This window comes from Pithys albifrons, chromosome 10 (assembly GCF_047495875.1).
Source record: "Pithys albifrons albifrons isolate INPA30051 chromosome 10, PitAlb_v1, whole genome shotgun sequence".
Taxonomy (NCBI): Eukaryota; Metazoa; Chordata; class Aves; order Passeriformes; family Thamnophilidae; genus Pithys; species Pithys albifrons.
The window spans coordinates 2121185-2325000 of NC_092467.1; the positions used below are offsets into that span (position 1 = coordinate 2121185).

At 49.7% G+C, this 203816-nt stretch overlaps 3 protein-coding genes across 4 annotated transcripts in view; 1 reads left to right on the forward strand and 2 right to left on the reverse strand.

The window, feature by feature from the left end:
- Positions 1–239: 239 nt before the first annotated feature.
- On the forward strand, positions 240–125731 carry C10H1orf21 (chromosome 10 C1orf21 homolog). Its single transcript, XM_071565604.1, has 6 exons — positions 240–353; positions 49085–49292; positions 74960–75054; positions 108271–108347; positions 112964–113024; positions 124983–125731. The coding sequence occupies exons 2-6, from the start codon at positions 49199–49201 to the stop codon at positions 125019–125021; spliced, it is 366 nt and encodes a 121-aa protein (XP_071421705.1). The 5' UTR covers positions 240–353; positions 49085–49198; the 3' UTR covers positions 125022–125731.
- A 7304-nt stretch (positions 125732–133035) lies between these two features.
- On the reverse strand, positions 133036–161025 carry EDEM3 (ER degradation enhancing alpha-mannosidase like protein 3). Of its 2 annotated transcripts, XM_071564673.1 has the most exons (21): positions 160739–161025; positions 159122–159167; positions 154458–154558; positions 152608–152647; positions 152047–152159; positions 151282–151435; positions 150683–150817; positions 148866–148971; positions 148251–148348; positions 146910–147035; positions 146167–146250; positions 144998–145081; positions 144371–144495; positions 143774–143939; positions 141469–141623; positions 140571–140724; positions 139898–140092; positions 138993–139158; positions 138400–138585; positions 137557–137604; positions 133036–136941 (listed from the first exon to the last, which is right to left on the reverse strand). In XM_071564673.1, the coding sequence occupies exons 1-21, from the start codon at positions 160900–160902 to the stop codon at positions 136535–136537; spliced, it is 2853 nt and encodes a 950-aa protein (XP_071420774.1). In that variant the 5' UTR covers positions 160903–161025; the 3' UTR covers positions 133036–136534. The 2 variants fall into 2 exon arrangements, with proteins under 2 accessions (XP_071420774.1, XP_071420775.1); XM_071564674.1 differs by lacking the exon at positions 137557–137604.
- Positions 161026–161894: 869 nt separating this feature from the next.
- The window catches only part of NIBAN1 (niban apoptosis regulator 1), a 66111-nt gene continuing 24189 nt past the window's right edge, over positions 161895–203816 (reverse strand). Inside the window, exons 2-14 of the mRNA XM_071565648.1 lie at positions 198795–198925; positions 196308–196439; positions 195276–195390; positions 193700–193870; positions 179229–179344; positions 175590–175694; positions 175344–175506; positions 173676–173863; positions 172688–172849; positions 170488–170598; positions 169806–169913; positions 168015–168126; positions 161895–167052 (exon numbers count right to left, since the gene is read on the reverse strand). Coding sequence (XP_071421749.1) covers positions 164933–167052; positions 168015–168126; positions 169806–169913; positions 170488–170598; positions 172688–172849; positions 173676–173863; positions 175344–175506; positions 175590–175694; positions 179229–179344; positions 193700–193870; positions 195276–195390; positions 196308–196439; positions 198795–198925 — 3734 coding nt within the window. The 3' untranslated portion in view covers positions 161895–164932. The remainder of the gene's footprint in view (positions 167053–168014; positions 168127–169805; positions 169914–170487; positions 170599–172687; positions 172850–173675; positions 173864–175343; positions 175507–175589; positions 175695–179228; positions 179345–193699; positions 193871–195275; positions 195391–196307; positions 196440–198794; positions 198926–203816) is intronic.

The following is a 203816-nucleotide window of genomic DNA, read 5'->3' on the forward strand; positions in this document are numbered from 1 at the left end:
TGCCTCGCATCTCCTGCAACCCCCTCATCTCCCGCATCTCCTGCCGCACCCCGCATCCCCCGCATCCCGCGCATCCTCCGCCGCATCCCGCGAGCTGGGCTAGGCCGGCAGGCGGCTCCTCCCCGCGGTGATGCCCAGCCCGCCCCACCCTGCTCCCGGAGAGACCGCCCCGCTCCGCCCCGCTCCCGGCCCGCTCCGTTCCGCCCTGCTCCTCTCCCGGAGAGCCCGCCCCGCTCCCGGCCCGCCCCGCCCCGCTCGCTCCGCGCCCGCCGCCGCCGCACAGCGAGCCGGAGCCGCCCGGACCCCGCGCCTGCTCCAGCCCCGAGGGAGCCGCTCGGAGCGGCGCTGCCGAGGTGAGACCCGCGGGGCCGGGAGGGGGAGCCGCCTCTGCCATCCGGGCCGGGCCGGACCGGGCCGGGCCGGGGTGCGGGGCAGCCCCACCCGCGGGGCCGTGCCCGCCGCGTCCCCGCGCTGCCCGGCCATTCTTTCCCTTATTTTTCCGTATCCCGACACTCCCCCCCCGCCCCGGCCTCCTCGTGGCGATGTTTTATTCATGGCCCGCCGGGCTTTGTACGCGGAGCGGAGTGGCGGGGATGGCTGCGGGGCGAGGAGCTCGGCGGAGCGGGGATGGAGCGAGGATGGAGGCGATCCCGGGCCGTGCGGGGATGGAGCGGGGATGGAGGCGATCCCGGGCCGTGCGGGGATGGAACGAGGATGGAGTCGATCCCGGGCCGTGCGGGGATGGAACGAGGATGGAGTCGATCCCGGGCCGTGCGGGGATGGAGCGGGCGGGGGAATCTCTGCGGTGTCCCGGGCTCGGGGACAGCGGGACAGCGGGTCTGTGTGTGTGTCTGTGTCCCTGTGTGTGTGTCTGTCCGTGTGTCTGTCCGTGTCCGTGTCTGTATGTCTGTCCATGTCTGTGTCCGTGTGTCTGTCCGTGCCCTGTGTCTGTCCGTGTCCGTGTGTCTGTCCGTGCCCGTGGCTCTGCCCTGTGGCTCCGCGCAGGCAGCCTCGCAGTGTAGCCCGACCCAGCCCAGCCCAGCCAGGCCCGGCCCGGCGGAGGCGCTGCTGGTGCCAGGCTGTGCCTGCCGATGCCACACGAGCACAGCGCGCAGGGATGTGCGGGCAGAGCGCAGGGTATGTGGGCAGAGCGCTTGGATGTGCGGGCACAGCACTGGGATGTGCGGGCAGAGCGCAGGGATGTGCGTGCAGAGCGCTGGGATGTGCGGGAACAATGCACAGGAATGTGCGGGCAGAGCGCTGGGATGTGCGGGCAGAGCGCAGGGATGTGCGGGAACAATGCACAGGAATGTGCGGGCAGAGCGCTGGGATGTGCGGGCAGAGCGCTGGGATGTGCGGGAACAATGCACAGGAATGTGCGGGCACAGCGCTGGGATGTGCGGGCACAGCGCTGGGATGTGCGGGCACAGCGCAGGGATGTGCGGGAACAGCGCACGGACCTCACGGCCCCGGGGCATCCTCGCTCCTCCCTAGTGCAGGGCCCTGGCACGGGCGGATTGGAGGGGCAGTGGGATAATTCACAATGGTTCGTGGGGAGCTGTGGGCTCAGAGGAGCAGATATTTATGCCTGGAGCAGAGTCACTTGGCCTGCCTTCCCTTACCACGGTGTTCATGTGTGTGTTGGTTGGCAGAGCTTTGCTGGTGCCCGTCCTGCCTGTGAGTGCTGCAATGGGGCAGCTCCTCCGTGGGTCTGATCCAGAGGGGAACGCTGTTGGTGCTGTGGAAAGCCGGCTGGGATCAATGGGCAGTTTCATATTAGCTTCCAGTACCACTTCTTGGTTTCTCCCAAGCTGATCATGGACTGGGGAACTAAAACTGAGAAGTGCTGAATTCAGTTTCCCATTCACCTTACTCAGTTTTCCATTTGCCTGCCTTTCACCTTCCCCGTGCCCTGGTTGGTTGGATTTCGATGGAAAAATTCCAGTTCCGAGTCCGTTCAAAGAAATGTGTGTTTTGGTTTTGCTTGCCCGAGTTCCTGTTGGATGATAGGCGTGAGGCTCCACCTTCCCGAGGTCCCTGTGCACGGGGCTGGGGGTGGTGCTGTTTGGTGTGAGTGGATGCACCGACACTGCTCGGGGTGGGTGAACCTTGGATTATCTCAGGCGTCCTATGATGAGGCAGCTTTATTTGTTTAAGGCTTTCTGATGATGCAATGCCATAATAATTACAAACCTTCTCATTGTCTGAGGGATCTTTAAATACTGCTCTGTTTCGGGAGGTGCTTGGTGTGTGTTTATTCCCAGGAGGTGCAGGATGAGCCGGGTTTGGTATTAATCATCATGGTTTGGGGTGGGAGGGCAAGAGCCGTTTGGCACTGGTGCTTCGGGTCGTAATTGATGGGTGTGACGTACGTGCTAGATAAGGTCTTGTAGGATGTAAATTACGGCCTGTGTTTATGTGCGTGCAATTACTTGTTTGGAGAATCCACACTGTGCAGTTTGGTTATGAGCCTGTGAATAAGATCCAGCAGAATGTGCTTCCATTGCACAATAGCGTTGGGTGGCTGAAAACACTTTGCCTTTCCTTGTGCCCACAGCCTGCCCCAGGTGTGAAGTTCCTGCATGGCAACCTCACTCTGTGATGTGTGCAGGAGTTGGCTGTGAAAGCAGGGACCAGATGCTTTTATTTTCTTATTTCTCCCTGATCTGCCAGGTACTGATCTCTTCTGCTTTCTCCATGATGGGATTTATTTTGTCTCTTGAAAGAAGCGAGGTGCTGAAATGGCTGATTCCAACTCACCCAAGCTGGAGAGAGCAGCGTGGTTATTTAAGGCTGCTGTAGTTTGTTATGCAATCAGATTAGCAGAGGTTGAAATGATCATTCAGCTTTGGGCAAACATGATCTATAAGCAGCATGGACTGGGGCACTGTTCACACCAGGCAGGTCTGTGCAGTCAGCACATGGCACCTACTGGGCACAGACACAACGAGTGGGCACAGTAACATGCTAAATAAGTTTTTAGTGAACTCCTTGGGATAATGATGTCCTTCCTATGGATTGCCTGTGTGTCAGAAGCTTCTGCAGTGCCTGAGGTGCTGCTGGCACGCATGGGCACCCTTCCTTTCAGCTTCACTGAGCTGCCAAGCAGAGGCCGCTGTGGATGTCTCTGTGCACAGCCCGACGGTGCCCGGCGAGCTGTGCGGGCACTGCGCTGGTGTGGGCTGGGTGCTGGGTCAAGGAGGAACACCAACACTCAACTGGAAGATTTCTAAATGGAAAAAGAATCCAGTTCCAGTCTGGCCTGCTGAGGCTGACAGCCGCTCAGCCTGTTGCTGCCTGGCTGTCCCTTCTGGCTGTCGCGAGAGCGGGAGAGGTTTCTGGGCTTGTCTCCCTCCATGCTCAGGGAGGAGGCATTGCTGCTGCACTGGGGCTGAGACCCCTGTGAGAGAAGAGGGGAAGGGGAAGGTGGAAGCCTGGCATGGGGAAGGGGCTGGAGGTGTTTGCTGGGAGGGACCTCTCCGTGTCTGTGTGCGCTCCAACCCCAGTCTGGTTTTACTCTGGGGTCTGGCATTGGCTCTGCTGTTCTACAAGTGGACCTTGCTCTAAAAGTACAGGATGTGATGGTGGCAAGTGCTTGGGAAAGGAGGAATAACTGATTCCTGCAGTCAGTTTTCTGGAGGCCTTTCTGGTGTGAGCCCAAGCCCTTCCAACCTTCCTCTCACTCAGAAGGATGCTGCTCTTCCATCCTTCAGCAGGTGATGGAACAGGACAACGTTTTGGACACACATTCAGAAATACTCTGGAAAGGGATTATTGTGATTATTGTTGTTCTTATTACTTCCTTGCTGACTGTGTTCAGTTCTATATAAGCAGACATCTAATTGCAAAGGGATTTCACAGACACTGTGAATGTCTGTCTCTGTGCTGCTGATTGTTCTGTAGAACAGATTTGTGATCAATGTACACAAGCACATTTAGGGTACACTGGCATCTTACAGAGGTGCTTTGGGGAATAGGTGATATTATTAAGGCTCTGTTCTTGTTGGATGTTCAGAGGAAGCAGTGTGGAATGTGATATGCAATCAGTACTGTTAAGACTATTTCTTTTACTGGTACTAGTTGCCTTCAGCTCTGATTTATTAACAGGTTGGGATCCTGTCACCTTCAATTTTGTGAATGGAGTAAGGACAGTTATTCTTGGCCACACTGGGGATCTGTGTAACTTGGTAGCTCTTCTGTTGGGGCCACTTACAGGTGCGTAGGAAACTGTAACTCCAGTGGTCATCACTCCAGGGAATCTGTGGGCTGGCAGTCCCAGTGAGGCCGTTGTGTTTAGTGGCTGATGATGGGTTGTCTTCTCTTAAAAATGTCTTAATTTGTTTTGAAAAACTTTATGGTGTTACTGTTCACAGCCTGCTGTGTTGGTGAACTTCTGGTATAATTGTACTCTCTAAAAAGCATTTAACTTTATTCATTTTACAGCTTGCCATTTCAAGTGCCTGTGATTTTATCTGAATTGTGGAAGAATTCTTAGATTTTCACACAAACCCAGACTATGTATGGGGATGTTAACCCATCTTGGAAAGTATGTGAAGGAAACTGCTGTGTGTGCAGTCAGGTGTGCTCCCAGCCCCATTTACATCACCTCTCCTAGACAGATGCCATTGTGGCTCTCATGTTTAGGTGATTGCATGCACAATAATGTTCAAATACCAGAGATGATGTGATTTTTGCAGCTGTGCATCTTGCACACATGTTGTAGTAAGTTGTGACTCCGAGCCACGCAGGTGACAAAGAGTTCCTCCATGCCAAGGAGCAACTTCAGCAATGCTGTTGGAGGATTTACTGAAGTAAATCTTTGCAAGGTGCAACATTTTAGGGAACGTGGAAGGATGTGGAGAATAGAATTTAAAAACTCTATTAAAGAGTTTGAAGTTAAGAAATACAGATTCCAGTAAGTGCAGCATCAGGCAGTGAAAACTGCTGTTGGGTTTGGTATGTTAAAAGTTGCCCTTTGAGGGTTGGTAATTTATTACTGGAATCACAGAATATCCTGAGTTAAAAGGGACCCAGCAGGACCATCAAGTCCAACTCCTGGCCCTGCACAGGACACCCCAGTAATTCCTGAGAGCATTTTCCAAATGCTGCTTCAACTCAGACAGGCTTGGGGCTGTTCCAGTGCCCTTATTGTGGCAGTTTCTGCAGTCCTGTTGTTACAAATGGGTTGGATTTCCATGTTTTTAGAGCAAACAGAAAATCTAAATCTGGTCATTTCTATTGTTATTCCACCTTCAAGCCTGTAAACTTATGATTAAAGTGGGTGGAATTTCAGCTTACTGGTTTATGGGTGGGATAATGGTAGACAGTGACCAGACAAACGTTTTCTTTTTGTTTTAAAAATAGAGACACTTACATAATGATGTTATACACAAAAAAGTGTGTGCATAGGGATAAGATCTCTGCAAGGGTGGTGATCCAACAGCATCCTTTGCCTGCTTGTTTCAAAGGAAGGTAATTCTAGAGTGAAGAGATGCCGGTGCTAAGTGATTTTACTGTGGTATTAGTCCAGTCCTGGACACCCTTTAGGCAGGGCTCTGCATTAGATGTGTGGAGAACCAGATTTTAAAAACATTATGAGCTTCTGGGTTTTATGTAAGTAAGGGAAAACCATTCTTTCTTTTTTTTTTTTTTTTGAGACCACTGTTGTCTGTATTTTGAGTTGTTTGCAGGGATTCATCTTGTAGTGTGTGGTGTGTTCTTAGTAAATCTAAGGCCCCATTTTTGAGAATGTAGTGTTATTGCTAATAAAAAACCAACCCCAAGCCCAAAGCAGTGAATATGTCTGAAAGCATCAGGATGGCACCAGGGTAAAAGTGGCCTCAGTTTGTTTTCCTGCTGTCTCTGTATTTATAACAGAAAAGAACAGATTTTGTCCGTCAGATTTGGAAAAAGATAAAAAGGAAGTTCCCTTAAAATATGTATTTAATAGGGAAAATATTCCAGAATCTATATATACAGGTGGGCATTTTCCCCAAAGTGTGTGTTAGGTGTTGAGCCCATAACTATGTTGTTGCTCACCAAACTTCTAGCCCTGAATGTATCTATAAATACCATAAGTAGCCTCACCCCTTTGACTCTGTGAAATGGTACATAGCTGGAATAATTCCATACATCAGGACATAAAAGGACCTTGGTGAACTTGTGCTTTTACAATAAACAAGGAAAAGTTTATCCAGGTTGCCCAGTTTATCCACACAAAGACATCTCTTTATTCAGGAAGGGGAAGGGACTTACCTCTGAGGCTTTTCCTCCTTAGGATTTTTTTCTCATCCCATCCCAAGATTTTATTAATAGGAGCAAAGCAACTTTAATGTTTCTGTATGTTTGGCAGACAGAGCTCTGCCTCTTGGAGTCGTGGCTAATTAGAGTTGTGGAGCCTGTGCAGTTTTGGGTCTTGAGGAGGGAGATTGTTTTTGCAGGAAGGCAGAGAAAGGAGCAGCTTGTTCTCCTTCCTTTTCTCTGGGTGTCAGCAGCATTTTCTGTGCCTTCTGCAGGTTCCTGATCTTGGTGTGCCATTCCTGAGGCACCAGGCTTGTTGGAGTTTGCCTCTGTGTTTGGAGAATTCTTTTTAAATTGCTATTCAGTAAAGCTCTGAATGTTGGATATTTGCACATCTCCAGTGGAAAACAGTCTGAGGGAAGAATTGGCTTGTAAACCAAAACAACTGCTGTCTTTTTAAGGGCTGGTGATGGTCTGTGAGCCCATTTCAGCTTCAGCTCTGAGGGATGACTAAGATGTTTCTCTGCTCTGGCAGGATCCAGTCTAGATCCTGCTGCTTATTAAATTTGCTCTACAGGCCTGCTCATCCCAGCTGCAGCTTGCAGGGAGTGCAGCTGATGGGCAGGGGCTGGGTATTCTGTTGCCCACGGGTTTGCCCAGCTGGGCATCGGGGTGTCCTGTGCAGGGGGGTGTCCCAGGCTGTGGTTTGGGCTGCTGAGGGTGCCCAGCCATGTGATGTGGGAGGTCAGGGCACTGCCTCTTTCAGCTGGTGGATGCCCAGAGGCTCAGCTTTCTCCTCTGAGCCTTTAGTTTTGCAGGAATCTGAAATAGCAGAGCTGAAGCTGCTGAATAAGGTGAATCCAGGGGAAGAGCTCTGGCTCTGCCCTCCTCCTGCTGCAGAAATAAATGCACAGAGGAGAAACTCCTTCGAGTACTCCAGGGGCTTGTTTTATCAGTGGGTGAAAGGAAAGCCAGCCAGGGCTTTCTAATACTGTCTCTATTGTTTTTACCACTCCAAATTCTAATGGGTATAATTGTTTTTTCTTAGGATTTATGTTTTTAAATTACTCCCTGGTTTTCAGGTGTGGGAGTCCATCAGCCAGTGCTGCTGAAATGGAAACCCAAACCTCCCTATCAACAAGCTCCTGAGGCAGTTTCTTTTGCTTTTCCTCTGCTTAGGAAAATGATAAGAGGTAGCTGTGTCCATTCTGCTTTGGTCTCGGAGGATGAGGTGTATCTTTGAGATTACAGAGTCCTGATGCTCGTGGAGGAGGGGAGTGCATCTTCCTTTTGTCTCCAGCCTTGCAGCAGAGGGTACTAATTAACCCCCAAACCAATTGGTTTGGGGAAGTTTGCCTTTGCTATCGCAGTGACAATGTTTGGTTTGGAAGAGCTGCGTGAATGACACCCCCAGGCATTCACAGCAAGCTAAACCAGCCCCTGGCTGCCCCAGATCCTCCTGCCACCCCAACCCAGAGGAGGCTCTGCCACCCCAACCCAGAGGAGGCTCTGCCACCCCAACCCAGAGGAGGCTCTGCCATCCCAACCCAGAGGAGGCTCTGCCACCCCAACCCAGAGGAGGAATCACTGCCATCCCAACCCAGAGGAGGCTCTGCCACCCCAACCCAGAGGAGGAATCACTGCCATCCCAACCCAGAGGAATCACTGCCATCCCAACCCAGAGGAGGCTCTGCCACCCCAACCCAGAGGAATCACTGCCATCCCAACCCAGAGGAGGCTCTGCCACCCCAACCCAGAGGAATCACTGCCATCCCAACCCAGAGGAGGAATCACTGCCATCCCAACCCAGAGGAGGCTCTGCCACCCCAATCCAGAGGAATCACTGCCATCCCAACCCAGAGGAGGCTCTGCCATCCCAACCCAGAGGAGGCTCTGCCACCCCAATCCAGAGGAGGCTCTGCCACCCCAATCCAGAGGAGGCTCTGCCATCCCAACCCAGAGGAGGCTCTGCCACCCCAACCCAGAGGAGGAATCACTGCCATCCCAACCCAGAGAAGGAATCACTGCCATCCCAACCCAGAGGAATCACTGCCATCCCAACCCAGAGGAGGCTCTGCCACCCCAACCCAGAGGAGGAATCACTGCCATCCCAACCCAGAGGAGGCTCTGCCACCCCAACCCAGAGGAGGCTCTGCCATCCCAACCCAGAGGAGGCTCTGCCACCCCAACCCAGAGGAGGAATCACTGCCATCCCAACCCAGAGGAGGCTCTGCCACCCCAACCCAGAGGAGGCTCTGCCATCCCAACCCAGAGGAGGCTCTGCCATCCCAACCCAGAGGAGGCTCTGCCATCCCAACCCAGAGGAGGCTCTGCCATCCCAACCCAGAGGAGGCTCTGCCATCCCAACCCAGAGAAGGAATCACTGCCACCCCAACCCAGAGAAGGAATCACTGCCACCCCAACCCAGAGAAGGAATCACTGCCATCCCAACCCAGAGGAGGAATCACTGCCACCCCAACCCAGAGAAGGAATCACTGCCACCCCAACCCAGAGAAGGAATCACTGCCATCCCAACCCAGAGGAGGCTCTGCCACCCCAACCCAGAGGAGGCTCTGCCACCCCAACCCAGAGGAGGCTCTGCCACCCCAACCCAGAGGAATCACTGCCATCCCAACCCAGAGGAATCACTGCCACCCCAACCCAGAGGAATCACTGCCATCCCAACCCAGAGGAGGCTCTGCCATCCCAACCAACCCCAACAGGCTCTGGCACTGCCACAAAGCCACGGGGCACTGTGGTTGGCAGCTTGAAGTATGGCCTTGGTTGGTTGTTCTGCCCCAGCCATGGCACTCTGGGGTGGATTTTCCTGTAGCTCCAGCTCTTGGACATTTTGGCAAGAGGAAGACTGTTTTCAGAAAAATAAAACATGAAAACATGGGATAAGAGGCCTCGGGCTCAGGAACAGCATTAAGGAGAATAATGAATGCTGAGCCTTGGGAAGCAGCATTTGGTTGTGTGTTTATTTGGGGATTTTTTACAGCATAATGGAAAATTATGCATTTGACTCTGCTCTGAGTTGCTCTGGGATTCAGGGGACTCCATTTCCCTAAGGCTGTGAAAATCCCAGGCTTGGCAATGCAGTTTTTGTTTGCCTTTGCACTTCTGTGCTCATTTTGAGCTTTTCTTCATCCACAGCAAATGCTCGAGTGCTGCAACAGAAATAGTTTAAAAGGCAGAGATTTGAGAGAAAAAGAGCTGGAGCTTCTTAGTTGTCTGGGGACTGGATGAAGTCGGATTAATCTGGCATTAAGGCAGAAATTTGTGAGAGAAGCCCAGTCAAGTGACTGGCTGGAGAGAGCAGGGATTCAGCAAGTCAAAGTCACTTCTTCAGCCAAAGGGGGATCAGGCTGGCTTCGTTCTGACAGGGGTTTGGCCTCTCCCCACTCTGGGTGGCTGTCACATACTTTCTCTTGGCATTCTGAGAACTGATGTCTTAGAAAACACCTCTGGGAGTGGAGAGCTTTCCAGAAGGTCGTTAGAAATTTAATGCTACAATTTAATGAGGTTTGTGAGTTACCTGTAATGCAAAGAACAGTGCTGACAAGTTGCTTTTCAATTATTAATTTTTGTACAGCAGGTTGTTGGCCATTAAGATGGGTTGTCTATGCAAAGTGGTTCCATAAAGTGCAAATTATTAGGTTCTATGTGGGTCAGAAAGCATTGCATGCTCAGTGTAATTCTTGTAGTTAAAGAGACTCCTTTGCAAGGCAAATAATTTAAGTGCTGGTTACTCTCAGCAAAACACCCATGGCTTCTTGCTGAGTGTAAATAAAAGCCTTTCAGCTTGCAGTGATGACTGCAGGATTGGGCTTAAAAGCTGGTTTTGGGCCATGGGCACAGCCCAAAGCTGGGGATGTCCATGGCTCCACCCTGGGTGGCATCAGGATGGAGATGGCTCAGTCACCCCTGCAATGTGCTGGTAGCTCTGGAGAGGTGGGGAGTTGCTGCAGGTGTGTCAGCAGTGCAGAGTCCTCTGCCTGGTGCTTTGGGTTTCCTTCCCAGCCAGCAGCTGCCCAGGGTGGCAGCAGAGCCCTCGCCTTTGCTCCCCTGTGCCTGGCACAGGGCAGCAGGAGTTGGATGGCACTCCTCTTGAGTCAGGGAAGATTGGCCAGGCAGAGGCTCAGGGCTTTGGTCTTTGAGGCCACTGAGGTTGAAGCAACAGCAAATGTGGCAGAATCAGCATATAGTGATGTTGCTGCTGGGTGAAAATTTGGTCCAAACCCTTCCAGGCCCTACCCTGGCCTTGCTTTGGAGGCAGAACAGGTTGGGCAACAGCACAGGACAAGAGGAGGCTGCAGAGAACAAGGTGGAGATCCCTGAGAAGGTTCATGAAGTGGGATTAACTCTTGTTTTCTGGGGTTTATGTTGGCTTCAGTGCATCAGGAGGGATTTCTTTGCTCCTGCTGTGAAGTGTTGTTTGCTGAGGAGTAAGACAAGGAGTTGTTTTAGTGCTGGCTTTTGCCACCTCCCTGTCCTCCAAAATATAAACCCCCACCAGTCTAAACACCTGGTTTTGAAATAAAGCACTTTCTTTCAGATAAAGGAGATGTATACAGTGCCAGAGGACTGTGATGGAGAAAAGCATCCTGATGGCAGCACCTCCTCTCTGCTCTTCCACTCTGCTTTCCCAAGAGCTCCTGCTGACCTGGGAAGGCATACCAGGAACCCACTTACTCTTTCTTGTTGTCAGAGCCCTTATCTTTTTAGTGGAAAGTAAATACCAGGGTAATTGTTGTGTTCCTGTATTTTTTTGCCTTAAGCTGAATGCTGAATAAAACAGCTCTCTTTTCTGGGACACTCTTGCATTGAGCTGAGCTTTGAAAAGGCACAAACAGGCTGTTGTTGGCCTCAATCAGCCTTAGCTGCTCCCAAGATAGGGGTGGATTTTGATGCAGTCCTTGTCAGAGTCAGAGGTGAGATGGAAGATCCCAGGTGAATTAACCATGCCAAGGGAATTACCCCCAAAAATCTGTGGGCTTTCTGAGCATGTGACATCAACTCCACTTTTAATCTTGGTTGGGACTGAGTATCCTCAGGAATAAAATCCACAAGTCAGAATGGAGGTGGCCCTGAAGATTTCTTGGTTTCTCTTTCATGGTTGCTCCCTGTTGAGTTGCACTGTGCTGTTTGCTGATGGACTCTTTTTAATGAGCAGATTGGTGACCTCTGTGCTTTTTTAAGTGTTCATTTTCCCAACTGACTCTTCCTTGTCTATAATTTTCCATGCCTGACCTGCTGCCAGCTCCTGCCATATCTCCTGAACATGCCTGAGTTGTGTTTCGTGTTCAGTTTTGTTGCTTTCAAGATACTGACCATGGCTGGGTGTGAAAATGAGGGACAGCACATGAGTCTTCTGTGGCAGTCAAGTCAAACTCTGTGAGCTGGGCTTTGGATCCATGAGGTCTTTTCCAAGTGAGCTGAGGCCCGTCTGTGGGAATGCTGACCTGGGCTCAGTGTTGAGAGAGAAAAGCCCAGTGCTGGAGGAGGTGCAGGGACCTCTGTGTATCATCAGACCACAGGACTGGTTGTGTGTCTACATTTGAATGTCCAAGAAGAGATGGAAAACAGGAGATGGGAGTGACTTTCACCCTTTAGGGAGGGTGTGCCTCTGGGGGATGGGGATGGCAAACTGGCTCCAGTTTCTAGGTCATCATTCCCACCTGGTCATCAGCCACCATGTCTGGTAGGTTGGAGCATTTGGTGAGTCACCAGAGGTGCTCTAGGACAGAGTTTAACAGGGATGGAAGTTACAGCAGTCTGGGGTGTGGCCCCTCAGACCTGAAGGTGTTTGCTGGACTTACCTGAAAGTGTAGGAGTGAACCTTTGGTGATCTGTTTTTGGCAGTTCCTCTGGTTTCTGTCCTGTTTGCTGTTTTGTTACAGATCTCTTCCAGAAAGGCTTGAATTAAATGAGTGCCTGCAAGGAGAATTTTATGGAATATTGGGAAAAAGAGAGCAAGCTTGCACCAGAAAAATGGCTTCAAAGCATGTGATAAGGAGGAAAAACCACACATAGTTCCTGATATTGCTGGAATAGGAGAAGAATGCCATGGGGTAGTGAATGGTGGGAGGGGATGGGAGTTGGGAGACCTTTTCCCAAGGGCTGTGGAGCTGCTGCAGCTGGAGTTGCCCATCCAGGCTCTTTGCAGCTGCAATAGTGTCTTTGTCATGGAACTTTGAGCTCATTCTGTGCCTTGCTATCAGCAGACTAAAATCAGGTGCCTTTCCTCAGCTGTGAAGCCTTTGCTGGTTTGTTTGTTTGGTTTGGTTTTTTTAACAGCAAAATCTAGATTAGAAATCCTTTGATCAACTGGAACCTCAGTAGCTTCATTCTGTTCTCATAACGGATTTGCTTTTCAAGTATTATTTTTAAGCTCAGAGTTACGAGGAGGAGTATTTGCTCTTGCTGCCTGTGACAAAGACTGGTGCTCCCAATTCAGTGCTGGGCCTGGGGTGTCCATCCCAGTTTCCTGCTGGTTTCTGGAGCTTCAGCCGCCTCCTCGGGATGAAGGCAGTGCTGACAGACCGCAGGGCTGTATTGCAATAACTAGTCAGCAATTCTGACTCAGTGGTCATGGCAGTCCAATCAAATACTGTGGCTGTGTTAATTTGTTTCTAGATAGTGAAATTTATGTAAATATCCATTATTAGTTTAGCCCATGTGTGCACTTGTGCTCAGCACTCTGAGACTGAAACTGGGCACTGCTGAGGTCATGGAGAATTTTGCTGTCCAGCTTAGCCAGTCTGCAATTAAATTCTGAAAGTTTAGAGGCACAAGGGGTTTTAACACTGTTCAATGTCATAGAGGAAGGATTCTTGTGGCTTTATATTACCAGGATCACAGATGTGAGGAAGGGAAATACCAATTGATAACATGTCTTTCTGGTTGCCCTCGTTAGATGTGCAGCTCCCCTGGACATCTGGCTTTTGGTTGTTGCCCAGATTCAACTCCCCCCCTCCCACTACTCCTTCCTACAGTCCCTGCATACCTGGTACAGGCTGGAGCTTGCATGTGCCTTGGGTTTAGCTTGGACTGAAAATTAGTATTGAAAAAGAAGTTCACAGTAATAGTTGGCCACCATGATGTCCAAGAAAGGAAGAATCATGGAATGGTTTGAGTTGGAAGGGACCTCAAGGCTCCTTTCATCCCAGGACCACCTTCCCCCAGTCCAGGTTGCTCCAAGCCCATCCAGCCTGGCTGTGGGCATGGCATGTTGGCTGACTCTTCATTTTGGGGCAGGAGCACGGCCTGGGTGTGTGGTATCTTGGGCATCACCATCCAGAGCTGGTATCAGGAAACAGAAAAAGGACATGGAGAGTGGGAACTGCATGTTCATAAGTATTAAACACGGTGGAGGCCTGGAGATGAAATATGAGGAGCTGAACAGCTGATGGCACGAGGCTGGAAATGTGAGCAGGACAAAATGAACCTTGGACAACGAAACCAAAAGGCACTTGCTGTTGAAAAGGAAGTTGTGCAGGGGCACACGTGTGCTTTGCTCTGCTGTCTCAAGATGTGTGTCAGAGGGGCAGGAATGATCAGGTGCTTCTTCCTCCTGGTCTCCATGTGGTGTCTGTGATGAATAAAAGCTTTCTGAGTGAGAGCTCGGGGCCAGAGCTGATTTCTGTAGGCTTTGGTGGGGAATCTTGGGCTTGGGTTGCTTTTCCTCTTTGTGCACCCTTTGCTTTTAGTGGGTGACAGAGTTGGACTGGATTCAGCCAGGAGATTCATCCCTTGAACCTTGCTGAGCAGCAGCACAAGCTGAGGGCAAGGCAGAAGGGGAAAGAAGGAATTTGGTCTCCAGTTAGGCTTTTTCTACAACTTTGGAATACTAAGGATCAGCCAAAAAGCTTGTAAATATTCCAGTTGTGAGCTGCAGTGATTTCATTTAATGTGCTTTAGTGATAATCCTGTCATCTTTTCAAGGTGGGTATGTTAATACTCCACTTTAGAGCAGTATTAATTCTGTTCTCTGGCTGTACCCCTTGTTTGTTCCCTCCACCATCTCTCTTTCTGCCACTAGGCCCTTGGCTAGTTGGTGTTCTGGCAAAATAATCACCACTTGTGTTAGTGGCCCAGTTCTCAGCTGTGCTGGTTTGTGCTCTGGTGTTGGATTGCAAACCAGACAAGCAGAGGTAAGTGCAGAAAAGGCAAAGCAATAACAGGAAGAAAAAGAAATTATTTGATTAAAATCCATTTCACTGTGATCCCTTAACTGTAGCTAATCAGGTGGGTGGGTTTGGGGGGAGAAATAAGTGTGTGGATGTTTTATGGCTGAACCTTCACTTGCTCAACCTGGGATGGGACTTGAGAGAAGAAACCACAGTCTGGTCACGGCACAGAAACATCTGGGACGGAGGGGGCAGTGGTGACCCTGCAGGCACCATCTGTGGGGGCACATTGGCTCCTGATTCCAGTAGTGGTGGAAGGTCCTGCTTTCTGGTGGGAGGTCCTGCTGTGCAGCTGGAGCCTGGTCTGTGCTGCTGTGTGTGTGCCAGGAGAGGTCCTGGCAGGGCACCAAGAGCAGGAGCTTGCTGGTAGGCCAGCAGAGGGGATGGAGGGAGCACCATGCCTGCTGCAGCAGGGCCTTGGATCCAGGAGGAAATGCCTCGGTGCTGGCTTTGAGAGGGGACGTTCATCTGCAAAGTCTCAGGCAACAGAAGGTTGTTTCATGGGTCCCCTTCAATGGTTTAACATTTTGAAAAGTTTCTAAAAAGTTCTCAAGAAGTTCTTTGGTTGACTTCACTTGTGAGTTTAAATGATGTATTATGGAGTGTCCTCTTTGCCTGCACTAACACCATTTCTTGTTTTGGTTTGCTCTTCTTAAATTTCCCCTCACCACATTCTAATGGTGTTATGTTGGTGCAAGGAAGCTCCAGATGAGATTTCTGGGAAGGGCAGTGATGTCCTTCAGCGAGGGGCTTGGCTTCCCAAAGCTCACCAGGGGTGGAGGAGCAGCCAAGGGTGAGTGGGGAACTGGGAAGTGGCCAGGAGAGCCCAGTGGGTGACCCTGTGCCGTGGTGACCAATCCAGGCTGACTTGCTGTGCTGCATTTACTACAGCTTTAGTTACACCTGGAATTGAAGAGGAAAAAGTTGCCTCTGTGTTTGGGTTGGTGTCATAGAGAGCTTGGCATGGTGGTTTCACCTTTTCCTGAGCTGTATTCCAAATCCCTTCCCAGGTGTCTACTCTTGGTTTCTCCTGAGTGCAGGTTGAGGTGGACCCAGTATAGTTGTTGGGAGTATTTCTACATCTTCAGCTCAATTTAAAGTGTTGTCTGGGTTTGTGAGGTCTGTATGGGATGGCTTGGGGGGCCAAGAGGTCCCACTGCAGGCCTCCTGGAGAAGGAATTCTTCTTCATTTGTTTCTGTACATCCCCTGCTGAGCTTATTGGATAACAACAGTTCTGGGAAGCAGAGGAATATAGTGGAAGTTTGATGTCAAATTATAAAAAAAAGGCCTATTTCTACCATGGATATAAGAGCAGAGGGCTGGAATAGCAGAGCTTTTCTTTGCCCTTGCTGTGCTACTTGCTCTTTGCTTTCCTGGTTGTGAAATGGTATAAAATGCCAACCCCCTCTGCTCAGAACCTGGGGACAAAGGAGTAAAAGCACAGGGAGATTGCAAAGTACCCATTCATAAAAAGGAACAACTCTTCTGTTGGGTCTGGAGGGGGTGCCTGTCCTTCATTTCTTTTGCATTGTTTGCTCATCTTCCTCTCAGATGAGTGCTAAAAGAAGTACTGGTATTTCTGCAGTCTCTGAGGAATGATGGATTATCATCTGTTGAGGGACTGACTGTCTAATTGAAATAGTGAATCTTGAGCTTTGGTAAAACCCCCTTATTTTTAGTCTCTTTTAAGCCAGCAGAAAAATTAATTTACTTTTGGAGTTGGTACCTTTTTTTAAGATTGCACTTCTTTCTCCTGAAGTCTGAAAGTAGCATTTTTTCCTCATGTTTTCTAGTCAGTTATGCACAGCCAATCAGAATACTATTTTTTAGTCCAAATAAAGCTTTTACAGTAGATTAACAGTTTATTCTGTTGTCCATCAGACCCCTGCCTTAGCTGAGGACAGCACTGAAGTGATTGGCCAGGGACTTTAAGCACTAAGGGTTTGTAATGTCCAGCCCCCTGAAAAGCCTCTGTTTGAGCTGGGTGAGAATAGTGGGACTCCTCACTTCTAATTAACACTGGGCTTGTCTGAGCTTTGCTCCCAGTTTATATGACAGAAATACCTGGGTGGAATTGGTGGATTGAGTTGTGCCTTTGTTCTGGGTCTGCAGTTGGACAGGTGTGAGTCTAGTCCAGGATAAGAGTCTTGCTATTTCTTTGCTGTGTTTCTGTCTTTAAAACAAGTTACAGAATCACAGAATATTCTGAGCTGGAAGGGACTCACAAAGTTTGTTGAGTCCAGCTCTAAAGTGAATGGCCCATACAAGGATAACCCCACAACCCTGGTGTCATTACCACCCAGCTGAGCTCATCCCAGGGTCTGCATCAGCTGTTTTTATAAGGGGGATGCTTCACAAGCCAACTGGAATGTATCTTAAATAATTTGTTTGATGTGAACACGGGCAAAGATACAAAATGAAAGACAAACACAAATGTAAAAGAAAAGACCTTTAATAAAGGTTCTGCTGATAAGACCTTTAATAAGGTCCTGCTGATGTGAATTCTGTTTAAAGTCACTGGGAAGCACTGATTCTTTGTGTAAACATCTTTTTCATCACAGAACTGCTGCTGTCCCTCGGTGGTGACAGGAGATGGTGTTTGGGGGTTCGTGGTGGATGGGCATTGGGCTGCACACCACGGCCATGTGGGTTTGGGGTGCCCGTGGGCAGCTGCCACTGCTGCTGCTGCCCCAGCCCCACGGGGCTGTGCTCAGTGCTGTGGGCAGGGTGACTGGCACAGAGCATTGCTCTGTCACTGCACACAGCTCAGTCACGGCCCCGCTGATGCAAAGGAGAAATCCCATCTGCTGGGCAGGGGCAGAGCAGGAAGGGTATCAATGCACATCTTCTGAAGAGCAACCCTAAGCAAAGGTTCAGGGGTCCAGGTGTATTTGTAACATTAATAATAATGGTGTTGTTTAAAAGCCTTCTGACTGTTCCCCCAACGGTGCCAAGCCCACCATGGATCCAGAGACCCACATGCCACATCTACATGCCTTGTGAGTCTCTCCAGGGATGGGCACTCCACCACTGCCCTGGGGCATTCTGTGCCAATTTCTGACCCCCCTTTCAGTGAAGAAATGTTTCCTGATATCCAATCCAAACCTTCCCTGGCACAACTTGAGGCCATTTCCTCTTTGTCCTGCCACTTGTGACCAGGGAGAAGAGACCAGTCCTTCCCTGGGAGTTGTAGAGAGCAAGAAGATAATAAGGATAAGTAAGTAAGTAAGAGGATATATGCACATAGAGTAGGGCAGATTGCAGTGCAGGGCAGGTGCCCGGGTAAGTGCCCAGTGTCCCCTGGTGACCCTGGGATTGGTGTTGGTGACACACAGGGACACTGCTGCCATCCTGGGGGAGGTCCCTTTTGCATGTTCTGAGCTAATTAGTGATGTCTGGGCAGATCGACTGGGAGTGTGTAATTATTGGGGGGTCTGTGTCTGGGGAAGTGTGGGCAGGTCTGTTGGGGATTTGTGGAGGGCAGGTGGGGCTGGTGGGACGTGTGTTGCCCCAGGGCAGCAGTGAGCTCTGGGCTTGGGCAGCATGGGACGTGTGTTGCCCCAGGGCAGCAGTGAGCTCTGGGCTTGGGCTCAGCTCTGCTGCTGCTGAGCACCAAATCCTCACTGCCCTTGCACTTTCCCTTTCTCTCCCCTTCTAAATTAATTGGCCTTTAACCAAAAGGTGTTGCTGCTGAACTTGTGAGGAGTGAAAGCCCATCCAGCCCAGGCTCCAGCATTGTACATATTCCAGCACTGTGTCCAAGGGGATCTTCAGAAGCGAATCCTCCTGAGCATCTCCCATGGGATGGAGCTTTGGAGACCTGTCCTGGTTGTGTTTTCTGGGTCTGCTCTGTGGCTTTCTATTCTCCTTGCTCAGCTTGGTGAGGGAGCAGCCTTGAAGCTCAAATGGAGACTAAAATGAATATTTAAGCACTTCTAGATGTCACTAACAAATAAAATAACTGCTTGATTTCTGTGGGAGGAGCATTTGCCAGAACCTTGCTAAATGCTCCAAAAAAAGAAGCTGGAAAATGTTAAAACACAAACCCCCCAGCGTTTCATGGGAGTTTATTCTGTTGTTTCAGTGGTGACTCATCTCCAGATTCATCCTCTTCACTGTGTATATGTGGGGAAAAAAGCACTGACAGAGTTCTCAGAGCCACCTACAAATTGCAATGTCCTGTTCCATTATGAGTTAAACATTTCAGTGTCTCGAGCCCTTTGGCAATTTTGAGAGTTATCCTGGCAAAAGATGTTTGTAGTCACACCTTGTTCACTTTTTGTTAAAAATCCTGGATTTTTTTAAGAGTGTGGCATGAGAAAGAAGTGCTGGTAGGTGTGGACAGAGAAAGAAGTGCTAGGTGTGATTGTTGGGTTTGGAACCTCAGGGGTTGTTAAAGCATCACTTTTTCCTTTCTGTAATCCCATCTTTGGCTGAAGGACCCGAAAATTAAAGATCAGCATTTCTCAAATGCTTCACTTCCTGAGGGGGCAGCTCAAGGACTCCCACCACGATTTTCCTCCTGCCCCTCCTCATCATCCTGCTAAGGCAGCAATGAGGACAAAACCAGGAAAGGGGAATGATAAAGTATGGGAATGAAGTGAGTGCTGAGTGAGCAGTGCCAGGAGGAAATGGCTCTCATGGCAGCCTTGCTCCTGGTGATGGAGCTGAACTGATGTCAAATACTCAGGAAAATGGAGTTTTCTCCCTTGGCAAATGTTTCTGTTACCTCTTCTAACAGTTTTTAAAGCAATAAAGTAGAAAGAATGCCTGTTGTATTGACTGGATCCTGGCACTGATGTTTCAGCAAACACCTCCATGGTATATATAGACTAAATTATCATATTATCTGCATGCAAAAGAAGGTGATGGTGGTGATGGAGATGCTTATGAAGGACTCTGGCTCCTGTGTGTGGTGCTTCTGCATGTGAAAGCTGCTGCTTTTTTCTTCAACCCTATTTTTTCCTTGTGTTGTTCCCCAGGCATTGTGCAGATTGTTAAGAATTATACTTATTTTTTTAATAGTATTCCCTTGGTGGAATTGCTAGAAAAATAGACCTGCATGACATGGCAAAGTGCAGCATGGCATATGAAAGCCTGGTCCTGCTTTACCAGAGCCACAGAGCCTGACCCAGGGGCATGGGGGGCTCGGGGTTCATCAGATGTTGCCCATGTTCCTTCCCTGGAGGTACTGGGGGGTCAACACAGAGACACTTTGGGCTCTTCCATGTGGCACTAACTTGTGGCACTAACACTTCCATGTGCCACTTCCATGTGGCACTAACACTTCCATGTGCCACTTCCATGTGCCACTAACACTTCCATGTGCCACTTCCATGTGGCACTAACACTTCCATGTGCCACTTCCATGTGCCACTAACACTTCCATGTGCCACTTCCATGTGGCACTAACATGTGGCACTAACACTTCCATGTGCCACTTCCATGTGTCACTAACACTTCCATGTGGCACTAACACTTCCATGTGCCACTTCCATGTGTCACTAACACTTCCATGTACCACTTCCATGTGCCACTTCCATGTGGCACTTCCATGTGGCACTAACACTTCCATGTGCCACTTCCATGTGTCACTAACACTTCCATGTGGCACTAACATGTGGCACTAACATTTCCATGTGGCACTAACACTTCCCTCTTCAGGAGCAGCACAATGCCAAGGAGGGCTGGTGTCCTCTCTCCATGTTCAGATGAGTCAGCCATGGATAAGGTGTGGGAAGAAGGAGGGTGTCCTGTGAGTGCTGGGAACACCACCAGCCTTGCTTGGGGCTCTGAGCAATCTCAGACAGGGCTGTCATGTCATGGTTTTGCTGTTTTCAAATCCCTTGAGCACAGAACTCCTCCAGACCTTTAGGAAGAGGGTGTCTGGGTGAGAAGCAGCTGTGCTGTGGCAATTCCCTCCTCAAGGGAATGTCATTCCCTGCTCCAGGCTTGTTGGTGTGAGTGTGGGGGTTTGAGTGCTTGGCTCCAAGCAGAGGAGAGTCACCTTTTGGGATGTGGGCACGTGAGCCCACATGTGTCTCTGAGCCTTCAGAGCTGTGAGGGGTGATGAGCAGAGAGGCCCCAAAGGGAGTATGTCAGAAGGGAGAGTGTTTAACCCAAAGGCTGGAAATAAAACCCGCTCAGCCCACGTGCCCTCTGGTTTTTGATGTTGGTCTGGTGCCATGGAGAAGGATTTCCTGGAGATCTGCAGAGACATGCAGGGCTCCTTCTGGAAGCAGCACAATCAGCCTGGGCCAGTGGAAGGTGTCCCTGCCATGGCAGGGAGTGGAATGAGATGGACTTCAAGGTCCCTTCCAACCTAAACCAGTCTGGGGTTCTGTGTTTCTGTGATTTTATGGTAAAATTAGGGTGGGATCTGGTACTACATAAACCTTTTCTTAACAAAAGGAAATGAATCATTGAGAGTGATAACAAACATATGGGAAGCTACGGAATTAGATATTAGAAATGGTGTATCCTCCAAGTTCACAAAAAAGTTTGGTTTCAGCAAGAGAATGCTGCATTTCCATGAGGATCAACAGGGTTTAATGTTTACCAACTGATTCCAAGGGAGCTGCCTTTGATAAAACAGCTGCCAGTGAAAATGGAGCAGCAGATTTGGGTTCCCTCAGTGAGAACTGACATTACTTGAATTTAAATGAGAGCATCCAACTTTTTGCCCTGTCCTTGTCAGCTGTGGAGAAGATTGAGGAGGTGAATTCAGTATTTTCCTGTCCAGGCACAGGTGCCCTTTTCTCAGACAGGAGACTGAGGCAGTGCCTTTTCTTCTCAAATGGTGTATTTCAGGGAGGCTTCCAAAGCCAGTCCTTTTCCCACAGAGGCCAGTGGAAGATGTGCTTTGGAAAGGGTTCTTGGTACTTTTGGATTTCCTCTTTCTTTTCATTGTTTTCTCCACAAAAAAAGTCCATTGTTTTTGAGGAGGTCCTTTCCTCCCTGCTGTGATTTTTTTTGTTGTTTTTTTTTAAGGACTTAAGACTTTTTTCTCTATTTTATCATTGGAAAATTTTGTAAGCTGCCTGGCCAGTGCTTTTGTGAAGTTCACAGAGCACATGAAATAGGGGTAGAGCAAAACCATCCACCAGTGTAAATACTCGATCTACAGAACAAGTTGTTTCTGAGAAAAGTTGAGCAATGCTTGACTTGAGGTTGTTTTGTTTTGCTTTGGTTTCTTGGCTTCCAAATCAGTGTTGAAAAATACCTGCCAGCTGGAATTATTTTCCTGGAAGTTTAATTCAAGGTCTCATTTTACTGTCAGCCTGAAGGAGGGGAGGAGACCAGAGCTGGAAAATGGCATCTGATGTTGAGTGATGGTGTTGGCAGACATATTTAAGATAAATGAAATTGCTGTTAATAAAAAAAAAGCATTGCTGTCTTTGGTCCACCATGGGCCATCCAAGTTCTGCTGGTCCAGAAGCCTCTGCTGGTAGTTTTGGTCATCCTTCACCAGACCCTCTTGGCACGTGTGTGACTTGGAGCCCTCAACTTGTTGTGTGTGTTTGAAGTGCTTTGGCTGAGAAGAAACTCAGTGCAGTTCTGATAAGGAGATGGACAGTTTTAAGTTGTTTAAAATAGTGACTCTCTTCATGGGATTCAGGTTTGCTGTGAAAAACTCACTGTTGTGCTGGTGTTTGTCCATCAGGGAGCAATTTCCAGATGGATCTGCTAAAATCTTCACTGTCTGAGCTTTTTCATTAAGAGGAGAGAAGGAAGGGGGGAAAGGAACTTTTCAGAGGGAATCAACTCAAAGAGTTGTGTGGGAAGGGATCCAGTGTCTTCCATACTCAGTTGTACTCTGGGGTGGAGCATCAGAGACGTGCAGGTGCAGAGGGGTTGTTCTGGTGAGACAGGTGAGGGACAGCTGAGGGACAGCTGGTGGCTCACAGGTGAGGGATGGCTGGTGGCTCACAGGTGAGGGACAGCTGGTGGCTCACAGGTGAGGGACAGCTGGTGGCTCACAGGTGAGGGACAGCTGATGGCTCACAGGTGAGGGACAGCTGGTGGCTCCCAGGTGAGGGGCAGCTGGTGGCTCCCAGGTGAGGGACAGCTGGTGGCTCACAGGTGAGGGACAGCTGGTGGCTCACAGGTGAGGGACAGCTGGTGGCTTTGTGTCCAGCAAAGCCCCAGGGATTTGTCTCCATGCCCAAGAGGAATGATTTGAGAGGGACCCTCTGTAATTTGAGTTTCCTGGTGCAGTTCTGCCCATCCCTCTGCAGTTCCCTCTGTGCTCCTGGCGTTGAGTGAAAAATCAAACCCCCATTTCAGACCCTTCAATCTTCAGTTTAACTTCAATCAGCAGTTTCTGTTCTGGTTTTACTGCCCATGACAAAAGCCCAGGAGGAGTTTGAAGTGCAGCACTGATGGTTGCAGAATATTTTGGGAATTGGAGAGATGATAAAGCCTTGATGGTTCAGTTGTGCTTTGTGGGAAGTGTTTTCAAAGCAGAAGGGTTGTGGCAGAAGCAGTTAACGTTGTGTTTTAATCATTTAGGCAAAAATGTTTGGGAACAGTGTGGTGGGAAACTATTTGCATGTTGTTCTCAGGGGGGAGATAAGAGGCATCCTGTGTGCATTGGGCAGGGTGGGGATGGTGCTGGGCACAGCAGGGTTGGTACCTCACTGGGAGAGGGAAGAAGGATGAAGGGGAAAGGTGAGGGATGAAGGGAAAGGGTCTGTCCTCTGAGGGTCAATCCTCTAAGGGTGAGACTCTATCCTCACTCACCCACTTTTTTTTCAGGGAAAAAAACCCCAACCCATGGTTTTTCTCAGTTTGCCTATTGAGAATAAACTTGTAAGGTATTTATAAACCACAGTTTTTATCTGCTTTGTCTGGTTAGGCAAATCAGCAGAATCTGCTTGGGGAGGAGCCAGGGAGGGCATTGCTGCCTTTCTTCTAAACTTCAGGGAGAATCTTCAGATTAGAGGTTGCTGCAAGTCCCCTCCAGCATGTTTCATATAATTTGGTATTTACACACTGAAAGCCTGTCTAGACTCTGACAGTTGTGTTTATTATATACAGCATCAATCACTGCATGTCTCTCCTTGGCAGTTTGCATGAGATCCATCCTGATCTATTCACATCTCCCTTTTCTCCATAAAACTCCCCCAAAAGAAAAGGCTTGCTCCCTATTTCCCACGGCACTGCTCGTGCCAGGAGCCTGGCAGTGTCCTGAGCATCAGTTCTGCCCAGGAGTGGGAGGTGTTTTGCTGATGCCACAGGGTTGCTACAGGGGCCTCAGGTGACTGGAGCTGCTTTTATAAACCTTCTGTCATGGTGAAATAGATGTTAGAGGGGTGGGGAGGAGAATCAGCAAAACGTAGAACCTGTGGGTTGAGAGAAGAACAATTTGATACTTGAAATAAAGGAGTAATTATGATAATAACAATAATAACACTGTAATGAAGAGGGAGGCAATAAAAAGAGAGGAATACAATCCAAGAAGATGCCCAGCACTCCCCACTCGCTGCCCAATGCCCAGCCCCAGCAGGGATCAGCCCCTCCTGGCCAGCTCACCCCAGTTGGTGTACTGGGCATAACATTCCATGGTCTGGAGTCCCCCTGTGGCCAGGTGGGATGAGCTGTGCTGGCCATGCTCCCCCCTGGAGGGCAGTTCCTGGCTGGCAGAGCCTGGGGCATGGGCAGCCCTTGGCCCGGGGTGGGCACCACTCAGCAGCTCCTCAAACAGCAGCAGCAGCTGGAACAGCATCCTCCTCCTCCTCCCACCCAGCCCAAACCTCGGGAGAGAATGAGCTCTCTCCCACCAGAACACCATCCTTGAACTGAGGGTGATTCGGTGTGACCTGGTTTAACCTGGAACCCTCTGCAGTCATTTATGGCTGGCTGTTTGCACCTCTCTGAGGGTGGGAATTGTCGTTCCCTCCACCTGGTCCTGCTGCCTGGAAGGAGCAGCTCTTGGGAAGGTCTGGACAGCAGCAGTCACAGTGTTCATCACTAAACCTGGTTTGAGTTTTCTGGTGTTCTGTACAAGTAGAATTAGTTTGAATAGAGTTGCAAATTGTCTTCTGTGTGACCTTGTGCCAGTGTTTGTTTGTCTTCTATGCGATGCTTTAATGACAGTCAGATCTTTGGAGGAGAGTGCTCTTGCTCCATGTTTAGTGTCCAGCACATCCTGTTCCTGCAGAGATTTAAGCAATACTGGAACTGCTTGCTGCTCCCTCTGCTCCTCCACAAGCTGATTTCAGCTGTTCAACTCCCCCTCTCTTATCTGAGAGCCTGTGCCTTGTGCCTGGGATTGTTCTGAGCTTGTCAGAGCTCTCTGCTGCCTGTTTGGGAACAAGGAATGCTCTTTGCTTACAGGCTGCTAAATCCTTTCTATTAAACAGGAGCAGAAGCTCCTTGCTGTGTTCTGAGGACTTCAAGGAACCTTGAACAACAAACAGTTCTCTCTGTTTCTTTTCTAATATTGCTGCTGAAATGTTTGCTTCTTGTCTCAGTCTTGCAGAGACATCCTTCACAGAATGTGTATTTTAAAAAGAAGCACATTGAAATCTGTAGAGGAGGGATTAGAAAGTCAAATCCTGAGTTGGAAGGTAGATATATTTCTTCTCTGTGTTCACACTTGTTTACAATAGATGCAGCATTTGGGGTTTTTTCTCTATCCCTTTCTACTTCTAGAAGTACTTTGCATATTTAATTAACAGTTTCACATTTAAATTATTCCCCACTTCATTTTTTCCTCCCATTATCAGTCTCATTTCTTCTGTAAGTCTTCCTTTCAAGAACCAGAATTAATGCCACGCTGGAGCTGCTGTTTCTGCACCATTTGTGGTGCAGCTTCCCCAGAGGGAGAGGCAGGACAGGTGCCCATCCAGGGCTGTCCTGGGGTGGGTGTTGGTCCCTCTGCTGAGGAACATCCTGCACATCTGCCCAGAGCCCTGGGAGGAGCTGCTGTGGTTCCTGTGGCACTGCCCTCCCTGCCTGGCAGAGCTTCTCACATCCCTGGCTGGAGTGTGGCAGTGAAATCCCTTATTACCAGTGCACTCAAGTGATACAACACACCAGAACTGTTTTTCATGAGTGGCTGAAAGCAAAGGCTGACAGTGAGAGCTGTAACTGTGTATTTTCTCTTTTTAATGGCAGTGTTTTCCTCCCTTTTCTTATAAACACAACACATGCACACAAAAGGGGAAGATTTTATTTCCTCTTTGGGATTGGAAGCCTACAAAAGCAGTGATAATTGGCTTTATTGACATTTTTTCCAACTCATTGGAAGCAACACAATTTTTTTTTCCTCTGGCTGTGTTCAAATTGTGCTCTGTGAAAATTACATGGAATGACCCATGGAAGAGCAGATATCTGTGTTGCTGGATGTTTTCCCTGTCCTTTGCCACAGCCTTGGGTGCAGTTTTCCTGATCTCTTCATCGGCACTGGAGGGTCCTGGTTCCAGTTGTGCAGAACAGAAGTTTGTGGTGACCATTTTATTCTCATTTATACCAGGGACATGCTCAGAGCATAAATCCATCATCCCAACTCTGGGGTTAGGATTTCCCAGGGCAGACTGACAATTGTGTCATTGTGGATGCACAAATCTGCATCTTCATCTGGAGCCACTCACAGCTCATGCAACTGAACTCGTTGGTTTAAAAATATATATAAAGGTTTGAGAAATTGGTGAGGGATCCAACAGGATGTTTCCACACCTCTCTCCTGGGAAAGCACCTTCACAGTCTTGAGAAAGGTCTTGGTGAAAACTTTCTGGGCAAAAGGTCCTGCCAAGGATGCACAAACCTTCCTCTAGTCCAGACCATGCAATAAAATGCTTATGTAGGTTTAAGATTAATGAGGTTTTCTCCTCCCTTGGATTTTCAGTGTTGCTGAACTATAATAGCACCCATTTTTAAACCTGCTTTTGCAGCCTGCAGTCAGTTTTCTTCACTGAATGTCAGGCTTGTACACTACCTATAAATGCAATATTGTCATTAATGATACGAGTGCTGTCCTCAATATCTTCATGCACCACATTTGCACACCCAGAATGGTTAACCTTCATTTCAGGGGTCTTGTGTTTCTCCAGCAAGAGAATAATTGCACAGTGTGGGAACATGCTCCTCCTGAATGCTGAAGGGAGCCCTGTTGCTGTAAGAGGAACTCAAGTGCATGTTAAACAACTGCAGGCAGAGCTGTTTGCCCATTTAATAGGAGGCTCATTTGAATGTCTTCCCCAGGGAGTGCCACGTCAGGAGTGTCTTGTTTGACTTGTAAGAACTGAACCACTTCTCTCGGAGGAAAACCCTCTGGGATGTCACGTGGAGTGGGGATGTTGGAAAGTGTGTGTGTGTGTTGGAATTTTTTGTGTGTGGATCCTCTGTCAGCAAAGCTTTGGATGAGGCAGAATATGAAGGTAATCCTTGATCAGGTCAGGAGTCCCCCTCTGGCTCTTCAGGCACAACTTCAGTGAGCCTGAGCCTTGTGCTTCTCTGAGAATGTGACATACAGGAAATACTGAACCCCACAATACTGTTGGTTTTTTTTTGTTAGTGTTTTATTTAAAACCATTTAGAAAGTTAGCAGTATTTTCTTCCCTCTCCTTTTGTTCCTCCTTTTGTGCCTGCAGTGAGCACATCTTGCTTGTGCCTGGGATCCAAATGCCACCATCATGGACCCTGAATGGGCTCAGGCATTTGAGGAGACCTTTAGTTTGCAATTTCAATTTATCATTGTCTGTGAAGAGCTTTTATTCTCTGGTGCCCCTTCCTGTTGCATGTTTGCTTTTCACAACTGGAGCAGTTGGGTTAAGGCTGTTTGGGAAAGTGTGCTGGTTTAAAGGTGAACCAGCAGGGGAAATGAACTCACCACGAGAGAGATTATAAGTCAGACCTAAAATTTAATAATAATATTACAATAGCAACACTGACACACAAGGGAAATTGCTTTCAACTCACAAAACCCCAGCAGTATAACCCAGTGTCCTGGGGCACAAACCCAAGGGGGTTTGTTTGCCCTTGTGCTGAGACCCCCTGTGGCTCCCCCAAGTCCAGAGCAAAAGGAAAAGAAAAACCTGTTGGTGCAGGCGAGGGCTGTGGTCTGGGCGAGAGCGGGGATCTCCTCCTGTCAAGGTCCTGCTGCTCCTCTGGATCCGATGAGAAGTTCCCGAGGTCTTCTTACCCACCACTTATGTACCCTCAGGGAGCACCCAGTCCCTCCCCCTGGGTGGGGACTCACCCAATGGGTGATTAACTCTGGGAGCCAGGGGGTGTTGAGCTGTTGATGGCCCATTAGCAGCTCCACCCCCTCAGGCTGGGTGTGAAGTGATAATGGCTCCCTGGGCAGCTGCTGCTAATGGTCCATTGACCTTGGGGAATGAATAGAGGGGGTAGAATACACAGCTTTGATCACCCCACACAGGGTTAGCTGGTCCCTCCTGCTGAACTAGGACAGAAAGAAAGGGGGGAGTTGCTTTGGGTTTGTTTTTTTTCCTGAAATACAAATTATTTTAGGAAATGGATAATGTGCTGCAAAGTGCTTGTAATGCCTCATGTCCAGTTCTGTCTGTGTATGGGGCAGATTAGTGATCTCTGCAGGCTCACAGTGCTCTGCATCAGCTCTGAAAACACTTATTTCCAGTCAAAGTGCTTTTTTTATTGCATTAAGAGGTTGTGCCCCCTGCATGTCAGCAGGGATCATCCATTTGGTCATTACACTCCTGGCAATTGTTGGCTGCCTCATCTCATACCTTTTGGCTCCTGAGAGATTATTTATAAAGCACAGTGAATAAACTCTGCTATCATGATGCCTGGAAGGTGGCATTTCTTAAGATGCTTTGTTAAAATACATTTGACTGAGTCTGCTAAAATTTCTCCTTATTGTGGTTTCCTGATTGCTTTGCAGTAACATTAAAGCCTTTAACTGATGCTCCCCAGCTCTTTGCTCACCTTCAGGAATACTCAGGATTCCATGAACTCAACATGATGTGATGCTTTTCCCCCCAAAGAATTTCTACTACAAGCCTTTTTCTTGGCAGAAACCCAGCTTTTTCTTAAAAATCATATCTGCACTTACACAGTGAAAAAAGCTACAAATTTTTCTTGCTCTCTTTGTCCAAGTACTAATGATACAGTTTATACAAACCCCTCAGCCTTCCCATGCAGCATATCCCCATTTTAAAGGATAAACCTAAGGTGCTATTTTTTTAAGTACCACTAAAAACCACCAGAATTGAAGGGTCCAACACATACACAGTTCTGTAAGAACATCATTCCTGGGATAGCCAAATCCCTAAAGCTTTAAGCTCCTCTTTGATCCAAGGATTAGTGGAGATTTCCATTTTGCATGGCACATTTTTGGGCTGTTAAGGATGCACAGAGGAACTGTGTTTTCATGGGAGATGAGTCAGGTAGGAATAATACTGCTCCAGATCCTCCTCCACTGCTTTGCCCAAGCAGTTCCAAAGAGGTTTGGACATTCCACCTGGAACTTTATGAGTGCTGAGGAGTTATGATGGGCTCAGGGATAGAAAGGGGTGGCATTGCCAGGAGACCTGCCTTGTGCCACAGGGCTGGAGCAGAGGCTCTCTGACAAAGGTGGTTTTTCCTCACCTTGGGTAATACATTTGAAGTCTTTTTGGGAAACAGAATACAATTCTTTCCAAAGGGAATCCTTCATTCTGAGTGGAATTATTCTCTTGCCCATGTTGTGTTAGAACATGGTGATTTTTATGGGGTTACAGGTTTTTTATAGAAAATCTCCCCCACGTAACTCGGGCTGTGATAGGAGCGGTTGGTCTTTCATCACCTGTGAGGATGTGCCTTGGAGAACAGGTTGATCTTGATGAAAGCTGTGGAGAGAAAGGTGCAGAGACACCAAGAAGGGGATTTTCAGGTGCAAGGAGAAAAATCAAAGGTGAGTATTAGTGGTGTTTGGAAGACAGATGTTTTGTTGGCCAACAACATCTGTATGTAGGAGGAGGACTGGTTTGTATCAGCCATTTGCACCCTGGAATTGGTATTTGCAGTGAGAATACTGCAGTGGGCTCACAGCATCTCTGGGTGACAACCATGGGCAAGGCAGGGGGCATGTCTGGGGGGTCAGGGTCCAGCTGTTGGCTGAGCTGTGGCTTTGGAGAAGCTTCTGTCAGGGCTGAGCTGGTACCAATGTAAACCTAAATGATGAAATAGCATTGGGCCAAAGAAATGCTCAAATGAAAAATAGGAACTGTCTCAGGATTATCAAAACCATCATCTGCTGCTTCCCCATGTCCTTCAAGAGCTTGGGAAGCAGCAGAGATATGGTCAGTGGAGCAGGGCTGTGCTCCCAGTGGGACCTCCCAGTGCTCCCAGTGGGACCTCCCTTCTCCAGGCACTGGGGGGCAGCTGGGGGAGGTTTGGTTGGCACAGGAGCTCAGGGGTTTCATTCGCTCTCATTCAGGAGTGCAGTTGCTCTTCACCTTGCTTGTGCATCCCCAAATCCTTCATCAGACATCCATTGGTACCAAACTGCTGGAACAAGACAAGGGACTTGGACATTTGTGGTTGTCAAACCCAGTTTTGTAAATATTTTACCTGCAGTGGGACCTTGCAGTACGAATTGGTGAGGTCCTTGGGGAATATTCCATTATCTTTCAGAGGGGCTGTTGATGGCAGGGACTAAAGCAAAGAAATTCAAAGTATGTGCCCTCAGAGACAAATGATTTTGGGTGCAGAGAGAAGTCATGTGAGAGCTTCCCATCAAACCCCCTGTGTGTTATTTTGTTGTCTAAACCAGGAAAACAGAAAGCTCAGCAAATGAGAGCAAAATGCAAAGCAGGGCAGCCCCAAACAAAACACTTCAGGAATTTGTTATGGTTTCAAATTGAACTATTATCCCATGGAATTACCTGTTAATTTGCTGCAAGGGGTGGGATATATCCCATTCAAGGCCAGGTTGGACAGGGCTTGGAACACCCTGGGCTGGTGGGACATGCCCCTGACCATGGCAGGGGTGGCACTGGGTGGGCTTTAAGGTTCTTCCAACCCAAACCATTCTGGGATTCTGTGAATTGCACGAGCAAATTTTTGATTTATTAATTTATTTTTCTTTTATTTTTCATGGACATTTTTTCCATCCCGCAGAACATGAAGCTCTAGCAATAGAAACCTACAATTAGAAAAGGATATAAGTAGCATCTGAAGGTTTCTGAGCTGTTGGTTTCTCAGCATTGGGTACTCTATGCTTGTTTCCTGCTTTAACATCTTGGGTAAAGTGCTGTGTGAAGGTTTTGTTGTGCATAATACAGTATTGGCAGTGCATAACAGATACTTTGATTTAAATGAAAAAAACCCCAACCCAACCAGAGACACCTCCAAGTGATACAGTGCTAAAAGTGGCACATTCATAGCAAGTACCAAACTGATGCTCCTGGAGAGCTGTGTTTTAATTAAAACACAGATTATTATTTGGTGCAACCAAAGGTGTTTGCTCTGTTGCAGGACATTTCTTTGACACTTAATCTCAGGTTTGAAAGCAGCGTGATGAGCATAACCCCAACAGGCTGCAGCAGTTTCTGTGCTTGGCTTCTGGAATTTTGCTGTGATTTCCCATTTTTTTTCTTCACCTGAACCATAAGAACACGACTCAGCAGAGGCTGGTTTAAGTTAAAGGCAATAAATAAGTGTAGCTTTTATAATCATGGGAAGTATTTACAACAGTTCTGGAAATTATTTTAAAAGCCAGTGTTGGGCTCATTAACAGAAAAGTAGCTTTAAAGCTGCCTTCCAGTCCTTGTAGAAAGCAGTTCTAATGGTTAAGAGGATGAGAAATGTTTTCTGCCCTGGAAATGAGCTGACAGAAGCTCCAGCACAGAGTGGTGACACAGCTGAGCTGGGGGAGCCTGGCACTGTGGCAGGAGGAGGGAGGGACTGGCATTGCATATTATACATACACAGAAACGTCTGTACAGACACTGCCACCCTTGTGACATTTTCATGCCAAAGGGAAGGGGTAGGGAGAACATGGACGTGTCCTCAGAGATCCTCACGGCCTTTGCTCATTGCCCATTCATGGCTTGTACCAGATTTGCCTCATTTCCCTTGCAGGGTTGGAAGATGGAGGTTTTCTCTCTGAAGGGGTGTCCAGAGGAGCTGAAGATGCTTTTGCCTCTAGCAGGCAGGAATTTGTATGAAACATCTGACAGACTTCCAAAAAATACCTAAGAAAAAAAACCCAAACTCATGTTTTGCTCCAAAGGTTTTCTAGGCTAAGCTGCCAGTCCAAAATACTCCTTGAAAATCAGAAATTCAAGTCAGTCTCAGTGTGAGGTCAGTGGAGATGTGTGGCACCAACAGAAGGTGATCTAAGGGGGAACAATCTGCTGCCTTCAGGTGCACGTGGCTCAGGCAGGATTGCTTTTCACTTCTTGCTCTGCTGTTTTTGTTGAGCCTCCCTGGAGCAAATGTGGTGCTTATTTACAGCAGCAACACCCACTGAGGGCAGCCCATGGAATGGGAGTGTGGCATTGAGCCATGAAGGGCTGTCTGTCAGCAGGGAGCTGTCTGGGGGCAAAACTGATTGTGATGCTGCTGGAGAACAGGAATTCTTCCTTTATCAGGAGTGCATCAGGAATGTGCATATGGAACCTCTTATGCTGAGCATGAAAAGTTAATGTGGGTGAACAAGATCTGTGGAACTGGGGGAGAGGAGCAGCAGCTCCTGGGTCTCCTCATGTTCATCAGAAGGGTTTTCATCAGAGAGTGTTTCATAGACATGCATAAGATGCAAGAACTGCCTTGCCTGTGGTGGTGCCACCACATCCTGACTGCTGTGCTGAGGATTTCCCACCGACCAGAACTTGCTGTGCTCTCATGCTGTGCCTTCCAGGGGGAATTTTAGTGTTTCTGAGGATCTGCTGAGTTACAGTCTAGCAGGGTGAAGCCTCTGCTTGGCTGTTGATGTGTATGAACAAAGTGTGTATGAGGGTGACTGCAGGAATAATCCTGATCTCCAAAATAAAACGTGAGTATCTCTTATGGCTCATCTCACTACACAAATGAGTACAAATGTGCTGCTTTGATTTAGTTGTTTAAAATATTTTAATTGGGTATTCAGCATGTCTTATGGTGACTAATGAAATAAAGGCAGTAAATAAAATCTCTCGGTGTCAGTGTGGCTTTATGTGTTATTTTTGACACATTTTCAGAGTTTTCTGAATCCCAGTGAGACATGGAGCTGTCTGCAGCAAAGCCCAGGTCACAGTTTTCATTATTCCTCCTAATCTGTGTTACCTTGTGCTTGTCAAGATAAGTTTATTTCAGGTTCAGGCAGTTTAATTGTCTGCCATTCCTCTGGTCCTTTGGGATCTTGCAGTTGTCTCCAGTCTTGATTAATTTGCAGAGTTCAGTGCCACCCCTCCTGTCTGGCTCTGCCCTGTGACTGTGGTTTAGCCCCTCTCTGTATTTAAGGAATGATGCTGGGTTGGGGGTTGGGTTTTTTGCATTGATGAAGTTTATTACTCTGTGATTGGAGGCTGTTAATGAGGACTAAACGAGGGCAGGGAGGATGTGGGAACACTCCCAGTCCCGGCTCAGGCTCTTGCTCTGGAGCTTCCTGGAGTTGTTTCCTTGTGCTGACATTTATTGGAGCCTTTGGAGGGTAAACGTGCTCTTGGGAAGATTTCCCTCTTCCTTTCCCTGTGACTGTCTGAGGTTCCTTTCAGCCACTTGCCGGGTTCCTCCAACAAACCCCCTCCAAGATGCTGTCACTGGTTTGGAACATTTGAGTAGCTGTGACATTTTCTTTATCCAAAAAACCCCAAGCACACTGACTTCTCTGCTGAAGCCTAAAATTTTTTGATTTAACATCTTGCTCTGGTTGTTTTCAAACATTAATTCTGATTTCAAACCATTTGTAAGGCCTATTGAGCTGTAATTTCCAAGATCATTCCAGAGTGTTTCCCACTCTTCCCTCTGACTGGCTTGGATGGAAAATGCAGTAGTTTTCCCTGGTAAATTCTGACTAAATCACTCATTTGGAGTTTTTGGGGGCCGGGGGAGTGTCCTGGGCTCTCCTCAATCCCTGCCTGTAGGACACCCCTTCCCCACTCACTGCACAGGGCAATGCATTTGTTTGATGGCTTTAGCTGGATTTGCTAAAATAAACAGGATTTGTGCTGCTGGAATGAGGTTCCTGCCTGCAATCTGCTGCCCTGTGTTGGAGCCCCTTGGTTTGGGTATTCCCAGTGGTGCCAGGGCACATCATTGGTATTCCAGGAGGGTGTGTGGCTGCTCACAGGGAGCAGAATCCTCGGAGCTGCACGGGAGCCTGGGCTGGCTTTGTGCTCCCAGAGCACTGAGGGGGGCTGAGTGCCAGGGGGGAAACACCAAAGGGTGGGATTTTATCCTGGCACCCCGTGGTGCCTGCTGCCCTCAGCCTGAGAAGCTCTGCCGTGATCCGAAATGCCACTTGGATTTGATACACCAATAATCTCTTCATGGCCCTCTCTGAGGCTGGACTTTCATAAAATCAGATTTTTTTCCCCTTGTAAGGCACTTTAACAGCCTTGCATGAAGATTAACATCCCATTACACCTTTATCAGTTGTGTTATAGGCTGAAATGCACTGTTCACATCCTGATTGACCTTCTGTGTCAAATAATAGCAAAAATCAATATTTTTGTTGGGGTTTCTTTAACCACTGTATCTACAGATATGCTGGTTTGGATCAAGTAACTCCCTTGTTTTCTTGGCTCCCTGTCTGGAGCTCTGTGTGTGCCAGGGAGGGGGTTGCCCAGGATGCAGATGTAAACCCTGGGCTCTCTGAGCACCCACATCGTTCCTCCTGTCCCATTTTACCTTAGCATTATAAATTATTTTTTGAATTCAGAGGCCTGTATAAAATCTTTTTGTTGCCTAAAAAGAGAGGAGTACCCAAGCTATTGGGTTACAGCTTCCATTCCAGCTGGTGCCCTGGGTTTGCATCTTGGCTGTGTTTTAAGTTTGATCTCTGGTGCTCAGTCAGAAACTCACTTTTTGGGAGGTTATGGGGGATGTTGTTGGCATTTGGGTACTGAAATCCAGAAGGCTGCTTTGTGCAGGTCCTGGAGGTGATCAAGGCTGCCTTCCCAAGGGTTTTGCTGCTTCATTTTTCCCTTGGGTAGTTGCTGATACCTGGTACTTTTGCCCTGCATCCACAGTGGTAACAGACTGACTTAGCCCTTCAAAAACCATCTGAATTATGTGATTCTCATCAGCTGAGGGCCTTGTAGAAGAGTGTGCTGGTGTAAAGGGAAACTGGCAGGAGAAACGAGCCCAACACAAAAGAGATTATAAGGCAGAGTTCCAATTCAATAACAATATTACAATAAATACAATAGCACAAAGAGAAATTGGGTTTAACCCACAAACCCAGCAGTCTAACCCAGCCCTCTGGGGCACAAACGCAGGGGGGTTTGGTGGCCCCTGTGCTGAGCCCCACGTGGTTCCTCTGAGTCCAAAGGAAAAGGAAAGGAAAAAAACCTTGTTGGTGCAGATGATGTCACAGTCTGGTGGAGAGTGGTGGGCTCCTCCTGTCCAGGTTCTGCTCCTCCTCTGGATCCAATGAGTGGTTCCCCAAGTCCCCAAACCCCCAGATTCTCTCCCCTGAGGTGCAGGTGGGAGCCCCCAGTCCCTCCCCCAGGGCAGGGAGTTCCATACTGGGGGATCTGACTCTGGGAGTCAGGGGGGATTTTGGAATCGTTGCTGGCCCATGAGCAGAGCTGAGCCCTCAGGTGGGTGTGGAGGTGCCAAGGAGTCCCTGCAGGGCAGTTCTCCCAGCTCCTCTGCCAGGCTTCTTTCCCAGCCAGCTCCCAGCCTGAGGGCTCAGCTGTGCCCTGGGCAGCTGCTGCCAATGGGCCATTGGGAACAGTTGCTGGGCAATGGCCCAGAGGGTTTGGAATGCCCAGCTTTGGTCACACCCACACAGTGGTCTTGGTTGCTGAACCAGGACAAAGACAAAGTTTCTATGTTTAATTCTTTCAACTTTATACTTTTAATTTCTTTCACCCAACCAGCTGTCAGATTAGGAGATTTGCTAAGCCACTTCTTCCCTTCTGGCCATGGTATTTCTCTCCTTCCCTGATGTTTTGGAGCACTCCAGAGGGACTCTGCCATCCCAGGCAGCAGTCCATACTGCCCATGGTGTGGCTCCCAGGAGGCAGGATGGGGTTGGTAACACCAAGCTGCTTTCACCCAGCTCCTCATCAGCGTTGCTTCTTGTGCTGCTTGGTTTGCATGGGGGGTTGTGTGAAGGTTTCAAACCCAGCACTGGGACTGACTGTGTCCAAAAGGCCCTTCCAGGAGTGGGGCTGGTGTTGTGCATAGGAAGGGCTCAGGTGTTGCCACACAGGAAAAGTGAGGAGATGAGGGAGTGTTGCATTGTGGCTTATCAGGAAGGAAAGCGAAATGATTTCCAGGCAGAATGTCCATGTTTTTTGATTTTGGTTTTAAGCTCTGTAGCAGTTTTGGTGACCTGAGCACTAAGACTTTGCTTCTCTTTTAGCAAAGGGATATTGAGAAAAAAAAAAGGGAAACATGCAATTTTTAGTTTTTATTTCAATTCATTTTAAAACTTGTCATAGAAGCACAGAATGGTTTGGGTTTGAAGGCACTTTAAAGCCCATCCAGTTCCATCCCCTGCCATGGTCAGGCTGACCTCCCACAAGACCAGGTTTCTCCAAGCCTCATCCAACAGATCTTGGACAGGAACTTGTTGCTCTTGGTGAACCAGACACATGGTTTCTGTCCCTGCTCTTTTCCAGCTTCAAGCTCTGAGGCTGATGTTCTGGATTTAGTCTTTGGAGTGCTGAGGATCCAACCCCACCTTGGTGCAGTTGGGTTTATTTGTGATCACTGGCGTACGTCTGGAATGATTCACTGCGGATGACAAAACACTGACTCTTCATCATGTCATTTTTTAATTAGAAAAGGGAAACAAGGGGGGGAGGGAAGAATGCTGTTATTAGCTGCTGTCGCTGCCCTGGTGACGTTTCCCTCAGTGGGGTGTGGGCACCTTTAAATAGGCTCTTTAAAGTATAACTGGGGAGGGCTCAGCTGCAGCGTCGTCATTCCCTTGCTCAGAATTTGCATAGAACACAGGGATGGAAAAATCCAGTCAGACTGACGAAAGGATTTATGGTGTTTTGGAGCACATGAGGTTTGCCTGAGACTGGGCTTATCAGTTGTCTGCCAGTGGGTCATTTACAGGTGCTGTAAATGACTCCAGCATTTACAGTTGTGTTGGTTGCAGTTAAATGCTGTCCTAATGATCTGGACTCAGTTATGTGGTTTTTCTTAATTAATTGAATCAGCTTCCAGTTAAAGGCTCTTTGCTCACCCATGACCATCCCCAACCATGGGCTTGTGAGCACAGTCTGTGCAGGACCTTGTGCAGAACTGGTTTATACCTGGGACCATCTGGAATCATAGAATGAACTGGGTTGGAAGAAACCTCTGAGTTCATCAGGTCCTTCAAAACTAGATTTGTGTGGTGCAATCGTGTTATTTAGGAAAAAAAAAAGAAATAAAAAGCAGTATTTTTACTGTGTGTTTTTTTCATGATCAAAAGGGAAGGCCAGGATTTGAGAGCTGGTTGGGACTTGTGTGTGATACTTAAAAATTTTCTTGCTACACTAAAAAAAAGGGCAAAATTAATGTATGGAGACCTGCAAAGGGCTGAGCAACTGTGGTCTTTTCTTGGGGTTTGAGGACACTGTGGCTGAGGTGTCTGTCTGTCCCACAGGCTGGAGGTTGTTCTGGGTTGTTTAAACCCAGTTTTTGCTTTCCAGGTGGAGGCTTAGCCTGGGTGGTGCAATCCCATCCTCGGAGCTCAGCCCCTCCTCAAAGCCACCCCAACAGCCCATGTTCTCATGACCTTCTTGCTTTTCTAAGTCTTCTCAAAGTTTTGTAATCCATATTGCTGATTTCTTCAGGGGACCTGTATTGTTTTCTTTCACTCCTCAAAACTGAACAGTGTTAATGTCTTTTCCCATCACTTTTCTCCTCCTGTGTGAGCATCTGCAGAGCTTTAGCAGTTTGAAGGTCTGTTCTGGCCTGTTTTGACCTGGTTATCCACAACAATCATGATCAGGGAGCCATTTGTATTGTTCTGGCAGCACAATTCTTTAAAAAACACTTTTGCTTTTCAAGTCCCACTGAACTTCTTACTGACTGTATTCAATGGTCTTTGGGACCCTTTTCAATTATTTATTACACATTTCTTCTCAGCTCATACATCTGAGCAGAAGGTGCATTTTTTCCCTGCTCTGGGTGGGTTTCTCTCCTTGCTGGGACCCCTGTGGAGCTGTAATGTTTTCAGCTGGGTTTTTTTCCCCCCTTTCTCTTCACATGTTGGTTTGGCAGAAGAACCCTGAGTCCAGAGACGTCACAGCCCCACAGCTGGACAGATGTGTGACCCCAGTGCACTGAAGGGCTGCTGACCTGGAGAGGTGCAACACCTGACCTGCAGAAGTGGTTTCAGCCCCGCTTTGGATGCACTGTCTGAGTCTATAAATACACCCATCTTGCCTGGGTGCATTTCGGGACAGCAGTTGGATCAGTCACTCTTAAGTCTTGACACAATCAGCTGTAAATGGCTTTGGATTCAGCCCCTTGTAAAGAGCAGTCAGGGCGTGGACTGATGTGACCCTGATGGCCCAGATGGAGCAGCAGGAGTTCTGCTCAGTCTGCTGGGAGCAAGTGTCCCTTGGAGACGGGACAGCACAGCCAGGGGTACCCTCTGCAGGGGTGAGCTGTGACCTGGAGCTCTTGCCCAGCTGGCTGACCTTTGTGTGGAGTCATGGAGTGGTTTGGGTTGGAAGGGACCTTAAAGATCATCTCCACCCAGTCCCACCCCCTGCCATGGGCAGGGACACCTCCCACCAGCCCAGGGTGCTCCAAGCCCTGTCCAACCTGGCCTTGGACACTCCCAGGGATGGGGCAGCCACAGCTTCTCTGGGTACCTGTGCCAGGGCCTGCCCACCCTCCCAGGGAAGGATTCCTTCCCAATATCCCACCTATCCCTGCCCTCTGGCAGTGACAGCCATTCCCCTTGTCCTGTCCCTCCATGCCCCTGTTGAGGGAGGTGACAAAGCTCTGTTGGGGGATCAGCACAGGCCAGGCCTAGAGACGATGGTGTCCAGCCCATGTTGAGCTGGTGGGTACCAGCACCCACCATCTGCCAGGGCTCCCTGGAAGGATGCTGTGCCCTTGCCCAGTTGCCCCCCTCCTGGCCTGCAGGAGCTGTGCTGAGCTGGGACTCATTGATGAGGTGGAAATCCTCTCTGAGTGGTTCTTAAGCCTCTTTTTTACCCCAAAATTGCTTCACAAATGACTATTCTGGACAGCATTTGGTTTAAATAAATTCAAGTGGTATCCAGAAAAAGTTTACATCATGAAATAGGTAGTTGTGCTTAATATTTTTCCCCCGATATTTCTAGTTTGGAAAAAATTAATTTGGTTTATGCACAATTGGTTTTAAACACTGGTTTTTTTAATATCCAAATAGATCTCGAAGCTGTGAGTCAAAGCCACAAGAGCACTGTCCAGCTGCCTGTACTCAGCAAATTAACATGGTGACTTGGGGGGAATGTAACATTAAATCCAAGTCCAGGGCCAGGGTTGTACCAGCTGGAATGAGCTGTAGGTAGCAGGAGGAAGGTGGGAGCTGGTTCCTGTGTTTGAGATGCTGCTGAGCTTTGTTGCTGCCCTGGCTGCTCCCTGGCACCAGTGGGAGGAGAGCTCTGCAGCACATGGAGCCAGCTCTGTGCTTGCTGCTGCTCTTTCAATTAGAGCTGTGTTAACAGGAACTGAAAATACTTCAATTGGGTTTCACTGCTCTGCTGCTCATTTATTACATCATAGGCTGGAACAGTTTTGGATCTTGTTTTTTGAATATCCAGGCTTGGTTATGGATGTATCCATTCAACATCTCACCACTGAGAGGAAAAAATTCCATTACTTGCTCTGTTAGCATAAATAGAGTATTAAACTATAACTTACTTGGTTCTAATACTTTTTTTCCCAAATAAAAAAGGGAAACAGCCAGTGCCCAGAGCTGTGACTGGAGTGAACTCCTACATCTGTGTTGAGGGAATGGAGTAAGGAAATGTTGTTCCAAGGGCTGAGCCTCCAGCAGGATGTCCAGCAGCTCCTGAGCCCTGGCTGGGAGGTGGAAGGGGCTGGATCACAGCAGGGTTTACAGCAGTGGGCACACGTTGCTTTTCCTCCCCAGAGCCCAGCTCCTCTCTGGCTTGTGTTTCTGCAGCTGCCTGCCCTGGGCAGAGGCTGAGGGGGCTGCAGCTCTGCACTTCCTGGGCACAGCCTGCTCTCCCAGCGGGGTGGGTACCCCGTGCCAGGGGATACCCCGTGCCAGGGGATACCCCCTGCCAGCTGGGGTATCACACGGGCCTCTTGGGTCAAACCATGCCAGTGCAGACATTTGGGTGCTGTGGCCTTGCCCCAAAATCCCTGGTGCTGAGGAGTAACCCTGCCAAGCAGGAGGGGCAGGCATTGGGGGCATTTTGGGAGTGTGGGGCTGCTTCCCCTTCATTCCAGCTTGTTCCATTTCCACAGGACTGCAGTTGGGGAATCCTAAAACCAATCCCCAGTAGAAATGATTGCCCTCTCCAGCTGTTCACCAAAGCTGAGAGTGACATGAGCTGCTTTGGGAGCTTTTATCATGAATTTTACCACAGAAGCACTTGGGCATGGAGCAGGTGCCTGTGCTGGGATCACTCCTCAGGAGGCTGGATGAGCCACTTGCTGTAGTTCTGAGCAGTGGCTCTGCACTTTGTTGTTTATCAGGTTAGTGAAGAAAGATTTCTTCTTTCTCAGCCCATCTCCAACAGGAGGAGGCCCCTTGAAGCTGTTCCATCCTGTAATTGCACAGAAGCAGCAGAGGTGCATGTGACCCATGTTTCCTTGAGTCCAAAGGAAAAGGAAGGGACAAACCTGTTGGTGCAGATGATGTCACAGTCTGGTGAAGAGTGCTGGGCTCCTCCTGTCCAGGTTCTGCTCCTCCTCTGGATCCCGCAAGTGGTTCCAGAAGTCCCCAAATCCCCAGATTCTCTCCCCTGAGGTGCAGGTGGGAGCCCCCAGTGCCTCCCCCAGGGCAGGGAGTTCCACACTGGGGGATCTGACTCTGGGAATCAGGGGGATTTTGGAATGGTTGCTGGCCCATGAGCAGAGCTGAGCCCTCAGGTGGGTGTGGAGGTGCCAAGGACTCCCTGGAGGGGAGTTCTCCCAGCTCCTCTGCCAGGCTTCTTTCCCAGCCAGCTCCCAGCCTGAGGGGTCAGCTGTGCCCTGGGCAGCTGCTGCCAATGGGCCATTGGTACCAGTTGCTGGGCAATGGCCCAGAGGGTTTAGAATGCACAGCTTTGGTCACACCCACACAGGGATAAACTGGTCCCACCTGCTGAACTGGGACACACTTGGAAGGGGCTGAGGTGATGGGGTCTGTCCTCTCCTTTGTGTACATTTTTAAGGGTTTTCCAGGGAACAACCAGTCAACTCATTACAGTGGAGCTGTTAGGATAGATCAGGGAATCTGAAGGGAAGAAGGGACTCTTCATCAGGAACTGAAGTGATGAGACATGGAGTAATGGGACAAGCTGAAAGAGGGAAATTTGCGTTATATAATAGGAAGAAATTTTTACTCGGAGGGTGGTTAGAGAGTGTCAGAGGGTGCCCAGAGCAGCTGTGGCTGCCCCATCCCTGGGAGTGTCCAAGGCCAGGTTGGACAGGGCTTGGAGCACCCTGGGCTGGTGGGAGGTGTCCCTGCCCATGGCAGGGATGGGACTGGAATGAGATCTGCTTTGAGGTCCAACCCAAACCATTCTGTGGTCATGTGACCATCTCTGCTGCAGTTCTGTGCTGTCCTTCTAACACATACAACAATTGCTGTTATAGAAGCAGGGAATAATTAAGGTGTTCTGAGCACATCGTCATATAATCTTATGTTTTATGGAAAGTGCTTGTTTTTTCTGCAAAGGGAAAGTAGAGAGGATAAAAGTCCTGGTTCTTTGGAACTGCTGCGTGACACCACCTGCTCCAATAAAGAGCAACTGTGGTTCTGCTACTGGTTTGGAAGAGGCTGTGGAGGTGAAATATGTCTGGAAGTTTTGCCTTCTCACCAGAAAAAGACCATCTCTAATGCATTTTTCCTCTGTGTGCAAGCCAAAAAATATATCCTGTGGTGTTGCCAGCCCATGAAGTCTCATCTGTCTTCAATATTTTGCCTATTAATTCTCATAGAAAGAGGGAAAAAATTATATCCTAGAACTGCATTCAGTCACAGTTCTGGCAATCTTCCTCCTGAACTATTTGAGTTTTAAAAGAAATCAGAATAAAATTGCATTAATTTTCTTTGGAAACAGCAAAAATGAGAGTTCCTATGACTGACTTCTCCTGTGACTGAAGAGGGTATTTGCAATGCCACTCCCATTCCCCCCTCGTTGGTATTTTACTCCATGGGGTGGGAAGTCTCTCCATGAGTCTGAGGAAGGAGAAAATGCTCCCTGGAAGTGTCATATTGTTGTCAGGAGCTTTTCTGTTTGGAAGTCACTTGTTGCTTTAATACATCAGAACCTTGTTTATTGGAGCTGCAGAAATGCTGAGTGCAAAGCAAAGGAAACAAAGCAACAAACTCATTTTGCTGATAAAAAGGTAAGATAAGCCTCAGAGGGGCAAAGTCTGTCCTGTGTTATTCTGATGGTGTGAATTGGTGGAATTAATTCAAAGCAGGCCCTCCCTGCTGGGAAAAACTGGGCAGAGGAACTTCTCTGCTTTTCATGGCAGGTCTTTGTGCCTGTCCAATTGCATGTTGGTGTTTGCTCTTGGAGAAGTGATTCCTGGTGGACACAACTTCCTAAGGGAGGGGATGGGCAAGGAGCAGGTCCAGCAGCCTTCTGGGCACAGGGGGCTGCCCTGGCTGGGCAGAGGTGCTTTGGGTGCCCTGGCTGGCCAGAGGTGCTGTGGATGCCCTGGCTGGGCAGAGGTGCCTTGGGTGCCCTGGCTGGGCAGAGGTGCTTTGGGTGCCCTGGCAGAGGTGCTTTGGGTGCCCTGGCTGGGCAGAGGTGCTGTGGATGCCCTGGCTGGGCAGAGGTGCTTTGGGTGCCCTGGCAGAAGTGCCTTGGGTGCCCTGGCTGGGCAGAGGTGCTGTGGATGCCCTGGCTGGGCAGAGGTGCTTTGGGTGCCCTGGCAGAGGTGCCTTGGGTGCCCTGGCTGGGCAGAGGTGCTGTGGATGCCCTGGCTGGGCAGAGGTGCTTTGGGTGCCCTGGCAGAGGTGCCTTGGGTGCCCTGGCTGGGCAGAGGTGCCTTGGGTGCCCTGGCTGGGCAGAGGTGCTTTGGGTGCCCTGGCTGGGCAGAGGTGCCTTGGGTGCCCTGGCTGGGCAGAGGTGCCTTGGGTGCCCTGGCTGGGCAGAGGTGCTGTGGATGCCCTGGCTGGGCAGAGGTGCTTTGGGTGCCCTGGCTGGTCAGAGGTGCTGTGGATGCCCTGGCTGGGCAGAGGTGCTTTGGGTGCCCTGGCAGAGGTGCCTTGGGTGCCCTGGCTGGTCAGAGGTGCTGTGGATGCCCTGGCTGGGCAGAGGTGCTTTGGGTGAGCCCTCATTCTGCTGCTCATTTAGCCCTTCTCATTTAGCAAGTTGGTGGGTTTAATTTCAATATAACTGTGCTATTCATGTCTATTTGAATAATTTGAAGAAAGAGATCTTATATGATACTTTTAAAAATTTTTTTCCTTTCCTCCTCAGGCTACTGGTGCACTTTAAAGGCAAAAAATTCTGTCCTTTTGGCTCAACAAATGCCTTTTGGCTGTTGCATAACCCCCCTAAGCCATCCTTTGTGGTAGCTGGGGCAGAGGGACGTGACAGTGGGGAAGTCCCAGGTGGGACACAAGCAGCTCTTGTGCAGGACAAATGCAGAATTCTTTGCTACTTTCTTTTTTTTGGGGGGGAAAAACCCAAATGGAAATCAAACAGGCCTATTGCTTATAGGAAATAAATGTAATTAAGTGAAATCCTTGAGTTCTGCCTGGACCAGGTTGTTCCATAGGAGAATCCAGTGTGGTTTTCCTTTGTAGTTTAGGGTTTTTCATGGCTGCAGAAAACTCATTGCTTTGATCTCTTGGGCTTTGTGAAATTTTAACCTGATTTCCTGTCTGGCCAACAGAGAAGGAAGTTTTTAGGTGTGTCTGCAGCCTGAAGATGGTGAAAGGTTGGTTATCTCAGTGCAATAAAGATGAAAACAAATCCACCTGTGGTACCAGAAGAATGAACATGCATTTGTTGTAAAACACTGGGGTGTTTGTGGAAGCCAAATGTGTTTTGTTGTAGATGTGACTATCAGAAATAAGAGGTGAGGGGAGGATGAGTGGACTAATCAAGTGTTGAAAGAGCTGATAAAAGAAAATAACACATCACAGACATGCCTCAGAAGAAATTAAAAAGGAATTGCCGAAGGTTTGCAAAGGTAATTTCTATTCCAAGGATTGAGCTCCTCTGGTTTTAGCTCAGAAGGAAGTCAGGGTATGAAGTACAGCATCTGAGAGTATCTCGAGTCTTCTCCTGACCCTCCTGTAAGATGTTCATCCTAAACCTGCTGCATTTCATCTGGGGGTGGTATAGACACTTCTGATGTGCCTGAGAGAATTTTCTCACCACTGTTTGGCAGATTGGAGCCTGTTAATTGCCTCTCAAATCTTGATAATTAGTGATGGTGGGTGGTGAACATGAACTGCAAGTGGTTGGAGGTTTTCTTCTTCTTTCTATTTTTGGTCTCTGAAAATCCGTGTGCCCCCAAAATGCTCTGGAAGACAAAAGGGAAAATGATATTTGTGCAGAAGTGGGGGAGGAGGAGGAATGGATTGTTCTGCTGCCATGTGAAGTGCTGTGTTTCACATCCTCAAGCCCTTCCTCAGGCATCTCACTGAGTGAGGACCAGCTCCTCCTTCTGGGTGATGCCCAGCCTCAGCACTGGGACTGCCATGCTCAGGCAGGAGAGGTTTCCCCAGGGCTGGCAGCACTGCCAGGCTGGAGAGCATCTCAAATTTCATGGCTTGTAAAATTAATGTTGCTTTTCTCTCGCTCTCTTTGGTTGTTTGAATTAAACTCTCTGTGTTTAGGTGTCCCTGGCAGTGTCCACAGCACTGTCTGGCCAGAAATGTGCGTTAGGCTTCTCTTGCAGGTCTTTTGGCAGGGGCTCTCTCAGCCCAGTTGACTGGCACCAGAAGTTGCCTTCATGACCCAGCTCTCAGTTGTGTACCTTTTCCAGGTGCTGCTGTGATGTTCTTGTATCCCATTGGTTTCCTTTAATCCCAACATGAGCATATTTTTAGAGGTTGGGGTTTGCTACTGTGCTGGTTTAAAGGCAAATCAGCAGGAGAAACAAACCCAACACAAGAGAGATTATGAGTCAGAGTTACAATTTAATAACAATATTACAAGAAATGCAATGGCACAAAGAGAAATTGGGTTTAACCCACAAACCCCAGCAGTGTAACCCAGCCCCCTGGGGCACAAACAGGAACACAAACAGGGAAAAGGGGTGGGACAAACCTGTTGGTGCAGATGATGTCACAGTCTGGTGGAGAGTGGTGGGCTCCTCCTGTCCAGGTTCTGCTCCTCCTCTGGATCCAATGAGTGGTCCCAGAAGTCCCCAAACCCCAAGATTCTTTCCCCTGAGGTGCAGGTGGGAGCCCCCAGTCCTCCCCCAGGTCAGGGAGTTCCACACTGGGGGATCTGACTCTGGGAGTCAGGGGGGATTTTGGAATGGTTGCTGGCCCATGGGCAGAGCTGAGCCCTCAGGTGGGTGTGGGGGTGCCAAGGAGTCCCTGGAGGGGAGTTCTCCCAGCTCCTCTGCCAGGCTTCTTTCCCAGCCAGCTCCCAGCCTGAGGGCTCAGCTGTGCCCTGGGCAGCTGCTGCCAATGGTCCACTGGTACCAGTTTCTGGGCAATGGCCCAGAGGGTTTAGAATGCACAGCTTTGGTCACCCCCACACAGGGATAAACTGGTCCCACCTGCTGAACTGGGACAGCTACCAAAATGCTGCCCCTGAAAAGCTTTATTTTTCTGCACTCATGTTCTGCATCCCCTGGTTGCTCCGTGGTCCTGGGAGCAGCCCCCTCCTGTTGTCCTGCAGTGTGTTGTGCTGCATGGTGGCTGTATAAAGCTTCACCTCCCCAAGCCCAACCCACTGCTCTGTTGTGAAATGTATGTGGGTTTTATTACCAGGCAGCTACATCCCTTTTGTAAATTCTCCCTGATGAGAGGCAGAAAGAGGAAAAATAATTGAATGAGGCAAGAGCATAAGTCATTCAACAGGTCCTTGTGGGTGTGCAGTTCTGCTGCTCAGGGGCAGAGGTGCTGAGCCTGTGGTTGACAGTGATTCCCTCATGTACAGTTAGTGGTCCCACCTACACATCTTGGCTTTTCTGGGCTTACATTGGGCCTCCCTTGCTCCTTTTGCCACAGCCTTTTGCCTGGAATAATACACCTGGTTGTATTTTAAATCAGAAATCCAAGCTGGTGTTTCCAGACTCTGCTCACCCTGAGGCTTCTGCTTTTATCTGAGATGTGACACAGGCACTGTGGTGGTCACGTTTACCCCCTCTTTTGGTTCAACAGGTCTGTTAAAAGCTCTTGTCTTTAACCAAATTTAATCCTCTGGGAAAAGAAGTCCCCATTTAATTTGCAGTCCAGTGAGCAGTTGGTGTTTCCAGCCTGTTCTTCCTCCTCCATCTCCCACACCTCCCTATACCTTTACCTGTCTCCTGAGCTTCCAGTCCTTTGGGATCCTCCTTTCCCATCCCAACAGCGAGACAAAGACCTTCAGTCAGGGAGTCACAGGGTAGTGACTGCTCTGGTGCACAGGAGCATCTTGAGGGTGATTAGTTTTCTAGCAGGGCTGTGGCTCTGTCTGTGTCTGACAAGGAGACAGCTTAACACAGCTTGAAGAATAGCTTTGGCCATTGCTCAGGGAAGCAGAAAGCTGCCCTGGCTTAATGCTGACATTTTCTGCAGGTTTTCTTTTTAAAAATAATGTAACCATGAAGGGTGAAAAAAATAGCTCCAGGGTATGTGCTTATTCCCTTCCACCAACAACAGGAATCTTGGTGTGAACTGCCCAGAGCAGCTGTGGCTGCCCCATCCCTGGAAGTGTCCCAGGCCAGGTTGGACAGGGCTTGGAGTGACCTGGGCTGATGGGAGGTGTCCCTGCCCATGGCAGAGGTGGCACTGGGTGGGCTTTAAGGTGTCTCCCAACTCAGTGCTATAAAATCCCGTGTTTTCAGGTGAGTAGCTGTGACTAAGGGAGGAAAGGATGGGGTCATGAGGACTTCATGCTCAGGTGTGCAGAGAAGAACAAAAGGCTGAGTGTGTTGGGTTGGGGTGTGCAGGTGTGGCACATGGGGGGGCTGCTCAGAACAGGGGCTGAGCACAGATGTGTTGTTTGCTTTGGAACACCCTTGTCAAGTGGGGAAAAGGACTCTCCTGTGCAGAGCAAGTCAAGCTGGGCTGTGAGGAGGAGTTAGAGGTGGTTCTGCATCCACAGTCCTTCCCTTTGCTTGGTGAGAGTCACTGGCTGCAATAGCAGAAGCAGAATCTCTCTGGCTGCCACATCCTCATTCCTGTGGCTTTGGGGATGGGCAGGAAAATCCCTGTGAAGGTGCTGCAGAGCCCTCCCACACCATGCCCTGCTGTGCCACTGAGCTGCCCTGGCATGGGCAGGGCTGCTGGTCCTGCTGAGTGCACAGGGAAAGGAAACTCCAGGGATTTTCTGTGGGGTTACACATTTCTGGTGGGATGACACTGCTGTGGCATAGAATGGTTTGGGTTGGAAAGGGCCTTGAAGATTATCTCGTTCCAACCCTGCCCTGTCCTAGGTAAGCTTTTGTCTGATATTGCAGGTAAAATTCGTGTGGTCACTGTGGAATCAAATGAGCCACAGCCTTTTAAAGTACAGGCCCAGATCTAAAGAGTTAAGGAATTGTGTGCATGACCTTATGCTGTAGCTGAACTAACCAACTTGGCAAAAACAGGAGGGAGGTTCTCGTTTTTCTCTAGCTCTTCTCCTCTTCTACAGAGTTTGCCTGGTGGAAAGGCAGGTCATCTTGCCAGACTTTGAAGTTGTCTTTGTTCAAGTGAGGAATCATTTAGTAATTAAACAGTTCATGGTTTTAAATTTGATTTTATTTTTAACCTAAAATATTGCAGCTATAAATGAGCTCTTTCTCCTCTGTTTTGTTTTATGTGACATCCAGGCTGTTCAACAAGTGTTGCTCCATCCTAACGTGGGGAGAGGTGTCTTTTTGAGCAGTGCAGGTTTTATAGATTCACTAGAGTAATGAACATGTAGAAAAAAGATAATACATGAACAGAAGGTCTTCCATTGATTTTGGGGGGGAGGGTATTTTGTCTGAACACTTCAGTCTGAACAATTAGCAGTTCTTGGTCAGTAAAATGCTTTGTAAGAAGTCTGGCTTGATGGGTAGGTTGGTAAAAAGAAAAGGAGGAGCAGATACTGATGGTTTCTTATCTTCTCTGCCTTTTGTGGGAATCCCTGGAGACCTGGAGTTCAGCTGCTGTGCCTTGGTCATGATCTGCCTGTACCAGGTGTTACTGAATGTCATTTTAGCAGCCTCAGTGTCTTGGGTTGAGCTGGCAAAATGCCAACTGCCCAATGCAGAGTGTCAGAGCTTTGTGAGGAAAAAAAACAACCTGGAAACTTTAAGATTTAAACTAATTATATATATTTATACAGAAAAGAAAAAGTTAAACTACAAGATAACACACACTTACACAAGTTAGAAATAACAAAAGATAACTCTCCACTCCCCATCGAGCCCAAATCCCATTATTTTAGCTACAAATCACTTAAGAAAACTCAATCCCCAGAGAGACAGACCCGAGCAGAGAGAAGGACTAAGAAAAAACACTTTACTTCCCCAAGATAACATGGTGGTCAACCACTGCTGGGCCTGGTCCTCCCATCCCTGCTGGGATGGCAGAGTGTCTCCTCCTGGGACCACAGGAGGAGGAACTGAGAAACTCCTCCTACTCTACTGTAGTTATATCTCTGTGTCATCTGGTATGAAATATTTGTTTGGTTGCTTAAATCAGATGATGGTTGTCTCTCCTAATCTGTGTCAGATTATCAGGGTCTACTAAAACTAAATTATCAAATCTAGCTAAAACTGAAACTACCACACTCAGAGAACAGACACCTAAAACTGAGGTCTGGCTAAAACTAAAACTGAAACTACCACACTCAGAGAACAGACACCTAAAACTGAGGTCTGGCTAAAACTAAAACTACCACACTCAGAGAACAGACACCTAAAACTGAGGTCTGGCTAAAACTAAAACTACCACACTCAGAGAACAGACACCTAAAACTGAGGTCTGGCTAAAACTAAAACTAAAACTACCACACTCAGAGAACAGGCACCTAAAACTGAGGTCTGGCTAAAACTAAAACTGAAACTACCACACTCAGAGAACAGACACCTAAAACTGAGGTCTGGCTAAAACTAAACTTCACACACTCAGATAACAGATCCCAGCTGTGTTTTTGTCCTCCTCCTCCTCCCAAACTCCATCCCTCATCTCCTCGAAGCTCCCCATTTGGAAGTTACCTTTTGCTGATATTTTTCCTCTCTCTTTTACCCCCTTCAGGTGCCCGTGCCCTGGGGGCCAGGAGGAGGAGGGTGGCCTGTCCTGGCAGCCATGAGGGGGCATCCCTAGGGATGCTGTGTGGTTGGCAGCAGCGGGCGCGGTCTGGATGAAGCGATGGGCTGTGCCTCCGCCAAGCATGTGTCTGCTGTTCAAAACGAAGAGGAAACTCAGAAGGGCAAGAGCTACCAGAACGGAGATGTGTTTGGTGGTAAGTGCTGCAGGAGTGCCTTTCCCTCCCAGGGTGGGTGGGGGGGGCTTCAACTTTCACCAGATGTAAAGGAAGGTGAGTTAGAAGATGTTATGGTGGTGGAGCAATCCAAGGGCCACTTGAAACAGGTGTGGGTGAAATCCATAGTGAAAATTGAACCTTTGAAGTTGTGCTGGTTTAAAGGTAAACCAGCAGGAGAAATGAACCCAACACAAGAAAGATTATGAGGCAGAGTTACAATTTAATAAGAAGATTGCAAAAAATGCAATGGCACAAAGAGAAAGTGGGTTTAACCCACAAACCCAGCAGTCTAACCCAGCCCCCTGGGGCACAAACACAGGGGGGTTTGGTGGCCCCTGTGCTGAGCCCAACGTGGTTCCCTCGAGTCCAAAGGAAAAGGAAAGAAAAAAAACCTGTTGGTGCAGATGATGGCACAGTCTGGTGGTGAGTGGTGGTCTCCTCCTGTCCAGGTTCTGCTCCTCCTCTGGATCAGCCAAGTGGTCCCAGAAGTCCCCAAACCCCATGATTGTCTCCCCTGAGGTGCAGGTGGGAGCCCCCAGTCCCTCCCCCAGGGCAGGGAGTTCCACACTGGGGGATCTGACTCTGGCAGTCAGGGGGGATTTTGGAATGGTTGCTGGCCCCTGAGCAGAGCTGAGCCCTCAGGTGGGTGTGGAGGTGCCAAGGACTCCCTGGAGGGGAGTTCTCCCAGCTCCTCTGCCAGGCTTCTTTCCCAGCCAGCTCCCAGCCTGAGGGCTCAGCTGTGCCCTGGGCAGCTGCTGCCAATGGGCCATTGGGAACAGTTGCTGGGAAATGGGATAGAGGGTTTAGAATGCACAGCTTTGGTCACACCCACACAGGTATAAACTGGTCCCACCTGCTGAACTGGGACATTGGCCCATCCAAGGGACACTTGAAACAGGTGTGGGTGAAACCCATAGTGAAAAATGAACCTTTTAAATTAATAGTTGAAAGATGACAAGTTACATGAGCCCATCATCTATTTATATGTATCCCTCTTAGGTCTTTGTCATTGGGTGCCAAAATAGTTGACTCATTCCCTAAAAATAAAAGCTCTTTTGGTAAGAAAAATAATTCCTCAGTGCTGTTTCCCTGTAAAGCAATAAAACATTAGTTCTGAAATCCTGTAGCAAACAGGACTGGAAGGTGCAAGGAAAGTAGGAAGTGGGAGGGACTCAGTAGTACAGGGAAGCTGTGAATGTGGGATGGAAACATCTTCTCACTGTGTTGGAAGGCTGCTCTGTGGTCCAGGTTTTGTGCATCAGGTACAGTAATAGGAGATAAAATGCATAGTCAGCTTCATGATTCTTTTCTCTCCAGATTCTGTGGTTTTTAGATCATGATTAAAATTTCAATACAGTTTTGTAAATGTTAGGAATTATTTGAAAGACTGTTCAGAAGTGAAGTTTCTAGATGTGCCCAGACACTCATCTGAAAGTCAGGTCAGCTGTGAATATTGGTACTGTTATTCTTAAAACAGGTGTATTGGTACTGAATACACCAAACTTCTCTTCTCTGGTGGCTTTTAAAGCAATTGTTTTTGTGTAGCTGTGAGAATGACACATCTAGCACCAAATAATCTCTCCCTTTAATTCCAAAAGCAATGATAGTTCAGTTTTTCAGCCTTTCTGAGGGCCCTCCCACTGGATCCCACAGTAAGAACACACAGAGGGGTCATCTGAAGAGAAAGTGGAAATTCAGCAAAGTTCAGGGCTGTTCTGTGCTCCTTCTCTAACCTGGGACATGCTGGGTTGGGAGTTGGGAGTTCAGGATGTTGCTTGTATTTAAAACAGGCTTTAAGCAGTGTCATGAACATGAAACTCAGTTTCTGAAAGGAATTTTCAGTTTAGATTTTAGCTGATACTTGGTGAGGAAGCAATTTTTGGGAAAATGTGTGTCTCAGCTTTTTGATTTTGGAGTGGTTTGACCACATGCTGCAGGCCAAAGGTCAGATCTAACACAAAAAGCTTAATGTGGCTTTTGGAGGGAGAGGATCAAGAAGATCCAAGTGGTTTTAAAAGGCTCCCATTTCCAGAGCTGGGCTGGTGTCAGCAGGACTATTTAGCCATTATGGGATCCATTTGAGGCTGTTGATTGTTCCCTGTGTTACTGGCAGGAGCAGCACCTGCTGTTACCCATTCTCTGGCACATGCTTTGCTTCAGAGCTGCAGCTCATCATTGCCAGAGATCAGATTCTGTGACTGAGCCTTTTTTAGCAAAGAGCTGCAGTCTGTGACTTTGTTGAATGGTAACACAGAGGCCACATTTCCCCTTGCTGCTGAAAGACAGCTCCTGGGGCAGAGGTTGAGCTGGAGTGTGCCTGGCCTTACAGATGGTCTTGTCCCACCCCTGCCATGGGCAGGGACACCTCCCACCAGCCCAGGCTGCTCCAAGCCCTGTCCAACCTGGCCTTGGACACTCCCAGGGATGGGGCAGCCACAGCTTCTCTGGGCACCTGTGCCAGGGCCTGCCCACCCTGATGTTTCCTTTCCTGTTTTTGGGAATGGCCAGAAGTGTCTCCTCCATCCAGGGGCCAGGAGCAGAGCATCTCTGATGCCCACAGTGAGCTGCAGGGTGTTTGGGCAGAGCAAGACCAAGGTGAGTGGCAGGGAAATGAGGAGCAAGGAGGAGATGGAAAGGGAATTAGAGATTAGTTTTTGGGGAGGAGGCTGCAGAGTAAAGGAAACATCTGTCCAGTGGGCTTGGAAGGTGGCTGGTGCAGTGACAGCATCAGTAACATCCTGAGAACAGCAGTGGGCACGTGCCATGATGTGCATGGACAATGAGCACGCACAGTGTTTGCTCCTGGGCACTGCTCTGACAGAAGGTGCCTCTGCAGCAGTAGCAGGTCTGAGCTTTGTGGCTGCAGCAGCCCACACTGCCTCAGATGTTTCACAGGTGGAGGAAATCCTGCAGGGCTTGGACCAGTAGTGACAGCAATGAAGAAGAGCCCAGTGCTGGTGCCTCCCCTGGGCAGCTGCTGGGACCTGAAGGGTGTGGCTGGCAGGGTATTGCCCCTCTCTGGGTGACCCCCAAGGAGAAAGCTGTTCCTGCCCTGAATTTCACCCCCAGAGACAAGCTGGAGGCACAAAGGGTTGTCCTTTCCAGTTAAACAGTGTTTGCATCTTTTTTTCTCATCAGTAGTTTTTGCTCAGCTCCAGATGTCACTTTGAATAAAGTGAGGATTTTCTGAGCCTCTCAGAGTGGTGCAGTTCTGCTTTGGCTCTTCCTCAGAGCCTCTTCCTCTTTTTTCCTTCTTTTCCTGGTGGGATTGGTTGGAGCCAAGTCTGTTGACTATCTGAGAGATCGTCCCTCCTGTGAGGTATTTTTTTTAACTTTCTGAAGTCCCTGGAGGTTGAGGTTGATCTCCATTACTTGATTTCTTCCCCAGCTTTTGAAGCCTGTTTTTCAGGTGAGGAGGCACACTGAGCCTCAGGTGCTCCCTGTGAATTTGGAACTGGTATTTAAAACTGAGGAACCCACCATGAAACCCCTGAATTCTGTAAGGACAAATTCTGGTTAACTGCAAAAAACCCATCAAAATTTCCATCTCGCCCTGAACTGTAGAAGTCACACTGCATTCTGCTGGAATATATATTTAAAGAATTGAGTTAGCAGGCCTGTGAAAGGAGATGTTTTAGAGAAGATTGAATATAATATGATTATTATGTCTTGTTGGTCTCTAATGACTTTAAAATCCCTCTAATAAGGATAGTAATAATAAATCTTCATTTATTCATCATTCCACTTCAAAGCTGATTTCCAGGGCAATGCATAAGAACCATAATATGTGAATACCAGTGAAGAACAAAATGCCACGATAGAGCCTTGAGCACTGTTGATTTCGGCACATGTTTTAATAATATAACCTCTCTTGAAGCTTAATTTTATTTGTGCCTTTATAAAGAATCATGGGATGTTCATTTGGGGAGGAGATTATTGACGTCATTCTTGCTGTAAGAAAGTAAGTGGCAATAAGATTTGGAAAAAGAAGTATTTTAGAATCTGTCTGTTAATCCAGACCTTTCTGTGGAACTCTTGGGTGTTTTGCTAAAGGGGAGCAAACTTGGCGTGTGTGAATTTTCTGGCAAACTGGGAGTATCTGGAGAGGATTTTTGTTATTAAGAGCAGCTCAATTGCTCAACCAATCTAAGTAAAGTTGAATGCAAAGCACAATAGTTTATAAAGCAGTTCATCTCAGAGCAGCTGGGACAAGGCTGGGAAAGGAAATCTGTGGCACTGGGGTATTATAAGGAGGTTGAAAAACTGATTGATGCACAAGGCCAGGTTGGGTGGGGCTTGGAGCACCCTGGTACGGTGGGAGGGGTCCCTGCCCATGGCAAGGGTGGCACTGGAAGGGCTTTGAGGTCCCTTCCAACCCAGACCAGTCTGGGATTCCGTGATAGGATCTGATTGCTCCACGAGCTCTAGGGTAGCATTGATTCCTGGTTCTCTCATGTTGATGTTTTCTTTCTTCCTGTGTGTTTTATAGGGTTTTCTCACTTCTGCTAATCCCCATCTTGTGCCAGTCACTTCCTGCCCTTGGTGTCTGCCATGTCTCACCCACTGGGCATCTCAGCCCACTGCCAAAGGCAGCAGAGCTGTGAATTGGTTTGAAGTAAATGCAAAAAGATGTAAAATCATTGTCACCTTTAGAACATAGTGTATACAGGAACAGAACAGCAAGGGGAATTGGAGACTATGATTTACCTTTCCTAAATATGCATCATTATCTTCAAAAATATTATACCCAAACCCTTGTAGAGATTAGTTTGTTTTGAAGGCTCTTTCCTTAATAGACAGGCCTAGAAGTGTCATCTCACTGTAAACTTCAGTCTTGGGATGTTGCTCAGGACACTTCCAAATGTATCTGCAGGCCTGGCAATACTATTTAGATGTTCTTAATTAAAACAAGGGAACTTCCTAAACCAACTTCCTGAACACACCTTGTTCCTGTGCACGAAATTCTGGAGATCACCTTCTGGTTATTTGAAGTTGGGAACTTTTCAGATAAAATTTACAGTGAGAAAAATAACACCTCTCCCTCAACAGTCAGGAAAAAAACTCCAATAAAATTGAAAACAGGAAATTCTCCTGGCAGATAGAAATTTATGGAAGAGAAACTTCTGGGAAGGTGTATTTTAGGGAGCATAATTTGTGTCTTGGTGATGTTGAAGGTGCCACAATCAGAAGGTCTTGCTGCACCAGCTTCAGACAAACACACAGCTCCCTTTGCCTGGCAGCCTTTATCTGATTTACCAGCTGATAAGCTGATTAGCACTCAGCCAGTAATTGCTCCACCTCATTTCACTGTCCAGATGAGCTCATGCAATGTCAGGTCTGACATTTTTGGGGACAGATGGGTAAGGGGATCAGCACCATGCAGTGGATCCATACTGGATATTTTGAGACTGTAACTTTTTCTAAAGACATTTCAAAGATGTACAAAGACTTCTGGTGCAACCACAACACTCAGTGTGAGGGCTTGATCTGAGCTCTGTGGAAAAAAGGGACAGGTAAAGCACCCACCCTCTGAACAGCCAGGGTGCAACACCAGGTAACACCATGAGTTTCAAAGGAGGAGATTTTAATTTCTTAAATTCAGCCTGTGCTGGGTTAAAGGTAAACCAGGAGAAATGAACCCAACAGAAGAGAGATTGTAAGTCAGAGTTTCAATTTAATAACAATATTACAATAAATGTAATGGCACAAAGAGAAATTGGGTTTAACCCACAAACCCAGCAGTGTAACCCAGCCCCCTGGGGCACAAACACAGTGGGGTTTGGTGGCCCCGTGCTGAGCCCCACGTGGTTCCCTCGAGTCCAAAGGAAAAGGAAGGGACAAACCCATTGGTGCAGATGATGGCACAGTCTGGTGGAGAGTGGTGGTCTCCTCCTGTTGAGGGTCTGCTCCTCCTCTGGATCCCACGAGTGGTTCCCCAAGTCCCCAGACCCCCAGATTCTCTCCCCTCAGGTGCAGGTGGGAGCCCCCAGTCTCTCCCCCAGGGCAGGGAGTTCCACACTGGGGGATCTGACTCTGGCAGTCAGGGGGGATTTTGGAATGGTTGCTGGCCCCTGAGCAGAGCTGAGCCCTCAGGTGGGTGTGGAGGTGCCAAGGACTCCCTGGAGGGGAGTTCTCCCAGCTCCTCTGCCAGGCTTCTTTCCCAGCCAGCTCCCAGCCTGAGGGGTCAGCTGTGCCCTGGGCAGCTGCTGCCAATGGGCCATTGGGAACAGTTGCTGGGAAATGGCCCAGAGGGTTTAGAATGCACAGCTTTGGTCACACCCACACAGGGATAAACTGGTCCCACCTGCTGAACTGGGACACAGGCTCTGTCAGAGCTCCTGCAGGGGAGCTGATGGTGGTTTCAGCAGCTCACGTTACAGAGTAGATGTTGCTGCAGTGCTGGGAAGCCAAAGGAGCAGGTGAGTGAGTGCATTGCAGTGTGGGGCTGAAGTGCACAAGTGTCTTCTGGAATTATACTGGACCTCTGGTGTTTTGAACTGCCAGGGGGCAGGTTGACATTGGATATTAGGAAGGAATCCTTCCCTGTGAGGGTGGGCAGGCCCTGGTACAGGTGCCCAGAGAAGCTGTGGCTGCCCCATCCCTGGGAGTGTCCAAGGCCAGGCTGGACAGGGCTTGGAGCAGCCTGGGCTGGTGGGAGGTGTCCCTGCCCATGGCATGGGTGGAACTGGGTGGGTGTTGAGGTCCCTTCTAACCCAAACCATTCTATGGTTTTATGATTCTCTGTTTCCGTGCTTTTTTCATCAGTTTGTTGACAGCCTCCTCCTTATCTGAGTAAACATGGCTGAGTCCTAAATATGTGTTTCAGGAAGTGAGAGAGAAGAATAGAACCAAACTCTGCTTTATTATGTTCGTATGGGAAATGTAATAAGGTCACATGTGCTGTTTAGGTTTATGATGTATTTGTGTAACTCAGAACACCCTTAGTAAGTGAATAATTCACTATTTTATTGACATAAGGAAGCAACAGAGAAAGAAATCAAACCCAAACCTCACTGTCAGGTTTCGTCCAGTTATGTATTCAAGATTAATGTGTGCAAAGAAAATGTTTCCTGCATGAATTAAGACTACATTTTCACCCTCTTCCTGTGGAAGTGGCTCATCTTTGTAGCCTGTGGAAAAGGTCCCACTTTGGCAGAAGGAGGAGGAAGCTGCTCTGAACTGGGGGTTTGCTCTGAGCAAAACAAGCTCCTCATCCTCCTTCAGCAAGGAAATTATATTATAGAGCAAGGAAATGCTGTTATAGAGAGGGATATAATGAACACAGAAAGAGCAGGTCCAGGGCCATCCAGGGAGAGCAGAGGGAGCACCAGGAGACAAGGCTGGGGACAGGGAGAGAAGAGATGGGAGAAAAAGATGCCTCCAGGAGGTGGGACCAGAGGCAGGACTAAGAGACTGGCAAAGACTGAAGGCCCAAGTCTCAGGCAAAACAGAGCTCCTGGGTCCATGGGCAGAAGATGCAGGTAAGGTTTCATGGGGCTGGTTGTGGCCTTTGGTGCTCTCAGGGCTCTGACAGCATCTTTCCATTAATTGTGGGCTTTATGTAGTGATGGGGATTGAACCAGCTCTCCTGTCCCCTGCTTGTCCCCATGATTTTTTCCCTTGCAAGTGGAGAAACACTGATCTGATTGTCCCTAGGGGAGAGATCAAAGTCCATGGAAAGGTTCCTGCAGGCTCCAAGAAGATACTTTGCCACTCTTACAAGATTGGATTTGTAGTTTCTCTGATGCAGCTTTTTAGGTTCCTGGGTTTGGTTTCAGGGCAGTAGAGCAACAGTGGGAGAAGATACTCCTTGGTGAGTGTTTGGAGTTTTGTCTCCTATTGTTTCAGGTTTTTGCTTTGAAAAAAAAAGATCAGAAAGATCCTAAGTGAGATGACTTTCCTAATGGATAGCAGACCTTTGCCATGGAAAGGTTGCTGAGGTTTTCCTACCTGAGAGTTGGACTTTAAGTAGAGCAGGTGTCCATAAATTAGGTAGACAGCCCTCAGACTGTGTAGGTACTTTTCTGGTGCTTAATCTTCTTGCAGTGTTTTTACAACCCCTTGTCATGGAATTAGATGAGGGAATTATTCTGCAAAGTCACTCTCCTTGGTGTGAGGGAACTGTTTTTATACAGATCTTCACTGAGATACCTGAGTTTCCAGGCTGGTGTCTGCTGGGTCCAACCCATCACCTTCAATGGGGATTTCCAGTCTAAAAAGAGAAGGTGGACCAAGGTGGAGAAATAATTGTTACCCCATTTGGGGAGCAGAAATTAATCCCAGGCAGGTCATAACTTCCCTGCTCCTTATTTTAATGTGAGTTTTCACCTTTTGCAATCTGCCCTTTGGTGTCAGAGCACCCAGAGGAGTTTGAGCAGAGGATGGGGGCCCCTGAGAGCCCCCTGAGTCTCTGCAGGCAGCTGGTATGTGAGCAGAGCCAAGGTGCTGTTATTCTGGGGAGTGACCTTTCCTATAAGCTCAGCTTGGTGGAGAGTCCAGTCTGAGCTGAGTACACATAAAGTGCCTGGGGTGTGCATTTCAGAGTTGCATCAGTGGGCTATAAATAGAGCCATGCATCCTCCTCTGGGGCTGGCCACAAAGGAGCCAGGATGTGTTTTCTGGCAGCCTTGGTGCTGAAGGAAATCCGTTTCTTTTATGCTACAGATGCACTTTTTTTTTTCCCTCCTAAAAACCCTCAGCATTCATTGCCTGCCTGTAGGTGCAAAAAAATCATGGTAAAAACACCATGTCTGTTCAATTATTGCAGCATTTTTGACATTTTCCAAGAGTTTTTATTACTGGGCCACAAAATTGTAAGAAAGAACGAACAAAAATGCAAAGGCAAAGACTGAAAGTTTTCCAGGAAAACCTGACTTTGGGGGATATTCCCCAGGTAAGCCTTGTGTAGCTGCACAGATTCATTTCAGCAACACAAAGCTGTAACTTTACATGGGAAAATCCTTGGGAAGTGCAAGGAAAAGTGTGCTGGGTTAAAGGTAAACTGGCAGGAGGAGCAAACCCAACACAAGAGATGTTATAAGTCAGAGTTACAATTCAATAACAATATTACAATAAATGCAGTGGCACAAAGAGAAATTGGGTTTAACCCACAAACCCAGCAGTACAACCCAGCCCCCTGGGGCACAAACACAGGGGGGTTTGGTGGCCCCTGTGCTGAGCCCCACGTGGTTCCCTCGAGTCCAAAGGAAAAGGAGGTGAAAAACCTGTTGGTGCAGGTGATGTCACAGTCTGGTGGAGAGTGGTGGGCTCCTCCTGTCCAGGGTCTGCTCCTCCTCTGGATCAGCCAAGTGGTCCCAGAAGTCCCCAAAGCCCAAGATTCTCTCCCCTCAGGTGCAGGTGGGAGCCCCCAGTGCCTCCCCCAGGGCAGGGAGTTCCACACTGGGGGATCTGACTCTGGGAGTCAGGGGGGATTTTGGAATGGTTGCTGGCCCATGAGCAGAGCTGAGCCCTCAGGTGGGTGTGGAGGTGCCAAGGGCTCCCTGGAGGGGAGTTCTCCCAGCTCCTCTGCCAGGCTTCTTTCCCAGCCAGCTCCCAGCCTGAGGGCTCAGCTGTGCCCTGGGCAGCTGCTGCCAATGGGCCATTGGGAACAGTTTGTGGGCAATGGCCCAGAGGGTTTAGAATGCCCAGCTTTGGTCACACCCACACAGGGATAAACTGGTCCCACCTGCTGAACTGGGACTAAAAGGTTCCTGAGCAACCTGAGCAGGAAGTATTGGTGTACCTTCCCAGGGGAGGCCAGGGCTGCCTTCCCATGTTGGAGGAAGCAAACCCAGGAGGCATTTTTCCATTAGGTATTTCTCCAAAACACTGTGCCATGATGAGTATTTTAAAGAAATTTTGCAATCAAAGGGTGCCTGTTGTCCCTGGTCTGAGGCTCAAGATTGCTGATCTCCTCTGCCTTGAACTTGAACTGGAAAAATATTGTAGAAAATGGGGAAAAATTGGAAATGTGAATATTTTTGCCTCACGGAGTCATAGAAAACAAAGCCTGGCTTCTGCAGAGAGGGTGTAATTGTGCTCTACCAAAGGCTTCTTCTTCTTACCTGTATGAGGAGGGGTTCTGGCAGAAAGGACCAGGTTTAGGGGGCTCTGAAATCCTCTCTTTCCTTTTTGCCCTTGCCAGGGGCTGTTGGGGTGACAGAGGTGCAGAGCACTTTGTGTGCAGTGGCCTGGGGAGGAGCAGGAACTCTTTTATAGCTCAGGGCTTGTGGTTGCAGGAATGATCTTGATTTATTCAGTGGGGAAGTGGGGGTGTAGTGTTTGGCTTTTTTTGGTGGAAGTCTCCTCATGTGTATTAATGGTTGTATTAATTAAAATTACATGCATTTTATCCCCTGTATTTTCTTGTCAAGTGGGCACGGCCCCAAGGCTGCTGGAGCTCCAGGAGGGTTTGGACAACAGGACAGGGTGGGATTGTTGGGGTGTCTGTGCAGGGCCAGGGGTTGGACTTGGATGGTCCTGGTGGGTCCTTCCAGCTCAGCATATTCTGTGATTCCATGATGTTTTACATTTTTGCCTGTAGGAACTGAGTGTATCTTGAGATCTTTTTAGGCTGAAGGTGTTTATCTAATTCAAGTGCTCTCTAAACACACATTTCTTATTTTCATTTTTGTTTTAGCTCCTATTAAAAGCTGCCTTTTCTCACACATTAATAGCTGGCTTTCTTTTAAAAATAGGGATGATTTGGGAAGGTTTGGGAAGGGAAGGTTTGGGAAGGGAAGGTTTGGGAAGGGAAGGTTTGGGAAGGGGAAGGGAAGGGGCAAGACAAGGCAAGGGAAGGAAAGGGGAAAGGGAAAGGAAAAGGAAGAAGGCATGGAAAATCACTGGCTTTTTAAATTTTCCCTTCCTTTTCCATCTGGAGATTCTGGCATCTCTAAATAAACGTGTTGATGTGCAGTTGGCATTGATGTGGTCAGGGGCAGCGAGCGGGGACGAGTTCTTGGAGTCCCATGGACAGGTTCTGTTGGTGGCGACAGTGAGGACAGGGGAGAAGGTCCTTCCCATTGCAGAGCACAGGCTGCATCCTGAGGAAAACTGGGAGATAATTTGTGGCTTGGCACATGTGGCAAACGGAGATGTTAACCAGGGCTGGGAGCCAGGTGGTCCTCGCTGCCCCGGATCCGGGAATTCCTTACGCCATTCCCATCATTTTCCCATCACTGCCTCAACAAAATGCCTCCATTGGCACTGTGGGGGTGGCACTTGTTGGCTTTGGGGCTGTAGGTGAAGCTTCTGCAGCACTGATGCTGCTGAGGAAATAGGAATTTCCAGAGATAACAAATCAAGTCTGAACATTGTAACCAGAGTGAAATATTAATCACCCTGATAGGTTCATTTTGGAGCTGTTCAGATGGTCTGTAAGGAAAATAATGGCATTAACTTTGGTGTCTTTTGCATCTGGAAATCAGTGCTGTATTTTATAAATCAGGTTGCCACTGAGTCCTCCCCTCCTGGTTTAAAGGAGGCATTTGTGCTCCCCATGGATGTGCAGGATGTTCCTGCTCCTGGGTAATTGCTCTGTCCTTTCATAATGGAATTAATAAACATGAAATAGCTGTTGATATACAAATACTCTTTGAGGCACATGAGCAGTGAACATTTGATAGACTAATATTAATAGGAGAAACCTACTGTGCCAGAAAGGATATAAAATTCCATTTCAAGTCTTATGTTGCGGGGCAACAATCTCATTTAATAGTTGACTGATTGAGAATGGCATTGCTTGTTAAATAAAGAGGAATTGGTTTTTTTATTGACAAGGAAACTGAAGACACCACATCCTGCATGTGCAGTAATAGGATGTGTGTCATTTTGAGGGTGTGGAGCTGTAATGACTGATTTTCCAGGGAACTCTTGGAGTGGCTCAGTTCAGGAGAGCTTTTTGGTGCCTGGAGAGATGGGGGGATCCATTGGTGGGACAGGACCTCCCCAGCTGTGCAAGGGATGCTGAGAGTAATGGTCAGGTAGGGGTTTTTTCTGGAGTCTGGATAGTCCTTGACAGGTTCTGTGCTAAAATGGTGACTGTTGTGCAGTGGAGGACAGAGCCAGGTGCTGTCTGAGGGATTGTCAGCAGAGACTTGGAGTTCCATTAATGACATTGAAAAGGCTGAAAAGAATTAAATATTTTGTACCAGGTGGATTTTTTTGAACTTTCCAAGGGACCATTTAAAAACAGAGCAGTGAAATGCAGCTGGAGGGGCCTTTCCAACCTGGCCATGCTGTGCCACATTCAGGGTGCAGGGAGGCCCTCGGAGGGCACCTTGGGGCAGCCTGGCTCCAGAAACCCACCTGGTGGCTTCGTGTGAACAGCAGTGTTCTCCAGGCACAGACCCTTTGCTTTCCTCCTGACTGTTCCTTTAATTAATCTCTCTGCTGCTTGTTTCCTCTCCTGCTTTCTTTGCTCAATGGGATCTTTTTAGTGAGTTAGATAATTGCATTTACTGAGTGTCCTTCCTGCCAAGCACTGTGGCTGTGACCTCCTCCACCTGAGAAATGGTTTCCTTTGAACAACCTGGCATCTGCCTCAGACTTATGTGTTAATTAAATGAAAAAAAAAAAAAAAAAGAATTAAAAAGGTAAAAAACTGGGTCTGTGTGGATGTACATGCATATATATACATGTGAATTATGTAGTTCCAGCAAGTACAAGGCTGGGTAGCTGAAAGATAGTTCTGAGTGCACACCCCCAGCAGTTTTCTGGCTTTGTGATTGCAGAGGAGTGCACAAAAGTCTCTAATTATATGATCACATGGCTGTTTTGGTTTTTTTATACCATCTTCTTTATGCTGTTTGCTCAGATCTTAGACACAAGGATGGTGCAAGCAAGGCAGAAATTGCCTGTTTAATGGTAACTGAATTTCAGGATGTCGAGGGTGTATTTTTAAGTCCTTTCCTGACTTAATGGAATGGCCTCTGAGGCTGTGGTGGTGCATCTTTCCATACTTCTCATTGCATGAAGAGAAGTGTGTGACCCTGAGGAGCATGGGGGAAGTCTGAGCTAGAGCAGGACTAATCTGAGGGGCTTTCCTGAGTGGCCAAGTCTCTCCCCTCCTTGCTCTGCAGACCTGTCTGCGTATGAAGCAGAAATCTTTATGGAAAAATATTTCCCAGAAAACAACACTGTTGCTTTCACACCAATATATATAAAATCATAGAATGGTTTGTGTTGGAAGGGACCTTAAAGCCCCTTCAGGCACTGCAAGGCCACAATTGGGTCACCCCAAAGCTTCTCTTCTCCAGGCTGAACAATCCCAGCTCTCCCAGCCTTTCCTCCCAGTGCTCCATCTTCTGCCCATCCTGGGGCCTCCTCTGGACTCTCCAGCAGCTCCAAGTCCCTCCTGTGCTACCCCAGGGCTGGAGGCAGCTCTGCAGGTGGGATCTCACCTGAGGGGCAGAGTCACTTCCCTCAGTGTGATCCTTTCTGTGTATTTCTTCGTTTGTGTTTTTGTGCCAAAGTGCTCCTCTGACCTGCCTAGCCCCGAGGTGGACCTGGCAGACACACAGCTCCTGGTCCCAGGTCAGTTCACACAGTCCTTTGGGTTTAATGGGATGGAAAATTGTATGGACAGCTCTAGTTTTCACAGTTCTTGCACCATATGACAGTCCAGAATGTAGAGTGAAAAAAGGAAACAAGTCATGACCTCCTTGATGCAGCTGCACATCTCCTGATGTCCCAGCTGGTGGTCAGTGGGGAGTCTCCAAATTTGAAAATTAAACCTAGAGAAACAAGGGAGCTAAATTATGGCTTCAGCATCATCTGCCACTGTGGGACTGGGGGGACAGACCTGAGGACACCCAAGCTACACCAGCTGAGACATCACAGGGGCTGGAAGGGGCTGTGCCTTTCCTGGGAGAGGACACAGATACCCAAAGCCTGGAGAGCTGCAGCTCTAGAAACTTCTGGCAGCACTAGTGAAGGATGGGGCACTATGGCAGGATGAGGGTTTGTGCTTCTGCAGCAGCCAAGGTGAAGATGATGTCCATGCCAGGGGTGGAGCTGTTCTGCTGTCTCACCTAGTGGCCTGGAGGGAGGTGCTGCTGAAAGCTGGCAGGATTTGGGCCTGAAAAGGGGCAGCTGATGAAGGGGAGACCTTGTCACTCTCTACAACTACCTGAAGGGATGTTGTATCCAGGTGGGGGTTGGTCTCTTCTCTCAGGCAACCAGCAGTAGGACAAGAGGGCATGGGCTTAAACTCTGCCAGGGGAGGTTTAGGCTGAATATCAGAAAGAAATTCTTTCCAGAGAGAGTGGTCAGGCATTGGAATGGGCTGCCCAGGGAGAGGGTGGATTCACCATCCCTGGAGGTTTTTAAACTGAGATTGGCCGTGGCACTGAGTGCCATGATCTGTTGATCACAGTGGGGTTGGATCAAGAGTTGGATTTCATGATCTCAGAGGTGTTTTCCAACCCAGCTGGTTCTGTGATTGTGTGAAGGAGAAGGGAATTTGCTGGAATTTTTCAGGAAGGCATCACCCTTGAGAGAGTTGATGCTTGATGAATCTCTGGATGTGCCACGGGGCTGCTTGGCAGCTTAGGAGAGAGTTATCCCTGTCTTGCTGAGCTCTGTGTCAAGTGCCTCTCCAATTCTGCAGAAGTCCTCCAGGCAGGGTCTGACTTTTGTTGTTACACTAAGAATGTCTCAATCTCCTTTTTTCCTCCAAAAACCCCACCCTGGCAGTCACACCAGAAAAAAGACTTGAGGTTGGTCTGTCCAGATGTGCTGCCATCTGTGCAGTCTGTGGATTTCTGAGGAGTTTTTCTGGCAGGTGGCTTATGTTTTGGTGGCAGAACTGGTGTGTTGTTGGTGCACCTCTTCTCTCTTTGGTATCTGCTGGTGGCCACTGCTCAGCTCCCTGCAGGGACTGCATTGATAGACTGGATTAAGGTGAGATGACTTGGGAAATGTGAAGGAGCATTTGCAGATAATCCTTTGAGGAAAAATGGGTGGGCAGATTTCCTAAGCTGTGTTTGTGATTCTGTCCATGGTGGTGCAAACAACGTGCTCACTGGGATGTGGAGTTGCCTGTGAATTGGCAGCTCTGGGGGTTGGGGACAGAGGGGACACCACCAGGGGTGATGTCCACTGAGGTTTCACTCCCAGCCCATATCCAGGTGGATTGGAAACCCACCCCCATGGCTGTGCATCTCTGCAGTTGGGTCAGAGTGGGAACATCCCTGTGGAATTAAAGGTGCTGCTTCCATAGAATCATGGAAGCAGCTGGGTTGGAAATGACCTCTGAGAGCATCAAGTCCAACCCTTGATCCAACCCCACTTTGATTGATCCAACCCCACTTTGATTACCAGCCCATGGCACTCAGTGCCACATCCAGTCTCATCTTAAAAACCTCCAGGGATGGGGAATCCACCCCCTCTCTGGGCAGCCCATTCCAATCCCTGAGCACTCTCTCTGCAAAGAATTTCTTTCTGCTCTCCAACTTCAATTTCCCCTGGCAGAGCTTGAGCCCATCGTGCCCCCTTGTCCTATTGCTGAGTGCCTGGGAGAAGAGACCAACCCCCACCTGGCCACAACTTCCCTTCAGGCAGTTCCAGACAGTGCTGAGGTCACCTCTGAGCCTCCTCTTCTCCAGGCTGAACACCCCCAGCTCCCTCAGCCTCTCCCCACAGCACTTGTGCTCCAGTCCCTTCTCCAGCCTCGTTGCTCTTCTCAGTTGAGTGTGAAGAGGCCTCTGAGATCATCAAATTCAACCCTTGATCCAACTCCACTGGGATCACTCTGGCACTCTGTGCCCTGGGCTGGCGATCACAGTGGGGTTGGATCAAGACATGGTGGATTCTCTGTCCCTGGAGGTGTTTAAGAGGAGACTCAGTGCCACATCCAGTCCCTTCTCCAGCCTCGTTGCTCTTCTCTGGCCCCGCTCCAGCCCCTCAATCTCTTGCCTCAACTGAGGGGCCCAGAACTGAACACAACACTCAAGGTGTGGCCTCCCCAAGGCAGAGTCCAGGGGAAGGGTCACTGCCCTGGGCCTGCTGGCCACGCTACTTTGGATCCAGGCCAGGATCCTCTTGGCCACCTGGGCACACTGGTGGCTCCTGTTGAGCTTCCTGTCAATCCAAGCCCCAGGTCCCTTTCCTTGGAGTGCTTGAAGCTGGAGCTAAGAAGAGCACTTAGATAATCCTCCATTTCTTAGTGTTCATTTGGAAAAATATTAATTTACAGGATTTGCAGCTACTTCCTCAAAGTGTTGCCTTTTTTTGGGCTTTTGCTGTAATTTCTGCTGGTGTCTGGGCAGTTGGTGCACACACACAGTGGCAGGTCTGGAACAAACCAAGTGGTTCATCTCACCCCTCAAGTGCCCCAACCAGGGGGACTTTACCCTGTGGCACTCCAGGCTGAGGACTCAGGGGATGGAAAGTGCAGCCACCCAAGCAGTCTAATTCTGCTCCTTGACTGTGCCTGTGGTCAGTGAGTTGGTTTTTGCCCTGCTGTCTGGGCTCGTTTCTTTGTGCCATTCAGCCCTCTGCTCTTGTGTCCTCCCAGAGCCTCCTTCACAGTGGCACTGACAGGAGCTCCAGCAGAGCTGCTCCAGCCCTGGGACAGCACAGGAGGGACGTGGAGCTGCTGGAGATCCCAGAGGAGGCCCCAGGATGGGCAGAGGATGGAGCAGCTCTGCTGGGACAGCTGGAATTGTTCAGCCTGGAGAAGGGAAGCTTTGGGGTGACCCAACTGTGGCCTTGCAGTGCCTGAAGGGGCTACAGGAAGTGTGGAGAGAAACTATTGACAAGGGATGGAGGGACAGGACAAGGGGAATGGCTTCCCACTGCCAGAGGACAGGTTAGATGGGATATTGGGAAGAAATCCTTCCCTGGGAGGGTGGGCAGGCCCTGGCACAGGTTGGGCAGAGAAGCTGTGGCTGCCCCATCCCTGGGAGTGTCCCAGGCCAGGTAGGACAGGGTTTGGAGCAACCTGGGCTGGTGGGAGGTGTCCCTACCCATGGCAGGAGGTGGAATGGGATGGGCTTTGAGGTCCCTTCTAATCCAAACCATTCCATGACTTTATGATGTTTGGCATGTTTGGTGCTCAGCATCTCAGTGCCTCACCTGCTGTTCCATGTTTCAGTTAAACTGCATCAAAATCTCTTCTGGTTTTCAACAAATATTTTTTGAAAAAGCAGTTCAGTGCTTTATCTAAGCACAACTTTCAGCTTCCAGGGCTTTGAGAGGGGAGAGCACATGTGGCTTTGATCCATGGCACTCCCAGCAGGAGCACTGGCCTTGCCTGGCAGCAGTGAGTGTGGCACAGAGGAGTCTGTTAGGCAGAAAGTTGGTGTTTTACAGAGCAGAAATGTGTTTTATTAGGGATAAGGGCTTGGCATGTGCTATGATGGAAGGGCAGGGGAGGTTCACAGGAAATTGGGAGGCACAGGAAAATGAAGGGGTGTTTCACAACTTTGTTCCTGGCGTTGGGACTGAAGCACTTTTGCCTCCTGCCTGAGACTTGACTCCTCACTAAAAACAGAGAACCCCTCATCCCTCTTGGTGCCAGCAGAGCCAGATCTCCTCATCCTCAGGTGTCTGCAAAGGGAATGCAGTGGCAATCACCATTTTGTTTGGTGTTGTTTAAAGGCTTGATGTTCAACTAAAGGTCTCTCCAGAAGTGACAGTGTTCAGATGTTTCTGATCCCATCTTTTCTCATGGGTTTTTGTGTCAAACTGAGCCAGAATTCTGTCATGAGGACCTTTCTGTGGTAGTGGCACTCACAGCCATGGCTGGAAGTGCTGAAGAAATCCTTCTCATAGGAACAACCACAGTTTTCCCCCACCCAGTAAGTGTTTCAATATTCCAAGTTGATCTGCTCATTTATCACTGAAGTCATCATTAATGAGTGCTGGTTTTCTCTGTCACATTGCCATGGCAACAGGGTGACACGTTTGGGTGGAATTGACTCTTTACAGATGGGGATCTTCATTCATAAGATTTGCCTGCTGAGAATTTTTGCAGCATATTCCACTCCAAACCTCTTCCTGCCTTGCCTTTGCCCAGAGTTTGGAGCTGTTCCTGCTCTCTGGTTTGTATCCTGTGGGTTGTGGTGGGTGTTTTGCTCTCAGTGTTTCTGTCTTTTATGTGGGTTCATTTATGTTGTTTTTCTTCTGGTTTAACTGAGTTACTTTTCTTCAGCTCAGGATTTGCTGTGCCAGTGCTGCAAACCCACTCCCCCTTCCCAGGAGTTACTGGAAAGCTTCTCTTTTTATGTGATGTACCACACAGTGGAAGGCAGAACTTCATTTTTTAATGTTTCTTCCAAAAGAAGTATAAAGATGTATTTCTCTTTATACATAACACCACACTCTGAGTTACAGTGTCATAATTTTTCTTTATATGTGACATACCACACTCTGAGTTAGTGTCATAATTTTTTTATCATATTCACTACCTGATTTTTAGTTCTGTCCAAGAAGGAAGCATTCCACTTTTTAAAAATTATTTAATTTAGGAAAAAGATAGAGCAAGGTAAATAAGCAGAGATCTTTGTATAATTTCCTTTATTCCAATCTTACATTTTTAAAGGTCCTGTCCACTGCCACACTTAGGTAGGTCATTCTGGCTCTCAGTCAACATCTCAGGAGTCCTCTGGCTTCCTTTCTGATCATTTATAGCAGAATGCCTCAAAATGTTGTGTTTATTGCAGTAGAAATCAGGAGGTAAATTCATCCTTTACTTTTGGAACCTCAGGCCACTCTTACCTTGTTGAGCAAAGCCCAGTTGGCAGATTTTTTGCAGATTTTTTTCCCTGAAGGAAAGGCACTAAAGGCCCATTCATCCAACCTGTCTGTAGTGCAACTTTCATGTTCACCTGAAGTCATCAGTGACCACACACCCCATGACTTACTTCAAGGTCTGCCTGTTGCTGGAACATCCTTCTTTTGCCCTTCCAGTTCTTTCATCTTGACAGTAACTTTAGAACAGGAACCATCTCATAAATCCCTCAGGATCTGTAGTTTCTGAACACCTTCTCTTATGTCTGTCATATCTCTGGAAGGTAAATATTGTCTTCACTTAGTCAAAAATTCTGTGTACAGTTGTGTCCTCCCAATAATAACATCATACAGCAAGACCCATCTTCTGCAAATAATGATTTGAATTGAATTGTTGTATTGAGTATGTTTGTGATAATGAATGTTGCCTTAGCTGTGAATAGGGTGGTACTGGCCCTGCCACCTTGTCCTTGTCTCAGCCTTTGGTGCCACCTCAGTGCAGTCCTGGCTGGGAGGTGCCAACCATTGCCTGTCCTGCTGCTCTCAGGAGCTGCTCTCACTTCTCAGCTCAGGGCTCTGCTGGGACACATCAGAAATGAAGGGATGTTGCAGCCTGGCTCGATCCAGGGGAGAAGAGGGAGTTGAACATCATGGCCAGGGCTTGGAGCAGCCTGGGCTGTGGAAGGTGTCCTGCCCCTGGCAGGGGCAGAGCGAGATGAGCTTTGAGCTCCTTCCAACCCAAACCCTTCTGGGACTCTGTGAGTGCATGGCTGAAACCTGTGCCAGGGAGGGTCACCTGGGAGCCAAATGCAGCGTTTCTGCTCAGGCAGCAGAATGTTGCAGGGCTGGAGATCAGAGTCTTTGCTGTGATTCAGGGAGTTCCTGGGATTGAAGCAGCCCAGTGCAGTGGCTGTTGGCATTGATGAAGGTGGGCTTTTCCTCCAGGCACTGGCTGCTTCAGAAGGTGGGTATTTATTGCCAGGTCCACCTCATTGGCCCTGGGGAGTTGCAGGGCTTGTACTCAGCTGGAGACCACTCCTTTCCCTTTCTCTGGCTGTATAAGTACTTATTAATCTGTTCCTTCCCTCTCTGAAAGTGAGGTCGTATCTATCTCTGCCTCCTTCCAGCAATACTGACAAATGTTACCAGCATGTTGGATTTGTGCTCTCTGTTTTGAGAGAAATTCTCTACCTGAGATGGAACTACAGGAGCCTGGGACTGAGAATGTTCCTTCAGACTTGCCATCTCTGCTGCCCTCACTTTATCTCTGTGTGCCTCATCCCAGGAGAGAGCCCTGCCCTGTAAGGCAGATCCTCAGCTGTAGATTGTGTCCAAATCCTATAGGGTTTTGAGATACAAGTAGAGATTTCTTCTGCTCAAACACATGCCCTGTATTAGAGCCATGACTTTTATATCAGTTCTGTAAGACACTTTCTGTTCCAAGAACAATTCTGCTGACACCTACGGAAGCAGAGTCTTCTGCTTGGGCCTCCTGATTTGGTTTAATCTCTATCCATAAAATCACAGACTGGTTTGGGTTGGAAAAGACCTCAAAGCTCATCCAGTGCCACCCCTGCCATGGGCAGAGGCACCTCCCACCAGCCCAGGTTGCTCCAAGTGCCATCCATCCTGGCCTTGGACACTCCCAGAGATGGGAATGAGTTTGGGTGTCTGTGCCATTCACGTAACAAAGAAGAAAAGGGCTTGGCACATTTTTGTTTTTTCCCTGAAGAGCCTTTTGGGAATCCTTAAAACACAGGAATGTGAGTGGTGACTTTGAAGCTGTGGTTTCCTGGACTCTTCTGTGCCTCAGTCACAGAGTCATAGAATATCCTGAGCTGGAAGGGACCTTAAAACTCATCTCATCCCACCACCTGCCATGGGCTGGGACACCTTCCACCAGCCCAGGTTGCTCCAAGCCCTGTCCATCCTGGCCTTGGACACTCCCAGGGATGGGGCAGCCACAGCTTCTCTGGGCACCTGTGCCAGGGCCTGCCCACCCTCCCAGGGAAGGATTCCTTCCCACTATCCCATCTAGCCCTGCCCTCTGGCAGTGGGAAGACATTCTCTTAAGGAGAAGGTGGATTTCTCCAAAGTAAGACTTGCTGTTTGGTGTGGTGTGTTTGATTTGCCCCAAAAATGTAGTGAAAAGTGACTGGTTTGTTTTTGGAAAGTTCTTTGCTGCTTCATGTCTTGGGCATGAATTCTCCAGGTGTGTGCACTCCTGCAGCTGGGATGGAGGGAAGAGTGATGCCAACCACGGTGCAGATAATGGCACAGTTACTACATTCATCAGGAATAAAGTTTCCTAACCCCATTGTAACTAAAAAATCTGTGCCAGTTTTTTTTGTCACCATTTCAGGGTTTCTTGGTTCATTTGTCAAACCATGCAGCAGTTGAGGGATCTGTGCCCATGTTCAGCATGAATTTAAAATGGCATTTTTGGGGGATTTTGTTGAGGATGATCTCTAAAAACCCTCCAACTGCATCAAAATTTCCCATATTAATCTGATTGTCCTGTTACCAGTCCTGGGCTCCTCAGTGCCCGGGTTGAGTTGCTGCAGGTGAGGCTGTTTCCCAAGGCAGCATTCCTCATGGAACCCCCAGGGCTGCTGCTGCTGCTGTTGGAGCACAGTTCATCTCTTGGGATCACCAGGACACACATTCCACAGGTTGTTTTGCCACTGAACATCAGGACCTGCAGCCCTTTCCCATTTTCCACCAGGTTGGGTGGAAGGTGCCTCTTCTGCACTGACATGGATGAGCTGAGGGCTCTGCAAACCCTTCTGTGCTGTGTCCTCCTGCCCCTCTCTGTCCTCTCCTGCCCCTCTCTGTCCTCTCCTGCCCCTCTCTGTCCTCTCCTGCTCCTTTCTGTTCCCTCCTGCCCCTCTCTGTCCCCTCCTGCCCCTCTCTGTTCCCTCCTGCCCCTCTCTGTTCCCTCCTGCCCCTCTCTGTTCCCTCCTGCCCCTCTCTGTTCCCTTCTGCCCCTCTCTGTTCCCTCCTGCCCCTCTCTGTTCTCTCCTCCCCCTCTCTGTTCCCTCCTGCCCCTCTCTGTTCCCTCCTGCCCCTCTCTGTTCCCTCCTGCCCCTCTCTGTGCCCTCCTGCCCCTCTCTGTGCCCTCCTGCCCCTCTCTGTGCCCTCCTGCCCCGCTCTGTTCTCTCCTCCCCCTCTCTGTTCCCTCCTGCCCCTCTCTGTTCCCTCCTGCCCCTCTCTGTCCTCTCCTGCCCCTCTCTGTCCTCTCCTGCCCCTCTCTGTTCCCTCCTGCCCCTCTCTGTTCCCTCCTGCCCCTCTCTGTTCCCTCCTGCCCCTCTCTGTTCCCTCCTGCCCCTCTCTGTCCTCTCCTGCCCCTCTCTGTCCTCTCCTGCCCCTCTCTGTTCCCTCCTGCCCCTCTCTGTTCCCTCCTGCCCCTCTCTGTTCCCTCCTGCCCCTCTCTGTTCCCTCCTGCCCCTCTCTGTCCTCCTGCCCCTCTCTGTCCTCTCCTGCCCCTCTCTGTCCTCTCCTGCCCCTCTCTGTTCCCTCCTGCCCCTCTCTGTCCTCCTGCCCCTCTCTGTCCTCTCCTGCCCCTCTCTGTTCCCTCCTGCCCCTCTCTGTTCCCTCCTGCCCCTCTCTGTTCCCTCCTGCTCCAGTGTTTTCTCCTCCCAGCCTGGGAGTTCTCCGCTCTCCCTGCAGTGGTTTTGTTGCTCAGTCCCAGCAGGAACCTGGAGCTGGGGGGAAAGTGGAACTTGGATAATTGCAGTCAATCAAGGGCTTCCCAAACTCCCAGACTTTACTGGGCTCAGCCCTTTTGGGTTTGAGGATTGTCACCTCCAGACTGGCTGAATTACGCTGCAAAAAGGAGAAAACCTCAGGGTGGTGTTCAGATTTACTGATCTAATAATAATGTTGGTTTAAATTCCTCCATCTGTTTTGAGACTTTGCATCTGAGATGCTGCTCTTTGATAAAACCACAGTTTGATTTAAACTCCATAATGAAAAAAGTTGTGTAGAAAAGGACTAGACCAAGTGCAAAACCGTGATGTATCTATTAAAATAAAATTGATTTTCAAACAGTCTTATTTTAAAAATAACTTACAGATAGATTTTGTGGTTTGCAGCTTCCAAAAAACAACTTTCCTTCTAAATAATGTTGATTGGTTTGGTTTTTTTTAGCAATGCAATAACCCAGAAACATCCATTTGTGTTCTGCTTTTCCCTCAGCAAGTGAGAGAAATTGCATGAAAGCATAAAAAAGAGGGAAGTTCGTGCAGTTCCTTCTCACTTGCTGAGATTTTGCCTTTTGTTTCCTTTGTACTGTGCTCATGTCACTTGGTGTTAATATTTGCCACTTTTGTGGGCTGAAGTTTCTCTTCTGTGTCCTGTATCCTGGTGTGGATGGAAAACTCTGGGTGTTCTTTCCAAGAGATTCCTGTGCCACCAAGAGACCCAAAGCAGGAAGGGACTGAGCAAAGGAAGTGTTGGGACCACTGGTTGGGGGAAGAAACATTGTCCTCAAATCCCTCCCACAGGAAAAAATCTCTTTATTGAAGCTCCCTGTGGGGTAGCACATGCATATTCCATGATATTCCCATACATTATTTGAAGGGTTGAAATGCCTGTCTGATAAATACTAGGGGCAAAGCAAGAATCTGACTGGTTTTCTAACTGGTTTTCAGGCTGGATTTCTGTCTGGGTAACATTCATGTTTGGGGAAAAATGGTTGTTGGGGTGTAAATGGGCAGAGGGAGATGGTTCTCACTCCAGAAATCATTCTGTGACTGTGCTTTGTGTCCTAAGGAAAAGCAAAATCTAAAAAAAAAAAAAAGCAATGGGATTTGGTGTGAGATGCTTTGAACTTGAATTTCCAAGAGCCTCCATGGGCTTTGCTTTTCCAAGGAGTGTTTTTTCAAAGCAAGGAACATTCATGAGCAGAGTCCTCTGTGTGGGAACTCACTGAGAGTCAGAATCCAGGCACCATCCCTTGGGAGGGACACCCCAACCAACCATGCCTTGGGAGGGAGGACTCCCCAACCAACCATCCCTTGGGAGGGAGGACTCCCCAACCAACCATCCCTTGGGAGGGAGGACACCCCAACCAGCCATCCCTTGGGAGGGAGGACACCCCAACCAACCATCCCTTGGGAGGGAGGACACCCCAACCAACCACCCCTGGGGAGGGAGGACACCCCAACCAACTGTCCCTTGGGAGGGAGGACACCCCAACCAACCATCCCTTGGGAGGGAGGACACCCCAACCAACCGTCCCTTGGGAGGAAGGACTCCCCAACCAACCATCCCTTGGGAGGGAGGACACCCCAACCAACCATCCCTTGGGAGGGAGAACACATTGAACATCCCTTGGGAGGGAGGACACACCAAACAAACACCCCTTGGGAGGACACCCCAACCAACTGTCCCTTGGGAGGGAGGACTCCCCAACCAACCGTCCCTTGGGAGGGAGGACACCCCAACCAACTGTCCCTTGGGAGGGAGGACACCCCAACCAACCGTCCCTTGGGAGGGAGGACACCCCAACCAACCACCCCTGGGGAGGGAGGACACCCCAACCAACCATCCCTTGGGAGGGACACCCCAACCAACCATCCCTTGGGAGGGAGGACACCCCAACCAACCATCCCTTGCGAGGGAGGACACCCCAACCAACCACCCCTGGGGAGGGAGGACTCCCCAACCAACCACCCCTTGGGAGGGAGGACACCCCAACCAACCACCCCTGGGGAGGGAGGACACCCCAACCAACCATCCCTTGGGAGGGAGGACACACCAAACAAACACCCCTTGGGAGGACACCCCAACCAACTGTCCCTTGGGAGGGAGGACACCCCAACCAACCATCCCTTGGGAGGGAGGACACCCCAACCAACTGTCCCTTGGGAGGGAGGACTCCCCAACCAACCATCCCTTGGGAGGGAGGACTCCCCAACCAACCATGCCTTGGGAGGGAGGACTCCCCAACCAACCATCCCTTGGGAGGGAGGACACCCCAACCAACCATCCCTTGGGAGGGAGGACACCCCAACCAACCATGCCTTGGGAGGGAGGACTCCCCAACCAACCATCCCTTGGGAGGGAGGACTCCCCAACCAACCATGCCTTAGGAGGGAGGACACCCCAACCAACCACCCCTGGGGAGGGAGGACACCCCAACCAACCATCCCTTGGGAGGGAGGACTCCCCAACCAACCATCCCTTGGGAGGGAGGACACACCAAACAAACACCCCTTGGGAGGGAGGACACCCCAACCAACCATGCCTTGGGAGGGAGGACACCCCAACCAACTGTCCCTTGGGAGGGAGGACACCCCAACCAACTGTCCCTTGGGAGGGAGGACACCCCAACCAACCATCCCTTGGGAGGGAGGACACCCCAACCAACCATCCCTTGGGAGGGAGGACACCCCAACCAACCATGCCTTGGGAGGGAGGACTCCCCAACCAACCATCCCTTGGGAGGGAGGACACCCCAACCAACCATCCCTTGGGAGGGAGAACACATTGAACATCCCTTGGGAGGGAGGACACACCAAACAAACACCCCTTGGGAGGGAAGACACCCCAACCAACCATCCCTTGGGAGGGAGGACACACCAACCAACCATGCCTTGGGAGGAGTACACCCCACACATCCCTGTTTGGTGGTGCCATGGATACACCAAACCAGAGAGCTGCTGAACAGCTTTTGCCAGTCAGAACTGGGGATTCTCACTGAGGCTTCAGTTGGGAGAAGCTCCTTTGGGATCAGTCACGTTTAAACCTTTGAAACTATACCTGTAACTAGTTGCTTTGCTTAACTAGGGGCTTTCCTAGTCAGCTGGTTTGGGCTTAGGTTGGTTTTTATCCCACCTGCTGAACTACACTGGTTCAAAAACGTTTTTCTTTTTTTTTTTCTTTTTTTTTTTCTCCTTGGTGCTCAGATGAGTATAGGATCAAACCAGTGGAAGAGGTCAAATACATGAAAAATGGGGGAGAAGATGATCAGAAAATAGCAGCCAGGAACCAAGAAAACTTGGTAAGGATTGAACTTATCACTTCTCTAATGACCTAATGTGGCTCTGTTTTGTGCTGAACTCTGCAACATGCAGCAGGAGGACCCTCAGCTCCACAGTGTCCCTGCAAAGCTCTCACAGAAGGTGCAAAATATGCCTTTTTCCCTGCTTGTCTTTCTGAATCAGGCTCTGCTTCCCTTGGAGTGATTCCCCCTCCCTTTGAAGGTCTGAATTTCTGCTGTGTTTGGAAATGTGTGTGTCTGTGTTGTGGTGGGAAACCAGCAGTGACCTGTTTATGGAGATGTTACCTACTTATGGAGATGCTGAACCATTACAACTGGTTTTCCCACAGTTTAAAATCCACGGGGAAGGCAGTTTGGACTGGACAAACCAATATATTCCTAATGCAGCAGGCACAAAAGTCATTGTGTGTGTTGCTTTTGCCCTGATTTGAGCACTTTGGCTCATAGTTATGGGAGGGCAATCAGAGGTGAAGTCTTAGGACTCCTTGAAATCATCAAGATGCTGTTGAAACAGCTTCAAAATTGAGTCACTCCTGGCGTTTCTGAGAAGTCATTTCTGCTCTTCCAAACCTGAAGAATTGTAGGGTTTGTCATTGGCTGGTTGGGGCTTTGCACAGTGGAAATTTTCCAAGACATCCCAGAGTTCTCACAGTTGGGTGCAGGATTTCACATCTGGTTCCACTCATTCATGGTGGATTGTCTTCACATGGAACTGGTGGGTTTTTTCCCTCCTCCATCAGTAGGACCAGGGGGGAAACATCATCCTCAGCCTTCAGTGGAACCACAACCATTATCCCCAGCTGAGGAGTTGCCTTTTGCCTTCCAAAAAAGCCACTGTTTGGGATTTTTTTTTTTCCTGGAGCTGTGAGTGATCTCCATACAATTCACACTTGTCTGACACAACTGCACACCCCTTCCTGCAGGAAATAGAGGTGATTTTGCTGCCCTAACCTCACTGCCTGGCAGTGCTTGAGCAGCAATAACACAATTCCTTCCTCAGCCTCCAGTGAGGGGTTTGCCACCTGCAGTTTTGCTGCTGCTCCAGTGGGCACTGCAACTCCAGCCTGTGGCAGCATTTAGGCTGGGCCTTTGTTACTTTCATTGCTGAGAACGTCACCTCTTGCAGCTTTACTGCCATCAGCATAAGCACATTTGTTTGGAACTGGAACAACTGGGACTGCAGGAATTTTTTGCCCATTTTAGAAACTTTGGGACGTTGTTGGTAAATGGGGAAAAAAAAAGGAAGAATGAACACAATCCTCTGTTTTGTGGGAGGGGGAAATAAAAAGGGAAAAATCTAGCAGGTTTTTAGGTGGGACATCAGGACAAGGCTCTTCCCCCAGAGGGTGGTGGGCACTGACCAGGCTCCCCAGGGCAGTGGGCACGGCCCCAAGGCTGCCAGAGCTCCAGGAGTGTTTGGATGATCCTCTGGGGCACAGGGTGGGATCGTTGGTGTGTCTGTGCAGGGCCAGGGGTTGGACTGGATGGTCCCTCCCAGCTCAGGATACTCTGTGATTCCAGATTTTAAACTTAACATTCAGTTAAATGAGAGTATTTGCAGAAGGTGAAATGCCTCTTGCAGCACAGCAAGGAGGAGTTCAGGAAGGCTCAGACCTGCTGAGGTGACACAGTGGCTGAAGTTGTGTTCAGAATGAGGTATTTTGTCCTTTGCTTGGTGCCTGATCTCTGTAGCCTGATGAAATGCAGGAAGAGCCATTTCTGCAGCCCAGTGCTTCCTATTTTATTATTGCTGGGTGATGGTTGATGGGAGCAGTGGGGCTGGGTTTGCAGGGCTGCTGTAGCTCCTCTCTGTCATGTTTATCAGAAGAAAAAGGCAATAACACAACAAAGTCCTCAGTCAGGATGGATATATTTTAAAACAGAAACTGTCTTGCACACCAGACAGGCTTTCTTTTTCTTTTCCTCATCCCTGTTAGGAGATTACCTTGTCTGTAATATATGCAGCTTTTAATCCTGGGAATTGCCAAGTCCTTGTCACTGCTGGATTTGTGGAAGGGCTTTCACTGTTGGAGTTGTCCTTAGTGAACATTTTCCAGCTCAGTGCTGAGGGGATGGGGTGAGCTGCCCATCACTGGGGCTCTCATTTTCTTCCCATGTGAGGAGTTGGCAAGTGCTTACATAACCCCAGCTCCTCCTCAGCCATTTCCAGGCAACAGAAATGTTAGGAACAAGGAAAAGCTGTGGGAGAACCAGCAGCCCTTTTGGCTCTTTTCTTGTTCCTTAATCCCACGTTTCTTTATTATCCCAGGGCTGCAAATTCACATCCTTTTCAGAAACACAGCCCAGAGGAGATGTGTGACCTCAGTGTCCTTCTGGTCTGGGCCTGGGACTGCTCTGCTTTGGCTCAGCTTATCCTTGTGCTGCTGCTTGCATTGTGTTCTTCAGCTCTGCTGAAGTTTTCAATCCCATTATCATCTCTGTTGCTTTTTTAAGGTATTCTGATGTCTCACTTTACTCAGCTCAAGTGAAAATATATATAACTTTGGGGCTCTTTGATGTGGTGCCATCTCTGGTGCTGCAGTATTTCTGAGTTGGGGAGGGGATAAAAAAAGGTCACCTAAGTAGAGATCTGGAGGAGAGAAGGAGATGGCAGGGAATTGTCACCCCATCCTGGGCTCTGTGCTGAGTGCCAGGCTTTTCCTGTGCCCAGGGAGGGATCTGGAGGAGAGAAGGAGATGGCAGGGAATTGTCCCCCTGTCCTGGGCTCTGTGCTGAGTGCCAGGCTTTTCCTGTGCCCAGGAAGGGATCTGGAGGAGAGAAGGAGATGCAGGGAATTGTCCCCCTGTCCTGGGCTCTGTGCTCAGTGCCAGGCTTTTCCTGTGCCCAGGGAGGGATCTGGAGGAGAGAAGGAGATGCAGGGAATTGTCCCCCTGTCCTGGGCTCTGTGCTCAGTGCCAGGCTTTTCCTGTGCCCAGGAAGGGATCTGGAGGAGAGAAGGAGATGCAGGGAATTGTCCCCCTGTCCTGGGCTCTGTGCTCAGTGCCAGGCTTTTCCTGTGCCCAGGAAGGGATCTGGAGGAGAGAAGGAGATGCAGGGAATTGTCCCCCTGTCCTGGGCTCTGTGCTCAGTGCCAGGCTTTTCCTGTGCCCAGGGAGAGAGACAGGAAGGACTGGAACAGGAGTGGGAGGCTGTGGGAGAGATGAGGCTCTGCCAGTGAATCAGCACCTTCTCAGCTGCAACCTGAGCCTTCAGCAGAGCTCAAACTCCAGCAAACCTCATGGCAAAGCACAGCTGCTCCTCAGAGGCACTGGCAGTGGGCATGGATGTGCCAGGGCTGTGCCAGGGCCGTGCTGGGGGAGGCACAACGTGCTCCATGGGAAGGCATTTCCTGGCAGGATCCAAGGCCTCCTGGAATTAAAACAGGCTCCTGACAGCAGAGGGGAGAAATATTGAAAATAAGAAAGGATAAAAAGTTTCAGACTGTCCAAGTCACTTGTTTTCCTGCCTGCCCTTGTCTCCTTGGCCCCCATTCACTTCCTTAGGTTGTGTCTCCAGTTCTCCACTTGCTGCTGGGATCAGACATGTCCCAGTTTCACTCTCGGTACCTCTGACACCTTCCTGAGCATCTCCACCCTCCAGTGCCACATCCCTGTGGGCTGTGGGTGGGAACAGGATGGATCAGGATTGGGTGCTGGAGAGCTCTGCACCCTGTGCTCTGAGAGCTGCTCAGCCACCCAGGGACATGTGGAGTCAGAGCTCTGAAGAACTGACACATAGATGAAAGAAATCATTTATACTATATAAATTTTTACATCACAAGTGTTGTGAGATGTATGTATGTTTGTTTATTTATTACATGTATATTTAATTATATAGAATTATATATTATATAATGTTATATATTATTATTATTATATGATATCTATATTTTTATGTTATATATTTATATAATATATAGAAGCTGTGCTTGTTTTCTCATGAGATTTGATGGTACATAAAAGGTCATGTGTCTGTTAATTATCCCTGGAGGTAAATGGGCATTTCTGCTGGTTATTTGTGAGTTCAGAAGCAGAAGGATGGGATGGTTTATTGGCATCCTGGGCTTTGTCTCCATGCACTGCTTGATGCTAACATGCCTCCTGAGGTGGGATAAAACTCAGCCTCTGCTCCCTGTGGGTCCACAGCAGCTCTGCAGAACCCCCTGGAGCAGAGGGGGCCTCTCCTGCATTTCCTCACCTTCTGGGGGGGGGGGGGTTAAGGGAGTTTTGCCAGCTCTGAGTTTGCCACTCAGCAGATCAGGATGAGATTGTTTGGCCCTGAATATTAGCAAAGGGTAATGATGGCTAATCATGTGTCACATACCTGTGTGCTGGTTTAAAGGGAAACCTGCAGGAGAGACAAAGCCAACACAAAAGAGATTATAAGGCAGAGTTACAATTTAATAACAATATTACAATAAATGCAATGGCACAAAGAGAAATTGGGTTTAACCCACAAACCCAGCAGTCTAACCCAGCCCCATGGGGCACAAACACAGGGGGGTTTGGTGGCCCCTGTGCTGAGCCCCACGTGGTTCCCTCGAGTCCAAAGGAAAAGGAAGGGACAAACCTGTTGGTGCAGATGATGGCACAGTCTGGTCCAGAGTGGTGGTCTCCTGCTGTCCAGGTTCTGCTCCTCCTCTTGATCCCACAAGTGGTCCCAGAAGTCCCCAGACCCCAAGATTCTCTCCCCTCAGGTGCAGGTGGGAGCCCCCAGTGCCTCCCCCAGGGCAGGGAGTTCCACACTGGGGGATCTGACTCTGGGAGTCAGGGGGGATTTTGGAATGGTTGCTGGCCCATGAGCAGAGCTGAGCCCTCAGGTGGGTGTGGAGGTGCCAAGGACTCCCTGGAGGGGAGTTCTCCCAGCTCCTCTGCCAGGCTTCTTTCCCAGCCAGCTCCCAGCCTGAGGGCTCAGCTGTGCCCTGGGCAGCTGCTGCCAATGGGCCACTGGGAACAGTTGCTGGGCAATGGGATAGAGGGTTTAGAATGCACAGCTTTGGTCACACCCACACAGGGATAAACTGGTCCCACCTGCTGAACTGGGACAACCCGGTTTTGTCTCTTTGGAAAGCTTAAGCTTAGGCAGTGTTAAGATTTTAGGGAGTAAATCCATTGTGAAACCCTACCTGCTCCAAGCAGGTCTGACCAGAATAAATAACACCTTTTTCTGAATGACTTCTAAAAATTTATTAATTATTTCTAAATGTTTATTAATTTATTTCTAAATATTTATTGATTTTCTGTTTGGAAAGGACTGTTGATCTCCACATGTTAAATATACAGAGTACAATTACATAACAGCTCATTTAACATCCATAACAGGACAAATTTAATTGTCCTCCTTTCCATACTCTCACAGCACTCACGACTTTCCATGGTAAAATTTTCCTGCCCCAGAGAGGTGAAATGGGAAGGCACAGCCTTGCTTTGGCCAAACTGATGTGCTGTGTCAGTTCTGCTCCAAATTGAGCTGCTACAGGACATACCCCCCTGAAGATACCAACTCCCTAAAGCTGCATTCCTTTTGCATTAGTAGGGGCTTCTCTTGATTTTTGTTGCAGGTTTTGGATGGTTTTATAAGTTGTAGTCATCTTTTCCTGGGCTGCACTGGCACAAAAGGCTTTTTCTGCTTTGTTGTCCAATTAGGTGTAATCCTCTGTACATGAGAGTGTGCAAAATGCATGTCATAGATACATCAATCATAAACATTTCTGATGTGCAATGCAAAGATTGCCTCAATTCCACATCAATTTAGGAAAATGCCTTTTGAATTCCATTTCCAAGTTGCCCAATGTGGTTGCTGAAAAATTTATGAAGAAATAAAGCAACTAAAAGGAATATGGGAGTCACCACTAAATTTATTGGTGGTGTTTTCCTTTCTGTAGCCCATGGGGGAAAATTTAAACAGGTGTGTCTGGAGATGTGCCTGGTGATGTCCCTTTCTGGCTGCCCCATCCCTGGAAGTGTCCAAGGCCAGGTTGGATTCCCTTGGAGCAACCTGGGCTAGTGAAAGGTGTCCCTGCCCAAGGTGGGACTGGATGAGCTTTAAGATCCCTTCCCCCCCAAACCATTGTAGGATTTGAAGAGGAATTTAACTTTTCACTTTTATAAGTTGATTCCTTAGATGTTCCCCTGGGTGTATGTGGTGTTTTCCTCCAGTCGTCATTGCTGGGCTGAGGATTAGCACTTTTTATGCCCTGTGTCATCCCAGGTTCCCTTTCCCAGAGAAATGAAAACCATAAAATCACCCTTTGGACCTTCAGTCTGATGTCCTGACTGATATCCTGGAAGGAATCACAGCATTTCACTGCTCATACATCAGCCTCTCCAGTGTTTTGGGGAAGAAATGTGCTTGCAGCTGAACTGGAAGTGCATGGAAAGGCCATTGGTACCAGAGCCAGTTATTTTAAATGCTGGACAATTACCTGGTTTCCACCCTGCCCAGTTCCTTTCAAATTTGCAGGGATATTCTTCAAATAATGGTTCCTCATAATGAATTTATGACAGTTTTAGCTCATTGCACTTACAGGTCAGTGCATATTATATAGACATCAAAGTAAATGATTGCACTGAGTATTAATATTCTCTTTCTTCTGGATTCTATTAAAATGGTGTTGGTGAAGAAGTATTCATTTTTTCTCTATTTAATTTTGAAAATCTAAAAGATAAGTGCATACTATTAATAAATACTTTTACCAAGTCAGAAAATAATATAACAATTTTTGTCTTCCAGCTTCATTTCTTCAGACCAGACCTTGTTTTCTTCTTCCCCCTTTGTTCACTAAATCTTCATAGTGCCCTATGAGGAGTGATATGATTTATCAGGCTCTTGATGAATGTGACTTTCTGGGGGTCTTTTATTCAGAGCTGAGATTCTTTTTTATTATTTTAATTATTTTTTAAGAATTTGAGAATCTCCACATTTTAGGAACCAAAGCCTTGAGAAAGACGAGCTGTGGGCTTTTGCAAGTTGTCAGCAGGAGAAGCTCCTCTGTGTCCTGTGTTTCAGCACTTGCTATTCAGCACTTGCCTGGGAGGTGTTAATTATTAATTGTGTTTGGAACAGAGGACAAGGCAAGATGCAGGCAGAGATGAGCACACAGAAACATCTAAAATCATCAAAAGGCTCTGACAGAGACCAGAGGTGGTAACACCAATCCAGGCAGCTGTGAGAGGGTCCCAGTCTGGAGCTGCTGCCACTGGGGAGCTCTGCTCTCCTGTCCTGTGAGAGGGTCCCAGTCTGGAGTGGTGCTGCCCACTGGTGAGCTCTGCTCTCCTGTGAGAGGGTCACAGTCTGGAGCTGCTGCCACTGGGGAGCTCTGCTTGCTGTGAGAGGGTCCCAGTCTGGAGCTGCTGCCACTGGGGAGCTCTGCTCGCTGTGAGAGGGTCCCAGTCTGGAGCTGCTGCCCATTGGTGAGCTCTGCTCTCCTGTGAGAGGGTCCCAGTCTGGAGCTGCTGCCCACTGGGGAGCTCTGCTCTCCTGTGAGAGGGTCCCAGTCTGGAGCTGCTGCCCATGGTGAGCTCTGCTCTCCTGTGAGAGGGTCCCAGTCTGGAGCTGCTGCCACTGGGGAGCTCTGCTCTCCTGTCCTGTGAGAGGGTCCCAGTCTGGAGCTGCTGCCCATGGTGAGCTCTGCTCTCTGTGAGAGGGTCCCAGTCTGGAGCTGCTGCCACTGGGGAGCTCTGCTCTCCTGTCCTGTGAGAGGGTCCCAGTCTGGAGTGGTGCTGCCCACTGGTGAGCTCTGCTCTCCTGTGAGAGGGTCCCAGTCTGGAGCTGCTGCCCATTGGTGAGCTCTGCTCTCCTGTCCTGTGAGAGGGTCCCAGTCTGGAGCTGCTGCCCACTGGGGAGCTCTGCTCTGTGAGAGGGTCCCAGTCTGGAGCTGCTGCCCACTGGGGAGCTCTGCTCTCTGTGAGAGGGTCCCAGTCTGGAGTGGTGCTGCCCATGGTGAGCTCTGCTCTCTGTGAGAGGGTCCCAGTCTGGAGCTGCTGCCCATTGGTGAGCTCTGCTCTCTGTGAGAGGGTCCCAGTCTGGAGCTGCTGCCACTGGGGAGCTCTGCTTGCTGTGAGAGGGTCCCAGTCTGGAGCTGCTGCCACTGGGGAGCTCTGCTCTCCTGTCCTCTGAGAGGGTCCCAATCTGGAGTGGTGCTGCCCACTGGGGAGCTCTGCTCTCTGTGAGAGGGTCCCAGTCTGGAGCTGCTGCCACTGGGGAGCTCTGCTCTCCTCTGAGAGGGTCCCAGTCTGGAGCTGCTGCCCATTGGTGAGCTCTGCTCGCTGTGAGAGGGTCCCAGTCTGGAGCTGCTGCCCATTGGTGAGCTCTGCTCTCTGTGAGAGGGTCCCAGTCTGGAGTGGTGCTGCCCACTGGGCAGCTCTGCTCTCCTGTGAGAGGGTCCCAGTCTGGAGTGGTGCTGCCCACTGGTGAGCTCTGCTCTCTGTGAGAGGGTCCCAGTCTGGAGTGGTGCTGCCCACTGGTGAGCTCTGCTCTCTGTGAGAGGGTCCCAGTCTGGAGTGGTGCTGCCCACTGGTGAGCTCTGCTCTCCTGTCCTGTGAGAGGGTCCCAGTCTGGAGTGGTGCTGCCCACTGGGGAGCTCTGCTCGTTGTGAGAGGGTCCCAGTCTGGAGCTGCTGCCACTGGTGAGCTCTGCTCTCTGTGAGAGGGTCCCAATCTGGAGCTGCTGCCACTGGGGAGCTCTGCTCTCTGTGAGAGGGTCCCAGTCTGGAGCTGCTGCCCATTGGTGAGCTCTGCTCTCCTGTGAGAGGGTCCCAGTCTGGAGCTGCTGCCCATTGGTGAGCTCTGCTCACTGTGAGAGGGTCCCAGTCTGGAGCTGCTGCCCATGGTGAGCTCTGCTCTCTGTGAGAGGGTCCCAGTCTGGAGCTGCTGCCCATTGGTGAGCTCTGCTCTCCTGTGAGAGGGTCCCAGTCTGGAGCTGCTGCCACTGGTGAGCTCTGCTCGTTGTGAGAGGGTCCCAGTCTGGAGCTGCTGCCACTGGTGAGCTCTGCTCTCTGTGAGAGGGTCCCAGTCTGGAGCTGCTGCCCATTGGTGAGCTCTGCTCTCCTGTCCTGTGAGAGGGTCCCAGTCTGGAGCTGCTGCCCACTGGGGAGCTCTGCTCTCCTGTCCTGTGAGAGGGTCCCAGTCTGGAGCTGCTGCCCATTGGTGAGCTCTGCTCAGTGTGAGAGGGTCCCAGTCTGGAGCTGCTGCCCATTGGTGAGCTCTGCTCTCCTGTCCTGTGAGAGGGTCCCAGTCTGGAGCTGCTGCCCACTGGGGAGCTCTGCTCTCCTGTCCTGTGAGAGGGTCCCAGTCTGGAGCTGCTGCCCATTGGTGAGCTCTGCTCTCCTGTGAGAGGGTCCCAGTCTGGAGCTGCTGCCCACTGGGGAGCTCTGCTCTCTGTGAGAGGGTCCCAGTCTGGAGTGGTGCTGCCCACTGGGCAGCTCTGCTCTCCTGTGAGAGGGTCCCAGTCTGGAGTGGTGCTGCCCACTGGGGAGCTCTGCTCTCTGTGAGAGGGTCCCAGTCTGGAGTGGTGCTGCCCACTGGGGAGCTCTGCTCTCCTGTCCTGTGAGAGGGTCCCAGTCTGGAGCTGCTGCCACTGGGGAGCTCTGCTCTCTGTGAGAGGGTCCCAGTCTGGAGTGGTGCTGCCCACTGGTGAGCTCTGCTCGTTGTGAGAGGGTCCCAGTCTGGAGCTGCTGCCACTGGGGAGCTCTGCTCTCCTGTCCTGTGAGAGGGTCCCAATCTGGAGCTGCTGCCACTGGGGAGCTCTGCTCTCTGTGAGAGGGTCCCAGTCTGGAGCTGCTGCCCATTGGTGAGCTCTGCTCTCCTGTGAGAGGGTCCCAGTCTGGAGCTGCTGCCCACTGGGGAGCTCTGCTCACTGTGAGAGGGTCCCAGTCTGGAGCTGCTGCCCATGGTGAGCTCTGCTCTCCTGTGAGAGGGTCCCAGTCTGGAGCTGCTGCCCATTGGTGAGCTCTGCTCTCCTGTGAGAGGGTCCCAGTCTGGAGCTGCTGCCCATTGGTGAGCTCTGCTCTCCTGTGAGAGGGTCCCAGTCTGGAGCTGCTGCCACTGGTGAGCTCTGCTCACTGTGAGAGGGTCCCAGTCTGGAGCTGCTGCCCATTGGTGAGCTCTGCTCACTGTGAGAGGGTCCCAGTCTGGAGCTGCTGCCCATGGTGAGCTCTGCTCTCCTGTCCTGTGAGAGGGTCCCAGTCTGGAGCTGCTGCCCATGGTGAGCTCTGCTCTCTGTGAGAGGGTCCCAGTCTGGAGTGGTGCTGCCCATGGTGAGCTCTGCTCTCTGTGAGAGGGTCCCAATCTGGAGTGGTGCTGCCCATGGTGAGCTCTGCTCTCTGTGAGAGGGTCCCAGTCTGGAGCTGCTGCCCACTGGTGAGCTCTGCTCTCCTGTCCTGTGAGAGGGTCACAGTCTGGAGCTGCTGCCACTGGGGAGCTCTGCTCTCCTGTCCTGTGAGAGGGTCCCAGTCTGGAGCTGCTGCCACTGGGGAGCTCTGCTCTCCTGTCCTGTGAGAGGGTCCCAGTCTGGAGCTGCTGCCCACTGGTGAGCTCTGCTCTCCTGTGAGAGGGTCCCAGTCTGGAGCTGCTGCCCACTGGGGAGCTCTGCTCTCTGTGAGAGGGTCCTAGTCTGGAGCTGCTGCCCATGGTGAGCTCTGCTCTCCTGTGAGAGGGTCCCAGTCTGGAGCTGCTGCCCATGGTGAGCTCTGCTCTCCTGTGAGAGGGTCCCAGTCTGGAGCTGCTGCCCATGGTGAGCTCTGCTCTCCTGTCCTGTGAGAGGGTCCCAGTCTGGAGCTGCTGCCCATGGTGAGCTCTGCTCTCCTGTGAGAGGGTCCCAGTCTGGAGCTGCTGCCCATGGTGAGCTCTGCTCTCCTGTCCTGTGAGAGGGTCCCAGTCTGGAGCTGCTGCCCATGGTGAGCTCTGCTCTCCTGTCCTGTGTCAGTGCCAAGGGAGAAGTTCAGCCTTTCATTTAATGAGAGGCATTCTGTGGATCTGCTCAAGCTTTCTTTTCAGGGACAGGACTCGTTCAGCTGAGGCAGTTGTGGGGACAAAGCAGCTCCCAGGATGTCTGTGACTGGTAGGGTGCTGATTTCAGACTGGTGATGTACATGGAGATAACAAGCAAATGTGTCTGTGGATGTCTCCTCAGGTATTTTACCAGTGACCTCTCAGTTGTGGTCTGAACACACCATTGCACGTCCGAAAGAAGGGTGGGATGGGCCACTTTGGTCCCCAAACCAGTCCAGATGTCCTGCTTAAGGACATGAGATAGTGGTGGCCTTGGCAGTGTCAGGTTGGTTTTCCAAACTTTATGGTTCTATGAGTTTATTAATTCTGGTTATTGAAGCTGAGGTAAAGCCCTCGGAGGGGTGGGGCACTCAGGTTGGGTTTCAGGCAGATCCTTTGGGCAGTCAGTGTGTTCTGGCTCTAACTTACTTATATTTCAGCTGGTTTGTTCTCTGGAAAGGGATTTATTTTGTGAACTCCCCTGACTAATGTCTTTAAAAGACAAGTTGATAGAGGTGACCTTGAAGCCAGTGAAGTGAACTGTTGTCTCCTGTGTGTTAAACATTTCCAGCACCCAGTTCTGAAGATTTAATCATGGAATCATGGAATGGTTTGGGTTGGAAGGGACCTCAAAGCCCATCCAGTGCCACCCCTGCCATCATCAGGACACCTTCCCACAGCCCAGGGTGCTCCAAGGCCTGTCCAACCTGGCCTGGGACACTCCCAGGGATGGGGCAGCCACAGCCTCTCTGGGCAGAGGCTCTGCAGTGGTTTGGGTCCTGTGCCAGGTGCACCTTCAAAGGGGGCCCAGAAGCTCCTGTTCACACTGAACCACACAGGCTTTGTGCAGCTTCAGCCATCAAACGTGGAGGTGAGGACTTCCCAGGATGGAGGGATGGGCTTTGTCCCTGGATTTGGGAGGAGATGGCTCCTGCTGTCTGAGGTTGGGGACAGCTGGTTGGAGCTCAGACACAGAGAAGCAGAGGACACTTGAGGGCTCTGTAGTGCAAAGCAGAGCTCAACATCTGTGTTGGGTCTCTTGGGTGAAGGTTAATGCACGTTTTTGGGCTGCAGACCAGAGGCCCAAAGGGGAATGTGCCTGAGCAGGAGCTGAGGGAGCATCCTGGGAGAGGTTGGAGGAGTAAAGGAGGAGGGGAAAAATGTGAAAGATGGGCAGAAGATGGAAAAACAAGCAGAAGCAGCACAGGGAGAGGTGAGAAGAGATCCAGAGGGTTCTCTGCAGCTCTGAACTTCCCTGCTGGCCATGAACAGCACATGATGGCACATCTTGCATAATCTGGGGTTGTTGTTGCTTGAAAAACAGTCTTCCAATTTCTTTTTTCAAGTTAACATTTTCAGCTCTCAGTTTGTCACTTTAAAAGCTCTGATGCTCCCCAGGTCTGGGATTAGAGAACCAGACTCCCAGTTCATTTTGTACCATCATTCTTTTGAAATACCTGGATTTTGTCTCTACTTTTACACAAGCAATGCCAGTTTTCCCACTCTCCAATCCCTATGAGGCTTTTTTCATCATCTGAATTATTTTGGGTGTGGTTTTTCCCCCTTCATCTTGGTTATTTAGGAAGAAATGTTGAAAAGTACTTCTACAAGCAACATACAGCAGAAGATGCAAGAGTGAGGAGCACTCCCAGGAATTAAAGCTGTGGCAGGAGGGCACTCACTGTTGAACTAACCTTCAAACACAATGTCTGTTGTGCTGAATGGGCACCAAATGTGATTTTGCTGTTCCAGTTGGCACAGCTTCCATTAGTTTTCCCACCTGTTGGGCAGCTCTGTGCTCACCTCACTGCTGAACTGGAACATTCTCCTCCTCTCGAGACTTGGTTTGGGATTTTTCTTTGCTTGATGCTTTGATTGTGTTTCATCACAATGTGGGAGTGAAGTCAGTAAATGTTGTGAATTTGCATGGAATTGTTTCTAATGGTGGTGAACATTTTCCACTGGTTGTTTTTTTATTTTTAATTCTTCCAGGGAAATGAGGGCTCTTGGCAGGGGTTGGGCTGCCCAGGCCTGGATCAGCTCAGGCTTTTTGGGATGGGAGGGCATATGGGGACAGAAGACATCTTGATTTAATGATGCCTTCTCTAGATTAAGAGAGGCAGAACTGGAGGCAGCTGCTGGGGGAGCTCCTGCAGCTCTTTGGCTTCACTGCTGTGTGTCCAGGGGGACAGGTGGCAAATCCAGGTCTCCTCAAGACCTGGCACAGCTTGGAGGGCTCTCCCCTGTTTGCTCTCCAGCTACTGGGAAGGTCATGGCATTCCCCTTGCCAAGAGGGGCTGGGGGGCCACCATGGGGGTGTCCAAGGTGGAGTGAAGCCCTGGGATGATCCTCAGGGAGGAGGTGAGGGAACCAGGAGGGGGATTTCTTCATGGTGGTGAATTAAAGCAGGACTGTGGAACTTCCACACGTGGATAGGAGGGACTGAGGACATCCCTGATGTTCTTGGGGCTTTGCTGGTGCTCTTGGGGCTTTGGTGGTGCTCTTGGGGCTTTGATGGTGTTCTTGGGGGTCTTGCTGGTGCTCTTGGGGGTCTTGCTGGTGCTCTTGGGGCTTTGCTGGTGCTCTTGGGGCTTTGATGGTGTTCTTGGGGATCTTGCTGGTGCTCTTGGGGCTCTGCTGGTGCTCTTGGGGCTTTGCTGGTGCTCTTGGCATTTTGTTCAGGCAGTTGAGAGATTCTAGGGTGTGTTGGAAGGGATTTCTGCATTTCAACTGGTGAAAAGAGGAGGAGAAAATTGGACTGGGGAAAAGAGAATCAATATAAGTTGACAACCTTCAAGGTTTCAGGACTTTTTTTAACTGAAAAAAATAAGTCAGGGAGGGAAAAAACTCCTATGAAAATAGATTTATGCCTGTAAAAGCAAGCACTTTGATATTCTGAAAAAGCTGAGCAGATAATTCAAGCTCTTGTTTGCACAGAGTCTGGAATTACTTGTAGGTATGTTACAAAATAAATCTCCTGCATACTGGAATAATTTTTGCTGTGAAGCACTACTTCACACAGATACCAAACACTGAACTAAGCTAATATGCAGCTTCATGTTTATTCTCACTGAGAAGAAGCCCCTTTCTCTTCCTTTAAATTGTTTGTTCCTTTCTCCTGCCAGAAGCAGTGGTGGAGTTCCAACAGGGCTCTTGGTGTTCTGCTTTCATCTTGTGTGGACTGTGGGCTGCTCTGTCTAAGGTGGAATCTTTCCATAGGATACCATTAAAGACAGGCAGCTTGAAATAAAATAATCCAGCCCTCAGATAAGCTCTGCATGGAAACACAAACCCAGTGCTCCTTACCAGGGCAATCATATTATACTTGTGTGTGTTTGGGGATACATATTTAAATGTAGTTTGTGCTGCAGCAGCACCTGAAGGCAGTGGGTGGGAATCAGAGGCAGCTGCTCTGGCTGCAAACACAGCAAGAGTTGGATCCTGTGTTACCAGTTCTTCCCCAAAACTTCATCCAAAATCGTCTAGTCCAAAATCTGTTTACTTCCAGAAGACTCACGTGGGGCTGTTTCCAAAGGCAGACCCTGGGGAGGCGTTGCATGTCCTGCTGTCCTCTCCTCCCAGACTGGGCTGGAGAGGGACCTCCCACAAGGGCCTGGAGTGCCAGGACAAGGGGAATGGCCTTAAACAGGTTTAGGTGGGATATTGGGAAGGAATCCTTCCCTCTGAGGGTGGGCAGGCCCTGGCACAGGTGCCCAGAGAAGCTGTGGCTGCCTCATCCCTGGCAGTGTCCAAGGCCAGGTTGGACAGGGCTTGGAGCACCCTGGGCTGGTGGGAGGTGTCCCTGCCCATGGCAGGGGGTGGCACTGGATGATCTTTTAAGTGCATTCCAAGCCAACCACTGTGGGGTTCTGTGCCTGTGTGGGTGTTGGACTCTGTGGTGTGAAAGACCAGTTTGGTTGGGAGTGGCAGGGACCATCCATCAGGCTGTCCTGTTCCCTTGCTGTTCTCCTTCCTTTAGCCATTTGGAGAAACCAAACTGCTGTGAAGGGACAGATCTGACTGTCAGGTCAGACAGGGTGAAGCCCCAGAGCTGGGGAGATGCTGGTGATGCTGTAACTGCTGCCAGATCACCTTCTCCTTCACAGAGTCTTGGAATCACAGAAGAGTTGGGGTTAGAAGGGACCTTAAAGACCATGTAGTTCCAGCCCCTTTCACTATCCCAGATTGCTCCAAGCTCAATCCAGCCTGACCTTGGACACTTTCAGGGAGAGGCTGTCAGCAACTTCTCTGGTGTCAGCAACTTCTCTGGTGTCAGCACCTTCTTTCTGGGCTTGGAGAGCATGTTCCCTGAGCAAGCACACCTGAGCCAGTCATCAGGAGTCAGCAGCCCTTCCAGATGACTCGTGGAGCTCTGGAATAACCAGCTTCAAGTTGCTTCACAGTCTTTGAGAGTGAGCCAAGGTCAAAACGTGCCTTCCTTTTCTTTGCAAGGGCTTGGCTGGATGCACCAGTTTAGCAGCTTGTGTGTTTGTGGCATTTGCTGCTCCTGCAGATCTTCTGGCTCTCTAAGTTGTTGCTCCCTGCTCAGCTTTTCCAGAGATTAACATCCAGATGGGCTCAGTGCCTCTGGAGCAGCATTTCCACTCCTTTCCTTCCTGGGGAGAACATCCAGCAGCAAGACAGGACTTGGGTGAGGGCAGTGGGAGGAGATGGTGGTGCATCTTTGCAGAGGGCACAGCTTGTTCTGAGCTGGTTGTGTGTGGAGTTTGCTGCATGCTCTTCTGCTTTTCTTTCTGAAAAAAGCAAACAGAGATCTCTTCCCCAGCTCCAAGCCTTGCTCAGCCCTGCAGCAACCCCAGCCAGGGCTGGCCAGTGGCCAAACCTTCGCTTGCCACAACCTGCACACCACAAACTCCTCCAAGAACAGCCCTGGTGCTCTTTTAAAAATCCCCCATAAAGGGTTTGAGCAGCTCATTCTCTTTGTGCCCCTTGTAAAGCCGGGGAGGGGGAGGGGATGTTCCCCCTGGCTTTGCTGGTGCCTGCAGGGAGCCATCACTAATGGCCAGGAGTATTTTCAGACTTAATGCCGGGAGTGAATCAGGGCTTAGCCCTAAACTGGGCATGGCATAGAGAGGATTCAGGTTGTCTCTTAGCAGTGTCTGGTTTCAGTGATTGCAGAAACATGAGCAGTTTCTCAGCTGACAGTAATGAGGCTCCTGAGTCTCTCTGAAGTGATCTGAGGCGAGGATTAATTAGAAAAGTTTCTCGGTGTTCAAACATGTTCCTTCAGTTAAAGTCTGGCATGCTCCGGTTTCACAGTTGGCATGAAAGGATATTCCTGTGCTTAGAATCTGAATGCACAGTTCTGTCATGCTCTGTAAATACCCAGGTTTGTGAGTTTATCTTAACACATTTGGGGAAAAACATAAAGGAGCCAATTCAAGGGCTCCTGGAGTGGACTTGCCTATTCCTGGTGGGCCTGGTTGTGTTCTGGGAGCTGTTCTTCTGCCTCTGCTGGATTTCTCACCTAAATAAACAAACTACAGGTAATTTTCCTGTCTTCATTACAAAATAAGTGGCCTAACTAAGTGCCCTTAGGTGCTTCTCCCTTTGTCTCCATAGACAAGTGCTTTTCCAGGTCCAGCTCAGTGGAGTCCTGATGGAGGTGAGATCCAGTGGTCTCCTTGCAAACCCCTCCTTTGGTTGTGTTACCTTAGAATTGGCCAGGAAGTTGTGAGGGTGTGAAAATAGCCAGTTCACATCAACCTCAGCAGTTCACCTTTTAGGAAAACCCAAATCCAAAGGGCTGGGTGAGTTTGTGGAAGCCTTGGTTGGACTTGATGGTTCATTCACCAAAGGCCAGAGGAGGTGACACGTCTTCTCTGCCTTCTGTGTTGCTTATTTTCCGGGGGAAATTCCAGCAGATCCTCAGAGCATCATAACAGAATCTTCCCAGCTCATGTTTGGAAAACTTGTCCAAGTTTTCATTTTGTTCCCTTTTTCCTACACAAACCTGTTTCCTCTCTGTTAACTCACATAACCAAATAGTGGTGTCAGGGTTTTTTTTTCAATGCTACTTCTGTGAGTGCTTTAAAACAGAAAAGATTCAAATCTGGCTGCTGTGTTGGAGGCCTTTTTTCTAGAAAAACTTTGCATTAGCCTGTGCTTGAGCTCAGGTAATAGAAAATTGTTGGGGAATTTTGCTTGTCATAGATTTAGACTTAGATTCTTATCACAGGTTAGTATTTTTAATAGTCTTACAGCACAGATCTCCCCAGCTTTAGGATCTGTGTTGTGACTCCTGCATTGTGCCTGCTGAGGATTATTGTGAGAATTTAAGTTATTACATGGACTTTTATGGGGGTGTCACAGAGCATAAAGCTGAGTTCACTTAAGGAAATAAAGCAGACACTCCAAAATACTAACAAAGTGTTCTGTGTCATGTTGAGTGAGGAACCATGATGGGATCAATTCAGCTTTCCCTGGAACCCTTCGGTGACCTGGTGCTCCAGCCCCACTTGCCCTCCAGTCCTCTGTGTCCCCAAACTTGGCCTGGTGACCCACCTGGAGTTTACAAAAGGGTGACAGATTAATTTGGAAAGATAGATTGCAAACCTGCATCATGGCCCCAGTCTGAGTCTGGGAAAGTGATGTATGGCTGGGACTGAATGATAAAAATTCCTATCAAGGGAACAGCTTAATTAACTATTCTTGATTACAGCAGCACAGGACGGAAATTTAATAGCTTGTCTGCAAAAGCAGAATGTGAAATCACTTATTCCTTTGGTGTATCTTGCTGGCAAACAGTGAGCTGCCAGTGGCTCCTGGTGATTAATGGAGTTTGGAGGAGCTGAGCACTGGGGTGGGAGCCACCAAGAGTTTATTCTGCTCTTTCTCCAAGCTCCTTGCCTTACCAGAATAAAGAAGGTGTTAGGACCAAAGTCATGGCAGTGGACTGGGATGGATGGGTGGAATAGGAGCAGTGGCAAAGGGGAGGCATTTGGGGATTGTGGAGGAAACAGGACTTGAGTCCTGCCACCCAAGTGGTGGATGGTGAGATGGTTTGACTATCCCAGCTTCCAGGTTAAGGGTGGATTTGTCATGGGGGTTGTGTCTCCCTTCTGTCACCTTTGAGGTCGAGCATCTCCAGCTCATGGGCTGTTTTGTGCACTCCATGTGGAGCTGTAGTTGTTCTTGTCCTTTGAGGTGTTCTTGGTGCCTGCAGCTGCAGAAAGTTGTGTGTTTTGCAGCCCCTCCCATCTTTCACATCCCTCAGGGCAGTGCTTGGCTCTGCTGCCAGAGCATGATCCAGTTGGCTGGTGCCCAGGAGGCTCACAGATCCTGTGCAGCAGAATTCCTGCCTGAGCTGCCGGTTCTGTCCTGGGTGTATCCCATTGGTTGTTTCTGCCAAAGGGTAATGCCTGCCACTTGGGCTCTCTTTGAATCACCTCCTGATTTTTTCAGGACATCTCTCAAAGGAGAACTTGGAGCCCTGCAAAGCGGAGTCTTTCCTGGCTGGATGCTCTCTGTGGTTTTGGAAAGCAGCCACAGGCTCCAGTTCCTTATTATTCATCATCCCAGTCCCTGGTGGGAATGCAGCTCCAGGACAGATACCAACAAGATCCTACTTGATATATTCCTTCATTTTAACAGTGTTCCACTGTGGAGGAGCTTCTCCCCAGCCAGCTTTGCTCATCAGTGTTAATCAAAGTCTGGTCCATCAGCACAGATGTGTAAGTAGTGAACTTCTGACATCATCAAACTGAGCTTGGAAAAGGGCTCTCTCTTCTTCTTTAAAATAATATACAAATCCTGCTTCACATTTATTTCTTTCAGAATCAGTTCCTCCAATATATTTACACTTGAACTCATCTGAAGAACTTTCCTGATTCCAATCAGAGGCACTTTCCAGGATGTGTTTTCACTGGAATTCAGTGAATGTTCTGTTTGGGTGGTTGAGCACTGCTGCTGCTCCAGCATGGGGTGGGGGACAACATGACCTTCCAGCAGCTGTCCTGGCTTTGAGGCTGAGCATCTGCACACTGTGACCGAGCCAGGATGCAGAACTGGGGTTTGCTCCTCATTGTTTCCTGATCCAAAATGAACAATTAGGGTTTGCTTCTCGGGTTTTTTTTGTTTTTTCCTAATTTCTTAGGTTTGTACATGGGATGTCTGAGTCCTGCATAACAGAGCAAAGAGTTTTCTTTGAGAGATCCTCACCCTCCAGATGTCCCTCTGGGAGAAGGGTTTGCTGGCATGGGTGGGACTGGCTGTGGCTGACAAGATTCTACCCTAAAGTTAATAAATACAAAGCCCAAACTTCCTCAGGGCTTGTCTGAGTCAACGTGTTTCTCTTGGAGATGCCCCTGTTGGCTGAAGCTGCCCCTGCAGTTACACCTAATTACACCACATTGCCTATGTTTAATGAGTGCTTTGAAACAATTAGCAGGTCCATGAACACTGTGGTGGGTGAGCTCTTGCCTGACACTGCTGTTGGGTACACAGAGTGGAAAAATCGATGCATTTAATGCAAGGTAAAGCTTTTTTCCCAAGAAAAAGCTGCTTGGGTTGCTGAGGGGTGGAAATCATTGCCTCATGCTCCTTGGGGAACAGCCAGCAGTTGGGTGGTTGAATCCTCCAGACTGATCTGACTCAGGGGGGCTGAGTATCCAATGGAGTGTGTTTGTCATGCTGCAGCCCTACAGGATCAGGAGCACTTGGATTCTTTGGATCTGATGCATTCCAGCAGGGTTAAATAAGCCCATTTTTTATTGTCCTTTGCACCTTGTGTTTTCCTGGCTGTGAAAGTCCAGCATCTTACTTGTTGGAAGCTGAGCTGTGATCTGACAGTTATTTCTGGCCAGTATTTGTAGCTCTGGCAGGCTTGAAGAATTCTTGGCTGGCTTTTACAGTAGGCTGATGGCTGCAACCAAATATAACAGGGAGCAGAGTGCAGCATGTAGAATTAAATCATGTTGCTAGTTATTGCGTTATTTTTCCTTGTCTTGAAATTATTCACTGTACTCTGCTTTTTGTGAAAAACAGTCATTCTACAAAGTTTTAATCAATACTTAGATGTTAAGTAATTTTAAACAAAGCATAGATCTTTTAGCAAGATAATTATGCTGTGAAATTTGCTTTCATAATTCGTCTGGGAAGTCCAGTTTCTTGAATGTTTGGGATGAAGGAACCTATTCCTGATACATCTGTGGTTTCTCTTCTGGAATCCTTTTTCTTTTAGTGACAGACTTCAGTCAAACTGCCCCAAATTGTGACTGCCCCATCCCTGGAGGTGTTCAAAGGCCAGGTAGGACAAGGCAACCTGGTGTAGTGGAAGGTGTCCCTGCCAATGGATGAGCCTTGAGATCACTTCCAACCCAAACCATTCCGTGATCCCAAACTGACTGTGAAGCTGCACTCTTAATGAGAGAAGGACCTACCAAGAGGAAAAGAAACACCTTTGAATGCTGAAAAATAGTCTCTGAAGATGTGTTGCTTTCTCACTGTTGACCAGAGTCTCTGATAGTTGAGGAGAGCACATGCTGAGTGTCTTGGTGGCCCTGCAGGTCCCCTGTGTCCCCTGGGGGCTGGAGCACAACAGCCCAGCTGATATTGGTATCCATTGGAAGGGATTTTAAGCTCCAGGAATCTGGGGCTTAAACCCAACTGTGAATTTGAGAATTATGAGCAGACCACCCAATCATCTGAGGGTTTTGTCTTTCCAGATGGGAACGGGCTCAGTGTGGGGTGGGGTAACCACAGGTGGCTCCCTTGGCGTGGGAGCAGCAGGGTTCAGTCCATGGCAGGACTGCAGGGGACAGTCCTTGGGGGGCTGCAGGGGACAGTCCATGGGGGGCTGCAGGGGACAGTCCATGGCAGGGCTGCAGGGGACAGTCCTTGGGGAGCTGCAGGGGACAGTCCATGGGGGGCTGCAGGGGACAGTCCTTGGGAGACTGCAGGGGACAGTCCTTGGGGGGCTGCAGGGGACAGTCCTTGGGGGGCTGCAGGGGACAGTCCTTGGGGAGCTGCAGGGGACAGTCCTTGGGGGGCTGCAGGGGACAGTCCTTGGGGGGCTGCAGGGGACAGTCCTTGGGGAGCTGCAGGGGACAGTCCTTGGGAGACTGCAGGGGACAGTCCATGGCAGGGCTGCAGGGGACAGTCCTTGGGAGACTGCAGGGGACAGTCCATGGCAGGGCTGCAGGGGACAGTCCTTGGGGGGCTGCAGGGGACAGTCCTTGGGGAGCTGCAGGGGACAGTCCATGGGGGGCTGCAGGGGACAGTCCTTGGGGGGCTGCAGGGGACGGTCCATGGGGGGCTGCAGGGGACAGTCCATGGCGGGCTGCAGGGGACAGTCCATGGCAGGGCTGCAGGGGACAGTCCATGGCAGGGCTGCAGGGGACAGTCCTTGGGGAGCTGCAGGGGACAGTCCGTGGGCACAGGGCAAGGCCTTGGGATCCCTGAAGCAAAGGGCAGAGCCCTGTACACTGTAGCACAGAGGCTTTTATGGTCCTGGAACTTCATGAAGCTCTGAGTTTAGGCCATGTGAGAGTCTTCATTTGGATAAAACAAGTAGAGGAGCCTTGGCTGAAAGGAGCATGTTTCCTTCTGCTCATTACACTCACATCATCACTGTTGTTTAAGTGAAGTCTAAACATCATAAAAGTGCCCTCATCTTGTGGTCCCCATCTGCTGTTTGCCCTTCCTTCCTCTGCTGAAGGTTATTGTAGCAGTTGTGCCTCCAGCACAGGCTTCTTGAGCTGCTGCTGTGGTGGGTTGTCCTCCCCTTCAGCCTCCCCTCCTGCACAGCTCAGCCCGCTGTTCCCAACACCCAGAGCTGTGTGGCACTGAGTCCTTCCGGTGTGGAGTCGCTCGTGTCCTTGTTGTGTGCAGGAACTGCAGGACTGGTGGTCAGCAGGTCTGGTGTCCTGCTGGCAGAGCCGCCAGATCCCGAGGGGAGCAGCCAATGGGTGCAGGCACCGCCACCCCAGGGGGGATTCAGGCACCTCTGTGACATGGAATGGGTCATAAGTGCGGTGTGGATCCAGGAGCAAAGGGTACCTGGTTGAGGTTCACATCAGGAAAGCTCAACAATGGCACAGTTCCTTGGGCTGTTCTCCGTCACAACCCCCAGCCTGGGTGGTGTGGGAGGCTGTGCTCTGTGTGCAGGGCACTTCTGCATGTCACTGGTGATGGTAGAACATGATCCTGACATGCATTTCACCCCTTGGTTTGTCCCAGAAGTGCTTTCCCAGTCCCTCCTGTTGGGAAGTGTTGTGGGAGCACTGTGGCATTTGGCTGCTGATCACCAAGCACAGTGTTACTGGTTGCCTTTGGGAAGTTACTTATTCTGGTTTTTGGTGTTTCTAAAGAGTTGATGACCCTGCTGGAAGGTCAGGTGTGCTCCTTGCAAGGTCTTGATGTTTTGAGTCTTGTCAGGTCTCTGGTCTGGTTTTAAGAGTTTGCAAAGTGTGAGTGTGTAGGTTTAAAGGTAAACTGGCAGGAGAAACAAACCCAACACAAGAGGCAGAGTTAAAATTGAATGACAATATTACAATAAATGCAACAAACCCACAAACCCCAGCAGTCTAACCCAGCTCCCTGGGGCACAAACACAGTGGGGTTTGGTGGCCCCTGTGCTGAGCCCCACGTGGTTCCTCCGAGTCCAAAGTAAAAGGAAGGGAAAACCTGTTGGTGCAGATGATGTCACAGTCTGGTGGAGAGTGGTGGGCTCCTCCTGTCCAGGTTCTGCTCCTCCTCTGGATCCCATGAGTGGTCCCAGAAGTCCCCAAAGCCCAAGATTCTCTCCCCTGAGGTGCAGGTGGGAGCCCCCAGTGCCTCCCCCAGGGCAGGGAGTTCCACACTGGGGGATCTGACTCTGGGAGTCAGGGGGGATTTTGGAATGGTTGCTGGCCCATGAGCAGAGCTGAGCCCTCAGGTGGGTGTGGAGGTGCCAAGGAGTCCCTGCAGGGCAGTTCTCCCAGCTCCTCTGCCAGGCTTCTTTCCCAGCCAGCTCCCAGCCTGAGGGCTCAGCTGTGCCCTGGGCAGCTCCTGCCAGTGGTCCATTGGTACCAGTTGCTGGGCAATGGCCCAGAGGGTTTAGAATGCACAGCTTTGGTCTCACCCACACAGGGATAAACTGGTCCCACCCGCTGGACTAGGACAGTGAGGCAGAGAAAGGCCAAGGGAGGACTTCATGTCATGGGTCTCTGCTATGGGCTGTTTAGAAGGTGGAAGTTTAGGCAGAATAAATTACCTGACCTGGTCTTTGGGGGAACATCTGCAGAGAGCCTTGATGGGCATGTCTGGTGCTCTTGGTTTTGCCAGAGATATGAACAAGTGAGGGTTATTAATCAGAGCCAACTGATTCTGATTTCAAAATGGATTCTATTTGTAAACGCTCTCAGGGGCAGTCAGGGAAGATTCTTGGCCTGTTGTAGCTCCTGTGCTTTCATGTGGCTCACAGTGTTATACAAAGGCAGGGGGATTACGGGCCTTGAGTGACTTCAATAAAACCTATTTTTGCTGTTAGGATCACAGCACTGACCTGGTGGATGGTTGGAATCAAAGTTCGCATTATCACACTAAGATTCAACAAGGAGTTAATTAAATGTAGGGAAGTAATGGAATGCTAACAGTGCAACAGTGCAGTGGAAAAGGAGGCAGAATTTCCATGCCTAACTCTGGTTTTCCCCTCACTGCAAGTGCTGTGGCTGGGACCCTGCCCTGGGGTCTGGCCCAGGCAGAAAGCTTTCCTGCTTGGGAGTGCTGCACCTCTTGTGGTACATGTTGAGCCATCATTTTCTGAATATTCCTGTGATGGGACCACCCTGGTAAATTCTAGAGGTACTTGTCTTTGTGCCCATCTGACTTGAAACAAAAATAGAGTGTGTGCTAAAGCTTGGCATCTGGAGATGGCAGACTTGGAAGCTAGTTTGGGTGAGAAGTAGGAAAAGTGAACTGATTTAGGAATACCTGTTTTGCTTGTTGCATGAGATGTTTTTCAATTCTAAGATGACCTGGTGGACTGTGAATCATGGAACATGCTGATATTTTACTTCCCCGTATTTCTGTTTCATTAGATACTCCAAGGATTTAGGTAGGGAGACAAACCATCCCCACCACCTTTTTTGGCTTGAGAGGGATCTTGAACACTGTACCACAAAATTTTGTACCCATTGGAGAAGTTGTGCCCAGCTAAACTCTCCTTCACCATTTATTTGCATCATCTCTTTAAAGTGGGAATGCCTCAGTTGCAGACCCACCCTGTACCTGTGGCAGGTGACCCTCACTCCTTTGAGGCAATGCATTAAAAACAGGCATAAAAAATACAAATACAGCGGGACATTTGATCCATCCTGACTTGAGCAAGGCTGTGGCTGAAACTGGAAATGTGCTCTGCAGAAAAGATGCAGATGGGAAAGAGCCCAGAGGGGAGGGACAGGAATAAGAGGGTTAGAGCTGGAATGGAGGATGGAATTAATTGATTTGTTTGGCCTAAAAATACAGAAGGGAACACCAGTCACCCCAAATAGAAAAGGTTGCTTTAAAAGGCATGACAGTGTTTTTTTCTCTGTGACTACTGAGAGAAGCAGGAAAGCACCAGGCAAGGATTAAAGGTTGGATAAATGTTGGAACTTGGAAGGCATCAGGCAAGGATTAAAGCTTGGATAAATGTTGGAACTTTCAGGGAAGTGGCAGAAGGAGAGACAAACTGTTGAGAAAACCTGCAGGACAGGACTTTGGGGAAAAGGTTAGACAGAGTTCTTGGAGTGGTCTGGGTACGTGCCCCATGTGCTGCATTGGGTGGTACTTCCTGCTGTGGTGGTTGATACCATGAGAAGATCTCAGGAGACTGATCTCAGTTTCACAATGTTGTGTCATGCTCTGATCAAGGAGACATTGAAATGTTGGGGTGTGTGAAGGATCCGTCCCTGGCACGGTGAATGATCCCTCCTTTTCCATGGCCAGTCCCTTCCCAGGGAGCAGATCCAAGATCCCAGTGCTGGGTGAGCTCATGGCCATGTGTGCTGGTTTAAAGGTAAACTGGCAGGAGAAACGAACCCAACACAAAAGAGGTTATAAACCAGGTTACAATTTAATAACAATATTACAATGAATGCAGTGACACAAAGAGAAATTGGGTTTAACCCACAAACCCAGCAGTCTAACCCAGCCCCCTGGGGCACAAACACAGTGGGGTTTGGTGGCCCCTGTGCTGAGCCCCACGTGGTTCCTCCGAGTCCAAAGGAAAAGGAAGGGACAAACCTGTTGGTGCAGGTGATGTCACAGTCTGGTGGAGAGTGGTGGGCTCCTCCTGTCCAGGTTCTGCTCCTCCTCTGGATCCCATGAGTGGTTCCAGAAGTCCCCAAACCCCAAGATTCTCTCCCCTCAGGTGCAGGTGGGAGCCCCCAGTGCCTCCCCCAGGGCAGGGAGTTCCACGCTGGGGGATCTGACTCTGGGAGTCAGGGGGGATTTTGGAATGGTTGCTGGCCCATGAGCAGAGCTGAGCCCTCAGGTGGGTGTGGAGGTGCCAAGGAGTCCCTGGAGGGGAGTTCTCCCAGCTCCTCTGCCAGGCTTCTTTCCCAGCCAGCTCCCAGCCTGAGGGCTCAGCTGTGCCCTGGGCAGCTGCTGCCAATGGGCCATTGGGAACAGTTTCTGGGCAATGGCCCAGAGGGTTTAGAATGCAGAGCTTTGGTCACACCCACACAGGGATAAACTGGTCCCACCTGCTGAACTGGGACACAGTCTGTCTGCAGAAAAGAACTGTGATATGGAAATCCACATTTTATTTTCTGGACCTTGGTGTCCCAAGCCCTGTAGAACCAAGAGGATTCCAACATGTGGCATGACAGCCCCTGAGAGCTGTGGAAGGGAGCAGGATGGCAAGTCATTTCAGATGCCTACCTACCTACCTGAGGTTCCTGACCTCAGACAGCTGCTCCCAGAGCTACTTTTCACTTTGTCTACAGCCTTCCTGGTGTTTGGTTACTAGGCAGAATTAATTGGTGTTACTGTAACCAATTAGTCCAGACTTGCTAATATTGACTGGGAGGGAGATGGAGTTGAAAAGCTGATAAGGATGTTTGCAAAGTTGTAGCTATTAGAGTTAGTAAATATTAATGCTCTGTGAAAACCCTGTAGTGGTGGGAATTGCCCTTCTTTTCTTTTCCCCCTGATCTTTAATGATATTCTCCATCAAAGCTCAAAGCCCATTGACTGTAGCTGAGAGTAAACTATATTTAGATATTGCAGGAGAAGTCCTGCAACTCACTCCAGAGGGAGCATTTTCCTCTTTCTTCCTTCATTTTTCTTCTTTTTTTCTCCCAACTTTACACTTATGGTTGGATTTCTCTGATTTTTGAGGTCCTGGAGCAAGAGTTGAGTGTCACAGGCATGTGAGATGTTCTTCTAGTAAGTCCCTGTGGTTTTTGACATCGCAAAAGGGTTTTAAGAAGCAGCTAGAAATGAGTTACTGTGCCAGTTTCAGCCAAACTCACAACCAGCTGATCCAGGAAACCTGAACATCAGGTGAGGAACCTCAGGTTGGACATCCTTGGAGAGGGAGTTCAGTGTTGGAGAGGCAGCAGAGCTGGAGCTGCAGCCAAAGCAGGTCTGTGGCCCTGCCTCCAGCTCTGGGAGGAGCTTTGCCTCCTCCCTTGGAGGGCTGAATTCAGCTTCATTTAAACCATTCTGTAGCATGTTCTCAGCCTGCACCCAGTGGCTTTTTGCTTGGTGTCCAAATCCACCCAGTTTCCTTGTGATCCAATACCCTTCTGTGGCATCATTTCATTCTTCCCACCCTCCCTTTTGCCCTGAATTTCTGTGTTGGCTTCTTTAGAGGATGATCCCAGTCTGGAGAAGGATCTCCACGTGGGTTGGATTTATTTATTTGCTGTTAAAACAAACACTCAAGGCAGCATTCTCTGTTTTCTCAGATTGCAGTGATTCTCAGTGTCTTTCTGCTGGGCTGTGGAAAAGCTGCTCAGGATTTATACCTTTCTGGTTTTCTCAGTAAATTTGGGGGGGGTTCTGTGCTTTCCAAATCCTGCTCTTCCATATTGCATTTCAGGAGGGGGAGTTGCTGCAGCAGAATTCCCTGGGAAGGAGGAGCTTGATTCAGACCTTCAAGCTGAGGTCTGGGACACATTTGGAAGCTCTGATGAAAGCACAGGGTTTTTCTCTGCCAAAGCTGGTTGCACTCCCTGTGCCAGTGCAGACTCACTGCCTGATGGTGGCTGGGTTGGCACAATCAGGTTTGTCTCCACTGTGTATGCTGCTGCCTTCCCCTGGCATTCCTGAATGGCTCTGGGCTCTCCCTCTGCCACCTGGGGGTTAAACTCAACAAACCAAAAGCGGGTTTTTCAGTGCCTGATTTATTAAGATACTTCATCACAGAATTACAGGCAGGATGAGGTTGGAAGAGACCTCTGGTAGTCATCTGGTTCATTCCTGTGACTCAGGCAGGACCATCCAGAGCCTCCTGCCCAGGGACCTTTTGGAGATCTCCCAGGATGGAGGTACTGACAGGAGTAAGGCATCATGGGCCAATCCTTCCTGCTCACTTGAGGGGGGTTTGGCCTGATACAGCATTAATATTTATTACAACATTCCTTTGAAGTGTTACTGTGAAATGATGACAAGCTTCATCCAGCCCCACAGCCACAGCCGTGTCCTCAGGTCCTCCTCCAAGGTGCTCCAGGCAGCAGCACTCGGGCAGAGGGCCAAGGCTGGACACTGCTGTTGCCCCAAGAGCCTCAATTCCAAGGTTCTCCCTTAGAACTGAGGTCCCCTGGTGGGTTGCACACACTTTGCAGGAGCCTGGGGCAAGAGGGGTGTCATTGCTGAGCTGGGGCCAACACCCCTTGTCTCGTGCCCCAGTTGGTGTTCAGGAGTCTCTGTGGCTGCATCCACACCCCCTGGGAGCTGCACTGGAGAGAGCAGGGGGGTTTGTCCCAATGTTGGCTCCTCTCCTGACTGCTGAGGTAGGAGGTTGGTTTTCAGGAAGACTTCCTTGGGCGGGGTGGGAGGTCCTTCTGATCTTCCTTCGGTGTCATCCCACCACGAGCATCCATTTCCATGTCTCTCCTTGAGCTGTGCCATGAAGAGCAGGTCCATGGCTGAGCCTGGCTGGAACTCTGGGGTGCATTTTGGAGGGGATGTGCAGTGGGGGACAGTGCTCTCTGCTCCTGGGGCTGGCTGTCGCCTGCAGGGCCTTCCAAGTCAGGAGATTCTTCTGTGGCTCTGCCCAGGACCCCCTTCTGGGTGAGATGCATGTACACACTGGGACAATGTCATATCCAAGAATAATCTCTTTTGACCACCATCTGAGATTTTTCAGTGCTTGGTTATAAAGTTAGTCTGAATAACATTTTCAAGTGGGTTTGTTTCCAGGTAGATGGAGAAAAAGAGAGGCTCTTCCTGCCAAAGGGTAGCACCAAAAATAACTACTTATGTGTGTCCAGAGCAGGGAAACTGCAGTAGGTTCTCAGGGCTCAGCTCTTCTCCTGTTTCATCCTGATGCATCAAGACAGTCCATGTGGAATATTATTGCCCAAGGCTTGTCCTTGTGACTGAGAAGGTATGGAGTGCTGGGCTGGCATTTTAAAGTTGGGTATCTCATCCTTCCACTTCCAACTGATGCATTGGGTTTCCTCCTTTTCAAATTTAAAGAATGAAGAATTTCTCCTTTGCAATTTTAAAGAATAGTTTATGGTATAAAAGGAAAACAAAGACTTCATTTTTCCCCTAAATGATTTTAATGGCTCCAGAAAGGAGTTTGAAGGTGCTGTGGGCTCTTTGGAAGGAAAGTGTCATCTCCATATAAATCAGGATTATTATTTTATGAATATTTGAATAGCACTAAACTACCAATATTGAATTAAAATATGATCCCTTTCTAGAGACACCTTGGTTGTTTCTATTTGCCTCAATGTATTTTAGTAGCAAATCTACAAAGACAAATTAATTTTTAAAATCATCCTAATCTGGAGGTATCTGCCACTTCCAACACTGGTGCTTCCAGGTTACAAACTGGACACTTCAGCCTTCTGCAAATCAAACAAAAAACAGACCTGAAACTAAGAATCCACTAAGTTTTACTGACTTAGAATCATAAAATTATTTGGTTGGGAAAGACCTCTAAGGTTGTGGAGTCCAACCATTCCCCAGCACTGCCAAGGCCACCACTGACCCAAGTGTCCCCAGGGCTCCCCAAGTGCCACATCCACATGACTTTTGAACACCTCCAGGCGTGGGGACTCCACCTGGGCAGCCCCTTCCAAGGCCTGACCACCCTTTCCATGCAGAAATTCCTGTGGATTTCTTGGCCAATTTAAGAAATTTATAGATACTTGAAATAAAGTATAATCTCTTCATAAAATATGGCAGCTCTTCTGGAAGCACTTCTTAAAAATCTGCCCTTCTCTAATAAGCTGTGACTGTTGAGAGGGGGAGGGAGAAGAACCATCAGCAGCTTGTGCCTTTCTATTTATTATTAAGTGGCAGAAATTTCTTTAGGCTGGTGTTTTAGGTTTGGGAGGTGCTGACAGGTCTGTAATTGCAGTGGCAGTGGTGGCTGTGGCTGTGCCAACAGCATCTGGCAGCAGAGTCACTGCCATCTGGCAGTGCCCTCAAACTGGGCAGAGGGGGTGTCCTTCATGGAGGAATTAACACTTATTAATGGATCTGTCCAGTGAAATCACCTTGGCTGGGTGAGAGCCACCCTTGATAATGATTAATTGCCCAATAACAGGGAGGGAAATGCCCGTTGTTCCCCCTTTGTGCTGGTGCAGCATCCTGGGCTTCCTTTAAGCCTGGGCGGGAGGCAGCACTTGCTGCATTTATTTTAGCTAATCCTTATGAGCAGAGCTAAATTAAAAACAAACTTGTGCAAATGCCTTTCCATTTGCAGCAGATTTGGGCTCTAAAGCCAGGTGTGGTTCTGTTGGTGTGTGGGGTCTGTTGATGTGTGGTGACTTATTGATTGTTAAATAGGGGAGAAAATGAGGTTGGACTGTGAAATGTGCCCCTTCAATCCGAGTCAAGTCAGCCTGGAAGAACCATCTGACTGCATTAAAGCATTTCACCTTTTTTCTGTGAGCACCATTAATTCTGGTAATTCAGTTTGTCTACAAAGTGATGAGGAAAAAGCAGTCGATTTGTTTGTATTTGGAATAGGTATTTTTCAATATCTATTTTTATCCAAGCCAATATCTCTATCAGTGCAACGAAATCCTCCTTTCATAAATAATATAAACAAAGCAATGAGCCAGTTCAAGACCTGCTTGGGGTTTATTTTTCTCTTAATTCCTCTTTTTGTGTTTGTTCCTGCTGAGCAGCAGATGGAGAAGGTAACATAATCTCTGCTTAAACACGAGAGTTGCAGTACATAATTGAGGTGTGTTAATTATCAGGAGCAATAGGAGGGAAGGAATTAACTGTGCAATCTTGAAGTCAAGTAAACTGATACTTTATCTCCCTTTCCCTACGTCAGTCTGTTAATATTCTGAATATTGCTCTGGGAACCACAGAGAGAAGGCAACATATATTTTTCTTGTGCCTTTCTATTTATTCTGAAGTGCCAGAAGTTTCTTTAGGCTGAATTTTTAGGTTTGTGCTGATTCTGGCAGAGCTGCACTGACACCAACCCATGAGCAGAGATGTGCAAAGCTGGGTTTGTCCTGCCATGATCATCAGAGCTGGGTTTGTCCTGCCGTGATCATCAGAGCTGGGTTTGTCCTGCCATGATCATCAAAGGTGGGTTTGCCCTGCCATGATCATCAGAGCTGGGTTTATCCTGCCATGATCATCAGAGCTGGGTTTGTCCTGCCATGATCATCAGAGCTGGGTTTGTCCTGCCATGATCATCAAAGCTGGGTTTGTCCTGCCATGATCATCAGAGCTGGGTTTGTCCTGCCATGATCATCAGAGCTGGGTTTGTCCTGCCATGATCATCAGAGCTGGGTTTGTCCTGCCATGATCATCTGAGCTGGGTTTGTCCTGCCATGATCATCAGAGCTGGGTTTGCCCTGCCATGATCATCAGAGCTGGGTTTGTCCTGCCATGATCATCTGAGCTGGGTTTGCCCTGCCATGATCATCAGAGGTGGGTTTGTCCTGCCATGATCATCAAAGCTGGGTTTGCCCTGCCATGATCATCTGAGCTGGATTTGTCCTGCCATGATTTATCAAAGCTCCTGACACAGGAGCTGCAGGTCAGAGCTTCCCTTCCCCTTTCCCCTTCTATTCCCTTTTCACCCTTCCCTTTCCCCTTCCCCTGGACTGGAGCTGATGACAACAGCTCACCTGGTGCATGAGTTTGGGGTTTAGCTGATTCCTGACTTTGGTGTCTTCTTCATGAATGTCTTCTCCATGAGACCCATCCCTCTCTTTTAATCCTGCTGGACAGTTGTGAGGGTCAGACTGAGCTCCTGGGAGGTTCCTGCATGGCCATCACACACACCCACTGCCCAGTCACTCAGTGCTGGTGAAGGTGCTTGGGAAGATGCTTTGATTTGATCTTCTGCTGATTTGAGTTGACACCACAGGACCAGGGGGAGGCACTGGCTGGTAGGATGTGGCAAACAGACCCTTGGTAAAACCTGGAGGAAGGGCTTGTTTGTCTCTCACTGTTATTATCATGCAAGACACCGTTTCCTGCTGAGGAGGGTTAGAAGATCTGCATTAAACAGTGCTAAGTGTGCTGAGGCAGTTGGTGTTCACAGCCCTGGTGGGATCATTCATTCAAATATTAACTGCTAGACAGCCTCCTTTTTTTTTATTCAGTATTTCATAGCCCTCTCCAAAATCATGTTGTGTGATTCAGACATTCCAAGACTAAACAGAACCACCAAGATTACCCACAAACCCACTGATTTTGGGGTTTCTGTTTCTTAAATTGGCATGGCTGAGAAATTCAGAGGGCTCTGTGAGGTTGGACTCAGAGCTCTGCCCATGTACACCAGCAGCTTTGCCTCCCCCATGGCACTGGGAGGGGCTGGAAGGGGCCGTGTCCTGTCCAAGGGGTTTGGAGGTAACAGAGTTGTGTGTGCACAGAGTTTTGGTTACAGAACCTCCAAGTGCTGCCTCTCATCTCTTTTCTGTTCTCCTGCCTTTCTCAAGGTACTTTGAGTGTTTCTGATGCTCTGCAGGAAACATGGCTGTGTTCTTGACTATAAACATAGTGTTATGTTGGCAGAGACCTTAAAGATTATCCAGTCCCACCCCCTCTCCAACTCCTCTGGAGCCTCTTTAGGCACTGAAGGGGCTCTCAGGTCTCCCTGGAGCCTTCTCTTCTCCAGGTGAGCCCCCCAGCTCTCCCAGCTTCACTCATCTTGGTGGCCTCTCCAGCAGGTCCATATCCTCCCTCAGATGGGCTCTGTGGAGGGGTTTCTTTCAGAAAATGGGCTCATGACCAATCCAACCTGCATCAACCCTGTGAGACTGGAGGCAGCTAAGAATAAACAAAGTCACAGCTGCTTGGAGGAGTTAGCAACTCCCCAGAGGTTTCTCATGAGAACTGCTCAGGTTTCTCACAGCACTCCCAGGTGCACCTGAAAACATGGAGGATGAGATAATATAAACATTGGACTTGTGAGATACGGGTTATAACCAATTGGGATTTGCAGTTCCGTGGTGTGAGGTTCAATGTAGCCAACAGTACGTAGCATTAACTCTGCATAAACCATGTGGAGTGTGTAATAAAGGGGGCATTCACTTGGTCATAAAGGTCTGTGTGTGGTGTCCAATTATTGTTTACTTTAGATTCCCTTCCTTGTGCCCACTTTTGTGGCAGGGCAGGTCGAGTCTGCCACTGCTGCTCCTCACACTGCCATGTTCATCCTGTGCTTCCTCCCACCTGTGACTTCCTCAACACTGGTGTTTCCCAAGGATGTTCCCAGCCAGCCTGGGGCCCTCTGGGGCTCTGCCCTCCTGCCAGAGGTGCCAGCTGGTGTTGGTGTTGGCACAGCCCTGGAGGAGCCAAGCCAGAGGGGCGCTCCTCCTGTTCCAGGGGTTGTGCTCAGTGCCCCAGAGGCAGCTCTTCCCCCACACCAAGGCCGTGAGGGGCAGTCACAGCTTGTCCACCAGAGGTCATTGCATCAGTTGTGTGGCCTTGAATTGCCTTCTCCCAGGGCTTGTCCGGTTGGGCTGTGCAGGTGGAAGAGCCTGGAGCCCTCCAAGTGGGACGTTGTGATGACAAGGGCCTGTCACCCTCTGCTGCTCCAGAAATACTGATGGTGTCTCTGTCGTGTGTTTTTTGTGTGTTACAGGAAAAAAGTGCCAGTTCAAACGTAAGACTTAAGTCTAATAAAGAGGTCCCAGGATTAGTCCATCAACCCAGAGCAAAGTAAGTCCCTTTTTTGTTGTTCCAATCCTATGCAGATGAACAGGGGGTGAAGCAGCAGCTGTGGGATTCAGGGTCAGTGCCCAGGGAGGAGCAGGTGGTGCCCTGGCAGCCCTAAAACCATGCCCAGGGCACACTGGGCAGCATCCTCTCCTTTGCAAAGCACAGATGCAGGACTTACAGACAGGTGAGGTGCATCTGGTTGGGGCTGACAGGAGACCCACCCTGTGCCATTTCTCACCTTTCCATACGACTTACACATAAATAAAATTGAATCTCCGTAATTAAAATTGAATTCCTGAATACTCTCAGTTAAATTCCCAGGGAGGTTTTCACTCCTGGTTTAGAGGAGCAGCCTGGGGGTGGGAATGGTAGAGTTCTTCCAGTTCAATTGTGACATTAAAGTGAGGGTTGTTTTGTAGGGGAGAGGTTTTCCACCCTTGGTTGGCAGTTCTGTGCCCATCCCCTGGCTGAGGGCACTCAGTGCCACATATGCCATGAAATATTGAACTCTTGTCACAGAGCTGCTTATTGGTGTTAGCAACTCCTTTCTTATCTAAATCACTGTTACATTTTAATCACTAATTGGCTTGAAAAGAACAGATTCCATGGAGCTGTACATTGGGCTGGTAAGGACCAAGTGAAGGAGCTTTGCTGTTGGATTTTGAGCTCTGTGGAAATGCTGTTCTTTATGCCCTGCCCTCAGGGCGCTTATTAACTTAAACTTGCTGAATATCAAGTGCTTTGGACACAGTTTCAAGTCTAGAAACTTTAGTAATTTCCTAATTAACTGACAGCATAATTCAGCCTCCTTTCAAAGGGAAAAATGGAGTGCTTTGGATGTAATTGCAGAGAAGTTCACAGGAGGGAGGTGGAGGGAAAATCACCCTTTAGTCAAGCTGAACCTCATTATTGGGGCTTGACCCTTCCCAGCAGAGTCAGAAGTGTATTTAAGATGCTCTTACGTGGGCTAATTACTCTGGAGTGAAAAAGGGCTGTTCTTTTCGTGGCTCATCTCTTGGTACATCCAAAGAGAGGAACTGAGTGGGGTCAGGGGCTCCATTCTTTCATCAAACTCATCATTTTAAAAATCATAACTGGCATGCATTCACCAGAAAGCCAGTTTTTTGGCAGAGGTAAATATTTCTATGCCAGTCCTGCCAAAATCAGTGCCCTTCTCAGAGAGATGCAGAGTGGAACAGGTTGTTGGTAGAACCTCCACTGCTTTTCCAAGCTGCCATTGCATTTCTGCATGTGTTGGAGTTGCTCAGTGCATGTCAGCACAACAGCTGCCATCAGGTACAATTGGGGTTTTTTTAAGGTTTGTCTTCTAAAAGCCATGCCAGTTGTGGCTGCTGCATCTCGTAGTGCTGTTCTTCTGCAACAGGTGGGATTTCTGAACAAGGCATGGGCTCTGTACCAAATTGTAAATTCTTCTACGATGGAGGGAGTGTTTATGTGGCAGCTGAAAAGGAAGGTGGTGAGACCTCTTCCTGTTGTAGGAGGATTTAGGTTTTTACAGGGACTCTCAAAGCAGGGGAGGGAGGCAGCAGGAAGTGGATTTACGGGGGTTTTGACAGAGTTGGCCCTGCCATACCTTCCTGGGCTTCCTCCCTACACCCTGCCCTGGCCTCTCAGGCACTTGCTCTGTTTGCTCATCATCAAAACTCACCCCACTGGCATCTTTATTGATCGAGCACAGCCCCCCAGGTGCCCTGAGACACGTTCATAACTCAGGGAGTAACAGCCTGAAGCATAAAGTGAAGACAGTGTTTCAGACGGGTTTTACTCTGCTGAATCACACACTCAGAGTGGTTTGGGTTGGCAGGGACATAAAAGTCCTCTAATCCAAACCCCTGCCATGGGCAGGGACACCTCCCACCAGCCCAGGCTGCTCCAAGCCCTGTCCAACCTGGCCTTGGACACTCCAGGGATGGGGCAGACACAGCTTCTCTGGGCACCTGTGCCAGGGCCTGCCCACCCTCCCAGCCACCAATTCCTTCCCAATATCTAGTCCAAACCTGTCCTCTTGTCCCTTAAAACTGCTGCTCCTTGTGCTGTCACTGCAGCCTTTCTGGAAGGTTCCTCTCCATGTTATATATTGATGTATTGAAAGGCTGCAGTGAGGTCACCCCAGAGCCTTCTCTTGTCCACGCTGAGCACCCCCAGGTGTCCCACCCTGTCTCCATGCAGAGCTGCTCCAGCCCTCTGACTGTTCCCATGGCCTCTCTGGACATCTCTAACAATCCATGTCTTGCTCTGGGGACCTCAGGGCTGTTCCTAAATACTATTCATTAAGTTCCCAGGGGAGTTTTCACTCCTCCTTGGCAGAGCTCCTCTGAATCAATCCATCACTCAGACAGAACTGATTCCGGGGATAAATAGCCCAGCTTTTGGAAAAATGTGCTTCATCAGCCTGCCATGAAACATTTAAAAATGCCTTCTCCTGCCTTCTGATGTGCTTCATACAAGGAAAATTGAATCCACATTTCAGTTTGGGGAAATCTTTTTTCCTGTTCTGTTCTCTGAGAACTCTGCTTTGATTTGATGTGTTTCTGACTCTTAAGTGGTCACCAATCCTCAGTTCCTTGCCCTGCAGTGGATTTTTACAGAGTCCCCAAAATACACACTCTGGCAGCACTGGGGTGTGTTCCATCTGTAAATTGGAGGACACTTTTCCTGCCCACACAAACTGGTGTGAAGGTCATGAACTGTCAGGTCTTCAGGACCTCCAGTGGGAATTCTCATGTGTTTGGCAATGCAATACTGCTTTGGGGTTCTTCTGCCTTCTTTTAATTTTCTTACAGTTGGGGTGAGTCACTGCAGTATCATCTCATTTTATTAGAAGCTGGATTTATGGTGTTGCAAAGGTGTTTTTCAAGCCCTTTCCCTCCCCAGAAAGGGCTGTGCTGCCCTCAGATCCCTCCTGGAGCCCCCTGGGTGTGCAGGTGATGGCTCAGCTGCCCCAAACAGGCTCCTGTTGCCCCCCTGAGCTGGGGGTGGGACCTGAGGGACCCGCACACAGCTGGGGACAAACCTCCCCAGCACTGAGGGGTGAATTGTTCCACTCCTGAATGCCCAGCTTTAGGTTTAATGCCATCTCTGAGGCTTCACTTCCGAGCTCAGCCTTCCTTTATGTCCCACATAAGCAGAGCATTGTATATGTCCATCCTGGCAGCGAGGGCAGCCTGAATGCCCAGCTTTGTGGGCAGGGCAGCCCCTTTGTGGGCTCTCAGGGAGGGAATTAACCCCTGGCAGCTGAAAGGCTCCCTCTGAGGAGGAGGGGAAGGGTGGGAATTCAGCAAACCAAGCCCCGCTCTTTGTGCTGGAGCAAATCCCCAGAGCTGTGTGTCCTTCTGCCCAACTGGCATCGCTGTCAGTGCTGGCACTGGGCCCAGCCTTCCTCTTTGGTATCTTTTGGTGTTGCCCACACTGAGCCCCTGGCACAGCTCCCCAGCCCCCCATGGGCCCCTCCCTGCTGTGGGGCCAGGGGCTGCTCCAGTCCCACCTTCCCATGGAGGTGTTCTCCATGCATTAAGGAGCTTCTCGCCACCCCCTGGCACAAACAGAGCAGTCCCACCCCAGCCAGCATGTGCCACCCCCTCTCAGCTGTGTCCTGGTCCTTTCCTGGGCATCTGACCTGCCTGGACTTCTGGCTTGGGAGTCCTGCCTTGGGGAAGCACCTGTGGTCCTGTGCCACCATCACCCACCCTCTCTACTAATCCAAAATCCTCTCACTGAGGCTCTTGGTGCTGGAGAATTAATTGGAGAGAGGCTGTGGACCACAACTGTGAGGAGGAGGAGGAGCTGGGGGGGCTCAGCCTGGAGAAAAGGAGGCTCAGGGGGGACCTTCTCACTCTGCAATCCCTGCCAGAAGGTTGTGGTGGTTCTCAGTCTCTGCTCCCAAGGAACAGGTGATAGGACAAGAGGAACCAGCCTCAAGTTGTGCCCATTGGATATTAAGGACAATCCCTTCATGGAAAGAGTGGTCAGCCATTGGCACAGCTGCCCAGGGCAGTGGTGGAGTCCCCATCCCTGGAGGGATGTACCAGGGGTGTAGATGTGACACTTGGGGACATGGGTTAGTGGTGGCCTTGGCAGTGCTGGGGAATGGTCACACTTGGTGATCTTAGAGGACTTTTCCAACTTGAATGATTCCCTGAGTCACCTGCTGGGTCTGCCCAGGGAGGAGCAAGGACCACCCCTCTGGGTGTTGGGTGCAGAGCCCACCTGCATGTGCCACACCTTCACCTGCTGCTGTTGGCATCTCATTATGGGCTGGTGCAATTGGCAGCCTTGGAGAACCTGTCTGGCCACAGAGAGGGCTCCCACTGGCCCAAGGAAAGGTTATTAAAGCTACTAAATTTCTGCAGCCTGCCCAGAAAAGGGAATGGTCTCCACAGGGTCCTGGTTACCATCCCAGGTGTGGCACACACAGACACAAGTAAGGGCAGTGATTTTTCTGTGGGCAAACAGAAAATAGGAAAAAAGAAAGCTAAAGATGGTGTAGATGGAAGTGTGAAGTTAGTTATTTTTCACGAGGGTCCCTCAGCAGCCCTGGGCTGAAGCAGCAGTGACCCACAGTTCTGTTGTGCTGAGCCTGTTCCTTTGCCTTCCAGCATGCACATCTCTGAAAGCCAACAGGAATTCTTCAGAATGCTGGATGAAAAAATTGAAAAGGTAAGAGCCAACAGTGGCAATGCATGTTCTCACTCAGGGGAGGACACACAGGTTTCTCAGCTCCATGGGGAGCACAGCTGGACCTGCCTGTGGAGCTCTCCATGTTCTCCATGGTCTGGAACTTCCTCTCTGCTGCTCCTTAGTTAGAGAGTTCAAATGCAGAGAAGACCAGGAAGGTAAGGAGGTTGCAGGAGGTACTGGACAGAATCCTTTGTTTCATGGGAACCATTCTTGGATGGACAGCAAGTTAACTCCGATGTTCAGGATGTCCTGGATAAAGAGAAAAGTGAGATTTTATGCCATTACTGGTTTGATTTTTCATTTAATCTCTGTGGGAGACAACTGAACCCTAATGCTGGTAATATATGGGATACCCTGGTGATTTCTGGCTGGATCTCTTCAAAACAGCTCCAAGGGATAGCCCTGCCTTGGGGCTGTGCCTGAGTCAAATAATGATGCTGGAGATGTTTTGAAGAGAGAGTTAATAGTTCTTTGCATATCTCACTGTCTTGAGAGCAGCTTTCTTCTGTTTCATGGGCATTTTAAATGAAAACTTCTTTGTGAGATTGTAGTGAAGGGGCTGAGGGGGCTGGGGGGGCTCAGCCTGGAGAGAAGGAGGCTCAGGGGGACCTTCTGGCTCTCTGCAATCCCTGCCAGGAGGGGGGAGCTGGGATGGGGGTCAGGCTCTGCTCCAGGGAACAGGGACAGGAGGAGAGAGAAGGGCCTCAGGCTGGGCCAGGGAGGGCAGTGGTGGCATCTCTTCCCTAGAATGGTGGTCAGGCACTGGCACAGCTGCCCAGGGTAGTGGTGGAGTCCCATCCCTGGAGGAGACACCTGGGGACGTGGGTCAGTGGTGGGCTTGGCAGCGCTGGGGAATGGTTGGACTCGATCTCAGAGGACTTCTCCAACTGAAATTATCCCATAGGATTCTCTGAACAATTGTCCCACAGTACAAATGGAAAACTGAGGCCTGAGGAGTTAAATGGACTCTGGGGACCAAGGCCAGATCTCAGTCTTTGCTTTTGCCCTGAGCTGCCCCTGGGCACACTGTGCCCCTCACACTGTATGCTTGGAACTCCTGTATCTTGTTTAATGCCTTCTATTCAATATTGGCTTCCACAGTTGCAGGGCATTTGTACTCCCAATTTCAGAGTGGGCCTGAGGAAGCACAGCTTTCCTGGGAGGGAGGGCAGGCACTGGAACAGCTTCCCAGAGAGCTGGTGGCTGCCCCAGGGCTGGCATTTGGACAATGCCCTTAATAACATGTTCTTTTTGGCCAGCCCTGAGGTGCCCAGGCAGTTGGGCACGTGATAACTGAGGTCCCTTCCAGCTGGATACTCCTGGTCTGGTCTGTGTTATTCTAAGTTGGGTTGGGTTGCAGAATAGAAGGGAAATTCTGAGTTTCTGCCAGTTTTGTCAGCACTCCTGGTGTCAGAGTGCTGCAGTGGGTGACTGTCACGTTACAGAAATGCAAAGATTTCGAGTCTTAACTGTATTAATAAGAAATAGTTAGCAATAAGTGCTTCCAATCAGAGCCTGATGTCCCCAACACTGTCTGTTGACTAATGGACAGCCCACAGGTTGGAAGGGGCTCTGACCTCTGATATGAAGCCACACTTAAGCCAGAAAAGAACTTTCCCCACAACAGCTCCCGAAATAACATTTATTAATACAAATCTGTGACAGTTATTGTGGGTTCTGCTTTGCCGGTGAGAACGTTCAGCTGCAAGGTTGGATTGAATTGATAATAAAAGACCCCAAAAGAAACCAGCACAAACACATTTTACAGAGACAAACACATCAAACTCAAGTTCCAACACAGCAATGGATCCCATTCTCACAACAGACAGAAACCAGCAACAAAAAACTAACTAAAAACAGCCACCTAAAACACTTATCCAGACACTCTCTCAGTAACAGGACTATAAAATATCTTGCACACCACTCTCTGTGACACAAAACAAAAGGGAAGGGCAGAGCTGCTTCTTATCCACACACATGTTGAAAAAGAAACTGCACCTTGAAAGTAAAGCAAGTTCCTGTAGTTGCAAAACAGAGCTGGGCTTATAAAATAAGAATGGCAAAAAGCAATAACCAATATTAAATAACAAAGTGTAAAGCAAGTTACTGTTACTAATATTAAGGTAGCAAAACACAGTTAGTAAAGGAGATGCTTAGTCAAAGTAGCTGTTTTAGCATAAGATGTAAGATGGAATGTATAAAGAAATAAGCTTTGTAAGAAAGTAAAGTTAAGAAAGTAAAGTATAGAAAAAGAGAAAGCACATGGTCTTCTCACCCCTACATTGTTCCAGGAGGTAGGAGGAGACAGGACAAGCTCCAGGATTTACCCTCACAGAGTCGTGGCATTTTCCCCTTTTAGCTGCAGTTTAAACTGCATCTCTTTTTATACCTTTTTTTATTTCTTCAGGTGGTTTTGTGACTAATAGTCAATCTGCTGGGGGGGGATGCAGATGCCTGAGGCGGGGTGGGCCCTTGAGCAGTCATAGAAGGTATCCCAAAGGAAGGCTGTGCTATTTCTTAACACTCCATCCTTTGTTAATCTTATCAGTTTGAAAGCTTTTGTCTTCTGCAGAGAGCCCCTCCAGGGGGCTGGGGCGGCTCCTTCAACCCAGCAGGCTGATCAGGGGCCATCACCCCACAGGTGACAAACTTCTTATCGTCCCAAGCAACAAATGTGTTCCTCCACTCTAAAAAGAATATGAATTATGAAAGCAAACAATGGGAAAGAATAGAAGATGGGAGAGTCCTGAGAAGAATATTTCTGCACCACTGTTTCACAGGGGGAAGATTTTATGTAACTAAAGTGCATTTAAAAGTAGAATTTTTAGATCTCCATAATACAGCTACATCTGCTTTGAATAAATGCATTCACCCTGTGAATATTCAGATGCCTTTCCTGGGCATCCTCCCCTTCCATAATGTCAAACACAGAGAAATGGATTTTCCAGGGATCTGTGTTACCTGCAGAGCAGCTGAGGCTGCACCTGACTGTGAATGGTGGTTGGGGTTTGTCCCATCCATGCCCAGGAGGGGAGCACAAGGAGGGGCAGCTCACCCTGTGCCCTCACTGTTTGGGTCCTGCTCTCAGATGGTCACTGCTGGTCTCCAGGGCACTTGTACTAATTTATCTTCTAGATCAGGAGTTTGTCTGGTCAGAGGAAATCCAGTTTATCTGTCAAAAGAGGGGGAGAGAGGGTTGTCCTGAATGTCGAGCTCTGACAGCTGATGGCATTGGCAGGAGTTAATGGGCAGCTGAACACGGGGGTTGTGTTCTCTGGGCACCTCCTGTGCCTGAGAGATCCTCTTCCTAAGGGGTGGTTTGGGGGTTTTAAGCTCCTGTGCCTGAGAGATACTCTTCCTAAGGGGTGGTTTGGGGGTTTTAAGCTCCTGTGCCTGAGAGATAGTCTTCCTAAGGGGAGGTTTGGGAGATTTAATTAATCTTTGCCCCACACTTTTTTTTTCTATGCCAAAAAGATTGGAAAATAGGAAGGGTTTTGTTTGGTCCCTAAATAGCATTTTGAGTCCTTTCTCCATAGGGGAGAGCAGTCAAACAATGCAGAGGGATTGGGGTGGAGTCCCAAGGGGTGTTGGGGCACCTGGTACAAATTTGTAACACCAGCTCTTAGGTGGGAGCTACACATTGGACAGGGAAATGGAACTGGTGGTTTGGGCTCCTCACAGCAAGTACATGGACAGGAAGGTCAGCCCAAATGAAACTCCTGCAGCCAGAGTGTGAAATGGAGACAACACAGCCTGACATTCTGTCAGCTGAAGTGTTTATGAGTCCTGGAGATCAAAACCAGCCATGATGAAACAGGAGATTTTTTCTCTGCCCCTACAAAGCTCAATTCCCTCTTGCAAATGCCACCCAAAGGGAAAAACCAGAATGTCAACCCCAACAAGTCGAGCTTCTGTGTCCCAAAATTCAGTGTCAGAACACTGGGAGGCATTCAGAGGGAGACATCTGTTCCTGTCTCTGGTGAGTGTACCTGACTGGAGAGCTGGAGCTCAGCGTGCCTGGTGGAGCTGCATGTGATTGTGGTGATTCAATTCATAGGAGCTGTTGGAAGGAAGAAGCACTGGAGGGAAGGCTGAGGTGGGACTGGCTGAGAGGGTGAAAGTCAGCCTTGCACATAGTGTTGGATTTGGTTCCTCTAGAGTCAGCCCAGTCATTTCAGAGACACCAGGATTTGAGCTAAAAATACTGGAAAACCTGATGAGAAGCCAGAGAGAAAAGTTCTGTGGGAGCAGCGGGGTGGACTTAGGCGTGGGCAGTACAGAAAACTGTGCTTAGATGTCATGTCATAGAATGTCCTGGCCTGGAGGACACCCACAGGGACCATGCAGTCCAGCTCCTGCACAGGACAGCCCCAGGAGCCCCACCCTGTGTCTGGGAGTGTTGCCCAAACACTGTTTGCCTCCAGCAGGTTGGTGTTTGTGTCACACACGTGTGTGGCAGACACGGAGTGTTTCTCAGGTGGTGTCTGTGGCACTTCAGTCCTCCAGGAGACAGCAGACAGGCCAGCAGAAGGGCCATCAGCTCTCTGTGCAGCTGTGGGGTGTCCCCAGATGGGGGAATGCTGGTGCAGTAGCAGAGGGTGGGCAGAGCTTTGGCACAGCACCGAGGTTGGGTGTGTGCCAGGAGAGGAGAAGGGAAGACCAGCCATGAGAGGTGGTGGCACTGGCTCAGAAATGCTCCCAACATCTCAGCCAGTGGCTGCAGAGAGTCCTCTTGGGGCTTCTCACTGAAGTTTCTGTGAGTAAAGTCATGGACTTTGCTTTTGGAGGCACCAAGAGCTCTGGAGGAGAGGGAACAGAGAGAGGCAGTGGGAGGGACACAGCTCAGCTGGGGTGTGCTGGTTTAAAGGGAAACCAGCAGAAGAAACAAACCCAACATGAAGGAGGATATAAGGCAGAGTTACAATTTAATAACAATATTACAATAAATGCAATGGCACAAAGAGAAATTGGGTTTAACCCACAAACCCAGCAGTGTAACCCAGCCCCCTGGGGCACAAACACAGGGGGGTTTGGTGGCCCCTGTGCTGAGCCCCACGTGGTTCCTCCGAGTCCAAAGGAAAAGGAAGGGAAAAACCTGTTGGTGCAGATGATGGCACAGTCTGGTGGTGAGTGGTGGGCTCCTCCTGTCAGAGGTTCTGCTCCTCCTCTGGATCCAGTGAGTGGTCCCAGAAGTCCCCAAACCCCAAGATTCTCTCCCCTCAGGTGCAGGTGGGAGCCCCCAGTGCCTCCCCCAGGGCAGGGAGTTCCATACTGGGGGATCTGACTCTGGGAGTCAGGGGGGATTTTGGAATGGTTGCTGGCCCATGAGCAGAGCTGAGCCCTCAGGTGGGTGTGGAGGTGCCAAGGAGTCCCTGGAGGGGAGTTCTCCCAGCTCCTCTGCCAGGCTTCTTTCCCAGCCAGCTCCCAGCCTGAGGGCTCAGCTGTGCCCTGGGCAGCTGCTGCCAATGGGCCATTGGTACCAGTTGCTGGGCAATGGCCCAGAGGGTTTAGAATGCAGAGCTTTGGTCACCCCCACACAGGGATAAACTGGTCCCACCTGCTGAACTGGGGCATGGGGTCAGCATTGTCATCGTTAGGGAACATCAGACCTGCCTGAAATCGCAGCTCAGTGGAGGAGGAGGACCAGGTAACAGCAGCAATTAAGCTGGAGAAGAGTGTTCCCCCAGAGGAAATTAGAAGGTTGGGGGTCAGGAGTACAAGTGATTTGCTTGGCCTGACAGATGAAAGCAGAAATATGCAGAAATACAGCTTTGGAAACCTGAAAATGAAGCAGAGGGTGACTGAACATTCTTCCTGAAGCAAACCCAGAAGCTGCAGGATCAGTCTGAGATCTGCTGTGCCCAGTGAAGGAGAAATGGGCCCCTCTGAGTGCAGCCAGGACTGGGACAGTCCCTGCACCCTCACAGGGACATAAATCTGGGTTTGAAATACCAGCTCTGCTTAGGAAGAGAGAAATGTCCTGGTATGAGGCCATTTGTATTGGTGTTCAGGCAAATAAATAAATTACCTGCGTTCTGTCTAATTTAATAGTGCAAGGACTAATTGAGTCAAGTGTTACATTTGCATTCAGAAAGAATTGCTGTGAAGCAAACAATGAGGAACTAACATCTTTCTGCTCAGGTTTCTCCAGGCTTTGGGGTGTTTCTAATTTCTACATCTCACATTTATTTGGACCCTGATTCCACAGGGCCCCACACAAGTGCCATGTCACCCCCTCCCAAGAAGCAATCCCAGCACAGGAAGGGCTTGGACCTGTTGGAGTGAGTCCAAGATGAGCAGAAGGCTGGAGCACCTCTCCTGTGAGGAGGGGCTGAGAGAATTGGGATTGTGCAGCCTGGAGAAGAGAAGGCTCTGATGAGACTTTATCATGACCTTCCAGTACCTAAAAGGCTCCAAGACAGCTGGAGAGGGACTTTGGACAAGGGTTGGAGTGATAGGACAAGGAGGAATGGCTTCCCACTGCCAGAGGGAGGGTTAGATGGGATATTTGGAAGGAATTCCTGGCTGTTAGGCTGGTGAGGCCCTGGCACAGGTGCCCAGAGAAGCTGTGGCTGCCCCATCCCTGGAAGCGTCCAAGGCCAGGCTGGACAGGGCTTGGAGCAACCTGGGCTGGTGGAAGGTGCCCCTGCCCATGGCAGGGAGTGGGACTGGATGATCTTTAAGGTCCCTTCCAAGTCAAACCATCCTGGGATTCTAGGAATTGCATGGGATGGCTCAGAGTGAAGAGTTAATCCTGGGAACAGTCTCTGTAGGCTCAAGTCCCATCAGGACTTGCATGAAATAAATAGAAATAAAAGAAAAATCAAAAGCTATGACTTAACAAAGGGTTGAAAATTTACCTCATTTAGTGCTTGCTGGCAAAAACAACTTGATGGTGATGGCTGTCCTGGGAAAAAGGGTGGGAAAAGTGACTGCTGTGTCTGAGAGCTGCACTTGGAGCAGCCCAGTGACCATCAGACATTCCCCCTCAGGTTTGGGGTGTTCCTGGGGACTGTGGAGCAGCCCAGTGACCATCAGACATTCCCCCTCAGGTTTGGGGTGTTCCTGGGGACTGTGGAGCAGTCCAGTGACCATCAGACATTCCCCCTCAGGTTTGGGGTGTTCCTGGGGACTGTGGAGCAGCCCAGTGACCATCAGACATTCCCCCTGAGGTTTGGGGTGTTCCTGGGGACTGTGAAGCAGCCCAGTGACCATCAGACATTCCCCCTCAGGTTTGGGGTGTTCCTGGGGACTGTGGAGCAGCCCAGTGACCATCAGACATTCCCCCTGAGGTTTGGGGTGTTCCTGGGGACTGTGGAGCAGCCCAATGACCATCAGACATTCCCCCTGAGGTTTGGGGTGTTCCTGGGGACTGTGGAGCAGCCCAGTGACCATCAGACATTCCCCCTGAGGTTTGGGGTGTTCCTGGGGACTGTGGAGCAGCCCAGTGACCATCAGACATTCCCCCTCAGGTTTGGGGTGTTCCTGGGGACTGTGGAGCAGCCCAGTGACCATCAGACATTCCCCCTCAGGTTTGGGGTGTTCCTGGGGACTGTGGAGCAGCCCAATGACCATCAGACATTCCCCCTGAGGTTTGGGGTGTTCCTGGGGACTGTGGAGCAGCCCAGTGACCATCAGACATTCCCCCTGAGGTTTGGGGTGTTCCTGGGGTCTGTGGCACCTCTCACCATTGGAAAAGGGGATAATGGAACAGCTGGCAGGCAGTTTCTGGGATTACAGCTGGGCATTGGAACCCCACAAGAGAAGCACCTCTGGATTTGAGGTTTGAGAAGAACCAAGGCCGAAGAATCCAGGGCAGCTGTGCCAGGGGGGATGTCACTTTGGGTCAGATCTCTTGGGCTTGGGCACCAGTGCCGGGTTTGCCACTCCACTCACCTGGAGCCGGGTCAGAGGGTACCCAGGCCACGGGAGAGACGCCTGGCATCGGCTCCTCCATCCCCTCTGTGGCAGAGCTGGGCATGGCACTCAGGGAGTGGACACAATGCAGCTCCTGTGCCATTCTCAGGGCGCCCTTATGAACGGGGGTTGCCAACGCAACCTATGCGGGGGCCTGAGCGATTAGGCTGAAACTCATTAGCAAAGTGGATTGCTCGTAATGACTCCATTGATTTTCCCCTAACAAAACACCAGTGAGAACAGCACACAGTGATTTAGTGCCATACAGTGATTTGGTGCCTCCTCCTGGCGTTTGCTTCCCGTCCCTTCCACAGGGGGGTGCAGAGGATTCCCAGTGACCTCCCCGCTCCGAAGGGCACTGTGCCCCTGCCCTTCCAGCCTGGCACACCAAGCCTTGGCTGCTGCAGCCCTTGCCCCGGGTGCTGGTGCCAAGCTGCGGAATGGCATCCCTGGAGCCCCTCCTGCCCTGCAGCAGCACAATGGGCATTGAGCTGGGCAGGCAGCTCACTGCCCTGGCACCCACATGGTGGGCAGAGGGAGGAGTCCTGTGCTTGTTCTCCTTATTGCCCAGAAGGGTCTCCCCAGCAGTAGAGCAGCCCCTGGCAGGCCCTTTGCAGCTGCAGAGAGGGCACAGGGCAGAGGGGGAGCCCTTCTGCTTTGGGTGCAGGTTGGAAGGAAGAACTTGAGGTGTTCCTGTGGACACTGCAAAAACTGAAAGTTGGGATTTGAAACTGCTGGGGAGGAAGATGAGATTCCTCAAAGATTAGCTGGACTTGGGGCTTGTGTTGCCATTCTCATCTTCCTCTCAGTCATTGCAACTTATTTAATAGCCTATTATTTTAATAGCTATTAAGGGCTGTTAAAGGATGGCCATAGATTCCTGTTAACAGCCACCTATGCTGCTCCTCTGGGTGCTCCCCTGGACAGGGTTTGACTGGCAGTCATGGAATCACAGGTCCATGGGGTGGTTTGGGTTGGAAAAGGACCATCTCATTCCACCCTTTGGCCCACAAGGACAGGGACACCTCCCACCAGCCCAGGTTGCTCCAAGCCCTGTCCAACCTGACCTTGGACACTCCCAGGGATGGGGCAGCCACAGCTTCTCTGGGCACCCTCTGCCCAGGGCCTGCCCACCCTCCCAGCCAGGAATTTCAGTCCAATCCCCAATCCAAAGTTGTCCTCTGTCAGTTTAAAGCCATTCCCTTTCCTGTCACTCTGTGCCTGTGTAAGCACTTCCTCTCCATCCTTCTCGTAGCCCCTTTAGGTGCTGAATGGCCACAGTGAGGTCACCCCAGAACCTTCCCTTTTTCTGCACACTCCTTTTCCAGACACCATGATGCTCACCTTGGGGGAAGTTCTTCCTTCTCTGCTTCCTTTGCTTCCTGCCCCCACCTCTGCTTCCAGAAGAGAACCCCATCATCCCTTCAGTCTGAACTCAGATACCACTGGAGCTCCTCTGCTCCTACAAGCTCATTATCTCACTGCTGCTTTACTGGTTTTTTACTGGTTTCAAAGGGTGGTTTGGGTTGGAAGTGACCTTTAAAGGTCATCTTGTCCAGGGACACTTTCCACTGGAGCAGTGTGGTGGTGTCTGCAGGAGACCCCACCAGCTTGGCAAGCTCTTGGCTCACCATTGCACCGAGGTCTTGCCCAGGCCCACCAAAATAACTCCCCATCTCAAGCACAGCAGGCCAGTCACTGGTCAAGGTGTCATCTCCTGTCACTGGTCACGGTGTCATCTCCTCCAGCATCTGCCAAACATCCTCTGAGGCAACCAAGGACTCAAAAATGGGGATTCTGAAGTATTTTACTGCACTGGGGCCCAAGCAACCTTGCTCCTGTGCCCACAGGGAGCTTCAGACCTCTCCTGCCTGTGTCCCTGAGGAGCACCAAGGAAACAACCCTTTGGATTGCCAAGGAAACAACCTCTTGGAATGCCAAGGCAGTGCCAACAGGGCATTTGGTTCCTTCTCTGGTCTTCTTGAGGAGTACTGACCTTGTTATTACTGGTAAAAATAGGCTTAGGGAGTAACCTTTTGACCAAAGCTCCTGTCTGGTGCCATCCCTGCAGTTTGGGCATCCAGAAGCTGCTCCGCAGGGGCTGTGGGTCCGTGCCCGGCTCGGTGGTGGCGGCGCTGCCGGAGGGACTGGGAGGTGTTCCTGGCACCAGGCAGGTGTCCCTCTGCTGTCCATTCTGGCTGTGCCAGCACTGCCAAAGGAAGAAGCAACTGCTGAGCAGCTTGGGCTGGGGCAGCTCCTGCCCTCAGAGCCCGAGGGCTGCACTCCTGGAGACCACGGACAGGACACTGGTGTGTCTCCAGCACTGTGCAGGTGGAAATGAGGTGTCTGGCAGCAGCAGTTCTGGCTCTGGGCAGCCTTCAGATGTCAACTGAGGTTGTGTCTCCATGTCATGGCAAGGACTTCTTCAGCATGTTGCTGTTTAAGTGGCTCCTTGGCGTCCATGTGGGGATTGCTGCACTTGGCAGCCACAGGGCAGCCCCTGCTCCGGCAGGAGAATTGAGGAGCAATGGGAGGGAAAAGGCGGATGCACAGTGGCTTTCTGCTGTGGTTGGGTCTGTTTGAGGCTTCAGTAGCAGTGATGGCCACTGGTGGGACAGTGGTGTGGAGTGATGGGCCATGGAGGCCACAGGAACCTCCTGCAGGTGCCTCGAGCCCCAGCACTGCTCTGGAGCAGGTTGGACAAAGCTTTCAGCACCACCAGCTCAGTGGCCTTGTTTTGTCCCTGGCCTGGAGAAAACCAGTGTATTTGGGCTTCACTACAAAGTATTTCAGAGTTCCTTCTTTTTGAGTCAGAGCTTTTAGTTTAAAAAATGCATTTTTTCCCCCTTTCTTTCTGGGTCAGTGATTGCTGAATTGGAGTTTGGGCTGATTGGTCTCTTAGGCTTTATTTTAACATCCTAAGAAAACCCTTCTGCTGACTGTGCTGGGCCACAGGGAGCTGCCAGAGCTCACACATCCCTGGGTGTGGGCTCTCCAGCAAAGCCACTCCTGCAGTCCCACCAGTGGCACTGGGGCTGTCACTGCAGAGGCATTTGGAGCCTCTGTTCCTGCTGTGTGTCCCACATAAACTGTCAAGAAACATCTCTCCTTTTTTCCTTGACTTTTATCTTTCCTCCTTCCCTTTCCAGGCAGGGCAGTGGCAAGTTTTGATCTGTGGGACAGCTGGGTACCTGCTGGGTTTGTGTCCTCTGCCTGCAGGGCAGTGTTGAGGTTTTAGGCTCTATTGCATGTTGGAGACTCTTGGAGTTGCCTCTTCTCCTCCTTGCTGGGATTTTCCATGCAGGCACTTGGGGGATACATCCAACACATGGAACAGAGATGAGATTTTGGTACTGCATTGGAGGAACTTGTTTGACACGGGGTATCTTGGGTGCTCTGTGTCAAAGAGCTGGGTTTGTGCAGGGGAACAGGAACAGGGGATCCTGTCGAGGCCTTTGAACAGAACAGGAGGTGAGGGATGGGCTGTTTCTTCTCCAGACCATCCCAGGGGCAGAACCTGCAGAGGTGCTGCTGCCAGTCTGGTGTTTGGGCTGGGATGGAAGGTGACACACGCCTGGGTGAGGAGGAGTTGTGTTTTGGGAAGCTTGGCCTGGATGCCCCACTGTAATTCCAGTACCAGTGGCATCCTTTGCCCTCGGGTTCACCTCCTGCTGGGTTGGCACATGAGGGGTTCTGTTCCAGCAGGGATTATGTGCTCCTTGCTTTTGCCAGGAGATTATCTTCTCCCAGCCAATGTGCCCACCAAGGTGCACCTTTCCATAAAACAGGTTTGTAAAGCAGTTTGTTGGAGTCCCCCTGGAATTCAGGGGAAGGGATGATGTTTATGAGGTTGATGGTGAAAGGGAAGGGTCTCCTCTGCTGCTCTGGTGGTTGGAGGAGTTGTACAAACTCCCTTCAGGGTTTCCACCCAGCCCTGAACCAAACCCCAAGGTCAGAGAATGGTGTGAACTGAGGAGCTGCCTGAGGGCCGTGTCCACACTGTGCCTTTTGTCCCTGCAGGGTCGGGATTACTGCTCAGAAGAGGAGGATGTCACATAGTGCCAGCTCTGCCCCTGCCCGGAGCCCCTCTGTGTAAATAGATGCCAACCCAGCCGAGACCTTCTGGAAGTCTCCTAGAGGAACAGCACTCCATCCCAGAAGAAGACCATTGTCACATTAATGCTCCATTCAGTTCCAGTGTTTCCTACTGACCAGATGAGGAATATTGCTGAGGACTCGTCAGGAACTGGTTCTGTTGCTGCTCATTCAAACTTGTTGCAACCTCTCACTTTTCTCTGTGTCCAGATAACGCAGCAAATCCTTCAAAGTTCAACTCCAAAAGACATTGTTGACTTTACTGAGGCTTCTGGCCCGTTTTCTATCAGATGAGTAGTGTCCTACAAAGCTTCCATGAGTGAACTCCAAGCACCTGAGAACCACCCCTGAGCTGTGTCAGTCCGAGTGCTCCGCAGTGCTGGTGATGCCAAGCCCTGGAGATGGGATGGTTGGGCCATGGCAGGCCTTGTTTCTCTGCTGAGAAGAAGCTGAGAAACCATTACCCATTAAAAGCATGTTCTCACTGAGATACTGGAAGTGATGCAGGAGCAGGAATTTGTATTCTAAGAGGAAAAAGAGTTTCATTTAATAGGTATCTTAATCAAGGACTAAGCTTGCAGTATTGGCTTTGCTGAGCACGAATGGGAGTGTGATCACAATCATTTTGGATCTCTTCTTTTCTAAGAAAATAAACATTTTACTGTTTTTATGTATTCTTGTCTTTTACCATTCCTACAACACAATGTTTTAAGAGTCTGGGGACAAGGAAGACGAACCCAACCCTCTGCCTTGATGAGTCCTGTGGATCTGGTCTCCTGAAGCAGCTCTGTGCCAGCAGGGGGAATCTGTTGTGTGTCCTGGAGAGTTTATTTTTCCATATTAAATGGAGAGGATGTTACCTTCTCAAAAGCAGATGTAATATTTTTAACAAATGCTGTCACGAGTTAAAAAAGAATTAAGGAAAAAAAATACAGCTTTTGTATTTATTATTCCCAAGGAGATTGTTCCCTGTGGTGATATTTTTTCCTGCTGTGATGCCATATCTGCATCCCATGGAGCAGTTTGGTCAGGACAGAGGTTTCTGTGTTGTGTTATTTCATTGCTTTGATGTGTTTGACCTGTTGTGGTGTGGCTTGAGGGGGACCTTGAGCCCACAGTCTTTTCTTGTTGGCCATTGTTCACTGAACCTTCTGCAAATCAGATCCCCTCAAAGGGTTCTAACCCCTCAGTGTTCCCCTGTGACTTCTGAAAATCCCCAAATTCCTGGGGAATTCCTTGCCTAAATTGGTTTCCCCCAGTGTTTGCTCTAAGTGGGGCTGGACACTCCACATCAGAGGATTTCCTTCTCTCTCACTGCTGTGCCATACCTGAAAAATATCCCAAAAATCCCAACTTCCTCCTGGTGCCAGCCCTGCCCTGTCTCTGCCTGTGGCTTTCAGGCAGTGGGGAAGGAGGACCCGGCAGGGAGAGCCCCAGGGCTGGTGTGAGCACCTCCAGAGGAGCAGCTTTGCAAGCAGCTGCAAATCCACCTGTTTGCTGAAGGTGAAAGCTCTTTCTGAGCTCTGCACGCTCCTCCTCAGCCCCCTGGTCTTCCATCAGCCTTGGTTTGTGCCCAGCAGCTGCTGAATTCCAGGGCTGAGGCAGCCCAAGTGCTTCTGAGCTTCAGCAGCTTCCCTGGGGAAGGGTGGGCTGAGAGTCCTGTCTGCTGTGCTCAGCTTTATCCTGGTGAGGGTCACAATTCCAGCCAGTTCTGCCTTTCCTAAAGCCCTGCTGCATTTGAGCAGCTGCTTTGGCCATGCAGCTCTTCCCAGGTGTCCTGAGCTCCCTGGAGATGAGGTCTCCCCACTTTCCTCCCAGCTCATCCTCCTGGTGGTTGTTCCAGGGCTGAGTTGCCCCTGGAGCTGTGGGGAATCCTGCAGGTTGGAGACTCCATCCCCTCGGATGTGACTCTGTCCCAGGATTTATTCCAGCTCTCCAGCAGGCAGCCACACTAAGGGAAGTCAAGACTCTGCACATTTCAATTATTTAAAACACTTTAATTAATAAAGAGGCCTGGGGCCTGATCCCACAAACCCTTCCCTCCAAAGTGCTGTTTAAAGCTTTCCTAAGTGGGATTGGGTCTGTTCTTGCAGAAGATGTTTCATTGCACAGATGCTGAACATCTCATGTATAAATTCCCCCACCCAAACCCTGTGTTAGACACATTGTGGTCTTTTTTTCAGTTTGAGTAATACTTTTATTTCATATTTTTCTCACTGATGATGATGGCATTGAAGGCCTGGTGGAAGCTTTTTGAGGGAGGACTTAACTCCCACCTTACCTGTGCTCTCACTCTGACCAGCAGCAAGTGCTTTTGGTCCTCTGTATGAATCACAACCTCCCTGCTGGCCCTTCAGGTGACAATGTTTGTGAGTGCCTGTGTGGTCAGTGCTGTGGGGAGGCCCCAGGGGCAGCAGGAGAGGTCTCTGGAGGTGACCTGCCCCAGGACTGCCCCAGGCTGCTGTGGGCACTGGGCTGGGGGACACAGGCTTCAGTTTGCTCTGACCTTCTGCCCTCAGACTCGTGGTGGGATTGTTGGAGTGGCCTGTGCAGGGGCAGGAGTTGGACTTGGTCCTTGTGGGTCCTTCCCAGCTCAGGATGTTTGTGGTTCTGTGAGACTGGAGCAGAGCTGAGGGGTTGGGGTTGGGGCAGGTGTTTCCTGTTCACACCCAGGCAGCAGATCTGTGGCCATCCCTGTGTTCCAGGTGGGGCTCAGGAGCTTCTGGATGGTTTTCAGCCAACTGAACTTCTTGGTCAGGCAGGAGACTTGCTCTGGAACAACTCTGGGTGTAGAGAAGCAGAGATGAAATCCCAGAAGGAGACCCCTATGATACTGTTTAAATGAATGTGACTTTAATTCTCCACCTTTGTGAAATCCTGGCAAGTTCTGTTAGGAGTCCAAACACACCCAGGGGCTGAGGATGTGTAAGAACATAAGCAGATTAGTGGGGCTTCAAATGCATCTCTCCTTGAGGCCCTTCCCTCCCCCACGTTGCTCTGCTCAGGTTTATTCAGCAGAGTGGGAAAGAGGATGGGAAGAGAAGTCAAACTGTTCCATCTGCTGTGATGTGCTCAGTTTAAATGGGACTTCAAGGTTTCTTCTCAAAGAAATAGCAAGGAAGTGATTTGGGGCCCCAACTTCTCCTGAAGAGGCTGAGTCACTGTTTGATAAGCTCCAAGGCAGATTCTGGGACCTTGGAGAGAATTGTTATGATGAGGTTTTGCACTCGACCTTCTTCTTCCCTTGCTCTACTCTTTGCTTTGTCCAAAGCCCTTTAAGCAGTGCTGGTTTCCCTGCCCAGAGCCTGCCCTGGGCATGAGGAGAGGAACTGGGCAGCTGGAGGAGTTGCCCAAGAGCCTGGTGAGCATCCCCAGCTCCAGCCTTGGGCTGTGGTTTATCTGTGGCAACACATGAGCTTTGCCTTAAAAAGATGATGCCTTTGGTTTTTGCAATTATTGTGAGTTCCACTTCACCTGTGCCCCTCCAAACCCTTCCACCCCTCCCAAACCCTTCTAAACCCTCCCAGACCCTCTCCCAGACCCTCACATCCCCTTCCAAACCCTCCTAAGCCCTCCCACCTCCCTTCTAGACCCTTCCATCCCCTCCCAAATCCTCCCACCCCCTTTCACCCCCCTCCCCAACCCTCTTACCCCCTCCCAGACCCTTCCACACCCTCCCAGCCCCCTCCCAAACCCTCCCAGCCCCCCTCCCAACCCCTTCCACCAACCATTAACAATAATTTCTTCCTCTGCTTTCAGTCAGAAGTTGGAGGTTTTTGAATCAAGCCTCACTGCTGGGACTCAGAAGAGCCAGCTCAGTGTCCTCCCCTGCCACAGCACCTGGGCTCACATCCTGCCCCTGCCTTTGTGCCCAGCAGGACTGGCAGCGTTTGCAGAGCAGCTGAAATGCTCCCCCAGGGACACCTTGGTGCCCACCTGGGCTGGGTGGGCTCTGCCCTGCCCTGTGGGAAGCCATGGCTGGGGGGGAAAGGAGCCAGGGAGCAGCAGCATTCCCTGGATTTGCCTTTTACTGCTGTAAGAACCTCCAGGCTGAGGACTGGCCATGGAGCACAAGTGCTTTAAGCCCCAGGGGTGTGTTTGAACTCTGGAGACGTCACTGTCAGCACATGAAAATGAGGCTGGAGAGAAACGCTCAGTTGTCGGCTGGTTTGAGTTTATCAGGTCTGTAAAAAACAATCATTTCCTGTCACTGCCATTTAGGAATTAGCAATCACTCACCTCCAGTTGGGCTTGGCTGGCAGTCAGAGCTTCAGGACAGGAGAGGCTTCCAGCTGGGGGGGTGTCCACCAAGGGGGGAATTGAACATGAGCTTGTTACAATGAACATGAGCTTGTAACAAAAAGGGGGGATTTCCAGTTGCTGTTGGCACTTCTATCCCACCAACAGCTTTGATGGACGTTGCTGCTGCCCAGGTGAGCCCCTGACACCATGAGGTGTGGTGGGACCCTGGCACAGCTTGGGCAGAGCAGCTGTGGCTGCCCCATCCCTGGCATGTCCAGGGTCAGGTTGGACGGGGCTTGGAGCACCCTGGGCTGGTGGGAGGTGTCCCTGCCCATGGCAGGGTGGGACTGGGTGGGCTTTATGGATCCCTCTCAACCCAAACCATCCCATGTTTCTGTGCCCATGAAAGCAGTGCCCTGCTGGGGGGGTGTCAGGTCTGAGCAGTTCCCCACGTGCCAAAGCAGCTTTTCCCTGTGTGGGGCAGCCCCAGCCCAGGGGAATAACCCCCTTGCCCTCCAGGCTCAGCAGCAGCTTGGTCTGCAGCCAAGTGCAGGGTGTGGGACAGACCATCTTCATGGTCACTGAGGAAGCACAGATTTCTGGAACTTCTACCATGTGGCTTTCTGGAGGATGCTCTGGGGAGAGTGGGACATCAGGAGAACTTGCTGCAGGTGCTGCTGGGAAGCTCTGCTGTGTCAGAGTGAATGCTTCTCTATTTAGTTTCATTCTGTAGGTGTTTGGAGACAAGGAATGCAGGGATTATTTGCTTTCCTGTTGGGAAGGAAACATTCAAGTAAGTCCAACATCAAAAAAAGTCAGGTAAGCACCAGTGAAAATTCCTGTTGTTGTTCCTGTGCTGTTGTGGCAAAGGGAAAGAAGCCTCAGTTCAGGGGAACTGCAAGATGGGAACGTTGGTAGAATTCAAAAACCTCCATGTCTTTGTTTTTTGAAAGAACAGTATTTCTGTCCTTTAACTGAGTTGCACATCTCTGCCCACAACATCCAGGTAAACACCTTGAGCTGAAGATGGCAGAGTTGTCATCATCATCCTCTCCTATCATCTGCTGCTGCTTCATCATCATGAACTTGTGTGGGACAGTGAACCTCATTCCTGAAAACCAAGTGTAACCCCAGCCCCGTGGGCACCTCTGCCTGTGCCCATGGCAGCAAAGGGAGCCCGTGGTTCCTTCCCCCTTGGAATGACTCTCTCCCTCTTGGAATGACTCCCTTCCTCCCCGCTCTGTGCCACCCCACATGGTTTCTATTGCCATCACGAGCCCTGAGCTTTTACTTCAAGCTTTGCCAGCAGCAGCAGCCGCCTCACCCCGAGGCTCTGTGCCCTGGGGGGGCCATGCCAGGCTGGACCCGGCGCTGCCCACCTGGGTCACCCACCCCCATCCCTGCAGACCCTCCCGCTCAGAGCCCCCGAGGTGGGAGCTGAACAGAAAACTCGCACCCCCTGGGTATCTTGATTTTTTTTAACATGCATATTTAAAAAACCTGTGCTTGAGACAAAGAGTTCTGGAGAGCAAGTGCCGCGTGGGCACCGCCATGTTCCCGGGCTGGGCACGCTGCTGGCACGGCTATTTATAGCCCTGGGCTGAGTCAGAGGGAGCTGCATTTGTGTGAGCCCCAGAGAGCTGCTCCTGAAATAGCAGCTCTGCAGCGTTGGCACCAGGACTGGCAGCACTGCCTGGCACTGCCCTGACAATAGTGGAGCCGTGGGCGCCTGGCATAACCCATGGGGCACGGGGTATGGGGCCCTCACCTGCACTGCTGTGCCCCCCGTGCCTGCTCTACCCCCTGTACCTCACCTGCACTGCTGTGCCCCCCCCGTGCCTCAACTGCCCCGCTCTACCCCCTGTACCTCACCTGCACTGCTGTGCCCCCCCCGTGCCTCAACTGCCCCGCTCTACCCCCCCGTGCCTCACCTGCCCCGCTCTACCCCCCCGTGCCTCACCTGCCCCGCTGTGCCCCCCGTGCCTCACCTGCCCCGCTGTGCCCCCCGTGCCTCACCTGCCCTGCTGTGCCCCCCGTGACCTGGGTAAGCTGCCCCTGCTGGGTTGGTCCATGTGTGAGGAGCGCTGGGGAAACTGCGCCTGCTGCAGAGGGAGGAGGAACATCAGCTCTGACCATGAACCACCTGCCAGGAGGGGGGGATGGACATCAGCTCCGACCATGAAGCACAGCTGGGTTGGTTTTTTAAGGATGAAACTGGTTTTCTGGATTGCTTTCCTCTTGCTCTACCCTGCACTGCTGCCCTCAGGTCTGTGCTGGCATGGCAGCTGCTGGAGTGCCCCAGCCATCCTGGGGTGGTGCCCCTGCTCCCCAAAAACCTCCTGTGGGGACCAGCAGGCCCCACACAGGCTTGTTGGCACAACTCTGGCCTCAGTGTCTGGGCCACGGGACCAGCCCTTGAGCTGTGGCATCAGACTGTGCTCTCCCCAGAGGGTTAATGGAGATGAACTGGCCTGTGCTGGGGCTCCATGGCTGGGGTGAACTTTGCCAGGCCAAAGTGCTTTGTGGACCCCATTCCATCTGGGATCACTGACATCACCTCTTCATGGAGCACTTGGGAAGGAAATGGCCCTCCTGCCACCAGCAGCTCTGGGCTGGCCTGAAGGAGGGGGGAGCAGCAGCTGAGGCTGAATTCGAGTCCTGCAGGTGACCTGACTGGAAACTGGAAATGTGGGGGTTGAGGAACAGGCCATGGATACAATGAGTGGCATAAGAAAGGAATAAATAGTTTGACCTGGTACCACCATCCTCCCTTCCCCTTCATTGCCCAGGGAGAATCAGGAGCCTGTTCAGAGTCAGAAATAAATACCTAAAGAGTCCTGATATAAAGAACGGCTGTTAATTTTTGTGTTGTATTTTTGCCCTTCCAGAGGGTTGTTTCCAACAGCACCTGGGAATTCTGGCTCCAGGGATGGGCATGGGAGGAGAAAACCAGACCCCGAGAACTGCAGGAGAGAACATTGATTTGCCCTTTTTTAAATAAAAAGCAATGCAGGTTGCTGAGGGTTTGCTGTAGGATTTCTGAGTTACCCCAGGAGAGAGCCAGGTTTGGGTGTGGGTGTAGGTGTAGGACAGGGAGGCAGGAGGGCCTTGGCTCCCAAATCCTCCATCTCCAAAGGCCTGATGTTCCCACAACAGCAGGTTGAAGTTCAACCCCTCATCAGCAAGGCTGCTGATGGTTTCTACTGAGTATCATCACCACTGCTCAGCACTTGAACCAGGACTTGAATCGAGGGCTCCTGCATCTTAATCCTGATTTGCTTCATCCTAACTTAATTATCCTAATTAATTTTCTTAATCCTAATTCCCACAGAGGAAAAGCTCACAGGATTTGAGGTGCTGGAGAGCTGCTAACAGGGGAAGGATACGGAGTTTGTCGCTCCAGGACACACCCACCAGGCTCAGGAGTGACCTGGGGCTTTTCTTTCCAGTCCTAATGAAAACAGGAGCAGTCAAATGAACTTTTGAGGATGTGTATTTTGGATTTAAAAGTAAAAAAAATTAATGCCCAAGTCATAGAGAAATAGTACAATTAGCTCAGGTTGCTGAGAGCAAATTTGAATTTTAGGCTGAAAAGGTGGTTTTAATTACAGGGCAGCTGCTCCATGCCCTCCTCAGGGCTGCCCCTGAGGCTGGGGGAGTGTTGGGAGACTCCCAAAGGCCTGGCTAAAACCCACAGCAAAGAGCAGAGCAGGAAGGAGCAGCAGTTTAGCACAGCCTGACCAGAATATTTACATTTTATTAAATCTTTACAATCAGCAGTTATAATCAAGTACACAATTATGTACATGGATTATGTACATTTTAGCCCAGACTTTTACATCACAGTACATAGTTGGCCCTTAGAAATATTGTATACACTTATCACCAGAGAGTAAAACCCAACAACAGTGTTACAGCACCTGTTATTAGACATCTTTCCTAAGAAAATAGAGGGCTGTAAATTGGGCTGGCTTAAAAAAACCAACCCAAAATCTTATAAAATCTGAACATACAATATTTCATTCACAGAATGGTTTGTTTTCTATGCTCTGACTGATGCCTGTTGCATAAGATGTCCTGTTTTAACCTCTCAACACACTTCTGGTGCCTCCTCAGGTCAAGTGGCAGGAGAAGAACCAAAGCTGGGCTCATTCTGAAACTTCATTAAGAAACAATAAATGTAAACAATTAAGATTCCTTTAAGATCAAATGAGAAATTAACTGGCTGGTCTGAATTACATGGCATGGAATAAGTGCTGGTTCCAGCTGTGATTCCTGAATTCTTCAGTGTCCAATCCCACACAAACAGATGTCCAATGGATACACAAGGATTGCTGGTGGACGATGCCCCAGCAACATTCCATGTGAGGGGAGCACACTTGGAAAAATCTGGGAACAACACCTGCTCCTCTTCCCAAAGCTTTTGTGGTTTGGTTCTTTTTTGGATCAATACATTCTTTTTGCTTTTTTATGATTAATTCTTTCCAGGATGATATGAACAGGTTGAACTAAAGTCTATGTCCTTATAAGGAAACACAAAGTGAAAATAACCTGAATAAAACTCTTCCCCAGTTTCATGCCCTTTCCCAAAAGGTCCACCTTACCTGCTGCAGTTGTGTAAACAAAGCTATGGCTCTCCTGATGGTTCCCCAGGGAAAGCAGAACTAACTGAAACAAGGAACCAGCCCAAGGGAGGAGGCAGCAGTGGCTGAGGTAGGTCACCCCCAAAGTGCTGCACCACACCCATGTGGAGTTCTGGGGTCACTCACAAACCCTTCAAAGGCAACACCTGCTGCTGGAACAAGAGGTCTGGAGAAAGCAGGTCAATAAAACTGAGCTGGTGATGGCAAGCAAAGACAGTATTTTCAACAAGTTTGACATCTACACCTACATCTGCAAGTAAAAAATAAAACCTTGAGCTGCTGTATTGACCAGAGGCCTCTAAGATAGAAAAATAACTATTGTCACCAGCAGAGCTCCCAAGAATGAAGAGGATGTCCATGAGCATGGGAACAGAAATGCTCCTCTGTGGCACTGAGCACTGACAGACCAAAGGAATTCTCTGAGGAAGACGTTTGAGCTGCACCTGATGGGTTTGTTCCTGTCAGGCCCTCTGAGCCTGGGCACTGCCAGGGCTCCAGGGGCACTGCCAGCCTCCAGGGCTCCAGGGGCACTGCCAGGGCTCCAGGGGCACTGCCAGGGCTCCAGGGAACCAGGGGCACTGCCAGGGCTCCAGGGGCACTGCCAGGGCTCCAGGGAACCAGGGGCACTGCCAGGGCTCCAGGGGCACTGCCAGGGCTCCAGGGCTCCAGGGGCACTGCCAGGGCTCCAGGGGCACTGCCAGGCTCCAGGGCTCCAGGGGCACTGCCAGGGCTCCAGGGGCACTGCCAGGGCTCCAGGGAACCAGGGGCACTACCAGGGCTCCAGGGGCACTGCCAGCCTCCAGGGCTCCAGGGGCACTGCCAGGGCTCCAGGGGCACTGCCAGGGCTCCAGGGAACCAGGGGCACTGCCAGGGCACCAGGGGCACTGCCAGGCTCCAGGGCTCCAGGGGCACTGCCAGGCTCCAGGGCTCCAGGGGCACTGCCAGGCTCCAGGGAACCAGGGGCACTGCCAGGGCACCAGGGGCACTGCTAGAGAACCAGGGGCACTGCCAGGGCTCCAGGGGCACTGCCAGGCTCCAGGGAACCAGGGGCACTACCAGGGCACCAGGGGCACTGCCAGGCTCCAGGGAACCAGGGGCACTGCTAGAGAACCAGGGGCACTGCCAGGGCTCCAGGAGCACTGCCAGGGACCCAGCCTGGGCTCCCATGGTCAAATGCTTCACATGGAGAAACTAAAACCACAAATAAAACCATTCCCAACTGAAAAAGCCCAACTGCTCCAAGTCCTGCTCACCAGTCCAAATCTCCAGACAGTTATTTGTGCAAAGGAATTAGAACTACATTTAAAATTTCAAAGGCCACTTACTCACTATTCCTTCTCAATTCCCTCCTGCCTTAGAGATCTGAAGTTATGGATGGTACTTGGATGGACTCTCCAAAGGTGCCTGTGTGTTTGGAGACTCTGGAAAGCAAGTGTGGCCTGGATCCATGGATCCAGCATTCCTGGGATTGCTCTGCTCACTGCACAGGAGGATCAGTACAGACAGTCTGGCTGTGCTAATTAACAGTTGCATATTCAGCACATGTCACTTCACCAGCTAAACCAAAGGTGCCATTCAGAAAGGGGCTCTCCTCTATTTATTCCATTGCAATGCTGACCATCACCCTTCCTTTGCAGCCTGGTGCAGCACAGGCAGTGTTTAGTCTCTAATAGAAAACAATCCCTTAAACCACAATTCACTAAAAGCAGTTTCTATCAATCAACTTCCTTCAGTTTTGGCAGTTTCTTTGGACACAGTCAAAATGTCTCTTTTACGTTGTTTTAAACTTCCCCCTTTTTTCTTACACCCTTTTTGACCATGGGGATAACAAATGAGGGCTCAGCTGTGACAAACTGCAGAGCCCTGAGTGCCACCCTGGGCTCTGAGCTGTGGGGCCAACAGCAAAGCTGCTGGCACTGGCACAGCCTCAAACACCTCACACACACAAGGTGCATAGAAAAAGGACAACAAGGTCAAGCTGTTAGAAGTCAAACTTGTAAAAAAAGGGTGGGTTTGTTCCAGCTGCTTTAGCTCTGTGTCCTTTGCCTTTAAATTCCCTATCTGAGGGTAGATGTGAGTTCTTCAACACAACACCTGCCTTGTCCACTTTACCTCAACCTCAACCATGACCTTCCCCACCTTCTCCTGGTGGCCCCCATGGCTTGGCACCCCTGTGGGAACCTGTTCACACTGCCTGTGGTGGGGACCATCTCTCCAGCTGGAAGGAGGAAGGGCTGAGGAGCAACACTGCTGTGCCTGAGGAGGACATGGCAGCACAAAATCCAACTGTTTCCAGCTGTGCCTAAAGACACAACTGTCTCCAGCTTCCCCTGCTGCTCCCACAAAGGATTCAGCTCAGGGAGGGCAGTGGAGCCCCTGGGCTGCAGCACCAGCCATGGGGCCACCAAAGGCTTTGATTGCACATCCCCATCTGTGGCCAGGGAGAAGGAACCAGTGGGATTTCTGTGCTGCTTCCCAGGGGACACCTGGTTGCTCATCACAATACTGAATATGTTGTCTTGGATATCAGGGCCTCACTTCTACCCAAAGAGGTCTCCATTTGTTTATTAGCAAATAAGTTATTATTACAAGTCATAGCTCATCCTTTTCCATCATTTCAAATGCTTCTATATCTTCATTCCAGTCTGCTAATATGGACTCCATGGGCTGGCCTTTATTATCCCAGTTAGCTTTGGAATTGGGCTCTGTCTCAGCCTGTTGTTCCTGAGGCTGGTTGTCCCCTGGTGGACATGCTGGCTCTGGAGCACTGCTCTCCTCTGTGCCATGGGAATCCTGGCTGGAGGGGGGAACACTGGCACTGGCTGCAGCTGCAGCAGAGGAAGAACCAGGCTCAGTGACAGCAGAGCTCTCTGCTCCTTCCTCGGGCTCCTCACCAGCTGCACCAACGTCCCGAGATCCTCCTGCAGTGGTTTCCTCTAAATTCTGTTTCTGGGAATCGTTTTCAGATAATTTCTGGTCCATATTCTCCATTTCCAAGTCTTTAGGAGGGAAGGAAAAAAATAAAAGTTAACACAACTGTAGGAATGTAGCATTTTATTATGTATTTCAAAAGCAAAGCCACTTCCCTTGGCCTTATTTCTTCAAGAAAGTGTAGACTTTCCAGTGATACGAAAGTGTAATGGTACTAAGGAACACACTTTTACAAAGAGAGGGGAGGGAAGACTTTTAAGCACATTTTAAATGAAGGAAAACAATATAGTGAGGCTCATTTTGGTCCTCAAACCAGGAGTGACTTGTGGGTCAGTGCCAGTTACCCTCCTTCAGCCTTAACAAACACCCACTGTGTGCTCTGAACTTAATCCTGCCTTTCAAAGCACTCACAGACCCACCAGGAGCCCACAAGGAAGAGCTGGGCAGTTTTATCAGCTTGCTGACCTGTGAACTCAGGAGAGCCAAGGGCTGAGCCTCCCTCCTCACCCCCCAACCCAAAGCACCCCCAGTGTCCCCAGTGCCTGTTCAGCTCTCCAGATGCCCAGTGTAGCCAGAGATTCCTCTGGAGTTTGATCTTTATGACCACAGTACAGGACACTGATATTGCAGGACTTGGAGGCAACTTAACTGCATTAATGCCATTTTTGCCCTGGGATACTTACTGCTATCAATAATGTAGTTTGGAATCATTTTACCTTTAAAGATTGTGGCTGGGATTCCCAAGGGAAGCACAAGGGGGAAGAAGCAGAGATGGATTACAGTGTCTCAAAGGCAGAGCTACCTTGCATTGAGCATTTTATTAGAGCCCTTAAGCACAGTTACAAACAGGAGGCATTTGTAAGCTGGGAAGAAACAACACTGGATTTTGGCATTATCACCTTTGCAAATGTGCAGGAGAGAAATGCTGTCCCTGATTTTCTAGATACTTGTTCTTCCCTCCCCTGCCTGGGCACAGCAGTGCCATGAGGAAGGCCCACAGGAGGAAAATCTGGCATTTGCTGCCATAGTCAAACAGTGCAACTGGGAATGCATTAGCTTGCAATTTTCTTGTCTTACACAAAGACATGAGGTCAGCAGCCTTATTTCTCATGAGAACCACTTCTCCTTACACAGGCAAAACAGCCCTAGCACTTCTCTCTCTCCTTTTGGGTCCAGGGAATGTCACTGGGGAGTCTGGCAAGGCAGAGGGATTTCAGTGCAGGGCACTGCAAACACTCCTACTGTTCTGATGCTGCTTCAAAGCAGGTGAGGACAGAAAGGACTCAGAAGGAACCCCAAAGGCTGCATTTTTCTCCTCAAAGTGACAGCATTTCTGGGTGTTCCCTTGTGGGGGCAGTGGGTGATGATCCACCCCAGGTAATGGCTTTTGTAATGAAGAACTAATCCCAGTGTCAAACTGCAAACTGTGGCACTTGGGCAGCAGGGGCAGTTCCTGTGGCACCTCTGCCACTGTGCCAGGGCCCAAATGGCAGCTGAAGGCACACAAATGCCCACCAAGACCTTACCTCTGTCTTTGGCTTTGTCAGACAGGAGCACCTCCACAGCCTCGTACTCCCGGATTGCATCCAGGATGATGTTCCCTTCCTTGTTGAAGAGGAAGAGCATGGGAATGGTGATGTCATCTGTGTTCTTGCCATCCCCAGCCATTTGGAAGAGAGGGGCTGTGTCACTGCTGCTGCCCTCGTTGTCATCTGGCCAGGGCACACAAAAGGACAGGCGAAGTTCCCATGGGATCAGAGCCCTGGCAGAGCTGGAGCCCCTTCCCTTTCAGGGGCACAGGCACAACACTGCTTGTGCAAAACAACACCCCACACTGTGCACTTGCTTTCTTTCCCACTTGGCATTTGTATCCCCACTTTTCCTCAGCAGTTAGTACTGACAGCACTCCGTGATCCTTAAAACAACAGCTTTTAACCTGCAAAACCAGTGACAATCCCCCACCCCAGTTTGTTTTGCTGCACTTTTCTGCAGAGCCAAACCCCAAACACCTCATCTTCTGAAAGCACAACTTCTGTGCTGGAGGACTGGCCCCTCAGCTTCACAATTCTCCTCCATCTCCAAATCTGTACAATGAGGTCAAATTTAGAAGTTTATTTACCAATAACAATGCCTCCTATAGCTCCAGCTTTCTGGATGTTCCGTGCTTTTTCAGCAAACATACATTGGCCTCTCTGCATCAGAGCAATTTTCTCTTTCACTGCCTCAGGATTAGTGATCTCTGAGCACCCATTATATGGCTTAATGGTTGCAACAAATCCTCTTGTCTGTTTGGGAAAAACAAAAATAAAGAGAATTAGAGCAGTAGGCTTAAGCTTGTAAAAGATTCCTATATATTTTTGTTTCTTCAGTTCATCTACTGCATTTAGTGTTGTCTTCTGTCAGTGCAGGCAATCTGTACCCTGAAACTGGAGTTCCAAGCAGCAAAGAGTGCCTGAGTGAACACCTGATTCCCATTCTCGGTGTATTTTGGCTACACCTGTGCAGTGTTGTCTCATTTTTCCTTCTGTGAACTGCTTGTCTGGAAAACTCTTCTCTGGAGCTGCAAATTGCCCCAAACCATCAGGTTTCCCTACTGCTTCCAAAAGGGAACATGTTGCCTCTGGGGTATTTTCTTCCCTCCAGACACAGCCTTTTAGAAATTCTTGCATAAGAACAGCTTAATTCAGCTCTAAAAGGGCCTCTGCAACTCATGGCTGACACGGGAGGAAAACCTCCCCTTAAGTCAACCCTCCTTAGCCATGCACTGCAGGTTGGATAAAGTTGTTCCAAACATCCTGTGTAAGCATTTCACATCCTAAACCATGACTGATAACTCAGGGGCAGAGCACAGACTGATGACCCACTCACCTAAATGACTGTCACTGCTGGGGACTGTAATTGTAAGAGCAGTAATTAATTGATCCCCTCTACCTGGCTGCCCTGAAATACTTCCAGCACTGTAAAATGATGCAGTAAGGAAAGGAAGAGAAAGCAGGGAACAGATCCCATCCAGATGTTCCATACCCCTGCTTTGTGCTGGGACAGGTCCATGCCAAACTGTGCTGGCCCAGCAGTGAGGACCACCCTGCCAAAGAAGGGGTGGGACACGATCTGCACGGCCCGGGGGGGCAGCTGCTGCTCCTTCTGCTGCTGGCTGGACAGCTCAATCATCTCCTGCATGAACCTCAGCCCATCCTCAGCATCCAGGGAGCTTGCTGCCTGTGGAGGGAACAGCCAGGGATCACTTCACTGGAAGGTTGGAGAGACTTGGGGGAAAGGAACTGAGGTGATGTCAGCTGACACCAGTGCTACAGAGATGCTCACAGACAGAGGGGATGCTGTGCCACTCACTCATCATTTCAAAGGAGCTTTAGCACCTGAACCACCCAAGAAGCCTGAAAACACACAAATACACAGAAGAACTGGAAGTGTCTCCCACTGAAGGCAGTGTTTGCAGAGATGTGTTAGCTCCATCACTTTAACAGCAGCACCTCCATCCAGCTTAACACAAGGTTGGTTAAAAGTCTTGCTGAGGTAAAATATGAACACGCATCAGCCTGCTAAATAACAGCTGCACATGCAGCTCCTGAGCCTCCTGCCAGAGCCTGGCTGTGCCTCCCCAGGCTCCAGGTGTCAGACAGCACTGCCAGCAGGACTTTGCTGCCCTGTGTGAAGCAGAGAAGCTGTCAGGCCTCACCTGCACCGCGTGCTGCACCAGCTGCACTCGGCCATCCTTCAGGTGGATCAGGCTGACCCCCATCTTCTTCAGGATCTCCAGGTGCTCAGGATTACTGGCCATGAAATCTCTGGCTCTCAACGGTGGTTTTGGTCCACTCCCCAAACTCTCCTCTCTGCCAAGAGATAGCAGAGATCAAAGCTTGAAAAATGAGGTTATTCTTGAAACAGAACTCTCATGTTATTCCTACGCCACAAGATTAGAATTCTTTGGAGGGTTACTGAGCACAAACTTCAGTAGAATTCCATTTCTCAGTCAAGCTATCTTTTTGAAAAAGTTGTCAATATTATCAATAATTTCATAGTGCAAACCCCCTCCCAATACTGATAACAAAGCTGCCACATGCTCTCTTGCATTTCTAAGAAGTCTGCATTATTGTAAGACTAAAAGCAGTTTTTCTCATACAGATGCTCCTCAGTTTGACTCATCAAGTGTAAAAATCAAAGAGGTGGTCAGAAAGACAAACCTCCTCAGCCTGACACTGCCCTGAATTCCTCAGGACAGGGGTGGATACATGTGGCAGCAGGACTTGGTTACTGCAAAAGAGCTGCAGAACTGTCCAAGAGAATACAGACATTACTTTTACAAACCAGACAGACATGCTTCCTGTAATACTCCAAGTGGGAATTGCAGCCCAGGTATGTGGCTCATTAAGCTCCTTCTGCTTTGAAAGACTTGCTAATTCCTGCTGGAAATGAACCTTGATGATGCCAGAGGAACCAACTGCTTTTTCCTGTAATTAGGAATCCACCCAAGGGCCTGCAAGCTCAACAGCCCAAGCTGCAGTGCCCTCTGCCATCCTGGCAGCCCCTTCCCCACTCCCTGCTGTGCTCCCAAAGCCAGAGAACACTCAGCTCACGCTCTGGAGATGCCCCTGGGACAGCTCTTGTCCACCACGTTTTTCAGAGGCTCCCGGATGCTCTGAGCAAACATGGGGTCGTTGGGGAAAAGGATCTGGGTGTTGGGGCAGGTCCAGTCAAAGTTGCTGTCATCCAGCTCTGTGTACTCTGTGCTCTGCAAGGAAAGGGACACACTCATAAAATGCAGGTCATATCAACTTATTTCTATGCTTCAAATCAACAGACAGACCTCCTGGCAGTGATGTGTGCTCAGGCCATGCAGCAGCTGAGAGCAGCGAGGGGAACCAGAGCACTACAGCCCCTTTCTGGAGAATAATACAATTTGTAATTTATATACAGTTCCTGGGTGTTTTTATTGCAGAAACAGCTGATCCTCTGCTGGCAGACAGGACTTGTCAAGCCTGCTCATGCCCCTGTACTTTTCTGTGCTGGCCAGCTGAGGGAGTGGTTGTGGTTTCCTTTGACGTTGCCCTTGCACCAGTGACCAGCTGTGGGCCTGGGCTCACTTCTGCCTTGGGCCACCAAAAATGCCCCCTCTTTTCAAATGAACAAAAGATTCTGCTCCTCAGGAGCCACACAGACTTGCAAGTCTGAACCTCTATATAAATCAAACAGTTCCTCTCTCCAGGAAAGCTGGCAAAGGTCCCAGATTGCTGGTTTGTAACATGTGACACCACATGGAAAATGTCCTGGTGCTTTGGAGCCACATTTAGCCTGTCCTGAGCTTTGCAACTGGTAAGAGATCACCAGTAAGTTCATTCCCTCACCCATGGAAATTAATTTGAAAAAAAAACCAACCCACCCCTCCTGGTTGCAACATATTAGCTAATTAAAAATCAAGTATTTCAAGGCTCCCTAAAACCCAAGACCTAAAGGGCTGCTGGTCTGCAGGAACAGTAAGACATGACCTTTCCTGTTGATGAGAACAAACACAAACAGGATGTTGGGTTGATGCTACAACCACCTCACACACAGTTTGTGTTAACAGCACTGTGTTTATGTTAAGGAGGATTTACACATTCCATTCGTTCAGATAAAATTCCATAGAAGAGTGACACCATTTTCAATGCATTTTCCCTACTTGTATTATGCTTATTAACAACTTGAAGTGCTTAAGAAAACTGTATTTGAACAATTTCCCTTCTTTACTGGATTTTTATTAACATCTGTGCTTCTCAGAAGGACCCAAGTCAGGGCAGCACCTCACACAGCACCAGCTGTGGGGACCCTGCCTGTCTCAGAAGCAGCAAATTCTTACACTGGGAACAAAAATGACATGAAATTCTCTTTCAGACCCTTCAGAAAACTTCTTGCATGGTTGAAAAAAACCCAGCCTCCATTTGCAAAACTTAAAATAATTTCTCATGGAAAAAACATTTCAGGATTTCCACCCTAGAGGAACAGCAAAAACCAACTCATTAAATATATTTAAAATGTTTGACATAAAGATCAAGTAATTAACTAATGCTAAAGTCCATCAAACAGGGTGATTTGCACTCAATTATGAGATTTCTCCAGGACACATGGCTTGACACACAACATACTGTAAAACTCTTAGTAAAGGTTAAAAATAGAGGCACAAACAAGGGAATTTATGTCCTTGGTATCTCAGACACTCCAGTTCCACCTCCTCATGCATTTCTCCTGCTTGCCAGTAGTGCTCTTGCCTTAAGGATAAGTGATGCCAACTTGCTGACCACACAGCCAGGAAAGATGGGCATTCCTGGTGCTTCCTGGCACTGCTGTACTGGCACAGGTTATTCTGGAAGGTCCAGAACTTACAAACTCATAAGCACACTCACATTTACCCAGGAGATGCCTGTTATGTGGATTAAAGCAATGAAATATATCAAAACTTATAAATAATGTCAAAATAACTTTGAAGCGGTCTCAAAAACCCTTTCAAAACTTGCCAAGGTTTCATGTAGTAAAACAGACAACAAAATTGGGGCATATTACTGTAAATGCTTTAGAAAAAACTGTAGAAAATAGAGATAAAAACATCCTCGAGTGTTATTTTCAAAGCTATAGAGGTGGGGATTATTTTTGGTTTAAGTCTTGCTAATATTCCATGGCTTTTTCCTCAAGGTTCAGCAGTGCAGAATCCACTCACAGCAACATTATCCACACTCTTGAGCCTGGCACTGGTAACATGATGAAATCCTGCACACTAAACAACGTGTCCCACCGGTGCACTGCTCAGATTGGGCTGTCTCCTGATTTTAATTGCATTTCCCCTCAAAGAAAGAAAAAGGAACTGACTCAAAGCACCACCAACTGCTTTAGGTTTGAGGTGTTACATACTGTATTTTTTTTGGAGATGGTTTGGTTTGTAGTGGAGAGCCAGAGTGGCAACAGATGAGCTTCTGTAGTGAAGATGTAATCCTCAATGTCGAAAATCATGTCTTCTTTGTCAGCAAACAGCAGGTAAAGGTATTTAAACATCTCTGCCAGAAAGAAGGAGTCCATTCTAGGGGGAAAAAAGGGCATGTCCTTTAGGGATACCTCCTTATTTCTGAAACATCAGTAAAACAATACTCCTTATTACTGAACACAATTCCATTAGCATTCCTTCCACTTGGAAGAAACTCTCTTTGGAGGGAAATGATTCAACATGTTCACTACAAAACAGAATTACAGAAAAACCAAATAAATCCCCTGAAAAACTTCCAGACTTGAAGTATATTTTGTTTGAAAGCCACTCACCTATTGCTCTGAGACAAATGAAACATTAAACTAAAAATACTACAAAACTATGGGAACAGCTCCCAGACTAAGACAAATGGGGAATTGAAGGCTTGGTTACCAAACTGAAGACAGACAGCAAGTAACTCAATCCTGTGCAGAGGGAATTTGCCTCTGTGTGTGTCCCGACATGCAGGGGCCGGGTGGAACCCTGACCTGTCCTCGTGGCTGCCCGTGCGAACGTCCTTCATGGCCGCGAAGCCGCAGGGCACCCGGGCGTACTTGTTCAGGTTCTCGATGAGGGTCCTGCCCACCTCCAGGTAGTAGGGGTCTCCAGTGGCCTGCAGGGGGAAAGCGGGCACAGATCAGCACCGGGCACAGAGGGACACTGGCACTCACAGCACAAGCACAAACGGCCCCTGCTCCGAGTCTGCGACACTCACAGCACGAGCAGCACTTTGTTCTCTGGGAAGCACAAACGGCCCCTGCTCCGAGTCTGTGACACTCACAGCACGAGCAGCACTTTGTTCTCTGGGAAGCACAAACGGCTCCTGCTCTGAGTCTCCAAGACTCTTTCAAAGAGATCGGCCCTCCTAAATATCCTTACAGATGGTTCTTTGCCACTTGGCAGCTTTGTTTCCCATGCTAGTGATATAAAACAAAGCTCCTTGGAAAGACATTTTTGATAATCAATACTTTCATCTTGGTTCTCTACAGAACTGGTTCCAGGACATAAAATAAGCTGGAGATGTGCTACTCAATTCTATAGTGAAATAAAACAGCAAAAGAATTCTAGGTACTAGAAGAAGTGACCAAAAGCCCAAGGAGTGAACGTGACTGTACCTTGTACAAGAAGTAGGTGCTTTCAGCAAATTCAGGCCTCAGAGGATGCTGAGCCCAGTGAACTCTGAAGTCTGTTGTGAATGCCTGAGGATGCAAAAGGACAGACAAAAATAAATGCAGGAATGCAAACCAACCCCAGCTTTATTGTGAGTCCTGTGTTACCTGTGTATTTATTCTTAATCCTGTGTTACCCAAGCTTTGCATTTCCCTGCCACCTGACATCCAGTGCACTGAAGTGTCACTTCAAACTGACAGAGGGACAAACAGCTGTTTCTAAATCAACCCCACAGCCCACAAGTCTAAAACTCTGTGTATTCACTCAATACACACTGGGAAGAGCCACTTCTGTCACACACTCACCACACACAAAAGTTGAAGCTACAGCTTTTCCCAAGGGGATGGTCTATTGGCTTAAACACAACTCACTGACCTTCCAAACTTTTCTCCATAAGTATGAAACACCAAAAAAGCAACCCAAAAAAGCCATAAGAAGCCAAATTCTACAAATTTAAAAGCATTAAAAAAATAAAATCATTCTAGTGCTTAGAAAGCATTCTTTGGTCTCAATAACCACATAAAGTGAATGTGATGTTAATTAAAATGTTCTCTAGCAGAAATAAGCTTACACCAGAGGAAAGTCAAAATTAAACCTGCAGTCAGAAGCCTTTTCAGACATTCTGGGTGATCACAGCTGACAGACACTCCAGCACAAGCTTTTCTGTGCAGAACTCACTTGCTCAAAGCCTTGCAGCAGCTGCAGTGAGTTTGTGTGCTGACTTTCAAGGACATGATGCAAAATTGCAGAACATTCAGAACAATTCAGTCTTTAGGTTCTCTCCTTGGGTTAATAAAGGTGACTGTGACCTTTAGCATTAACACTATTTTCTCACCAAGCAGACACTACCACATGTGATTATACAAGTTTTGCATCATGAAACGAGCCAAGGTCAGTTCTGAAAAACTGAACTACAAAGTCTGAGCAGCTTCCCATTATCGTGGCAATCCCAGCATAACTGCAGGGGAAATATTCCACATCCAGAACACAGCACTGCAAAGCACAAAAGAATGCTGTGGAAACCAGCCTTTGATTTTAATAACACATCCACCTGCTGGGTTTGCTCAAATTGAGATAAAAATCAGTTTACACAACCCAAAAACTACAGTCTTACCTCTGGAAGGAAGTTATGCTTTTTTATAACCTGATAGAGCATCTCATGAGTTTCAATTGCAGGTCTGATATCACCCTTCAACACCTGAAATTAAGGAATAAAATGAACCATCATTCACCAAGCACAGAAATAACACTCAAAGTTGAGCACACTCACTGTGTAAAGCCACAGAGCAATCACTACATACTCCATAATTACAGTTAATTATTACTCCCTTTCAGCGAAGTCACAGATTCCATAAGAGCTTTTTCAGCAAAATCAGTGAACTCTTTAAGATTATTGCCTGTGCAGAACAAAGATCCCTGTCACTTACAGAGCCCTGACGTGGAAATCAGATTTAGTTTGTTTTAAGGATGCAAAAAAACCAAACTAGAAAGTCTGTCACTAGACTGTGAAAAGCAGCTTCATTTGAGTGTTTTCATGACTGGAAGAAAGAAACAAATTATATGGACATACTTTTCTTGATGTATGGCCAGAAAAGCATCACAGCAGTGAAGTGTCAGGAGGAGTGAGTACAGAAATCATGGAATCACAGCAAGGTTTGGGTTGGAAGGGACCTTAAAGCCCATCCAGTGCCACCCCTGCCATGGGCAGGGACACCTCCCACCATCCCAGGGTGCTCCAAGTCCTGTCCAGCCTGGCCTTGGACACTTCCAGAGATCCTCACTCAGCATATCTGAATATCAAATTGCTAAACTTGCCCTGAAGTCATTAAACCCCTGCCCAAGGGTTGGAGGCCTCACCTGCAGCCCAGGGAAGAAAGCCAGCAGGGAATCCATCCAGGTCCTGGCATTCAGCATTGGCTTGTGGATATGAACATCCAGGAGCAGAGGGGGTTGGCTGATGTACCTCATTATGGCATCGTAGTGCTGCCAAGCACAGGGAAAGCAGGAGCTGGGATCAGTCATGGGGCTCCCAAAACATGCAGATCACCAGACTGGCATTTTATGTCAGTGAAGAACCAGTACTACATTCCCAATCATTAGGACATTGGAACTTCTTTCAAACTAAAAAGGGTGAACACTGAAAACCTCCACAGTGTTACACATGCAAAATGTACCACGTTTCCCAAGCAATGCACACACACACAAGCAGCAGCAGCAGCCATGGGAGAATCCAAGAACTATCACAGCTCAGACATTTGGGTTTTGGCTGAATTTTTAAGCACACACTGAACAAAGCTGAAATTGCTTTCTCTGGGCAAGAGAATTCTAAACCAATCTGACCTCAGGAGGAAAAGGAGGTAAAAACTCCCAACAAAGCAGCTGGACTTGATGGTTCAGGACTTTAAAACCTACTTTAAAAGCTCCCAGGCCACCTTGCTGGCTTCCAATCTTATGCTACCCAAGGAAAATGCCCTTCTGGTTTTCTGAAGGTGCAGCCATGAGCACATGAGATAAACTGAAAGGAAACAAGATGTAATGCCAGGAGAATATAATGTGGCAGCATGCCAGGAACATGAGACAAACACTGCACCTGAAATGATACAACAGGCCTTTAGCCACTGAAGGACCCCAATTTTACTGTAAAATCATGATACAGGATCATTTACAATCTCCAATGTTTGCAATGGATGTGGCTATTTTCAGCTGAAGGGATAATGATGCTGACAGTGCATAGCAAGGATATGAATTCAGCAATCCAAGTGTGTTTTTAAAATGAAATGTATCCCTGGGCCAAGGGATGTGCAGTGCAAAGCAAGGCCTGGCTTTGTTTTTCAGATCTTTTTTGGTGCTCCAGGACAGAAGTTGCAGCCTGGCTTGTAACAATGGCCTGTTACACCATTTTACAGACATTTGCAGCACTACACTCTCCAAGGTGATCCTGAACTACAGCTTCAGAACTGGAAACACAGAGAAAGGTCTGGAAGAGTCTGATTTTTATTCCATGGGGTTAAAATAACTGCTCAGGTGACAGCTAATCACCCAAGATTAGCAAAAGCTGTCAGTAAAAAGAGCTGGCATTGAACACAGCAGAAGTGACACCAGTTCTGCTCAGGATCTCTGCACAGACTGCTCAGGTCACACAACCCACCTGCAATCTGGCTCCCAGGAGGCCCAAACCTGAGCAGGGTGTTAACGTACCGTGTTGAATCTCTCCAGGAAACTGTCATCTCCAAGCAAGACATAGGCTTTTAATAAATATTCATAGTATGAATCTATTCCTGCTCCAACTCCACTATCTAGAAACAGGAGGAAATGAAAAGGTGCTTTTACTTTCAGTAGGTATACGTGTCTTTTCCCTATTTTCCATTTGGATTTGAAAGGCTTTTCCAGTACAAGGAACAGCCTTCCATCACCAGAGTTAAGGCCCAGCTGGATGCAGAGACACAACACTGTGTGTCTAAGCCAAAGGCTGTGCAGTCCCAGTGCACAGTAACAGGGACAGACATGCATTGCAGCCAGTTGGTTCACTCACCTCAGAGGAAACCACTTCTCCAGCCCTATTTATAATTTTTCCCAGGTATATGCAGGAAAACCTCTGCAAGTTTAACCCACGGCATTCCCCCCTCAGTTATCACAGCCAGTCAGGGAGCACCTTGTCCACCAGGACACCCTCCCAGCACAGCCAGGCTTTGGTGCAGCAGGTCAGTGCTGTCCCCCTGCCTGGCTGCCCCACTGCTGCTTCCCCACAGCCCAGGGAGTGTGCTGGGGATGTCCCTGCTGCCCCACAGCCCCCTGGGCACCCCTGGCACCCACCTTTGCGCACCCAGTCTCCGGTGTGGATGTTGATGGTCACTCCCACCAGGTTGCTGCTGCGCTGCCTCTTCTCCCAGATGAAATCCAGGGCCTTCCTGGCATACTCCTGCAACAAAAACCCAAGGAAAGGAGAGAAACACAGCTAACAGCCTGTTCTTCTGTCCACTGAAATCCAGAGGTGTCCCAGTTCAGCAGGTGGGACCAGTTTATCACTGTGTGGGTGTGACCAAAGCTCTGCATTCTAAACCCTCTGGGCCATTGCCCAGCAACTGTTCCCAGTGGCCCACTGGCAGCAGCTGCCCAGGGCACACCTGAGCCCTCAGGCTGGGAGCTGGCTGGGAAAGAAGCCTGGCAGAGGAGCTGGGAGAACTGCCCTGCAGGGACTCCTTGGCACCTCCACACCCACCTGAGGGCTCAGCTCTGCTCATGGGCCAGCAACGATTCCAAAATCCCCCCTGACTCCCAGAGTCAGATCCCCCAGTGTGGAACTCCCTGCCCTGGGGGAGGGACTGGGGGCTCCCACCTGCATCTGAGGGGAGAGAATCTGGGGGTTTGGGGACTTCTGGGACCACTCATTGGATCCAGAGGAGGAGCAGAACCTGGACAGGAGGAGACCACCACTCTCCACCAGACTGTGACATCATCTGCACCAACAGGTTTTTCCCTTCTTTTTCCTTTGGACTTGGGGGAACCACGTGGGGCTCAGCACAGGGGCCACCAAACCCCACTGTGTTTGTGCCCCAGGGGGCTGGGTTGTACTGCTGGGTTTGTGGGTTAAACCCAATTTCTCTTTGTGCCATTGTGTTTATTGTGATATTGTTATTGAATTGTAACTCTGCCTTATAATCTCTTTTGTGTTGGGCTCCTTTCTCCTGCTGGTTTCCCTTTAAACCAGCACAAGATGCAAAGGAGGGAAAGTTTCTTATCGAGTACCACACTCAGCCCACATTTCACAGCTGCTGATCACAAATAGTGGTGCTCCACAACTGTTTGCCAACACACAACTCCAACATCCTTCTGCATGGGATTCCTACTCTAAAATTATAATGGGATGCTGCAACCTCATTAAAATATTATTAAATTCAACATCCTCAGCATCCAAGTCCCTGTTCTTTCAGACACCTCGAGGTGGAACATCAGTCCCTGTTCTTTAATGTGAACAGTGAGACACATTAATATGGACGAGTTAAACACATTCTTTTTATGCTCAACATTAACTTCAATTTAACATCCACTCAGTTAAAATGACAGCAAACACATCCATGGGATTTTAGGGGGCCCAGTTTTGCCTCCACCAGGATCCATGAGGAGAAATGAAATCCCAGGCACATCGTGAAAGCTGTAAACAAATCTCATCTGGAAACCACCTTTTCTTGTTATCAGATGGAGGTTGTATCAGGTACCTGCAAACATTTTCATTTACCTTTCTGCTGATAACACCCTTGGGGTAGGTCTGGCACATGTTCAGTCACACTGAACAAGTGTGGGCTTGATTTATGTCAAAGACAAAGCATCTCATTTCTCCTCTCACTAATCCTGATGCCTTTACCCCCCAAACTATGCAATCATTACTCTTAAACTATTCTGCAGTGTATTTACCTTGTTTACTTGTGTACTGTTGTAACTACTGCCAACCAAAATTATTTCCTGTGATTTAAACAATGATTTAAAAAACAAACCTTAGAAGAAACCCCACAAACACAACAAATGTGAACACACACAAATGTTTTGTGCAGAGCAGACATACATTTCATGAACTCAGTGTAACACACTAATGAACACCTAATCCAAAAAATAAGATATAATGGAAAGCAAACCTCAAATATAGCTGTGCCTGTGAATCTGCTTAAAGCTGCAAACTCCAGGATCAAGGTACCAGCACAAGCTGTACAGGTATCAGTTTCTGTTCCTGTTCGTGCTTCTGGGTGTCTTACACCAAATTTTAAGTTAACCTGGAGAAAAGTAGAGATTATCATCTTTGTTTTTACACTCTTGTGATTGTACAGCAATCTGCACCTTCTTCTAAAGACAAGGGGGAAAAAGAACACACAGCTCCTTCCAATTCTGCTTCACTTACCACCTACTGGCAACTCAAATGCACAGAAAATTATCCAGGAGCACCAAAATACTCAACCCTCCCAAACCTGTTGCCTGGTTCTCAAGAGAATATCCCCTGGAAATCTAAGGCCAGCCATTTATTTACCAGCAAATCAGCAGGTCAGAACATCACAAGTGCTCCAGGGAATTAAGCTCTGTAAGTGCCTCACCACTCCTGGCTCCAGAGAACACCTCTAACTCCTCAGCTTTTGATTTTCTGGCCACTTTGTAAATACAAAAATGATTTTGGAAACAGAGATGAAAACCAGAAGTCTTGATCCCAGAGGCAACCCTGCCCTCCAGAGCCCCGAGAACTCACCCTGGGGTAAGGGAGCCCACTGGTGGTGTTGAAGGCAGGCAGGAGCTTGTAGCCCAGTTCCTTGGCCATGTGCAGGAGCTCCCCATTGTACCACTGCATGTGGTCCCCTTTGTCCTTCAGCATGAGGGCCACCGAGTGCCCACCCAGGAGACCCCTGAGACAAGAAAAACGAGCCCATCTCAAAGGTCTGTTCATCTGAGCAGCAATGCCACATCTCTGCCGCTGGGAGGACCATGTCCATACCACATTCCCACAGCCCCAGTTTTCAGGCTGCTGATGCAATTCCCAGGACAATCAAGGTGAGCTGCCAGGAGCTGGGAAGCCACTTTCATTGTTTATCAGTCCTGAACTCTAGAGGAGTCATTGATTCAGCAATATTTGTCAGGAATAACAACCAACCCCACTAAGACTCCGTGAAATAGCCTAAAGTCACTTGTTCTGATCCTGCACTGAGCACCAGAGGTCCCTTCCACCCTGGAGTAACTACTGAAACCTGTTAAATCAAGTATTCAGTCATTTGTAAGGCTGTTTCCATTACGGAAAAGCACTGCTGGCTCAGCAAGCACAATGTTTCTCCATCAGCAAAGCTGCTCCTGCAGGATCAGTTGGATCCAGAGCCACTGCAGTGAGTCCTGCCTTGCATTTTAAACCCTCTCAGGCAAACTGGGAAAGGCACAACTTTTTGAAATTAGGTGGAACTGCACAGGAAGGGCTATTTACATAAGCCCCACCTCTGTAAGGCTCCTGAAAACAGCAGTTACTCACCCGAGGACTCTTATGTTGGTTTCAAAGACAGACACAACGATGTCGTTATCTAAATTAACATCCTTTATAACCTTTTTTACAGCCTCTTCAAACTCTTTGGTTTTATTTAACACCTGGAATACAAATGGGAGCAGGTGTGAGGTTCCAGCACAGCCAGTGCAGTCACAGCCTATTTATAGGCAGTACATTTCAGTGCACACAAGTTCATCCACAGACATGTGCATAACATTTAAAGCCATAAGTTAATCAGTGGCATTAAGAGGTGCCACCAATAACTGCGTGTTCCTTTAGGCTATAAAATGGGAACCAAAATCACACACTTTTTTGGGAAGTCAGAGCCCCCAAAAGCAAGATAAGAAAGTATGAATGAAATTTGAAGGAACTGTTGTAGTTTTCCTCCTACAACCAACTCCAAGCACTTGAAAGTTCTTACACACAACAGTCACTTCAGACAGAGCCAGAGATCAATGATCAAGAAACCTAAAAATAAGTCTCAGTATCAGAAGACAACCTTTTTTAACCTTTTGGTTTTATCAGAGTTTATCAACAGATTAAACTTACCACAAGAGTGTCCAAGGTATCAATCAAGGTCAGTGAAAACCTACAAAAGAAAATTGAAACCAGAGCTATTACAGACCTGGATGTGCCAAAATGAGGTAAATTTTAACAGTAGCCAATACCATGGAAGAAATTAAATTCTCACAGACCACCAGCTGTAAAAATTCAGTTGTACACAATGTGTTTCATATCCAAAGACTTCACTTCAGAGCAGGAGGTGAGTGAAAGAAGTCAAGTCACCTTCACTTACTGCAAAGCTTTCTAACTTCCTGTGAGCAAATTTAACTTTTATTAATAGCCTCAAATCAAACCTAGTAAGCAACCCAGTAAAATGGTTTGAAGTTTTCCTCCAACCTCTGCTTTACTTTGTTTTTCAAAAAGGGAAGAACACTGAGATCAAACCAAGACATCCAAACTAAATTTCTCCTACCAGAAACTGCCCCAACAGTAGCAAGTGGCAGCTTGAAACAAAGAACTACATCATTTACTCCAAAATAAAGAACTATAAAAACAAAGAGCTACTTTAGCAGTGTCCAAGGCAGGGCTGGTGGGAGGTGTCCCTGCCCATGGCACTGGATGGGCTTTAAGGTCCTTCCAACCCAAACCACTCTGGGATTCTGTGATTCGTCCACAACAAGAGAACATCAAGTCAGATCCTTCAGAGAGGAACAGCACAAAAAGGTTTGGCCTGTGCACAGATTTTCTCCAGGGCTGTTCTGGTGCATCCCAGGCTGAGTGAACCTTTCCCCTACCCCAGCAATTCGATCTATAACTGAAATGTATCTACTTCCCAACTACTCTGTATGTTAAAAAACAGGCACCACACATAAAATAGAATTCACAGTACATGATGATACTAAAACTGACAATTTTGGCACCAGTTAAAACTGCCAGCTAAGGAGTAAGCACCAGGAACTGAGGTGCCCAGTGTCTGAGACCCTGGAGGCAACACATGACTATCATTTCCTTGACAATTGTTTTTCATCTCTCAAGATTTATATGGAGATCTCTGGACTAAGGAACTGCTTCCCCTGACAAAAATCACATGCTCAATGTCACTGAGACAACCAGAAGTTGTACTTAAGACAAAGACATCAGCTCTGGTTAATCCTTTTCTGCTCAGGAACCCTGAGCAGTGACAGCAATAAATAAAACCAGCAGCTATTTGTAATTAAGTATTTTCCCTACAAACTGCAGATAGACAAAGGCATCAATTGAAAGACATTTAGAGTTAGTCACCTTTGTCTTTGATTGTTCCATGTAACATGGAGAAAAAGTCCTTAAATCTACTTTTCTCTGGCCAAAGGATCAGATCCATTGTAAGTTACCATAAAAGAAAGAATATGAAGTATTAATGTTAATGAAGTATATAATGTGTTATACTTTGGCAAAGGCCTCAGGCCACCATACACACCTTAATCAGATGACTATTTGTTTTCAGAGAACTTTCTACTTTAAAAAAAGGCATTTTAGATCTCCCTTGTAAGGCCAGCACCACAGGTAACTGTTCAGCTGATCATTAACCCCAATAACCTCTATTCCCAGCATCATGAATGTCAGCTCACATTTGGAAGGCTTTCCTATGGAAAATACTTGGAATACTTGGGTTAAAACCAAAACTTGATCCCAGAATGACAGAATGTGCTGAGTTGGAAGGGACCCACCAGGCCATGGAACCCAACTCTCAGTCAGTTCTCATTTCCCATCATTTCACCTCATGGGAGGAAACAACCAAAGTCTTTCTTAACAAGTGTGAGTTTCTGGCCATGTGCACTGAACAAACAACGTTCTGGGCTGGGAATTGCCCTCAGAGCAGGTGTTTGCAGGAGGCAGGAAGCATTCCCAGCACTGACTTTCCCAGGGCATCATCCACGTCCCCTCGGCTCGGCTCCTGGCCCCGCACTCGCCCGCGGCACGTCAGCGGCATCAGCTCGTCGGCAGGATAGGCGTGTTCCTGTGGGCACAGGGCAGGGCAGTCACGGGCACAGTCACGGGCACAGGGGCACCAACAGGGCCAGGACAGGCACAGGGCAGGGCAGTCACGGGCACAGTCACGGGCACAGGGGCACCAACAGGGCCAGGACAGGCACAGGGCAGGGCAGTCACGGGCACAGTCACGGGCACAGGGGCACCAACAGGGCCAGGACAGGCACAGGGCAGGGCAGTCACGGGCACAGTCACAGGCACAGGGGCACAAACAGGGCCAGGACAGTCACGGGCACAGCAGCACCAACGGGGCACGGGACAGTCACAGGGCACAGCAGCACCAACGGGGCAGGGCACAGTCACACGGGCACAGTCACACGGGCACAGGGGCACCAACGGGGCAGGGCACAGTCACAGGGCACAGCAGCACCAACGGGGCAGGGCACAGTCACACGGGCACAGTCACACGGGCACAGGGACACCAACAGAACAGGGGACAGTCACACGGGCACAGGGACACCAACAGAACAGGGGACAGTCACAGGGCACAGCAGCACCAACAGGGCCAGGACAGTCACACGGGCACAGCAGCACCAACGGGGCAGGGCACAGTCACACGGGCACAGGGACACCAACAGGGCCAGGACAGTCACACGGGCACAGGGACACCAACAGGGCCAGGACAGTCACACGGGCACAGGGACACCAACAGGGCCAGGACAGTCACACGGGCACAGCAGCACCAACGGGGCAGGGCACAGTCACACGGGCACAGCAGCACCAACGGGGCAGGGCACAGTCACACGGGCACAGTCACAGAGCACAAGGGCACCAGCAGAACAGGGGACAGTCACACGGGCACAGGGACACCAACAGAACAGGGGACAGTCACACGGGCACAGGGACACCAAAAGGGCCAGGACAGTCACACGGGCACAGCAGCACCAACGGGGCAGGGCACAGTCACACGGGCACAGCAGCACCAACAGGGCAGGGCACAGTCACACGGGAACAGGGACACCAACAGGGCCAGGACAGTCACACGGGCACAGCAGCACCAACGGGGCAGGGCACAGTCACACGGGCACAGTCACAGAGCACAAGGGCACCAGCAGAACAGGGGACAGTCATAGGGCACAGCAGCACCAACAGGGCAGGGGACAGTCACACAGTCACAGGGCACAGGGGCACCAGCAGAACAGGGGACAGTCATAGGGCACAGCAGCACCAACGGGGCAGGGGACAGTCACATGGGCACAGTGACACGGGCACAGGAGCCCCCCAGCCTGGCAGGGACTGGCACAGGGGCCCCAGTGATGCTGCACTTCGGGAAACTGCACGGCAAGCACAGCCTCAGAGGTGGGAGGGGACCATGAGGGTTCATCCTGTCCAAGCCCTCCACCCACACCCACTGCCCCAGGCCCGTGCCCAAACAACTTGTGAGTGTCCCCAGTAACCTCTCTGGACATCCTGTGCCAGGACTTGGGCACCTTCACACCGAAAAAGTGTTTCCTGATGTTGAGGGAACCTCCCACGTTTCAGTTTGTGCCCGTTTCCCCTGAGCATGGCTGAGAAGAGCCTGGATCTGCCACCCTGACACTGCCCTTCTTGAATTCCCAAGACCCCCAGCACATTCTCTTGCCAAGCCTCTCCCAGCCTCTCCCGACAGGAGACGCTCCAGGCCCTGCAGCTTGAGGGCCCCCAGTGGCTCTGCTCACCTCGTCCCTCCTGTGGCCTCACCAGAGGGGCAGGGCCGCCCCCCTGACCTCTCCAATGTCCTCCTGATGCAGCCCAGAATTCCTCTGCTGGCCCACGGACAACCTGCTGCCCACCTGGACCCCCAGGGCCTTCCCTGCTGGGTGGCTGGGAATGGTTAAATGGGAAGAGAACAACAGGACCTTCCCTGTCTGACCTCCCAGGGAAGTTTGGAACAACTAATGAGAAGAGTTAATGGTGTCCCCCTGTAATGAGGCACATGTGACACTTCTGTGATGGTTCCTGGGCAGAAGTGACACCTCCCAAGGGAGTTCAAAACCTAAAGCTGATGCACATCTGGTATTTCAGGGAGGATTGAGACTTAAAAGGCACTTCAAACACTTCCAAATGAGCATAAAGTGGCTCAGGGTGACACTCAGTGACAGGTGTGAGACCACAGAAGCTAAAACAATAAATAAGTAAATTATTACATAAGGCATAAACCCCAGTAACATTCACCAAAACAGTGCAATGAACTCAAGCCTGTTACAAACAGAACTGGCACTGATATAACCAGTGTAAAAGTGACAGTGACAAAGATGAGTCTTCAATCCATCTAATTCCACAAACATGCAGGAGACTTCCTCTCCGTTGCAAATCTGGGATGGAGCTTCTCCCTTGGTTTCATCAGCAAACTGAGCTCTCCAGTTCGAATTTTAGTGGAGAACCAACATAAAAAACTTCAATTACTGCACTGAAACTGCAAGTAAACACATTCAAAGTACTTCTAAATATATGGTACAAAAATAATCTATATTCAAACATGAAATGAAGAGAAAAAAAGGAACATTCCTCTATAAACAAACAGCTCTTGCAGCAACTCCTTTTGAAAGTGATGGTTTGTTTCCCTGTGTCCCACCCCCCTGAGTGTTCTGGGCTTTGCACAACTCTTTGTTCTCCTCAAGTGCAACTACAAAAACCAGAATCCAGATCATTTCAACAGGGCTCAGAAGTTCCTGAATATCCCCACAAAGTACTCAGACAAACAGAGTAAAGAAGTACACAGCAAAGTCAAACCTCAGGCTGAAGTTGTGGGGACAGGAGGTTGTAAAAATTCCAGAGAAATGGACTGTTAGTTTTACAAAATCATAAGGAACTAGACGTATTTTAAAAAATAAAAGTTCCCTTATTCTCTGCCTGGAGCAGAGAAGGGTCACTGGATCAAGTGATTTCCCCAAGTTGTCCCATGAACATTTTCACATGTTCTTTCTGACAACCAAGAAGAAAAACATCCTGATTGTTACAAATATTGTTGAAGGACTGGGAAAAAGCAGCAGCATTTTACTCCAAGCTTCTGCTAATGACTAAACCCCAAGAAAGTTAAGGGAGTTTCTCTTGCAAGCAAACACGGATTTTCAGTCTTCTAAACACACCTGTCTAAAATCTGCATGAATAGGAACAGAAACCCCAACACTCTCCAGGTGGCTCTTTCAAAAGCCCTTCATTCTCTGGCTGTCGGAATCAAGTCTGACACCCTGATCTTTCCTTCAGCTTTAAACAAACAGTCCCATTTCCCTGTTTGTTTTGTGCTCCAGCAGACGTGGCAAACACACATCCCTGTGGGGCTGAACGTCCCAGGAGAGCTGAGGTTCTCCTCCTTTTCCAGCCTGAACTCTCCTGCCTCAGGTGCAGCCAGACTGCCCCAGCTGCCTCCTTATCACACAGTGAACAGCAGAACACAGAGCCAGGGGTGTTTCATCCATGTTTGCCAAGAACTTGAGTTTGCCCTCAGGGAAACCCAAGCCAAGGGGTTTTCATGGAATCAGGTGCCAGGTAACCAGTTCCAAGTTATCACCAAAAAGAATGTTTGTTAAAGTGCTGGAGGTGCCCAAAGCTCAGAGCCAATGATGACAAGGGACCATTCCAGAGCCTGGATCTCTCCTGTGTGACCTGGCCCTCTCCAGCTCTGAGCTGCTGTTACACACCGAGGTGTGGAACCAGGGCACAAACTGGGCCACGTGCACAGAGGCTGCAGGACAGAGGGCTGTGCTGCAGGAACTGCTGCAGCCTCAGAGAGGGGTTTCTGCAGCACCCACAGAGTGCAGGAGTGGCACTGAAGGCAGCAAAGATGCAGCTTTTCTGTTACCAGAGGCCCAGGTACCCCTTCCCCTGGGAAGTGCAGCACACACGGGACAGAGACTGACCCTCACATGGGCAGGTCTTTGTTTCTAAGCTGATCTGCCCCAGCTGACCCTCCCCAGGTGGGCTGGAAAGGCTCCCAGGGCCACCCCGGGGTGCACAGAGGGGCACAGGCCATGCCCAAGGAAACCCCAGGGGGCAGGACTTGGGTCACGGGGCACTCCCAGCCTCAGAGCAGCCTGTGATGCCCCGGGGTGGCACCAGAGCCCTTCTGCTCTGCAAACTGCTGGCCAAAGAGTCACCAAACTGCACCTGACATGGCTGACCCCTCAGGAAATACTACAGGTCATTTTTACTACAAAACAAGCAGGATCAATTAGTTCTCCAGGACCTGATGACTACAGACAGCTCTTCCCAAACTACCTGTTCCCAGTAGTTTAAGGAGTCTGGAATCTCAAACCAAATACTTTACTGAAGATGAAAACTGTTGGCAACATCAGATAAACTGGTTAGAGAAAGATCAGGCACAGATCAGGGCAGTTACCCACAGGCAAGTCCAGGTGACCACACACAGCCCTCCTGAAAGGAACATCTGGTCACGTCTTTAAAGGCTGTGCAGGTGCTGTTATTTATTTTAGCTTTTGTTTTGCCCTCTCCCTCCCAGATATGTCCCTACAGTGTCATGTCCTGGGGGTTGGTTTCTCTCCCAGGTCAGCCACAGCTCCCCTGAAAACCCTCAGACAAGGATTTTACTCACCATGTAATTGCTATAGGCATGATCAAACATTTCAAGCACTTGGTTTCTAAAAAAGAAAACAGCAAGAGCATTAGTGGTCTGTGTCCCCATGGCCAGATGGATCTCACTTCAGTGTACAAATGTCAGCAGCAGGTCCTGCACCAACACACTCAGGTGAATCAAACACAGTGCACTGATCCTTCCTAACTCCACCACTTCTGTTCACTGCAAAGACTTCACCTACCATGGAATTAAATATCTGGGGACTTCCTGGCAAGCAAACACCAAAGAAAACCCTTCTGGTTACATTTGTCTCATGTGTTTGAAGAGCAGCCAAGGAGAGCAGAGCCAATACAGATAAAACCCCAAACCCAGGTTGTGTTCTGAGAGCCAGCACTGCCCCAGCCATTCCAGCTGCCTTGTCAGGGGCCCTGCAAGAACAGAGGTGCTCCTTCCATCCATCAACACAACTCCCACCTCTGCTGATAACACCAACCATAACACAGCCAGGAACCCACAATTGCACTGCAAAGATCCAACTTAGTGCAATGACTTGGAAATGAGAAGCAGCTTTAACTCCTCAAGTGCACGAACTCATCAAAAGGGCAGAGGGTGGTGCCTCTTCTTCCAGGGCAGACAAAGCCCAGAGGAACTGAGCACACAGAGCTGCCAACACTTACTGGGCATTTTCTGTGACCCACACGATCCTGTCATCAAATAAACACACAGAAATAAACAAATACTCATTCAGAAGTGACCCAGCTGGGTGCCCTCAAACACAAACCATGGCAGGACACGACCTGGGGCAGCAGATGATACTTTGCAAAGATAGCAATGCAAAAACTTTAGAACCAATCAAGGAAAGGAATTCAAACCCCTTGTGTAGCCACATGAATTAAAACCACGACAGATTGTACACACAAAGTACCTTGAGAACACAAGATGGGAAACTGCAGCAACTCTAAACACTGGAGTTAAACATCAGCTTATTTCTGACGTTTGGACTGGATGATCTTGGAGGCCTTTTCCAACCTGAATGATTCCATCCATCACTGAGAACCACCAGAGCCTCCAGAGTGTTTCTCCAGCAGACTTTCTGCATCATTATTCTCTGCCACGGACCAGGGGATGGGAAGGGGATGATGCAACTGTGCCAGTACCACAGTAAGGTGTTTAATTTCTTTTAAAAATTCCACTTCACGCAGGGAAATATATTCCCACCTACGCTGTAACCTTTGCCCTTCAAGCACAAAACTGTCCTGGAGGAGCACAGGTCCCTCCGCGCACACGGACAGGGCACCGAGGCAGCTCAACTCCCGGACAGGAGCCGGGCCGGCCCACGTAAACACTCGGTGTTTCATGGCTCCGTCCCGTTCTCTCAGGGGCTCGGCCGGGGCTGACCCGGCCGGGCGCGGGTGACGCTGCCTCGGATGGCTTTGCCCCGGTGCCAGGGACCCCCGGGGGGCAGCCCAGGCCGGGCCCGCTCCGCGCACAGCGCTCGGGGGTCCGCGGGGGTCCCAGCGGGTCCGGCCCCGCTCCGTGCCCGGGGCCAGGGCAGGCACAGGGGCCGCGACCGGGAGCTCCGCGCCCGCCCCGCCCGGCCCCGTGTCAGTCCCCGCCCGGCCCGGCCCCGCTCACCCCAGCCGCCGCTTCTCCTCCCTGCTCATGGCCCCGACGCCCGGGGCGGCCGCCAGCACGGAGGACGCGGACAGCAGCCCGAGGGCCAGCAGCCTCCAGGGCCTCCTCCAGCGGGGCCCGTGCTCCCCGGCGCGACCGCGCGGCAGAGCCGCGCTGGGGCCCATGGCGGCGGGGCCGCTACTGCCGGGCCGGGCCCGCGGCTGCGCTGGCTGCGCTGGGTCCCGCAGGCCCCGCCGCCTCCGCCATGGCTCGGCCGCTGCCGCCGCTCCCGGAAGGGCCCGGCCCGGCCCGGGGGGCGTAGCCAAGGAAACCGTCTCGCGCCGCCGCGGCCGCTTCCGGGACCGCCCCCGCCGCGCGCGCCGCCGGGCCAATGGGAGAGCGCGGCGCGAGGGGCCCGGCCAATGGGCGAGCGCGGCGACACGGGCCGCGTGCGCGCGCGGGGCGGGGCGGACAACGTGGCCGAAGGGGCTGTGGCGCCACAGGGACTGCAACTCCCGGCGTGCACCGCGGCGGCCCAGGGACTGCAAGGGCACCGCGTGTCAACGGGACTACAACTCCCGGCATGCACCGCCCGGCCCCCTCGCCCCGTCCCCTCTCGCCCCGCCCTCCCCTCTTGCCCCGCCCTCCCCGTACGCCCCGCCCCCTCTCGCCCCGCCCTCTCCTCACGCCCCGCCCTCTCCTCACGCCCCGCCCTCTCCTCACGCCCCGCCCTCCCCTCACGCCCCGCCGGGCACGGCTGCTCCGAGCAAGCCGGGAAATCATGGAATGGGTTGGGTTGGATTGGAGGGGACCTTCAGGATCATCTGCTTCCAGTGCCACCCCTGCCATGGGCAGGGACACCTCCCACCAGCCCAGGCTGCTCCAAGCCCTGTCCAACCTGGCCTTGGACACTCCCAGGGATGGGGCAGCCACAGCTGCTCTGGGCACCTGTGCCAGGGCCTGCCCACCCTCACAGGGAAGGATTCCTTACAAATATTTAATAAAAACCTGTTTGAGGCCGTTCCCCTCATCCTGCCCTTACAAAGAGTCCCTCTCTATCCTTCTCAGGCTCCCCTCGAGGAAACTCCTCACCCTCCGGCACCCCCTGAGTGAGGTCCATGCCTTGAATGAACTCCCGAATCACCCACCCCACAGAACCAGCCCAGCCTCACGGCACTGGAAGGGAAGAGCCTCTTTATTTCCACAACAAGCGTTTTTACAAAATTCCAAGCAAAATACGATGTGTTTCAGGTCTGCCCTTCCCTGGTGGAAAGCCCAGGGAAATGCCCCCTCACCCATCCCTGGCACTGCCCCCACTGCCAGGGGAAAATCACTCAGTCCAGGGGTGGGAATGCCAAGAGTGCAACAAAAATGCTGGACTGGAGGGATTAATGTAATTTCTGAGCTCGAGTGCAGGGTAACAGTGCGGATTTGTGAGCTCTGTCACCTCTGCCCACGTCTGGGAAAGACAAGGGAAAAGCCACTTTGTCCACTTGCAAAGGGCCAGAGGGTAGAAAAGAACAGTCCTCCAGCCATGGGAACTTCACTTGAGCCAAATCTTCCCTGTCCCCTCCTGGCTGTGACAAACCCCTGAGCACCAGCTTTCAGCAACCCAGGTCCTGTCCCAGGAAAACATCACCCGGGTCTGAGGAAAACATCACCCAGGTCTGAGGAAAACATCACCCAGGTCTATGGAAAACATCACCCAGGTCTATGGAAAACATCACCCAGGTCTATGGAAAGTATCACCCAGGTCTATGGAAAACATCACCCAGGTCTGAGGAAAGTATCACCCAGGTCTATGGAAAACATCACCCAGGTCTAAGGAAAGTATCACCCAGGTCTGAGGAAAACATCACCCAGGTCTAAGGAAAGTATCACCCAGGTCTAAGGAAAACATCACCCAGGTCTGAGGAAAACATCACCCAGGTCTGAGGAAAACATCACCCAGGTCTGAGGAAAGTATCACCCAGGTCTGAGGAAAACATCACCCAGGTCTATGGAAAACATCACCCAGGTCTATGGAAAACATCACCCAGATCTATGGAAAACATCACCCAGGTCTATGGAAAACATCACCCAGGTCTATGGAAAACATCACCCAGGTCTGAGGAAAACATCACCCAGGTCTGAGGAAAACATCACCCAGGTCTGAGGAAAACATCACCCAGGTCTATGGAAAACATCACCCAGGTCTGAGGAAAACATCACCCAGGTCTGAGGAAAACATCACCCAGGTCTGAGGAAAACATCACCCAGGTCTAAGGAAAGTATCACCCAGGTCTAAACCTGCCACAGAAACAACCCAGAAATCACCAGGATGGGAATCCTCGTGCTCTCTGCAGTGTGTATCTCACTCATATTAGAATGGATCTTTTCTTCTGCAGGAGACTCCCATTTTTTTGCCACTGTGCTAGTTGTCTTTTCACAAAAAAAGGATTAAAACCCATCTTGTCCCCCAGTTTTAGCTAAAGAGGCTGCTCCTGCTTAACTGTGAAGCACATGTTTGAAATTTGGAGTCACTCAACACTCAGTACCAACGAAAAACAGTTAATGATTTATAAAACCAAGCAGCTGACAGCAAAGTAGTGATTTGTAAAAAAAAAATAAAATCATCTGGCAGTGGTTTGTGTGTTTACAAATTATTGTTTTTGCATGAACTATAAGGAGGAAATGAGTCCAAGGCCTTTGCAAGGAGAACATCTGTGACCTCCGTGTTCCCATAGCACAGTGTGGCTTCTGGAATAAATAAGAATTGCCTTTATTTGACGACAGTGACAGAGCAGTTAGTCCAGTCACTCCACATGTCCCTTCCCTCCCTGTCCTGTTTGCCTGTCCCCCAGTGTCAATTCTCTGTTAGTATTACAGAATATTTTCAGAGCATTAAGAGCCTTTGCAGTTTGCTGAAGTTAAATGCCAACACATATTGAGCTCCCAGGACTTTGCTGTTCCTTCCCATGTCCTTATGGGCAGAAATCCTCCAGTCCTTCCTGTGTTTATCAGTAATATTTGCTGTCCTGTACTGGATGATATTCAGAAACAGCCTGAAATGGGGCCAAGATTTTAAGGTGCCTTAAACTGACCTTTGAAGTGAGGTCTGGCACTCTAAAACCAGGTTTATTGGGTTTTATTTCCAAGCTTTACTGGGCAGTCCACACACTTATATGCAAATAACACATATAACCAACTCTGGGCCTCCATCATGGCCTGATATGGATCAAAACAACTCTCTCATTTTAATAACTGCTTTTTAATGTGGTTCTGCCCTTCAAAAGCACCTGTAACAACCTTGGGCTGCTTTGCACGTCAGTGAACATCTCTATTGGACATTACATGCAATGATCATGATATTTCACAATTATTGCAGCTTAATTACATCATTCCCACACCCAAAAGGGCCTGCAGAAGTGGAATGGGAATGGCAGGACTCAATATTCTGTATTAGACAGTTGTAAGTGAATCTATTTTATGGTGGGAATTAAATGAGAGAGATGTTGCCTGATTGTTATAGTTACTGTAAACATTCTTATCTCTCCCTTCCATAAAATAAAACAAAATACAATAGATGTAAAGTGCTCTGGAAGGCCAAATAACCCCGAAGTGCAGAGTGGGACTGAGAAACCTGCTCCCATACTTTCCCCATTTTAAATATAGCAATAAGAGGAAAAAAATTTAGGATGTTTGCCTGTCTTTAATCCCCACCAAATCTTGAAATTAATGAAGTAGCCAGACTGAAGAGTTTGCTAAGAGTATGGCTTTTGAGCAACCTGCTAAATCAGCCACTGGGCTCTGTTTAACTCCTGGGAGATTGATTTATTCCCTGTATCCTGCATGCAAACACTGAAAACACCCCCGAGTGTGTGTCACAACCACCAGAACCAGAGCAGCACTTGTCAGATCCAGGCACTGAGAAGTTATGAGCAACACTAGAACAGTGAGGTTGGTAAAATGATGACAGCTGGGGCGAGCTGCTCTTGAAGCATTCAGTGGGGAGCACATTTGAAGTGAAACATGAGGTTTCTCAGCAGTGACCTGGTTTCAACCAACAAGAAACCCATCACCCATCACTCAGGAAGGCATCTATGGGAAACCTGGAGAGCTCAGGATCCCACAGCAAAGCCCATTTCCCCCAGCCCCAACCCAGAGAAGTGTACACAACTCAACAGCCCTAACTGGAGTGAACAAATCCTGCAGGGCTGGGCTGAAAAACGCTCCCTACTCTTCAGAGTTTGGCTGTACACAACCATCTTCTCTGGTTTCTTCTGTCAGAATATCTTTAACTTCTGGGGTTCTGATTTCTGTGTGCGAAGATGATTCATGCTCTGGCTCCCCCTGAGCCCCACCAGCCTGTCTGTCTCCTGTGACCTCTGAGAAGTCACTGCCCTCATGCTGCTGTGGCACCAGGGAGACTGTGCCTGGGTTTGCTGTGTCCAAAATGGGCACCTGTGCTGTGTCTGCACCTGCAGCAGGGCCCTGAGAGCAGCTCTGGGGCTCTGCCTCCCCTGGGATGGCATGGCCATGCCCTGCCCCTTCTGCCTCCTCTGGAATGGCATGGTCACTCCCTGCCCCTCCTGCCACCCCTGGGATGGCACGGCCATGCCCTGCCCCTGCTCCCTCCTCTGGGATGGCACAGCCATTCCCTGCCCCTGCTCCCTCCCCTGGGATGACATGGCCATTCCCTGCCCCTCCTGCTGCCCCTGGGATGGCACGGCCATGCCCTGCCGCTCCTGCTGCCCCTGGGATGGCACAGCCATGCCCTGCCCCTGCTCCCTCCCCTGGGATGACATGGCCATTCCCTGCCCCTCCTGCTGCCCCTGGGATGGCACAGCCATGCCCTGCCCCTCCTGCCACCCCTGGGATGACACAGCCATTCCCTGCCCCTGCTCCCTCCTCTGGGATGGCATGGCCATTCCCTGCCCCTCCTGCCACCCCTGGGATGACATGGCCACTCCCTGCCCCTCCTGCTGCCCCTGGGATGGCACGGCCATTCCCTGCCCCTGCTCCCTCCCCTGGAATGGCATGGCCATGCCCTGCCCCTCCTGCCTCCCCTGTGTGTCCCTCTGGCTGCGCCCCCTCCCCTCCACTGCCTCCCACCCCTGTGTACCACCCACTCTGCTTCATCCCCCCCTCTGCCTCTGCCTCCTGAGGTGGCTCTGAGCTCTCCACCAGCCACTCTGCCCGTGCCCCCCTGGAAAGGCTCTCCAGATTGGCACCAGCTGTGCCCAGACTGCAGGAGGGTGGTTGCTGCTCCCTGAACTCTGCACGTTCTGTTGCATCTTCACTCCTGCTCTGGCTCACCTCAATTCCTGCCACAGCCACTTTGCTCAATTCACTGCTCTCTCTCTTGTCCTCCTGCAACTTTAGGATCTCCCCCTCGCACATCTCCTTTATGTTCTCCCCTGCAGTATCTGCTGGTATCTCAACTGCCACCAGCAGCAAATTCCTTATCTCATTCACATCATCAGGAGATTTACAGCTCTTTTTTTCCGACTTGCTTTCTTTTTCAGGACCATCCCCAAACCCTCCTGTCCCTGTGTTATCCTGCTGGGAAACAACCCTTGTCTCAGTACTCGCTCCTTGCTCACTGCTTGCTTTTTTACTATCCTCTTCAAACCCTGTTCCCACCACATTTTCACTCTGAGATAATTTTTCCACAGTTTCTTTTTCTATCCAGTTTCTCTTTTCAGCATTCCCTGGAATCTCTGCTTCTGTTGCACTCCCATGAGGTGCAGTCAGCTTTATTTCAGCAACTTCTTCCCGTGCTTTGCTTTCTTTCTCAGTGCCACCGACAAATGCAGCATCTGTTGCCATTTTACTCTCTGAAATTGCCTTTTCCTCCACTGCTCCTTCAGGTTCTTTTTTAGGGCTGGCTCCAAAATTTCTCACTGCAGCTCCTTCTTCCTCCCCAGCTCCTTGTTGTGCATTGACCTGTGTCTCTGTGTTCACTGCACACTGTGGTTCCTTCTCCCAGGCACTTTTCCCCTCCGTGCCTCCCTGTTGGGCACGGGCAGCGGACGGAGGCTCCTGTTTCTCACTGCCCACTGCTTCCCTTGTGCTGCTCTGACCCCCAGCTGCCCTGCCAGAGGCCTCTGTGCCTGGTGCCTTCCCCTGCTCAGCATCCCTGTCCCAGGCAATCCTCCCCATGAGCATGTCCGAGCCCTGGCCCTCGGTGTCCGAGCCCTCGGCACGGGCGGCCCCGGCTGTCCGGGCTGGGCTGGGCTGGGCTGAGCTCGACGGGCTCCTCAGCTCTGCCAGGCTGGACACGCTTTCACAGCCCAGAGTCAGGTTGTCTTCAAAGAGGTTGTGCTTCTTCAGAGTGGCAGCTTCTTTGATCACTGAAGAAAAGAGAAAGACAAACCCTTTTGGAGAGACTGACAGAGTACAGTGGTTTCCCCAGTTCATGTCATACACTTGGATATTCAGGCAACAGGAATTTTCATTTTCAGTTTGCTTTTAGCTCACATTTCTTTTCTTGGCGTGGTGATTTTTTCTAACTGGTGGCACATCAATATTGACCTAAGCATTTCTGAAACAGAAAACTACCAGAGGACCTACGATGTGCAAAGGGAATGCTTCAGTGCAGAAGGGTTTACACGGAGTGTGTGATCAGAAGTGTCCTTGTTACATTAATTATTACATTGATATTTTTAACAGCATTGCTAATGAGGGTCTAGGCAAACATACTGTGCAATACATCTGCTTGTCTTTTTTATCAGGGTATAGACAGACAGACAGACCCAGGGAGATTCAAGTATTTCTTAAGTATTTATATTTATATATATATTTATTAGGAATAGTTTTCTGACACAAAGGCAGAGGGATCTGCAGGGAGTACTGCACTGGCATCAATGAGACACTACAAAGTGCATCCAGCACTTCGTTTCATCTGAGAAATTAAGTTTTGCTGCCATTACTCTTTGCAATTGTCTTAGTCTTGCAGTTGGCATAATCTTGCCATTTAGTCATCACCAAGTCTTTGACAATAAGGGCATAATCTCCCTCCTTAGCCCAGGGAATCGAGATCAAGTGAAATTGGCATAATCAGATATTGTCAGAAAAGGGCTTGGGCCAAGCTATCCCTTTGAGTTTCCCAGCTTTAGTAAAGCTGCCCCATAACTCAGATTTTAGGGCTTGCCCCACATCTTTAGTAAGCTAAATAAAAACATCCTTCAGTGTTGTAACCCCCAGTCTTGGGGAAGGTGGGACCTGGGTCTGAAACAGCCAGGTGAGGCCTTGGGGAAGCTCTGAAGGAAGAGCTCACAGGCCAAGGGCTGCACTGTTATTAGTCTGTTCTCACCTTTCAGGGCCTCTTCAAGCAGTGTCTGATACAAAATCTCTTCATACACATTCTCCACTTGGATCACACTCGTGTGGTCAGCAAAAATGTACTGCTCGTACTTCTGCAGCTCCTGTGCAGGCAGAGAAGAAAGGAACAGATATGGAGACCTAGGGATCCTGAGAGTCCTACTGCAGCCCAACCCCTGGAGAGGCCATGGAGCAGGTCTGACATCACTCCGTGACAGATGGAGGGGAACTGTTTGAACTGTGACTAAATGAACTACGGATGCCCCCAGTCTGTTATGTACTTATCAAACAGAGTTCCTGCAGTGCAAGCACCTTGAAACACACTGCAGGTCACTGCAGAACACCTGAACTGAGCAGCTGGTGAGGAAATGCCTCCCCGACCTGTTTGTCCAAGGAGGCAAAGCCACGGTGCACAGGAGAACAGGGTTTGGGTTTGTTTGTCTAATAGGTGTGTAACACTTTTACCTCACTGATTTATACACAAAGGCTGTCCAGCCAATAACTGAATCATTATTGTTAAGCAGCTGCTTGGTGGTCTATAAAAAGTAAATTAAGTGACCTTCTAGAAGAGGCACCAAACAAAAACCACCAGAGATTTTCAAGTCACAACCTGGTTGGCCTGTCAGCTGTCACTGATGCTTCCAGAGCAGCTGCTCACTCCTGCAGAGCAGCAAACACAAAAGGCTGGGGGGAAGTTTGCCCCACCACAGCTTCCTCTGTGTTTTGGGCAGAGACGTGAGGTGTCTCCACACATACTGCAGGTGATGAAAGGCTTGTCCCTGTGTGCAGACACCCTGTCTCCAAGGCACTCCACAAGAAACTATTGTTCTGGGGATACTAAGGAAAGTAGTGACATACAGAAGAGAGTGGGTTTAAATCTATGCTTGGAAGTTTTAAGATTTAGTAATCCACACTCAAAGACTTGCAAGTATAACCTGGCAAAACATTGGGGTTTAGGGTTGCTTCTGAAACAGAAACAAGCTGAAGAGCATAAAGAAGAGCAGCACACCCCAGGTGAGAGCTCACAACACCCAGCAATGCCTGGGCATCAGTGGAAACAGGGCAGGGAGCCTGGCATGGCTTGGGCAGGTACAGTGACAATCCAAAAGGGTACCCATGGGCTTCCAGAGGGTTCAGACTATTCTGAGTCAAGGAACAGCATTCCAACAGGCCCCTGATGCTGCCACACTGATACCATCTGACATCTCCACCAAACTCTGGCAGCCACATCTGCTGACTACTGACATACCCTGTATGACTAAGGGCAAGAGAGATCATCTGTGTGATTATTTCCTGTTTGTTGACACAATACTTCCACTTAAAACCACTGCAAGCAAGGGCATGGCCTCTCTCATGTGACTCCTGCTGCCCAAGGAGGCCCTGGGTGCTGAAGGAGGTGGCCAGCAGAGGCTGTGCAGGGTCACAGCACTGCCCTGAGGTGCTGCTGAGGGGGAATGAACACACAGACAAGCTCATCACCTCCACCCCAACTGTCCAGAGCAGCCCAGTCTGGGGGACTTCAGATCTCTAGGGAAGGAATGAACCAGGGATGATCAAAGCACTGCAGCTACATTTGAGCAAACAAGTTTCCCTGTTTCTGGGATCTTCCTCATGCTTCCCCAGTACATGGGCTGGCAAATCTGAGCCCCATTTGGCCAAGCAGGCACCCAACTGCACAGCTCTCCAGGAGCAAACAGCTACAGTGCCAAGGACTGGCTGGCAAGTGTTCCTCCTCCCCGACTGTTATTCTTGGGGCTGTGTTTTTGAAACCCCAGAAACCTACTGGTTTGCATGTTGAGGCCAGGCTCCTCTGCAGTGTGGGCAGGGTGATCTGCACCAAGGCCTCCTGGAAGATCTTCTTGCGGACGGTGCTGCTGTCGTAGTCGTATTGCTGTGAGGACACACCAACCACAACAGGCCCAGGGTTACTCACCACTGGGGTTACTCATCACTCACCCCACCAACTGCTCTGTCAGCCTGAGCTGCTGCAGCACTCAGGGCTTTGAACTGCCATGCAGGTTAGTCCAGTTTGTGCAAAACCACTCCAAAATCTAGTTTGCTGGGATCTCTTTCCATTCCAGTTTTTTTCATACTTAGTCTATAAATAGTCCCTGCTGGCCCTCCCCAGGTATTCCAGCACTGCCTTTTCCAAGAGGAACAAATCCTAGGGGGAGGCTGAGTATACAGTTAATTAAAAAATATATATCCACATTCACAGCATCATCATCATCTGATTTAATCACAATTAAAGGGACTGCACATGCAAGTACTTTTGTGTCTGCCCAGAACGAGGTGTTACCCCTCAAAGGAGGAGCTTTGCCACGTGCCACTGAGTCAGAATGTCCAGCTGGTTGCTAAGAGATCTTCTTTCAAATACAGTGAAAAATTCATATAAAATGTATTTTCTGTTCCTAAAAAGGCAGAACCCAAGGTGTTCCTGCCCAAATGTGCTACACAAGCTTTACCTTCAGCACTCTCAGCTTGACCTTTTCCATGGTTGTTGCCACTTTGGCTGAGTCTGCCTGGAGACTTGGAGAGAACAACTGCTCAAAAGTATAAACTGCATTTTCCATCAGCTGAAAAGAGCCATCAAAAAATCTGTTAAAGATCAGTCACATAAAATTCAAGTTACATTTTCTTATTCTCTTGCATTAGATAATCTAAGCAGGTCAATACTCCAAGTCTGCTCATATAACTGGACAGTTCTATCAGCAAACATACTCAGAGTAGATTCATTTATATTGTCCAAAAAATTTCTGCTGCATTTCAGTTCTCAGAAGGGCAACACGGTCTGAAATGCTGCAATAAATAAAGATAATTAAGCCCTGCTATCACAGCTTTCTTGTACACATTTGATCTCAGGACACCACCCAAACTGATGGTTACAAAGCCAAAAAGTAGAATTGATTATCTACATCTGAAGACCACAGACAAAACTCATAATCCCTAATAAGAAGACTCCCATTGACTCCTACCATTAATCATTAATAAATAAAAATTATAATAATAATTAATACAACAGATATTTTAAGGTAATTACTCATTAGCTTTCCTTGTAATACAAATAATCATCAGCAAAAATTGCACAGAGTGCAGTAATTCCTCACAGAATTATGTTAAGCTGGCATTTACCATATTTTCAGGTTATCCAGAGATTCATTAAAAACATGAGCCCCCTGCCCTGCTCTGAGAATGCGTTTCAGACGGTTCTGCAGGCGTTAATTGCGTGTGTTTAACGAGGTCTCGCCTTTTTCGGCTGTTTCCATTCATACTTTAATCCGTTCTGATGGGAGCAGCGCGGGGAGATGCCCGGGGGGGCTGCCCATTGATGCCAGCTGGGCACTGTGCTCCCGAATTTCCCGAGGTGGCCACTAGAGGATGCCAAGTTCCCAAGGAAGGGAATTCCGCTCCAGCCTCACCCGCGCCAGGGCTGAGCCAAACGCTGCCCTGAGTTAACACTACACGGACACACAACACGTCTGATTTTACTCAGGAAGAAAAGTCCATGGACACAAAGGGAAACTACTCCTATTTTTAGGAGGAAAACACCAGACTTTAAAGAGCAGTAACACCATTTTTCAAACTACTCATGCTATAATTTAACTTATTTCTTGTTAACTTCGACTCATATACTGTTTAGAAAAAAAACACCACTTGGGTTTATGGGATTTCTTTCTGTTCAATTCCTTCTCTTACTGAAAGACCCTTTCTTTGGCAGCATTTTGCAGTGGTCCCTCCTGAAAGACCCAGACATGAGATCAGAATTTTATTTCTGAGTAATTCCTTGGCTGCTGGTCATGGCTGTACCTACGAGTGCTGCTTTCAGGCAAACCCTGTCCCAGTGCTGTGCTAGACACTTGTTTTCCATATTCATAACTCACCCCACAGACCTGGACCAGCTCCACTTCACAAGATTCCTGACTAGATTATTTAGTTTCCCAACTGCAGATTAAAATCACAGGATTCAACTGAGAGCTACAAGGCCAAGTGTGTCTTGTGATCTGGCAACTGAAGTGAGTCTGCTGGCCAGCTCCTTAGAGATTTCTGGCCAGGCATCCAGAAGGAATAAAACCCAAATTACAGGCTATACCAATGCACACAAGAAGGCAAAAAGAGGTGGAGTTCACTTTTCCCAAGTTTCCCTGAAAGGCGAAGCTGGTGAAGCACCTCCATGCAGCTCCATCCTGAGACATTGTCTGTCTCCATATAATTACCAGTTTCTACCATTACACTGATTTAGTTCATATTAATGAGAAAATAAACTACCAAGGAGAAGACACTCCATTTTGGTAAAATATATTTAAGAACCTTCCTGAAAAACCCACCCTTGGAAGAGGCAATCAGGTAGATTTTAGCCCCCTACATTGGTTCCAAGCACAATCTTCTGGGGTGCTGAGACACTGGGAATCCAGGCCGTGAAAGTTCAGGGCAGGAGATGATCCATTCGAAACGTTTGTGTCTTGCTGAACAACTCACACACACACAGCCTCACAGATACAACTATCACGCAGCTCCTGCTGGTCTCCCCAGGTTTTGTTGCCCCCACTTCCACTGAGAGAGTCTCTGGGACTCTTGTGCAGCTTTTATCAAGATCACTTTGAAGCAGATTAGCAGGACAAACCTAACCTGTTCTCTCAGGAGAGGAAAAACTGGATCTTATGGTACCTCTTGCATGAAGTTCTGTGTCCTCTGAATCACAAAATCAATGTGATAGACCTTGAAGCGACTCTTGAGGTCCTGAAGGAGCTCCTGGAGTAGGTTCACCTTCAGGTAGCAGGGCTCCATTTTCACAGAGTTGAAGGGCAGGTTCATGAGCTGATCCACATTCTGCATTCCAGTGGGAAGAACAGGTTTGGAGAGACAGCAACCAGAGGTGAATTTTTACTAGAAAATGTAACAATTTGGCCTTAAACCAAATTCTGGTATCTACACAAATAACACAAGACTTTCTAACAGCCAGAACCAAGCACTAACTCACTGCCACCTGGGAAAGCAAATAGTGCTCTCACCCACTGTGGTAGTTCTGGCTTAAGTTTTAGCCAGGCCTCAATTTAGCAGGCTCAGAGAATCCAGGCAGATTAGGAGAGACAGGTGTCACCTGACTTAATTAACCAAAGAAATATTTCATACCAGATGACACAAACTGGGATATGAATACAGTAGAGTAGGAGGAGTTTCTCAGTTCCATCATGGCCAAAGAAGAGGCAAGACATGCAGCTGCTGTCTTGCTGAAGTGGGCCTTGGCTGCTGCCCGCCCACTGCTGCTTCACATTTTGTTTGAGTTCAGGGAAGTAAAAATGTTATTGTTATTCTCTTTCTTCTGCCTTGCTGGGTATCATTTAGATTGTTTTATGGATCCAGAGTGATGGAATCTGTTTTCAGTGGGAGGTAGAAAATTGTTGTATTTAACTTGTGTGCGTGTTATATTGTAGTTTTAATTTTCTCTTTTCTATATAATTATAAATGATTAATTTATGTTTAAACCTGTTTTGAGTTTCCAGCTTTTTTCCTTTCTCCCTTTTCTCAGCGGGAGGGGGAGGGAGGCTCACACTCTGTATTGGGCAGTTGGCATTTTGCCAGCTCAACCCAAGACAGCCACATTCCAGCCAAGTCCCCATGCCAATACGAAGGCTCCAAATCTCTTTTGTCTCACCTCCTTTAGCTTTGTCATGTCATTGGTCTTCTGGAAGTCCTGGATGAGTTCATTAACTTCCTTCTCGAAGAGGGAGCGCACTTGGGCGAACCCAGAGCTCACGGGGCCCATGAGCTCCTCCAGGATGGAGGGGAGGAAGGGCTGGATGTTCTCTGTGCAGCACCTCTGGGCAGGCTCCGACACGGTGGCTGGGGGGTCACACAGCACAGCACAGCACTCAGACACACAGTAAGAGTCATTCACACTGGTCTGCTTTACAAGGAATTAAATGATTCCGTATTTTCCCCTGGAGTTACACCTCCACCAGGATGCTGAGGGTGATAAAAGGAGGGGTCACAGTTTCAGGAGTGACCAAGGAACCTCTTTCCTCGTGCCTCACCTAAGCAGCTGTGAGAGGGGAGGAAAGGGCAGCTCTAGGGATCGATTAGCAGTAATTTATTTATTTATTTGCTAGTTTAAGCAATACCAATAATGCCTTCCCTGCTGGTTCAGCAACCAGGACCATTGCGTGGGTGTGACCAAAGCTGTGCATTCTAAACCCTCTGGGCCATTGCCCACAAACTGTTCCCAATGGACCATTGGCAGCAGCTGCCCAGGGCACAGCTGAGCCCTCAGGCTGGCAGCTGGCTGGGAAAGAAGCCTGGCAGAGGAGCTGGGAGAACTCCCCTCCAGGGAGTCCTTGGCACCTCCACACCCACCTGAGGGCTCAGCTCTGCTCATGGGCCAGCAACCATTCCAAAATCCCCCCTGACTCCCAGAGTCAGATCCCCCAGTGTGGAACTCCCTGCCCTGGGGGAGGGACTGGGGGCTCCCACCTGCACCTCAGGGGAGAGAATCTTGGGGTTTGGGGACTTCTGGGACCACTTGTGGGATCCAGAGGAGAAGCAGAACCTGGACAGGAGGAGCCCACCACTCTCCACCAGACTGTGACATCATCTGCACCAACAGGTTTTTTTTCTTTTCCTTTTACTTTGGACTCGGGGGAACCACATGGGGCTCAGCACAGGGGCCACCAAACCCCCCTGTGTTTGTGCCCCAGGGGGCTGGGTTAGACTGCTGGGGTTGGGGGTTAAACCCAATTTCTCTTTGTGCCATTGCATTTCTTGTAATATTGTTATTAAATTGTAACTCTGATCTATAACCTCTTTTGTGTTGGGTTCATTTGTCCTGCCAGTTTCCCTTTAAACCAGCACACCTGCTTTGTAAACTCATTTGTTTATTCACAGGAAAACGATGATTGCTTCACATCAGTTTAAAACCAGCTCAGAAGCTCTTGGGTTTAAGTGCTCTTTGGCAGCCTATGAACTTTTTGCATAAGCAGAACCTCATTTGGTGGTGCATTCCTAGAGATTAAAACCACTCCACTTTGAATTATGCTCATGTGACCTGTATCTTCACCACCTGAGGCTGTCCAAGTCAAAATGAAAGCAGAGTGAACAGCTCTAACCAGGACACTCAGAGTCTGTCAGCTCCAGCCTGGTATTTCTACAGACACAGCAGCCACGGGTATCACTTCCCATCAAAGGCAGGATTCGTTTACTGAAAATTGGTGTCTCCAGCTGGATTTTTCAAAACACGAAGATTTCAAAACAATGACATCTGGTAATTTGAGCAGCACAAAGGGAAACTTTAAATACTGCTCCAAAGCACAACTATTCCTCCACTAACCTTTGATTTTTCCAGCTAAGAAGTTCTTGGAGTTCAGAATCTGATCCATGTCTGAACGAATGGTTCCCTCAAGAGTTTTTGCAAATTCTCTGCATTCTTCTTTCAAGGTACTTAATCCTTCTGCCACCTGCTGCTGGACTAAGCCATAAGTTTCTTCTACGATCTAAACCCAAATGAAATGAAGAAGCACAGATCAAAACCAGCATCCACAGAGAGCTGCTCTGAGAAACAAGTACCAGCACTTACAGCAAACCAGGCCCGCTTCCTGTCGTTCCTCTTCCCCTTCATTTTAGGCAGGATCATTGTCTGAAGGTTGGGCAGCAGCTCCTCCATCACCAGGTTGCTCAGGATCTGTAAGGGCAGAAGATCCATCTGAAAACTGAGCACCTGCACCACAGTGATGTGACAGGCAACTCCCACACACAGTGGCTGAGCTCTCCCAGGTTACCAGGAGCACTGGATTCCAAACATTAGGAAAGCCTGAGGGAAGCAATGATCACTGTAAGGCTTTGGGAGACCCTCCAGCAACTGAGAGCAGGTGAACTGAGATGCCTGTTACCATTTACTGTGTGCTACTATAAAATTGCCATGTGCAAATCAATGGAGCTGAAATTCACGATTTCAACTGAGAAATTGGATCAAAACCATCAAACAGTTGGTTTGCTGATTGCTGCTCCCCCAAACTGACCTTGTTCTGGGATGCCCACACCCTCCCAGAGGAGGGACCATGGGAGAGAAATTGTTCTGAGGAGTCATCAGACAAAGGGTATTTCTGACAGGAAGATCACTGGCCAAAAAAAGGAAGACTTGACTGAACCAATGTGAATCTCCAGCACTTTTTTGAGTGAGCACCAACTTCTCAGCTCAAACAAGGGAAGCAGGAGATCCCAAGAAAAACAGGACAGAGGACAGAAGTGGAACCCAGTAATGTGTGCGATCTGAGAATCAAATAATTCTATTCTGACTTTTTTAATTAACTTCTGTTTTCAAAAAATGTGTAACATGATCCAAAAGATTCATTAGCTCCAGCCTAATCCTGAGGCAAAAGGATGAAATAAATAGCTGTTGGAGTTTGGGAAAACTTTTCCAAGCAACTTCTTCTCTCACTAAAAGACAACTATACTGGTCTAAAACCAGTAAAAGGTTCACACTGTATAATTCATATACACTCAAGTCTCCCAACACCTCCAGATTCCTGAACCATGTGAAATCTATAACCTAAGAAGATATTTGGTGGCAAAGGTGCACCACAGAAGAAAGGCAGGAGGAAGAGAAGTTCAGAGGGGCTTCTACACATCAAGAGTTCATGATGGAACGTGGGAAAATCAAGGAAAGGGTACCATTGCCCCATTTTCTGATGTTCTAAATTGACACTGAGCACTTGTGTCCCTCAAGCACATTTTCCCTTTGGATTCAGTGGTTGCAGAAGAGACCCATCACCCTCTCTCTGATCCCAGCATCTAACTGGCAGATGGTTCCATCAGAAAGGAAAGACAAGGACTGGGAATGTGGATGACACCAGTTTAGGGAGGAGTCCACAGGCTGGCAAGGAGGGCTGAGGAAACAGGGGGGACAAAAACCTCACCAGGTTCAGCAAAGGCAAATGCACAGTCCAACACCTGGGACAGAACAAACCACAGAGACACAGAACAAGTCTAGAAAAAGGCCAATAAAATGCCTCTTAAGGTGCTGTTCATTTCTCACTTACTCTGGGTAAAGGATTTGCCCAGAAAAGCTGTGGCTGCCCCATCCCTGGCGTGTCCCAGGCCAGGTTGGACAGGGTTTGGCACTGGAGGGGCTTTGAGGTCCAGACCAGTCTGGGATTCTGGGATTCTATGACTACCAGCTTGCTCAACAGTCTCTCTCAGTGGAGTCTCCCAAAGGACACAGCCCTCCCTGCACCCCAGTGGGGCCTCAGCAGGCTCAGTGGGGAGTGTTTGACCCCAGCTCTCTCCCTTGTTTCAGCGGCAGCCCAGGATCACAGCCCTCCCTCTCCCAGGGGCAGGCTGAGCCCACACAGAGCACAGGAACACCCCTCAGCTTTCTGTTTGCATTGTCAGGGCTCTGCCAGCCCTGTCAGTGCTTCCTGACTCTGAACCTCATGTTTTACAGAGGGTTGGAGGCACCAGCACAAGGACAGGGAAATGGCGGCAACTCAGACAGCAAAAGAAAGGGAGGGTTCTGACTGTGTGCCAGAGTAAAGCAAAGCATAAACAGCCCCTACAGAAACACAACACACAGCACTCTACTGTAATACACCTCTAATTGCAATACATTGTAACTGCAGTTTCATTTACTTAAGTACTTATAGATTATGCCACAGCAGCACTTCAGATTCAGCTCTATTGACTCAAACACCTGTCAAAACCAATGGATAATTCAGTTCCTGAAGTAAAGGCTCACTTAAGAAAGATCTCATGAATAACCCACACTGACACAAATAATCAGTGTGACAACAGATCCAATATGTTTAGGAGCTGATGAAATGGCATGAGGCTGTGCCAGGGCAGGGTCAGGTTGGATCTCAGGACAAGGCTCTTCCCCCAGAGGGTGGTGGGCACTGACCAGGCTCCCCAGGGCAGTGGGCACAGCCCCAAGGCTGCCAGAGCTCCAGGAGGGTTTGGATGATCCTCTGGGGCACAGGGTGGGATTCCTGGGGTGTCTGTGCAGGGCCAAGGTTTGGACTGGATGGTCCTTGTGGGTCCCTCCCAGCTCAAGATATTCTGTGGTTCTGCATTCTGAGGAATCTCGAGTTCTCTGGGAACATTTTCAGGGAATTGTAGGTGTTCTCCAGGTGCCTGGGTGTGTCCACACTGCCCGGGCACAAGTGGGGGCACTGACTTGCCCACTATAAATGAACAGCAGCAAATGTGTTTCTTGGCATTCTGCAGGGACTTTTACAGCAACAAATTGCAGCCTGCTTGTTCCAAACCACTCTCTTAGTCTGGATATTTGCCTAGAATAATTAGTGTGTTTGGTCCAAGCAGGCCTGAGAACACACCACACTTAGAGAGTGAGTTATTATGAGGAAGATAATAGTGGACTCAGCTGGATGTCTTCTGATTACAGCTCTCTGGAGGGATTTGGGTTATGAGTAAGTTGGCAAGCAAAACTAAAAATAAAATGAATTAGCACTATAATAGCTCCATAACTTGAAGGAGGAGGGGAGAAGATAAACCCCTCACTCCCTGCCCTGGAAGGATGGAACTCCTTACAGTTGGGAAATTTATCATCACTCTTTAGCAGGAAACTTCAATCCCTGACATGATGGCACTGGCAAAAGCACTGTTTGTAGATTTCTCTGCAGTTTCCACATTTTTCAGCATTTCAAAGGTAGGCTCCTCCTAAAAGAATAATCTGGTTTCTTAGAACAAACCCCTCTCCATCAGGTTTTTTTCCATTTTCCCAAAGGGAGCCAGATTTCATCATGGAAAACACCCAGCAGCTGGTACTGAAGTCAACAGTTTCTGCTGAGTGCTCAGTGCTTTAAAAGAGAATTATAAATCATGGTCCAAATGGCTCAGTTGCCCTAAAAGGCACATGAAGTGATGCCAGAGGGCCCATCCCGTGGAGTTACCTCAGACACCATCAGTGTTTCCAAGCCATGCACTCAGCTGCCCAAATGTGCACCCAGACCATTTCTGCAGAACTGAAGTACACATATTTTGGTGCCTCAGTGTGACTGTTATTATGCAAGACTCTGTTTCAGAAGCTTTTATTAAAAAAGAATTATCACTTGCATGTGAACAAGAAGTACCTTAAAATCTCAGGTATTTCCACCTATTAAGTGTTCCCTTTAAAAATGCCATTTTTTCCAAGAGGCTTTACTATCCTCAGAGCTGCCATAGTCAAAGCAAAAAAACCCTTAGGAATATATTCCTTTACCTCTTTTTCATTGCCAGTTATCATTTCCCACGTCCCATAGTGGCCTTTCTCCTGCCGGAAGAACTGAATGGCTTCCAGGAACGCCTCGACTTCGTACGTGGTCTGCTTGAGAAAGTCTGGGGCAAACAGAGAGGGACAGGAAAGGATTTACCCACAAACAGCCCTTGAAACCAACCCTCCTTGTCTGATCCATCCTCCCATCCCACATGCACCAACAGCAATATTTTAAATCATTTACTAAGCCTGAATGCCTGAAGACCTTGAGCTCTCATGAAGATTTCCAAGTGTGATGGTGAATTATCCCATTGCACAATGAACCATCCCCAAGGCATCACACCCCAGCTGAGGAGATAACCCAACAGCAGCAGATGTTGCTGGGGAGGAAGATAAGGGAATAGTTTTGTGGCATCAAACCTTGTCTGGCAGACTGGAAAGGCAGCACGGACATATGAAAGCTCATGCCCTACATTTATACATTTATAAGATGGCACAGAGGAAGTCTGGGACATCATGTACCAGGGCCAAAAGTTGGGAATTCTGCCTCTTTAACTTGAGGACAGTCAGCTCACTGTGGCATGCTGTGTGCTTTGATAAATCACAAAGTCCTGAGTTAATGATTTTTCATGGATGTACAACAAAAGAGGCTCAAAGTAGGCCCTGTGTTCATACCAATTAGCACAAAACCTGCTGACAGAATTGTGCTGCTTTCCCTAAATACTTCAGGAATGTTTAACCACAGCTCTTGAGGACCTGGTTATTGTCCAAGGCCACTGCTGCTGATGGTGGCACTTCCCAAGGACCACATCACAGCCTGGGGACAGACACCCTGTTGCACAAATGAGTCTCTTTGCCTCTTAAGTGTGGAAGAGCTTCCTGGAGCAACTCGAGGGAAAAACCACCTCTGGAACGTTTCAGGGACTGAAGTGCTGCATCCACTCTGAAACAGAGCTCCAGGATTGTTGCAGAAGAAACAAAGCCACGAGGGTTTATTGCTCCTCTTCAAGGTTATCCACTGGAGCCTTGGTCAGCACACATTGGGAAGGAAGGAGGGAACAAGAACACTGTTCCTCTCAAAGGTAATTATGATGCTTTAAAGGTTACTGATACATATAAACAATTTGGATATGCAGAGTCAGGGAGTGAGTCCTCAAGCCTTGTTTGTGGAGCAACACACCTCTTTTGACTTGCTCGTGGAGCTTGTAAAGAGAGCAGCTTCCCAGGAGGTTTGCATAAGTGCCAAGGGCAATGCAGGGATTATACAAATTATGGGAAACAGGGGGGATTAACAGAACAGCAATGCCTGAAACGTCTCCTCCGTGTGCTTTAACAGAAACAAAAGCTACACAAACCTACAATTAATTTCATCAGAGCTTCCCCACTGAAGCCTGAAAAGGACTGCTTGAAAACAGCACTGCAGAGATTTTATGTGAGGGGTGGGCAATGAGGCTTCAGATCTGCTGAGAGCCCAAAGGTCAGGAGTGGCCCCTTCAGAGTCTCCCTTGGCTGGAATGACTGCAGGTTTGTCAGACACACCGAGGGCCACTGAACACTCTCCCTGCCACTCTCCAAATACTGTTCTTGCTTTACAGATATTCAGAGATCCAAAGAGATCACACAAATTCTCCAAGCTTCATGATGATCCAACAAGAAAAACTCAGGCAAGTCAAACTCCAGCCTGTTCTTCACCACTGCCTCCCCTATTTAGAAAATTTTTCATACCAAGTCCCAACCAGGAGGCTCAAACATCAGTATCAGTTGCAAGTCAGGCTGTTCAGTGCCAAGGGAACCTCCTCAGAGCACAAATGAATAAAAGCATGGAGTGTTCCACCAGAGGAACTGGGGGAGAGCTGCACCTTAAAGCTTTTGTCCTTCCACAGTTAAACACTGCCTATTTTGATGAGCAGAGGGCCAGGCTTGGCTGAGGAAGGGAAAAGTGCAGCTCCCACAGCCCTCTGATTGTGACTCACATGTTTTCCTTCTTCACAGCTGTGCTCCCTCCTAACCCAAAGGGCTGATCTTGGACCTGCTGAGATGCTGATGTGCCAGTGCTGACAAGAAATCTTCTCTCTAACATCATCAAGTTTTAAATTCCACACTCAAGGGAGTGTTTTCTCTCCACTCTGACTGTCCCCAAACCCATAGAGCAGTGGGAAGAAGGTGCTAAAAATCCAACAGTGACTCATTTGAGTAGTTGATGGGAAAAACATCGAGCTGTAAGTGCCATAAACTCCCAATCACACATTCTTTCCTATGCCAGTAAACACAGCAGACAAACATAGTCATGGCAGTGTTGCTACAAAACCAGCTCCAAGTAGAAAGGAAGCTTTATCCTTCAAGGCTACTGCAAATGCTTCATTTAGACACTTCATTCTCCCTTTCCACAGGAGGAAAACATTTCCTCAGTGATAACAACTGGGCCCATCCATTGGGTTGGGCTGTGCAGAAGCTGCTGGGCAGGCACAACAGACAGAGGCACATTCATGGAATGGGGCTCAAGAAAGGGGAATTGTCTGCAGCTGCCCGGCCTGCAGTGCCCATCCCTCCCCACTGCAGCAGAGCAGAGCCAGGGCCCCTGTGCAGCCCATCCAGTGGCTCAGGAACGGGCTGGAGGCTGCCCTGGCAGCCACAGCCAGGCCAGAGAACAAGGAGGAAGCTGTTGGGGCAGCCCTGCCTGTGTGCAGGAGAGAGGATGGCACGTGGGAGATGGCAGCAGATGCTGCAGCTGCCAATGGGGCAGGTGGCAAAGCCCAGTGGTATCAGGAACGACTGTTCTCCGGGAGGGAGGATGGCACAGGCTCCCCTCTCCTGAGTGCCCTCAGAGGGCCTTCTCCTTCAGCAAATGTGGCGCCTGATCCATCTGTCCTCCTGGGCATAGAGAGTGGAGCATTGTCCCAGTTCAGCAGGTGGGACCAGTTTATCCCTGTGTGGGTGTGACCAAAGCTGTGCATTCTAAACCCTCTGGGCCATTGCCCAGCAACTGTTCCCAATGGCCCATTGGCAGCAGCTGCCCAGGGCACAGCTGAGCCCTCAGGCTGGGAGCTGGCTGGGAAAGAAGCCTGGCAGAGGAGCTGGGAGAACTCCCCTCCAGGGAGTCCTTGGCACCTCCACACCCACCTGAGGGCTCAGCTCTGCTCATGGGCCAGCAACCATTCCAAAATCCCCCCTGACTCCCAGAGTCAGATCCCCCAGTGTGGAACTCCCTGCCCTGGGGGAGGGACTGGGGGCTCCCACCTGCACCTCAGGGGAGAGAATCTTGGGGTTTGGGGACTTCTGGGACCACTTGTGGGATCCAGAGGAGGAGCAGAACCTCTGACAGGAGGAGACCACCACTCTCCACCAGACTGTGACATCATCTGCACCAACAGGTTTTTCCCTTCCTTTTCCTCTGGACTCGGAGGAACCACGTGGGGCTCAGCACAGGGACCACCAAACCCCCCTGTGTTTGTGCCCCAGGGGGCTGGGTTACATTGCTGGAGTTTGTGGGTTAAACCCAATTTCTCTTTGTGCCATTGCATTTATTGTAATATTGTTATTAAATTGTAACTCTGCCTTATAATCTCTGTTGTGTTGGGTTCATTTCTCCTGCTGGTTTCCCTTTAAACCAGCACAAGCACGTTAGAGGAGTTTGGGGCAGTGGGGGTTGTAGGTATTCCTTGCCCAAATCAGGAAGTTTACTCAATGTCCTCCAGGAAAAGGCTGGTGAGGCTATACAGGTACCCAGGCTGATGCTGTGTGCTTAATTCAGGCTGCTCTGCACTGAGAAAATCACCCAAGCACCTTCTTCAGCTACTAATGAATGTGACATCTGCTTATTTTGGGAGATTGAAACAAAATTCTCTCTGTTCTGTTTAATTTTAAAATAAGAAAACCCACCTAGAGACTTGACATTTCAAAAAGTAGAGTCCAATTTTAACAACAGATAGGATGTGGCACTGGCCCAAGGTCAAAGCCTCTCAGGACAGGCTATCTGGACAATTCTTCTGCCTCTCCAACAATTGTGTGTGTGCAAAGACACAGAGGAAACAAACTGCCCTGGTGAATTTGGTCTCATCCGTGGCCATAAACCAACTGGTCTTAGATCAGCAAACACTGAGGAGATCCATGCAAAAAACTCCTACAAACAGCCCCTGTTCCCTAGAGGAGCAGCACTGCAGCTGCCTCTGGCTAAGACTGGACTCCCAACAAATCCAGGGAATGGGAAACCCGGGTTTGAACATTCCATTCAAACTGTGGGTCTGTATGTGCTGCACTGAGGCTGCTGTTCACCACGTCCCATCACTCAGAGGAAGATTTTTCTTAATGATAATCGAAGGAAGAAGCCCCTATAACCCTTACACAGCTGATAAGAGGTGATTATTTGGCTATGCAGTGTAAACTGTGTGTCCCTCTGAACAATTATTGTCATTATTGGCACCTGGGGATGCGTTTCATGGTGGCCTTGGCAGTGCTGGGTTAATGATCTTAGGGGGCTTTTCCAACCTTAAGGATTTTATTATTCTATCCAAATCCATTCCTGCAGCACAAAAGAGGCTCAAACAGTCATCAAAACACCAGGCATGACCATAGGGGTGTGGAGACAGAGGGTGTATCAGACCCAAGTCATGCCCTCAGCACAGCTCCTTTCACAGGAAACCCGAGTTTGGGAAGAGTGGGGGAATGTTCCTCCAGCCCTGGAACGACTGCAATCGTGTGCAATCCCAGACTGTGGAATGTTCCAGCTCCCACAGCTGATGGGGAGCTTTCTCAGAGGTCCCCTCTGCATCTTGGCCCATCCTGCACATGAGACTTGCTGAATTTTGGCAGCAGCAGCAGCAAAACTGTTCCCAGAGCCAAGGAGCTGCACTGGATGTTTATGATGTGCAAAACCCCAAGTACGTCATTCTGCCAAACTGAGCACCCCTACTGCAACCCAGCCAATGTCCTCCTCCCACATGGGCTTCTCCTGCAATAAGTGTATTACTTTTATTGTTAATCACAGTGAAGGGCTATACTGACTGTGGACAAAGTGCTTTACCACAGTGAGCTGGACCACAGACAGTGATCTCAGCTCTCTGGCTGACATTTCACTGAAGGCTGAGCCCCAGAGAGGGAGAGGAACAAGTGTGGAACCAGAATCCAAAAGTCTGAGCTCAGAGCACGGGTTTGAGTTAAAGAAATGCTGACTCTGACACAACACCCATCAGCTGAATACCAAAACCTGCAAGCAACACACCCTGGCTCCATCTGCTCCCTGCAGCATCCCATCTCCAGCCTGGGGAAAGGCTCTGCTCTGGTGACTGGTATTTTCCAGACAGTCCCTGAATTCCCCCTGCAGGTACTAATTGCTGTTAGAGCAGCCTGGCATCCCACAGCAGCTGCTTTTATAGGAGCTGCCTGGCTCTGCCTCCCTCTGCAGCTCTGCTCAAAGGGCTCATCCCAACACAACCCCACACAAAAAGCCCACTGTGTTGTAGTTCCCTCATCCAAGACAGCAGGGCTCACAAATATCCCCTCCAATCATCAGGCCAAGGCCTGGCTTTGGATGAGGAGGGAGGAGGACAGTGACTGCAAGGAGATGGAGGTCTCCAAGGAGTTTCACTGATGGGGACGATGTCACTCACTGTGAGTCTTTGTAACATGATAAGTGAATAGAAACTCCATTTAATTTGATGTGCTCTAACAATACTACTTCCTTGCTTCTTCAAATATTTGGTGGAGAACTAGCTCGGGTGAAGGCAGTGCCAAAACATCTCTTGTGACTCTTTCTGGTTGGTCACCTTGTAGATCATTTTTCTGGGACAAGAAAGATCTCTGCACAGGTATTGGTCAAGGGCCTTCCTTCTTGGGATGCTACAAATACACAGTAGAAGGTGGGTGAAAACCATTTGGAATTTTAAGTGCAGTCTCAAAAGATGGTGCTTCCACCCCTTATTATTTCCATTGCTGCCCTCAACAGAACAGATTTTATGCTAAGAAATGCAAATTACATTTCCCCCAGTTTTCTCATCCTTCCAAGTCATCCCCCTCTCACCTTGGCATCTGTTTCATCTGAATATATTCAGATCGTTGCTTTTTCCCTGCTTTCCATTATACATCTTCTTTAAAAAATTAAAAAAAAAATAAAAAAACAAACAACAATTTCTAACTGATTTTTTAAAATTTAGTTCTTCTAAAACAAAAGCTGGTCAAAAAGAAAATACACAACCCAAACCCAACTAAATTGATAGGACACTGCTATGACTTGGCCTGGTACTTCAAAGGTAGTGCTCACACACTGCCAGTGACCAAAGGCTCTGGGCTGAAGGAGCTGGAGAACACCAGGGAATCAGCCACATTCCTGCAGTTAAGGAATTGCTTTGCCCATCTCCCACAGCCACAGTTAGGGGGTGCCCAATAAATAAAACAATGAGCATCTCCCCTTCTAAGAGCTCACATGAGCTCCCAGGACATTTCAGGAGCTGTTGCTCATAAGGTATCACAGAGAGCTGTACAAAAAGGCCATGGCCATGAATTCCAACCCAATAAAATTGTGGGAATTTCTGTCTCCAAAAAGGAGGCAAATAGTCCCAAGCCCACAGAGATGGCAGGTAAGAAAAGGAGAGTGAATCCACCTGTTTGAAGCTGAGCAGAGGAGGAGAACCAGGGCTTATAAAACAGCTCCAGGAGCGCTGGGAACGATGCTCTGAGGAACAGGACACAACCCAACCCTGAGCAGGTCACCCTGCACTGGCAGCACACGGTGCCTGTCCTGGGGCTGTTCAGAGCAGCACCAGAAGGGCCACAGGGACCTCCCTCTTGTCCTGGGGCTGTTCAGAGCAGCACCAGAGGGGCCACAGGTACCTCCCTCTTGTCCTGAGGCTGTTCAGAGCAGCACCAGAGGGGCCACAGGGACCTCCCTCTGGTCCTGAGGCTGTTCAGAGCAGCACCAGAGGGGCCACAGGTACCTCCCTCTGGTCCTGAGGCTGTTCAGAGCAGCACCAGAGGGGCCACAGGGACCTCCCTCTTGTCCTGGGGCTGTTCAGAGCAGCACCAGAAAAGCCACAGGGACCTCCCTCTTGTCCTGAGGCTGTTCAGAGCAGCACCAGAGGGGCCACAGGGACCTCCCTCTGGTCCTGGGGCTGTTCAGAGCAGCACCAGAGGGGCCACAGGGACCTCCCTCTTGTCCTGGGGCTGTTCAGAGCAGCACCAGAAAAGCCACAGGGACCTCCCTCTTGTCCTGGGGCTGTTCAGAGCAGCACCAGAGGGGCCACAGGGACCTCCCTCTTGTCCTGAGGCTGTTCAGAGCAGCACCAGAGGGGCCACAGGTACCTCCCTCTTGTCCTGAGGCTGTTCAGAGCAGCACCAGAGGGGCCACAGGGACCTCCCTCTGGTGGCACCAGCATCCTGTGCTGAATAGTCTAAACCATGAATGAACACCCTACAAACACACCCAAAGAATCACAGGATCACTGACCTCTGGTGATTTCCAAGCACTTTGCAAACCACCTACAGCATTTCTGGAGCAGGTGGGAATTCAGAGAAGAGGAGGCTCTGGGCTGAATTTATTGAGGGTTCCCAGTACCTGAAGGGGCTCCAGGAGAGCTGGAAAGGGACATTGGACACAGGCATGGAGTGACAGCACAAGGGGAATGGCTTTAAGCAGAAAGATGAGAAAGTTACATTGGATATTGGGAAGGAATCCTTCCCTGGGAGGGTGGGCAGGCCCTGGCACAGGTGCCCAGAGAAGCTGTGGCTGCCCCATCCCTGGGAGTGTCCAAGGCCAGGTTGGACAGGGCTTGGAGCACCCTGGGCTGGTGGGAGGTGTCCCTGCCCATGGTGGGGAGGGGCACTGGATGAATTTAAGGACCCTTCCAGCCCAAACCCCTCCATAATTCTGTGATGTCCCTGCTGCTGAGCTTTGCAGCTGGAGCCTGCACAGACAGCCCTTACACCCTCACCAATGGGTGTCTTCACAGCTCCTACACCAGACTGGGGGGGTGGGCACAGGGCAGTGGCTCTTCTGCACCACCCCACGCTGGATAAGAGGTAAAAAAGGAGAATTAGCCCAAGAGGAGAAAGGCAGGAAGACTGTAATGGCAATTATGATTTTAACACATTCATTATCTTGGTGTTTGAGGCTGCATGTCACTCCTACAGACTGGAAATCCTCACCACAGCAACAGCCATGCTGGCTGAAAGAATTGAGGCAGAGCAAAAACACCTCAGAAAGAGGAAAAACAGCCTTATCTGAAATAAAATATTCTACATTATATACAAATATTCCCCTTCAGTGGAGTATTTCGTGTCAGCTTCTCAACCAACACTTCAGGAATTATTCTGAATTACAGCCCAAGAGCTGCCCAGTCCTACCTGTGCTATAAACATGTAGCATAGGAAAGTTAGAAACAACTGTGAGAAAAACAACTGCCAGATAAATGGAGAGTTGAAAAAGGAAATGTGCACACAGAGAATGGCAGCCTGAAAGTCAGAGATGGAGGAAAACTCTGGTGCTGTTCCAGTTGTCCTCATGTAGCCAAGTCCCTCTTGAGCTTAAAACTACATTTTGTCTTTGTCTCTGGCCTAAGGTATTGTACTTATTTAATGTATTTATTTCTCAAAATAATTCTTGGTGTCATTTCTGTTGAAATGGGAGGTGATGCAATATGGTTTTGAAAGCCCTTCAGCTTCCTGTGGCAGGAGGGTGATTGGCAGGATGTGGATGTGAAATCAAACCAGATGAAAGAAAATGAAATCCTGAAGTGAAACCCCTGAAGGAGCTCGTTGGAGTTTCCTTCTCAGCACACACTTCCCTCTGTCCCAGCACCAAGGGCTCAGGGCTCCCCAGTTTTAGCAGCAAATACTGAGTGAAAGACATAGAGAAAAAGAGAAGACTTCCTAAAAACCAAACCATTAAATAAAGGCTTGGAAGAAACTTCATTCCAATTTTCAGGGCATACAAACACAATGGATTAAAACCTGGAGAATGGGAACTATTTGGAGCCTTTCCCTCATTATTGCCATTCTGGACTGCCAGGCATCCCCAGTGCAGGCTGGGTGGCCATTTCAGCTGTCATTTTTCCCTAAAATTTGAAGCGTGCAGTTGTCATCATTTCCCTGAGAAAATGGGGAGTGAGAGGGACCCAAGTAAGTCCAGGCTGTGGGTGAGAGTGGTGGGATCACAGAGGGAAGGCAAACCAATGGATCACATGCTGCCACATCTGACCTGGGTTGCCTCCACACTCCACCTCAACTCAAGCACAGCTTCGTTAAAAACCTGAGGAGTTTTAAAACTAAGAATTACAGAAAATCCTGCCCAGACAGATGTCTGAGCTGCACAGACCTCTGGGAAGAGAAGACTCCCTGGAAGCAGCAGTGACCAGTCTACCCTTTGCAGCCCCTTCCTCTGAGTGCTGGGGTCCCCCTGCACCCATCAGGCTCTTGGGGTTCCTCTGCTGCTCCCTGGGCACTTGTGGTTTCAGACATTAGCCCTTAATCACAGATTAAACCCCCTTTGATCTACATACTCCATCCACAGTGAAGGAAATCCGTGTCTCCCCAACTGCCAAGCCCTTCCCAGTGAGTGTGAAGGACAAACTCAGCAGGAGCACCGGGAGGGGACACACAACACTCCATTCACACACCTGAATCACTGACTCCAAATGCTTCTGCTGTGCCCAGAAACCCCAGAAACACAGGCTGGGCTGGTTATTCCTACCAGAGGGACTCCAGAGAGGAGCAAGAGCTGGATGCCAGGGCAGGAGCACAGGCTGAGTGACTCCAGCCCTGCCAGCAGCACAGAGGGGCTGGCTCTGTGTCCTGGCAGGACACACCGTGCCCAAACCTCCTCCAGGCGTCTGGATCAGCCAGTGCCAGGCTCTCCTTTCCAGCAGTGCCAGAGTAGAGCAAGGACACCAAGGCAGCTTCTGATCACACATCACATCTGTCTTTGTCCTCCCCCTGCCAAACCTCCCCTGGCAAAGGTGAATTCTGCTTTCAGAAGAGGTGAGTGGAGTGTTGCCTTGGCCAGTGCTCCTTATCCCACTGAATTACAGCCCTCGATTGGAGAGCTGTTCACATTTCTGCTCTCTTTGCAACTTCATTTAACAAAAAACCACAGCCAAATTTTACATCACAATTCTCACCACCCACTTTGTCAGATTATTCAGACACCTGTTATTTTATCAGCAGAATTGTTTGTAAACAAGGCTTTAGAAAGTATTAATAATGTTTTGAAGCCATGTGAGAATGAATGTAAGTCAATATGAAGTCCTTGGAAAAAGCAGCTCACTTCCAGGGCAGAGTTCAGGTTACTGAGGTGCTTGTCAGGGATCATCTTTCCCCTTTCAGGACCTGAGTCTCCAGGAGATGTTGTAACTCCAAGAAATCCAAACCTAGGGGCTCCTGTTTCCCTATTAGCTGTCAAAACCTTTTTCCTGGTGTAACAGTAGGTCCTAATCCAGACTGCCTTTGCCTCCTGATCTCCCTGTTGGGCAGAAATAATGAGGAGAGAGGCTGAGCCTTGAGAAGGGCACTGGGGTGTCACTGAGCACCTTCTGTCAGATAAAAACTTGACCCCAGGAAAAGCTGAGAGGGAGAAACCCTGGCAAGGATGCAGAAATGAGCAATAGCTGAGCCATATGAAATATAATACAGTGTAGACTCGCAGGCTTTGGAGATGGAAAAGACCTATGAGGTCATCTCAACCCAACTTTGGCCAACTCGGGATCGGCCCCTGGAGTGATGGGCTGAGCTTTAAGGAAAAACCAGGCTGCCAAAAGCTTGTCAAGCTGTTACAATGAATTCCCCCAAACCCCTGATGGACAGGCTGCAGGGCATGGACTGCCAGGAAAACACAACTGTGGCCCCAGCTCTTCACCAAGCATGGCACCTCCAGCATGGCACAAGGCTGGCAGAGCCACAAGGACACTGTGCCACCACCTCAGCATGGCATGAGGCTGAGCCACAGGGACACTGTGCCACCACCTCAGCATGGCATGAGGCTGAGCCACAAGGACACTGTGCCACCACCTCCAGCATGGCACGGGGCTGGCACAGCCACAGGGACACTGTGCCACCACCTCAGCATGGCATGAGGCTGAGCCACAAGGACACTGTGCCACCACCTCCAGCATGGCACAGGGCTGGCACAGCCACAAGGACACACTGTATGCCACCACCTCCAGCATGGCACAGGGCTGGCACAGCCACAAGGACACACTGTATGCCACCACCTCAGCATGGCATGAGGCTGAGCCACAGGGACACTGTGCCACCACCTCCAGCATGGCACAGGGCTGGCACAGCCACAGGGACACACTGTGCGCCACCACCTCCAGCATGGCACAGGGCTGGCACAGCCACAAGGATACACTGTATGCCACCACCTCCAGCATGGCACAGGGCTGGCACAGCCACAGGGACACACTGTGCGCCACCACCTCCAGCATGGCACAGGACTGGCACAGCCACAAGGACACACTGTATGCCACCACCTCCAGCATGGCACAAGGCTGGCACAGCCACAAGGACACACTGTATGCCACCACCTCCAGCATGGCACAGGGCTGGCACAGCCACAAGGACACACTGTATGCCACCACCTCCAGCATGGCACGGGGCTGGCACAGCCACAAGGACACACTGTATGCCACCACCTCCAGCATGGCACGGGGCTGGCACAGCCACAAGGACACACTGTATGCCACCACCTCCAGCATGGCACAGGGCTGGCACAGCCACAAGGACACACTGTGCCACCACCTCCAGCATGGCACAGGGCTGGCACAGTCACAAGGACACACTGTATGCCACCACCTCCAGCATGGCACAGGGCTGGCACAGCCACAAGGACACTGTGCCACCACCTCCAGCATGGCACAGGGCTGGCACAGCCACAAGGACACACTGTGCCACCACCTCCAGCATGACACAAGGCTGGCACAGCCACAGGGACACTGTATGCCACCACCTCCAGCATGGCACGGGGCTGGCACAGCCACAAGGACACACTGTGCCACCACCTCCAGCATGACACAAGGCTGGCACAGCCACAGGGACACTGTGCGCCACCACCTCCAGCAAGGCCTGGACAGGAGCTGGGAGGGCGAGCATGGAGGTCATGGCAGTGTCACCACCTGGAGAGCATCAGGACCTGTCACCAACCAGCCCTGAGCACCACAGCCCTCTCAGGAGCCTGTCTGGACCTGCACTGTTCAGTGTCCTCATCCTGGGAATGGAGTCCTAAAGGGGACCAGGAATGCCCTGGGCAGTGGAGACAAGGGAGAGGAGAGGGCAGCTGAGGAGGACCCAGGAGGACAGTGGGACAGCTGTCTGAGGGACATGGGGTGAGCCTGATGGCCAGGACACTACAGTGACAGCTGAAAAACATACCCTGGGAGCCAATTAAAAGGGGCTGTTCACATATTGCACTCACAAGTCATTTATCTACAAGCACAGGAGGTTCCTGGAGAAGTTCCTATTCCCATCTCCCAGAAAGGGCAGCAGGACCAGATGGGACTCAAAAGCAACACCAAAGGCATGAAGAGCCTGGAGACCAGTGTGGGAACCAGGACAGCTGGAAAGCAAGAAAGCATTTCTTTTTCTGAAGGTTCCAACTCACAAATGGTCTTCCAATTTCATGGGAGCAAGGGTGTTTTTATAACCCCAGCAAGTCACAGCTTTGGGGTTGGGGTTTTTGTTTACTTTCTCTCATCTAACATAGAAAGTGAGATTTAAAATTCATCTTTGTGCAAACAGTCAATCCTGTGTCTTACACACCATTCAGGAGCCAGTTACAAGGTTTCACTATGGCTGGGGCCTGAGCTGCAGAAAGGCTGAATGTCTGACCACAAGTGACACTTGTGCCACCACAGCCATGCCCTGGGAGGCTGCACTCCCTCCACACTGCACAGCCTGCTCTGCTTCATGGACAGGGTGGGACTGCTGGGGTGTCTGTGCAGGGCCAGGATCCATGATCCCTGTGGGGCCCTTCCAGCTCAGGGCATTCCATGACTTTATGATTTATGATCCTGTACCTGTGATGTGATATTCCATATATGTGATGAATTTGTCGAGATGGCACACACAGCTGTGCCAGTTTGTGAACATCTCTTACCATTTCATACCCTAATCGTGAATGTAGATGGACTGATACAGAGAGCAATGCACCTTCCAGAGCAATCCCTTGTTTGCTACCCAAGCTCACTTCATTGCAGCTCTTCCCCCTCCCAGCTCTTCCCCCTCCCAGCTTTGCCCCCTCCCATCTTTGCTCCCTCCCAGCTTTGCCCCCTCCCAGCTTTGCCCTTTCCCAGCTCTGCCCCCTCCCATCTTTGTTCCCTCCCAGCTTTGCCCCCTCTCAGCTCTGCCCCCTCCCACCTTTGCTCCCTCCCAGCTCTGCCCCCTCCCAGCTCTGTCCCCTCCCAGCTCTGCCCCCTCCCATCTCTGCTCTCTCCCATCTTTGCCCCCTCCCAGCTTTGCCCCCTCCCAGCTTTGCCCCCTCCCAGCTTTGCTCCCTCCCATCTTTGTCCCCTCCCAGCTTTGCTCCCTCTCAGCTTTGCCCCCTCCCAGCTCTGCCCCCTTCCATCTTTGCCCCCTCCCAGCTTTGCCCCCTCCCAGCTTTGCCCCCTCCCAGCTTTGCCCTTTCCCAGCTCTGCCCCCTCCCATCTCTGCCCCCTCCCAGCTTTGCCCCCTCCCAGCTTTGCTCCCTCTCAGCTCTGCCCCCTCCCAGCTCTGCCCCCTCCCAGCTCTGCCCCCTCCCATCTCTGCCCCCTCCCATCTTTGCTCCCTCCCAGCTTTGCCCCCTCCCAGCTTTGCCCTTTCCCAGCTCTGCCCCCTCCCATCTTTGCTCCCTCCCAGCTTTGCCCCCTCCCAGCTTTGCCCTTTCCCACCTTTGCTCCCTCTCAGCTCTGCCCCCTCCCAGCTCTGCCCCCTCCCATCTCTGCCCCCTCCCATCTTTGCTCCCTCCCATCTCTGCCCCCTCCCATCTTTGCTCCCTCCCAGCTTTGCCCCCTCCCATCTTTGCTCCCTCCCACCTTTGCTCCCTCCCAGCTTTGCCCCCTCCCAGCTCTGCCCCCTCCCAGCTCTGTCCCCTCCCAGCTCTGCTCCCTCCCAGCTTTACCCCCTCCCAGCTCTGCCCCCTCCCAGCTTTACCCCCTCCCAGCTCTGCCCCCTCCCATCTTTGCTCCCTCCCAGTTTTGCCCTCTCCCATCTTTGCTCCCTCCCAGCTTTGCCCCCTCCCAGCTCTGCCCCCTCCCAGCTTTGCCCCCTCCCAGCTTTGCTCCCTCTCAGCTCTGCCCCCTCCCAGCTTTGCCCTTTCCCAGCTCTGCCCCCTCCCAGCTCTGTCCCCTCCCAGCTTTGTCCCCTCCCAGCTCTGCCCCCTCCCAGCTCTGCCCCCTCCCAGCTTTGCCCCCTCCCACCTTTGCCCCCTCCCACCTTTGCCCCCTCCCGGCTCTGCCCCCAGCAGGATGGTGCTGCCCCATTCCCGAGGGCCCTGGCCCAGCCCTGGGTGCACTCACCATGGCTGCAGTGCCTCACACAGTCCCCCAGGATGGTGCTGAGCCTCCTCTGCGCTGCCGGCTCAGGGCAGCAGTAGTAGCTGTGCCGGGCAAAGGGCTGCCACAGGAACACCGGGAACTGCTCCCTCGGGAGCTGCACCAGGGCTGGAGCCGCCTCCTTCTCGCTCACCCCTGCACACAAACACACCTCCTGTTGGAAGCTGCAGGTTTCTTGGGGGGGCTTTTTCTAGACCTTTCTTGGCCTCTTTTCTAGACCTTTGCTAGAGGGAAGCATGAGACATGACAGAAGTGTCCTTCCCGATGCCACGGAGGGCAGGGGACACAGCTGGGATGGGCACGCCCAGCAGGACCAACCACCTCTCTGTGTCCCAACACAGCAACTGGAGGGTCCCTTGCTTTGTATACAAGGTGGCCAAAAGCTGTACAGTTCTGGTAACATTCCAAGGCACCGTTTCACTGGATTGTAGTTGCTGGGGAAAGTTTTCATGGCAGGTAAGGAGGGGAGTGTGCAGCTCTGGTCTCTGCCACATAAAGACCACAGAGGGGCTTATGGACTTCCCCAGAGGAACAAACTGTATCAAACTGTGTCAGAACAGCAGTTCCTTTCCTTGGCTCCAGGGTGCCCACACACCTCAGAACTGTCACTTCAAGCCCCTGCAGGTGCAGTAAAGGAAGCACCAAGTACTCCAGTTCTCCCCTGCCCTGAGTCCCTGCACACAGGGGGTGCTGGACAAACCCACCCCTGGTCAATGCTGTGCTCTGAGAGCCCAGACACAACAGGTTCCTCTGGGAGGGTCTTCAGCATCACACAGAAGGGGACAAGGGGCATGAAAGTCTAACTGAGCCCTCTCTGTTGGAAGGGAGAGCCCCAGCCAGCCACAGTGCTCATTCCAACTGCCACAGAGTCGTGGTGACACAGAGAGGACACCTGCAAGCCCCTCTGACCCCCCTATGCCTTGGGAAAAGGTGTAAGGAGGCACCTCCCAACAGTCATAACTTTTAACTAGGGTGAGACAGGACTTAAAAAATAAATCCTTGTCTTCATGTTACCCTTATCCCTTTCATTATGTGGCATCCCATTTTCCAAATCATACCCTGCAACATGAGATCTGCTCCCTTAAAGCCTGAAATTTTTCCACTTTTGTGGAGTGGGGGCAGGCAGGACCACAGCAGTTCCTGCCCCAGAAACAACAAACTCAGCAGCAGCAAACCTTCCTGCCCTCTCTGTGGGCCTTATTATGAACTGTGAGTCACCACAGGCAGCTGGCAACTAAAAATGGCAACAAATAAACCAGGAATATTAACAAAGCCCGGGAACAATGGTGGTGTGGTTCCTGCCCTGCTCCTGAGCAGCCTCCAGGGGTGTTGTGCTGGATGCTGGGAAAAAGGGAGCCTGCCTTTCTCTGAGTGTCAGCCCAGAGCATCCCTGTGCTCATCCACTCTGGAGCTGTTCTTTGGCTTGGGAAAAGGGCTGGGGGCATCTCCTGCTGCCCTGTTTTAGTGTGGAGCCTGAAAGCCTTCCCCAAAGAGAGAACTGAGCCTGGGTTTGGGGAGTTCAGCTTTGGGAAGGGCTTACCAACAGGATCTGGAAAATGTTTATCAGACAGCAAATTGTAATCTTCTTCTGAAGTCAGCACTTTGCCTCCTGCAGGAACAATATGATGTTTAGGGCTGGCTCCCTTCTGGTAGGCCTGGAAAATCAAGAAAGAGGGAGTATCATCAAAGAGAGATTTAAGGAGAGGGAAAACATCAAATACACAACTCATTGACACAGCCAGGAATTGTTCTCAATGATCCTTGTGGGTCACTTCCAACTCAGGATATTCTCTGATTTTCATGCATGGGGATATTCCCCAAAGGGAATATCTTTTTGTCAGGCTGAATTTTGGATATGTTCCTTAGGTGTATCAAATCTAAAATAAAGTTAAATATAAAAAACATGTTTGAAAATACCCTCTAAGTGCTGATCTAAAGTGGAGAAGAGTCAGAGATGGGAGGAAGGGAGAAAAGGGTGGGATCTGCTCCTCTCAGTGCTGATGTGCTGTGGGGAAGAGCCAGGGATAGGAGGGAGGGAGAAAGGGTGGGATTGGCTCCTTGGTTTGATTTGTCAGGTAGGACCAGTTTGACTCCAGCAGCTGCCACATGAAAAGCTTCACTGCAGTGATAGAATCATGGAATCGATTGGGTTGGAAAAGACCTCCAAGATCATCAAGTCCAACCCTGGTCCAACTCCAGTCCCTGTATCAGATCACAGCACTCAGTGTCACGGCCAATCTCAGCTTAAAACCCTCCAGGGTTTTCAGTCACACTGAAGCCACCAAAAGCTGCCCCTTCAACTCCAATTGCAGGAGCCCAAGGATGTGTTACAGGGACACACAGAGCAGACAGGAGCACTCTGGGGCAGGCAAAGGAGGGTTCCTGTTGCTGTTACAATGATTTTCTAGCTCTTGTAGCCACGTGTGGCTGAGGTTTAACCCTCAGCCATGCCCTCTGACAAGGACAAGGTCTCCCCCAGCGCTGCTGAAGGAAAGGCAGCAGCAGCAGCAGCAGATCCACCTGGTTCAGTTCCCTTGGGAGAGTACAAGGACACGAAAGGAGCAGCACTCACCTCCCTGCTCTCAAAGCAATGCACAGTGTAGTCAGCTTTGATAACGACGTATCTGTCCTTCCACTTCCTCAGGTCCTCGGCGAAGTGCAGCAGCTCTGCCTCGTACAGCACTGCCCCAGGCTGCCCTGGGGGCTGCAAGCACAGGTGGGAGGGGTGGGGTTACTCTGGCCATGCTCAGGCTTTCAGTTCCACATTTCCACAGGGCTGCTCTGAGGTCTTTGGAGTCTCAGATGCAACCTGGAGTCACAAACACTTGGGCAGATACTACACACACCAGAAGTTCCTGTAGCCTGAGGTGAGGAGGCAGCAGGAGAGCTCTGCCCTCCAAATACACCACCAGATCCCTGAGACAGAGATCTCACTCTTTCAGCTGCCATGCTGACTGCAGGATCAGAGAATCCTGGGATGGTCTGGGTGGAGAGGGACCTGAAAAGATCATCTCATTCCAGCACCCTGCAAGATGGCTTGAATTTCCCCAACTCCCATTTTCCACTGTGTCCTAAAAACATTTCATTGATGCAGAAAAGAGTTTTATTACAAAACAGTAAATTGTTTCCCATTTCTTCGTAACACTTTTGCATCTGTGCTCTTTCTGACAGACATGGCTCTTCTGTTATCTTCTCTTATCCCATCTCTTCTGTTATCCCACCTCTCCTATATCCCACCTCTTTTACTACCCCAACTCTCCTGTTATCCCACCTGTCCCCTCCTGTTATCCCACCTGTCCTCTCCTGTTATCCCATCTCTCCTATTATCCCATCTCTCCTATTATCCCACCTCTCCTATTATCCCACCTCTCCTGTTATCCCAGCTCTTCTATTATCCCACCTTTTCTGTTATCCCACCTCTTCCATCCCAGCTCAGTGCTTTACCTCAACTCATTTCAAAAGAACTGGAAATCTGTGATTTCCCAGATGGCCAGAAAATGGAATTTGTGTCCTGCTAACACCAAAGGCTGACTCTCTGCACTTCCCTCTAACAGAGAGAGTTTGGTCTCTTCTCTGACAAAAAACAGCTCCCACAGCTCACTCCACAGAGGGAACTATTCCCATCTTCTTCATGGAACCCTGAGCCATGGCTGAAAGGATTAATTATGTGTCCTACAGAAGTCTCTTTCCTGAGTCTGTGGTCTCTGCCCCCAGACTTTGCAAAACTCTGCAATCAGAAGGAAGCAAACAGCTTTGTCCAAGTGGCCAGCTCTCTGCACCAGAAATTTGTGGCACTGTTCTCTTCATGCTACAATCAACAACTAAACAAGACCAAAACAAAGGTGAGTTTTCAAAAATAAAACCCGAAACCTGCACCCAAATGTAACTTTTCCACCTCAGAGTAATTGAACAAAATCCAGCATCTCCATGTGCAAACTATTATGCAAACTTGGGTTATGGATAAGAAAATATACACATGAAATGCCCTCTCTACACATTTATTATGTTTTCAACCATCCAATGTAAGAAGCTGAAAGACATTTCTGTGCTTATCTATAGAGAAACTTTTAGATAACTTTAAAAATACACTCTGGGTTCGTGTCCCAGTTCAGTAGCCAGGACCAGCTTATCCCTGTGTGGGTGACCAAAGCTGTGCATTCTAAACCCTCTGGGCCATTGCCCAGCAACTGGTACCAATGGCCCATTGGCAGCAGCTGCCCAGGGCACAGCTGAGCCCTCAGGCTGGGAGCTGGCTGGGAAAGAAGCCTGGCAGAGGAGCTGGGAGAACTCCCCTCCAGGGAGTCCTTGGCACCTCCACACCCACCTGAGGGCTCAGCTCTGCTCATGGGCCAGCAACCATTCCAAAATCCCCCCTGACTCCCAGAGTCAGATCCCCCAGTGTGGAACTCCCTGCCCTGGGGGAGGCACTGGGGGCTCCCACCTGCACCTCAGGGGAGAGAATCTTGCGGTTTGAGGACTTCTGGGACCACTCATTGGATCCAGAGGAGAAGCAGAACCTTGACAGGAGGAGCCCACCACTCTCCACCAGACTGTGACATCATCTGCACCAACAGGTTTGTCCCTTCCTTTTCCTTTGGACTCGGAGGAACCACGTGGGGCTCAGCACAGGGGCCACCAAACCCCACTGTGTTTGTGCCCCAGAGGGCTGGGTTAGACTGCTGGGGTTTGTGGGTTAAACCCAATTTCTCTTTGTGCCATTGCATTTATTGTAATATTGTTATTAAATTGTAACTCTGCCTTATGATCTCTTTTGTGTTGGGTTCATTTCTCCTGCTGGTTTCACCTTTAAACCTGCACAGTTGGTTTTCAGAAGCTTTGAGTATCTGCACCTCCTGTTATCTTCACTTGAGGGCCCTGAACACTGGGCAGAACAAGCAAACCAAGCCCAGGTAGCGCCAGAGGCACTTCCACCTCACACGTCTCACCCGTCACAACCTCTGAGTGTGTGACTGAGGTGGGTGATGCATTAATGACTCCATGCAGAAGAGCAGAGCCCTGTGGCAGCTGGAGGAGGGGAAGGGCCCCCGTGCCCACCTACCCTGGCCCTCAGGAAGCGCGGGTGGGTGTCGCGGCGCTGCTCCAGCTCCTCCTGCGCGTGCCGGCAGAACGCCGCGGCGTGCTGGCGCCGGTAGTGCGGGCTGAAGTTCCTCAGCGTGGCCTCGGTCTTCCCTGAAGCACAAACAGAGAGTTGACTCTATTTTGTGTCTGTGGCTTCACAGAGTGGAGTGCAGAACCAAAGCCTCGGCACCAGAGACCCGAAACTCTTCGCTGTGAAAAAGGGAAGCTCTGGGGGGATCTCATTGTGGTCTTCCAGTGCAGGAAGGAGCCCACAGGAAAGATGGAGAGGGACTTGGGACAAGGGATGGAGGGACAGGACAAGGGGAATGGTTTCCCACTGCCAGAGGGCAGGTTAGATGGAATGTTGGGAATCACAGAATCACTGACCTCTGGTGATTTCCAAGCACTTTGCAAAACACCTACAGCATTTCTGGAGTGGGTGGGAATTTGGAGAAGAGAAGGCTTTGGGCTGATTTTATTGAGGGCTCACAGCACCTGAAGGGGCTTCCAGAGAACTGGAGAGGGACTTTGGACACAGGCATGAAGTGACAGGACAAGGGGAGTGGCTTTAAGCCGAAGGAGGAGACATTTACATTGGATATTGGGAAGGAATTCCTGGCTGGGAGGGTGGGCAGGCCCTGGCACAGGTGCCCAGAGAAGCTGTGGCTGCCCCATCCCTGGGAGTGTTCCAGGCCAGGTTGGACAGGGCTTGGAGCAGCCTGGGCTGGTGGGAGGTGTCCCTGCCCATGGCAGGGGGGGCACTGGATGCGCTTTAAGTCCCTTCCAGCCCAAACCATTCCAGGTTTCCATGAAAACACCATCCAAACACACCAAGGACCTTTTGCTGCACAGATCAGGAAACCCTTGGAGATGCATTCAGAGGAAATTTCTCCAGAAAAACACTGGGTTTAGGACGTGGATTTTCTTTCTAAGAGTGATCAAAACACACCCCAAATCCACTTCTCCAAGGAGAGCTGCTCCTGCCTCTCCCTGGGCCAGGCTGCCACCGAGCCCTGGGTGCTGGAAAGCTGAAAGGGTTTCAGTGAATACCAGAGACACTGCCTAATGCTTGGCCAAATCAGCCAATGTTATCACTTAGTGAGATTTTAAAGCTGTCTCAAAACTCCACAAAACTTTCTCTAGGCTGGGGTGCTGCAGTCTGGGCTTTGTTTCAATGTAAACAGACACCCTACGATGCCATAGACACCACCCTGGGATTGTCTCCCTAAGATCAAGAGCTCATCAGTGGCAGCACCAGCAATAAACACACTGACAGCCTCATTTCTGAGACCCTTAAACCGATTTACAAGTAATTAACTCATTAAGCCTAGCAAAGAAATAATGGTGCTTTGCAGACAGGGAGGTGAAGGTAAGAAAGTTAAAGGCATGTGGATGTATGTGAGTCAAAAGAATCTGTGGCATTGCAAAAGCCAGACCCTGGCCTGTGATCCAGAGAGCATCCCAAACATCCTGGAGACTGGACACATCCCTTTCTTCTCAGCATCCCTTTCTTCTCATCTTCTCACCAAAGGGCTTTTCCTGAGCACACAGCACACAAATGTAATTTTACATCTCAAGCGATTTTTGTGTTTTCAAAATTCCATTTTGTTCTGCTTGGGGCAAAAACACCAAGTTTTCTGTATGAGAGAAACAAAAATGTAGTTCCCAAATTAAGATTTCTGGAGATCTCTCTATGGACTCCTAAACCACGAATGACACTGAGCATTCCTGAAGGGCCAAAAAGGGGAAAAGCTGAACCACCTGCATCCTGTAATGATGTGAACAGCTCCTCCCAGCCACCCCCAGCACTTCCACCAAAAGGGATCCACTGGGAATTCTCAGGAGGTTTCTGTATTTTACGCCACGGGCTGTAAGTCTGCAGAACCTACAGTGGCATCAGGGGCAGCTCTCCACAGATTGGCTGTTTTGAGCACAGTCCTTCTGAATTAACCATAAAATTCCTGCATTACTGCTGGTTTTATTGCCATTTCTCACTGCCCAAAAAATGGGCGTTAAATGCCAGAGCAGTTCCCAGAATGTTCATGTCTTTTGTCATCTTAAATCATTTTAAATATGGTTTAAAAAGCAGAAAAGCCACAGATCACCCAGAATGAGTGTGTGGGATTTTATGGGAGATAGTACACAGGTCCAAAATTTATCACATCTGGCTACCAATTTCCACTTTAAACCTCCAAAAATGTGTGTCTGAGACTGCCATGGAAAACTAGTTAGTTTGCTGAGGAGTTCACAGGGATGGGCCATGGCAAAAGATTTTATGAGGTGCTTATTTCAGGTCCAGCTCTGATTTCTTCCTTCTGTGGGACATTACCAGGCTGTTGGAGGGAATTGCATCAATTCAGGGACCCACAGGTTTGAGTTATTCCAGGGATTACTGCCCCGGGAAGCTGTGGAAGTGTCCAGCTTGGACAGGGCTCGGAGCACCCTGGGCTGGTGGAAGGTGTCTCTGCCCGTGGCAGGGGGTGGGACTGGATGGGCTTTAAGGTGCCTTCCAACCCAAACCATCCTGGGAGTCTATGAATTATTCCATAACTTCCTGGCATGCAAAAGAAAAAGCTGCACTATGGATACAACCTTTGGTTCCAGCTGCTCCCTGGTAACCAGCTCATAGAGTTGATCTGGAGCCTTCTTCTCCACCAGCAGTGGGATCTCTGCCTTCCCCTGAACTGGCAGCCCTTTTGCCCCATCCCTGCTCCATTCCAGTGACACACCACACTGGGACAAGCCCAGCCAGCCCTGGCTGGGCTCCCACCAGGCTGGAGGGGTGGCAGGAGCCTCAGCCCATTCACCACTTAGGCAAGTTTTGCACAGATTTACTTGCAGGACAGCACCAGGTGACAACCTGGACTCCAGAGCTTCAGACAGATTTTTGGAGACCTGCTGATGCCAGGATGTGCTTGGGGGTAAAAGCAGGATATGGTGCTGCTGAAGGAGAAAATCCCAGCCCAGTAAAACCCAGCCTGCTTTGGGCAGAGGCATCAACTTATTCTCCAAATAAGGACAAAACTTCCCCAAACCTTCTTGATGGCATTTTCCCCTCTGGTCCCATCCAGCAGGAGGATGTTGGTGGCCCCAGCCCCACTGGGGTTTCCTGCTCAGGCTTTGCCCCTGTTTTTTCTTTTCCAGTTTCTTGTGGCCTCTTAATGCCAGACAGGGCTCTGGGACACTGCACCTCATTTGAGTGCTGCCTGTAAAACTTTGCAGAGGAAGTGGGACAAAAACAGAGTCCTGGTGTGGGGAAAAAACTTCCAACAATGGCAGGAAACAGCCGTAATTTTTGCAAAAGTCTTTCAGTTGTGGCTAAATGGCCCCAGAAGAGCCTCCACTGTCAGCACTGCTGAGAGCAGCTTGAGGACGAGGACTGAAGGGGCAGAACTCTGCAGTTCACAACATCCATGTGACACACATGGCACTGATGCCATTTTTATGTGCAGGCTGTATGTACAATCAACCAAAACACGACTCGAGCAGCAAATGGGTCAGACCTTTTCTCCCAATCTCTGCCAAGGATCTCTGCATTAAAAACACTCCCCTGCCTTAAAATGAGAAGCCAAGTTTATTGCAAGAGCTTTTGAGTGGCACCACAGGAGGACTTGGCTCCACAGCAGCCTCAGCACCACCCAAGGGTGGGAAGAGAAGAGGAGGGACCCTCCATCCATTGTTCCCCATGGGGTTTTAAACTCTTCTGGTTTACAGAAGATAAAAATACACCATCTGAAAATAAACACGCTGGAAACAGCCATGAGTAATAGCAACTCTTCTCATGAAATGATAATATGGGGCAAGTGGAGATAAAATCCTCCAGGGCAGTTGAAAAATGAGTTTCCCTAATTCTTGTCCAAATTTAGTGTATCTGCTCCATCAGAGCTGTTCCTGTGGAGCAAAGCCAAGCTTCCCAGGGCTTGGCTGCTCTGGCAACAGCTCAGCTCCAGCTCCTCCAAAGGGCTCTGCAGCCCAGAGCTGGAATTTTATCCCAGGAGAAGGGGAGTCTGGTCTGCTCCAGGAGGAGCCTGCACAAAACTTCCTAGTCCTGGGAGCTTTATCCCAGGAGAATGATGGGGAGTCTGAGCTGCTCCAGAAGGAGCCTGCATGCAGCCTCCCTGTCCTCACAGGGCCAGGAGCTGCCTTAGTCATCCTGGGGCTTCCCTTCCAGCTCAGGGCATTCCATGATTCCATGAACTGGGATTGCCCACAGGGAAAGGCAATGGTGGTGGAGGTGGAAGGATTTCTGTCCCATTATTGCACTGAGAGTCCATTCCCCCCTTGCTAAGGGTTTAGATCCTGCTGCAGAACCACGTGCTGGTGCTTCATGATGCAGCTCCTGCTCTGCAGAACTGCCCTCAGTAAAGGTCAGCACAAGTCAGGATACATCTTTTGAGACTAAAAGCAACTGTCACTGACCTGAGAAACAAGAACCATCTACCTCTTGTCCCACTGGAAATCAGTGATCAGCCCAGATTTGTTTCTTCTTGCTTTTCCACCACTTTTGACCTTCTTACCTCTGCCAAGCCACCAGACACACAGCATGGCCTCAAAGACACGACTTTTTACTGGGGGGTTTGCTGCTTTTACTTTTTTGCCCACGCTCACCAGACTAGGGCCATTTGGAAGTTAACAATGGAAACAAGTAAGGACTTGCCACAGAAGTTATTATAAATACAGGGGATTGGTAGGAAGATGATCCTTCCAAGAGCACCAAGGTGATCAAGACCCTTCCTCTTCACACAGCACAACTGCTTGCACTCAGCACTTTTTGGAAGGGGTTTTCTAAAGAACACCATGGTCAGTGATACAAAGCTCTCTGGAGGCCTGGGGGATGTATGTTCTTAAACTACTTATGCCCAGTGGAAAACACACTTTATGCCCCAGGGGACAGGAACTGTAAGAAAGTAGCTGATGTGCCATATTGAAGCAAATCCTAGACAAAATAAAACCTTAAAGAAGTACCATGGTGTGTGACCAGCACTGCAGACAGTGAAGCAGG

Coding starts and splice junctions, on each gene's coding strand:
- C10H1orf21 (XM_071565604.1), top strand. CDS start 49,199: ATGGGCTGTGCCTCCGCCAAGCATGTGTCTGCTGTTCAAAACGAAGAG. Junction 49,293..74,959: donor GAACGGAGATGTGTTTGGTG/GTAAGTGCTGCA, acceptor CTTGGTGCTCAG/ATGAGTATAGGATCAAACCA. Junction 113,025..124,982: donor TGGATGAAAAAATTGAAAAG/GTAAGAGCCAAC, acceptor TTGTCCCTGCAG/GGTCGGGATTACTGCTCAGA.
- EDEM3 (XM_071564673.1), bottom strand. CDS start 160,902: ATGGGCCCCAGCGCGGCTCTGCCGCGCGGTCGCGCCGGGGAGCACGGG. Junction 159,168..160,738: donor GAGGAGAAGCGGCGGCTGGG/GTGAGCGGGGCC, acceptor TTTCTTTTTTAG/AAACCAAGTGCTTGAAATGT. Junction 148,349..148,865: donor CGGAGACTGGGTGCGCAAAG/GTGGGTGCCAGG, acceptor TCCTGTTTCTAG/ATAGTGGAGTTGGAGCAGGA.